This window comes from Carassius auratus, chromosome 31 (assembly GCF_003368295.1).
Source record: "Carassius auratus strain Wakin chromosome 31, ASM336829v1, whole genome shotgun sequence".
Lineage (NCBI taxonomy): Eukaryota > Metazoa > Chordata > Actinopteri > Cypriniformes > Cyprinidae > Carassius > Carassius auratus.
The window spans coordinates 20,582,382-20,870,739 of NC_039273.1; the positions used below are offsets into that span (position 1 = coordinate 20,582,382).

At 37.8% G+C, this 288,358-nt stretch overlaps 19 protein-coding genes, 4 long non-coding RNA genes and 2 pseudogenes across 41 annotated transcripts in view; 15 read left to right on the forward strand and 10 right to left on the reverse strand.

Moving 5' to 3' along the window:
• The window catches only part of LOC113051204 (myosin light chain kinase, smooth muscle-like), an 11,838-nt pseudogene extending 8,647 nt beyond the window's left edge, over positions 1-3,191 (forward strand).
• A 6,795-nt stretch (positions 3,192-9,986) lies between these two features.
• On the forward strand, positions 9,987-37,025 carry LOC113050780 (formin-like protein 2). 4 transcript variants are annotated; one of them, XM_026214075.1, is made up of 29 exons: positions 9,988-10,290; positions 10,391-10,582; positions 13,297-13,380; positions 18,399-18,479; positions 19,515-19,591; positions 19,682-19,765; positions 23,732-23,881; positions 23,963-24,071; positions 24,198-24,274; positions 24,736-24,829; positions 25,526-25,600; positions 25,713-25,823; positions 25,924-26,073; positions 26,214-26,315; positions 27,430-27,784; positions 29,316-29,522; positions 29,760-29,780; positions 29,945-30,069; positions 30,532-30,734; positions 31,137-31,371; positions 31,502-31,570; positions 31,658-31,738; positions 31,846-31,975; positions 32,478-32,641; positions 32,754-32,855; positions 32,938-33,039; positions 34,480-34,603; positions 34,849-34,964; positions 35,518-37,023. In XM_026214075.1, the coding sequence occupies exons 1-28, from the start codon at positions 10,198-10,200 to the stop codon at positions 34,938-34,940; spliced, it is 3,489 nt and encodes a 1,162-aa protein (XP_026069860.1). In that variant the 5' UTR covers positions 9,988-10,197; the 3' UTR covers positions 34,941-34,964; positions 35,518-37,023. The 4 variants fall into 4 exon arrangements, with proteins under 4 accessions (XP_026069859.1, XP_026069860.1, XP_026069862.1 ...); XM_026214074.1 differs by lacking the exon at positions 34,849-34,964 and having other exon boundaries at positions 9,987-10,290; positions 35,518-37,025; XM_026214077.1 differs by lacking the exon at positions 29,760-29,780.
• Positions 37,026-37,824: 799 nt separating this feature from the next.
• Positions 37,825-52,517, forward strand: LOC113050781 (uncharacterized). Its single transcript, XR_003276819.1, has 3 exons — positions 37,825-38,666; positions 38,805-38,858; positions 51,959-52,517. It is a non-coding gene; the product is annotated as an uncharacterized LOC113050781 (long non-coding RNA).
• A 13,849-nt stretch (positions 52,518-66,366) lies between these two features.
• Positions 66,367-76,190, forward strand: LOC113050782 (G protein-activated inward rectifier potassium channel 1-like). The gene is made up of 3 exons (XM_026214078.1): positions 66,367-67,044; positions 68,893-69,109; positions 74,958-76,190. Exons 1-3 carry the CDS (start codon positions 66,367-66,369, stop codon positions 75,680-75,682), a joined length of 1,620 nt encoding a protein of 539 aa, XP_026069863.1. The 3' UTR covers positions 75,683-76,190.
• Positions 76,191-83,459: 7,269 nt separating this feature from the next.
• On the reverse strand, positions 83,460-85,530 carry LOC113051126 (uncharacterized). The gene is made up of 3 exons (XR_003276862.1): positions 85,480-85,530; positions 85,280-85,380; positions 83,460-83,511 (listed from the first exon to the last, which is right to left on the reverse strand). It is a non-coding gene; the product is annotated as an uncharacterized LOC113051126 (long non-coding RNA).
• Positions 85,531-88,697: 3,167 nt separating this feature from the next.
• Positions 88,698-98,336, reverse strand: LOC113050783 (INO80 complex subunit D-B-like). The gene is given in 11 exon segments (XM_026214079.1): positions 88,698-90,205; positions 90,208-90,861; positions 92,147-92,319; positions 92,402-92,634; positions 92,721-92,854; positions 93,110-93,165; positions 94,083-94,295; positions 94,539-94,638; positions 94,726-95,462; positions 95,544-95,790; positions 97,354-98,336. Coding segments are annotated over 10 exon segments (2,889 nt in total). The 5' UTR covers positions 95,762-95,790; positions 97,354-98,336; the 3' UTR covers positions 88,698-89,834.
• A 436-nt stretch (positions 98,337-98,772) lies between these two features.
• Positions 98,773-105,570, reverse strand: LOC113050787 (NADH-ubiquinone oxidoreductase 75 kDa subunit, mitochondrial-like). Its single transcript, XM_026214089.1, has 19 exons — positions 105,433-105,570; positions 104,795-104,877; positions 104,586-104,677; positions 104,391-104,498; positions 104,206-104,282; positions 104,030-104,111; positions 102,674-102,804; positions 102,219-102,404; positions 101,967-102,101; positions 101,749-101,863; positions 101,503-101,648; positions 100,570-100,698; positions 100,354-100,483; positions 100,076-100,236; positions 99,778-99,932; positions 99,404-99,579; positions 99,147-99,281; positions 98,986-99,058; positions 98,773-98,864 (listed from the first exon to the last, which is right to left on the reverse strand). Exons 2-19 carry the CDS (start codon positions 104,871-104,873, stop codon positions 98,773-98,775), a joined length of 2,202 nt encoding a protein of 733 aa, XP_026069874.1. The 5' UTR covers positions 104,874-104,877; positions 105,433-105,570.
• Positions 98,815-99,256, forward strand: LOC113050789 (uncharacterized). The gene is made up of 2 exons (XR_003276822.1): positions 98,815-98,892; positions 98,997-99,256. It is a non-coding gene; the product is annotated as an uncharacterized LOC113050789 (long non-coding RNA).
• A 363-nt stretch (positions 105,571-105,933) lies between the features above and the next one.
• LOC113050788 (elongation factor 1-beta) lies at positions 105,934-108,359 on the forward strand. Its single transcript, XM_026214090.1, has 6 exons — positions 105,934-106,102; positions 106,492-106,614; positions 106,807-106,936; positions 107,120-107,183; positions 107,930-108,055; positions 108,158-108,359. The coding sequence occupies exons 1-6, from the start codon at positions 106,023-106,025 to the stop codon at positions 108,310-108,312; spliced, it is 678 nt and encodes a 225-aa protein (XP_026069875.1). The 5' UTR covers positions 105,934-106,022; the 3' UTR covers positions 108,313-108,359.
• A 33-nt stretch (positions 108,360-108,392) lies between these two features.
• On the forward strand, positions 108,393-119,174 carry LOC113050784 (uncharacterized). 5 transcript variants are annotated; one of them, XR_003276820.1, is made up of 8 exons: positions 108,393-109,296; positions 109,621-109,708; positions 109,962-110,006; positions 110,643-110,676; positions 110,789-110,885; positions 111,024-111,151; positions 114,985-118,559; positions 118,608-119,174. XR_003276820.1 is itself a non-coding variant. In XM_026214081.1 (7 exons), exons 3-7 carry the CDS (start codon positions 109,970-109,972, stop codon positions 117,428-117,430), a joined length of 2,742 nt encoding a protein of 913 aa, XP_026069866.1. In that variant the 5' UTR covers positions 108,393-109,296; positions 109,621-109,708; positions 109,962-109,969; the 3' UTR covers positions 117,431-119,174. The 5 variants fall into 5 exon arrangements, 4 of the variants coding, with proteins under 4 accessions (XP_026069866.1, XP_026069868.1, XP_026069867.1 ...); XM_026214081.1 differs by having other exon boundaries at positions 114,985-119,174; XM_026214083.1 differs by having other exon boundaries at positions 109,621-109,704; positions 114,985-119,174.
• Positions 119,175-120,112: 938 nt separating this feature from the next.
• LOC113050785 (disintegrin and metalloproteinase domain-containing protein 23-like) lies at positions 120,113-143,359 on the forward strand. Of its 5 annotated transcripts, XR_003276821.1 has the most exons (27): positions 120,115-120,481; positions 121,216-121,439; positions 121,971-122,047; positions 125,956-126,019; positions 126,106-126,188; positions 126,504-126,567; positions 126,655-126,727; positions 126,826-126,896; positions 127,020-127,085; positions 127,399-127,467; positions 127,560-127,726; positions 128,220-128,304; positions 128,447-128,534; positions 128,651-128,702; positions 128,827-128,926; positions 130,144-130,215; positions 130,319-130,405; positions 130,520-130,600; positions 132,147-132,197; positions 132,307-132,370; positions 132,556-132,661; positions 134,129-134,248; positions 134,350-134,518; positions 137,910-138,021; positions 139,311-139,401; positions 141,119-141,310; positions 141,961-143,359. XR_003276821.1 is itself a non-coding variant. In XM_026214086.1 (26 exons), the coding sequence occupies exons 1-26, from the start codon at positions 120,403-120,405 to the stop codon at positions 142,004-142,006; spliced, it is 2,361 nt and encodes a 786-aa protein (XP_026069871.1). In that variant the 5' UTR covers positions 120,113-120,402; the 3' UTR covers positions 142,007-143,359. The 5 variants fall into 5 exon arrangements, 4 of the variants coding, with proteins under 4 accessions (XP_026069871.1, XP_026069873.1, XP_026069872.1 ...); XM_026214086.1 differs by lacking the exons at positions 139,311-139,401; positions 141,119-141,310 and adding an exon at positions 138,305-138,395 and having other exon boundaries at positions 120,113-120,481; XM_026214088.1 differs by lacking the exons at positions 141,119-141,310; positions 141,961-143,359 and adding an exon at positions 138,305-138,395 and having other exon boundaries at positions 120,114-120,481; positions 139,311-139,403.
• Positions 143,360-148,171: 4,812 nt separating this feature from the next.
• Positions 148,172-151,307, forward strand: LOC113050790 (uncharacterized). Its single transcript, XM_026214091.1, has 2 exons — positions 148,172-148,332; positions 148,528-151,307. Exon 2 carries the CDS (start codon positions 148,671-148,673, stop codon positions 151,269-151,271), a length of 2,601 nt encoding a protein of 866 aa, XP_026069876.1. The 5' UTR covers positions 148,172-148,332; positions 148,528-148,670; the 3' UTR covers positions 151,272-151,307.
• A 5,887-nt stretch (positions 151,308-157,194) lies between these two features.
• Positions 157,195-159,696, forward strand: LOC113050792 (uncharacterized). 2 transcript variants are annotated; one of them, XM_026214095.1, is made up of 3 exons: positions 157,195-159,054; positions 159,250-159,367; positions 159,663-159,696. In XM_026214095.1, exon 1 carries the CDS (start codon positions 157,578-157,580, stop codon positions 158,562-158,564), a length of 987 nt encoding a protein of 328 aa, XP_026069880.1. In that variant the 5' UTR covers positions 157,195-157,577; the 3' UTR covers positions 158,565-159,054; positions 159,250-159,367; positions 159,663-159,696. The 2 variants fall into 2 exon arrangements, with proteins under 2 accessions (XP_026069880.1, XP_026069879.1); XM_026214094.1 differs by lacking the exon at positions 159,663-159,696 and having other exon boundaries at positions 159,250-159,656.
• Positions 159,697-159,770: 74 nt separating this feature from the next.
• LOC113050791 (caspase-8) lies at positions 159,771-163,295 on the forward strand. The gene is made up of 5 exons (XM_026214093.1): positions 159,771-159,908; positions 160,554-160,882; positions 160,975-161,080; positions 162,014-162,512; positions 162,667-163,295. The coding sequence occupies exons 2-5, from the start codon at positions 160,577-160,579 to the stop codon at positions 162,791-162,793; spliced, it is 1,038 nt and encodes a 345-aa protein (XP_026069878.1). The 5' UTR covers positions 159,771-159,908; positions 160,554-160,576; the 3' UTR covers positions 162,794-163,295.
• A 3,165-nt stretch (positions 163,296-166,460) lies between these two features.
• On the reverse strand, positions 166,461-175,486 carry LOC113050793 (caspase-8-like). The gene is made up of 10 exons (XM_026214096.1): positions 175,346-175,486; positions 174,406-174,707; positions 174,107-174,206; positions 173,756-173,894; positions 173,580-173,653; positions 170,724-170,745; positions 170,582-170,622; positions 169,917-170,034; positions 169,325-169,826; positions 166,461-167,212 (listed from the first exon to the last, which is right to left on the reverse strand). Exons 2-10 carry the CDS (start codon positions 174,702-174,704, stop codon positions 167,083-167,085), a joined length of 1,425 nt encoding a protein of 474 aa, XP_026069881.1. The 5' UTR covers positions 174,705-174,707; positions 175,346-175,486; the 3' UTR covers positions 166,461-167,082.
• A 480-nt stretch (positions 175,487-175,966) lies between these two features.
• Positions 175,967-180,482, reverse strand: LOC113051205 (ciliogenesis-associated TTC17-interacting protein-like; annotated as a pseudogene).
• Positions 180,483-181,268: 786 nt separating this feature from the next.
• On the reverse strand, positions 181,269-186,287 carry LOC113050794 (probable hydrolase PNKD). Its single transcript, XM_026214097.1, has 9 exons — positions 186,108-186,287; positions 185,539-185,654; positions 185,346-185,458; positions 184,846-184,904; positions 184,008-184,100; positions 183,020-183,186; positions 182,685-182,771; positions 181,808-181,923; positions 181,269-181,666 (listed from the first exon to the last, which is right to left on the reverse strand). The coding sequence occupies exons 1-9, from the start codon at positions 186,266-186,268 to the stop codon at positions 181,493-181,495; spliced, it is 1,086 nt and encodes a 361-aa protein (XP_026069882.1). The 5' UTR covers positions 186,269-186,287; the 3' UTR covers positions 181,269-181,492.
• An 840-nt stretch (positions 186,288-187,127) lies between these two features.
• Positions 187,128-194,198, forward strand: LOC113050795 (protein lifeguard 3-like). Of its 2 annotated transcripts, none has more exons than XM_026214099.1 (12): positions 187,128-187,525; positions 190,544-190,767; positions 191,715-191,785; positions 191,952-192,016; positions 192,131-192,184; positions 192,268-192,318; positions 192,561-192,600; positions 192,739-192,776; positions 193,037-193,124; positions 193,216-193,311; positions 193,392-193,445; positions 193,571-194,198. In XM_026214099.1, exons 2-12 carry the CDS (start codon positions 190,557-190,559, stop codon positions 193,718-193,720), a joined length of 918 nt encoding a protein of 305 aa, XP_026069884.1. In that variant the 5' UTR covers positions 187,128-187,525; positions 190,544-190,556; the 3' UTR covers positions 193,721-194,198. The 2 variants fall into 2 exon arrangements, with proteins under 2 accessions (XP_026069884.1, XP_026069883.1); XM_026214098.1 differs by having other exon boundaries at positions 187,131-187,525; positions 190,544-190,773.
• A 2,694-nt stretch (positions 194,199-196,892) lies between these two features.
• Positions 196,893-205,534, reverse strand: LOC113050797 (DNA replication licensing factor MCM6-like). Its single transcript, XM_026214100.1, has 17 exons — positions 205,326-205,534; positions 204,883-205,029; positions 204,472-204,582; positions 204,107-204,356; positions 203,304-203,469; positions 203,076-203,221; positions 202,850-203,000; positions 201,802-201,943; positions 201,470-201,611; positions 201,268-201,375; positions 199,983-200,138; positions 199,760-199,888; positions 199,460-199,621; positions 198,492-198,624; positions 197,779-197,964; positions 197,515-197,654; positions 196,893-197,385 (listed from the first exon to the last, which is right to left on the reverse strand). Exons 1-17 carry the CDS (start codon positions 205,424-205,426, stop codon positions 197,263-197,265), a joined length of 2,493 nt encoding a protein of 830 aa, XP_026069885.1. The 5' UTR covers positions 205,427-205,534; the 3' UTR covers positions 196,893-197,262.
• A 1,181-nt stretch (positions 205,535-206,715) lies between these two features.
• Positions 206,716-208,975, reverse strand: LOC113051127 (uncharacterized). Its single transcript, XR_003276863.1, has 3 exons — positions 208,833-208,975; positions 208,397-208,462; positions 206,716-207,540 (listed from the first exon to the last, which is right to left on the reverse strand). It is a non-coding gene; the product is annotated as an uncharacterized LOC113051127 (long non-coding RNA).
• Positions 208,976-224,761: 15,786 nt separating this feature from the next.
• LOC113050798 (C-X-C chemokine receptor type 4-like) lies at positions 224,762-226,444 on the reverse strand. Its single transcript, XM_026214101.1, has 2 exons — positions 226,326-226,444; positions 224,762-226,233 (listed from the first exon to the last, which is right to left on the reverse strand). Exons 1-2 carry the CDS (start codon positions 226,338-226,340, stop codon positions 225,166-225,168), a joined length of 1,083 nt encoding a protein of 360 aa, XP_026069886.1. The 5' UTR covers positions 226,341-226,444; the 3' UTR covers positions 224,762-225,165.
• A 9,385-nt stretch (positions 226,445-235,829) lies between these two features.
• LOC113050800 (islet cell autoantigen 1-like) lies at positions 235,830-247,283 on the forward strand. Of its 5 annotated transcripts, none has more exons than XM_026214105.1 (16): positions 235,830-235,902; positions 237,264-237,301; positions 237,403-237,574; positions 240,788-240,860; positions 241,146-241,269; positions 241,345-241,543; positions 241,639-241,764; positions 241,857-241,955; positions 242,040-242,125; positions 242,793-242,839; positions 242,952-243,020; positions 243,269-243,517; positions 244,563-244,832; positions 244,939-245,037; positions 245,144-245,260; positions 245,817-247,283. In XM_026214105.1, exons 2-15 carry the CDS (start codon positions 237,288-237,290, stop codon positions 245,257-245,259), a joined length of 1,743 nt encoding a protein of 580 aa, XP_026069890.1. In that variant the 5' UTR covers positions 235,830-235,902; positions 237,264-237,287; the 3' UTR covers position 245,260; positions 245,817-247,283. The 5 variants fall into 5 exon arrangements, with proteins under 5 accessions (XP_026069890.1, XP_026069893.1, XP_026069894.1 ...); XM_026214108.1 differs by having other exon boundaries at positions 243,269-243,484; XM_026214106.1 differs by lacking the exon at positions 235,830-235,902 and adding an exon at positions 236,022-236,113.
• LOC113050801 (protein FAM117B-like) lies at positions 247,160-256,645 on the reverse strand. Its single transcript, XM_026214110.1, has 8 exons — positions 256,121-256,645; positions 254,885-255,037; positions 254,332-254,415; positions 254,146-254,256; positions 252,562-252,705; positions 250,788-251,013; positions 250,583-250,703; positions 247,160-249,466 (listed from the first exon to the last, which is right to left on the reverse strand). The coding sequence occupies exons 2-8, from the start codon at positions 254,903-254,905 to the stop codon at positions 249,178-249,180; spliced, it is 996 nt and encodes a 331-aa protein (XP_026069895.1). The 5' UTR covers positions 254,906-255,037; positions 256,121-256,645; the 3' UTR covers positions 247,160-249,177.
• Positions 256,646-257,279: 634 nt separating this feature from the next.
• LOC113050799 (bone morphogenetic protein receptor type-2-like) lies at positions 257,280-283,070 on the forward strand. 2 transcript variants are annotated; one of them, XM_026214103.1, is made up of 13 exons: positions 257,280-258,100; positions 268,797-268,952; positions 269,034-269,210; positions 271,895-272,002; positions 272,101-272,192; positions 272,737-272,964; positions 273,717-273,831; positions 275,176-275,336; positions 275,463-275,610; positions 275,700-275,836; positions 275,985-276,154; positions 276,833-278,040; positions 281,140-283,070. In XM_026214103.1, the coding sequence occupies exons 1-13, from the start codon at positions 258,025-258,027 to the stop codon at positions 281,397-281,399; spliced, it is 3,036 nt and encodes a 1,011-aa protein (XP_026069888.1). In that variant the 5' UTR covers positions 257,280-258,024; the 3' UTR covers positions 281,400-283,070. The 2 variants fall into 2 exon arrangements, with proteins under 2 accessions (XP_026069888.1, XP_026069889.1); XM_026214104.1 differs by having other exon boundaries at positions 281,143-283,070.
• A 637-nt stretch (positions 283,071-283,707) lies between these two features.
• The window catches only part of LOC113050802 (dedicator of cytokinesis protein 9-like), a 123,954-nt gene continuing 119,303 nt past the window's right edge, over positions 283,708-288,358 (forward strand). Inside the window, exon 1 of the mRNA XM_026214117.1 lies at positions 283,708-284,156. Coding sequence (XP_026069902.1) covers positions 284,040-284,156 — 117 coding nt within the window. The 5' untranslated portion in view covers positions 283,708-284,039. The remainder of the gene's footprint in view (positions 284,157-288,358) is intronic.

Below are 288,358 nucleotides of genomic sequence, written 5' to 3' on the forward strand. Positions count from 1 at the left end.
ACTTTAACTCAAATCCCTGCAGTTCAAAGTTATATAGTACACGTATGTGATGAAGTACTTGAAACAAAGATCATTACTGCAGCCCTAATGCTATAGTTACTGTATTTAAATATAGCAGAAGTGCATCAGTGTTTGTGGCTCATCATTGACTGTAGTGCAGGCTCTACTCTCCAGCACAATGGTGACACACAAATATATATGTTCAGTTTTGTTGAAGGTGATTGAATCAAAGTCATTTTTCAAATAAAAATTAGTTGCTCCACCCTGACCCAATAAACGTTTAGCATTTCTTTTTACAGAATACACACTTCACTGAATTTGTTATACCATTATAATAATGTGTATATATGTAGAATAGTTATAATGAATGCTGTATATATATATATATATATATATATATATATATATATATATATATACACTTCGTTCAAACGTTTGGTGCTAGTAATGATTTTTTTTAAATTCACTAATATTCTCACCAAGGCTATTTATTTGATCAAAAATACTGATTAAATATGTAATGTTTTAAAATAGTATTGCCATTAAAAATTGGTGCTTTCTACTTTAATATATTTTAAAACTTAATTTATTTCTGTCAAAACTGAATTTGCAGCAGCTCCAGTTTTAAGTGTAACATGATCCTTCAGAAACCATTTTTTTTAACATTGCTACATAATTATCTGTGGAAGCTGTGGTACATTTTTAAACAATTTTTTGGGAAAAAAAAAAAGGGAAAAAATGAAAATATATATATTTTTTATCAATTTTTTGCATCCTTGCTGAATTAAAAAATGTTGGTTAAATGGTTTGTAATAAATTAATGTTTATTAATTTATTTAATAAAAAAAATAATTGACCCCAAAATTCAGAATGACAGTGTATACCTTTTCATTCCTATATGTTTTGGGACCAGAAAAAAAAATGTTTACCATAAGGGATGCTTTTAGTCCTGTTACATATCACATTTTGATGGAATGTGCGCTAACAGAATCAAAGATTATTGCCTAATACCCTTCCTCTTGTTTATCTTCAGTGTCAGTGGTCTTTCTCCATTCATGGGAGAAAATGACAATGAAACCCTTGCCAATGTCACCTCAGCCACCTGGGATTTTGAGGATGATGCGTTTGATGAGATTTCAGATCAGGCAAAAGACTTCATCAGCAGTCTCCTTAAAAAGGAGATGAGGCACGTTAAGCCTAGGTTTTGATTCAGAAACATGATCACTTTTATAGAAATACTAACATTGTTCCAAGTTAAACAAATACCTTTGCAGAGCACTCTATAGGTGCTTTTTCGGCATTAAAATGGTTGAACAGCTTCTTGAAATTTCTTGAGCTCTTGACATAGACCCTAACAGGCTAACAATTAACAAAGATCCCAGTAAAATTCACATTATTGTAAATAGAGGTTGAAATGGGCAAAGTAAATGATCACTCAAATTTTGTTCATGTTGAGAAGAAGACTTTAAGCATTTGATATGGATTCTTTGACCCTTTTAACTGCATTTTCATAGGGCCAGATTGACCTGTGCTCAGTGTTTGAAGCACTCTTGGTTCACACCGGACACCAGAAATATGGAAGCTAAACAACTGTCCAAAGAGAGAATAAAGAAGTACATCCTTAGACGCCGCTGGCAGGTGAGAGCACTGGCGTCTATTTTTAATGATTTGTTAGACAAAGAATGAATTTCTATGAGTTACGTGGGAAACTGTTTTGTTGGTGGAAGGGACGGAGCTTAGTCTTCATGTTTGAGAGTATCTGTGCAGAAAACAGGGAATGCAGTGCGAGCCATCTCCAGGTTCAGCTCTGTGGGAATGTTAGGAGGAATCGGCCCAAAGAAATGTTTCCTCAACTGATGGTAATGGTCTAGCAACCAATATGAAGCAACACTGCATATTAAATGTCATATATGTTAAAATATTGATTGTGTATTAATAAATGTGTGTGTGTTTAGAAGAGCCTCCTGCAAAGTTCCTTGAGAGCTTATCTTCTGTAATTCAGGATGTAGAAGTGGTTGAAGGCAGTGCTGCCCTCTTTGACTGTAAGATCGAGGGTAATTATTACCTCTCTTACCTTAAATTTCCATCAGCTACTTGGTTGAGCAGTTAAAAAATGTGAATTTTAATATTCTTTAGGATTTAAAATGAAAATAGTTGCTGATATACTAATATTGAGAGGATTGTTTTTACCCTTTTCTCTCCACGTAATGTGGTTCAAAATCACAAATAATTAAAAAAAGACTTGGCAATTTGGTTGGAGATTTGACCATCATGAGTCAGAAAATTAGCAAATTAGAGCAGCTGGGTATGATTCATAATGTTTACACTTACACCATATCCACTACTCTTTATATTGATATTTAATTATATACCCTTATGGGTTAATCGTTGGTAGACCAAAGGTAAATTACATTGCATTTGAATTTTTAACAGCCTTTTTTAATTTTTTACCGATTTACTGTGTTTTCTGAACATAAAGGCTACCCAGACCCTGAGATTGTATGGTACAAGGATGACCAGCCTATTAAGGAGACACGTCACTTCCAGATTGACTATGAAGAGGATGGCCACTGTAGCCTGGTGATCTCAGAGGTTTGTCCCGATGATGATGCCAAGTACACCTGCAAAGCCATCAATAGTCTGGGAGATGCCACCTGTACTGCTGAACTGATGGTGGAGTTTATGCAGGAGGAGGAAGGAGAGGGGGGCGGTGAAGTAGAGGAAGAGGATTGAATAATGATGGAAACAGGAGTGGATAAAAATGGAGAAGTGTAGGACGGTGTGAGAAGAATGAGGAGAATGACTGCATACCACAGGAACTATGAATATCTTAAACATTTGACACCACTTTGATTCTTCTCTTTTACACCATTTTCATATTTCTTCTTACTGCCTAGAACGGTTTGGAAAGAGCAACTGTTTTGGGGTAAAACTGTTTGCCATGATCAAAGACATTCCAGCTTGTGCCATTCTGTTTAGACAAGTGTCCCGACTGATTTACCAAAAGAGACTACAAAACTAAATGTGACAACCATATGCCTGTATAGCAACCATTTGATGCACTGAAAAGATCCACCACTTGTTTTATCATTTCATTGAAATCATCCATGTCAGTAATTTTGAGAGAAAATATACTTTTGTGCACACATTTGACATTTTAGGTCTGCACTGCAGAGCAATCTAGTGGTATAAACACGATAGTGTAACGACAGGTAAAAGAGGAGGAAGCAATTGCAGGCAATCAGATGATGTTTATTAGAAAGAGAGTCCAGAATGTTGGCAATGGCAAGGAAGGTCTACGGTGGCGTGAGAAGAGCTGGATGGTGAAGTCGATGGTGCAGGTGAAGGTGGTCAATGGTTGAAACCAGGAACAGACCGGAACACTGACACGAGGACGACAACACGAACCCAATCCAGCACACGAACACGGAAGACGGTAATCCAACTAGGACACGGAGAAATGAGAGAGGATCTGACAACAGAGAGAGAGCGAGGTGAGTATAAGTAGCTGAGGTGTGATGAGGATCAGCTGGAGCGAGACAATCAACACCCAGGTGATGACAATCAACTAAACGAGCACATGGAGACAACGTAAGTACAAAAACAAACACAAAACATGACACGGAGGAAACACTGGATTTCCTACCGTGACAGTACCCTCTCCCCTAGGACGTCACCTGACGTTCCCAGCCTGCTTTACCTGTAGATAGTAATCATCTATAAGGTGATGATCCAATATGTCCCGAGCAGGAACCCAGCTTCTCTCCTCCGGACCGTAACCTTCCCAATCCACCAAGTACTGAAAACCGCGTCCCCTCCGTCTAGAGTCCAGAATACGATTAACCGAATAGGTGGTTTCCCCATTAACGAGACGGGGGGGGAACCGGGGCAGGCGGATTAAGACGGGAAGAAATCACCGATTTAATTTTGGACACATGGAACACGGGATGAATCCTCCTGTACGCCGGAGGAAGGCTAAGACGCACGGTTACCGGATTAATAATCTTGGTAATAGAAAACGGGCCAATAAATTTGGGAGCAAGTTTGTTAGAAACGGAACGCATAGGAATATTCTGGGTAGAAAGCCACACTCTTTGACCGACGACGTAACGGGGGGGCTTCGACCGGTGGCGATCGGCCTTAGCCTTGCGAGCTCTGGTCCAGGTGCGGTGACACCTCTGGACTAGTGCGTGTGCGGAGGGGACCGAAACCTCGGATTCCGTACTGACAAAATTAGGTGGTTGGTACCCTAAACTACACTTAAATGGAGACATGCCGGTAGATGACACTGGCAAGGAATTGTGTGCGTACTCCACAACTGAGAGTTGCTGACACCAGGACGAAGGATTATTGGAAGCCAAACATCGCAAAACCCTCTCGACATCCTGATTGGCTCGCTCGGTTTGACCATTGCTCTGGGGATGGAACACGGAAGAAAGACTAACAGTCGCTCCTAACAATTTACAAAATTCTCGCCAAAATTTGGACACAAATTGGGGACCCCTGTCAGAAACCACGTCTGTCGGAAGGCCATGTATACGGAAGACGTGGTCAATGACAGCTACCACTGTTTCCTTGGCTGAAGGTAATTTGGGCAAGGGAATAAAATGAGTCGCCTTCGAGAACCGGTCCACTACGGTTAAAATCACCGTATTGCCTTTAGAGGGCGGGAGGGCGGTAATAAAATCTAGCGAAATGTGGGACCAGGGTCTCGAAGGGACAGACAGCGGTAAGAGTAGCCCATCTGGACGTCGATTGGAAGTCTTACCAATAGCGCAAACTGAACAAGCCAAGACGAAATCGTGGACGTCACGAGCCATACCAGGCCACCAAAATCGTTGCTTGACTAGAAATCTAGTTCTACTAACCCCTGGGTGACAAGCAACACTGGAACAATGACCCCACTGGAGAACGTCTGACCGTAACCCCTCCGGCACAAACAATCGGTTCGGTGGGCAACGAGCCGGGGGCGTTACCCCTTCTAAGGCAGTCAACACCTTCGATTCGACCTCCCATCTGAGCGCGGAGATAATGATGGTCCCTGGTAAAATGGGCTCGGGAGTAGCAGTACGATCGGAACGCTCAAAAAGACGGGATAAAGCATCGGGTTTGATGTTTTTGGAACCCGGCCGGTAAGAAAGTGTAAAATCGAAACGACCGAAAAACAATGCCCACCGAGCCTGCCTGGAGTTAAGTCTTTTGGCGGTTCTAATGTATTCAAGATTCTTATGGTCCGTCCATACAATGAAAGGTACACCCGACCCCTCAAGCCAGTGACGCCATTCTTCCAGTGCAAGTTTGACTGCCAACAACTCTCGATTGCCAATGTCATAATTAACTTCTGCAGGAGATAAACGGTGAGAATAATACGCGCATGGATGCACCTTTCCGTCTGAGGATGCGCGTTGGGATAACACTGCTCCTACCCCCACCTCTGACGCGTCGACCTCCACTATGAATTGACGTGAGCGATCAGGGGTAACGAGAATGGGAGCTGAAACAAAGCAGCTTTTCAGTTTGGCAAACGCAGCCTCAGCTGCGTCTGACCACCTGAACGTCAAACTAGGGGAGGTCAAGGCGGTCAGAGGAGCGGCTAGTTGGCTGAAATTGCGAATGAAACGCCGGTAAAAATTGGCGAACCCCAGAAATCTCTGCAGGGCCTTGCGAGACTCTGAGGATGGCCAATTTACCACAGCCTTAACCTTCTCAGGATCCATGCGAACACCCTCAGTCGAAATGATGTGTCCTAGAAAAGAAACAGACTGTGCATGAAAAACGCATTTCTCCGCCTTGACAAACAATCCATTCTCTAGCAACCGCAGAAGCACTCGTCGTACGTGTTGCACGTGTTCCTGGAGAGACGATGAAAAAATCAATATGTCATCCAGGTAAACATATATGAACAGATCGACCATGTCTCGCAACACGTCATTAACGAGTGCTTGGAAGACTGCCGGCGAGTTCGTTAGCCCGAACGGCATCACGCAGTACTCAAAATGGCCTCTAGGGGTGTTAAAGGCAGTCTTCCACTCATCCCCCTCCCTGATGCGGACTAAATGATAAGCATTACGTAAGTCCAATTTAGTGAAAACGGACGCTCCCTGCAACCTCTCAAAAGCTGAAGACATAAGCGGCAAAGGATAGGTATTCTTTACCGTTATGTTGTTCAGCCCTCGGTAGTCAATGCAAGGTCGCAAGGATCCGTCCTTCTTTCCCACAAAAAAGAACCCCGCCCCCGCTGGAGAAGAGGAAGGGCGGATAAACCCCGTTGCTAGAGAACTGGATATATATTTCTCCATGGCCGCCGTCTCTGGAATAGACAAAGAATATAACTTGCCCTTAGGCGGAGAAGTACCTGGCAATAACTCTATCGCACAGTCATAGGGACGATGAGGAGGAAGAGAATCAGCACGAGACTTACTGAACACCTCCTTCAGGTCGTGGTACTCCGCGGGCACGCTAGCCAAATCCACTGCTTCCCCCTGAAACACAGACTCAGAAACATTAACACCAGCAGACAAAAGACAAGACAAATGACATTCCTCGCTCCAGCTAATCACAGATCCGAGGCGCCAATTGATCCTGGGGTTGTGTTTCTGGAGCCAGGTGTGACCGAGAACAATGGGGGATTGAGGTGAGTCCGTGATGTAAAATGAAATCTCCTCCGTATGGTTGCCAGACGTGATGAGGGAAACAGGTAAAGTGGTCTGTGTGATGACTGGCAGTTTGTGTCCGTTGAGAGCAAAAGGTGCAATGGGGTGTTTGAGGGAGGTGAGAGGAATGTTGAGTTTAGTGGCAAACTTAAAGTCCATGAAACTACCCTCGGCCCCAGAATCCAACAAAGCGTGATGATCGAGTGCGTGGGTGGACCACCGTAGACTCACCGGAAGGAGTGTCGATGTAGATGAGGTCTTCCTGGCAGAGATCCCACCCGATAGTAGCCTCAGTTTTACTATCGGGCTAGGTCTTCTTACCGGACAGTGCTGGATGTGATGTTCTTGGCTGCCGCAGTATAAACATAGTCCCAGGGATCTCCGCCTGATCCTCTCCTCCCGGGAGAGCCGAGCTCGCCCCACCTGCATGGGTTCAAGATCTCCCGGTGGGCTGACCGCAACCTCTGAGCGCTGACACTGAGCCTCCGGTCTGTTCGCGAGAACTGCTCTCCCCCTCTGTCTGGCGGCTTGATCGAGTCGGTTGTCAACTCTGATGGTGAGGTCAATCAGGCTATTGAGAGAAGTGGGGAGCTCGACGGCGCGGATCTCCTGTTGGATGCGGTCAGCCAACCCATGCAGGAAGTGATCCCACTGCGCCTCTTCGTTCCACTTACACTCCGCCGCCAGGGTGCGGAACTCAATCGAGTAATCGGATACGGACCTGTCCTCCTGACGTAGGTCCGTGAGAAGTCTAGCCGCTTCCCTCCCGGCGACGGAGCGGTCGAAGACCCGTCTCATCTCCTCCGAAAGGGCGTGGAACGAGGCACAGCAGCTGTCTTGGTTTTCCCACACCGCCGTCCCCCAGAGGGCAGCCCTTCCCGTCAGTAGTGACAAGACGAATGCCACCTTCATTTCCTCGGTGTAGAACGTGCGGGGCTGCAGGGCGAAGTGCAGAGAACAATGAGATAGAAATGATCGACAAAACTCTGGCTCACCCGCATATTTCTCAGGGATGGGGAGGCGTGGTTCGGGCTGGGAAATCCCCCCGGAGACGATCGGCGGTGTGGGTGGCGTGGGAGGCGCAGCGGGTGGCGGTTGTTGTTGGTGTTGAGTCTGGAGAGCGAGCTCGGACACCTTCGTCACCATTGCTTGGAAGGCTCGACCCATCTCATCTATCGCCTTGTCTTGGCGATCCATACGACCCACGGCTCTCTGCAGAAATTCCTCCAGATGAGATGGGGAGCGATCGCCTGCTGCTTCCATGATGGTCAGATCCTACTGTAACGACAGGTAAAGGAGGAGGAAGCAATTGCAGGCAATCAGATGATGTTTATTAGAAAGAGAGTCCAGAATGTTGGCAATGGCAAGGAAGGTCTACGGTGGCGTGAGAAGAGCTGGATGGTGAAGTCGATGGTGCAGGTGAAGGTGGTCAATGGTTGAAACCAGGAACAGACCGGAACACTGACACGAGGACGACAACACGAACCCAATCCAGCACACGAACACGGAAGACGGTAATCCAACTAGGACACGGAGAAATGAGAGAGGATCTGACAACAGAGAGAGAGCGAGGTGAGTATAAGTAGCTGAGGTGTGATGAGGATCAGCTGGAGCGAGACAATCAACACCCAGGTGATGACAATCAACTAAACGAGCACATGGAGACAACGTAAGTACAAAAACAAACACAAAACATGACACGGAGGAAACACTGGATTTCCTACCGTGACAGATAGTGCTTCCTCTAATAGCAATAGTCTAGATATGGTGATGGAATCAATATGAAGACCATTGTTGGAGACCTTACTGTATGAAGATATTAAATAATGATTACATTATAATTTTATTTAATAGTTATAAGAACTATTTGTTGCTGATAGAAGAAAGTGACCATCATTAGACTCCTGAAATACAAAGAACTGTCTGTGCTGTTTGCACTTTGAATTCATTTTGCCCTGTTTAAGTGAATTCACTTGCATGACAGAGCAATGAGCTGAATTTTGTGCAGGAACCTGCAATACAATCCCTCATATGATATTTATAAACTCTGTATAGGCTTCTGCGGCCTTTGAGTGTCTGCACTATTCTCTGAGAATGAATTATTCATAGAATTAAAGCTGTTTTGTCTTTCCTTTAGATTTTTTTACTGAACATATAATGCTTTACATCTCCCATCACATCAGAAGTTATTAAAACTTATAACAGAAAACAGAAACGAATCTAAGTGGTCCTGTATGATAGTTTTTGGTTTATTCAGTATAACTGGCAGCAATTGTCTGAACTGTGGTTATATAAATAAAGTGTTTCTCTTCTGTGCTTTTGTGACATTTATGTTGTTTTTTAATCAAAATTACATATATATAAACTGTATTTGCATATTTTCAGTATTAATCAAAGGCAAATTAAGTGCCTACTTAAAAGAGTATATTATCATGACTGTTCACATGTAATCTTATGTTTGTGCTATATAGTTAAATTTAGTCTGTAAGAAAATATCCATTGTATGACATGTCCCAGATTTACCCTCCCAAAACAGCACAATCTGTCTTCACTGGAATTAGTGAAATAGTTAACCCCATTAATTACAAGGAGGTGTCTACATACTTTTGAAGAGGAATCAGGATTCCTTCAGGGCTTTAGTTGAAAAGACAGATGAGAACAGGAGCAATTTACTAAATCTAACGATACACTGTATAGTTTGTATAGCTAATGCTATACCAACCAAGCTACTAAAATTTGATTGTAACTGCAAATATATTATAATTTATACATTAAAATATATCATAATATTAAGAACACAGGTAATGCAATGTCATATGGTGATAAAACAAATACCAAAACATAAATAAATAGGTAAAAATACCACATATAAATAATGCCATAAACATAACAATATGACTGAAAGGTTTTCAATAAAGTATATAGGTGAAAGCCTACTTTTTATGACTTAAACAGGGCACAATTGCCTTGTTAAACATAATATAATAGACTATACCCTATATGCATAATGTTAATTTTCTTTATAACTTAAATTCATACGATAATATATATTTTTCCTTCTTTTCCTTGGCCTACCATTCCACCATGTGCAGAGCTGTTATTAAGGGATGTTATTAGGGGAAGTGGTGGCTATTTTGGAAGAATCTAATAATACAATTAATCATATTAATAAAACAATGCACATGACATAATAAAAACACAGCAGTTTCTACAATAAATAAATGAACTTTCTGAGTCGGATGTTTAGAACGTAAATCTATAATGTCGTAAAGTGTGCTGCCCAAACTACAAATACCGGCATGCAACAGAACAAAACATTGCCTCCCCCTCGACTCCTCAGCATGGCTTTTTGGCACTCCCCAGCGGGGGATTGGTGCTGAAAGGATTCATTGTGTCGGGGATTGAATGGGGGAGTTTGCGTTTAGTCGAAGTCCGTCTGTTATCATCCACACAGCGCGGATTAACTGTCCTGCCGAGTCCGAGCCATGCGCGTTATGATGCCGCAAACCTCCAGCGGTGCATTTGTAGTGCGTGATACAGATAAATGCGCCCAGCTTCAGACCCGCTGCCGCTGAGTGAACGATGCTCAACAGCTCCGAAAAATGAACTGAGGGCCCGACAGATATGGATTAACAATGTAGGGATACTCTTGTCGAATTCTCGCATCTGATACAGAGCTCTGCATCGATGGAGAACGTGTTTGACCACCTTTAAAAATCCTTTTTTATTGCTTTTAGCCTCTTGACTACATTTTGAGGCTGAAAACGTTTTCCAAAGGGTTTGCCGTCGCTGGGCATCAGACAAAAAACATGGGGAACGCAGAAAGTATGGATGCTCATCTCACAGATTTCAGGGCGAGGGGCAGCAAACCCCCTAAACTGCCCATGCCTGACCCGACCGAACTGGAGGAGAGATTCGCAATCGCACTGGTAATTTTCACTTGTATCCTAAAAAGCCATATCGATGTAATTGTATCATGTGCACAATTAATATGGAAGCTGGCAGCCCACGCCAGCACACACGCCTCTATTGTGTGCGGTTGGCAGTGTGCATTGCTTTGATGCTGTTTGCGCGTGCATGATAGCTACTAATTGCTGGCGCGCGGCATCTTTATTACGGAATCTTTTGAGGTTTTGATGTTTTAGCGTCAGTAGAATTGTGAAAATTGCTTTCTTATTGCGGTATTTATTCGTTTATGTATGATTTAAAGAGTCTGCCCTTAATCCAGTCATCGCAACGTGCTCTACAGGCCACTGTGTTTTTTGCATATGTTTTTGTATAGGATTCTTTTAACTGCTGGACTTAATATAACCAATAACCCTTGAAACATGAAAAGTACTTGCACTTATTTAAGATACAGATAGCGCTACAATGTCAGTATTATCTTGTTGGTTGATATTTCAGCCAATGTCTGATTGCTGTCTGGTAAAGCCGTCTGAAATCCTTCAGTTTGTCATGAAAGGCTTTTTAAGATAATGTCTTGAGGGATATACATGATATCTATCCTGTGATTTAATTCTCAAATCAGAATCCAGCTTGCAGTGTATTAAAATTACATTTGGAGTGGTACGAATCCCCCCAAGAGACCCTAAATTTCCCCTCGGAGATCAATAAAGTGTAACTAACTGTTTCTGTATTGTACCACTGATCAAACCTGTTTTCTTATTAATATAAGCTGGTCCTGTTTATGTTTGTAATTGCAGTGCCTTGATTAATTTGACGGGTTCAAAACCTCATTCCTTTGGCAAGGTTTACACGTGAAGTTCTCAAAGGTCTTTGATCAATGCACTTAGAATAGGTAATCTGTTACTTATCTCCCTGATTTGATTTTCAGGGTGTCCTCCAAACAGACAGGCATCATTTGCTTACATTAGGGTCCTGTGCACAGAACACTCAAGATTTAATCAGTGCATTGAGAATCAAAAGTCTGCAAATCAGCATTACCTCTTCATGCCATGTGTTCATATGTGTGGGCATGTCTGTCTGTCTGTGTTTGTGCCTGAGAGAGGAGAAACGGAGCGGGGGGAGTGAATGCAAATGGTATAACGCTGCCTCGTTTTCACAGATTTGCATCACAAATTCTGTCCCAGTAGAGTTGGCTTTTGCAGCCTATACTCTTCACCCTCTTCCACATGTTGGGCACTGCTGCTGTGTTTTCATTTGATGCTCAGACGGTTTGATTTCCAGAGCTTTTCTCTCATTAATCATTTAGTCAATCTTGGGCATGGCTTATTATGCCCAAATAGAAGAACAGAAAGTAACATGAAAAAAGTTTGAGAAACTAACAGTATGTTTCAGTCAGTTATCTTTGATTGGCTCAGTTAAATTATTTAAATATCATTTGAATTAATGCAATGAATTAATCTGATTCTATCAATCCATTATAATATTTTATATGTGCAAAATAAGCATATATGGACTAAGTGTGTAACATACAAGTAAAAACACTTTGGAGATATTTTTCACAAAATTTCATGGATTATAAAAGAAACGGCTTCGTTCTTGGTTTCCTTCTCTAAATATGCATGTCTTAAAGGAATATTTTATCAAAAAAAAATTATTTTGCTTACAGTTTAATTTCCTTACCTTCAGGCCATAGATGTAGATGTTTTTTTGTTTTTTTTTGTTGTTGTTCACTGGAACAGATCTGGAGAAATGTAACATTTCTTTACTTGGATCCTCTGCATTGAATGGGTACCGTCAGAATGAAAGCTCAAACAGCTGATGAAAACATCACAAGTAATCCACACAGCTCCAGTCTATCAATTAATGTTTTGTGAGATGAAAAGTTAAATTTGAGTCCTCTATCCATAGTATTTCTTTCTCCAGAGATAACCTGAGAATCAGGAGTAAAATGTGCACAGATCAAGCACCATTTAAAAGCAAAAATGATTCTAAACGAAATGTCAGTGGATTTTGATGTAAGAACGTGGTGGACCTTTACCCTTGAGGAAGCATCATTATAGTTTATGGACTGGTATTTTGTCCAGAAGCAACAGTTTCAACATGACACAATGCTTTAGTTTCTTGCAAACACTGTATTTTTAATTCACAAGATGTTAATTGATTTACTGATATCCTAAGGATCGCTTGTGGATTATTTTGATGTTTTTATCAGCTGTTTGTTTGAACTATAATTCTAAATGCACCCAGTCACTGCAGAGGATCCATTGGTGAGCAATACTAAAATGGTGATGTAATACAGAAATCTCTTCTGATGTAGAAACAAGCTCATCTACAGCTTGAATTTTCAGCAGAATATTCTTTTTGAGCAAAGTTTTCCTTTAGGGAGGCATTGTCATTAAAGTTAAATTAAATTCAGACAGTTTTTTTTTTTAATGCTGGTGATATTCTGTATGATTGTTGCTGAGGAGAATTTTGCTGTTCTGAAGATATTTAGTCTGTTCAGACTGAAACCATGTTTGAACTTAGATCATGGGACAAAATATTAAATAGGTTAAATGCTGCCTGGTGACATTAGTTTTTGAACAACTTGCAAAGATCAATCCGTGGTGTCTCGATAAATTTCAAGACTAGCTATTTAGCTTTTCATCATTTGTGTTTTTGGTGAACATGGTATGTACAGAATGCTTCAAATGTATGAAAAAAGAATGTTAATGCTCTCTCTTTCTGTCTTTCCCAGAACTCTATGAACCTTCCTCCGGATAAAGTGAGGATCCTTAGACAGTATGACAATGAAAAAAAATGGGAACTGATATGTGATCAGGTGAGTGTCTGTTTACATGCATTCTGCATAATGAGTCTCAGAAAAGTCAGAAAGCAATTTTACAGAAATGTTTTATAACCATGACTTAGTCAGAGGTTGTTACAAGTGACTTTTTTTCCTTTTTACAGAAATTTAAAGTCTTTATTATACGCAGTATTAACTCTGTAAAGCCTACGGCATCATATTTGATAAAATTCATGGCCTCTAAATTAGTGGTCGACACATATATATCGCCCAAGGCTGATACGGATATGTTCGAAGCGGGACTTTTATTACGACGGCGCCGAGAATAGCAGCGCCTGAGCGCACGCACTGCTCACACTCTCTCCTATTCGTCATCGTTGTTAACAGTTCTGTCTAATATAGATAGAAATCTGTCTAATAATCAAATAGAATGTTTAAACAAAGGAATTAATGTATACAGAAAGTATTATAATGAATATAGTTGAATGCTTTAAACTTTAAACTCGTGATTTCAAATTATACTGCCTTTTATGCATTTGCCCACTGTCATATTCAAGTCATTTTCACTCTGTGCTGTATGTAAAATTAGTGTTACCCTGGGTTTATTTGTAAAATATGATTCCCAAATCCACACAAACTTCCCAGAATACTGAGTGCCACTACTCTAAATTATCAATGTTCAAACCTTGCTGAAAAACCTGTTGTACAAAATCTACTACATGCTTTGTCATCTGTCTGATTGATGGGTTATAGATTGATACAGTTTTAGCAAGTAAAAAGCCTTTTAGGGGCAACAACATTTTATGCATTTTGCCTGATTGTTTACACGACAACTGCGTTTTGGGGACTGAAAATGCGTATTTAAAAAAAAAAAAGGATTTTAAAGTGCAAGTTTTTGAAAACGGCACATTAATATGGATTTACTTCACCAATATTACAACCAACAGTGGAGACGCATCATATACATCATATTATCGTCACTTCCTTAAAGGTACTGTTTACTTACAAGGTGACAGGGCCAACTACTGGCCTGGCATACGTAATACAGCGTTTTTGGCTGTTGTTGCAGATATGTGTAAACGCGAATCGTTTTGAAAAAATTGTCATGTATACGTGAAAATTTTTAAAAGCGCAAGGGAAAAACTTTTCCGTTTTTTACTACATTGTTGTTGTGTAAACGTAGCCTTAGTATTCTAAAAACGTCCTCCATCAGGTCGTGGTACATTTGTCTTTTACTGTGAATTCTTTAATGATTTTTATAAAATGTAAGAATAACTTTTTCAAGATGAACACTTGCTGGACTAAAGCAACTTGATTATCAATGTTTACTTATTTTCTTTTTTTTTCTTAATTTTCAGAAAACAATTATTAAAAGGTAGACCGATCCTATTAAAATCGAAGTATTAAATATGATACATCAGGTTTTTGAGGAACTTGTATGTCCCTCAATCATTTTTGTATTACATTAAAGGTGCATCTCAACAAATTTGAATATCATGGAAAAGTTCTTTATTTTTTGCAGTTTAATTAAAAAAAGCTAACTTTCTCATATTGTAGATTCATTGCAATATTTCTGCAAAATATTTAAATATTTCAAGAGGGTTTTTTTCTGATAGTTATGACTTATAGTTTAGAAAAATAATCTAAAAAAATTAGAATATTTTCCTCAAAGATCTTCCTCTTCACAATACCCCATTGATTCTCTGTGAGGTTCAGGTCAGACATGTTGGCTGGCCAATCAAGCACAGTAATATCAAGGTCAGCAAACCACTTGGAAGTGGTTTTGGCACTGTGGGCAGGATATTAAATCAGTATCTCCATAAAGCTTGCCAGCAGATGGAAGCATAAAGTGCTCCAGAATCTCCTGGTAGAAGGCTACATTGACTTTGGACTTGATAAAACACAATGGACCAACACCAGCAGATGTCACGGCACACCAAATCATCACTGACTTCATAAGCTTCACACTGGACTTTGGATTCTGTGCCTCTCCAGTCTTCCTCTAGACTCCAGACCTTGATTTCCAAATTACATGTTAAATTTACTTTCAGCAACAGTCCAGTTATTTTTCTCCTTACCCCAGCTGAAATGCTTCTGGAATTTTTTTTTCTAGCTCAGGAGTGGCTTGGTTCAAGGAATGTGACAGAATGTGACTCCGGCTTCAGTCCACTCCTTGTGAAGCTCTCCCAAGTTCTTGAATAGGCTTTTCCTGACCATATTCTCAAGGCTGTGGTCATCCCTATTGCTTGTGCACCTTTTTTCTACCACACTTTCTCATTCCAGTCAACTTTCTATGAATATATTTCAGTACAGCACTCTGTGAACAGCCAGCCCTTTCAGCAATGACCTTCTGTGGCTACCGTCCTTGTGGAGGGTGTTGTTGATTGTCTTCTTGACAACTGTCAATTCAGTAGTCTTTCCCATAATTGTGGTTGCATGTTCTAAACTAGCCCAAGAGGTACCCAGTATTTATAATCAAAATTAATAAAACTAATCAAGCTCAAAATGGAATATTCAAATTTTTTGAGATGCTGAATTTTAAAATTTCCTAAGCTGTAAGTCATAACCATCTGAAATAAATAAAAAAAACTCTTGAAATATTTCAGTTTGTGTGCAATGAATCTAGAATATAAGAAAGTTTTCTTTTTTTATTAAATTACAAAAAATAAAGAACTTTGACCTGTATATGTTTTGCCTCCTAGAATAAAAACTACAGAGCTTCAATTATAGAACAAATTATAATACCATCATACTACTAAGAGAGATAGAGTGAAAACTGCTATTTCTGTGCATTTTATAGAAGTAGTCTGCTATTGTTATAACAGTCTCTTTGATTTACATTACTCATTTTTCATGAGCTGAACTCACAGATCAGTGACTTTCTATGTACACAAAAGGCCTATTTCTCTCTAATATTGTTCACAAATCTTGTCTAAATCTTTGTTAGTGAGCACTTCTGCTTTGCGAGATAATCCATCAACCTCACAGGTGTGGCATATCAAGAAGATGATTAGACAGCATGATTCTTGCACAGGTGTGCCTTTCGCTGGCCACAATAAAAGGCCATTCTAATATGTGCAGTTTTATCACACGGCACAATGCCACAGATGGCTCAAGTTTTGAGGGAGCGTGCAATTGGCATGCTGACTGCAGGAATGTCCACCAGAGCTGTTGCCTGTGAATTGAATGTTCATTTCTCTAGCATAAGCCATCTCCAAAGGAGTTTCAGAGAATTTGGCAGTACATCGAACCATCCTCAACTCGCAGACCACATGTAACCACACCAGCCCAGGACCTGCACATCCAGCATCTTCACCTCCAAGATCGTCTGAGACCAGCCACCCAGACAGCTACTACAACAATCGGTTTGCATAACCAAAGAATTTCTGCACAAACTGTCAGAAACCATCTCAGAGAAGCTCATTTGCATGCTCGTCATCCTTATAGGGGTCTCGACCTGACTGCAGTTCGTCATCATAACTGGCTTGAGTAGGCAAATGCGGACATTCGATGGCATCACATTGGAGAGGTGTTTTCTTCACAGATTAATCCTGGTTTTCTCTGTAAAGGGCAGGTGGCAGATAACGTGTATAGCGTTGTGTGGGCTAATGATTTGCTGATGTCAACGTTGTAGATTGAGTGGCCCATGGTGGCGGTGGGGTTATAGTATGGGCAGGCATGTGTTATGAACAAAAAACACGGGTGCATTTTATTGATGGCATTTTGAATGCACAGAGATACCGGGACTAGATCCTGATGCCCATTGTTGTGCCATTCGTCCACAACCTCATAACCTCATGTTGCAGCATGATAATGCACGGCCCCATGTTAAAAGGATCTGTACACAATTCCAGGAAGCTGAAAAGTTCTTGCATGGCCAGCATACCCACCGGATATGTCACCCTTTGAGCATGTTTGGGATGCTCTGGATCGGTGTATATGACAGCGTGTCCTAGTTCCTGCCAATATCCAGCAACTTCGCACAGCCATTGAAGAGGAGTGGACCAACATTCCACAGGCCACAGTCAACAACCTGATCAACTCTATTCCTAAGGCAAACCTGTGCAAGAATCATGCTATCTAAACAGCATCTTGATATGCTATACCGGTGAAGTGGATGGAATATCTGGCGATAGGAGAAGTGCTCAATAATGCAGATTTAGACACAATAGAGTTGGGAGACACAATATTTGAGAGAAATAGGCCTTTTGTGTACATAGAAAAAAACTTAGATCTTTAAGTTCAGCTCATGAAAAATGGGGGCAAAAACAAAAGTGTTGCATTTATAATTTTTTTCAGTGTATATAATCACCCTAATACATATACACAGAGGAAAGTTCCCTTATCATAATTAAAGTTCCCAACGCAGGTTCGGGAGGAACCTAATCATCCAGTCCTGTTAATTATCTCTACGACCGTATATAGTCATTGCTCCAGCAACAATTCTTCCGGGCATTCCTCAACCTCCCCTTCTTCTTCTCTAATTCGTTATCTTTTTCCTCCACACTGTACCACCATAAGAAGGGGTTCTTACTCTGAGCTCAAGCAGAGCCTCGGGTTCAAGCCTCCTTCACGGACAGCAAGCCAAGCTGGTTTACCGTTATCTGGCAGAGCTGAATGGGCAGGCGAACTCATGAACCGCACCTCTAAGTAAACATATTCTTTATTAATACATTCTCTCTACATCAACCCTATCATGTCACCATGGCTACACTGCCATAAGAGAAGGAGAATATGGCTGACAGTGGAAATATTTGTTGAGGTGAAAGAGTGTGAAATGCCTGCTGTCTAAATAATGAATGATCATATCTCAGCGATTGCCATGCAGGCTTAGACGGCTGAAATGTGGTTCAGAAGTGATTGGGTAAAAGTTAGACTCTGCGAGGAGTTGAATGATTGGGAATTAGATCAGAGGATAACGGAACAGAAAAGAAGGTTTGCTTAGTTAATGTTTCATATTGAAGTGTGGGGGGGGGGGGGGGGGGTTGAACTTGCTTCAAGAGGAGTGATGCATTTTAATAATAGAAATAAAGCATAATTTATGTGTTTAACAGGAACGATTCCAAGTGAAAAATCCTCCCCATACGTACATTCAGAAGCTCAGAAGCTTTCTAGACCCTGCTGTCACCAGGAAGGTGAGTTATGGCTTTTTGTCTGCTATATTAATATACCACAAATATTTAAAGCTCTAGCCCTGGCATCCAAAGGTTGTACATTCAAACTCTTCAAGGATTGCTCATCATTGTGCCCTTAAGCAAGGCACTTGCAGTTAGTGTATATAGTCGATACACATGCATGTATGGGTGAAGATGCTTTAAAGGAGTAGTTTATTTCCAGAATGATAATTCTGTAATTTACTCACCATCCAGTTGTTCCAAAACTGTGTGAGTTTCTGTTGAACACAAAAGAAGATATTTAGAAAGATTTTAATATCCGTACAGTTGATGGGCACCATTGACTTCCATAAAAAATACTTTGGAATTCAATGGTGCCGATCAACACCAACAGCAAAATATGTTCTTTTGTGTTCAACAGAAGAAAGAAACTCATACAGGTTTGGAACTAGTGGAGGGTGAGTCAATGATGACAGAGTTTTCATTCTGGAAGAGAACTAATCCTTTAAATTAATTATATATGCAAATAAAAATAAATGTCTCCTGCATATTTTAAAGCTGCGTCTAAGTAATGGAAGAAACACCTACCTCCATAAATTTACTGGCGTATCCTGAAATCCCTATTATACAAGTAAAGTCATATAGCACTTATATAAGAACCATTAGAATATAATTCCTCTGTTTTCAAACTGGAGTTGTCAAGAGGTCTGTTTTGTGTAAAAGTTTGGGGTGAAATATTAATAATGGTATGTTCATAAATGTAAATAACAAATAAGGTTTTCAAATTTTTTTATATTTGTTGATAGTTGATAGTTGATAGACAGCACTCTTGTGATGGGTAAGAAAGATCATTTTCAAGATCATCAAGCCAAAAAAATATATAAATGTTTGTAAAATATTTACTTTCTGATAACATGACAACTTTATGATAAAGTAAATATTTCATACTCATTTATCATCAAAAAGTTGATGATGAAAGATTGGCATTTGCTACTTTCCAACCAAATCAAGTACATGCTTGCTCAGAAGTGGACATCTCTTCTTCCTCCTTCACAGAAATTTAGAAGGCGAGTTCAAGAGTCAACTCAGGTGCTCAGAGAGCTGGAGATATCTCTTAGGACTAATCACATTGGGTGAGTCACAATGAATCAATGAATCAACCTCAATAATGAATTTTTCTTTTGAGGTATTCAAGGCCATTGAATGTTTTGTTCTTCACTTAGGTGGGTGAGAGAGTTTCTCAATGAGGAAAATAAAGGGCTTGATGTTCTGGTGGAGTACCTGTCTTTTGCCCAGTATGCTGTCACGTAAGTTGTTCTTTTGCTTGTCAATCTTAATTTTAGTTTTTGGTGCTGTCTTTTGTTTTTGTTTACCACCTCAGAACAACATTTGTAATGGTTGTCACAACAGTAGACTATTGATACTGAAATCTTGTCACCAGTCACTAGGTTCCTTCTGACAAGTGAAAGAGGGGTGATGAATTAGATAAGTGCCTCATTTAGCAGTTACAGAAGGTTTGATGGATGAAAATGTGCAAGGTGTGTTTTGAGGTCCGTGTGAAAACAAGACCAAATACAATGAAATAGATTTGTGAAAACAGTTTAAAAAAAAGTTTTTTAGCATTGTGACGCGATTGCCATTTTAGCTGAAAAGGGACCTAAAAGTTTTATACAAACTTGTACACATTAATGTTACAACAAGGTATTCTGTATTTTTTTTTTATATTTATTATATTTGCTAATATGTAGTAAAATTAAATGTAATGTTGCTGGAGTTCAAGTGTGGATTGATGAGCCAGAGTATTGGGCATGGCAGGGTCTAATGAAACTCTGAATGGGTGTCCTAAGGTGTAGGCAAAGGAAAGAAATGCAAGTAATGTTAATGCTTCTAATAAAGAAAGGATCAATAGTTGCCAGCCTACATAATAAGTGTAGCAGGATTAGAAGTGGACTATGGGGATGTAACTATATGCGTGGCTAAACAGATGAGTTTTAAGTCTAAACTTAAAGAGAGTTTGTCTAAGTTCTGAATAGTGTTAAAAGGACATTCTAAAGGTTAAAGGTTTAGTTCACCCCAAAATTTAAATTAGTGCATAAATTACTCACCCTCAAGTCATCCTAGGTGTATATGACTTTCTTCTTTCAGAGGAATTCAGTTGGAGTTATATTAAAAAAATGTCTTTGATCTTTCAAGCTGTTTAATGACACTCAGCGGGTGTTGCAGTGCATCAGTACAAAAGAAGTTAAATAAAAAGCATCCATCCATTTAAAAAAAGTCTCACATGGCTCCAGGGGGTGAACAAAGGCCTCCTGAAAAAAAATATTAAAAACATAATAATCACTTTAATGTAGCTTTTGTCAATAGTTGTACATGGAAGCAACTCCAGGAGGATGACGTATGAGTATGAGCATGCGCTGGGGAGTCTCGTGAAAACCAACGTTTGTTAACAAAAGTGAAGGAAGAACCAATCTCCTCTTGGCTTATATCGAAATCATCCAACATACTTCTTTACAAATCCTCATTTTGTACTTTCTAATTAGTAGTGTTGGGTATCGATTGGGTTTTTAACGATACCGGTGCCATATCGATACTTTTAAAATGGTACCGGTGCCTGAACCGATTTATATCTTATGCTGTAGTGTGTCAGTAGGAAATATCAGTTTACGTTTACAAACATTCATTTTGCCATTAATTTTAATAATAATCTAGGGAGATTTTTGAATGCACAAGCAGTTTTACAACAGCCGGTGCTCCACACAGAGATCTGATCTCAACATCATCGAATCGGTCTGTGATTACATGAAGAAACTGATGAAATTGAGACAAACTAAATCTAAACTATTTTCTCCTGACACACTACAGCAAAAGATATAAATAACGGTCCGAACACTATTAATTTGGTTGAAAATACTAACGTGCCTCAGACGTTTGCGCAGTAGTGTATGTATAAAGTAAGTAAGTTAAATTAAGTATATTTAAATAAGTATAATTAAAGTATGCATTCATATGTGTTAAGGGCATGATTTTCGCTGGAGGAAACAACTGTGGTGTCATGAGCAGTGGACAGATCGAAAACTTTAGATGGGAAATCGATTGCTCCCTTGTGTCCTTTTGTAAACTGTATTTACTTCACTTTGCTCCGTAGACAGAGTCTGGAAGTGCATAATTGACAAGTGTCTACTTTCTCGTGGGAGATGCTTGTCTGAAGTTTAAAATCAATGGTGTACTCGTAACCAAACTTATAACGTTTGGTTATGACATGTGTTATGACCCGGCTCAGCCACCTCGGCTCGAAATTCTGCTGTAAACCCAGGTATGCTGCGAAAACAAAACCATTGACTTTGGTCTTCCCAGTTTCTCACTGACGATCGGTAACGGTTGATAAATTAAACTTTTCCCAAAACCTGTCGGGAGTAGGGCCACAACATCACCTCCATTCAAAATGTGAAACAAACACTCTTCTTGTTCGGGCTTCAGTAGGTAAATGCAGGGAATATTCTCCATAACAGAGTGAAAAGCATCCCGTGTCTCTATATCCGCTGTTTTCAATTTCCCTAACCTAAACTACAATCTTAAATTCGGCACTTACGCTTATCTTAGCATCTACGTCATGGCTCTCAGCCTGCCCTCGGTTAGTTGTTTGGACGACTGGTGCGGAGCCGGAGGAAATCTGGGAGCTGGTTTGCTATCTCAGACCGAGTACAGAAGCGAACTGAAATTGAGCATAAGTATGCAGAAATTCTAACAATCTGTCAATAAACACACACCTCTTGTCCTCTGTTTCTGCTTGAAACCACTCGCACTTCTCTGCCATGGTCTGCGGATTGAAGAGTGCACTGAAAGATGAGGAGGAGACAAGTCTGCCGCCGTTTTCATATGAAATTTAAGAGAACTGACTCTGAGGCAATCGCAAATGTGTTTATAGTTTATGGAGCTAAATGCTATAGACCCGCTAAAAAAAGCCTAGCGACGCCCATGATTCTTGCATACATTTCGTAGAACCAGGACAAATATTTCAAATGATTGCTCAGACATTTAATAGGCACTGAAATGCGGCACTGAAATCTGCATTCTTATGATTCGGTTCATACCTGTTCCATAGGGCACTGGGTTTCGGTACCCAAGCCTACTAATTAGTGACCGTTGTTTTGTTTTGATCTCTCCTGCTTCTGCGTTCATCACATCTAACTGGCACATGTGCAAAACTGACATCATACATCATCCGCCCGGAGATGCTTCCTCTAACAACAGTGAGCGCAAGCTAGATTAAATTATTACATTTTAAATATGGTTTTTTTTCTTACAAAAAAAATTATTGATTCGCTACAGGAGGATTTTGGTAACCTGGAGACACTGGAGACACCTTTATTTTTATAGATTGGCACTCTTTACTTAACTTCTTTTGGTCTGATGCTAATTTTTATTTTTGGGTGAACTAACCCTATAAGAGCCATGTAGGGAAATGCCCATCTAGTTTTTTATTTATTTAGTTTTTCTTATTTGCCAGTGTCAAAAGGCAAGAGTTTTGGGACTTTAATAGGTTCGTGAAGTAGTATGTGTTAGACAGGAAAGGCACAAAAAAAGTGCAATTCTGTGTGCATCAGGACCAGAATTGATAACCACTGGTAGGCACAAGGCTGCAGGCTGAGATAATCACAGCCATTCTGATATAGGGCGATATCACATGACTGTGAGTGTGATATTGCATTTATACAACAGTTTAATGTCACAAGTGTGTAAATAATTAATAAATAAACAGAGTGTATTAAAATAAACATTTTGTACAGTTGTGATGGACATCGGCTGAACAGTTGATGGGCACCTTTGACTTCACTAGTATTTTTTTCCTGCTATGGAAGACAATGTTGCCCATCCCAACTGTTCGGATACTAACATTTTTCAAAATATTTTATTTTTTGTTCAACAGAAGAAAGAAACTCTGATTTGGAACAAGAGTAGATTGAGTAAATGATGACAGAATTTTTTGGAAGTGAACTACTCCTTTAAAGCCTGTTTAAAAGAGTGGTTCCATAGTATCAAAAGCAAACCTTGTAGTATTAGTAGTGAGATAAAACAAAATTTGAAAGACAAAAGTAATTTTTTACCTTGACGGGTAACAAATAACTCCATTAACTGTGATGGAGCCTAAAATGTGACTGAAGCAAACTTTGTAAGTAAGGAGGAGTTGGGAGGACACCGTGTTTTGTAGTACTTTTGACATAAACAATACAGCATTTTCTGTTTATGCTTTAAACTCTTTTATTCTCTCTCAGGTTTGATGGAGATGTAGCAGAGAGCACCACAGGTGAGATTTCTGTAGAGACCCCTTGGAGCCGGTCTATAGAAGATCTCCATGGTGACAGTAATCTACCATCACCAGTCAGCGGCAGCAGCATACCACGATCCACTCGGCACTCCTTAAGGTAGAAGCACATGAACCAACACAAGCACATTTGTGTTCATTCTGAAAATAGACCACCCTCAACATTGTATTGCTTTCTTAGGTCAAGTACTTTGCCCAGTCGCAGAACTCTGAAGAATTCACGTTTGGTGTGTAAAAAAGATGATGTTCATGTTTGCATCATGTGTCTAAGAGCTATTATGAACTACCAGGTAATCAGATTATGACATTTACATTTTAAAAACGGCTGAATTTAAAAACAAAACAAAAAAAAATATTTCAATCTCTTTCAATCTCTAATTTTCCCCTTTTCTGTATCACTCACTCTTTGGCTGAAGTATGGCTTCAACATGGTTATGTCCCATCCCCATGCTGTCAATGAAATTGCTCTGAGCCTTAACAACAAAAATCCCAGGTAATCACACACACACACACACACACACACACACACACATATATATATATATATATATATATACTGGTTTATCTTAACCATCTTATATGTGAAAACATTAACCATTGCCCGCAAACTTTTCTCTGGTTTCTTTGTTTAAACCTCTCAAAATGGTTGATGAGAATTCTCTTATCTGTCATGGCTTTCATCCAAACCCTTAAGGTATTACATTTGATCAAAAACCTTTTTAGTAGGGCTTTTCTTTGGAAATTTAGCTATAAATAGATGAATTGTCTGTTAGTTGTGCTGATTAATGTCAATAGAAGATAATGGTTTGTAACTAAGACCGTTCCTTGAGACAATGATATAGAATCTTTCAAAGCCATCAAATTAGGGTTAGCTGTATCTGGGATTCTTAATTTTTCCTTGGAATGTTTTATTTTGTTTGTTGATTTAAGTGTCCCTTTGTCTTGGTTGTGCAGGACCAAAGCCCTAGTTCTGGAGCTGTTGGCCGCCGTGTGTTTGGTCAGAGGTGGACACGAGATCATCCTGGCTGCTTTTGACCATTTCAAAGAGGTAGGAAAGGATGTTCTGCCTTCCAGCATTTTTACATTCAGTTTATTTCACTCGGATGTAGGACTACAATATTGAAAAAAATAAAGTGATCAAATATTAAGTTCATCATCTATATATTGAGAGATTTAAAAATACATGAATTCTCACCAGATAACTTGAATAGCTAGATTTAGAAGTTAGTGGGTTGATTTTGTTAGGGAGTTCATATGCATACAAAATAACAATAATTGAAGATATTTTTGAGTGTGAAATCCTTTCAGCACTTTACAAAAATTGGGTGTTCATACTTTGGTTGTGTATAAGTGTACGTGTATGTATGTATATATATATATATAAAATAACATGTCCCACACTTTATAGATCTGATCTTACTTTTTTTTTTTTTTTTTTTTTTTTTGCTGGTTTGCAGTCCACTGCCAGTGTTTGACATTATTTCACTCATGGGTAACATTTAAGTTGGTGAGCTTCAATTATGTTTACATTTCATGAAACATTTCATGATTCATCATAAAAACAAAGGAAATTGATACTTTTATAAAACTGAACCAAATTACAGACGGTTAATTCATTATATTTATTAATACCAAAACTTAAACAAAACTACTCAAGGCAAAAAGCTAAATTACAAAACCAAAGAGCACATTGTTGTTTTCGGTGGGTTATTAAAACATAACTTATGTCTTTTATGTTTCTCAGGTCTGCTCAGAATCCCAAAGGTTTGAAAAATTGATGGAACACTTCAAAAATGAAGACAACAATATTGATTTCATGGTGGGTCTATATTGCAGAGTCCTTCCTCTCTCCTCTGGAGTGCCTTTTAAACTGACAAGCTCTCACCACCACTGATGTCATATCTCTTCATCGTTCCCTGTTCGTGATTTAGGTGGCATGCATGCAGTTCATCAATATTGTGGTGCACTCAGTAGAGGACATGAACTTCAGAGTTCATCTTCAGTATGATTTCACAAAGCTTGCTTTGGATGACTATCTGGAGGTATGAAAACTGTTCTTAGCGTGTTTAAAGTATCTTCTCTTTATGCTCAGTCAGAAACTCACTGTTGTTTACGGTTTCTGGGGTGGATTTTTTTGCACAGAGACTAAAGCACACTGAAAGTGATAAACTCAAAGTGCAGATCCAGGCTTACTTGGATAACCTGTTTGACGTTGGGACACTTCTAGAGGACGCAGAGACCAAAAATGCTGCCCTGGAACGTGTGGAGGAACTGGAGGAGAGTCTCTCACATGTGAGCAAACACTCAGACACCACTTTATTTTCCTTGCCTTTTCTGATTCCTTGTAATATGATCTTAGTTTTCAAAATTATATATATAATAACACAACTGTTATCCGAGTCCTCTATTCTGACTATTCCTCATGTTGGCAGATGTCAGACAAACTCTTAGAAACAGAGAATGAGGCCATGTCTAAACTCGTGGAACTTGAGAAGCAGTTGATGCAGAAGAACAAAGAGTTGGATGCTGTCCGGGTCTGTATCACACCACCTGACTTAGAACCAAGATCTATAGTTTGGATCTCATCAAACGGTTCATAACAACCTCTCAACATAACAATTAATTTTACTTTTACAGATTTAAAACACATGAAAATGTTCCTTTTCAAGTTATTTATAGGGCTGATAATTTAACATATTAATTTAGTACAATTCCATGATATTATAGAAGTATTAATATTTTGAATGGGCTTTTATTTTCAGTATTCGTTTATGTTTTAGTAATATTACGTGATTTGTCTTTTTTATATTTCTATTTAGCTTTATTTTTTAGATTTTAGTACTTCAACTTAAATATATTTTATTTCACATAATTGCTAAAGCAAATAAGGTCTAGTTTTTAGGATTTTCATAGAATATTTTAGTTCAGCTTTATTTTAATTAATAAAAACGTAAAATTATAACACTGGTAAAATTATATTGCAAATGTAAATCTTGATGTTTAAATTTGAGGTTGTTGACACAACATTGCAGCCAGGTTATCATTCATGTATGTATAGACCAACAATTAAAAAAATTGCATAAATATTGATTATTATTTAATGTTATTAATGACTAATTTGATTACTGGGTTATATATTGAATGTCCCCTAACCAAACCAAAAAACAGTTCTCATCACATCCGTTCACATGAGAGAGTGTTAAGAGTTAAATGAACTGATGGAAATAATCAGCTTACCTAGCTAGTTGTTTTTATTATCTGTTTTGTTCAAATTTAATATCCAAATGTAAGTGAGAAGAAGAAAAATAATAAAACACTTTAAGATTTTAATCTGTATATGTGATGGACATCGGTTATGATTTTCTTTGGCATCTCCTTCAAATGCATCTAGAGTAAAACAGCTCTGTATTTAACAATTCACATACGCAAAACCTGATCTGATGCGACCTGTTTTATAGAACACAGAAGTTTTTTGCTCATAACCCCAATTGCCAGTCAGTTGATTAAAATGTCCAATTGATTGACAAGCCATTTTCCTTAAGAACTTGTAGAAATAATGTCGCCATGTTATCTGTAATTTACTTAATAACATGGGATGATTTCTTGTTAAATCCTAAATTACTCTGTTTGTGTGCACGTACAATCCAGGCTGTGTACCGGGACGCCAGTTCGCAAGTTCACACACTTCGCCGGATAGTTCGTGAGAAGGATGAGACCATTCAGAGGCAGTCCACTCTGGAGAAGAAAATCCATGAACTAGAGCGCCGAGGCAGTCTCCAGATCCAGGTGAGGGGTGAAGGAGATGGAGAAGGAGACGTGTCTCCGCTGCCGTCACCTCCTCAGCCCATGGCTCTTTCTCCCTGCCCTGATGCCATGGCTCTGGCCGGAGCCTGTGCCAGTGCAGTGTACAGCTCTGGCAGCACGTCCCAGACTGGAACTCTTCGAGCAATGGCCACACCACCTCCTCCTCCCCCTCCACCACCTCCAATTGCAAGTTCCTCTGGTGAGTAATGATTTCAACAAATCTGATGGTTCAGCACTCATTTAATGAGGGTATAATGAAATGACTACTTTCTACAACTAAATATGATTAATGTTATGGGTTTCACTCAGTGTGACTGCCATCATTTTATTTAATTGAGGTGGTGTAGCCTAATGGTCTTGGGTTCAAACAATGCTGTTGCTTTACTGAGTCTGAGAAATAAAAGGTTATAGGAGGGCCCCCTTCCAATGGGCCCAATTGAAAGTCTGTAGCACTTTCTCACAAGACCTGAGACAGCATTCCCCTGACAGTGCGCCTGTTGCAACCCTACAAGGGTTGATCTGTGAACTGTTTATTATCCATTTAACTTCAGTCTAGGTGGATGTATTGCGTGTAAAAAAAATAATAATAATAAAAACTATGGTTGACCAAATGATTGGTATAATGATATTTTTAAACTTAAGTGTTAGATAACTCATATGCATGACTCAGCTGTTTTAACTGAAAAAAACTTACATTGACATATCTTAAAATATCATCGCCTTGTTTTGTTTCTAGATGCACAACAGTAATGTTTTTGTTTTCTAAGGCACATTTATAAAAGTTACTTTAATGTCCTAATTGAACTGTGGCTTAAGCCCTTTTTGTGAAACAAGACCTAAATGCATTATGAATATTTGTATAATTATAAACATTACTCTAAAATATCTTCTGACCTCAAGCCTTTTCATGTTAAAGGGGTCATATGATGCGATTTTAAATTTTTCCTTTCTCCTTGGAGTGTTACAAGCTCTTAGTGCATAAAGAAGATCTGTGAAGTTGCAAAGACTAAAGTCTCAAATCCAAAGAGATGTTCTTTATAAAAGTTAAGACTCGTCCACACCCCCCTAAAACGGCTCGTTCTAACTCCACCCATGTCACTATGTGAGAAGATTTGCATAACGCTGCCCAGATGTTCACGCAAAGAAAGAAGACATAACTTTTATTCTCGTTGTAATATTGTTGTTGCCGCCATCGCCATGTCGTATAGATGCTGTGTGTTTGGTTGTGTAAGCGAAACTACTTTGTTTGACCTTCCAAAAGAGGATGATATCCGCTTCTTCATGCCTGGAGCTGATCCGTGCTGGTCGCTGAGAAAATACATCTACTTTGCTCTGTGGACGTTCATTATCAGCTTGGATTTGCGCAGCTTCTCAGTTAACAACGGCTCCGTATAGTAACAGCTGCTTTGTGAAATCACGCACCTGATGGAATTTACCGCTGATTAGAGAACCGGCTTTACTGACTTTACTGACTGTATTAATCATCAGCCAATATATATCGTGGACCCCTAAAATTTACATAAATATCCACGTTAAATAAAGTCATAAAGTTCAGCTGATCAGAACTATTAATAACGTTTTCTAAACCCTCTATGAAAACTACCTAACTAAATACCTAACAGACCACCATTTTACCAAGCTTTTACTGTGCACATATTTGCAGCCAGTGATTGCGTAAAAGACTGTGCCAACATTTTTACCACAAACACGTTCTCTCTCTTCTCCTGTAGTTTCTAATGGGCCATCGGCAGCTCTCGCACCTCCACTGCCGCCGCCGCCTCCTCCACCTCCTCCACCACCTCCTCCTCCTCCCCCACCTCCACCTCCTGGACATTCTATTGAGATCTCTGCTCCATTACCCCCGCCTCCCCCTCCTTGTGCTCCTCCTCTCCCAGGAAGCGGCACGCCAACTGTCATATTCAACTCTGGCTTGACGGGTATAAATGTGTACATGATTGTTTCCGTGTGAATGGGTCATTGCAAATATATTGTTTTATTGACTGTTTTGATTCGTATAATTTTTCCCTGAAATAATTTTCCATGCTTTTGTGCAATTTTGTTCAACACTTCTTAGTGCTTAGAAGCATTTTCGGCTTTCTCTTTCTAGACATTTGTGCTTTATTACTCTCTAAACATTTGTTTTTATCTACTCTCTTTTTTTCCTGCACTCAAAGATGGACCAATCAAGCTCTTCTGTAGGTTTCCTGATATTTGTCATGGCCACCATTTACTGTCATGATCTAGTCACATTATGTGTTGTGTGTCTTTGCTTAACACGTTATCATGTATTTTAATGATTATTTTTAATGTCATTGAGTAGTTGTTTTGGTAGTCACAGGCCACTGTTCTTTCTTGGCAGCTGTGAAAATTAAAAAGCCAATCAAAACCAAGTTCCGCATGCCAGTGTTCAATTGGGTGGCTCTGAAACCAAATCAGATCAACGGCACTGTCTTCAATGAAATCGATGACGAGAAGATTCTAGAGGTATCTGTCCTTAGCACTTTACATGGTGTGAAATGTATGATCTCTATCAACTTCGAGAACATTCTGTAACTGCTGCTTACTAAAATCGCAAGAAGCAATACATACAGAAAGTCAAGCATCTCTGCCCTTAACGGCTAATTTTACTTTAAAAATCTGACACAATTCCAGGTGAAGAGAATTTACGGTGGGATTTGATTTTGTTAATTGGGAACAAATGTGTTTGGATAATGAAAATTGGTTGCCTATCAGAACGAGCCATGTTCTTGGATAGGAAGGGGTTAAGGAGGCAGAGCAAGAACATTTTGATAAAAGATTATGAAAACAATGTATTTGAAATAACCAATGACCAGGATGTCCTACTGTGCACGAATCATTGGTTCCATCAGTGGTGCCAACGTTTTTGAACACCAAGTTCTAGGAGTGCTGTGGATAACAACTCTAATAGAATGCTTTTGTTTGCAGGATTTGAATGTGGATGAGTTTGAGGAAATGTTCAAGACCAAAGCCCAGGGCCCTGCTGTAGACATGACGATGCAAAAGCAGAAGGCTCCTCCGAAGGGCCCCAACAAAGTTTCACTGCTGGAGGCCAACAGAGCCAAAAACCTTGCCATCACGCTCCGCAAGGCAGGGAAGAGCCCAGAAGAGATCTGCAAAGCAATCCAGACGTAAGTTCCCACTTTGCCATTAATGTCAAGATAAAGATTGATTCACAACTGTGGCATTGCTCTTGTTCAAAGGGATAGTTCACCCAAAAAATGTAATTCTCCTTTTGGCTTATATCAAAATCTTCCAACATTTTTCTTTACAAATCCTTATTTTGTACCTCTAATTCATGAAAGGTGTTCCCCTTACATCTGCTTGTTAGAACATAAGTCAGTTCTTGTTCTGTTACTTCCAAAGTTCAGCTCCTGTATCTTCTAACTTGGCGAGTTTTGTTTAGTTTTGTTTTGGTTTTGTTTTAGTTTAGTATTTTGGTTTTGATTTGTGTTTTGTTTTGGTTCTGTGTTTTTAGTTTAGTTTTTTTTTTTTTTTATCGCATTCTGATCAGTTTCTCTCAACCCCTGCAGGTTTGACCTACGTACAGTGCCTGTGGACTTTGCGGAATGTTTGATGCGGTTCATGCCCACTGAAAGTGAGGTGAAGGTGCTCCGCCAGTATGAGCGCGAGCGACGGCCAATGGATGGGGTCACTGATGAGGACCGATTCATGATGCTCTTCAGCAAGATAGAAAGGCTGCCACAGCGGATGACCATCATGGCATTCATGGGCAACTTTAATGATAGCCTGCAGATGCTCACACCGGTAAGGTGGAAAAAGAGAGAAAAAAGAGAAACCACCGTGATTGAATCATTGAATTGAATAACACTTTTATTAATAAAGATCCATCTGAAATGTATTTATACATTCATCTAAACATACATTTTTCCTACAGCAACTGCACGCTATCATAGCAGCATCTGTATCCATAAAGTCATCACAGAAGTTAAAGAAAATCCTTGAGGTAAGATAGTAAAACTTTAATATCACACAGTTTCTTGCAATTTTAGAGTCTTTCTTGTAATTAATTGTGTGATATCTCTCATTTCAGATCATTTTGGCACTGGGCAACTACATGAACAGTAGTAAGAGAGGAGCTGTTTATGGCTTCAAACTTCAGAGCTTGGATTTGGTAACATCCCATTTCATAACACAAATATGTTTTTTTGTTGTTGACATTTTTAGGTTTATTCTGAGATTATTAACATTAAGTTTAATTGTAATGTTTCCTGTCTTTAGCTATTGGAAACCAAGTCCACAGACAGGAAGCAGACACTTTTACACTACATAGCCAATGTGGTGAAGGAGAAATATCCTATTGTAAGCGTTTTTTACAATGAGCTGCACTACATTGAGAAAGCTGCTGCAGGTAAGTCTGTATATATAAATAGATTTAAAATATACTAATTAATAATGTCAATTATATTTTTATATTATTAGTGCTGTTAATAACTAATTCTAGAAATATATTTTCTAGTTGAGGCGAAAATATAATACATTTAATAAATTCAACTAACAAAAGTAGAATTAGTTTAAAGTACTAAAATTACTAAAACTGAAATAAAAAACTCAATCTAAATAGAAATATAAAAATAGAATGAAAATGACAAGCACATAAAAATCACACACTTAAATTAAAATGGAAACCATAGAATAAGTTAATAAATAGAAGTTAATAAATTCTGTAATAGTACTAAAATAACACTTTGTAAATGCATTTTGAAATGTTCATAGGTCTCACATTAACAGAAAGAAATACAAAAATGATGGTCCTCTAATATGTATTTTTTTGCTTTAATATGCTATGTTATCTGATTGATTCTACAGTAAGTTTGTTTTTGACGGTGGTCCTCATTATTCCCATGTTTCAGTCTCACTGGAGAATGTTCTCCTGGATGTGAAGGAGTTACAGAGAGGAATGGATCTGACCAGAAGAGAGTTCAGCATGCACGGCCACAACTCCCTGCTCAAAGACTTCATCCATCACAATGAGGCCAGACTGAAGAAGCTGCTGGATGATGCTAGGATTGCACAGGTAGAAAAGAGCAGGGTATAGGATGTCGTGGTGGGCTGGTAATGGTAAGGCTGTGGGTTTGAATCTCACAAGGCATAATCCCCATGATCACGTGGCTTGCATGTAATTACAGGATGCCTTTGACGAAGTTATTAAGTTCTTCGGGGAGAGTCCCAAGACCATGCCACCCTCTGTGTTCTTCCCTGTGTTTGTTCGCTTCATCAAGTCCTATAGGGTGAGTCTATATTCCATCAGGGCATCAACTTCCATCTTCCAACTTCACACAAGGCCCAGATCTAATTTGTCTTTGTTTTCAGCAAGCGGATGAAGAGAACGAGCAGAGGAAGAGGCAAGAGCAGCTGATGATGGAGAAACTTCTGGAACAGGAGGCCATGATGGAGGAGCAAGAAAGTCAACAGGTATGATGAGTTGAAAGCCTTGGTAGGGCACACTAGGGCTGGGTTGAAAATCTTCTCGATTTTATAATTTCACATTTTGAGGAACCAATAATGATTCTTTTATCCCCCCCAAAATTTATCTTTTATTTTATGCTGTTTTCAGTTGATGTGTAAACAAAACTTCACTACACACTATTTTATAGCATGGCTTCCATCCAATAAACTATTGATTGAAACTGCCCCCGATTTCAAATTCTTTTATGAAATTCGAACAATAAATACCATTTTGGCACTTTTTAATGTGATGACAGATCACTGTAGTGCCTTAGTTCAAGTAAAGTGCCATGCACATGAACTGATCATCTCTTCTTCTTTAATACAAGTTACAGCACGGAATAAACATAAATGAACATGAGGTATGTTGAAAAATACAGTACAAATTACTGAAATGTATCATGTCTATTGTTATCATACAATCAAGGTTTTCAACCACAGAAATTCTTCAATAAAACTACTTGTAAATGTAACATCAAAGTCAAGTCAGGAAAGCCATTCAGTAGCCGCATTTCCACTGTCAGGCCAGTGCGAGCCAGGGCTTAAAACGGGCCAGGCGGGGCTAATAGCCTCGGGCCAGTAAAACCCGCCCTTTACACATCTCTCAGGAACAACGTCACGAAACCCCATAATTTCACCAACAAAGAGAAGTTATCAGAAAAGTCATTGGAATTAGCTCAATCATAAAACGAACATGATAAAAGCGGTTGTTTGTTTGCATGCTTTTTAAATATTCAGTTTCTCTAGCCCCAGCTGGCCCGCTTTGGCCCAAGGTTTTCGTCAGGCCAAAAAACCTGGGCCATTGGCCTCGAGGAAGCCGCGACGAGGCACGATCAAGCCCCGGAAGTGACAGTGGAAATGCGACTGGTCCGCATTAGCACGCCCGGTTTAAGCTCGACAGTGGAAACACTGATTGTAGCTTGTAGCAAGTGATTGTAGCTCGATTAGTTGACTATAAAAATGTAATTTAGAGAGTAGCATTTTGCTAAATCTGTATTGTTATATTATCATAATTTTTTTTTTCTTAACCTGTTCTTAAATACTGAATGTGTGTTAGGATAATGTTAGAATAAATCAGTATGATAGCCACCGTTTAAATATTTATCATTTCATTTTAACCTTAAATACTATAGCTATGTACCAACTGACAGAATTCCCTGTATGCTTTACACCATTAGTTTTTAGTCAGAGAATTTTGTCCTTAAACTGACATCAATATTGATACCAAATTGAGATCAGAATCGAGTCGAAACACAAGCTTGTGAATAGAAATAAAATCGAATCGTGTCATTTTATGTCAATAGCCAGTCCTAAAGCACACTACAGTGTACATTAAAGGAAAGATTACAGCAAAACTCTTTGCACTAACCGGATATTATATCATTTATTAATTTGCACAAACTCCAGTCACCATCTCACAAGGGCAAGCGGCAGCAGCAGGGACTGATTGCAGAGTTAAGGAAGAGGCAAGGCAAAGATAGCCGCCACGTCTACGAAGGCAAAGATGGAGCCATTGAGGACATCATTACGGGTAAGAACGCTGCTGGATGCAAGCTATCCAGATTCATCTGATTGTACGTATGTCAAATGAATCGGTTTCCCTAAGTGTGTATTGGTCTTGTTCTTTAGATAGTAACAGTAGACGCACAGTAGCAATAGATGCCATGCTGTTTAGACTTACTGGAGTTTAGAGGCTTGAAGTTTCTTTCTGTGCTTTTTCTAGAGCTTCTAGCTTTTTGTGTTTCTGTGTTGTGATTGGCTATTATTTTGCTGCAGTGCTGAAGACCGTCCCCTTTACCGCTCGATCAGCCAAACGTGGCTCGCGGTTCTTCTGTGACCCCGCCCTCTCCGAGGACTTCCATTATTAAACTAAATTCTGTCCCCTCAGAAAGGTGCCTTTAAGTCCATCTCTTCTTCACTCACTCCCAGTCATTCCCTCCATCCTTATATATTTCTTCATTTGTTTTCTGTTCACCTGGGTAAGGGCATTAAATACAGGATGGCAACCTGAATTCTCTGCATAAAAAAAAAATGCATGCCTGCCTGCCTTCAGTCATTTCTGTTATGCATTTTGTTTCCTGCACACTATTTAAATCTAGTCGTAGATTGAAAAAAGCTGATGAACTGTGCCCTTTGAGTAGTTCTATATCAGCCATTATATCAAACCTATACCAATAAATGGTAGAGACCGATAAAGGGCCAATATTAAACTATTCTATTCTGTTTTGCCAATTGGTTCTGAAACACCCAATGGTGTTTGCCAATAACACCCAGTAACCGATATAGTACTAGAATATCGTGCATCCCTACTAAATTGATTTAAAACTAACCAAAAATCCACACACCTGCCTGTTTTGTACCCATCTTTGGCCCTGTCTCATCCATATCCACAGGTACAGACTGTAGTTGTGCTCCTTGTGTAACGGTTAACTTGTTTGTCTTCAGACCTGCGCAGTCAACCTTTCCGACGGGCCGATGCCCTGAGGAGGAGTGGGAGAAGGAACTTGGAGATACAGCACCTTCTGCTACACAACATGGAGATCACCACCTGCTAGCCAAGTTTGTTCCGCTTTTGAGGACAGAAGGTGGGCCAATGACACTACTGAAACAAACAAATAGCACACTTAGATCAGTGGAAGGATGGACAAATGTGACACTGATTTTGTGACATCTTGGACTGTTTTAAAGAGAACATGAAGTCTAGAGTGGTGGATGCAGTATGTTGACTTGGTCAAATATTGTGGATTCTACAAATGGACATTGTGGAAAAAGTTGTGGTCTTTTATGATTCACCATAGTCAACTTTGAGACATTGCGTGTCATGTACAAGACAGAGCAGAAATGCCAAAGGAAGTCCTTGGATTGGCCCACTTTCCATTTTAATTGTCATTTTTCCTCTAGTTCTAAAACTCCAAGCTGAGTAGCTTTTTCTGAGGGGGGGATTTACAAGATGCACTTTTATTTTTATTTTTGATCATCTTAAAACTGAACTTTTGATTTAAAAAAAAAAAAAGCGAGAGAGAGGGAGATTCAATCTTAAGCTGGACTTGATACTGTAATGCTGTTGAGGATTTCTCTTCTTTGCGACTGAAACATCCCATGAAATGTTGAGAAAATGTTTACTACCAAGCATCCACAACCAGCTTGACATTGTATGTACAGTACATCTCATTTTAATCACAGACTTGCTCTCCTACTGGTTTTATCTCATGTGAGTGTGTTTTTTTGTTGTTGTTGTTTTTTTTTTTTTTTTTAACCGAAGACATTTCATTGGACAAAAAAAGTCTTTTTTTTAAATGTACAGATATTTTGCTACAAAATTGAGCCTCTTATTTTTTACATTGTTCATCCATTGTGGTGCTGTACATATTGTTGAAACAAACCAACTTGTCCTGCAATATCACTGGAATGTTATTAACTTTTATGTTGTTTAGTATGACAGTATTATTTAATCTGATGGTGAAGACAGTGAATCAACTTACTCTGTGACCTAAATTGCTCTCTCATTACTATCGTTGCATATGGTAAATGTCTGTGGTTGCACGTAACACTTGGAAGCTTGAACAGACACTAGTGGCACATATAACTTTTTTCTACTTTGAACTCTTTAACTGGAATCAGTGGTTGTGTGCAAATAAATCAATGACACCAGCACCATTAAAAACAGTGATTCTTTTGTGTGGTCGATGCATGAATTCACACAGAGGATTTTATTTGACTGAAAATTTGGATGGATACATGAGGATGCTCAATGATAAATGTGATGTTGGAGCTATTTGTGGGCAGTGGTTATCTAACGGTGCCACAAGGTGGTAGCAAACCCTTGTGTTTAAGTATCTTAGCCACTTCTTTTTGGCCCCAGGTCCATGGAACAGGCATCTGTACTATTAAACATGGTCAGATTGCAGTTAGGTTGTTTAAACCAGACCACATAATAATGTATAGCTCTCTATCTCTGTAAGTTTCATAAAATTCATAAGACTATAAAAATTCATTTTACATTTATGAAGGTTTTCGATGACTGATCATTTTTCAGTTTTGGGTTTACTATCCTTTTAATTAACTCAACACAATTGCTGTAATCTGCGATACTAAAAGTTATATTTTGCTGTGTGGCTGTAGAAGGACACAGCAGGTGTTGATGTACTGAGCATAAATGAGCCAAAAATACAATGCTTTAAAAATACTTTAACACTAAAACTTGGACCCAATTTTTCAAATATGAAATTTTCAAGCACTTTAGTTCCACCAGATCAAAGTGGGATACCGATATCCTGTCTGATGGCTAATGGACAACACACAAGGTTGGGGACCAGTTCACCATGCAGAACTAAAGAGGAGAAAAATAAAAGCCGACAACTCCTCATGCTATTGAGAACGTGGGCAGACCTCCCAGCTTCAACTGTCAGAGTGCTGAAGAATAGTTCCATGAAAAGGCTATGAAAACATTATGAAAGGATGCAATAGATAAGTGCTTAGAGACAGTGAAAATTATTCTTAAAATTGTACTCAAGTAATTATTCTGTTAACAGAATCATTCATCCAAAATGAACAGACTATACCTTAACATGATATTGCTGAAGAATGTGTAGATGCCATTTAATTTAACTTGTATATTTAATATTTAAAAAATATACAAAAATATTTTTCAATATTAATATCTGTTTCGCATAAAGTTATCAACTTCTGTAAGAACAAAAAAAAAAAAGCAAGAAAACACTAGCTAATATATATGTGTGTGTGTGTGTGTGTGTGTGTGTTTTCATGCAAGTAATATTTCAGTCATTTAATTTCATTTCTCCGTTGTTCCTTCAGATGCGGTGGGATTATCGTGTTTGATCTTCGGGCTATTCCATTTTGACCTCGGCGACAAACTCAATTCAGTCATCTGTTAGTCTTCATTAAATTAAAACAGTTTCGTGTGGTGAAGCTTTACAATGTGTGAAACAAGTAGGTTTGTTTAATGAAGTTCATCACATCCAATCGTATGGTCGTATTTCCTGGGTCTTAAATTACGATCGGACAACACGGTAATCGAGGCGGTGCTTCACAAACACGGATGCATAAACCGCGATTTTTTTAAACCGTTCACCGTTTATCAGTTTTCGAATTAATACACGTTGTGTTCCGCGAAAGTGTTTAAGTCGGCTGTATTTATCGTTTAACTGAATAAAAAGTTTTTTAACATGCATTGTTCAAATCGAGTGCTAGTTGTCTGGGAAACGGAAACGCGCAAACTAAAGACGCAGGATGTGACTCGCGAGCCAACAATTTCAACTTTAGAAACTTATCTGGGCGACCATGCTTCGGGCTGCCAGAGATAAAGACGGACAGTCCTTAGAAGTTTATTCTGATGATGAATGTAATACTGCATTAGCAGGAAGAATAAACATGTTGGGGAAAATAAATGCAGCTTCGCGTGAGAGCAGCGAAATCCACAGGGAAACGCCTGGGCGGCAACCCGTAACGTTACGCCAGCTCTACTGGAAACACACTCACCTGTGGCCCGCTAGTGTAGTCTCTTGTGCTATTCAGCGTAGTCATCGTATCATTTATCGCTGTGCTCATCTCCTTCTTGTACATCGTATTAAAAGGTAACGTAAAAAACATTTCTTTAAAAAAAAAAAAGAATCTGGGAATTCTTCTCCTGAAGTTCAAGAATGTGCAGTGCCTAATGATATATGCATTGTGCATGTATGTTTGATTTGATTAATAATTTCTTTGATCTATAGATCTATGAGCAGAGAGGGTAACCACTGAAGATGGATCAGAAGTGAGACTCCTAGGTAGGTCCAAATTACACCTAGTGTATTTTAACCTAGTGGCTGCATTGTGAAACAATGCAGGTTTCCTGCAGGTTTTTGGAGTATTTTGGTACTGTCTTCCGTGGCTGGAGCTCTTTGTTGCAGTTTCTCCTGGACCCTAACCTACTTTGACTATTTTGAGCCAGGAATGTTTCCCCCCAACTCCTCTTTCCTCAGCCAGACTCAAGTGAGCCTGTTTTATCTCTTAGCACACATTAAATCACCAAACCATATTCTCTGAGGCAAAAATACTAATAATGTTGCACACTGCCAATAGAGTACTGTGTTTACATACCCCTTGCAGAATATGCAAGATGTTAATAATTTTAGCAAAATATGAAGGAATAAAAATTACATGTTATTCATTTTGTTCTGAATAAGCTGTGATTCAAGGGTAACATTCACTGATGCACAAGAAGCCAATGTGATGCATTATGATCAGTGAGGTATAAACTTAAAAAAAAAATATATATATATATATATTCATAAACATATTGTGTATATATTTATCTCATATTAGATGCATTTGGTGGAGTGCTTCATTGTAGACCTATTATGGTGATTAGCTCGTCAGCACGAAGCACAAACAACAATGCAGGGTATTAATAACTATTACTAAGACCATCATATACATAACATTATAATGAGAACACTATTATAATTAAAATCTTTGAATTTTTAGAGTTTACTTGCTGGGTTTCACTCTGTGGATGCATTGTGTACATTTCCACAGGTTTTGTGATTTATAAAAGAGGATTATCATAGCAGATAAATAATTTTAAAACATTCTGTGAGATGGCATTTCACAAACATTGTGACTGGTTGGGATTGAGTGATACAATGTCTTCTCCTGCTCTTAAAATGCACAAATAGCCTTTCATCCATAATGTCCACATTGAGTTTGCTCTGCAAGTGAGCTGCATGCTGCAATACAAGACTGGCACGTGTTTTGGACAGTTGACGGAATTGTCACTAGCACATAACCAAGCTATTTTAACCCATAAAGTACTGGCCCCTTTTCAGGTCTTCACTGTTTTCAGCTAATGCGCGGCCAGCCGCCTCTCAAACAGCTCGCAACTCTCGAGTATCAGATTGAGTTATTACATATTTGATTAGAATCATTTCCTTATTGTCATCCATGGCACATGCATTTTTATAGGTAGCCTGAGTAATGTTGTGCGATGACTTGCATTATTTTATTTTAATACGCTTTTGGGTAACGCATTACAAACAACAGTTTTTAAAGTCTAATTTGTTAATGCATTAATTAACATGAACTACCATAGAGAAATTATTGTTTATTATGATTTTTATGTTAAAAGTGAATCTAGTGTTGTTTTGTATTGCTAGTGCCATTCCACGTGGTATGAACCGATCTGTGACTTTGGTAAATCGTTACACCCCTTGATTACTGTTGGTAAGGGGTCAAATGTGTAGAAGATGCTAGAAAACCAAAGAATGTGCAGGACATGGAGAATTGAGAGTTAAATGCTCAGGGCAAACAACGGACATTAACAACTATCACAAAACATAAAAACAGTTTTGATCATCCAGGTAACCGCACACAACATTAGGGTATGTAAACTTTGAAACTGATAAATTTGTGCAAGCTTAATCAGGAAGGTACTAAATAGTTTTTTTTTTTAAATGATCTGTCTTTGTTAAAATGGCTATTGCATATTATGCAAGGGATATGTACACATATGAGCAGAGCTTTATGGATAGATAACAATACCATGTCCATTAACTTTTTATATTTCAAAGGTCAAGATAAAATTAAGTAATGTAGGTGCTGTAAGTAGTCACCATCTCCAAATCAAATTATTCTCAATTAATATTAGACATTATACAGTTAGACAAGTTAAAACAGTTTGTTTAAATATAGCCCTCTACACCACGGGAAACCACAGTAAGTACCATTGTATTAAAAGAGCTTTTTTTTTTTTCTATCTGAAATCTAAAAAGGGGCTATTTTCTTAGGTAGTAACCAGATGTATGAAGACATTAAGGCACTTCTGACTCTGTTTGAGTTGTTTCCTGTCTACTATACCTCCATGTGGTTAATTTCAATGGCACCATAGTAATCATTAAATATTTGATTGGATATCTGTAAAGCTCACATAAATTTGTTCTAGACCATTAGAGGTGACCTTATGGTGCTTTGGAAGCCAGTCTGAAGCCAGAAAAAGGGACCTTAAATAAAAATAATGTTTGTTTAGCCATTAACTGCCTTTTCATTAGAAGAAAATTCTTAGAAATTAGATAAGTTCACGTTCATCTGCAGTATAGGCAGATAATCTCAAAATCCAAGAAAAAGTGATCATCATCCAATCACTTCCCTCCAGTCTCACTCATTATCACTGCTGCAGCACCTGCAGCAGTCATCCAACTGATCTTGTGAGCACTATTCATTTATTTCAGTGCTTGATGTCTGATTTCTTTCTACAAGTAGCTGTTTTTTTTTCAATGGCCAGTTCTGCTCAGTAGTGTTATACCCTGAGAGAGTACAAGAGTTATAGGAACATGTTATCAAGGCTGTTCCTCTCGTCTGAGGTTATTCAGCCATTTTTCCTATTTTGTTTTTAGCTGTCAGTGCCTTAGAAGCTTGTCAGCTGGTAAAATAGAAAATTGTTCATATCTCTTTGTGCTGGTTCGACTCGCCCGGGCGAGAGCACAGAGTCAGAGGAGAACAGAAAAGCAATTTTCCTGTAATTGCTTTTCATCTTCAGACCTGAATACTTGCACCAAGCGGAACATTCCAAAACTGTCCCAGAATTGGTCCTCAGGGATTTTGTGTGGCTCAAGCCCCCTCAAATATGTCTAAATGTCCTTTACCCCAACTGCTTATGCTCTTGAAGTAGAGAGTGGTGAGGGAATTTGCCTGAATTTTTAGAGTGTTGCTCTTTCCAAAATCGTCGACTGTCATTTAGCTGGTTTGTTTGTTTGCTTATTTATTTACTGAGGGGTGGGAATTAGTTCACCCAAAAATATGAAAATTCATACATTCAATCATACATCATTCTAATCCTAACCCATACTTTTGACACCTTCGAAACACAAATTAAGATATGTTTATGAAACCTGAGAGATTTCGGTCTCTATTGAAAGTTCACACTACCAAAATTTTGACATTTCAAAAAGTTCATAAAGATATTGTAAAAGTAATCGATATTAATCAAGTGGATTTAATTGAAGTCTTCTGAAGACATGATCACTTTATATGATGAACAATTGTTAATTTAAGCAATGATTCACATATAAACAATACATACATGTAGAATACATCAAAAAAGGTAAATAGAATCTCATGCTGTCACACAAGCATGTTTGAGCCTCCACAAGAACAAGTTTTTTTCTGGCAAGTTAAGCAAGTACAGTTTAGGTTCTCTTCAGAAGACTTTATATATGGATATTTGAAGCATTGACGTTTTGGTAGAATAGACGTGTTTTAAAGAATTTGTAGATTAATTAATTTCTATTTTTGGCAAACCTTCATGACTGCTGTTAACAGGAAGTGTTAACCACAGAAATAATGCCACAACCAACTCAGTAAGACCTGCATATCACAAGGTGCACACTGGAGCTGGTGAAACCCTAGAAACTGTTTCGTCTCCATGGTTAGTAAGTAAACTGACTGACACTGAGGAAAAATAATGAACGTAGGTGCAGATATAGAGCATTAGTCACTCCCTCAGTGGTTTACCCACTGCATAAATGAGGAAGTGTTTGGAAGGTGTGATGAATTGCTGTTAGCACATCAGACTGAATTCTGTTGTATTTCCAGTGACCTTAGTACTTCTGACATTTATTAGCTGGAGTTTTGTGTACATTGGATAGAAGTCACGTGGACAGAGAGGGATGCTGTGACAAGCTGTTGCTGTTTACAGATTGAATATACTTTGAAATTACCTCAATTTAAATTTAACGATCCAGTCACGAGGAGACCTATGCTTTTAGAAAGACTTCAGAGGACACTCAACTGATAACATCCTCTAATGAATATTGAACAGTGACCTAAAACTGAACTAAAAATAATTCAGCCTAACATATTACGGAACAACATTTTAACACGGTTCTCTAAAGTTGTTTTTCAACTCTAATTAATTCATGCTGGATGGCACCCCTGAACTTCTCATTCATATGAAGTGGTGAAAAGACAGGGAGCCCCATTTGAAGCAAGCTGAAATGACTTTCCTCCACTAACTTTTGACTTTTGCAAATGAGTATAAGGCTGTACTCCAATTTATGAATCTATAAGCCAGATTCTGATTGGCTTTTTGGGAGGAACGTTATTGATCATGTCTGGAGGCTTGGCGATAAAACCCAGGGTCACTTCATCGCCAAACGAGTTGGTTATCTAATCACACAGCGGTTCTCTGACGATGTCTGTAACCCAACTTACACAGCCGACTCGGAACGTGATCAGGCTATCGACCAGCTTGCAGCCGGATGGGGTGTTATTGACTGACCCCCACGGAACTGTGACTGGGTCTGCTTGTTCCTTCACGCTTGCATAGCTCCAGTTCACCACCACAAAACAGCAGTGGTCGGCACCCACTCTGTCCTATTGGCATTCTCCATGTCAGTTTTCAATGTATGTCACAGCGCTGCTCTGCCAGTTAGCCTTTTGCATTATCCTCAAATGCTAATAAAAGCTTTCCTCTTTTTTTTTCCAGATATGCACAAATGTATTAGTAGAATGCACCCATCACTTTGTTTCCATAGAAACCCAACCTTTCAATCAGCGGGTGCCTATGGTCACAGTCAGTTGTTTGTGGCTCTGTCTCCATCAGATAAGCTTTACATTATCTGCTTCCATTGTAGGTGAGGTTCAGGGAGTTCACTCCACAACAATTGAGCTGCTGAATTTACTGGGTAATAGAAATTATTATATTATTTCTTTCAGTGAATTGGCTTTTTAGTCGTGTCATTCCCTGATGGGGTGTAAGAAAATACCGATACATGGGAGTATCGCAATTTTTTTTTATGATAGTGTATCAATTCTCAAAAACAGAATATTGATATAAAAAATATCATGGTCTCTGTGATTCCACGCAGGACATAAATGCAAACTGAAAAATCTGTGAAATACAAGTTGAAAGGTTCAGAGAATGATCAGCATCTGAAATTAATTAATTGTTTTTTGTTGTCTTTAGGAATCTTGCAAGCACTTTTTTTTTTCATTGATTATTAAAGGGTCAGTTCACCCAAAAAGGAAAATCACCCTCAAAGCATCCTAGGTGTCTTTGACTTTCTTCTTTCAGACGAATCCAATCGAAGTTATGTAAAAAATTGTCCTGGCCACTCCAAGCCTTTCAGTGGGGGTAAAGCGGATGTTGGTTGTCAACCGTATAGAAGAAGTTAAATAGTGTGTGCATCGATAATAAAATGTCCCTCACATTAGGGCTGCACATTTAACTGCAATTAAATCGCAAAAACAATGAATCACGATTAGGCAGAAGCTGCGATTATCATGCACATCTTCCAGTGAAGCACAGTTCTGTGATCGGTAGTAAAAATCTGAAGGCCAGAGAGCACTCTCGCACTGAAAAAATGCTTTCATGGATTCAACGTGACTAATAAACACACGATTACGGCAATATATTGTTTATCTGAGTTATTATTATTATCATTATCATCTTAAAGTATATCTATAATGATATTCTAATCGACAAAGCCGAGTATTGTGTGCCTTAATTATTCTGTTTAAGAAGCCACATCTCAAAGAACGATTTAATTCAAACATTCAACTGACGTTATGAAGTGAGGTTTGGAATAAAATCATGTAAAAAAAAAAAAAAAAAAAAAGTGCTTCCCACGTGCTCTCAGATGGAGCAGCATTTACTACACAGAGCCATAGTTCACTGATAAGATACGCAAACCGCTTTCATTATCGCAAACAATTTTGTTGATTTCATGATCCGACGATTATATCGTCTGTGATTATGAATGCGATTTTGTATAGCTTGTCAGAGAACTACGGCTGTGTAGTTAATGCTGCTCCACATGTAAGCAGGTGATGGAGATTCACTGCTAATCACAGAACCAGCTTTACTGACAAAATGTGCATGGCAATTTAACCATGTTCAATTAATCGTGCAGCCCTACCTCACATGGCTACAGGGGGTAAATATAGGCCTCCTGTAGCGAATTCATGTAGTTTTGTAAGATATTTCAAATGTAATAAACACTTTTACAAAAACTTTTCCATCTTACACGGAAGTCATTCTGGCAGATGACGTAAGATAAGACATTGTGTGATAAGTGATAAAAACAAAATGCCGTTTACGATTTAGAAGCTCAAAATGAGGATTCGTAAAGAAAAATTATGGAGGATTTCAATATAAGCCAAGAAGAGACTGGTTTTACTTTGCTTCTTTCTTTCTTTCTCTCTTTCTTTCTCTTTCTTTTCTTTTAAATGCCATACCAGCTTATAAGGCTATATTCATGGTGAGAATAGCTTTGTTAAAGTAAGTTTCAAGTTTACTTTATTTATATAGCACATTTAAAATGGCCACAAGACTGACCAAAGTGCTTTACAGTAAGAAAAATCATGAAATTTAGTGCAACCAGAAAATCAAAACACAGAAAATACAATAGGCAAGAATATAATCATAAAAGGCCAATGAAAACAAATGTTTTTTTTTTTTTTAAAGACTTAAAAATAGACCGGCTAGGGGCCATTATGATCTCCACTAGCAAGTCATTCTAAAGACGAAGCCTAATTACGTAGAAGGCACGGTCACCTCTACGCTTGAGTCTGGTATGCGGAATTAAAAGAAGGTTCTGGTTACAAGATCTCAGGCTTCTCAAGGGGATGTACCGATACAGCAATTCAGATAAATAAACAGGAGCTTCATTGTGCAGAGATTTAAAAACAAATAATACGATTCTAAAATGTATTCTAAATTGAATAGGCAACCAATGAAGTGCCTTCAAGAGGGCCTTCAATGAAGGGCCTTCAAAGAGGTTTAACATGATCCCTTTTTTTCTTTTTTAAAAGGAATCTAGAGGCTGCCATCTGGACCAATTGAAGATGAGCAAAGTTTTGAAGATGCCACAGTATAAAGAGTTAAAATAATAGAGATGCAATGTAACAAAAGCATGAACCGCCATCTCCCAAAGTCTTGCCAGTGAGAAAGTGTTTAATTTTTGCAAGTTTATAGAGCTGATTTTTTTTTTCAGCAAAATGAGAGGGGTAGGATACATGAGCTGACTTTGTTTCCTTTGCTCATGTACGTTTCAGAGGTGCACGCATGATGCATACATCCTTGTCATCTGCCTGAACATCTTCGCTTACCAGAGTCACTGGAAGTGAGAAAAAAAGTGTTTTACATTTGAAATATGGATATATATTTTACAAAAATGCATGGATTTGCTACAAGAGGCCTTTATTCACCACCCGGAACCATGTGAGGGACGTTTTATTATGGATGAATGCACGTTATTTCATGTCTTCTGAACCTGCTTACCACCATTAAAAGGCTGGGAGGAGCCAGGACAATTTTAAGTATGACTCCAATTGGATTCGTCTGAATATACACCTAGGATGCTTTGAGGGTGAGTAAAACACTAACCCTTTAAGCAGATGTAATTTATTTATTTTTTTCCAGATCAAAATGTTATGTCATTGTATGTCACAATTGTAGACTTGTAGACTGTGAACCTTTAAAGCAGGGTCTAAAAATATATATGGTCTTTTTATAAAATGCATATTGTACATATACATTTAACTAAAATATTTACTGCAAGCACTTTTATTTTTCCTCCTTTACTCATGCTACACAAAATGTGGTTCAGTAACGTTGAATGTTACAGGGACTTATTATTGCAAATGCAGATCCCACTGTGTTCAGGTTAAACTATTTATTTATTCTTTTTTTTTTTTTAAGGTTTGCATATGATGGTGTGTTCTTAATGACAGCTTTCCTAAAATATAAATCCTATTCCTAAAATAAGAAATTTCCCAATATATTCCCAATACATTTCCCAATGTATCACATTGTATTGCAATATATCATATCGCAACTCCTGTATCGTGATATGTATCATATCGCCAGATTATTGCTAATACACAGCCCTATTCCCTGATCTCAAATTCGTAAATTATCTGAAGGGATGGCCTTAATTATAATTAGTTCCCAAACTATTTTTCCCCATTGATATGTTGGGAAATGCCTGGCTCCCTATTGTTTCATGTCAAGGCTGCTGTCTGTCTAATGTGTGTCATTAAATCTGTTGTGTCTATGAGAGATAAATGTTAGTGCTTCCTGGCTTTAAAAAAGCTAAGACAGACACAAGCTGTAATATCTGAGCATGTTATATGTCTGGTTCAGACTTATCATTGAAAATGAGCCTTAATATATCATGGTCAAGTCCCGTTGATGTAATTTAGAAATCTGCTTGTCCAGGTCCAAAAGCTCTATCAGATTCCAAAAGAAAGCAATGAACAAAGCTCATCTACACTTACGGTGAATGTTATTCAAATTTGACAGTTTCTAAAATAGCAATAAACATTAAGGAAATCTGATATAAAAAATTAAATAAAAATAATAATAAAGACTAGGGATGCACGATATTGGATTTTGGCCGATATTCGATATGCCGATATTTTCTAAATAATTTTGGCCGATGCCGATACCGATATCGATATATATACAAATATATACTGATATATTTACAAATATATATACTGATATATTTAAACTTTAATTTTACTGAAGAGAAATCCATGTATCTATTCTGTACTGATTCTACCATAAATTTATTATTTTACAAATGTAGACAGACATTCACATCTGAAAAACAGGTCAATTATTTCACTTGGAGAATATCGGTTTGGCTCATCGGCAGAAATATTCATATCGGCCGATACCGATAATGGTCATTTTAAGCTTTTATCGGCCGATACCGATATTGTGCCGATATTATCGTGCATCCCTAATAAAGACCTTTCAAGGCTTTCTTCATCATGATATGTTGTATCACCCTGACATTTGAAATTCTGAAATTAAAAACATGATTGTTGTAGAAGAGGTCAAATTTGACAATTTGTCACGTTGGAGCAGATCTTCACTCCTGAACCTGCTACTCTAAAAGCATGTTCAAATTAACCGTTAAAAAGGACTCATGGGAGTGGTTAACGTGGGACATCTGGATGTCTCATAATGGGATTTTTATTGGCCTCTGCACTCACTAGAGTAGAGTAATGGCCAGCTGATATGATCAATGCACTTGTCCATATTCCATACGCTGTCCTCAGTTTTGTTTGTTCCGTGTGCTTTTAAATTTCCTGCATTGGAGTAAGACACCTCTAGAGAGTAACGGGCAGATTGAATGGTAGTACATACAGCTGTGCAATTAATTGGATAAACAATTTTGATATTATTATAGCTGTTACAATTACAAGTGTATGGATTACAGTACCTCACTAAGGTCTACGTCTGTTGCATAAGTTTCTATTTCCAATAGTGTGTTTTTTGCATCGGTTGAGCATTGTTACAATTCATAGACACCAGTTGTGCGCAAGAGATGTTTTTTTAATTAATTACTTTAGAACTAAAGTGAAAAGCATTGTTGGATTCACTGTAAACCATTAGCAATCCCATTATGATCAAAGAGGCACAGACACAGTGTAAATAAGATCCATTACAGCATAAACTGCTTCGTTAATTATATTGATGATTTCTTAGGGGTCCAGACCTCAGTAACTAGTCTGAACAAAAGACTAGAATACAAAACACAACTTTTTCCCAGATTTGCAGTCTAGAAGAGTCGACTCTAGTTGCCAAAAGTCAGAGCCAGTCTGCAGAGCTTTGGCAGATGACAGATTGACACAGAAAAAATGTGAGGTTCATGATGGACTTCAGACTATAATTCATCTAGTTGAGTGATATCAGACATCTTTGACATTTTAAGACAATTAGAACACATATTTTTTTTCATAAATACTACTTCTAGCGACAATGCATGTTTTGCTGAGTTTGTTGTGTTCAGAATGACTTAAGTCTGGTAGTGTGTGATTTTCAGTCGTTTAGTGAATGATGTTCTCTGTAACCATTTACGAAGTCAGTAGGTGTTTGATGTCCAGTTTTTAAAATATGTTCAGATTTTAAATGTCCAGTGTATTCCTGCCTTAAAGGATCAAAAAGTTGCCTAAATCTTTAAATTTGCTGTGACTAGGGCTGGGCGATATATCTAACGATATGATCATGCGCATCTAATCAGTAAAGCTGCTTCCGTGATTACCGCTAAAATTGCCATCACCTGCTTGTAATTGGAATAGCATTTAATAAACAGAGCTGTAGATCGCTGACAAGCTATGCAATATCGCGTTCATTATCCCAGATGAATCGCCTTCGATAATGAACTTGATATTGCGTAGCTTGTCAGCGATCTACGGCTCTGTCTATTAAATGCTACTCCAATTATAAGCAGGTGATGGCGATTTAGCTGTAATCACGGAACCAGATTTAATGACTAGATGTGCATAATCATATCGTTAGATATAACGCCCAGCCCTAGCAGTTACCGCTTTAGTGAAGTGACGTGTGGCTAATTATGGTTACCCATACTCGGAATTTGTGCATCTCTGCATTTGACCAATCCAAGTGACACACACACACACACACACAGTGAACACACTCTTGTAGCAGTGGGCAGCCATATTGCAGTGCCTGGGGAGTAGTTGGGGTTTGGTGCCTTTCTCAGTCATGGTATTGAGGGTGGAAGAGAACACTGGTCATTCACATAAACTCCTTTGGGTTACAAGTCCAACTATTTAACCATTAGGCTACGACTGACCCACTAGTAATACTAGAATGGTTCCATTCTATTATAACTTGTTTCTTAATTTAAAGGTATAATTTATTCAGACATTTTTGAAGAAATAGATTTTTCAGGTTGCTAAGCAGGCTATTGTAAAATCGAAATTTACACCCTATCTAAAGCAATTCAGGAACACATTCAGTAAACAATAGGGGTGGAACAATACATGTATTCGTATACGCACATCTCGGTTTGGTGCATGAGGCCTTACAATGAATACAGACAATTCATCCCCAATCCAGAAGGGGTGCCCGCAACAATGCAACACGGTTTGATAACCGGCCTCCTGCAGAATAACTGCAAATGCCGTGAGTTGCGCACTTGAAAACAAAGGCCGTTAGGCAGTGACCATGTGCTGATTCTGAATGCGTCTCTTAACAGACTGACAAAGGAGTATAGTTTAAAGGGTTAGTTCAGCCAAATATTAAAATTGTCATTAATAACTTACCCTCATGTTGTTCCAAACCCGTAAGACCTCCGTTTATCTTTGGAACACAGTTTAAGATATTTAAGATTTAGTCCGAGAGCTCTCAGTCCCTCCATTGAAGCTGTGTGAACGGTATACTGTCCATGTCCAGAAAGGTAATAAAAACATCATCAAAGTAGTCCATGTGACATCAGAGGGTCAGTTCGAATTTTTCGAAGCATCGAAAATACATTTTGGTCCAAAAATAGCACAAACTACGACTTTATTCATCATTGTCTTCTCTTCCGTGTCTGTTGTGAGAGAGAGTTCAAAACAAAGCAGTTTGTGATATCCAGTTCTCGAACGAATAATTCGATGTAACCGGATCTTTTTGAACCAGTTCACCAAATCGAACTGAATCGTTTTGAAACGGTTCGCGTCTCCAATACGCATTAATCCAAAGCTTAAGCTGTTAACTTTTTTAATGTGGCTGACACTCCCTCTGAGTTCAAACAAACCAATATCCCGGAGTAATTCATGTAGTCAAACAGTACACTGACTGAACTGCTGTGAAGGGTTTGGAACAACATAAGGGTAAGTTGTTAATGACGTAATTTTAGTATTTGGCTGAATTAACCCTTTAAAGGTTTACGCACTCAACTGTTTGTGTAATGGAGCTTTATGCTCGTGTATCCTACCGCTCTCATTCGGCACAAATCCAAATGTTCAATAGTCAAGTAAGGTGACCCATACCGTATTTTCCGGACTATAAGTCGCACTTTTTTCATAGTTTGGCTGGTCCTGCGACTTATAGTCAGGTGCGACTTATCAAAATTAATTTGACATGAACCAAGAGAAATTAACTAAAAGAAATAAACCAAGAGTTCACATTACCATCTACAGCCACGAGAGGGCGTTCTATGCTGCTCAGTGACCCTGTAGTCTACACTGAAGACATAGAGCGCCCTCTCGTGGCTGTAGACGGTAATGTTTTCTCTTGGTTCTTGGTTCTAAATAAATGTGACTTATAGTCCAGTGCGATTTATGTTTTTTCCCCATCATGACGCATTTTTTAACTGATGCGGCTTATACTCAGGTGCGACTAATAGTCCTAATACGGTATTTAGAATTCGTCCTCTGCATTTAACCCATCCAAAGTATATACACACAGCAGTGAACACACACATACACCGTGAACACACACCCAGAGCAGTGGGCAGTTATTTATGCTGCGGCGCCCGGGTAGCGGTTAGGGGTTTGGTGCCTTGCTCAAAGGCACCTCAGTTGTGGTATTGCCGGCCCGAAACTCAAACCCACAACCTTAGGATTAGGAGTCAAACTCTCTAACCATTAGGCCATGACTTCCCCCATATCTGAATGCTAAACTATTATTTATTTTTTAAATTATAGGCTTTGTACTTCAGTTCCAACCCTTGTTTATCTGTAAACTAAATAAAATACATTGCAGAAAAGTATTCCTTGTATGTAGGCTATAAATGTACTGCAGATTATATATATTTAACAATGTAATAATATTTAGTATCTTAACATCTAGGTGGAAAAAAGTTGTAATTTGTACTACTTTTCTTTTCTAAATAAATGAAAAGAATCAGAGCATAGTAAATTATTATTTTTTTTTTTGTTGTTGTAATGAAATCATATTGAACGGTGACCCCTGAAACTGAGGTACATACCAAACCGTGACATCTGTGTACCGTTCCACCCCTAGTAAACGAACAAGCAAACAATGGCAAGGACTATAATCAGCTTATGATATAATCAAATTATGATTTGTTATAGTCAGGCTGTGGACTAATGTCATTTGAATGTTTGTGTTTTGGTTTTGCAGAAGTATGACCGGACATTCTTTCCACATGGGCTACAGTTTTGGCAATACTCAACGGCATAGTAGCTGCGCTCACTCTTATATGGTATCTCGCCTGATGCATCTCCACTACGGCCCATATGTGGATACCTTGACTGACATTTAACTTGCAGGTTCCAGGAAGAGATTCCAAGTTTAAATAGTTCACCCCAAAACGAAAATTTCCTTAAGATTTAGATGAGTTTGCTTCTTCATCGGAACTTCCGCACCAGTGGATCCTCCATCCCATAATTTTCATTTTTGGTTGAACAATTGCTTTAGTGGCAGAAGGAGCTGACAAATAAAGTTACTAATATAACTACAGATAAAACTTTTTTTTTTTTAAATGGCTCAAAAACAAACACATAGGATAGAATTCTAGTTGTATTACATTAAATTTTCTTAGTAATTCAGACAAGTACAGTGTTTTATTTTTTTAGAGGATTTCTCACATTTTCTTATGTTAATTTGACAAATTCAATGAACGCACAATGGTTTCTTAATGGACTACATTTTATAAAAAAATAATTGAATATAATAGCTAAGTCAGGGTCTCTTTGTTACCTTGTTATTTTGTCTTCTAAAAGGCTTTTATTACAGAATCCCATGCAAGCAGCTTTTTAACATTACAATAGCAGTGCAGTTGATCTGCTTTTTTCCCTTTTTGATGTCATTCATTGTCAGTGTGCCAACACATAGATGCTGTTTAAGTCTTTCTCAATAAATTGGATTAGCATTTTAGGACCTCTGCTCCGCAAAGACTAGAGTCCCTTTGCAGTCATGCTTTATTAAAGCAGGAAGTTGCTGCTCTATTGAGTGTTTTAATGGGGGAAATCATTAATACAATAGCTGTTTTGGGGTTGATGGAGAGTGACCGTGCTTAAGCTTTGGTGAGAGCCTGGGAGAAGGTCAGAGAGTGTAGACGTGTGAATTTAATTTATGACTTTAATTATTTGATGCAGACTCTGCCAGGCCATTATTACTTATTCCTTCTTCATTAGATTAGCAAGCCCTTTAGCAAATCATTTCAGCTAGCACTAATGCACTGGTCTATCTCGTATATATGGAGTTTTAATGTACTGCCGCCTCATGTGTGAGTGTGTTCTTTTTTGTATCCGTGGCAACAGCATCCTATAATTTGTTTTCCCTTACAGGACATTTCCATCTCTAGATTTAATACATTTAAATAGACATGAATTCCGGTTTGTTGTGATGATTGCTTTACACCAAATACACGAAATAATGTTCTTTTTGGCAAAGTCATATGACCCCTTTAATGCTTTTTCTATCAAGGTGAAGGTCTGTCTGGGGTAAACCATGATGCAGTGCAACTGTCACAAACAATATCCTGTCCCGAAGCCACCTCATTTGAAGGTTGAGTGGTTTGCTTGCTTGTTTTCCTGCCATTTAAATAATCAGGGATGAAAAAACAACACTGGAATATTTTTTGCTTACCCAAGAGGTAGGATATTGTGTCAAATAATGCTTGTAGAATTTATATTGTAAGAAAAAAAATCAAATTTAAATGAAAAAATATATATATTTTTTTGTTTTATTTTTAAATCTTTCACATTTCACTCTAGCACTAGTTATGTGTGCTTGCTTTTCTCATAAAATGGAAAAAATATTTTATGCCTCCACATAAAATCATAATTTGTTGCAATTCATAAAAACTAATAGAAACATCTGTTTTGCAGTTTGAGGTGAGTGCTTCTGAAGCTCTCCGTTATGGCCTAAGGGCGCCGCTGCGGTTCAGAATGCACTGTGCAGACATGAGCACGAGTGGCAGTCGATATGGAAGCATTTACTATGTTGCCTTTTTACTTGTCACCCCAAAGGCTAGTTTTCACGAAAGGGCAACGAGACATGTAATCTTTCCGCAGAATAAAAAATTACACCCACGGCTCACTGCGTGGCTGACAAGATCGACTCTTAATCTGTCTGATTCTCATCAAAAAAAATAAAAATAAAATGCACTACACAAAATAATGACAGAGCCGCAATTCACCAAGGTGTAATAAAGTTCCAGCCCTGGGCTTGAATTAATGGAATTGTGCATGCCATCACAACCATATCCATCATTGATGATTAATATTGACGTGGTTATGTATAATGGCAAATTCTCTGATGTTATATGAAATTGTTTGAAAAATGTTTGAATTTATATACAGGGGAATAGGAAATATTCAGGGTAAAGGGTAACAGTAATAAAAAATTACGATTTTTTTTTTAATTATATTTTTGTTCTTTTAAAAAAAAATAATAGCCTTTTTTCTCATTAAAAAAAATAATATTTTAATTAAATAAAATCTGATAGGAAATATAGACCAGTAATGCTGGTGAACGATTACAAAGAAACCGCAAGTAACACATTAAGCATGAAGTTTTGAAGCAGAAAGTGTGAAAAAGTAATTTTTAACTATTTCAGTAATCTTTGTTTTACTTTGAAAAATCATTTTTGTCAATTTGACTTGTTTTGTATAAGATGTAAAATCCATGGAGCAAATTAAACCAGCAGATGCTCTTACAAGTTTTAGTGTGCAAATCCATCAAGGCAGTTAATGGGCCAGCTCAGTGTTTGGCCTTTTCCCCCTCGCTTAGTGCTTTCCATCTGTCTTTCTTTACCCACTGATCTGGCGATGACATTAGACCTGACTCCTTTGATGCCATCATCTCGGTCATCTCTTGCTTTGCGTCATGAACTCCACCATCACAAAACCAAACCAAACAGACAGCGAGCGGGAGTTCATTTTTTCAGTCAGCAATAACGTAGAATCTGCCTTGTTTTGGCTGTCTGTTGGATGTGGAGTTGGACAAGCTGAATGAAAACAGAGATAATGTGTGTTGCTTAGATACTGGCTAGAATGAGATAAAAATATCTGGTGTTGGCCGTGGTCTGACTCCACATGAAGAGCTCCATGGAATATAAATAATAAACTATTATAATTTTGGAGTTTTGTTAACCTTTTATCTTTTTTTATTTGGTTTTTATGTTAAATGTCTGTACAGTTTTTATTAATTAGTATATTTTTAGTTTCTGTGATCTATTTAAAGATTTTGTTTTATTAATCTCTTTAATTAGTTTTAATAAATAATAGAACCAATGTTTTATTATTATTATTATTATTTATTTCAGGCTGTTTATTTATGGATTTATTTTCCAAATTTCCAAACAGTCAATTTTTTTATTATGACAGAGCATTTATTCCTTGGATTCCTAAAAGGGGTATTTCACAGTGATGCTATATGGTTTCCTTAAAGATCGTTTTTTCACTTTAAAGAACATTTTGTGAACCTTGTCATGGAACGATAGATGCCAATAATGAATATATAATGGTATAATATGTGGACAATCATGAAACTAAAGTGCACAAACATAGACAAGAAGGTTTGTGAACTCAAGAGCCAATGTGAGTTGTGTAAAAACTAGTGGTGGGCCGTTATCGGCGTTAACGTGCTGCGTCAACGCGAGACTCTTATCGGGCGATTAAAAAAAAATATCGCCGTTAATCTATTCTCAAAGTTGGGTTGGGAGCTGGGGTCTACACTAAACAAGCTATGATAACTTTCACCTTGATATTTTATATAACTGACTGGCTGAGGCCAGCCTAACGGACAGCGACACTGAACCGAGCTCTCTTCTGCGAAGTTCTCCTCAAAGTACCTCCTGCACCTGAACGAACAAATACAAATCACAGTTTGAAACAAACAACAAGATGTGAAAGAGCCCAATTCAGTACTCGCGGTGTTCTGGTGTTCAGGGCTCACGCAGAGAAAGGCTTGATCAAAACACTTGAACATCGAATTTGCTTATTTTTGCTCTAGTGCCGACAAATACATACGAAATATGTCAAAATATCCACCTTGGAAATTATGCTCGAAAAAACTGTCAGTTATTTCTTAAGTGAAAGTAAACAGTTGAGGAAAAAAATGGGATGTGTATTAAATTGGATGCGTTCATCATCTCTTAAAGTGACCGCGCCTAATTTAGATACTGGCTGCTGTAATGTTAATCCAAGAAAATGAAAATCACTCACTGCTCTTGACTACTTTGTAGTTTTATCAGTCAAACCAAAAATTATTCAGATACCAGATATATTTTTGATATATACAGTCTTGTTCAAAATAATAGCAGTACAATGTGACTAACCAGAATAATCAAGGTTTTTAGTATATTTTTTATTGCTACGTAGCAAACAAGTTACCAGTAGGTTCAGTAGATTCTCAGAAAACAAACAAGACCCAGCATTCATGATATGCACGCTCTTAAGGCTGTGCAATTGGGCAATTAGTTGAAAGGGGTGTGTTCAAAAAAATAGCAGTGTCTACCTTTGACTGTACAAACTCAAAACTATTTTGTACAAACATTTTTTTTTCTGGGATTTAGCAATCCTGTGAATCACTAAACTAATATTTAGTTGTATGACCACAGTTTTTTTAAAACTGCTTGACATCTGTGTGGCATGGAGTCAACCAACTTGTGGCACCTCTCAGCTGTTATTCCACTCCATGATTCTTTAACAACATTCCACAATTCATTCACATTTCTTGGTTTTGCTTCAGAAACAGCATTTTTGATATCACCCCACAAGTTCTCAATTGGATTAAGGTCTGGAGATTGGGCTGGCCACTCCATAACTTTAATTTTGTTGGTTTGGAACCAAGACTTTGCCCGTTTACTAGTGTGTTTTGGGTCATTGTCTTGTTGAAACAACCATTTCAAGGGCATGACCTCTTCAAGTATTTTAACATATGCAAACTGATCCATGATCCCTGGTATGCGATAAATAGGCCCAACACCATAGTAGGAGAAACATGCCCATATCATGATGCTTGCACCTCCATGCTTCACTGTCTTCACTGTGTACTGTGGCTTGAATTCAGAGTTTGGGGGTCGTCTCACAAACTGCCTGTGGCCCTTGGACCCAAAAAGAACAATTTTACTCTCATCAGTCCACAAAATGTTCCTCCATTTCTCTTTAGGCCAGTTGATGTGTTCTTTGGCAAATTGTAACCTCTTCTGCACATGCCTTTTTTTTAACAGAGGGACTTTGCGGGGGATTCTTGAAAATAGATTAGCTTCACACAGACGTCTTCTAACTGTCACAGTACTTACAGGTAACTCCAGACTGTCTTTGATCATCCTGGAGGTGATCATTGGCTGAGCCTTTGCCATTCTGGTTATTCTTCTATCCATTTTGATGGTTGTCTTCCGTTTTCTTCCACGTCTCTCTGGTTTTGCTCTCCATTTTAAGGCATTGGAGATCATTTTAGCTGAACAGCCTATCATTTTTTGCACCTCTTTATAGGTTTTCCCCTCTCTAATCAACTTTTTAATCAAAGTACGCTGTTCTTCTGAACAATGTCTTGAACGACCCATTTTCCTCAGCTTTCAAATGCATGTTCAACAAGTGTTGGCTTCATCCTTAAATAGGGGCCACCTGATTCACACCTGTTTCTTCACAAAATTGATGACCTCAGTGATTGAATGCCACACTGCTATTTTTTTGAACACACCCCTTTCAACTAATTCAACTAATTGCCCAATTGCACAGCCTTAAGAGCGTGCATATCATGAATGCTGGGTCTCATTTGTTTTCTGAGAATCTACTGAACCTACTGGTAACTTGTTTGCCACGTAGCAATAAAAAAATATACGAAAAACCTTGATTATTCTGGTTAGTCACATTGTACTGCTATTATTTTGAACAAGACTGTATATATAGCAAAACTGTAATAATGTGAGAAATGTTGAAGGTGTTTGAATAATGTAGGTTTCATTGTATATTTAATTTTTACATTGAAGACTGCCCAGTGCTTTTTTATATTTAATTATTTAGTTTCTGTACCTTGACACCTACAAACTTGAAAAAAACTTGTGTAAATAGCACAAATAAATAAAAATAATACGCACTGCAGACAGGGTATTGTGAAACAGGCGTAAGGTTGTTTGCACCTTGTGTAATGTGGAATTAGTTTACAGCTTTTTCAAGCACTTTGTGATGCATTTTGGAAACAGGAGATGTACATTTCTAATGCACCATCTAGCTTGATAAACCCCTTCTCAAAGACTTACTGTTTGTCAATTTTATTTGGGTAACACACATATTCTGAATGCCGTCGGCAGAATTCGAATGAGCCACTTTAATCTAGATTAATCTAGATTAATTTCAAGATCACAGTGAGATTAATCTAGATTAAAAAATTAATCTATGCCCACCTCTAGTAAAAACTCAATGTTAAACTCAAGTGCTGGCCATTTTCATGACACTTCTTGCATTCTGGTGTTTATCATTTGCACAGCTGTTTGACGCACTGATGTGTGTACTAGAGTGAAAATATGCCTAAGGTTAACAAACACTGGTCTGGACATACAAGTTAAGGTAATGGGGTGATCTGTGCCGAGATGTGTGTCATGTATGTAAACTGAACCTCATCTCAGTTAAAGTTAAGTCCGTTATTTAGTCATGTTGTTGCTATAATTTATATATTTCACATACATTCTTTGGGTGTTTTTTCTCTCATGTTAAAAAACTGTCTGAAAAGCATATTGGGGTGTTGTTAGCTACAGGGACTAAAAATCACAAAACATTACAAATTTAACTTTAACCTTGAAATTGAAAACTCTTAAAGAACTATGGTGTAAAATATATATGGTTGGTCAAAAAGATTATTTTGAATTCATATTTTTCACTCATTTTATTATGCTGTTAATATAACTTTTAATAGAAAAATTATTACAAGAATGAAAGTAAGTAATTGGAATTAAGAGTTTTCAGTAATGCTCTTAGACCTTTGGACCCAATTATTCCAAACAGGCGAGTTGAACTGCTGTTGATCTGATTTTGTTGTTTTGTGCAGTCTTTAATGAGATGATTATTTGCCCAAGGCTAGGAAACATAATATTAATCCATATTTCCCTTTCTATCTGATAATGACACGCATGAACACACACTCATATGTAGTGATGTCTGCTTCTGTAAAAAAAAACAAAGAAGAACAAGACAACAATGAAATTATGATTCAGTTATTTTGTTCTCGCACTTTATAAAAAAAAGTTTTGAGGTTGCAGTGACGCAGATATCTATTACATTTGTCAGTTTCACTTTCAAAATTACCTCACTGTAATAAATCCATGACACATAATCCATCCATAAACATGCAAATTACAACAAAATAAGTGCAAACCACAGTTTCGCTGGACAACATAAAAATTTCCAAATGTAATTTAACAGTAAATTAGATACTGTAGCAGAGCTAAGACATCTGTCACTGTATATTGCACGAAATAAACAAACATCCAGCTTTAAGACGTGCTTTAGTTATACATATTTATACCTTCATTTAAACTTTAAAAGCATTACTCAAAATGTACGCAGTGGTCACCGCATAAATCTCGGCAGTGTGAAACAGCAGTTTGTTTCGCAAGCATTAATCACATGGATATTAATCACTCATGGTCCACTGAGTGGGCAGAACAGTCCAGATGTTTCCTCTCACCTATTTTATATTCATTGCAGTCTCCAGGTCGCACGGTATACACTTTCATCTTTACTTTTCTCAGTAACTACTTTTCCCCAGTGGAAACGGTCAACACTGAATCATAAATGTACTGTTTCTTCTATCGTCGATGCGGATAGTTCCACGTTACCAATGCCCGCCCCATCTGACCATGAAACTTTTACGCACTAGTACGATCCCACGATGACCGTTTCGACATCCTTTGACGGTCTTCTCTCCATGACCAGAAAGTTGATCATGCCTTCGGACTTAATGAGCAAGTTACAGCCTAAAAAGAAGATGCCGAAGACCACGGTGAGCGCCAGCACGCACATGACCGCGATCTGCACCGTGCGCGTGACTAACACGCTGCGCTCGTCCAGCGCCGCGGACACAAACCCGCTGTCCGTCACTACCGAGGACAAATTACAGCACGAAAGAAAGCCCTCGCTGCTTCTGTTGGAAAACAAAACACTGTCTGTGTCGTTAAAAACAGTTGAATTCATTCTGGATTACTATCCGGGTTCCTTTGGAAGAGAGGAGCAGGTGCGTATAAAACAGCGAGTGAAGTTTCCTGCAGTGCTTTAAAGTCACAAGTGCAAAGAAGAGCTTGACGGAATGAATGGGCCAAAATGCAGTAAAGAGGATGGTTCTACTCGGACCTGTTGTTCAGGTAATATTGGGTTCTGGTCTGCAGAGGACAGGGGTCTGACTCCTGAGAACTCACACAATCAAGGCTGAGCTCTTCCCCTGTGACTAGAGTTCACACTGCGCCCCCTTTGATACAAAGTGAAAACTATAGCGGCCGGAATAAACTTAGACTCGTTCAAATGTCTAACTAACCAGTGTCTACTAGTTTGTATGCTACATAGTTGGCTACCCAATTTTAATAGTCACTCACTAGTGGTTTTAGTACATTTTTGCTCATTCCAATAGATACTGTATTCAGTTAATTAGGCTACTAATACTTATTCATTACATAGCTTGCTGTTATTGTTTTGCTTCTAGTCAGTTTACTAGTGGCAAACAACTATTACATAAAATGCAGAGATTTTGCAATTAAATTGTAAGTATGTGATTCAAACATCACTTTTGGTTATAATGTATTCCAGTTGTAATTAGTAAATAACTGATGTACTGGTGTTCTTTTATCTTTATCTTAAGTAACCATTCTGACAAGTCATTACATATAACAAGTTAATAAGCAATTAGTAACTATTAGGATATGTTTAAGATTTGTTACTAGTAAAAATGTGGATGTCTTCTCATAAATGACCTAATAATACTATAGTAATAGATGCGAGTATTACCCAGCTAACTTTGGCAAGCGTTTTGGCAAGGTTCGCTCAAGTTATGAACCAGCAATGTTAGTAGAAATGTTGTTAAAAGTTATCTGGTCTTTAATAATGTTTTCAAAATGTTAGCACAGAAACATTATTTATACATTGTCTATATAACTTTTTTTCCTGAAACGGTTTAGTTGGACATTTGTCTGTTTGTTTTTTTTAAGTGCATTTATAGAACATTGAAAAGTAACATTCCCATAATGTTTGCAAAATGATCAAATGGAATTTTCCTTTAACATCTGTATAAACGAGAAAAAAAAAGTAAAACATTTAAAAACTGGTCATTTTGATTATTTAAAGATCATTTACTAATAATTTTTTTTATAGCTTAATGGCAAAACATTTTTAGAATATATTTTTTGTTTACTGGGGAGTAGCCAATGAACTTAATTACCAGAATCAGTGGAACAATATTGGGATAGTGTAAGGTTTAAGGAATAAATGTTGCAACGGCTTGCATAAGATTGAAAAACTAATTGCACATTAATCTTATTTAAAATTATGGCTTTGAAGTATTACATATTATATCCACTTTTTATAAATGTGTGATTTGCACAAGGATTACTAAAGGCCAATTAATCGAAACCTGAACAGAGTATCATCTGTGATGAGGAGGTGGTCTACAGACACACATGCAGCAGAGGGCAGAGTTGCTCCTAAAATGTGTCTAAATGAATGCAGTTTTCTTTACTTGTCATGGACGTGTAACGCAGAATAGAGTTTTAATTACAGCCATGTTGATTATAGAAGATCCAGTTCACACCTTTTAATAAAACAACCTAAACAATCCAACATGGTAAGAGTTGAAGCACACATTGAGTCACCGTGCTGTGACTCACAGCTGGGTTTAACTTGAAGATGGAAATCCATAATTAATGAAACCATATAAACCCTCAGAAATGAGTGATGTCCTTGTAAACATATGGATGGAGAACAGCAGGATTACCATGGAAATATATGGGTGCAATATATCCATTAGAAGCCACCGATGGGTTGTGCAACGTGGCAGTTATAGATAATCTTTTTAATATGCTATTGTTTACACAGTCTCAGGTGAAAATCTGTGCTCCCCTATAGCAATCGACTATTCTTGCACAATATATCCTCCATGTGCTCCTTTAAGTACTGGTTATAGTATTTAAATTGCTTTGCGATCACATCTTAGTCATGTTTTATTTTATGTCTTTTCAGGGTTAAATGTGTATTGCACAATCACCTAACAGCATCAAAGCTCTTAGATATCAGGCTTATTATAAGTCCTAAAAGCCCCTTTTGTGAAGCATTCAGTAGTGGGAGGAAGAATCGATCATGGAGGGTGCTTAGATCCTCTCAAACCTGGCCTTTTAATCAACAGCCCGGTAACCAGGGTCTGCGTAATGTACACATCCCACAATGCACCTCCTGGAGTGAGTCCATCAACAAGGGTCTTTTGAGCAGCCCTTCGGGTCTTCTCTCATGAAGCCTATTTTACATGTCTTCCCTGTCCCGTATCACCCTCTCTCTGTGTATATGAATCATCAGACCTATCGAGTAGAGAGAGAGAGAGATGTGCTCTCAGGACATTGTGCTATTCCTGTCTGGGTGTTTCTGTGCACACTGAAATGTGCTCTCTTCCAATGCTTTCACTGAGCGCTTGCTTTTCTCCCTCAGTGGTGGAGGGAAAGAGAGAGAGAGAAGAGGAAGAAGAAGAGTGGGTGGTTATGGGTAGAACAGGCTACAGATGGAAGAGTACAGAAAATTATCATATGGAGAGATTTAGGAGAGATAGAAACAAGGCGAAAGATGCATCTGAAATGATTGCGGGGAGAAAAACAGAATCATTTTGAAGTATTTTTATAGAAGCTGAACCTTATTATGATGTTGATCAGGTAGAAGTTAAAATCTGTTCAAATTACCTATGATGTGCGACTGGCAATACCATTTATATTTGTGCATTAATGTAATGTAATCTTCTTATATTCTAAATAAAACTGCCTCCATTTTATTAAAAAGTTATGCATATTTAAAAGTGCACACTTAAAAATTAAAGGGGCTCACCAAAAATCCTTTCAGGTCTTAAAATAACCATTTTTAATCATTTTATAAATCTTAAGAACCTTTTTTCACTATAAGAACCTTCTGTGTAATGGAAAAGTATAGATAATAAAGGAACCATCAATGGCATTAAGGAACTTTTATTTGTCTTGCATTTAAGCTACATGATTACTAGGCAGGTCATGTGTATTTTCAGCATAACATTTTTTTGTCAAACAAGACTGGGATATTTTGTAACATGATGTGTCTAGTTATATAACAGAATGCATGTTGCTTACCAAATAGCTGTGAGCAGTTCTGCTAAAACATGATCTAAAAGCAAAAATGTGTGATATGCTTGGGATTTAATGACCTGGTTGATATTTATTTGTTGGTACAGTCTTCTTTCTAAGCTCTGGGGACAAGAATATTGAATGTCAGGGCTTTTAAAAGCATCACTCTGATGAACTCTGCCATCTAGTGATTATCACATGAGAGGAATAGCAGTAACTGATTGGACCCTCTCAACCTGTCATTAGCTTCCCACTGTGCCGATGGATCTATTTAGTAAACAAATAGGCAGACTTTCTTGTCCAGAGTCAGAGAAGGGGTTTTAAGTTACAGTGCCAGTGGTGGTAAAAGTCCTCTTTTATTATTCCAATCGTTATGTGTCATTCTCACCAGTGACATCGGGCTGCCTGGACACGTTTAATCACATTTCATTATGCTCCGGCGGTCCTCCTGCAGCGGTATAATTATTTCTTTAAGTCATTAAGGCTTTCTGGAGAAGACAGGGCAAAAGTCTTGAGGAAAACCTCAGCTGGCATGAAGCAGTTGCGCTAAGATAACAGTCACAATGTGCTTTTGCAACATTCAGACAAGTGTAGTGTCTGATGCTTGGTCTAATAAGCATGCTGTTTGTGTTTGCATGTGTATGGGACTGTCCTTGGTGCAGACACCCTTAAGCTTGTTCTACACTAACCCCATTCTTCATTACAAACGGAGCATCCTAACGGTGCACTTGGATTTGAATGCTTCCAAAAACAACAACAAAATAGCCTAAACTAACAGGTTCAGTAAAAAGAATTTAAAATAGCTACATCCTGTATTTGTGTTTGCTTCCAAAAGAGCTCACTGTGCATGTGTGAATGTGCAACCTACTGTATAATGGGAATAGAAAGATCAGAACTGAGATGGGGAAGAGAATGGGAGAGATATGCCATTGCACAAAATGCTCTCTACAGTGGAAGAAGTTTCAAGATTCTTCAAATGCTACGAAACAAAAATGTTCTTGAACTGTTCTGTAAAGAACCCAAAATCATTTTTCTATCCACCCTCAAAAAAAATAAAGTTTCTTTATTAGCATTGATGGTTCCTTGAGGAACCTTTAAAAATCTTTGAAACTTTACATTACACAAAAGGTTCTTCATAGTGGGAAAAGGTAATTTAGATTTTTTTTAAATGTTCTTCACACTAAGAAAATAAATAATCCTAAATACTGTTCACTAGAAGGCTAATCTATGGCCTTGCTGTGAAAACCCGCTTTTGGAACCTTTATTTAACATCGCTGTGAAACCTCATCTTTATTTGTAAGAGTGTACCTGACGACGTTCTGTCAGTCTTCCACTGTGGATAGTGCTGACACTCCCAGAGCAGCAGAGTCAGTCCATTATGCGTCATTTGCATGACTCCAAAATAACACACTAATTGTGTCCTTATCTTCCAGCACCCCGCTTGGATTGAAATAGGAAGGGATGGACAATCTCAGAGTTGGAAAAGGACACACAGATGTCAAATATGGTTTCAGAGAGAAGTACAGTGAGTGTTTTTCTTTGAGATAGTGTCAGAAAATGACGTGTATGGCTGGGTCATAAATGGTAATAGCAGTTTGCTTTAGAAGCTTTATCAAATGAAGAATGTCTTTTGTTAAAGAAAGCTTATTCCCTCTGCTCTGTCTGACACTGATGTGACAGTATATTCATCAACTCCATCTCCTTCATCCATCATTTTGACACATAAAGGGCCAAATATATTAAAGGCTGGACATGAATTATTTTCTGATAAATTGTACATTGGTGTAAAATATTAGATTACTTTCAGGGTGGTTGACTGTTTACAGAAAGTTCTGTCAGAAATACCAGAGATCAAATGACTTTAAACAGTGTGTGTTTTCATTAGAAAATAGATAAAAACATAAAACTAAATCATCTCTAAACTGTACAATATGTTTGCCTTTTACTATTTTGCTATGGAACACCTTTACCATGCCCTGAAGGCTCATTCAAAGTGCACATCTCTGTTTACTTTTTAAAATTCTGACATTTTAAATAAATAATAAAAATAAAAAACGCTTCTTGCTTTGTATTGTTTTTAGAATGAGCTGTTGGTAGCTGTAATTTCTGGCCTCAATTGCTTACGCGAAAAAAAAAAATATATATATATATATTTTGTCACCCTTAGCAAATAATAGACTTCGAGACCTTTGAATTTATTTATTTATTTATTTTTTTTTTTTGTGATAGGCTATGTAAATTAGTCCGTGTACAAAAGTGCTGAAGCAGCTGCTGTTGTTATGGTTATTTCCTAGCGTGAATGCAAATTGTGTTTGCAAGCATGTGTGTAGCGACTAATTCGAATTCGAATTGTGATTACTAACATCGGAAAATTCAACTGATAGCTATTTAACTTTACATGTTGAGTTCGAGTGGGGGTGGGGGCATTAATGAATTAGCCTTAATTAGGGAGGTCCCCCAAACGCCAACCCTCCTTTAATTCGCATCCTGCATATTGGCTGTAAAAGAACACATCTTGCAGAGATCACGTTGTATGCAGCACTGTTCAGAGAAGCATATTACAAACGCAGCAAAAAAAGATGTATCCAACACAAGAACACGTGTTCATCCCTCCCCCTCTCCCCATCTCCACCACCACCACCCTCTCAGAGAAGTTTCTCTTCTTTGTCGGGGCTGGAGATGGAGTTTGAGAGCTGGAGGCGCGCAGTGCGCAGGAACCGAGAACAGTGAAGACGAACTGAATCAGATAACAAAGCTCGCCAGCCGCGAGGATCAGCAGTTAAACTTGGACAGGATCCTTAGGGCGTCTACCAACTACCATCTTATCAAATTTGGTGCGATACACCTGGGGAAACAGGAGTGGATGAAGGTGGAGGAGGAGGAGGGTGCCAACGCTCAAATGCTAGACTGCGCCAAGCCAATCTGAGATTACAAATTACTCGCATCCATATTTTTCCACATTTACAGCCTTGGCTGAGTAAGTCTTTTTGTTATTATTATTAGTTATGCGGGTTTGGAGAAGACAAGGAGATCCGCATCGCTTCATCCAAAGAGCAACGCTCTGCTGCTATTGACAGCGGTAAGCCCTAAAAATAACTTTAAAATAAATAAATAAAAACATTATCTGCACAGAAATGCGGGAGACTTGTGTACCTAAAGTGTGAAGAAACCCGAAAACATTTAGTCAGGAACAAGCACGCAAAGCATTCTCGTATATCTGGGACAACTTTAACCGTGAAGGATGTCAGCGTTGCGGAAAAAATTTGGGGATGATTATCAAGTGGTGACCACTTCGTCCAGCGGCGGCGGGTTCAACCAGGCGGCCCCCGAGAAGAAAAAGAAACGGCAGCGCTTTGTGGACAAGAACGGCCGCTGTAACGTCCAGCACGGGAACCTGGGAGGAGAGACCAGCCGGTACCTGTCGGACCTGTTCACCACGCTCGTGGACCTCAAATGGCGCTGGAATCTATTCATCTTCATCCTTACCTACACGGTGGCGTGGCTCTTCATGGCTTCCATGTGGTGGGTCATTGCCTTTATACGTGGAGACCTTAACCAGGCCCACGATGACAAGTACACACCGTGCGTGGCCAACGTGCATAACTTCCCCTCCGCTTTTCTGTTCTTCATCGAAACTGAGGCCACTATCGGATACGGTTACCGCTACATTACTGACAAGTGTCCGGAAGGCATCATTCTCTTCCTCTTCCAATCCATCCTAGGCTCTATAGTGGACGCTTTTCTGATCGGGTGCATGTTCATTAAGATGTCCCAGCCGAAGAAACGCGCAGAGACGCTGATGTTCAGCGAGCACGCGGCTATTTCCATGCGTGACGGCAAACTGACCCTGATGTTCCGAGTGGGGAACCTGCGGAACAGCCATATGGTCTCCGCGCAAATACGCTGCAAACTACTTAAAGTGAGTAAACGACTGGCACCAAAAAAAAAGAAAGGGAGAGAGAGAGAGAAGGAAAGAAAATGAAACCTATAACACATTATGTGCTGATTACATTACGAGATCTCACAGTTAGAAGCAGTGGCGGCTCCAGACAATTTTGATTGGGGGGGCAATGGGGGGTCCTGGTCTTTTCAAGGGGGGTCTCATGAAAACCAACAAAAAATACAGTGGACATGGCTAATAACTGCTTTGCAATGTAAACAAATGACAGGCTACAGTTGTTATTCATCTCCTTCACACTGCACTTTCATGTCAAGTATATTATGCATTTTTATTGACATTGATATTTTTACATTTATTTCCAGATAGATATTATTGAGTTTACAGCCTAAAGTGGTCTTGCTTTTGTAAACACTGTTGCTATTGTAGAAAAAATATTTGCATCACATTTAAATTATAATTATATTTTAATTCATTTCTGAATTGTTTTTATGTTTATAATGATAATTCAGAGAATGAGAAAATCTGAATAAGCCTTACCAGTGTTGTGATAATTATTTTTACGTGTTAAAAATAAATAAGTACTGTAATATAATAAAAGTTTATTCAAATAACATAAAAAAGACCAGACCCCTCCATGCCTGTGAAACTTTTCTCCCTCAAACAGCACGCTAGTGTTACTTCTACACTACAGGCTACACACTGCAATATAAACAACGTATCTGCATGTTCTCACATCACATCGTTCTTGTAAAATAATAATAAGTAAATAAACACCAAAATCACTTCGCTGAGAATGAAACACCACTTACCAGCTGCCACGATGTTGAAAATATCCTCTAGCAATTAAAAAATGCGCGTGCAGCGTGAGGAATCTTCCCGGTTGGATGAGGTCGTAGTCAGGTGAACGGTCATCATGTTGGTCATTTTATTTACGGCTAAATTATTATTAATAAATTGTACTAATATTATGATTGGGCATGGGCAGGCATTCACAAAAGTGTATGTTATTACAAAAAAAATGCGAGGAAATTTTGCTTTTGACAAAAGGGCACTTAAGGGGCAAAGGAGCAGGTGCTCAAGTGAACCGGTTCTTTCGGACAATTCGATCAAATAAACCAGCTGGGGAAAAAAATGGTTCACCGGTTCTTTTGCGCTCGATGTAATGCCGTCATTGGCGATGATTGCCCTTCATTCAAGCCTTTGGTTAACTCCGCGCTTATAACATTAGCACAGAATCAGTTCAGAATCAATCACCAAAAGAATCAGTTCGGTTCAGATGCGCTCTGTGTCAGTCTGCTTCGCGCTGAATCACGCATGCGCAGTTATCATCAGTTCATCGGTTCTCGAATCGGACGCGTCCGACAGAAACGGTTCTCGGTTCAGTGTATGAATAAATGTCGAAATAATTATTATTTATTATTGTTCTGCGTAGTTTGAAGAGAAACATTTTGGATCTTTATCCCGAATATATATATATTTTTTAATCAGGAAGAGGCTGGGGGGTCAAATGGGGGGTCAAGGCATTTTTTGGCAGGGTCTTGAGACCCCCCAAGACCCCCCCTGGCGCCGCCGGTGGTTAGAAGTAAACATAAACGAAAGGCAGTCATAACGTGTTAATATAATATTAATGGGTTCAAGCTAAGCTTAATTCGTTAACCCAATAAAATAATTACCTTAAGCCTAGACAGATGAGAAAGACCTGTAATTTGATGTATTTTGTATTAACCCCTCAATGGTCTTGGATGCAACAGTCCCTTTTGGATCACTGTAGATGCATTAGACCCGGTGTTTCTCTCTCACTCACTTATACTCCATCATCTCCATGTTTTATCCTAAGTAGTTCTCTTTCTCTACCTTTCCCTGTAGTCCCGGCAGACTCCTGAAGGCGAGTTTCTGCCTCTGGATCAACTGGAGCTGGACGTTGGTTTCAGCACCGGAGCTGACCAGCTTTTCTTGGTGTCCCCTCTGACGATCTGCCATGTGATCGACTCCAAGAGCCCATTCTATGACCTCTCGCTCAGGTCCATGCAAACAGAGCAATTTGAGATTGTGGTTATCTTAGAGGGGATCGTGGAGACCACCGGTGAGTTTCAGTAACACACACAAAGAGAATCTGCTCAGATGTCCAAAAAAAATAATTGGCAGAAAGCTGTATCTGAATGCTGAAATGTAATTTCACCAGATCCTTCTCAGTAAATTTCCACCATGTGTGCTTAACAAATGTTTTAGAGAAGTAGAAAAAAAATATTAAACAATTTGAATGGAATCATACACATTATTTACAAACCATGTTAGTCGAGTTTCAAAATCCCTATACTTTCAATGAATTTCTAATGTGTGTCGTTGTTTTTTTGCACAATAGTAGAATATTTGTGTGGGGTGAAGGTGTTTGTGTGATGTGCTACACGTGTGTGGTTCAGTGTGTCAGTCTGCAGAAGCGGGTTTGCTGGTGCAAATCGCCTTTCTAGGATATAAAATGAATAAAGGTTGGCGTGTTGCAAATACGGAAAGAGAGAGAGAGAGAGAGAGAGAGAGAGACGTGTTATGAAAGAGATGATATACAAAGTTAGTCTTTCATTTTGCTCTCTGTCTCATGATTCTGTAGTCTGGCATTCTTAGAGATTAAGCCACCTGTCAATCAAATCACAGCTCACTTTTACTTTCTCACCCTGCAGCGCCAAACACATCGATCCATACTTATACAAGACAGCACGCACTTACAGTAAGAAACCGCATTCAAACAAGCAACAGCGGAAAATCTCTGCAAGCATACATGTTGTATGTACATATTCAATTAGATTCCGAACCTCGTGTTTCCATGGTTTAATTCAATTAACATAACCAAGAAAATCATATATGCTGTCCGGTCTTCCTTATTGATGGCACATCTGAATATTCCACCTGCAGAAAGTGAAGGGCTTTGTGGGTAAAAAGAGAAAAGAGGGGGAAAAAAAGCAGAATTATGTACAGTTAGTCAGCACTCTGTTCTCCCCATTGTGAATCAGTTTCCATAGCAACTAAATCGGCCCCTTCTTAAGCGGTCTCCATACAGTAAAGTCTTCCTGGCTGTTTGAAATATGGAGACGAAACTTGTGTTTATCAGCCTCACAAATCAAATACTAATTACTACTTATCAACTAATTCATTAGACATTTTTAATTATGTCCTGTAATTATGGCTAGGTTTATGACATGTGCATGTGGGAATGCAGCACACATTTGTTATGCGTGTGTGTGTGTGTGGGCGTTCTTGTGTCCTTCAGTTCTAATCTTCAGGATTAAAGTCTTTGTTTAGACACGTCTCAGTATATGAAAGCTCATATTTCAGATAGCGGATATATACCGGGGCTAGTTGTCACAAGGGCTACGTTTCAGTAAGGGAATTGATTTGATATGTTGGTTTCAGATTTCTTCAGATGTGTTCCATTGAAGAAACAAACTAATCTACATCTCGAAAAGCCTGAGGGTCACTACTATTATTTGACGAATGTTCATTTTTGGATGAACTATTCCTTTATTTGGAGCCATTATTTTTGTGAGATTTCTGTCTTTCATGCTAAAATGATTATTTCAAATTTCTGTAGTAGCAGCATTTATATGAAAGGACACAACATTAAACTACAGGAGCATAAATTAAGATTAAAAACTGGTTTAAACTGTTTTTTTTTCTCATAAGCATCAGGTTAACAGCTTATGCTCTGTTTAAATATATTCCAATTACAATTCAGTCTGCTGGCAAAAAAAATGGCTTGATAGTTTTAATAGTGTGTTACCTATTATATTTTTGATGTTTCGTGAATTGTTGTGTTTTCTAAATTTAGCGGAAGAGCCATTAAATTGACAGTAATAGGTTTTTAAATGGTAGGTATGATAACAGCCCTCGTGTCAGAAAATAAAGTGCAAAAATTGTAGAGGTGCAACAGTGTATCACTGATGTAGTACCCTTAAAAGGACAACTTTGTAATTCATCTACCCCTAAACGTTACTTATTTAAGGATAAAAAGATACAAAGATGTGCCTTTAAGGATACTCCCGCAACGAAAAGCTGTTATAGACCTAAAGGTACAATTTCTACTAATTTTTGCACCCCAGCACTGCTTTTAGAGCATGTTGTCACTAAAAGTGTGCTCAGCTAACTGTTATCTTTCTTATTGGACAATCTTGGAGGAAATAGACTTTTTGTAGCTGAAAATGTAAGGTGCTTTCCTATACAGAAATTGACTCTGGATTAACAAGTGTGACGACTGATCTGAGTCTCCTCTGTACGATTCTCACAATGTGGCATGAGGAAGATTTAGACATTAATACATTAATTTCCTTCAAGCAGAGAGGCAGCAACTTCAAGGCCAAAGGGTCTCAGAGGAACAGCCCTGAGCCATCCATATCCCTCCGAGATAAATATGACAGCTGTGCCAGCATTCGCATCTGTCATATTATTTACAGCTTTTCACATTACACTGCAAACATGTGTCTCTGAAATATAGCAAAAATATTCCTGATGCTAAGCAAAAACAGAATACGTGTTAAGAAAAATGACTTGAAACTAACATCATTCTAGGCACAATATATAGTAATGGTTTTGAATGTTAAGTAATTTTAGTAAAAAAAAAAAAAAAAACTGCATTACAATTATAGTGTTTGTCATTCAGTGCTTTGTAATTTGCATCTTCAAAAGATGTAATAATCTTGTGATGTAAATTCTTAAAGACATAATCTTAAACAAAAGCACTTTTAAGATTTTATTTTAGAAGTAGATTTGTTTCCACGGAATCAAAAAGTTGACCTCAGCATTGTAACATTGTTCTAGTTAAGCTGCAGAAATGCTGGTAATGACATGGTGAATTAAGATGATAAAACTAGATTTATGATTAAAGCATCGTTTGATACAAGACCACAACAAAAGAATGCATTATTTTTTTTTCTCAAACAAGAATGTTTACTTATCTATAACTGTCCCTGCTTGGAAAAAGTTGTCAAAAAGTTGTTGAAATATAAGTAGATCAGAGTTATTTTTCTAGATAATATATATATATATATATATATATATATATATATATATAAAACATTCCTTTAAGTTTAAATACCTTATGCAACTTTTAATTATCAAATAAATGTTTCATGTTTAAAGTATAGATATTTCGGTAAATAAAACAAATATATGGAGGGGCTTTTCCTAAAACTAGTTTCCCAACAATAATAATTGATGTTGTTCATTGTCTGGTTGATTGTGTTTTGTATTAATTTTGCCATATGCACATAAACTGCCAATGATAAGCAACTACTAAATACTGTAGAAACAAAATTTTCTTTAAAGTTGTATCATAAAAAGCACTATACAAATAAACTTGAATTGAATATGTCTACACAAAAAAAAAAATGAGAATCAAGATCATTTGTGTTTTGACAAATGAGCATGACACAGATTTGCTTGATGCTAAGATTGTGGTGCCAAACTATTTTGATTAAATGCATTCTGTATACTTCTCTTTAAGCCTCTGTGTGACAGAACAGTTTGACCAATTAAATATGATGTAAATAAGATAAAACATATGAAATATGTCCTACTGAAGAGTATTATTTACTGAATGATTGTAGCATCTGTGACTGCTTTTTTGTTACATCATATCAGATGTCTGATTAGGCAGTTATTGTCACTAAATTGACCAGATCAACAGAATGACATGGTGGTTATGCCATGTAGAAATAGTTAGACCATAGAATTAGTTATTTTAAAATAAAACCTTCTTTGTTCCTGTAAAAAAAAAAAAAAAAAAAAATGTATTTCAGCTAGTTGCCCGAGAAACTATTTTCATTTTTATGTATGTACTAAAGTAACTAAAACTGGAATAAAAAATAATAAAAACTAAATAGACATGTAAAAATAAAAAATGTAAAAGAACCACAAATTTTCCAAAATGTTAACTAAAATTGAAATGAAAAAGAAATATATAAAAATAAAAATCAAACTATTAATAAAAACATATATAATAGTATAGTACATATATAATTGTATATAACATTAAAAAATAAAAAGATATATATATAATAGTAATTATACTAACACTGGGCTAGATTCAATTACAGTGTCTTTGTACATAGTGAGCAGCATGGAATATTAACCATTTATATTTGGAAGAAATAATGTATTGGCATTATTCATTGACTTTTTATTTTTAGATCTTGGCTTGTGGTTTGAGAATTCCATTCCATTTCTTGTGCTTTCAGCAGTGTGAGTAAACAGGGCAGCTCGGTGCAACCGTCCCAAGGGGTCTCAGCAAATCAAAAGGGAGGCACTGCTTCATCCCCTCAGGACCACACACTGTGTGTCAGCGAGATACAGGAGAGAATTGGGCCCAGCTGCATGGTCAATTACTGTTCAGAGCAGCCAGATAGTAGAGTTTATCTCACACCACACAGAGAGAGAGACAACAAGAGAGAAAGGGAGAGTGTGAGATAGGGATGGAGAGGGAGTCATGATGATAATGATGGTAAGTGCTATAGGTGTGTTAGGAAGAGACTCGAAAATGGACAGGAGGGAATGTGGAGTGAGTAGGGCAAAATGACGGAAAGGGAACGAGTGAAAGAGAGAAAGACAGAGATGACAGAAACAGGTCAGGCAGAGCACCTCTGTGGCAATGGAAACGAATACTTGATAACGGTCACCATAGAAACAGATTATCCCTCTTGGAAATATAAATTGTTCTCATAACTGTCAGATGCTGGAGTGTAGCGGTACCATTCTTTTTCTGGTGGAAGCTAATGTGCGCGAACGTTCCTTCAAAAAGCAGAAAGGAAATTTGTCATAATGGAAGAATATGGAATGATTATGTAAGCCAAAATCGCAGGGATCCAGACTGGATTTCAACTCCGGCAGAGACCTTACCTTCCCCTCTCCCAGCAAACAGCAGAAAGCCTGTTAAATATTTCATAAGATGAATAATATTGTGTTATACTGCTAAGCCCAGGATTTGTCAGCTCGAAAAGCAGGGATTTTTTTCTACTGTAGTAAGGGAGGATAACCGTGCCTGAGTTTGTGTGTGTGAGAGTGTGTAGGTGTGCGATGGTCGTAGGCGGCAATGTGAGAAAAAAAGAACAATGTTGAGTTTGAAAAATGTATAATGTATGTTTTGTCTTGCTTGGTTTTTATATTTAGGTCTGAGGTTTATTATAATGCGCACTCGGCGACCGTCTCTTTTTAGACCACGTCTGCTTCCTTCTGTCAGAAGAACGACGCAGCAGTCCCAATGCTTTCTAAGCACCTTCATCCAGCTGCTCAAATCCCTGTATAGAACAAAGTCCTCAACAGTATCTCTCCTGCAAACATCTCACGAGCCACAGAGGTAGACAAAGAACCACACTCCTATATGGAGACATGGAGATGCGGATACTGGTTTTCAAGGAACCGTTCGCTATTGCAGATGGACGGAAAACGCGCCTTTCATGTGTCGTCAAGAGTACACTGCATCAAGCGCTGTGTTGCTTTTCAGTCTGCAGTTGTCTTATCTTAGATTCCTTGCTATTGACTGATGTAGAACACCATGTTGCAAATCTGTTTGCTTGTTAGGGGGTTCATAAAATGAGCTCTGTATAGCGAAGGCTTTGCATGCTTTAATTAAGGAGGGATGTTCGCTGGTGTGGGTGATACACAGATCTAATGAATTTCCCACAGATAAAGCTCTTGTTTTCATGCAACCAAATGGACCGTGAACAGACGTTCCCGTGGGTGTTGCTCAACAGTAAATGCGCTCGTGTGTGTGTGTGTGTGTGTGTGTGCATGCACCCAGTCAGTAATGCATCTATTAGTTTTAGTCACCCAACCATTGTTGCACAGTACACTCCTGAAACAGATTTGATATTGCACAAAGCTTTATGAAGATTTTTACCGTCCCCTTCATTCGCTGTCTAATTCATTTGTCTCTTGTATTGTCCTAGGTATGACATGCCAGGCTCGTACTTCGTACACAGAGGATGAGGTTCTGTGGGGTCACCGATTCTTCCCGGTAATTTCTCTGGAGGAGGGTTTCTTCAAGGTTGACTATTCGCAGTTTCATGGCACTTTTGAAGTTCCCACACCTCCACACAGTGTTAAAGAACAAGAGGAGAGTTTGCTCCTGTCATCGCCTCTGACAGCGCCCTCTCTGTGCCAAAGCGCAGGTGGGGTGACGGAGGGCAGTGGCACTCTTGAAGGTCTGGAACTTCAGAGCGATGCAGAAACTGGCTCCATCAATATAGCAACCCCCATGCCAACTACCAAACTGCCTGCCAAGCTTCAGAAGCTTACGGGACGGGAGGCCCCCATCCGGGACGGAATGCCCCGCAAGCTTCTGCGCATGAGTTCAGAGATCACCTATAACCTGGGTGACCTGCCTGTCAAACTCCAGCGAATCAGCTCAGCTCCGGGCGTGGCAGAAGAGAGGCTTCAGCCAATCAGTGCTATGCTTAGCCCCAATGAGGACAGACTGGCTCCCAAGCTGGGCTTGGTGGGCGGGGCTGAACCTATCAGCCAATCAGTGACAGATCTGCCACCTAAACTGCAAAGGTTGGCTGGAGGGGTCGGGGTGGGTGGAGTCGGAATCGGAGGACGAATGGATGGTCATCTGCCTCCCAAACTGAGAAAAATTAATTCAGAGAGGTTTACAGGCTTGAGTTTTAAATGAACTGATTTCTATATGCATACACATTTTGCCCATTTACCTCCTCTGAAATTGAAATTGAGTTAAAAGGACAATCTATACTTACAGCAATTTATATATGGATAAAATATTAGATAAATGCTAATCCTCTGCACAATCTGGCATGTTTTTACCACTAACAGCATGAAAGGAGATATCATTTTCAACGTCTAATTGCAGATAATACCACAGTACTCAACACTATTTAACAACTATTCAGTATATCTCTTTTATATTAGCCTATTAGCCAAACTTGTTTTGAGGGCTTGCCCATATTATGTATATCTTAAAACAGAATATCAATATAATTATCATAATGCTATGTCAGTTTTCACTGATAATCCATGGTAACTGCTGTTTCTAAAGAAGCCAATGGCTATAACCTGAGTTAGCCATTTGTTTTTGTTTTTTTGTATCATCAGTGGATTGGTTATTGTGGTTCACAATAACACATTGAGAGATTAGCTTCTGTGGTCTTAAGACCTAAAAAAATGGGCGCTGTGCATGTATGGAAATTTAACACATTATTGGATGAAGCGACTCAGGTTTCGTTCTTGTTTTTTTTTTTATCTATTGCATGACCTGTCATTTCATAATCGAGTCAGATTATCTCACGTCAAAGAATACGCCTTAAATATAAGGAGCCAAATGTAAAATACCAATCATCATAGACGTTTAGCTGAAAAGCTTTTACAAAGTTTGACACATTTTAAAGCTTTTATGAGCTGTTTGTTGAAGTCTTGAAGTCTTTCTCACAGTATTTCACATTTGGCTCTGACTATATGATGTTTTGTCAATGATTGTTTCCTGCTGTTCTCTGTTTAGAAGTTTAAACTTAGTTGAAATTATCAAATATTTTCTTGACCTGAATAACTTGAGAATTGCGATGGGAAAGATGGATTAAGTGGGGGGGGGGCTATCAAAGACAGAAAAGAGCACAATGGATGCATACAGTATTGTTCAAAATAATAGCAGTACAATGTGACTAACCAGAATAATCAAGGTTTTTCGTATATTTTTTTATTGCTATGTGGCAAACAAGTTACCAGTAGGTTCAGTAGATTCTCAGAAAACAAATGAGACCCAGCATTCATGATATGCACACTCTTAAGGCTGTGCAATTGGGCAATTAGTTGAATTAGTTGAAAGGGGTGTGTTCAAAAAAATAGCAGTGTGGCATTCAATCACTGAGGTCATCAATTTTGTGAAGAAACAGGTGTGAATCAGGTGGCCCCTATTTAAGGATGAAGCCAACACTTGTTGAACATGCATTTGAAAGCTGAGGAAAATGGGTCGTTCAAGACATTGTTCAGAAGAACAGCGTACTTTGATTAAAAAGTTGATTAGAGAGGGGAAAACCTATAAAGAGGTGCAAAAAATGATAGGCTGTTCAGCTAAAATGATCTCCAATGCCTTAAAATGGAGAGCAAAACCAGAGAGACGTGGAAGAAAACGGAAGACAACCATCAAAATGGATAGAAGAATAACCAGAATGGCAAAGGCTCAGCCAATGATCACCTCCAGGATGATCAAAGACAGTCTGGAGTTACCTGTAAGTACTGTGACAGTTAGAAGACGTCTGTGTGAAGCTAATCTATTTTCAAGAATCCCCCGCAAAGTCCCTCTGTTAAAAAAAAGGCATGTGCAGAAGAGGTTACAATTTGCCAAAGAACACATCAACTGGCCTAAAGAGAAATGGAGGAACATTTTGTGGACTGATGAGAGTAAAATTGTTCTTTTTGGGTCCAAGGGCCACAGGCAGTTTGTGAGACGACCCCCAAACTCTGAATTCAAGCCACAGTACACAGTGAAGACAGTGAAGCATGGAGGTGCAAGCATCATGATATGGGCATGTTTCTCCTACTATGGTGTTGGGCCTATTTATCGCATACCAGGGATCATGGATCAGTTTGCATATGTTAAAATACTTGAAGAGGTCATGTTGCCCTATGCTGAAGAGGACATGCCCTTGAAATGGTTGTTTCAACAAGACAATGACCCAAAACACACTAGTAAACGGGCAAAGTCTTGGTTCCAAACCAACAAAATTAATGTTATGGAGTGGCCAGCCCAATCTCCAGACCTTAATCCAATTGAGAACTTGTGGGGTGATATCAAAAATGCTGTTTCTGAAGCAAAACCAAGAAATGTGAATGAATTGTGGAATGTTGTTAAAGAATCATGGAGTGGAATAACAGCTGAGAGGTGCCACAAGTTGGTTGACTCCATGCCACACAGATGTCAAGCAGTTTTAAAAAACTGTGGTCATACAACTAAATATTAGTTTAGTGATTCACAGGATTGCTAAAAAAAATGTTTGTACAAAATAGTTTTGAGTTTGTACAGTCAAAGGTAGACACTGCTATTTTTTTGAACACACCCCTTTCAACTAATTGCCCAATTGCACAGCCTTAAGAGCGTGCATATCATGAATGCTGGGTCTAGTTTGTTTTCTGAGAATCTACTGAACCTACTGGTAACTTGTTTGCCACGTAGCAATAAAAAATATTCTAAAAACCTTGATTATTCTGGTTAGTCACATTGTACTGCTATTATTTTGAACAATACTGTATATCAGTTTTAATATTCTTTAAAGATAGGACCTTGTCAACATTGTTATGGCTTTGTTTAACTCTTGTGTTACCGTAAAACCGAAAGCAATAAGATTATAAATTGCAGTGGAACTTCTGACTGGAAAAATCTTGTAACTTATGTTATGTTAACGTTCAATGGTTTTACAGTTTTTTAACTGTGTTTCTCTCAATACATTCTATTCTACTTCTGACGAATGTTAGAATGGCAGTTGGAGTGGTTTATAATACTGTAATAAATGTTTTGTGATGTGTAACAAGTCTATTATGAAAGGAAACTACTGAAGGATAACCTCCACCTGAACCATCATCACAAAATAAGTCCAAAATGAATCAAAGCTATGGGTGGATTCGCCCCTGTTCGACGCAGATAAGCTCATTGGTATTGGCAGAGGTCTTCTCAATGAATAAAGCAGTTTGATCTGGTTTGACCCAAATGTTTGGATGACTGGCAGCTTGCTGCCCCCGATGCTGCTCTTTGGAGGTGTTAGATTGCTTCAAATGTCCTGAGAGTTCTATTCTATTTCTATGAAAGAACAGCCATTTTCTGTGCAGATAATAACAACTGAATCTTAAACCTACTCTTCATTCACATTTAATGAAATGGACAAATGCCACAAAAAACACAGACGTCAGCCTAGAAAAAGGTCACGTGGGCTTTCATTTATTCATCATGATTTATTATTTACAACGCTTAAGTTGAATAATAAAGCTTTTTTTCTGTAACAAATGGGCAGGTTTGTCCTTTTCATGAACCCCAGTGGCTGTACAAAACCTTGGACCATAAAGCATTTCCCAAGTTATAACTGCAAAAGACAGCGTGCATCTGATACAGACATTTATTTGCTTCACCTCTCAGGACAAAATGAATGTGGGTGTGAAGTGTGAAAGAGACAATGTGAAATCTGCATGAGAGTTGCTTAGCTGCAGGGGCTCCACGCAGTTCACCGTTAAATGAATCCCTCGATGCAACTTCCCTAAGAAACATTAACACATTACCTCTCCACAGGGGACCAATATCCTGAACTTCTATCAGCAGGAAGCTAATTTTAAAAGTGTGTGTGTGTGTTGAAAGGGAGCTGGTGAAATTCAGAGAGAATATTATCTTGTCACTAAATGTCAAATTCAGATGAAAAGAAGGGGTTTGTGAAGGTCAACCTGCTTTGCTTAAAGACCATTATTGCTGTGACCCGCTCGTCTCTTCAGAGAGCTCTCAGAACCTGCTATCCCTTTTCATTTATTTTCCCCTGCAGCCCGATGTCATACGCTCCTTATTTCATTTCATCAGTTCCATACTTAGCGATCTAATCCCATCCTATATAAGATTAGCTAAATTAATGTACTTTCAAATAACCATTAATGAGTTCCTAAATTGTTTCTGCTCTCCGATGGTGAAAATTCAATCACTCTCATTTAAAATTAAATACTTTGATGATGGAATAGATGGAGAAAGGCTCTTACTCGTTAATTATAGATAAACAAAGGCAAATCCTTTGTTAACAACCTCCCGGTCAAACATTTGCTGTTTTAAAGGTGGTTAGAATCTCCAGACGTCTTGGTCAACTGTACGTTTTTACTGGTTAGCTTTAGGTACATAGCAGATCAAAGTAGAAATCGTATACTTTCCAGTTCAATAGCAATTTAACCGTTTAATTTAATTCACACAGGACGAAAAGGGTCCTGTCCAGGGCCACGTCTTGAGGTTGGCACAGGATGGCACTTGCCACAGATAAATAATGGCTTAAGGCCTTGATGGTCGTGAGGGCAGCAGGATGCTCTATTTGTGTGGATATTCCCTGCAGGGACAATGTGCTGTCTGTTCTGAAGTGTGCATGTTTCAGAGAAAGTGTGCCATTTACCAGCTTGTTGTATCCGGGTGATGCACTTGAGATAGTCTGTGGCAGATCATCCATTCAATTTAACACTTGATTGTTCTAAAGATGTAAAGAAAAGATGATTAGATATAGACTTGCCTTTTTAAAGACGATATTAAGTAAAAAGACTAAAAGATTACATATAGCTAACAGTTCTGGTGCTGTCTGACTCCAGGATTTGGAATCAATGAAGATGATTCTTTTTTTAATCTTGAGCAAAAATAAAATTCTGTGTGACACATCTTGTAGGATGTTTTAAGCAATTTTAGGCAGTGGTGTCACTACAATTACAAAAACCTGAAATGACATTGATAAAAATTACAGAAAGAAAAAATACAAAAAAAAAAAATGTTTTTTGTTCATGAAGGCATGATTTCATTCACTCTTGAAATTAAAGTTTCTTTATTGGCATCTATATGATTCCATTAAAAATGATATACCACAGAAATCCACGGAAACTCTCCATTCAACAAATGGTTCTTTATAATGGAAAATATTATTTAGATAATAGCCGTGTTCTTCACACTCAGAAAAAAATGGTCCATTAAAAACTGTTCACTGCAAGCTTCTGAAATGTTTTTTTTTCCATGGCATCACTTTTGGAACCTTTATTTTGAAACCTCCCCTTATTTGTAACACACTACATTTTGTAGATAAAGTTTATTATTTATGTAGATAAAGTATATTTCAATTGAATTAATAGTTACGTTATAAAAACAAAGATACTACAATACCAGTATCAAAAATCTGATGGGTTAAGTTAAAATGGGACTACACAGAGTGAACTGACACCTGCTGAACAGTTGATATCTGAATTCGATTTATTCCAACATCAAATTAGTTGATAGAATATTAGTGATAGTGTTGAATCCAATAAATCCTCTGCAGACTCCAAACCTTGGGAGTCTGCCCTCGATTCACGTCAGAATTGAAGAATCAACTCTTCTTGCAATCCCAGCTGTAAAAAGATCCATGCCTCTAAATACATTTGTTCGCATTGTTCACAGTGTATTAGACACAATCTGCAGTGATCTGTAACACATATTTAACAAGCAATTAATATCAATGGTTTTAATAGACTCTTAAAAAGAAGATACTTTGAAGAATGCTGGCAACCAAGCATGGTAGTTCGCATCGACTTTCATTCTATTTTTGCCCATATAATGGAAGTCAATAGCTACCGAAACTCTCTGGTTACCAACATTCTTCAAAATATCTTCTTTAATGTTCCACAGAAGAAGAAGAAAAGCCAACATGGGGGTGAGTAAATGATGATGGAATTTTCATTGATGGTTTTTCCTTTAAACTTATTAAAACGGGTTACATACAGGTCTCAGTTTTTTAAAAGAGAGGTCTCATCAGAATATTAGCAATTCACAAGATGTGAACCCACACGCTGGCTAGCATAACAACAGCAGTGCAGAGGCTGATGAACAGCTCAAATAAACATTTGGTTATTGGACTAAAAAGGACTGTGTGGGTGTTAAGGACAATCCATTTTCTGAGGCATTGTGAAATGTGTTCTCTCCACCAGTTTACCTCAGTGCCTTCAGGTCAAGAGGCCTTGACGCTCACAGAGACGTGCGATGCACCATTGTGCACTGAACCACTTTGATACTTACACACGATTGCGCTTGTTGAAGCTGTTCATGTGGAATCATGGGGGCGTTAAACCTTGTCATGGCCTAACGGCAGCCCTGGCATATCTGGAGCCATAATGATAAAATCTCATCACTGTGACAGTTTATGCAACTCTTTCACTCTCTCCTTCCTCTCCCTCCCTCTTCAGCTCTGCTTGTTCCCCTCGCCAAAAGCGTGCGAGAAACCGCTGTTACACTGTAAAAAAGAATTTGTTGAGTCAACTAAAAATATTTTGTTACCCCGCTGCCTAAAATTTTTTTGTTATCTTGACAAAAAATTTCTTGTTGAAACAACTTCAAATTAGAGTGGAGTTAGTCCAGGTAACAAATTTCTTTAAGTTGACTTGACTATTATTTTCTAGTCCAGTCAACTAAATCATGTTGTGTCAACAGGGATTTTTTTTTTTTTTTTACTTCGATCAATAATCATAAACAAATTTTACCCCACTGCCTTAAATGTTTAAATAAAGATGACAAAACACTTTTTTTTATGTAATTTATTTAATGATAGAGACAACACTTTCATTCACATTTAAATTGAACAAGCAATTTGCTGTCAACACATCAACTGATAATTGATAAACAAAACAAAAAATGCAAAATACAAACACGTCTAAAGATCTGAACCGACACTTGAAAGTGTGATGTATAATAAATAACATTGGCATGGGATTGAGAAACAAATAGTTGCAATTCAATTCATCAGATCAAAACCACAGGGATTGTTTTTAATTTCATAACTCAATATGAAAATCAGAAGGTTGAACTCTGCATATTAACCCTGCACAAGTTCACATGCACTCCCCCCACCATAATGCAAGTCATGGTCAAAATGAGAAACCAAGATATATGTAATATAATATCACAATTAGTTACAAAAAATGAGTGTACTGTACTTCTGTATAATAAGATATAAATGGAATGAATGCACATGGAAGCACAAAGATCTAAACAGTCAGATTCTAAATTTCATAGCACATGACCAGACAGAGGTGTTAACATCAGAAGGATCTTGAAAGTTTCCAAACTCGTCCCCCATCATAATGCTACATACTGAAAATGTGTACATACTGTTTAAGAAAATGAGAGGGGAAACAACATTTGTTTACATGAGAACATGCATATTCCAAGTCATGACATGATAAACTTTAATGTACATTCTAAAAAGAGTGCTGTGGAGCTGATGGACACATCATGAACACTGAAAAGTGAAAGTGACATGACATACATTTGTGCTCTTCATTTAACCCATCCAAAGTGCACACACACAGCAGTGAACACACACCGTGAACACACACCCAGAGCAGTGGGCATCCATTTATGCTGCAGCGCCCGGGGAGAAGTTGTGCCTTGCTCAAGGACACCTTATTTGTGGTGTTGAGGGTGGAGAGGGCGCTGGACATTCACTCCCCCACACCTACAGTTCCTGCCCCGGTAGCGAGCACATGGTGGGAGCAGCTGGTCTTCACAAGTTTTTGCAGAGCCTCAATGGTGTATTTAATGCGCTGGAGGTAGTGGATGTTCACTGCATACAGACCCATTAGGAGTCCAAATGCCTTGGGGACATGGGAGATGTCAGTGATGACAGGATGTCCAAATGAGACCAATGTTGGTAATTCCTTGGGAAGCACATCACATTGCTGCTCCTCAGTTACAATCAGAATGCCCTCTTCAATTTCTTTCTCAACATCCTTAATGTCACTGGATGGCTGGGATAAGAAAAAAATATTACATTACTTAATACATTTATAACAAATGAACACACATATGTACATACACTATTAAAGTTGTGTGTTTTATTAAAAGCACAGCTACCAATAAATGCAAATTGTAATTCACCTTCAAGTGGAAGATATTTTGAAAAATTTAACCAAAAATGAAAGTCAACTGTTAATGGTGCTCCTCAACGGTTTCGTTTAGAAACATTCAAATGAATTCCTGTATTAAACTGTTAAAAGCCTGTACAAATGTCTTTGTTCTGCCGAACACAAAGAGTTTAAAATCCCATGGGAAGATAAGTGTAAAATACACCCCCAGAACCAACTATGCTAAAAATGGGGGGAAATTATTTTCTTCACTGGTATTCTACATGATTTCTGAATGACATAAAATGTGACAAACCAATACAACATATTCAGTTTTTTTTTTCTTAATCCAATTCTAAGTGTCTAATCTGTCACACCATTTATACAATGATCAGAAAATATAGTATTCCTTTTAAATAATAGTCTGTTGGACTGCATGTTCAGAGTAAAGCATGACCCTTAAAGGGTTGGTTAACCCATCTATGTTTTACTCACCCTCATGGCATCGTAAGTGTGTATGACTTTCTTCTTTCAGACAAATCCAGTCGGATTATATAAAAAAAATATTTATGGCAATTGGTGGGTGTTTTTCTCAACAGTCCAAAAGTAGTCAAATAATGTGCATCAATTCATAATAAAAAGTACCTCACATGGCTCTGAGAGGTGAATAAGGGCCTCCTGTAGCGAATCCATGTTTTTGTAAAAAAAATATACATATTTAAAATGATATTGAAAGCATATTTAAACCCTTTTCTCTAACTTTCGTGAGAGCCATTCCGGTTGGATGAAAATAGGACATATGGGTCATGCATGCACCGATGATAAGTGACGAACATGGAAGAGTGGAGGAGAGACAACAATACGCCAATCACGAAGTAAAATCACAAAATTAGGCTTGCACGTATGATAGTCAGTGGAAGAGAAAAAAAAGTGTTTACAACTTTTTAAATATGGATATTTTTCTTACAAAAAGCGCATCGATTTGCTACAGGAAGCCTTTATTCACTCCCCAGAGCCATGTGAGACACGTTTTATTGATGGATGGGTGCATTTTATTTGACTATTTTTGGACTGCTGAGAAAAAAACACACCTGTCGACTGCCATTAAATAACCTGGAAGGGCCAGGAAAATTTTTAATTCAACATACGTCTGAAAGAAGAAAATCATATACACATAGGGTGCCTTGAGAATGAGTAAAACATGGCCTAATTTTAATTTCTTGGTGAAATAATCCTTTAAGCAAAGTTGCTAATGGCCAATATGCTAGCACTGAACATTTTTCAGGATTCAAAACAGTATTCAGCAAAATAATAAAGAATAATGTCCAAAAACAGGGTTTCTGGTGGTTTTATGAAAATAAATTCAACACTTTATAAAGACATTTTAAATACCAATTATAGAAAAATTTACGGAATAAAACTGAAGGGAAAATAATGTCAAATTATGTTCTCTAAAATTTGAAGCTGTTTTCCAATGCAAATATCTACATTTTCGTAAAGGGTTCACCCAAAAAAGAAAAAGAAAGAAAATTGTCATTTACTAAACCTCAAGTTGTTTTAAACCTGAATTAGTTTATTTCTGTTAGACCCAGTCCCAGATAGTCTAACACAGTACACAACCCCACAACGTGTTACAACCCCAGATCACCCAGATTTCTTCTTCTTCTTTTACCTGGATCACATCACTGCAGTCTGATGGTGCTCAGATCGGTCATCCACAAGCGTGATCCCAGCAGTCATGTCCTTGATGAATTCCTGCGCAGAGCCTGTGTGCTTTAATAAAAACAAAGGGATGCATTAAACAGGGCCTTACAATCGTAAAGCATATAGACTCCAATAGATGTGCATTTATAAATAAATAAATTTACTTACAACTTTGTCCAAGCTCTACAATGTAAATACCATTTCCATTATGTCTGCATAGCATTTTGATGGATAACTGCAAAAGGACTCGCTGTGGTCCATTCACAGGATTATTGAATTCTGCGCTGAATCTTCAGTCATCCCAAAATATCATAAACATGAAAAATACAAAAACATGTTAAAACACTGTAAAATAATAAACATACATATAAATAAATCTTTACAGAGAAAGTCAAATGTATTGACAAGTTTGTATTAAATGCCAAAGACAAACTATACCATCCAGACGATGCTTTTAAATGACACAACACATAATTATAACACAATAAAAGGAAATTTAACACATTTGTGTCGATCGTTATTGTATCTCTATTTATACAAGATATATGCTATTATTACTTTTATTCTAAAATATGTAGATTTGAACGCATGCAATTTACTTGTGACCGTATATTCACCATAGACTATATAAAAACAGATATTCACGCAGCATTACACTGGGTACTAGGTTCTAGTGAGGCACTTGAATGACTAACGTTACTTCAGAAAACTGAAAGAAGAGTTTGTAACGCTACCTTCAGAACTTCATCTGAACTGTAGACTGTAAAATAATCATCAGCACTAGGCTTATGTCAGCGATATCAAATGTAACGTTAAGTTACGCGCTCCGGAAGAACTCTGAGGGAGGTGCTCATTTGTTTCCCTTATAACATGCAGAAAAGACACAGTTCGAGTAGGAATCTTCTTTTTATCTCCTAATTTTTCATCGTTGAATATTCTGACGGATGTCTTACGCTGTCAGGTTAAGAGCAGTTCCTTTTTTTTTATTCCCGCCGTTCTTAATCCATACAGTGATCCGATGAGCTCTCGCGCGCTCTGTTTGAACGGTCTCTAACGCAGCTCTGGGCTCAAATAATACATACAGACTGTATTTTTATAGTTCTCCACATAAGTTCAGCTCCGCTGTCCCGCATGGGGGAATATCTGTTTTAATATTTATAAGGAAAATACTGTGGAACCGCCTGTATTTTGAGGCTTCAAAGTGCCGCGAAACGAACATTTACATACAGTAACTTATATACAGAATGTAAGACTCTTTAAACCATACTTACTCTTCTGAGACAACAAATGTAATTTTACACATTAAGCCAATGAATACGAATATTTTACTTACCAAAGTTGTATTCTAGTAAAATGTCCAAACTTTGAGGAGAAACTGACTAGAATGGCTGACGACCTTCTTCTCTCTTCAACAGCCTTCACGAGAGTGACGAGATCTCGCGATAAGTGATGTTGTGAACGTGATATTGCTATTGAATTGAGTCAACAAATTTTTTTTAGTTATGGAGACAAATAACCTAGTTCAGTCAACTTTCAAACTAGTTGAGACACTGAAAACTTACAATTTTTAGTTGAATGAACAAATTCAGTAACTGCAAGTTGTGTCAACATAAAAAAATTCATTGAAACAACTAAACTGCTAAATAATTTTTTACAGTGTATCACATTTTCTCGGCACCTGCTTTAACAATTGTTATGTGGGAAACACGACTGTGCATGAGGTCGCAGTTGTCATGTCACTGGCCATAATAACATCCATTACATCAGACTCAATCAGCGCGTCCCCGGAGACGGCAGCCCATGATTAACTGGTCTGTCACCCATCATTTGACGCGCCGTTTGTCAGTATCACTCTGCGGCGCGTTGGGTAGGGTAGTGCTTCAAACTGAAACATTACCGCAGAAGCCAAACGCTAAGAGGACTGTGCTATGAATGTTTTAGCAGACGGCGACTGCAACGCTACTACAGAAATAGAAACAGCGCCGGATCTGAAGGCAGCCAGGCTCTTGGAGCGGGAGTACAGTATGGGGGCCGTTGCTAGGTAACGCCAGAGCCCCGGGCTCGCGCGGAGGAGCATCCTCGCGCCCCTCTTACCGGTGCGACGAAGGGAAATGGATTTGCATCAGCGCTGTCATTATGAGCAGTATCGTCGTCATCTTTAAACGCATGTTACATGTGCAGACTCATTTCGAACAGTGGGAAGATACACAAAATACCTCGTTTCATATTTCGCTCGCTACTATATCAGACAGAATCGTATTTCACTCCAACTTGTCACTGGCCTACACTAGCAGCAATTCGTTTGTGAACGAGTCCGTGGTTTTAAACCAATCGTTTTAACAGCGTTTCTAGCCTAATAACATGCTGCCCCCCATTCGGTCAAAAAGTGTTTACACACACATATATATATATATATATATATATATATATATATATATATATATATATATATATATATATATATATATATATATATATAGGCCTACTTTTATGGTTTTAAATCTTTTTTTTTCTCCTTGTTACCTGTGAGAAACGGCTGCGTGAATGAACTACTCAAATGAATCAAACTGAATCGTAAACGATGTCTCTTTCAAGTTGTTTGAATAATTAAAAGAGTAATTCATTTGCGATCCCGGCATGTAGTTCTGATTCTATACAGGGATTATTGCTTAAATATCAGGGGAAACTATTCTCAGGTCGGTGTAATGGATATTATGTAATGTAATGATATTTAGGCTATTTATCAGTATTATTTAACTGTCTGGGGCGCGTGCCCCATTGAAAGCTTACCCCTACGCCTCAAAATTGAAGAGCAAATAGCGATTAATTACGAACTTCATTGGTTTGACATGCTGAATGAATACACACCCCTTGACTGAACGATTAGTTGTTCTCTGAACGAGAACTGACCTGAACAAGATTATCTCGTTCGCAACTGAACTGGAAAAAAAGGGAAAAAATAAATTACTTTCTGGTAATTTCTCGGATTTCATAGTGTAGACTTGCAGATTTTAATAAAAATTAACACGACTCGCAGAACAAACAAATATTTTTTGTTAACTGATATGAATCAAAACTCCCTCATTGGAGAAGACTAGACCACATTATGATTCCTTTGGCGCCCTCTGCCGTTTTTTTTCAAGTAATATTCTCGTCGACAAGGTAGAAGTCCAAAACAATTACAATTTAACAGCTCCTAGTTTGCAATTACAATCCGTTTATAAAACGAGCCAAAGGTCCTATACCTTATAAAGCATCTCTGTGCCTGGTACTTTTAAGTTTAATCCAGATATTGCAGTCTTGTTTTGCTATCACAGTGTCTTCTTTGCAACACAAAACTAGCAAATGGCTGTTGACAGCATACTGAAATAATGAGTGCACACAAATTCGTGGTCATATCAGTTTTAATTCACACATTTCAGATAAAACAAATAGAATTTCTCTTACACGTTGTCTACACACACACACCCACATCCAAGCACTTAAGTAACAAAAAGTAAACGTGTCAATACATAAAAATACCTTGAACAAACAAGAGGACCATAACATTTTAATAGGTTATAATAAACTTTTTTTTTTGTTGACTTGATACATTCAGTGAATAAGTATAAAAAGTATATGAGACGACCCTCGGTGTGCAAGGGTTTCTGTCAGTTATGCCTGTTGTTGGTAAAAGCAGCATCATCTGGTACAACGGCAAGTCTACCAAACCACAATTTTATATCATTATGCGTTTTATAAAGATATCGAATTAAGGTTATACATCACTGTTCTCTTTATAAGCTTAACTGCCCGAACACAATTTCATTATATTGGTCAGTTAGATATACTGATATATAGATATTTTCTGATGTGGACATAAAAAGAGGCTCTCTTGTAAGCCACTTTGGTAAAAAAGCATCTGCAACAAAGATAAACAGGAAAATGCAAATGTAGACTTGGTATGACACGAGGGTAAAGGCATCATAACTACTTTCTTTAAAAGCCATAACAAGATAACTGACTATAGCTTTACACCATTTATTTCCCACAACTGCTATCACTTCAGCTAAAGGCCTTACACAGGAGCACACTGAACACTCAGAATGGAAGTTTAACACCCTCGAGTAACTTTACGGTAACGTGAGAAGGTAATTACTTGTCAAAAACAGTGAAAAAAATGCAACTTTTCGTGTTTTCAAGAGTGAAATTTTGTGCATTTACAGATTTTTACTCAATGTCATTGCAGTGTGTATTTTGTTGATTTGCAATACACTGATTACAAAGGTGTTACACAGCTTTCATGGCAGGCACTTACACTCAGAGCAAGACGCCATAGTTTAACGGCTACTAACAGCACATAAAACACCATCTGCCAAAATAATACGTTTTTTAATCATCACAGGGGACAAAATAGTGATACAACCATGACACCTTTCCCCTTGTGTCTGCCACTGACAAACTGTCCCATTACCTCTAAACAAGAACCACATTTTCACCAGTTACCGCACATTTTCACTCAATAAAACTAGTTGTGCAGACTGCTACTCTATAAATATATTAAATATGCATTTAAGGATACAAGTGATATTAATGGCTAAAATCCATCTATGTTTGCTTTTCGGGCAAAGAGCAACTATTTTAAGCAGACAAGGAAATTTATTGCTTGATGTTCTTTCTCGTTGAGGGAAAAAGCTGCAAAGGACTGAGAAGATGGACAGAATGACCCTGACACTGGAGGTGTGTGTGTGTGTGTGGGATGGGGTGGGGTGGGGGGGTCCCCTGCAACGTTCCCTGAACACTGTGACTGTAGCAAATTGGTTCTGCCTGCAGTTCAGGCCTGGTCCATAGGTGGCGCCGGTGTACTGTGGTGCGGCTGCAAGTCTGCTGGAATCCCACAGTGGTTGAACAGTGAGGGGAGAAGGTGCTTGGTTTGGGATGTTGTTGATGAGGGCAAGGATGTGGTTGTGGAGCGAGTGACAGTCACGGTCTGAGGCAAAGTGGAGAGGGCCGAACTGGGCTGACAGGGGGCCGAGGTCACGTGGGTCATTGGCGTTGAGAGGGCTGTGGACATCAGCAGGCCATCAGAGGCAATAAGGCTGTGAAACTGTGAGGAGTCATTGAGAGGGAGGGCGAGAACGCCCCACGAGCCATGAGAGATGTCCTCGTCCTTTCCCAGCGACAGATTGCTCAGATTCACTTTGGAGTTATCCATCTTTGCTAAGAGATGAGGTTGTCTCTGTGAGTATGTGCTGTCTGTGAGTTGCCCCACGGAGGATGGAGGAGTGAGAGGGGGTTGTGGTGATGGAGGTGATGGGGGAAAAGGATCTTCAGAGGTGGGGAGCAGACTGGGGTCCAGCTCCAGGCTGGAAAGAGTCTCAGCAGATAGTCGTCCACTCAGTAGATCCACGACTCCCCCCGGCATGCTACGACAATCTACCGCTTCTACAGGACCAAGCTCAGCCATTCCGCTTAGACATGCAAGGGATTCTGGGTATGAGCCCATGGCCTGCAGAACGCGAACCAATTCTTCGGCTTCCTCAGAGGTGGGCAACAGCTCACCATTCTTGCCTATATGGCAAACAAACATGAATTATAGAATACCAAATTACTGTCAAGAGATAGACGAAGCAAGCAAAGTAGGTATTACCATAAAACAATATAAAAACAGATATTATGTAGCACTGTGTAAAAAACAAAATTCCAATTAGATATCAATTCTTAAAATTCCTATTAATGATATGATCATGCGCATCTAGTCAGTAAATCTGGTTCCGTTATTACCACTAAATCGCCATCACCTGCTTTCAAATGGAGCGGCATTTAATAGACAGAACCGTAGATCACTGACAAGCTACGCAGTATCGCGTTCATTATCGCTTTCGACAAGCATTCGATAATAAATGCGATATTGCATAGCTTGTCAGTGATCTACAGCTCTGTCTATTAAATGCCGCTCCATTTGAAAGCAGGTGATGGCGATTTAGACTAGATGCGCATGATCATATCGTTAAATACAGTATATTGACCAGCCCCCAATTCCTACGCCAAACTTGTACTATATGCCAGTGTTTCCTGCAGCCCCACAGCAAAAGACATCTTATTTATTATGTTTGCAGACAAACCTTAAAGGAACACTCCACTATTTGTGAAAATAGGCTCATTTTCCAACTCCCCTAGAGTTTAACAGTTGGGTTTTACCATTTTTTTTATCCATTCAGCCGATCTCTAGGTCTGGCGGTAGCACTTTTAGCTTAACTTAGCATGGATCATTGAATCTGTTTAGACCGTTAGCATCTTACTGAAAAATTACCAAGGAGTTTCGATACATTTACTATTCAAAACTTGACTCTTCTATAGTCACATAAGCTTATTTTCAAAAATAGTGGCATGTTCCTTTAAAATAAGGAGCCTCAAAAAGAAGTATTTTATCCAGAAAGGACACACTGATGAATGATTAAATAAAAGACAAATAAATACTGTAATAAGTGTACTGTTCATATTAGTTAATACATTAACTTTAACTTATTTCCATGGAACCTTGCCGTAAAATGTTACAAATTCCCATTCATCAAAAATTCCTAAAAAAACAAAAAACAAACTATCATTGCTTCCACAAAAATATTAAGCAACACAACCGTTTTCACCATTGATAAGAAATTTCCTGAGCGTTAAATCAACATATTAGAATGATTTCTGAAATATCATGTGACAATGAAGACTGGAGTAATGGCTGCTGAAGATGCAACTTTTCCATCACAAGAATAAATTATATTTTAAAATAGACTGTATTTTTGATCAAAGAAATGCAGTCTTGGTGAACATAGGACTCTTCTTTTTTTTTTTTTTATCTTACCATTAAAACTATTACTTCCAAAAAGATCAAAGTCCTGCAGGTCATCTGGGAGTCGAGGAAGAACATCTGAGAAATCCTCCTGATTCAACTCCAGGTCATGTGGAATGTCGCTGATGTCATTGGTGATGTCATCTGGAAATTCATCTGCACTTAAATCAGGAGTTAAAGGGCTCCTGCAAAACACAAAGAAGATGAGTGCAGTGCACACTTACAGACACACACAGATACACACATTCAAACACACTCGGCTCTCACCTTATGCCAGAGGGCTGAGTGGGCAGATACAAGATGGAAGGCAATCCCAGGTTACCCTGGGGCTCCGAGGGAGGAATGGGTTTCTGAGGACGCCTTGGTGCTCCTCGCTTTCCTTTCTTTTTATGCTTCTTAGTGAGTGCTGGAGGCTTGGCTTTCTTCAGTGGTCTGTGCCGCTGAATCTGCTGTTGGTGGTGGTACGTTCTCCGGCTGATATCACCTCGAAGGAAATTGTCCTGTAAAGCACAATTAGCACACACATGGTTAAATTAGTTACTAGCAAAAGTTTTTTACGCAATGAAGCAAGTCTTCTGTTTCTCACCATTTTCTTGGCATGCTCATCACAAAGTGGCGTCTGGTGCGTGATATCGAAGACAGGGATGGAACACTGAGCTCCATCTGCAAAGCGAGCGGTGCAGCTTGAGAACAGCTGCTGTGAACGGTTCTGAAGGATATCTACAGAGTGCCATTAAGGACACAACACAGGGAAAACAGTTGTAAAACTTTAGTCTATCACCAAAGCAGATGGTTTGTTGAAAAGTCACAGGACAAATTGTTCTGAAATGCAGACGAACAGCCGAAAGCAGCCGGCCTTTGTTTTACAGGTACATCTGAGTTGAGTTCAGACTAATTGAAAGAATAAGAACTTTGAGAGGATACGCTGAAAGCAGTGCCTAGTGAAGGGTAAGGCTGAATTTCTGCAGTCTTCACCTTTCACGACAGCCGAACACAACCCTGAGTCATCTCCAGACAATGATACTGCAGTGCTGTGGATTCAAAACACATAAGAAAACATCTACTGAAACATGAAAATGTACAATATGAAGTGAATATCGAATGCACATTAGGTGTATAAATCAAATGTTTCATTACGATATGATCTGACATTATGTTAACAGTTTATACAATATTTATAAAACTTTTGATAAAATGCAAGGGCCTGCAATTCCAATATTAAGATATTATGTGCCTATTATACATAACCAGTTATATTTACTAACTCAAAATGCAACCAAAATATTACACCAACATTTAATTTAACTCTTATTTAGAAAATTACCGTATTTTTCCAACTATAAGTTGCACCTGAGTATAAGTAGCATCAGTCCAAAAATACATCATGACGAGGAAAAAAACATATATAAGTCACACTGGAGTCACATTTATTTAGAACCAAGCACCAAGAGAAAACATTACCGTGTACATCCACCATCCACGCTCTATGTCTTCAGTGTAGACTACAGGAGCACTGAGCAGCATTAGTGGCGGCTGTAGACGGTAACGTTTTCTCTTGGTTCATGTCAAATACATTTTGATAAATAAGTCGCACCTGACTATAAGTCGCAGGACCAGCCAAACTATGAAAAAAGTGTGACTTATTGTCCGGAAAATACGGTACTAATCTCGCTGCTCTGCTATTGCTGCAACTTACACAAACTAGCCAGGAACTATTTTCAGGCGCTGCATGATATCATTGCGTAAGGCAGCAAAGTTCCTTGATTATTACACCGGAATGATTCCATTATCTATGCTAAGCTAAGCTAAAAGTGCTACAGCCAGACCTGGAGATCGGCTGAATGGATACAAAAATGAAAAAACTCAACTGTTTAAAGGGGAGTTGGAAAATGAGCCTATTTTCAAAAAAAGTGGAGCATTCCTTTAATACACAAGTGTGTGTTTTTACCTGGAGGGTGTGGAGGTCTTTTTATATTGTTCCTGAATAAGCTGTGCAGTGTGGTGAGGTTCTTCTCTTGCTGCCTGAAGCAGGGCTTTACGAAGGGTATGCTGGGATCTCCTCTCTCTCCTGAAGCCCCTCTGCTCTCTGCAAAGGTGCGTGTGTTTTTGTCTCAGGTATGAGCAGAAGCCTGTCAATCTCTCACCACGGGAACTGCTGGCACTGTGAGATGGGAAAGAGAATTCTCTAGATCAGCAGTTTTCAAACTGTGGGTTGCAATCCACTGTTGGGTCACAGAGTGTAAGCATTCATGCAGTGCCAACCGGTTGTGAAAATGGAAAAATACTGATTTGAGATTAGATTATTCTATTATATGAGAAAGAAGCCATGAAGTAAAGCAAGTTGCAGTTTAGCAATCTTTGTGTTTGGTGGCTGAATGATTGTTAGACTAATGGATGACTGTACCTTTCCTCAAAGTGCTTCTCTTGTAGTCTCTGGCACTGATGTGACACTAGTTTCCCCAAGTCTCCTTCTTCCTCTTCACTGTCTTCGGACCAGACAAGCCCTAGATCACAAGCGGTGTTTGTCATGGAAAACAAACTAAAGCTAAATAACCCTTTAAATGTCAAAATCTCAGGTCATAATTACCTACCTAAATGTGTGTTCAGGTCTTGGTACCTCCCCCTGTGTTGGTCCATCAATCTATGGAACTTCTGCAAACATGGAGCTTGTTGTTGCATGGCAACCGAGTGCATTTTTATTAAGCGTCTACGTATGTCATCACGGCCTGGTGCTTTCCCTGAAGCTGCAGGGACAACCTTTTTGTCAAAAGCATGATTAAGGTCCAGTTTAATTTTTTTATCAGCTGGAGTTGTTTCTATTGAGCCCTGGCGGCTGTCCTGAAGAGTTGCTGAGGTTTTGAAAAATGAACCTGAATGAATTGCAGGGGTTTTTAAGATTTCCGTTTGAGGGGAGGAGGGAACTTTGGGTGTTTGTGTGGTTCTTCCAGTCTGGGAAGGAGGGAAGCAAGGAGGTTGAAGAGTTGAAGAAAGAGACGAGGTTTCGAAATGTTTTGGGAAGGCTGGACCCACACTGTGATCTTGCTGTTTCTGCTTATGGTTCAGAGCTTGGTTGTCTTGGGCCTTCTTCAGAAATGTGCCACTAGGTTTTAACATTTTTCCCCCCCTGTAAAAGGTGAAGGGATCTGAGGGGAGTAGACAAGCCAAGGAGGCTGGGGGTGATGGAGATAAAAGCTCAAGCCCGTTGTGGGTCTTCAGAGCCAGGGATGGAACAGTAATGTTGAGGGCCAAAGACTCTATTGTATCTTGTTTCTTCTTTCGCTCCTTCTTGGGGAGGACACCCATAACCTGAAGGTGACTATTACAATACCTAAAAGATAAACATTTTTTTTTCAGAATTCTTTAAACATGCAAAATCTATTTTTAAACATTTGTAAATCCAAAAACCTACTTTCGGTCGTGAGCCTTGGGTATTGGATTGGTGCAGCGCTGGCTATTGTACTTGGCTACATATTCGCACTGCCTGAAAGGAGCAGTCCGGTCCTCAAGCACATGACGGATGCAGAAAGCATAACCGTTGAGCCGGCGTTGCTTGCAAAGCTTTGGGCTATATGAACACAGAGGTTTGTGGTCCACCTCCGAGTAGTGGATGTGTTTGCCTTCATACATCCCAGAGCTGGAACTCCCCGGAACATCAGCTGATGAAAAAACATTTTGTGAATGAGACAAAAGTGTGAACTCTGCTTCTTTTGGAGTGCAGGAACAACAACTTTTCATTTTTTTTTTTTTTTTACTCAAAACTGAAAATGTGTCTTGCATTTATAATTCTAATTACATTTCAAATGTATATAAATGTTGTGTATATATTTTAAATAATTATACTTTATATAATTTTAAATTATTAACTTTTGGCCAAATTTTTGCTTCAATTTGCAGTCTGGACAAGCTGATTCTCACTGCTGAAAGTCAGAGCCGGTCTGCAGATATTAGGCAGTCAGCATTGACAGATTTCAAAACAAATCATGGAACAGACTCGGTTTCAGACTATAATTCTATCCAGTTGGAGGATATCAACCATGTTTGATATTTTGAGACGATTTTACAACACATACTGATGTAAACACATACATTTTTCTCTGTAACCATTTACAAAGTCGTCAAGTGTATGATGCCTAGTGTTTTAAAATCTGTTCAGATTTAAAAAGTCTTATAATGTAACCCTTTCCTGTAATATTCATTTTATTCATCTCAATTACATGCAGTTACAGTTAACTGCCCTAAACTGTATAGTCTGCAGACATGATGGTTAACATTTTAAAAGCACCGATATCAAAGCTCTGAGCTCTTCCATTATTATTGTGCTCCTTCATGGTGAGTTTCTAGCACTCACCAATGTATACAAAACTACAAAGGTTATGAATCTATAATGGAACAGTCAAACAGCTCTAATAAAACCGGTTAGATAATAATGACAAGCTTGCATATCTGCAGGTCAAGTCACAATGAATTTAAAGTAGCTTTCAATATATGTTGCAGTCACCTCTAACATCTAACAAATCTGAACTCTGCATTCCAAAGCACTCATCGATGCATGCAGTATGTATTATGTTCAGCATACAAAGCTTAAACCATTAAATAATAAAGTGACAGGAAACAGGGCAAGTAGCCCCTATTTTAAGCAATCAATAACACTAGAAAAACTGCTGTAATCAGAACTTTTAGCAGGTAAAGAACTAAATCATAAAACGATGGCTCGTAAAAGTGTTTTGGAAGGGTACAATACGTTTGACATGCAAAGCAACTTTGAAAACGCAAGGGGACGGTGGACAACCCGCCTACTACATCATGTACTTGGGCATCTCGATCAGTTACTTTTGAGGCAAGGATTGAGCGAGTTGGGTGTGTAGCGCCTCAAGTAACAATTTAATTCATTTCACGAAAGATACGATCAGAATCAGCGCGGCAGAATCAATTTCTTTGTTGCGTCTTGCAAATATTTCGAACGCATTTTGAAACTTTGTAACGGACGACTGATTTATTTAAGCGCGGGAGAGACTCGGGACCGATCATAAGCAAAATACCTGTCAAAAGAAAACGCGTTATCGACGACCTGAGACATTTTAAAGTTTCGGAGTATTATTTATCAGGTATATTTAGATTAGTTTCACGGGCTTAAGTTGTTATAATATTGCAAGAAAAACTTATAAGATACACATTTTGACTTGCAAGTATTCCTTTATTTCTGCGCAATTCGTAGTTACCGTTGGCCTGTGAAACCTCCCGAATCCACCGAGTCGAGTAACGAGGTACCCGTCTTGCAGTGCGTGAGAAGCGGGCTTCCGCCTTTGCTTGAGTCCGTTGCTTCCCGGCAGCCGCCGAGTCCCCGATCGCTGCGGCCTATGCTAAACAAGCTACGCTGATCTTTTCATACGGTCGACGGCTATTACTTTCAACGGGGATTTTCCGCCTCCCCCTTTACGCTTTATGCTAGCAAATTAAGTTTTTTAACGCGTGGATTTAATTTAATACGAATCCTACTGGCATATCTTTGTCGATTATTGAAATAAATCTAGCCGTACACAAGGAGAAAGGGGTGTTGGTTTAGTCATCGGATGCGAGGCTTCTTACAGCACAACTACAGGCACTGGGGGGACATGACAACAGCCAACAGTGCAACAACAACCTCTGCAACCATTTTGGAATTCAACTTTGTATGTTCATTGTCGGCTTTTAGAAAGATGACATATGTCGCAAACACAGAATATAGATTGAGCATTTGAGTGTCCGGCTGTCAGAAGTGTTCAGACCAGCGTGAAGTTTCTTTTAAGCCTCACTCATTGATTTTAAGTTTGAGGGATCTCCCCCAAAGTCTTTTCCGACAGCCTCCTCTCACGCGTCTCATCCATGCCTGGAATGACATCACCGACTTTAAATTCTTTGCAATCTCACATGCGAAGATAACATTCTTGTTAGTCATATTTTCCCTTCCCCTGCTATCAGTAAATAATTTCAAGACGACAAGGCTTGTGATATTAACTACGAAGCAGGTGTTAGAAGGGGTAAAGGGATTTTTGAAATGACTAAGGTTGCCCCCTATCAATCCTCTTCAGTGATGTCAGAATGATGCAGACGGTTGTAAAAATGTACACAATGGTGTTTAAATTATAGGGTCTGTTAAAAGTTGTATCATTAAAGTTGAACTCATCATAATCAACTTCTTTGCTAATTGCTATCTATTGTAATTTCAGATAATATACTGGGTCAAATTTACATTGCACTTTAATCCAACATTCTTAAAAAGAAAAACCAACCAGGCTGCTTTTTCTCCTTACACTTCCATCCTAGATTCTAAATGAACCACAACATAATTTTTTTTATGTGCCCTTGCTTTGAATAATTTCTACCAGTGATGTCAATGGTGACAATATTGATATAATACATTTTTATTTATCATAATAAGAGCTTTCCAAAACAAAGCAGACCTCATTCGACCAAATCATGGGAATGAAAACGTTACAACACCCTTCAAAGCCTTTTAAGTTAATTTCACACATTTTTGCTGCTTTGGTGAATTCTGACTGTGTAAGAGTCAAGAGACAACCAGCAAAGTATGCGGAAATCCAGGTATGTGGTTGTACATGTAGTTGACGATGACTATTTTGTGTATGACTGAAAGAGTTTTAACAAATTGAGGGCTCATCAACTGCTGCTGCTCCCTCTGTCACAGCCTTTACACACTTGGCCATTGTTTGAGAGGCTCTGCTGATGGGATCTGTGGAGGAAGACAATCAAAGGCAATGGTAAACTACAGGTTTCAAGACATATACTTGGTTACAGGGTTCTATTTACGCATAAGAACTTATGAAACTAATAGAAAATATTTTTTGCTTTACCTGTCATGTAGAAATCCTTCACTGTGAGCTGAGGGGGGACAAGAGGAGCTGCAAGCAATGACTGATTTGCAGCCTAAAGAAAACAGGAGGACATTACTGAACTCTGTAATTAGTGCAGATTCAAAACAAAAAACTATTTAAAAAGGAAGAAGAACACTAACCTTTGAAAGCTCATGGGCCTGTTTGAAATAATTGGCTTCTTCTACATCATCATATCTCACCAGGTTAGGAGAGACCTCTTCCAGCCTTCTCCTCACCTCATCCAGTGTGTCATAAGGCAGTGTGACTCCTGCCAGCTGAGCAAACAAAACATGAGATTCCCTACTGAACAACCTAAAATATATTCTCTATACCAAGCTCAGGACAGTTATATGAACAGTGTTATACATTGTTAAAGTCCTGGTTTTAAGGAGAGTACCTCAGAAATAGCACGCAAAATCTTCCAGTCTTCGCGTGCCATACCAGGAGCAGTAACTGCCACCCTCGTCTGCTGGGCTCGGCCCTCTGTGTTGACGTATGTGCCATTCTTTTCGGTATATGCAGCACCAGGCAAGATGACATCAGCCATGGCTGCACCTACATCTCCATGGTGACCTGATAAGCATGTGGAACCATTACACCCAAAATAATATATTTGGATGCAACCCACTTACCATCAATGCCGCGATATACTCACAGCAAAGTTTTGTCATTCATTGCTTTGGGTAAACTTAGTTTTGGCCTAATTTTGTATAAATTAACATCACACCAGTGAAGTCCATATTATAGAAATATGCAAGTGTGTCTACTGACCCTGGTAGATGATAAAGCTGTCTTTGGGAAGGTCTGCTCTGGTGATGCAGCCAGCATCGGCTCCCAGGAGAAACAGTACTTTGGGAGGGTTTTTCTGGATGGCATCAACACCAGGTCTGTAACCCAAGTCCAGGGCTGCCACTTGACTGGCCACCCTGAGGTCACACACATGAATGTAACAAGGTAAGTACTTCTACTAAGCAAAGAGTCAAATTTCACAATTCTTTTAAATGAACAGTAGAACAGAAAAGATTCCTAAAGAAAGGTCCAGACATGCACACTTATGGCAGTAGTTGACCTGTGCAGCACATTGAGCACGTTCCATCCATCCTCAACACCACTGCTGACCCGAGAAGTTTGAGCAATTGTGGAGACGGCCTTAAAGATGGCTGCCCCATCCTCCCTCTGGAGAGTGGAGCTACCCAACACTACAACAGGCTTTTTGGCCTGGGCTAGGACCTGAAATACAAAAACAAAACTCATTGAAATTCAAGAGGAAACATCTGATGTCATGCTTGCAGACAATGACTTAAGTCAAATCTCCATATAAACTCCAACATTGCTATTTAATGCTACCTTGCAGAAAGGGTGTGTTCCAGCAGCAATCTCCTGCAGAACTTGTGTGGTTTCACCCAAATGTTTGTAAGAGTAGCTCAAGTCCACCTTATGACCCACCATGGCCACCTGGAGCTCATTATGCAACCAACTGAAATATGAAGATAAAAAGAAAACAAAAATGACACCCAGTCAACATTTTAAAACTGTTGTTAACAGAGCGTGCAATGGTTATACCTCTTGCGGATACGTGAATTGAAGAGAGGAGCCTCATAACGTGGGTTTGTTCCAACCAAAAGCAGGAGGTCACACTCCTCAATGCCAGCGATACGGCTGTTCAAGAGGTAACTGGAGCGCAGGTCGGTTCTAAGGACACAAAAGACCAACAATAGTTTAAATCTCTAATATTGAAAGATTAGTTTGAACAAAAATGTTCATCAATTACTCACCCCCAGCTAAGATTTAAGACTTTTTTCACATAAGATGTTCACAGACATTGCTTGACGAATAAGTTTTGTTCTTGCATGTCACACAAGCATTTTTGTGTGTCCAAAAGAACCAATGAGGTTTGAGAAGTACAGATGAGCTACACTTGACTATTTAATGTGCTCCATGTATGTGTTTTGACTAATGTTTATATGTGAATTAAAGACATATAAGCATGCTTCATGGACTTTTATGAAATTTTAGATGCTTAAAAGTTTTGATGAATTAGACTTTTTTTTTTTTTTTTTAAACAGAACAACATGAGGTTAGTAAATGACAGAATTGTAATTTCTGGGTGAAATATCCCTTTAAGCTAACAATACAGAATAATAACATGATCATAATTTGCTTTTTTTTTTTTTTTAAAGAACAATATTTTTATGAGTGGTGCTTGCATTGCAAAGTAGTTGCAATAGTGTTCTGATGGTTTTTAGCATGCTGAAATACGGTTGTTAGGCTGTTACTTGCTTGCACAAGGTAAATCCTTAAGGTGAGCTATTTGTTGAAAAAAATCTAACTCATGATATGAGCATTGACACTGATTTTTAATTAATTATTAGTGGTGTTTCCTTAGTAATAGTTATGGTACTGTAAACTATGAGAAGAGATGTTATGACTGAAACCAGGAAAAACATCATTCTCATTTCAGTCTCTAGACAGAAGTCTAATTAAATGAGTACTCACCCGGCACCTGTCATTGGGAAGATCTCCTCAGTGCAGAGGGTGTCACTGTCCAGTCTGTTCAGTAGGTCCTTCAGAGCAACCAGTGCCTCAGCATCTACCATCCCACCAGCAATAGCTCCAACCTCAGAACCCTGAACACCCTGGAGCTGGATATTCAAATCACAACCATTGAAATATATTGTCTTCCAATGAAAAAGCTGGTTGATTCTGGTCAAAGCAGTTTCTGGTTTATATGCAAGCACTCACTGCTCCAGCCACACGTGTAAGAACATCCTCCCAGGTGGTGGCAACCAGCTGTCCACTGGCATCCTTTACCATTGGCTGGATCAGGCGCTGCCTTTTCAGTCCATCATATGCAAACCTTAGAGAAGGTGAACCAAAGACAGGACAGTAGACTACGCATGAGTGTGTGTGAATGGAGATAGACAAATATGTTTTGATATTTTAAGAGGTTATGCGCTCACCTGGTCTTGTCGGATATCCATTCTTCATTGACATCCTCGTTCAAACGGGGCAGAATTCTCATGACCTCACCACCTCTGGTGCTCACTACAATGTTGGAGCCAACAGCATCCAGCACATCAATAGACTCAGTCTTTCTGTAGACATAGGCAAAGCATGTTCAAAAAGCAAAGTGCACACACATTCACCAAGCAGTCTACTACATAAATAAATCAAAGGATCAAAGTGCACAAGACGATATCTCAGGATTGTACCTGGTCTCCCAGGGTCGTGCAGTGAAAGCGTAAGGTTTGGACGTCAGTGCTCCAACAGGACACAAGTCAATCACGTTACCAGACAATTCAGACATGAACATCTTCTCTACGTAGGTACCAATCTGCATGGAGTTACCGCGTCCCGTGGTTCCCAGGTCCTCCACACCAGCAACCTCGCTGGCAAAACTGTGAAGTTACAAGGTTATATTTGATGAATTGCTAGTGTTCTGTATGATCCTGAAGGTAATAAGAACAAGCACCAGATGCCATTGTTTCACAGCAAACGTGTACATGTCTTTATACAGTAGTTATCATGGAGTAGAGTTACAGATGAAAATTCTTCTTTTATTGTAAATGTAATACCTATAATAAAACAACTACATCTTATTTAATGAGTATTATTAATTAGATCAGTATTTTTATCTAGCTTGAAGAATAATAGACCTTTAACTCACCGAACACAACGTGTGCAATGTATACAGCGGGTCATGATTGTTTTAATGAGCGGGCCTATGTTCTTATCTTCAACTGCTCTCTTGTCTTCTGTAAAACGGCTTCTGTCAGCACCAAACATCATCGATTGGTCCTATATATCCAGCACAACATCAAGATGGGTAAAAACTGCATTAGGAATAATTCTATTTCCTATCTTACATTACATTTATTCATTTAGCAGACGCTTTTATCCAAAGCGACTTACAGATGAGGACAGTGGAAGTAATCAAAAACAACAAAAAGAGCAATGATATATAAGTGCTATAACAAGTCTCAGTTAGGTTAACACAGTACACGTAGCATGGGATTTTAAATAATATAATAAATAAAAAGAAAACAGAATAAAAAAAGAATAGAGCAAGCTAGTGTTAGAAGTCTTTACACATACACATACATATACAATTGCATAATTAATGAAAAGAAAATAGAATACAAAAAGATTAGAAAGGTAGTTAAAAAAATTTTAAGAATAGAATTAGAATAGTGAGTGTTAAAGTTAGAGAGTCAAATAAAGAGGGAAGAGATGGGTTTTAAGCAGATTCTTGAAGATGGCTAAGGACTCAGCTGTCCAGATTGAGTTGGGGAGGTCATTCCACCAGGAGGGAACATTTAATTTAAAAGTCCATGAAAGTGACTTTGTGCTTCTTTGGGATAGCACAATCAAGCGATATTCACTTGCAGATCACAAGCTTCTAGATGGCACATAAGTCTGAAGTTACAAATTTAGGTAAATGGGTGCAGAGCCAGTGGTAGTTTTGTAGGCAAACATCAATGCCTTGAATTTTATGCGAGCAGCTTTTGGAAGCAAGTGCAAATTGATGAACAGAGGTTTGACATGAATTATTTTTGGCTCATTAAAAATTAATCTTGCTGCCGTGTTCTGAATTAATTGTAAAGGTTTGATAGAATTGGCTGGAAGACCTGCCAAGAGGGCACTGCAATAGTCCAGCCTGGACAGAACAAGAGCTTGAACAAGGAGTTGTGCAGCATGTTCCAAAAGAAAGGGCTTGATCTTCTTGATGTTGAATAAAGCAAATCTGCAGGATAGGACAGTTTTAGCAATGTGGTCTGATAAAAGTCAGCTGATCATCAATCATAACTCCAAGGCTTCTAGCTGTTTTTGAAGGAGTTATGGTTGATGTGCCTAACTTGATGGTCGAATTGTGATGAAACGATGGGTTTGCTGGAACCACAAGCAGTTCTGTCTTGGCAAGGTTGAGTTGAAGGTGATGGTCCATCATCCTATCTTGAGTGCATACTCAAGTTCCATTAAAATGCTATAAACAATTTTTATTTTTTATTTATTTATTTTTTACTTGTAGATCACACTCTCCTCCCTGATCACAGATTGGACAATCAAGAGGGTGGTTGGAAAGCAGGAACTCCATGACTCCCTCTCTATAAGAAACAGAAGGGGAAATTCAAATTAATAAATGCACTATATGCAATGTGATGTGTGAAAATTATTTGTAAAGCAAGAAACTACTCAAACCTGGCTTTCCGTGTTTTCTCTGAGTTGGTCAAAATGTTCCACCCTTTCATGACAGGCATTGCACATGCTGCAACAGGCTGTTGATGAAGTAAAGATGAAAAAAATATTTACTTTGACAAATCGATAATATGTGCTAACAATGATGTTATAATTATAGTTTTTTTGTGAATAATAGTGCATGTTACCTTTGGTGCTTTCTCGATTTCCACCAGACACATGCGGCAGTTACCGGCCACTGAAAGACGATCATGATAACAGAAACGAGGAATCTGCACACCTACTTTCTCACAAGCCTAAACACAGGCGGCATATCAATATACTACATGGAATGATTAACTCTACTTGGAATTAATAGAATAAAATGTTCAAACCATTATTACCTGTAGAACAGTGGTCCCTGGCTCCACCATGACAGATTTTCCATCTACAAACACCTCAACCATATTGCTTGAGGCCCGGATGGAGGTCCGCACTGTTGTAAAAATAAGCCAGTGTGAAAAAATGACTGACATGTCAGTAAAGTTGCTTAGCATTCTTAAAGAAGGGCACTACACTTGATTTTCAAAGATCAAAAAAGAATGAAAATTACCATTGTTAGAGGTGGTAATGGAGCCCCTGGAATGGGCCGCACCTGCCAAAACCCGACTTACTGCTGGCCAACGCAACATGTCGCTGTAGGAGAAAATGCAGTGATAATTTAGAAGCACACATAACATGTTGATCCCAGATATTTAATGAATAGTAACTAGGTTAACAATGGATAAATATGCCACTCCACTTTGAAACAAGGACGCTGCAAAGAAACAGATACAATATAATCTTCCTGATCAGACCCTAGATATGCAAATAACATTATTAATTATAAATTCGTTATTTAAATGTCTGCATAGTGTAGACAGTCAGCACAACAGATCCTTTGGCAAGGATTACAAAACCTGAGATTTTTAAACTCCAATAAAACAACATCCCCTAAAAAAGCATGAAGCACAATATTTAGAAAAGAAGTAAAAGTAGATCAGAAACTTCAAATGTGAAACCAATGCTGTTGACATTTCCACACACCGGTTAGCAGGCTAGCACTCAACAGCTCTGCAGATACTCAAGGACAGGGAGAACGTTACTATAAATTACCAATGTCTCGCATGCGTTTATAATTCCAGCCGTTAATGTCAAGATAAAATACCGTTTAGACTGTAATATAGACAAAAGACAATCTTTAATTCTTACCTTGACGCTATTTGGCTTTATAGACCAAAACAGCGTTACATCCGTAGGCTCAGTTGTGAATGTGTACTCGGGTGTTTTCGTACATGACGGAAATAGCCGATGCACATTAATAAAAATAATAATAAAGATAAATAAATAATCAATTATTGGATAAGATTATTCTATAATATAGGAAATGCAAACACGTATGTTAAAATACAATAATATATTATTTTTATTTGATTAATCTAACGTTTTTCGTTGACCTTTCACATTTATTCGTCGTCATTTCCGCTTACAAAAGCGGTTGTTTCCTTCTCTTATTTCACATTAAAAGCCAAACAGTCAGCAAGATGTTCGGTATCTGTGAAAACAGAAAATGATTATCGTGCCGTCTTTGTTGTGTATAAAAGTTAAGTTTTCTATACCTAGTACAAAGTGCTGTCAAGAATGTCCCATTTTGGTATGTTTTTGTAAAATATCTGTTGGTGGGCGGAGTCAAAGCGTCAGCGGTATAAAGACCATCTCACGACGTTTTCTCGTTCCTTCGCTCTTCCTCCAAGCTCAGGGCTTCACGTCTGTACACGAGGTCTCACCAGTAACGTCTAGCAATGGGCTTTGGTGATCTTAAAACACCCGCTGGACTCAAAGTTCTGAATGAGTTTCTGACAGACAAAAGTTACATCGAAGGGTAAGCTATTTTAAGACTTTATTTATCAAGTCTTCTTCTATCAAGTTGTTGGCTTGTAACAACTTGTGATTGTCCTCTGTTTCTTATGCTGGAATACTAAAATAAATATGTATGCAATGATAGGCGTCAAAGGTCATGGTTATAATTTTTTTTTAAAGCTATGAATAATATGCCATATGTATGTTCAAACATTGTAGGTCTATATTTGTAGTAAAGTTAGTACACCTCCCCCAAGTGTTTGTCAGACTCGGGAACCACACTTTCATTGCTGTTATGTAATTTAACACATTTATAAATAACTTTTTTTTTTTTTTTTTTTCTTTTTTTTTTTTCCCATGGAATAAAGCCTCGTTACACATTTGATTGCTCAATACACATTTTCTTGCCAGGTATGTGCCCTCTCAGGCTGATATTGCAGTGTTTGATGCCCTGTCTGGTGCCCCCTCTGCTGACCTCTGCCATGCTTTGCGGTGGTACAACCACATCAAGTCTTACCAGAAGGAGAAGGGCAGGTAATGTGAAGCCTGTTTGTAATATTGAATGTTTTGTAGGTACTTCCAGCAATATATGATGATTATCCTATCACCATCTTTCGCCTGAGTGACTGATGCACAATCTTTCAAATTCTGATATAGCTGGGAGTTCTTAAACAGTCAGGTGCTCTTGTGCAGTCACAAGGATTCACTCCTTTTTTTAACCTTTAGTCTTCCAGGTGTGAAGAAGCCTCTCGGTCAGTATGGCCCCACTGGTGTAGAGGACACAACTGCAGCAGCTCCTGCGGCGGCTGATGAAGATGACGATGACATCGATCTGTTCGGTTCTGATGAGGAAGAGGTGAGTTCAGTAGCAGAAGGCATGGCATGTTTCGACAGAATTGCCTGGTCACATGATGATTTTTCTCACCATCTTTCGGCTGATGTTGTGATGGACAACTTTTTCTTCCTGAAAACCAGGTAGAAAAATCACCATGCAGTTGCTGAATGTTTGTGCTCACCTGATCAAAGATCTTTCTTACAGGATGAGGAAGCCACAAAGCTCAAGGAGGAGAGGCTTGCAGCATACAACGCAAAGAAGGCAAAGAGTATGTATCTGTTGTCCTAAGTGCACACTACCAATTCAAAGTTTCAAATAATTGAGAATTAACATTTTTGAACTTTCTTGTGCTCAAGGAAATCAGAAATCATTGTAATATGCTGATTTCGGGCTCCGTTATCAATAATGGTTCTTATCAATGTTGAAAACCGTTTTTGCTGCTTAATTTGTGAACACTTACATTTGTTAATGTGTTGCTAAATCTTACCCAAAACACTTTTTAAATGTAGTGAATCATGTTTTCCACGAATGGGCAGCAAAAACTGTTTTCAACATTAAGAAATGTTTCTTGAGCACCAAATCAGCATATTAGAATGATTTCTGAAGGATCATGTGATGCAGAAGATTGAAGTGATTTTTTTGCAAAAAAAAATATAGCATTGCCATCAATTCAATAAGTTATGTTTTTTAAATATTAAAATGGAATACAGTGTAGTAATGAGTAATAATATTTTTGCACTGTTTGCATTTTTATCAAAGTCAGCCATGATGAGCATAACAGACTTTTCAAAAACCATAAACTTTAGGATTAACGATTAGTCGTTCCAAACTTTTGACTGGTAGTGTGCATATAGTAACACTGTGACTAGTTTTGTGATGACTTCATGTTACCATCTTTCGGCTGAATGTTGTGAATGACACTTTTTAACCTGCTATCCACTAGTCATTTAATTGTGACTGTTGGATTCCTGTGTTTGCTTTACCACTGACCCAGTCTTTTTAATGTCTGTCCAGAGCCTGCACTTATCGCCAAGTCTTCCATTCTGCTGGATGTCAAGCCCTGGGATGATGAAACCGACATGGCCAAGCTTGAGGAGTGTGTCCGCAGCATTCAATTAGATGGTTTACTTTGGGGACAGTGTAAGTCATAATATAGTTTATTCACTTGAATTCAAACACCTCACCAAATGTCTCTGATTTTGTATTTCAATAGACTAATTGTTACTTTTGACTTCTGTATAGCTAAACTATTGCCTGTCGGCTATGGCATCAAGAAGCTGCAGATTGCCTGTGTTGTGGAAGATGATAAAGTTGGAACAGACCAGCTGGAGGAACTGATCACAGCCTTTGAGGACTATGTGCAGTCCATGGATGTGGCAGCCTTCAACAAGATCTAAAACCCCACAGAACAAAGCATTATCCCAATAAAAGCACTTCAAATGCACCTTTGTTTTCTGCTTTAATTTTATGTGACTTCAAAATGATTCTCTGTGTGGCATCAAATTGAAAATGTTAATTTGCCATGAATGTTATGTTCTTTCTTAGTCCCCTCTCTGTCCCTCCCTTTAAATGTACTGAGCAATTTCTAATATACTGTAGCAGTTATAACATGACTTTACGTATTTTTTTTTTAGTGATATCTGCATGTTTGATTTTGTTGTATATATCAGGTTTAGCATGATTATGGGGACTTTTTTAAAAAAAAATGCAACATTTATGTTACTATCAAGGCATGCAATCTGATTTTTCAAAAAAAATATTTTTAGCTCCATTGATTAAATTAAGCCTTGGACTTTACTAGTGGGCGGATTCCCGCGCTTTACTTTTACGTCACTCCACGAGCAGACACGGTGTTGCCAAGTCCGTACCTTTCCCGCGGAATTGGGCTACTTTTACACTGTTGCCGCGGGTTGTTTTTCATTGAAGCGACCCCAGTTCTGTGATATTTAACCTCAACTTTTACCAGGGGAACCCCACCAGAAAATGTGTATTTACCCCCCGGAACGCGGTTTTTTTTTTTTTTTTTTTTTTTTAACAGGAGAATCGCCTCTAGAAAGTGACCTGGCTAGGTTTGAGTAGCAGCTGGGCGGGTATTGCTTAGAAAACCTGGCAACCCTGAGGCCTGAGCTAAATACGGATACTGATGGAATCTAAGTGGAATAACGTCTATAATCAGGTGACAGCACGGTGAAGACTGCAGCCAAATTTTTTTAAGATATTTGCAGCTCATAAATAAGTGAATATTTACAATTTCACGGTCCCGCTGTCCACGTTGTCATGCTAAGTGTCACTAGCTTGCTACGTGAACTAGCATAGATGGCTAGCGTAAACTACAATTTGTGTGTCCCCAAACAATGTGGATGGTCTGAACCGTATAAAATGTAAGCGTTTTTAAATACATTTTACGTGAAAGTGTATTTGTGTGGTAATATTACGACGTGCTATTTAAATGCCTGTGTTTGTGTTTGCATGACAGTAAGTTAATGTACATAAATATGAGTAACGTTAACGTCATTAAAAAATACATTTCAAATAAATAAAAATGTTTTCTAGTATCAAAATTGATTTAAAATACAAATCGTGTTTTATTAATGTATCTTTCTTTCTTTACGTATAAGTTCGTATACAAGCAGAATCATAAGCAAGTGCACCTACAAGAGACTCAAATGTTTTCTAATTCTGCTTAACGTACTCTGTATCTTTAGATGCGACTTTTAACTTACCACGCGCGGCTGTACACATCCACGCGGTGATGTGACACGGAAACATTTAGTCATCCTCTCCTCCATGTAGGTGAGTACACAGATTTATAGCATGTTAAATAGTAGATCTGTTTTTTCTTCTTCTTATTGCCTATTGTTGAATTCAAACTTATTTAAAAAAATACACAACAATATAGCATAAGTCATTAATTGCCTAGCTCAGTGAAATGTTGTTTCTACAAGGCCTAGAGCAAGACAGATAAAATCACAAAAATATATGATACAATGACACACTATGCAACTTTCTCTTCCTCTGTGTTTATTTATTTATTTTTTATACATAGACAGCACCATGCCCTTGGAGGAGGGACCACAATCCTCTGCTAAAAGTAAGGCATTCTAATATTACACAATTACATTTTAGGGTTTGTTTGTTTTGTGTGTGTTAAATCACTGAGCACTGGACAGCCTGGATGGACTAATAAAATACTAGTTAACTGAATAAACATACACAGTTAGGATAAGAAAATCATTTTTTATAATAAAGAACTTTTAAAAGGGAGATGAAAACCTTTCTATATGTATGTTGTTGACGTAAGAGGATGTGCCCTCCAATCAAACTGTACAGCATTTCGGCACAAACTGACCAGTCACTTGTTAGAAATCTAGTAAAATTAGACAAATGCCAATAATGGACAGGTTGTGAGACACTTCCTCATCTTCAAAAAAAAATATAAACAACACTACAAAAAAATAATAATAATAATTACATGGAGTAATTACTACCTAGACGTCAATAAATATGGGTAAATTATGAAGATGAGCATTGCTCATGAGGAATTGTTGCCTGAAGACATCTAATAAATAAGAACAATTTAAAATTTTAAGGGTATATCTAAAATTTGAAAGATCAGTAAATTTGGTATTGTGTTGGGTGACCACTGATGTCCAATGTAACATCTGTGTCCTGAAGCAAAACTAGTTGAGAAGCAATGATTTAGAGAATGCATGTACATGTTTTGTAGAACCAGAAAGGCGTCCAGCTGACATCTCTGGCAGGTGAGTTGTCTAAAAACAAATATGCAGCAATCCATTAGCCATCCAATTATGTGTTTAAATTACAAATCTAAAACAAATAAATATCTAAATCTATTATTTACCCCATCCGAAGGACTAGTAGAGGAGAAGAGCCTGTTGCTGGTCCTTCCAGCTCCCAAAGACAGGGTTACTGCAGCTGCTGTCAACTTCTGTACAATAGTGTGGAACAGGTATGTAACTCTCCGTCTTTCCTTCTTTTGAATTACTGTTGTGGTTAAGTTATTGGTCAAAGTATCTGTTAAGCATGGGTTAATAGACATTCTGAGTTATGGCTTTTTTTGTAAACAATTTGTTGTTGTTTTCTGCAGCACATCTTGAGTGCCCAACATAGAGAAGTGGTAAGAGCTGCTAGAGCTAATGTTTCTTCTGGAAGTTTGTTAGAGAGATTTCTCCAAGATGTGCTTCAGCATCATCCTCATCACTACAATGATACACGGTATTCTTCCCACATAAGATTTCTTATAGCCTTGTTCACACGTACCCATAACTAGGGCTGGGTATAGAATTAGATTCTTTTTAGGTACCTAACAGATTGCCTCAATACCATTGAGTTTCAAAAAATGTTTTGTCATTCGGTACCAAATTTTGATACCTAAGGGGTTAACCTCATCAAAGTCAGTGAGGCAGTAAGCATACAGCATCCTTTATGTGCCTATATCAGTGATTGGCTCTGGCTAGGCATTAAAGGGGGGGTGAAATGCTCGTTTTCACTCAATATCCTGTTAATCTTGAGTACATATAGAGTAGTACTGCATCCTTCATAAATCCAAAAAGTCTTTAGTTTTATTATATTCATAAGAGAAAGATAGTCTGTACCGATTTTTCCCGGAAAAACACGACCGGCTGGAGGCGTGACGTGTGGGAGGGGCTAAAGAATCACGAGCGCGAATAGGCTTTTGCGTTGAGAGCATGTGGAAGCTGTGACATTACCGTGAGGGAAAACCCATCATCCAAAACAAACCATGGCTTACAGTCAGATTCAGCCGTTTATTTATGATCCAGAATCAGATCCAGATGCTGAAACTGAACGAAAGCAGCAGCAGCAACGACTCGCTCCGAGCGGGGCTCGAACCCGAGTCTCTGGCATGGGAGGGTACGCACTAACAAGGAGGCAGAGATATTTGAAGCAGCCTGCGGTTCCAACACACGATCGTGACCCTTTTTCCTTGGGATTGCATCATCCTTAAGAAATAAACGATACGCAAATCCGTCGTCAAACTGGGCCTTGTTTGTAAAACAAGCATCTTCGAAATGCAGGGAACAAACAAAAACACTTGCACAACTCCGTTGATGCTCTGTAAAAATAAACTCCATCCACTGGTCACTTAATGCTGTTTTTTTGGTAATCTGTGCAGGGTTGTCTTGCCCTGGCAACCAAAAACACACTTCTTTTGTGACTTTTCGCGATGCTCTCGCTCTGATCAGTGAATCGCTCTGATCAGTGAATGTCTGTGCTCTCAGTGCTCTGCAATACGGGAGCGCGCTCTTCCGGCAGAAGTGCCTTAGGACCCATATAAGGAAATTCCGCTCCATCTAACGTCACACAGAGCCATACTCGAAAAAAACTTTCCGAAACTTGTGACAAACCGGAAGGAGTATTTTGGGAACAAAAATACTCCTTCAAACGTACAACTTAATTTTTGAAACTTTGTCCATGTTTAGCATGGGAATCCAACTCTTTAACAGTGTAAAAAACTCAGTATGCATGAAATAGCATTTCACCCCCCCTTTAAGGAAAACAGGGCTTGAAAACGGAAAAAAAATTCAATCGGTTCACTCCGAGCAGAATCAATATTTTAACGTTTCTGTTCTGCGTTCCTCTGATATTATTACCGTTCCAAAACCGGTTCGGGTGGAAGAAAAACCGGTTAATAACGTTATTTAAAAAAAAAAAACACTTGCATAAGATTGCATTTTGAGAGTGAAAAAAAAAAAAACTTAAAGGGTTAGTTCACCCCAATAGCAAAATTATGGCATTAATAACCTACCTTCATGTTGTTTCAAACCCGTAAGACCTCTGTTTATCTTTGGAACACAGTTTAAGATATTTTAGATTTAGTCCAAGAGCTCTCAGTCCCTCCATTGAAGCTGTGTGAACGGTCTACTGTCCATGTCCAGAAAGGTAAGAAAAACATCTTCAAAGTAGTCCATGTGACATCAGAGGGTCGGTTAGAATTTTTTGAAGCATCGAAAATACATTTTAGTCCAAAAATAGCAAAAAACAACGACTTTATTCAGCATTGTCTTCTCTTCCGTGTCTGTTGTGAGAGAGAGTTCAAAACAAAGCAGTCTGGATATCCGGTTCGCGAACGAATCATTCAGTTCACCAAATCGAACTGAATCTTTTAAACGGTTCGTATCTCTAATACGTATTAATCCACAAATGACTTAAGCTTGTTAACTTTTTTTAATGTTGATGACACTCCCTCTGAGTTCAAACAAACCAATATCCCGGAGTAATTCATTTACTCAAACAGTACACTGACTGAACTGCTGTGAAGAGAGAACTGAGGATGAACACCGAGCCGAGCCAGATAAAGAACAATAGACTGACTCGTTCACGAGTCAAGAACCGGTTGCATCGGTTTTCGGATCACCAGTAGTTCTTTCGGACATTTCGAGTCAATAAACCGGTTGAAGAAAACGGTTTACCGGTTCTTTTGCGCTCGACGTAATGGCATCATTTGCAATTCTTGCCCTTGATTCAAGCCTTCGGTTTACCCGTGCTCATAACATTAGCACAGAATCAGTTCAGAATCAATCACCAAAAGAATCAGTTCGGTTCAGACGCTCTGTGTGTCGGTCTGCTTCACGCTGAATCACACATGCGCAGTATCATCAGCTCCTCGGTTCACGAATCGGACGTGTCTGACAGAAACGGTTCTTGACTCGTGAATGAGTCAATGTTTTGTTCGTTATCTGGCTCGGCTCGGTGTTCATCTTCAGTTGTCTCTTCACAGCAGTTCAGTCAATGTACTGTTTGAATACATGAATTACTCCGGGATATTGGTTTCTTTGAACTCAGAGGGATTGTCAGCCACATTAAAAAAGTTAACAGCTTAAGTCATTTGTGGATTAAAGCGTATTAGAGATGCGAACCGTTTAAAACGATTCAGTCCGATTTGGTCCGATTTGGTGAACTGAATGATTCGTTCGCGAACCGGATATCCAGACTGCTTTGTTTTGAACTCTCTCTCACAACAGACATGGAAGAGAAGAGAATGCTGAATAAAGTCATCGTTTTTGCTATTTTTGGACCAAAATGTGTGTGTGTGTGTATATATATATATATATATATATATATATATATATATATATATATAAACTTATACTTTTTTTAGAGAGAAAAAAAGATTATTTCATTCAGAAATAGATAATTTAAACCGTTTAACTGATTATTAATCGGTCAGAATTAGCTGATACAGTTTGCTGCATTCATGCACTCAGAAACCGGTGACTGAACGAATCAGCAGAGCTTGTACAAGCTTTGGTCATCGTTAAATCTTTCTCGGACGTTTCGAAATGTCGAAATTTGGTTGCGCATCTATCTGTGCATGATGATGTCTAATGGCATCGGCGAGCAGAGCTTCTCAGAGTTGGGAATAATCAGAAGAGAGCCGCGGTTCTCAGTTAGGCAGGAAAGGTTAAGCATGCTGGCGCTTGAGTGTCGAATGCACATGCACCAACGCCGAGAAAAAATAGGCAGTTTTTGCGCTGCGTCATCAGGCCTAATTTGGTCTTAATCCGGCCCTGAAGGCGATACATTGCCATTGCGACTTACCTATGATGAGTTCACAGCTGAGCGGACATTTCACTCGTTGGCTTCAGCACATTTGCATATGCCGTTCTGCTGGAATTGATGAATTGGTTGACAGCAAATTTTAAATATTAAATGGAACGAACCGAGGAATTTTTGGTTTTCATGAGCTGTATGCCAAAATCATCAGTATTAAAACAATAAAAGACCTGAAATATTTCAGTTGGTGTGCAATGAATCTAAAATATATGAAAGTTAAGTTTTTAGCAATACATTATGGAAAATAATGAACTTTTATCACAGTATGCAAATTTTTTGAAAAGGACCTGTATATCATAAAATAGGTATCGAAAAAAAGTATTGTTCAGGAACCGGTATTGAATTTTAATATATATGTATTTTTTTAATATGTTTTTTTTTTTTTTTTAATCTATACCCAGCCCTTCCTATAATATATAATATACTTTAAGGCATTTTCAGTCACTGTTTTTGACACTTCTTTTTCTCTGTAGGCCTACCCATGCTGATCTACCTTCGTTAAACACCCCACTTGTCCCAAATGAGGTGCTCTCAGAGGTGTACTGTGGATCAGATGATGATGGTGTCTCTGTTGGGACACGTGAGGAGATGCCTACCTCTGATGAAGAGTCATCTGAAGTGCTGCAAATTGCAGCCTCAACTCCAGCAGTGATGATTGACCTTACTGCATCTACAGGCATACAAACCACTTCCCAAATAGGAAAAATGGTACCTGAACCACCTCCCTCTGAAAAGTACTCCCCCACACAGGGTTTTTTGCACAGGACTAGTGGCAGTTCTGCCAATGACAAGCCACATGCATCGCAACTGACACTACCTATTCAGAGACAAAGCTCACAAACACAGCACTCTGTACATCCCTATGCTTCAGAGGGTCCACCAGTTGCTAAGACTGGAGTTGTTGAACACAGGAAAGCGCAAAAGAAGACCAATAGGGATAAAGAGGGGAGCGACTCCATTATAGCTTCCTGTGCCCCACCAGTTACAAAGTGCATTACCTCGAAGGACCAGCCTGCAACCTTTCAATCAGTGGCTGAAGAGTCCACAATGTGGATTTCAGCACTGCCACCTTGGAAAGGCCCCCATAGGGAACAGACATTCAGTCATCTATCTGACCAGATTCGAGATGTGATAGAGGAGGTTATTGAAAAATACTGTTATGGCCACAGTCTCAAAGTCGATCAGCAGGAGGATGATGGTAGCTTCATTCTGAGTCCTCAGTCTATGAGTGAATCCAAAGGCAGTGAAGAATGGGACAATGCAATACAGTTGTCTCTGGGAAAGGCAAAGGGTGAAGAAAAAAATTTAGCAGAGTTACTGGAAGTGCATATAAACCTTGAAGACCAAGGATACCAGACTCAGCTGGACACAGCCCTAAACACTGTGGGAACACCTGAGGAAAACAAAGAGAGTTCTGCTGATAAGGTGTTTCCCGATCTTCCCCACATACCACAGTCTTTTGTTGGCAAAACATTGACTCAGGTGATGTTTGAAGATGACATGAAGATAGACTCCATCGTGAAAGAGTTCCAACAAGGCCAGTTCCGTTGCTATTTTGACAGTGAATCATTAGCTAGGTTTGGGAAGCACAGAAAGAAAAGGAGAAAGAAAAAGAATCAGGACAAAAAAGAGAAGGTAGATAATGCTGGGTCGGAGCCTACAGACATCTTGCCACTCATGGATCACAATGAAGAAGACCCCAAACATTCCGCTATTTTGTTGAAGAAATCTAGGCATAAAATTTACAGACTTGCATCCCGTTGCCAAGTGGTAAAGGTAAGCCACAGTACACAGACCATCCCTCTTAGTTGCCCTGTGGTGCGGCGAAAATCATCACAAGAAGCATTCCCTTCCACACATAGTGAACAGCCGCTGCAATGCCCTAGCCCTGAAAGGACCCCTGATATGAAGACCAGACTCTGTGCTTTGAAGCTTCCAGCTTCTTACTTCAAGATAATGAGTCCTCTACAGCCCAAAACTATGGTGTTTGTGCTTTCTTCCCCAGATGGAGGTCAAGGATTCTCCAAGCCCACCCCTATTAAAAAAGCAGGGAGGAAACGGAAGTCATGTGATAGCGATGTTGGCCTGAAGTACAAATACAAAAAGACACCTCTTAAGTTCTATGATCCTTTGACCAATAGGATTTTAAAGAGTCCACCAAAAGGCATGTCTTTACCATGTAATTCCAAATCTCTTTCACATGTCCGACAGCTATTCCGTAGCCTCAGCCCAGATATTAATAAGGAGAGGCAGGGCATGGAGCAGGGGCAGTCATCAGGAGGTTCTCGGAAGGGCCGAGGTAGGAGCAGCATGGTTGATCTATGTACCTCCACCTCAGACTCTATTCTTGATAGTGGTGGCCCCTCAGAACCAGGTTCTTCTTTGTCTAGCAGCCGAAGAGCCTTATTCACCCGCTCCTCTATCTCAAGTAGCAGTTGTTTCCTCCTCGGACAGCTCACACCATCTACCCATGTGGATGATTCTTCCAAAGCACTTTCTCACTCTTGTGCAGGCAGTTCCTATAAGGTTGGAGGACTGGAACAAGAGGAACACCGCCAACAAACACCAGTTGACCAAACACCAATCAGGCGTAGCTCACGGAGGACTGGACCTTTGACTCCAACCAAGAGACCACCAGTACCCCCTTACAGAACCAAGAGGAAATCACCCAAACCACAGCGCAAAGCAAAATCACAAGGCAATCTCCAGCAAACTGTTAGCTCCCGTATATCTGCAGAATGTAGGACATCTCCTAGAAACAAGAGCCCTGCTAGGGCCTCACTTAGATCATCGGCTTCTTCTAAACTGGCAGTTCAGCCGGTTATTACATCCTCTTCGAAACAAATAAATAGAATGCTCAAAGCCAGTGAACAGAAAAGAGTGAGGGGGAGGACCGCCGCTGTACATATAGCAGACTGAACGTTATCAGACACCAGCCTTGAGCATAAACTGTCTTCTGTTCTTCAAATGCTGTATACACGCATGGTCAGATTTGTTGGTACCCTTGGTAAATATGATCAAAGAAAGCTGTGGAAATAAATCTGCGTTGTTGATCCTTTTGATCTATTATTTAAAAAATTCACAAAAATCGAACCTTTCATTGGAGAAAAATGATTTAAAATGGGGGAAAATATCATTATGAAATAAATTTTCTCTAAAACACATTAGACACAATTAACGGTACCCTTTTATCCAATACTTTTTGAAACCTCAATTTGCCAAAATAGTATAGGAGTTTTCTCCTATAATGCCTAATGAGGTTAGAGAACACCTGACAAGAGATCAGAGACCATTCCTTCATCCAGAATCACTCCAGATTCCCAGCTCCATGACAGTGCTTGTCCTCTTCAGTTCACTATAGGGTGCAGGTCAGGGAACTGAAAATGGCCATAGCTGAAGCTTGGTTTTGTGCCCAGTGACCCATTTTTGTGTTGTTTTTAAGGTTTGTTTTTGGATTATTGTCAGGTTGGATGATCCAAACATGGCCCATTATAAGATTTCTAACAGAGTCAGTCAACTTTTGATTCTATCTGTTGGTATTTGATGGAATCAATGATGCTGTGTCACTAAACAAGATGTCCAGGACCTTCAGCAGAAATATAGGCCCACAAATAAAAATACAACTATACATTTAATTTTACATATGGGGTACTTTTTATCCCTGCGTTCCTCAACCCATCTTGAGTGTTTGGCTGCTAAAAAGCTATTTTTTTAGTTACAGCCGACCATAGAAGCCAGTCCCATTTTAAGTTCCAGTCAGGTCTGACAACTGACTATGCTGGAGATAGTTTTTTGGTGAAAGCCCTCCCAAACAACATGTGGTGATGTAGGAGCTGTTTGATCTTTTTTTATTAAGGTTTTCTGACCCTGAAACTCAAACTATTTCTGCTATTCTCTAGTGGTGGTCCTTGAAGAGTCTTTGGCCACTCAATCTCTCCTCCTCAGTGTGCATTTGGATGATATAGACACGTTCTCTTCCAGGCAGATTCATAACATTTTCTGTTGATTGGAACTTCTTAATTATTGCCCTGATGGTGGAAACAGGAATGTTCACTTGCTCTAGCTCTTTTCTTAAACACAGTTTCTAATTTGTGAGGCTCAATTATCTTTTGCTGCACATCAGAAATATATTCTTTGGTTTTTCTCATTGTGATGGGTGATTAATTTGGAATTTGGCCTTTGTTTTCCCCCCTATTTATATTTCTGTGAAACGGGAAGCAATGGCTGGATAATCTCACGTTCATAATCATGCTGGTGTGCTCAAAATTTTGAATTTGAATAGGAATATATTTCAGATATATTTTACTCATAAGAATTTCTAGGGGTACCAATAATTGTAATTGTGTCCAACATGCATCTGAGAAGAAAAAAACTAAACAAACAAACAAAAAAAACGTTATTTCTTCTTCTCCAATGAAAGGTAAAATGTGATTTTTAACAATGCAGATTTTTCTTTGATCATATTTACCAAGGGTACCAACAATTCTGATAATGTTTGTAGTTTAGCACAGTTGAATTTCAGCTGACTGTTTCTATTTTTTTTTTCTGTATATGCTTGTTTATTTGTCAAATGCATTTTTTAACTTGTAATGAGTATATTTTTTTAAGTTTATAATGGGTATTTTCTCAAAAGTTGATGGTTGTAAATTAAATTTATAATGAATATTTTTGTCCTTGATAATATATCAAGAGCATGTTTTTCACAATGGGTTTTGGCACTCTGTTGAATTGTCTTTAAAATAGCAAACCAACAATTGCAAAAAGAAAATGCTTAAGACAAGCAATACACCACCTACACAAAGAGCAAATGTGCTCTTTGGGAATTAGCCTTTCATTCTCTCTCACAAACACAAAATACACATCCTTTATAGGCTTTGTACACTGTGTGGATTAATGTTTGCTCCAACTGCAGAGATAAAGGTAAAAAACATATATACATATATTATTGCACTAACACTTTGCCTAATGGGTGTTGAGATCAAAGCATCTAAGAAGAGCCCAGCAGCCATGGTGATGATTGCGATCTTCCTTGAAAGTGCGCTGAAGCTACAACACTGTTTTTAAAAAGTGAAGTGAGGTTGGTTCATTGTCTTTCCCCTCAGGCTGGAGAAGAAATATAACACAAATATGTTTCCTGAGTGACCGTGGAAGCCTGAATATAACGGGTCTTCTTTACAAGGTTAGCACTTCATATACACTTCACAGAGAGCAATACGTACAGTCAAATATAGGGTCCATACAAATAACGGGGGAAAAAAAATATCAGATTATATCCCTTAGTGCAAAATCGCAGTGGTGTGGGTGGAAATATATGGAATAGAAAAATACATAAGGCAGCAATAAGCGTATATAAATACAGATTTATAAGTACAAAATACGTGTGCAAATAGTGTCTGAGAAATAAGTCAGTTTACTTTCTTGACGAAGATAAATTTTTAATTAACTAATGTAGGCTATTTAATAGCCTATAAAAGACAAAAGCTTTTATTTCAGAGCTCGTGGGGTAGTTTTAATCACTCTAATTGTTTTAATGTATTGAGAAGTAAATGGTACATTTCCATTTATCTAGGATGAGTGTGTTGGCGAGTGTACAAAGTGAGGATGGCTGACGCGTCAGCGCAGCATAAGATGCACTGCGCAACCGCATTGGCTTCCCTTACGATATGTGCTGCCTGGCCACCGCCTTCCATCCATCCGAGCTGCCACCCCTTCGCCTTCTTCCCAGTCCTCCCTACCCCTCAGCATCCCAACCGTGCTACCCACCCCTCAGCCTCCGATGCTGCATGAAGGATTTCCCCCTCTTCCCGCGGGATACTCATGATAAATGGACTGAGACGCTCGCTCTAAATTGATGCGCTAATGACATTTTATTTAGTCTTCAAATATGAATCATGCGTCTGATATTCCATCTGTGTCTGCTCGCTAGCATATTTATTTCCTTGCCATCTTACATCGCCTCAACCTCAACGTGTAAGTATAATGTTAATCTTGCGTAACTTTATTATTTACATAATGCAGCGTATTTTTTCGATATTTGCTATATGTTACGTTGGTATTATTGCAAGGTGTTTTTCCAACGCCTTCTGTTGCGGTAGGAAATCCAAGCTAAATACGCAGGTTCTCTGTAGGCTTTGATTGAGCCGCCTCCATTACTTAACTGTGTTTACGGCAGTTCATACGTGTCAATTTATGCAGAGGGGGGTAAAAGGTTTTTGAAGGCCTCTGTAAGTGTTGACAGCCCCATTAGTATGATGGTGCTCTACGGGAACATGTTAAGGATTTAGTGAGGCGCCGAATCTTAATTCGATTACCATGACAATAGATTATTAGTAGCAGTCTAAAGCTTTTACAATTCAGATATCATATATCCAGAAAAGCAGCTGATAAAGTTGAGGGGGAAAAAAATGATATGGGTATGTTTTGCCAATAAGTGTCTCTCTTATGTCTCTTCTGCCATTACATGTATCATATCTCACCCTCTCACCCACTGTCTTGAATGTGTGATCAGATTTCAGTGTTTTATTTGGTTATCATCCGTAATGCCTCCATTCAATACCCTGCGATCTGCATAAGGGAGATCTGTGCGCAGCTTCTCTGCAGCATCACAGGACTGCGACTGCTGACACACGTTCATATATAATTGACGGGATCCCTTTCCGAGATGGAGACTGTAAAGCAGTAAACAATTTCCTCCTTTCCTGCAGTTTCCAGCTCCATACAGAATGAGGATCTCAGGGATCAGCAGGTGTCTGAGACCCCGCGAGAAGCGACAGCAGCAGCACCGGTCAATTCCACGGGTAGAATAAATGGAGAGTACGAGGTCACCGTCACATATCCCTTCCGGCTCATCTACTACTTGAATGAGGAGTCGGAGAGCACGTATCATGACTTGGACACTCGGGCGAGGAGCCAGGCCAGTGTTGGACAGGTGAGACATAGGCTGTCATGCAGTATAAAGATCCCCAGCACTGCATATTTTAGCCCCCACCAAATTCAGGTCTTCAGGAACCTGATTTCTTTCAAACTACTAGGATCTGCTGGGAATGGTGCAGTATGTGCAGTATTCTCAGAGCTGATCAAGGTTCACCGGCCGTCCCTCACAAATCTAACGCACTTTTCGCATAAGAAGCAGTTTTCACTCCCCCCCACTCTCTGTACTGAACAGACATTGTAGGATTGCATTGTGCACACACTTTCACTTTACTTTTGCCAGTGCCTTATTTTTGCTGTAAAACAGCCAGCTGTGAGATTTATGTTGCTCTAGAGCGGATGTTTTATCTATCTGCACTCACAGAGATTTGCTTGTTGAGAATATGATTTAATGTGTCTGCAGAAATGAAAATTTTCACAAAAAGATTTTTTGAGTAATATTTGCAGGCTTTGCTGGCAGGTTTGACATAGTAACATATGTTTGTTTTGTGAAGTGTTAATGAGCCCCTGTTTATCTCCCTGACCACAGGATGTCCACCTGGCCCAAGCAAGTTTCCAGCTGGACGCCTTTGGCACAACATTCACTTTGGACCTTACATTGAACAAGTAAGTGTGTGTGTCTGAGTAGCAAAAGACAGATTTGGTTTCAAAAACAAAGAATTGCTCTGTTGTTTAGTTGTGCATTGTTCAAATATCACATTTCTAAAAGATATATTTTTCCCTCCTTTTGCATAATGCATGGGGATTTCTAATCTCGCTAAATTTAATTGTGTTTATCGCACAAATTCAGTTTATTCAGTCATCTCCTCCATGTTTGTCCATTGTCTGTCAGCACATTTACATTAAAGGTATTTGCTAAGAAAGAAAAACACTTTGGTTTAAATATCATCCGAACAGTGTGAATGCTACATTAATTCCTAATGTTAACCTATGGCATCCCAGTTAACAGGGAACATTCTCAAGTTATCCACAGACATTCTTCCATTAACATTAATAGAATGTTTGTTCAGAGTTATCTGATCTTTAATAATGTTCTCAAAACATTAGCACTATAACATTATTTATTCACAGCTAATGGAATATTTTTCGAAAACATTTTAATTGGTTGTTCGTCTAACTTTTTTAAATGTTACAATTGTCAAGTTTCCAATGGTTCAGAGAACATTCAACAGTAAGTTTCCCAGAATGTTAGCAAAATGATCAAATGAAAAAAAATTCACTTCAAGCGATACGCCACCCCAAAATGAACATTTTGTCATTAATCAAAACCAAACCCGTAAAAGCTTTGTTTGTCTTCAGAACACAATTTAAGATATTTTGGATGAAATCCGGGAGGCTTGAGACTGTCCCATAGACTGCCAAGTTAAGTTACAATGTCAAGGTCCAGAAAAGTATGAAATACATCATCAGTATAGTCCATCTGCCTTCAGTGGCTCAACCGTAACGTTATGAAGTGATTCCTTTGTCAACAGTCTCCCCTGTGTCTCTCCACATCACTCAAACTGCCTATGCTCTTCTGAGTATACCGCACCACAAGCATGTGCTGTTTCTGTCTGTATTTAGCTTTGATTTGAAAGAAAACAGCACATCCTTGTGGCACGGCAGTATGAGTGAACTAAGCTTTTACGGGTTTGAAATGACATGGGGGTAAGTGATTAATGACATAATTTTAATTTCAGGGTGGAGTATCTCTTTAATGGTTTCTTTAACATTCACATAGCCAAAGTAAATTAATAAAAAATTAAACATTTAAAAACCTGTATGTTTTGAACATACAGGGATATATTTTCATAACCTAATGGTAACATTATAGCAAAACTTTCTTGGAACATATTTTTGAAAGCTGGGATGTGAGGTGCTAGTTGTTTTGTGTGATATCTCTGTTCATTTAGATCTATTTATGTAGTAAATGCTTTTATCCAAAGGGAATTCAAATGAGAAACATCACAAGCAATATGCCATGTTGCCAACAATATTCTTATCAGGTTTAGTAGAAAGCTTGATTAGGAAATAAGCAAGAGCAAAGGTAAAATGCTGACAAGAAGATAAAGTATTTTTTAATTTTTATTTTTTGTAGTAAGTGCTTTGCTTGTGCTTAAATGCTTGTGGAAGAGGTGTGTCTTCAGCTGCTCTTTGAAAATTGTGATAGTCACAGAAGATGGGATGCAAGTTATCAGCTCATAGTAAAAGAAGCCTTATTTGTTTCTGCACAGCTAAAATTAGAATGCTGCACAATATCTGGTGTTATCTGCTCTTTTCAAAATGTAGAAGCATGAATCAACCACACTATTTGATCACAATTCATCAGTAGTTGCCAAACATTTTGGCTTCCACATCATAATAACCAGAAATATCCAATACCAGAGGTCACAGTTTAAAGTGAGTTTTAAAGGATGAAAAATGTAAATTCTGTCATCGTTAACTCCCACTTATATTGATCCAAATATGTATGACTATTTTTCTCCTCTGGAACACAAAATAATTGTCACTTATTTAACTAAAGTCATAAATAAGAATAATTATTGCTGCCCACATTCTTTTCAAGAGATTTAAAGTGTCCATTTTTGCAAGCTAAGATACATTTAGGTTGATTAATTGTCAGCTTGTGACAGTTCTAAAAATAGGATCTGTTGCAGGAACAGAAATGTTTGTGTTCATGGGATTAAAGGACTTTTCTGTTTTCCTCATACACACACACGCAAAAAGAATGTTTTGGGACATTTAATGGTGAATTCAGCAATTTATTCTGTTGTATATATATTTCTCATACAGCACTCAATTTGCTATTCAAATACATATTTAATGCATTTTTATGTATATTTACTATGCCTCAATAAACCTGTGTGGCAGAATTACTAAAGATGTGATTCAGCTTCTGTTCCAGTAACAGCCTGGAGGTCTCAATGCTACAGGTGCATCTCAAGTAAATTAGAATGTTGTGGAAAGTCCATCTATTTCAGTAATTCAACTCAAGAAACTTGTGTATTAAATAAATTCAGTGCACACAGACTGAAGTAGTTTAAGTCTTTGGTTCTTTTAATTGTGATGCTTTTGGCTCACATTTAACAAAAACCCACCAAATCTCAACAAATTAGAATATGGTGACATGCCAATCAGCTAATCAACTCAAAACATCTGCAAAAGTTTCCTGAGCCTTTAAAATGGTCTCTCAGTTTGGTTCACTAGGCTACACAATCATGGGGAAGACTGATCTGACAGTTGTTCAGACAATCATGGACACAAAAGGGTAAAGCCACAAACATTCATTGCCAAAGAAGCTGGCTGTTCACAGAGTGCTGTATCCAAGCATGTTAACAGAAAGTTGAGTGGAAGGAAAAAGTGTCGAAGAAAAAGATGCACGACCAACTGAGAGAACCGCAGGCTTATGAGGATTTTCAAGCAAAATTGATTCAAGAATTTGAGGGAACTTCACAAGGAATGGACTGAGACTGGGGTCAAAGCATCAAGAGCCACCACAAACAGATGTTTCAAGGAATTTGCTGAACCACAGAAAATGTCAGTGGCATCTTACCTGGGCTAAGGAGAAGAAGAACTGGACTGTTGCCCAGTGGTCCAGAGTCCTCTTTTCAGATGAGAACAAGTTTTGTATTTAATTTGGAGGAAGGGTGGAGAAGCTCATAGCCCAAGTTGCTTGAAATCCAATGTTAAGTTTCCACAGTCTTTGAAAACCAAAGTCACTGCACCCATTTACCAAGAAATTTTGGAACACTTCATGCTTCCTTCTGCTGAACAGCTTTTTGAAGATGCTGATTTTATTTTCCAGCAGGATTTGGCACTTGTCCACACTGCCAAAATCACCAAAAGTTAGTTAAATGGCCATGGTGTTGGTGTACTTGACTGGCCAGCAATCTCACCAGACCTGAACCCCATAGAGAATCAATAGGGTATTGTCAAGAGGAAAATGAAAAACAAGAGACCAAAAGATGCAGATGAGCTGAAGGCTAGTGTCAAAACAACCTGGGCTTCCATACCATCTCAGCAGTGCCACAAACTGATCTCCTCCATGCCTCGCCAGATTGAGGCAGTAATTAAAGCAAAAGGAGCCCCTACCAAGTATTGAGTACATGTACAGTAAATGAACATACTTTCCAGAAGGCCAACAGTTCACAAAAAAATGTTTTTTATTGGTCTTATGAAGTTCTCTAATTTGTTGAGATCATGAATTAGTGGGTTTTTGTTAAATGTGAGACAAAATCATCACAATAAAAAAGAACCAAAGACTTAAACTATTTTAGTCTATGTGCATTAAATTTATTTAATGCACAAGTTTCACAATTTGAGTTGAATTACTGAAATAAATGAACTTTTATAAGACATTCTAATTAATTGAGATGCACATGTAGAACTGCAGATACAGAAGACAGTGTTCTCCTCTGTGCATGCTTATTAAGCACACAGGTGCATGGGATCTGGGGCTCTAGCTTTATTGTCAAGTTGTTGGATAATTAATGCAAGATTGCCCCTTTGAATTCTCTCTCTCACTTTGATTTTAGTGATCTGCTCTCTTCAGATTATATGGAAATCCACTATGACAAAGATAAGCCAGTTCTCTCCAGGGTAAGACAGAAAGAGCAGCACACCAATATCAAACAGATCCCTGAAAATGACTACTACATAGCAGTGATGAATGTGCGTTTGTTTAGGGCGGGGAACACTGCTACTACCACGGCCACGTGAGAGAAAAAGAAGACTCCCGTGTAGCTTTGTCCACCTGCAACGGGCTTCAGTAAGAAACCTTGTTTTATTTGTATGTGTGTGAGTGAGATAAAGAGAGCGCAGGAGAGAAAATCTGACCTGGAGACCTACTGTGAGTCCAGATGGCAGTTGGTACACATGAAAAGATTTGAATGTCACCATGTTAGCATGTGCTTGAGTGTCACAGAGAGTAGACAAGGGAAAGAGCAGAGTGGAAAAGCACAGTTGTGGTTTTCGTGTTGTCACTTGGTGAGTGATTTGACTCATTGTCGTTTTATCTGTCCTTCTTACTGTATCCTTTTTCTGATTGACTTCTCAACCCCTTTCTTATGCTTCACTCTTCCAGTGGGATGTTTGATGATGGTGACTTTGTCTATCTCATCGAGCCTCTGAAACAGACGCACACCGTGGTAAGATCACATCATTATAGCTTATCCTATTTGATTTCATTACTCACACAGCTCGTCTACAATTGTCACCACGTCTGTACCTTTTAGGAAACAGACGCACGACCCCATACTTTGCGTCGAACATCATCGCTCCATGTGACCTCTGTCCCAGGTGACTGGGGTAAGTGTGCCAAGGTCATGGTAACACATATATTATATCCACACCCTCATCTCCATGGTTACCCTCACGTCTGTTTCTCTCTGCTGCTGATGACCCAGTTGAGGAAAAAGAAGAGGAGAAGGGTATTTTTGCTGGCATGCCTTGGCTAAAGCGAAGGAGGAAAAGAGCTGTAAGAAATAACTCTCAACCTTTTCCACATGCTTCACTGTTTCAGTTGAAACCACTATATGCTACCTCATACTCAAATGTAATGCTCTCTGAATATATCATTTTGATTGTATTATTTTCTAAGATGCCACGTAACATTTTTGAGGAAATGAAGTATCTGGAAATAATGATTGTCGCTGACCACAACACGGTGCGTTTATCCATTAACACATTAACACAATAACACATTACAAGCATCCTGTATAAATTAGCCTAGTCTGAAAATATATTTGAATCCTTATATATATATATATATATATATATATATATATATATATATATATATATATATATGTTTTTGAATCAAAGCACTGAAATTGTTGTAAGTGAATTGTTGAAATTATCTACTAGATGGCAGTGAATAACACATTTACCCTTATTTTTTTTACATACTGCAGAACCAAAAATGTTCTGAATGCACCTTGAAACTTACTTCCTTTTTTTCATCTCATGTTTTTTTGCAGTTTAAAAGGCATAAGAGTAAAAAGCATACCCGGAATTTTGCCAAATCAGTGGTCAACTTTGTAGACGCTGTATGTTCACATATTAATTGCTTCTAAAATATTTCCTTAATAGTCACCCAATTTATAATCGCAATCTAAAATTCAAATGATATTCTCTTTAGATTTTTAAGGAGCAGCTGAATACGCGTGTGGTATTGGTTGCTGTTGAGATTTGGACCGACAGGGACCGGATTCCGCTGAACGTGAAACCATTGGAAATGCTAAGAGACTTCTCAAAGTACAGACAACAGAACATTAACATCAACGCTGATGCCGTGCACCTCTTCACGTGAGTTGTATTCTCTTGAATGAATGCGCTGTGGTAGCCTGGAGGTCAAGTATGTTGGTCAATAACAGAGAATTTGGTTCAGTTGTGGGCGTAAAAGAGTAACTGAGAAAATGTAGAATTCTGAGTTTGTGTTGGTCATTCTCGGGAAATGTGTGTGTTAATATAATGCTGGACTTATGTCACAATACTTAATTTAACACTGGTAAGTGTATAATGCAAAATATAATGCATCTTTAAAAAATAAAGCATTAATTTTTTATATATATAACTGGAATATCCAGTTCCAAATGCACTGTGATAATATAGCACATTAATGTTATGCTAATATAGCACATTAATGTTAAGCTTACAGTTAGTAATAATACAAAATAAATAAAAAGCTGAACATTTATGGCACAAATGACACATTTCCCAACTGAATACCATTGTTTGGTAATACAGTTACAGCAAAAGGGAACTTGTGACAATGATAAAGACCTCTTTCTGCTTGCAGTAATGTGACATTTCATTACGGTCGGAGTGGTGTTGCATATATTGGTGGTGTGTGTTCCAAAGGAAGAGGAATTGGTGTTAATGAGGTAAGGTTGACACACGTAGTATTCTGAGTAGACAGACTGGGCAATTTACTGTAAAACCTTACCTTAGAGCCATAATAAATGTCAAATGAAGTATCATCTTACCTAGGCTGTCATACACTGCTGTTTCTGTTCTCTCCTTCAGTTTGGCAGCACATGGACAATGGCTGCCTCTCTCTCTCAGAGCTTAGCACAGAATCTGGGCATCCAGTGGGATCCTGTGATCAGGAGGAGTAAGTTTGTTTCACCTTCTGCTGTCAAACTACTGGATTTCTTACTTGTTTACTGCAAGAGTTTAGGATTAAAAGTCAACTCACAGGCTTTCTCACTCACTCTTGTGTTCTCTCAGAGGAGTGTGGCTGCATGGATTCATGGGTGGGATGTATAATGGAAGACACTGGGTATCGTTAAACACACACATTATTTTATAGTCTCTCCTGACTACTTGCCAGGCATTTAAGCTCCTGGTTTCCTGTCATATTTCTTGATTTGCATTGGTTTATTTTTCTCTGTTCCCCTCCGTAGAGTGCAACACCCACGCAGGTTTTCCAAATGCAGCATCTCTGACTACAGGAACTTTCTTCTGAGAGGAGGTGCTTCATGTCTGTTTAACAAGCCAAACAAGGTGGGCTTGAAGAATAGTGTGGACAACACAAAAAACTGCATTTTTCATTTTTAAAAAGAAAATTTGCTGAAAATGTACTAACCCTTAAGCCACCCAAGATGTAGATATTGATTGATGTGTATTCATTGTAACAGATTTTTTTGCAGTACATCACTTTCTCACCAACAGTTCCTCTGCAGTGAATGGGTGCCGTCAGAGTGAGAGTCCAAACAGCTGATAAAAAACATCACAATAATCTACAAGTAAATCATACGACTTCAGTCGATGAATTAACTTCTTGTGAAGCAAAACGTTGCATGTTGGTAGTAAAGAAATCTATCATTCAGATATTTTTAACTTCAAACAAGTCCTCTATCCATAATATTGCTTTTGCCAGTGAAAAAGTCATCTTGTCTGAATCAGGAGAGAAATATGAACAGATCAAGCACTGTTTACTAGCAAAAGCATTCCAGAACAGTTCCAAATGAAAATGTCAGTGGATTTTAATGTGACATGACAACAGGCGATTGTACTGGAGGAAGCATTATTATGGATTACAGACGGCCAGAAGCGATGGCTTAAAGTTAAAATGGCTTAGTGATTAAGTTGTTTCTTGCAAAAATACAGATGTTCACTTCACAAGATGTTTATTGATAGACTGGAGCCATGTCAATTACTTGTGGATTATTGTGATGTTTTTATCAACTCGTTCTGACGGCACCCATTCACTGCAGAGAATCCACTGGTGGGCAAATGATGTAATGCCAAAGTTCTCCAAATCTGTTTTGATAAACAAACTCATCTACATCTTGGGTGACCTGAGGGTAAGTAGATGTTCACCCATTTTTGGGTGAAATATTTCTTTAAGATACAACACTGGGTGTAACCTCTGGACTAAATGTTATTCTCTTACAAATCCTGCTCTCTTGGTGTGCAATTATTTTTATTAATGTATGCTAGATTTTTGTTCTAAATTTGGATCTTGCACTCCAACTAATCTATTTTTGGATCTACTTGCCTTTCTTTTTGTTCTGTTCATGTACCCACAAGCCACAAAAAAACAGGGGTCTTCAACATAAAGCTGAAATTAAAACGTTGAAGCAGGTTTGATGTCAGGGACATCAAATGTTATTGGTTCTCGCGTGTATTGTGATGGATTGTCATCAAACGAATATCAAGTACTTGTCTTACAATCATCATTTATCAGACATGATGCTGGATAAACTTTGTGTTGGCAGCTCTTTGAGGCTACAGAATGTGGAAATGGTTACGTGGAAGTGGGAGAGGAGTGTGACTGTGGGGCTCGAATGGTAAGCATTCTGTAAATCATACTTCCATTCAGACAGTAGCAAAACATAATATTTTACTAACTGTTTGTTCGTCTGTATCCACATATTTGATCTACTTATGCAGGAGTGCTATAAAGACTGCTGTAAAAAATGTTCTTTGTCTAATGGAGCACACTGCAGTGACGGCCCCTGCTGCAACAACACATGCCTGGTAAGACACTTAGCTTTTGCCTCATTATTCATCATAACTTCCTCCATCTGCTGAGTGTCTTATAATGCACTGATCAGTTGTTTCTCTCAATTCCTGTCCATGCACCTTTTTCAGTTCTACCCACGGGGATACAGCTGTCGATATGCTGTAAATGATTGTGACATATCAGAGACTTGTTCAGGAGACTCGGGACAGGTCTTGCTCTATCTATTCTATTTTTTATTTTATTTTTATAATAAAAATAGCATATATATATATATATATATATATATATATATATATATATATATATACACAGTACAGACCAAAAGTTTGGAAACATTACTATTTTTTATGTTTTTGAAAGAAGTTTCTTCTACTCATCAAACCTGCATTTATTTGATCAAGAATACAGAAAAAACTGTAATATTGTGAAATATTATTACAACTTAAAATAATAGTTTTCTAGTTGAATATACTTAAAAAAAATAATTTATTCCTGTGATGCAAAGCACATGATCATTTAGAAATCATTCTAATATTCTGATTTATTATGAGTGTTGGAAACAGTTCTGCTGTCTAATATATTTGATGAATAAAAGATTCAAAAAAACTGCATTTATTCAAAAAAAAAAAAATTCTAATAATATATTTTCTTTGCTATCACTTTTTATCAATTTAACACATCCTTGCTGAATAAAAGTATTGATTTAATTTAAAAAAAGAAAGAAAAAAAAATTACTGACCCCAAATTACTGACCAGTAGTGTATATTGTTATTACGAAATATTTATATTTTAAAAACATAGCTTCTTTTTTTTTCTGTTTATTCATCAAAGTATCCTAAAAAAGTATCACATGTTCTGAAAAAATATTAAGCAGCAGAAGTGTTTCCATCTTTGATAATGAATCATCATATTAGAATGATTTCTAAAGTATCATGTGATAATGATCCTAAATATTCAGCTTTGCATCACAGAAATAAATGATAATTTAAAGTATAATAAATTAAAAAACAATTATTTTAAATTGTAATAATATATCACAATATTACTGTTTTTTTTCTGTATTTTTGATCAAATAAATGCAGGCTTGATGAGCAGAAGAAACTTCTTTAAAAAACATTAAAAATAGTAATGTTTCCAAACTTTTGGTCTGTACTGTATATAAATATATAGAATATTTCAGTAAAAGCAAAATTTGAGTAATATTTCATCTTTTTTCAGTTTTCTATATATCCCATTAAAATATAATGGTGTATATGCACATTTTCTGACATTCCCTTGAAAAAACAAACATTTACAAATTAAATTAACATGTTCTCATTTTTTTTCAGAGTTAATTCAATGAAATGTCCAGTATCTGGTTTTTCCTGTAAATAATAAATAATTGTAAATAATTGTAAATAATTTTTCCTGCTGCAGTTTTCTTACAATGGGCCACTAATTAATTTATACAGAAGATGCAACAGTTTCTACATGACAATCACAGGGATGATGGTGTTTCACACAATACACCCCCAAGCTTCACTATCTGCCATAACAGAAGGCATGTTATTCACTTAATGACAGCCCGCCTGCAGTTTTAACACTTCGAAACAATTATGCAGGGATGAAAAACTAACTTTGATAGTCCAATGGTCAGCTACGTCCCAGTGACTAAAGTAAATCTCAATAAATATCATACAGAAATAATAAAACTTAGACAAATTTTTGTATAATTGAATCAAAAATACTTTGTACATATCTTTGTTATTGTTATAGTGCCCCCCTAATCTCCATAAGCAAGATGGCTACTCTTGTCAACTCAATCAGGTCAGATATTATCAGATAGTATCTATATAAATCAATTTAAATACATTGCAGAACAACATTTAGATTAGTTTTGATTAAACCCTCTACATTTTGTTTGTTGCTATACCAGGGTCGCTGTTACAGTGGGGAATGTAAGACCCGGGACAGCCAGTGCAAATACATCTGGGGTCCAAGTGAGTGACGCTGATGCCTTCAGAGTGCTTCAACTGTTCTTGCCAAAGAAAGCACGTTAAAATAACTGCAATCCACCCATTCTGTCTTTCAATAAGTGCTTGCTTGTGTTTCGTCTTTTCCTTTCTCTGTCTCATTCCCTTCATTCTTTTCTCTTGTTGCTTTCTGTTCATTTCTCTTCTCTCAGAGGCTGGAGGGTCAGAGAAGCACTGCTATGAGAAGTTAAATACAGAGGGGACAGAAAAAGGGAACTGTGGGAGAGATGGAGACAAATGGGTGCCCTGCGGCAAACAGTGAGTCAGTTCTCCCAATTATTTGGAGAGCAGGAATATGCGGCACCATGAAACATTAATATGGTACAAAACCAGGTCAAGTCTAGATGACGGCTGTTGTTCTGCTATATTCTCAGGCATGTGTTTTGCTATTAAAGCATTTTTACTGTCTTCTTTACTGCCTGCCGAAAATGATGGAAAGCATTATAAACTTTGTGTCTCTTTAAGTTTTATGCAGGTACACCAGGTAATGTTAATGGCATTCTGTTACAGTAATGGTAGAATTAGGACTTCTCAACTAAATATTAATTTATAAGTTGAATTCAATCACAGTGTCATTTGCAGACTTTGTATAGAGGAATTTAACTATCATCAATGCTTAACAAGTAAAATAAAATATCTTCCAAGTAAAACACAAACATTAATGCCGAGACATTGAAAAGAGAAAAAACTATCTGCATGTTAAATGCACAGGATATTTTTTATTTACATTTTCAATTTAATTTAATGTACATTTTGTGTTAAGAAATATAAGATCTGTATCTGTTTTTTGTGCAAGTGAGATTGACATTTTGAGTGACAATTGCTGGGTTGATCGAACGCCTGACATTTAAATGTTTAATGGTCAAATTATACAATTATTTATACATAGGGCTGCACACAACTTGGCCCAAAGATTTTTTTGTCATAAATTGTAGTTTTTTGACAGTGATATGACATTTAATCTCATGTGAAAAAAAAAAAAAAAAACATTTATCCTGCTGAAACCAACTAGAACCTCCTTCAAGTTCTTTATAATAATAATCTGAATTATTATTTTAAAAAAATTGTATAATTTATTTTATTTTGTATTAAATTACTCACTTTCTAATGTTCAAACCCTCCAGCTTTTAACTTTCAAATTCTTATTTATTTTGAGGGAAAAGTGATGAAATTTTGCAACCTTTGTCCATAGAAATCTTGGAATTATGCAAATGTGTAAAAAATGTGCACATTGCGTTCCAAAAATGTGTTTTAATCTCAAAGCACATCACGTAGAGTTTGAGAAGCAGCATTTACAATGCCACCCTTCACTCTGATACACAGCCTAACAGACTATACTTATTTCATAACATTTCATTTTGTTTAATTGTGCAGTCTCATTTATTTTAATATTGATCAAATCTCCTGCAATTCTCTTATAGATTGTGAACTCCCAACTTTACTATTTACCAGTGAATGGCATGGGTATTTATTGGTGTTAAAAGCCTTGTTTTACTGGCATAGTGTACTCATATGATGTGTTTAGCATAAGTTACTTGTAATATCAGCAACAACTTGATCCCTGTGGGTGTAAGGTAATGAGAACAAACAGTGAATGCTTGCCCTAGCATTAAATACTGTAAAATCTGTATGTGAATCCCACATGAAATTTGCAGAACAAAGGTTACTGTCTAGACATGATCACATAACCATCTCTAATACTTTCCAAATCCTGTGGATTTACAGTGATGTCTTCTGCGGTTACCTGCTGTGCACTAACATTGGGAGAATCCCAAGGATCGGGACCCTTAAAGGGGACATCAGTCCCACCACCTTTAACCATCAGGGGCGACTGGTGGACTGCAGGTCTGTTCCTGGATCTCTGCAAATATTCATTATACTTTAACAAAACTCCTGAATTTATTTTTATTTTTTTTTACTATTTTCTATTTCTCCCGCTTCTGTAGTGGGGGACACGTCCTGTTGGATGATGACACTGATCTAGGGTATGTCGAAGATGGTACGCCGTGTGGTCCCTCTATGATGTGCCTTGAGCGGAAATGTCTATCCATCTCCTCTCTGAACCTCACAGCCTGTCCGTCTGGCCCGGCTGGCCGAGTCTGCTCTTCTCACGGCGTGAGTGATCACCATCTGACACTCTCTGCTGCTTAGATGAATCTCACACCGCAGTGAGCCTTGAAAATAATTCTGTTTGAATTCCAACCCATCAAAGCTAGAAAATTCACTTACAAATTGAATCCAGAATTTAAACGTCAGTGATTGAATTCAACCCATGCATTCATTTTATATGAAGAGGAATAACAATCTATTCCACAACTTCTGAAAATAACACATTGTCATGAATATCCAATATTTATAAGAAGGGGATTGATTTATTTTTATTTTTATTTTACTTAATCTGCTGTATGATACCACACATTGTTAGTCAATAAACTAGCCAATCAGGCACATTGTCTGCCAGTGGACCATTTTGTGTTTTGGAATTTGATGACAGAGTTTTCAATTGAAAAAGTTGAAAAACTACTAAAATAATCGCATAAGGTTTTCAAACTTTTCAATGCCGAGACCTCTCAAACATGGCAATCCCCTTGCGAGTAACCTCCTTCCTATAATATAGAGGCAGCTACACTACCATTCAAAAGTTTTTGGTCAGTAAAACATTTTTTTACAGAAATTAATACCGGTAATAATAATAATAAATTTTATTTAATGGCATCTTTCTTAACACACAAGGTCACCTTACAGCAAGCAAATTGAAAAAAAAAAAAGAGTAACAAAAGACAAACAGATCCTGCCAGCATTACAAAATTCAACAGCACAACTGCATACATCATAAATACGGTAGAGGCTTAATAAGAGCAAGTCATAAAAAATCCTGTGAAAAGAGATGAGCCTTAAAATGAGATTTAAAAGTATTCAGTCTGTCACTGTTGCATATATTGGGAGGGAGGGAGTTCCATAGGTAAGGTTGTGGTCCCAGGGTGCTTAGGCATAGACGTGGTGACACGAGAAATCAAGAATGAAGATCTGAGAGTGCACAAAGGTGTATAGAACCCTTTTGCGCGGACGTCACAGGTACGTCACGGCGCTAGCTGGAGGCAAAACAAATGGAAAACTGGAGGCGGCTAATACAAACCAACACAGAACGGCTACGCAAGGAGCTTAAAATGTCGTCTTGTTGTGGTGTTGGTTGCCAGAATTGACGGAGAACATTTTATATACATTGTTGTGATTAATTGTGACCGGAATTTAAGAACATGGTAAGAAAGAATAAATACAGAAAGTTTAGAATTAATTTGCAGTCTTCAGAATTTTTATTTCTAGAAAATATTTACATCTTAATAATAATTTACTGTAATGTCACTCTTTATTTAATCTAAGGATTTATACACCCTCAGTTTCTCTTTACTATACACGCTCGGTTTCTCTATCAGGTAAGTGTAGATGTCAGGCCACTCAATCGGAGGTAATCCTGTCAGATCGTCCATCCAATGAGTGATTGTGTACGGGTCGACCAATCTGGTTCTGTCCGTTAAAGTTAACTTTTTCAAATAATTATCGCGGTCCCGTACAGTGAGTGACCTTAAATATTCAGATAAAGCAGATATATTCAGATTTTCCCCAGCCATTGTTAAAAAAACAAGCTAAGAAAACTTGCTAGCTACCGTTTGTTCAAGTGTTGAGGGGAATCTTTCTGCCTCCAGCTAAGCCACCGCCCACACAAATACGTCACCTTGTTTACCAACTGTAAAAGGGTCTATAGATGTGGACAAAGGTGATTAATATTACGGAGGTGGAAATATGCAGTACACATAATAGTATTAACATGAGCTTCAAAGGACAGACTCCTAACCTGCTGAGAAGAACAAATTGCATTATGATCGATTATCCACAGATCCACTTGTACCAATGAGTAAGACCTCAGTTTTATCACTGTTGAGTTTTAGAAAGTTGGCTGAAAGCCAGTCTTTAATTTCAGTTAAACATCAAAGAGAAGACAGGTTGAGCTGGGTGTCATTGACATAGCAGTGAAAATGGATACCATATTTCATGAAAATATGGCCAAGAGGGAGTAAATAGATGATGAATAACATTTGGCCCAAAACAGAACCCTGAGGGACACAAGTGATAACTGTAAATGGTCTTGATCAATTTTTTTATTTTAATTTGAACAAACTAAATGCGACCAGTGAGATATGACCTAAACCAGGACGTGGGGTGCCAGTTGATCCCTATAGAAACTAACCTGTCGAGGGGTATCTTATGCAAGATGGTATCAAAGGCCGCATTCAGCTTGAGAAGTATTGATAAACCAGAATCAGCAACTATTAATTTGTAATTTTAACAAGTGCGATCTCTGTATTATGGTGGGGACGAGAGCAAGATTGAAATTGCTCAAGCGATTAATTATTGGAGAGACGATCATAAACTTGAGTTGAAAACACATTTTTCTAAGATTTAAGAAATAAATGGCAAATTAGAATTTGGACGGTAATTTAAATATGATGAATCAGCCCCTGATTTCTTAAGGGGTAGTAATAGTTTTAAGAGAGGAAGGTACAGAAACAAGTTCGGTAGAATACCTGTTAAACATTAAAGAGTCAGGTGGACGCAGAAAATTCTTCACTGCATAAAAATATAGTTCTCTTCACTAGCTCCAATTATATTAGAATAACTGTCTGATTTAGCTTTGGACAATGCATCTTTATTATGTTAAATATGCTGAACAAGCATTTCTTTATGTCCAGTAAGACCGGATTTGGCATACAGACACTCTAGACTTCAGCCTTTAGTTTTAAGTGGACGCAAATCAGAGGTAAACCAGAGAAGAAAGAGCAAAAGAAACAACATTTTACAAAACATTTCTAAAAGATTTCCAATAAATGCGGTTCTTTTGAGCTTTCTATTCATCCTGTATAATTTTTAATTGAAATATCACAGTTTCCACAAATATATTAAGCAGCACAACTGCTTTCAACAGTGATAATGATAAATGTTTCTTGAGCACCAAATAAAGGAATAAATTATATTTAAAAAATATTAAAACGAAACAGTTATTTTAAACTGTAATATTAATTCACAATATTGCTGTTTTTTTACTTTATTTTGATAAAATAAATGCAGCCTCTGTGAGCATATATACATTTTCGACATTTAAAAAACTTACAAATACCAAACTTTGAACAATAGTGTGTATATAGACCCATTTTCATATAGTGTAAAAAAAAATTGTGAGCATGACATTATAAAATATTATTAAACATTACTGTATTTATAAAACCTTAAGAAAAACATTTCAAATTCATTTCATATTTAATTATAAAATGATTTTTAAAATGTAAAGATTCAGCAGATGTAAAAACTGTAAGATGAAACTGTAGAAATGCTTCTTTTTTTTTTTTGCACAAAACTGTATGCATTTTTATTTAATTACTACTATTTAAAACTGGCTAATCTGTAAATATTAATCCCAGGCTTACAGAACCTACTGTTTATCCTCTTTCAGGTGTGCAATAATGAAGCAACCTGCACCTGTGATGCTACATGGGCAGGGACTGACTGCAGCATGCATGACCCCCCAAAAGAGCCACCCGTCATCGAGGACCCGGGTCCCAAGGGTTCGTGATCTCTCTTAATTCTTTAAACATAAAAAAAACGTTTCCATATACATACACCGATCATACAGCCTAATCCTTAGATGCATACACACGTTAACTCCAGTCGACTGCAAAGCCACTTCCAAAGATCACTGCTTTTTGTAGGTGCCCATTTTGATATTGTGCCTTTCCCCACTCACAATACTTTTACAAACACTAGTACGTTTACATTTTTTTAAAAAAAATTTTATGGGGTCTTGAGTGACATTTTCTCTGTTGAATCACCCCTATTTCCTCTGCACAGTGAGCGTGGCCACAAACAGGCTGATAGGGGCAGTGGCAGGGACCATTCTGGCCCTGGGGGTGATTTTTGGAGGCACAGGGTGGGGAATAGAGTAAGCACCTCTTAACCCTTTAATGCCACTCCCCCAGCAAGAGGGAGATCCTGTGATCCCCTGTGTGTGCGCGTGTATGTGCGGTTGTGTATAAGTGTTCTCCCAGTGGCTTTGTCCGTTGTGTTGATTGTGATGGTGCCTTGTAATTTTTGTTGTGTAATTGGACTGATTGACTGGTATGTATCTTATTTTCTCTTCTCCCTTGGCTGCTATTATCATGGATATTTTTATTATGACCCTGTGTTAATGGAGTGTTGCGGTGCTTCCCTTTCTGGTCCATGTGGGGCATTAACACAGAACAAAAAATTCAAAGTGAGAACAGAGGATCAAGAGTGAAAAACAAGACGAGGAGGGTGGAAAAACATGAGATGACTTGGACTGACATTGACATAAGATGCCGTGGCGTCTTTTAACGGACAGAAAATCCCATCAGAACTGTTCCACTTTCTGAGCTGAGCTAAATATTCCACTCTAACTAGGTCCAACGTGTGCGTGAGTGGGTAAAAGTTCACCATGAGTGTGTTTGTGGGTTAATGTTTCTGTGTGTCTGTGTGCGCGCGCCTGTGTTTTCGTCAGTCGTATATTGGTAGCGTAGCTCAAAACACCTCAGTGCTTTAAGATCTTCCCTTTCAAACCAGCAGTTACTTGTGCCGCTCCCCTGTGCCAAAATCTACAGCCCCTAAATTCTCCACACCCATGTCCAATAACATCCCACAAACACACACACACAAACACTATGTAATCAAGGGTAAATTGAGCGTAATCTACCCTACGGATTCCCATCCTGAGTAATCACATGACTGAAAGAGTGTATAGCATAAGTGAAGTCCAGCATTTGATGTGTAAACCCTGCATGCTGTGCAGGTGCCCCCTGCAGCTTACGTCATGTTTCTCTCCCATCATGCCCTTCTACAGGTCCTAGTGCCACCAACCTTATCATAGGCTCCATCGCAGGGGCCATCCTGATGGCAGCCATAGTGCTGGGGGGGACGGGATGGGGATTTAAGTAAGAGCTGCACCGCATGCTTCCTATTGCCTGCCAGCCTGGAACAGGCTCATTCACACTTAAACATACACACTCTCACACACACTTTTGCATACATGCACACAACAGTTACCACTACACACTCACATTCACACATACACAAGGGCCTGGGCTTCTGCTACAGACAACAGATATTAAAACTAGGTCATCATTTAAAGTGCCAAATTTTGAACTACATGCTACGATAGAATGTTAAGGGATGATGTGTAATTTGTCTTTTTTTCTGTAACCATGTATGTAATTGTAAGTTGTTTAAATGTAACATTTTCTTAAATATGCTAATACGTTTTTTACAGGTGACAGCAGATCAAGAAAAGTTACCCACTAAAATGATCCGGCTACATCCTTCTACTAACCAAATTACAGTTTAAGTCTAGGTCTAGACATTTACCCCAGTAGGTTTAGAGCTCTGTAGACTGTAGCAGAACCTCGTGCAGACTGGCCCATCGCTTGACATGCATGCGAGCAAAATGATAAAATGGATACTGAGCAAGATGTGTAATGACAGAAATGAATTAATGACAATATCCAAGAGAAGACTGATGTGTAGCTTTTTTTGCTAACTACATGCTAATACTTAAAAACTTATACAATTCAGTAATACCGTGACCAGTTTATGTAGTGAGGTGGGAACTGTTGGAGAAAGTAACATTGTATGCTTACTTAAAGCTACACTATGTAACTTTTTTGTTGTTGTTTAAAGATAGCAAATTGATATAATAACAAGTGCAGCATGCATATTGTAAAGCGGTCAGGACACATTTCACGGGAAACTGCATAGTTCCGTCATTCGTCTTGTCATGCGCAAACCTTGTACCGAAAAGTGTTTGTAAGCAAATAATTTAAGTAACAGTGTTCGAACTAAAAAACAGACCAACACTAGCTTGGCTTTTCAAAAATAGGTTTAGTTTGCGCATTTGCTGAGCATGGACTAGGTTCGCAATATTTATGTTGGTAACAATGCCACTCTCTAATCCACTTACTACTTAACTTACTATCCAGGTGTCCACTGTTTAACCTTAACTGATATTAATTGTCAATCAGTATGCCTAATGTCAGCATTACCAATCTTTTTTAATGTTATTTTAAACAACTGTTTGCAAATAAGCTCATAAGAACCAAAGCACAATTTGCATAATCAGCAAAGCAGTGTTTCTCCGCAAGTAACGTGTAATGCTTCAACCACTAAAGGGCCCCATGTTACATAATGTAGCTTTAAAGATTCCAGTAAATGTGTGCAACATGACAGATGCATTTGGTTCAAAATCTGAATGTAGATTAGTAACTTTTTCTCTTAGGACATTTAAAATCTTTCTAATGGCTGCATAGACCCAGTTAGGAGCAAGTTCTTGGAAGCTAGCTGTGAGATCTGGAAATCATCCAAGAGGACTTAGCTCAACCGCAGCATGCTTGTTTGCACATAGCATCTTGACTGAGCCCATTTAGAGTTTGCATGCGGACTGGCACCAAGCCAGAGCTAAAGCGGAGTGCTATCAGAGCATCGCACAAAGGCTGGGCTCACCTCAAGTGAAGGGAGGGGAGGGGTGTTTGTTGTTTTCCTTGCTTTGAGAAGCGGGTTGGGTTGTTGGGGTGGGACGGGGTAGGGAGGGATGACGACTTTTTGACCCGCTCTCCTCGCCGTGATCTCTCTCTCAATCCCCCCTCCGTTGTCTGAAAGGGTGAGAGTTTGAGCGGAGAGGGGTGGAGGTTGTGTCGTAGGCAGCCTTTGTGCCATGGCTGGCTGCCACGCCCTCTTATCTCCCGGAAGGCCCTGGGCCCCACTGAAAACCTAGAACAGAGCAAGAGCCCTCACCCCCCACCCGGACTCGCCCGCCACCGCTGCCTTTACTGCCTGCTTCACAGAGACCTGGTACAGACACACGCGCTGCACTGCACCTGCATGTTACCCCAGTCACCCCCCTACACTGCGATAGTGGCGTCTCCTTTCTAATCTCTCTATGGACAGGTGCATGTTAAACTGCTGGGATGCCCCACATCAAGCCACGCTACGGGGAGGATGTGTCAAACCCCTGTTGTTGTTGGTGTTGTTGCAGTTCTTGTTGCCTTTCTTGTTGTTCCTGGTGGTATCGTGGTAGTTCATGTTGTGGGTGTGACGTCCTTTTCTGACCCTTGATGTTGTACACTCTTCTTGCTGTTTTCTATGTCTATGTTCGTGTTTTCTCCCAGGAGGTAATGTTCTTTTTCCACATCCCTTGTTGTCTTTCTAACACATACTCACCCTGCAGTCAGCGGAGGGACACTCTGTGTCTCTCCTTGCTGCTGTGAAGAACCGCCATTTTTACCCGCCGCAACCCGACGGCATTAGGAGTCAAAACTACATGTTATGAGTAGCTTTTGGTAAATAATTTGAATTGATTAAGAAGCTGATGAAACGACTACCATGTGGTTGCTGCGGGTTAAGGCGGTAAGATGAGCAGCAAATTGTATGTTGATGTCTCTGGCATTGCCTGCACTAACCCCCCTCTCGTTTTTTTTGTCATGTTTGTCCTCATCACCAAGAAATGTCAAGAAAAGACGATATGACCCTAATGCCAGTGCCATCTAAAGGCTAAGATAACTGCATCCTTGCCTAATGTGCCCCTGGGTTCCGACAGAACCCGCTGGACTGTACCCTCTCCTGCTGTTGACGCTGCTGCCGACGGCGTTGGCGTTACTTGAATAAAAAAGGACAGCAAGCAAGAGAAGAAAGAACATTTTGGTCGAACATTTTTCATCCAAAGTCATGTAGAACTTCTCTAGAGCTGTTCCTTTGCCCTCTGCCCCTGAGCATCCACACTGAACTGTTTAGCAACCCTGAAAACTGGTAGTGGATGGTACCACTCATCAGGCCATGACTTCCTGTTTACATGCCCCCAACCTACGGTTCTGACCCAGGCATGACCAGCTTCAGCTGTGGACCTCGCATGGCAGAGGATGGACACCAATTCAAGACTATTGTTCATTTTAAAAAAGAATGATTTGAAGTGTGAGTAGGCTGGTAACATATCCATGTGTTTTTCAAAAGGCTAAATGACCACACCCTATGAGCGTGACCCATATCGGACAAACATTTCAAGACATAATTATAATTTTTTTTGTTATTCCAGCATGTTATATTGCAGGCATTTTCTGTAGTATTAATGAAACAAAGAAACCCAAACAAAAAAAGTACAAAAAAATGATTTTTGGCCGGCAGCGTATAGTGCTGCATGATGAAATCACCACTGATATATATGCCTGATGACATCAATTACTGTTCCACTTAAAAAAAAATAATAAAATGAAAAAAAAAAACAACAACAATTAAACTGTCTGGGCCCTGTAGGTCTGCCATGACCTGAATGCCATCACTGGCCAATCAGAGAGCTGCATGATGTAACTGCACTGGGGGCGGAGTCCACACAGCCTGCTGCGCTTTTCAAAGTATCTGCATGTCAAAGGAAAAACCGTTAACATTTACTTACTATGCAAAAGGGAAACACTGCACAAACATTGGTTTGGTAAAGAATTCTCAACTGAGTCTAAAAATAGCGGATTATTAAAAAGGCAGTCTTTTATATGCTCGACCATCTATGTTTGACATTATAATAAGCTTCTGATTACTTAAAATGAATGTTTCTATGAAAATCTCAGCTTCTGAAAATATCATTGTCATCTGTGTGGGACAGCATAATTGAGTCACTTGTGATATTGATTGATATAATTAATATGGGCTGTTTAAGAAGAGGGAGCTCTGGTTTGGGGCTAAGTCACTGGAATAAGAGCAGAGAGAGAGGGTGTTTTTCTATACCATCATTGATCTACACCATCAGGTTTTTGAACTCATCTTCTAAACCCTGATCCCTTTTACAGCTATCTCATGTTCCCATGGAAACATTGTCAAAACAACACTTAATTATAATAAAGAATTTATCAAAAACTTTCCTCTTTGAGATCTTTTGTTGTAGTTGTTGTTGTTCTTAATCCTCTCAATCCAGAAATTGAAATGAAAAAGAACAGACACCAAACACATAATTTCAGAAGGCTTTCCTTTTGTGTCCTTTTTATTGGTAGACTTTGCATTCTGAAATTAAAACACACTCCATATGAATATTTTGCGGAACCCCTAACAAAATTTCTGTGCACTGGATGCAAAATATTTAAAATGATTAAAGGGTTGGTTCACTGTTTTATTCTAAGCTTGATGGTACATGTGTGGATGTTTTTTTTTTTTTTTGTAAAAAAAAAAAAAAATATATATATATATATATATATATATATATATATATATATATATAATATATATATATATATATATATATTATTTTTCACATAATTTACCTTTATTCCACACTGCTCTGTATATTATGCAGAACTTTAAGGCTTAATATAATTTAAATGAATGAGCTATAAAAAAATAATTCACCCCCCCTCTCCCCTCATGAAGGGCAAGATCAGCTATATAGACCAAACTAATTGGGGGCAGAGAAGGGGGATGCGAAGTACATTTAGCAAACACTTTTTTTCTTACATTGCATTCAGTCTAACGATTTTCCTAACTTGATGCCTGGGATTCAAACCCCCAACCTTGCACTTAGAGTATTAAGAACCACTGCTTTAGAACACTGATTTTGAAACTTGTGAATCCATTAGAATCATTTGAAGACAGAGTCGTGATTCATGTCTGAATGATTTTATGTGCACCTCTAGTTTTATTTTCCTTTTCTCTAAAGCGCGGCATGGCCTCTCCCCTTTTGTTGCCTTTTCCCAAGGGTGGGGTTTATCTGGGTTTGTTATGTCACAAACCCAGGAAGGAACTTGTTGTAGTCCCTACCAGCTGTTTTTCTAGGCATTATATTGCCAGAATATCCGTTGAACTTTCAGCTTCGTAACTTTGCAGATATTGTTTATCTTCAAACAGCAACATTACACACTAAGTAAAAAAAGTGAAATCACATTCAACCACCCCTTTAATATTATATTTATTAATTGTTCAACAGGAAAAATAAACATATACGAGGCTGTCATTAAAAATATATTCAAAATGTCTTGTATTTAAAATAAATAAAAACATATAAATTCACCATAAAATCATATTAGAAATAAATGACATTACTTACTTTTTTTCTTGTTATTTCAGGGTTATAAATTATGTGTATTCTATGTAATTTTGTTTTTGCAACTCTCAAAATACCTGCTTATCATCTGTTTGTCAAGAATATTCTAATTAAACTATGTATTTTTGCTATGTTGTGACTTTTAGCTCAGTTTTCGTGTGATTTGATATTTTTAGTCAAAATATTATTGTACTATAATACAGGCAGTTTATTTGTATGGGTAATAATTAAAGGTCAACCTCATCATCTCAAAATACACCGACAGACCCAAATGCAAAGCAAACACATTTGTATTAAGGGTTATAAATTGTTATCCTGGAAAAAATCTGACTACAGAATGTCACAATTGACATAACAAAATCAAATATTTATGTAGTAACAAGAATATAGTTATCGCCTAAGCCATATCATCCAGAATTACTCAGTATTGATGATCTCTAATATTAACCTTTTGAGTTGAAGTGGATCATATTTATCAGGTTGAACACAGTATGTACAAGTACAGAATTACAAATCAACAGACTAAAGTATATCCATAGGTATACCCCAAGGATCCATCCTGGGTCCATTGTTATTTATGTTGTATATTAATAATTTTCCACCTGTTTTTCCTGACACTAATATCTAAATGTACAACAAAACTAGCAAGTACAAGTGGCTAATGAAATTACAAGTGGCTACTGAAATAACAAAGTCTATGGTTAACGTAACCGCTTGACTAAAACAATGCTGTTTACAATTAAATATTTCTAAAATGGTGTGCATGTTTTTTTTTTTTTTACCAAAACAAATAGCTCAAGTGAAATGCCAGATGTTTTTGTATCAGAAGAACAAGTACCTTGGAGATCTTAAGTTTAAAAGGTCTTTAAACGGGTCAAATTTAATCTCTTGAATTTTAGATTTATTCAAGATTACATCTCAGCAGAGGCTGCTACGATGTGTTCATTATATCGTCATTTCTCAAATTACTTATTGTTTAACAACTTTTTCACAAGCTAGTACAACTACTTTAAAACCATTGTGGTCTTTAATATACAATCACAAAAAATTCATGATTATATATATCAGTCCATTTTCATGATTCAATATTAAAAATAACTGAGCATAGCATGATCAAATGCTGATTTTTTGCCCATGTTTAAGATTATACATAACTTGACTTATCCGTTAAAATATCATGTTAATATAAAAACAGCCACACATTGGTCTACAAGGGGTGTATTATTCCCATTAGAAAGGGTAAAGTCAGTCTGTATTTTCCATTTAAGTTGCACAGGAATGGAACTCCATCCCACCAAAAATTAGATGAATGGATACATATACCGTTCTTTAAACAAATAAACTTAAAGTTAACCAATGTTTAATTTATAATAACAGTATAAACAATGACATAGTCTTGTAACCTTTCTATTTTTAGATTTCATTAAATTGTGAATGATCAACCTTCAGTCTGCTGTGGGCTTCTGCGGTTTTTGATTAACCATGTGATGGAATGAGAGATGGAAATTGGCTTGTAGTGGTTTCAAGTAAGAGTTCTTTTCCTACTGATGGTTGGCTGCCATCATATCAAACTGGTGGTCCTCATAGAAGTAACAAGATGAGAAACAGAATCTCCGACTCCCTCTGCTTCCATCATTAGCTTTTTTTTCTGCAGACACGCTGAACCTGATGGAGAGAAAACCTATGGCTGTATAGAGAAAGCTCATTTCGAAGTTGCTCCTTCTCTGAATCTTCCAAAGCTCAGTCAGACATGGATTAAGTAAAAATATATCTTGTCTTTCATGCAGTAGTTTATCCTGGTCCACCGCTTGCCCCTCCTCCTCAACTTCCTCTTGCTGCCCTGAAGCTGTATGGACTTCCTCTTCTTTGTCATCCAGATTTGTGGAGATGTCTTCTTATACCTCATAAAGAGTCTCCTTATCCACTTCTGTTCTTCCTTTCTGACATGCTTCTCTCCCCTCTTTAACCTGCTCTTCTTCACTGGAGCTGTCTTGAGGTTTTAAATGCCCAGGTTGTGTCCAGTCGTTCTCACTAATGCTGCCATCATGTTCTGATTGAAGGTTTGAATGGGAATGAAAGCTGATTCTGAGCTGATCTCTGTCCCTCAGTTTCAATATCTGTGACAATAAAAAAAAAAAATATTGTTATAATATATAAAATATTGACAATATATAAAATATTGTTATTTGTGACTTGTTTTCTCTCTCTGGGTGTGAATGTATTGATGATAAATGTGTAAGTTGAATGTGATCTAAGTATATCTTAAACACATTCAGTCTATTAGTAATATGTACAGTTGAACTCTTACAGTTTCTTATGTTTTTTTATGTATGACGGACAATGCATTATGGTAATTCATGTTAAAACTGTGTAATTCAAATGTATAAATGTAAAATTAATTTAAAATTACATTTATGCATTTAGCAGACACTTTTATCCAAAGCGACTTACCTAACATGTGTTCCCTAGGAATCAAACCCACAACCTTGCACTGCAAACGCAATGCTCTACTACTTGAGCCACAGGAACAATAGAATAGAAATATTATATGCAATTTAAACACATAAATCTTATATTTTGGCCCAAATATTTTTGAACTGCCCTCCTTATGACCCTTCTCTTCTCACATGTCTGACTCTATCCAGTAGAGTTTATTCAGCCAACCCCCCCCCCCCCCCCCCCCCCCATAGTCAAGACTTCTTTTGAAAAAGGACCCACCATTTATGTCTTTGCATATCTATCATGGCTTTCTGAGTAACACTGAGGTCTTTTTGGAGAATAGCTGTTTTTCTCTATAACACCATAAACATAAAAAATATCCACAGGGTGATTGTTAATCATGAATGATTATCATAATCTCTAGATTAAATTTGACTAGGAACCCTTGTTGTACTCTAATGTGAAATGTTGCAGGTAAGTTCTGTCTGCATGCATTTAGACTCTACAGTAACCAGAGAAGGGGTGCCAGTCAGACCTGTTCCAGGAGCATTATGCATGTCTGGATCTGCTACAGTGAAGCACTGCAGCACTGGAGAAGAGGCACTGCAGACACACGCTGTACAAAATGTACAGTATGCTTGCTCACTTGCTGTTTAAAAGTTTATTCACTGCCTATTTCCAACACAGAAAAACATTCCTGTACACACAAAATCTGTACCTGTTTTGCAGCTCCCCAGTGGAGCCAGCTCTCAGTGTTCTCTTTCTGTACCAATAATTTTGTGGCATATTCAATATAAATAATAAGTAATAAATATATTATTATCTAATATATTATTATCCAGTGGTCAATACTCCTTTTTACAAAAACTTTAAAAATAAAAAAATATAAAATGCAGTCTTTTATTAATGCAAAGAGGGAAAAAACCTGCCAAAGCTGTCCAAATCCATAACAGTGCACTGCATGATAATTTTAATTCTGAAAAAAACTGTGTAAATAACCATCAGTTATTTAATTAGTTTCCAGGATTTATATATTATTCTTATATTATTTAATTATATCCTTTCTTAATATTAGTCAACTGTTTGTTATATTTTGTAGTGTTATTTTACACTCAATAAGTTATTTAACCGATAGAGACTTTTATTTTGAAAGGCGGCTTGACGGAAGTGCTCAGAGCCCGCTCATGCACAGAGCGCGGAATACGGAGAAAGAGAGCGCCCAAAGACGGAGACTGCACACGGCGTTAGGAATTAAGGACACTTTTAAGTGAATTTATGCATCAGATTGTTGTTTTATTTTCAGTATTCTGTTTGCTTTGAGTTTGTTGCTTGACACCTGGTTGGAAAGGAGAACAAGGTAGTTAAGTTCATTTATGCTCTTATATAACATAACACACATATATTGCATGTGTCTCTGTTGACATAATTTTATGTTGTTTAGGATGAATGTTAGTGTTAATTGCGTAATTTATTGCTGTAGGATTGATTGTTTTGTTTCATTTTTATGTATAAGATCTCATAATTTCCAATATTGTTTATTCATCTGTTTTAGCTCTTACGGTGTTGTGAAGTCTATAAGGACAATAAACACAAAAGGAAAGACCGTACAACATCAGTGAATGAGTTAAATCCTTTATTCTTCAACCGGGCTGTTACAGTAAGAGCTTGCCCTACTGATTCCATTTGCTGATGTAAATGATGACAGGCGAGGGATCAAATTTGTGCACTCCTGTGAAGGAAATTGAAGTATTAAAGGCTGCACAAAACAAGGAAACAGATGATGAAATAGAAGATCGATCTGAAGTTGAAAAGAGAAATGAAGTACGTCGCTCTGTCCGTGAACGAGTTCCAACAGAAAAGATGCTTGCATATCAAAGAGAAGAGTCAGAAAAGGCAGAAAAAAGGCTTATGCATGCATATGAAAAATGGAAGGATGAGGCTCGAAAGGCAAGAGGGCTGCTGAAAACAGACATCACTGAAAGCCAATTAGCGTCAATTATAGACATATTGGAAAATGAAAGAGAAACTGTAATGAATGCATACATAAAGGTTCGAAGTTATGCAACACCACCCACTGATACAAGGAGAAGAATTGATGCTTGCGATGCCGTGACAAAGGATATTGTAAAGATTGCTTATGAGAGGATCTCAGGTGTGGATGGAGACTTTGACAGTGAGCAAGTAAAGGGGCGTCTTCGTGAACTGCTTGATCGAGATTATGCTCGCTCCATCCATGGTTCTACGGTCTCACATATCAGCTCAAAGTCGAGTACGCCCATAAGTCAACCTTCAGTGAACTCCATCCTGATGGCTAAGCGAATAGAGGCAGCAGCAGAGCTTGCAGCAGAGGAAGCAGAATATGCAACAATAATGGAGGAAAAGGAACAAAGGGAAAAAATACAACTTCTAGAAGAGAAGCAAAGGAAAGAATTGGATGCTCAAAGGAGTGAGTTTGAAAGATTACAAGCAGTGAAAGAGGTAAGAGCTGCTAAAGCAAGACTAGAAGTGTATGACAAGGAAGAAACCACTCACTCTGCTAACCAAAATGACGAGCTGCTACAGCCTGTAAGCATTTACACACACAAACCTGTGTATTCATCCTCAGTTAAGCCAACACTCAATGAAAGGGTTTCATCGCCAACACCCAATGTGGATGTGTCTTACCTTGCACAAGCTGTCCAAGACAGTATAACGTTAAACAGACTTCCTATGCCAGAGCCCACTGTTTTTACTGGTGACCCAATTCACTTCATAGAGTGGAAAGCTTCATTCCAATCACTCATCGACAAAAGACATATTTCCTCAGCAGATAAGTTATACTATTTGAAGAAGTATATTGCTGGGTCTGCTCTGAAAACCTTAGAAGGCATCTTTTACAGAAACGATGAGGAAGCTTACAAGGATGCATGGAAAAGACTTCAAGATCGATATGGACAGCCATTCACTATTCAAAGAGCATTTCGAGAGAAACTCGCAAACTGGCCCAGAATCCAGCCAAAGGACTCTGAAGGTCTCCGAAATTTCTCAGATTTCCTGACCACATGTAAGGACGCTATGCCTCATGTGAAGGGACTGGAAATACTGAATGACTGTGAGGAGAATAGGAAACTTGTGAGCAAAATTCCTGATTGGGCGGCTGCCCGCTGGAACCGCCAAGCCACACAAACACTGAGTGAGACACAAGATTTCCCATCTTTCCAAGATTTTGCACATTTCATGTCCATTGAGGCTGAGGTGGCCTGTAACCCAGTCACTTCCTTTCATGCCCTTCATGTTTCTGAAGCTAATAAGGAGAAACATAATCTCAAGGTTAGTAAGAACAAGGCCAGTGTCTTCCATACGAAGTTAGTCACGCAGCATGAGAATCCAAAGCTTACTAGTAAAATCACTAAACCATGTTTGTTCTGTAAAGGTAGTGAACATCAAATACATGATTGCTCTAAATTTACTGCAAGATCTCTTGAAGAGCGAAGACAATTCATAAAAGACACAAAGCTGTGCTATGGATGTTTGAGACTTGGTCACAATGCCAGAGACTGTCATTCCAGACATAGCTGTAACACCTGTAAGAGAAGACATCCAACCTGCTTACATGATGACGGCTTCATTAGAAAGTTAAAGTCTTCCTCTCTTCAAGGCCCAGAGAATGCACACGAGAAAGTCACAACGTCTTTAAGTGTAGAATCTGGATGCACATCTGCTAACACCTCAATGATTGTGCCAGTGTGGTTGTCCTCACAAAACAACCCAGTCTCTGAGAAACTTGTCTACGCTCTGTTAGACACACAAAGTGACACTGTCTTCATTGAATATGCAGTAAGTCAAAGTCTTAAGGTCGACTCATGCCCAGTGACACTTAAGCTCACCACTATGGTTGGGAAGGATTCATTGATATTAAGTGAAAGAGTTTCTGGTCTTAGAGTTAGAGGCTTTAATTCACCATTAGTACTAGACCTTCCCGCTGCATATACTAAAGAATGTATTCCTGCGGATCGTGCCCACATCCCTACCAGAGAGACAGCCAGGTGTTGGAAACATCTTGCTCCTCTGATAGACAAAATTCCCCCACTTCAAGACTGTGAGGTTGGTCTATTAATAGGATATAATTGTTCCAGAGCTTTGGCCCCCAGAGAAGTCATTCTTGGAGCAGAAAATGAGCCATATGCTGTTCGTACGGATCTTGGATGGAGCATTGTGGGTCCTTCCTTGACACATCATGAGTCACAAAGCAGTCTTACTATGTGTCACAGAGTATCTATCAAGGAGATTCCTGCTGTAACGCGCCAACTGACGTGATTAAAGTGTTGGAGTCAGATTTCAAAGATACTGAAGAAAAGACAAGAGTAGTGTCTCAAGATGACATTATGTTCTTGAACAAACTTGGAGAAAGTATCAGGATGAACAAAGACAGCCACTTGGAAATGCCTCTTCCATTCAAGAGAAGACCCTGTCTTCCAAATAATGAGCCTCTTGCGGTCACGAGACTTCAGCATCTAAAGCGGAGATTAATGAAGAACCAGGAGTACAGAGAGCATTATGTTAAGTTCATGGAAGATGTAATAGAGAATGGTGATGCAGAAAGAGTCATTGATGAAGGGAAGAAAGGAGAAAAATGGTACATACCTCATCACGGAGTGTATCACTCGAAGAAGCCAGGGAAATTGCGCGTGGTTTTTGACTGCTCCGCAAGATTCAAGGGAACATGCTTAAACGATCATCTTCTTGTAGGCCCTGACCTTATGAACAGCCTGACTGGCATTCTTTTGCGGTTCAGACAGTACCCTGTAGCCCTGATGTGTGATATTGAGAGGATGTTTCACCAGTTCCATGTTGACAAAGCTGATCGTGATTACTTGCGTTTTCTATGGTGTAGAAATGGAGATTTCAACTCACAGCCTCAAACGTTCCGCATGAGAGTACATCTGTTTGGTGCCTCATCGTCCCCCGGATGTGCTAATTATGGACTAAAGCATCTTGCAAGAGAAGGTGAACATCTGTATCCCCTAGGTTCACAATTTATTATGCAGGATTTCTACATGGATGATGGAGTCTCCAGTGTGGAAAATGCAGAGAAGGCCATAAAGTTGGCTCAAGAAGCTCGCCAACTTTGTGCATTAGGAGGCTTAAGGTTGCATAAATTTGCATCCAATGACAAGGCAGTTTTGGAGACAATACCGCCTTCTGAGTGTGCTGTAGATGCTACATCTGTCAATCTCTCCCTCACTGACCAGTCCTTGGAAAGAGCCCTGGGCATTTACTGGCATCTCGAACATGATCATTTCAAATTTCGTGTCATTATTAAAGACCAGCCAGCAACCCGTAGAGGTATACTGTCTACTGTGGCCTCGTTATTTGACCCCTTAGGGTTTCTCGCACCATTCTTGCTCAAAGGAAAGGCTGTTCTTCAAGAAATGTGCCGAAATGGCATGGGCTGGGACGATCCCTTACCTGATGATTTGCAGTTGGGTTGGGAGCACTGGAAGACCGATCTTCTTAACTTGGAGAAGATTCAGGTGCCTCGTTGTATTGTGCCTGCTGGGTTTGGGACAATCATAATGAGAGAGATTCATCACTTCTCAGATGCCAGCATGAGAGGATATGGCCAGTGCTCATACCTTAGGGTCAAGAATGAGCAAGGCGACATCCATTGTTCTTTGCTCATGGCTAAATCTAGAGTAGCCCCGCTTAAGGTCACCACAATCCCTCGATTAGAGTTGACTGCTGCAGTTGTGTCAGTTGCAGTGAATGATATGTTAAAGGAAGAAATGAACCTTGGAGATGCAGAAGCATATTTCTGGACTGACTCTCGAGTAGTGTTAGGTTATATAAACAATGAAGCTCGCCGCTTCCACACGTTTGTCACGAATCGAGTTCAGAGAATTCATCGCACCACAACTCCTCAGCAGTGGCGATACATTCCATCGGATGAAAATCCAGCCGATTATGCATCACGAGGTCTGAGTGTTAATGATCTGGTCACTTCCAGCTGGTTCAGAGGACCGGACATTTTGTGGGAACAGCAAATACCTTCCCCTGTGGATGTTAACCCACAACTTCCAATCGGTGACCCAGAGGTCAAAAAGGCTCAATCACTTAACACACAAACATTACAGTATTCCTGCTTATCCAACCGTTTCACAAATATGTCTTCATGGTCCAAAGTCATCCAAGCAGTTGCACGCCTACTTCGTCGTGTCAGGAAGGACAAGTCCAGTGACCACAGTACAGTGGCAGAACGTGAGGATGCTAAGTGCATCATAATTAAGGACTTACAGAGTCAGATACAGTATTGTTCAAAATAATAGCAGTACAATGTGACTAACCAGAATAATCAAGGTTTTTCGTATATTTTTTTATTGCTACGTGGCAAACAAGTTACCAGTAGGTTCAGTAGATTCTCAGAAAACAAATGAGACCCAGCATTCATGATATGCACGCTCTTAAGGCTGTGCAATTGGGCAATTAGTTGAATTAGTTGAAAGGGGTGTGTTCAAAAAAATAGCAGTGTGGCATTCAATCACTGAGGTCATCAATTTTGTGAAGAAACAGGTGTGAATCAGGTGGCCCCTATTTAAGGATGAAGCCAACACTTGTTGAACATGCATTTGAAAGCTGAGGAAAATGGGTCGTTCAAGACAATGTTCAGAAGAACAGCGTACTTTGATTAAAAAGTTGATTAGAGAGGGGAAAACCTATAAAGAGGTGCAAAAAATGATAGGCTGTTCAGCTAAAATGATCTCCAATGCCTTAAAATGGAGAGCAAAACCAGAGACGTGGAAGAAAACGGAAGACAACCATCAAAATGGATAGAAGAATAACCAGAATGGCAAAGGCTCAGCCAATGATCACCTCCAGGATGATCAAATACAGTCTGGAGTTACCTGTAAGTACTGTGACAGTTAGAAGACGTCTGTGAGAAGCTAATCTATTTTCAAGAATCCCCCGCAAAGTCCCTCTGTTAAAAAAAAGGCATGTGCAGAAGAGGTTACAATTTGCCAAAGAACACATCAACTGGCCTAAAGAGAAATGGAGGAACATTTTGTGGACTGATGAGAGTAAAATTGTTCTTTTTGGGTCCAAGGGCCACAGGCAGTTTGTGAGACGACCCCCAAACTCTGAATTCAAGCCACAGTACACAGTGAAGACAGTGAAGCATGTAGGTGCAAGCATCATGATATGGGCATGTTTCTCCTACTATGGTGTTGGGCCTATTTATCGCATACCAGGGATCATGGATCAGTTTGCATATGTTAAAATACTTGAAGAGGTCATGTTGCCCTATGCTGAAGAGGACATGCCCTTGAAATGGTTGTTTCAACAAGACAATGACCCAAAACACACTAGTAAACGGGCAAAGTCTTGGTTCCAAACCAACAAAATTAATGTTATGGAGTGGCCAGCCCAATCTCCAGACCTTAATCCAATTGAGAACTTGTGGGGTGATATCAAAAATGCTGTTTCTGAAGCAAAACCAAGAAATGTGAATGAATTGTGGAATGTTGTTAAAGAATCATGGAGTGGAATAACAGCTGAGAGGTGCCACAAGTTGGTTGACTCCATGCCACACAGATGTCAAGCAGTTTTAAAAAACTGTGGTCATACAACTAAATATTAGTTTAGTGATTCACAGGATTGCTAAATCCCAGAAAAAAAATGTTTGTACAAAATAGTTTTGAGTTTGTACAGTCAAAGGTAGACACTGCTATTTTTTTGAACACACCCCTTTCAACTAATTGCCCAATTGCACAGCCTTAAGAGCGTGCATATCATGAATGCTGGGTCTTGTTTGTTTTCTGACAATCTACTGAACCTACTGGTAACTTGTTTGCCACATAGCAATAAAAAATATACTAAAAACCTTGATTATTCTGGTTAGTCACATTGTACTGCTATTATTTTGAACAATACTGTATATGCAGAAGAAATAGCCTTACTCCGTAAGGGCAAACAGCTCCCACACAGCAGCAGGCTATACAATCTAAATGCCTTTGTTGATCTCTACTATAGGAGAGGAAGAATTGTATAAACTTGTTAAATCATCTAAACTTACAACATGTATGTTAGACCCTATACCATCTAAGCTCTTAAAAGAGGTGCTTCCAGAAGTCATAGGTCCTCTTCTGACTATTATTAATTCCTCATTGTTATTAGGACATGTCCCCAAAACCTTCAAACTGGCTGTTATTAAGCCTCTCATAAAAAAGCCACAACTTGACCCCAGAGAACTAGTTAATTATAGACCAATCTCGAATCTCCCTTTTCTGTCCAAGATACTAGAAAAGGTGGTATCCTCACAATTATATTCCTTCTTAGAGAAAAATGGTATATGTGAGGATTTCCAGTCAGGATTTAGACCGTATCATAGTACTGAAACTGCTCTCCTTAGAGTTACAAATGATCTGCTCTTATCATCTGATCATGGGTGTATCTCTCTATTAGTTTTATTGGATCTTAGTGCTGCGTTTGACACAATTGACCACAACATTCTTTTGCATAGACTTGAACACTTTGTTGGCATCAGTGGAAGTGCATTAGCATGGTTTAAATCGTACTTATATGACCGCCATCAGTTCGTAGCAGTGAATGAAGATGTATCATATCGATCACAAGTGCAGTATGGAGTACCTCAAGGCTCAGTTCTAGGGCCGCTACTCTTCACGCTTTATATGTTACCCTTGGGAGATATCATCAGGAAACATGGTGTTAGCTTTCACTGTTATGCTGATGATACGCAGCTCTATATTTCCTCGCAGCCCGGTGAAACACACCAATTTGAAAAACTAATGGAATGCATAGTCGATATAAAAAATTGGATGACGAGTAATTTCTTACTGCTAAATTCAGAAAAAACAGAGGTGTTAATCATAGGGCCTAAAAACTCTACTTGTAATAACCTAGAACACTGTCTAAGACTTGATGGTTGCTCTGTCAATTCTTCGTCATCAGTAAGGAACCTAGGTGTGCTACTTGATCGCAATCTTTCCTTAGAAAGCCACGTTTCTAGCATTTGTAAAACTGCATTTTTCCATCTCAAAAATATATCTAAATTACGGCCTATGCTCTCAATGTCAAATGCAGAAATGTTAATCCATGCATTTATGACTTCAAGGTTAGACTACTGTAATGCTTTATTGGGTGGTTGTTCTGCACGCTTGGTAAACAAACTACAGCTAGTCCAAAATGCAGCAGCAAGAGTTCTTACTAGAACCAGGAAGTATGACCATATTAGCCCGGTCCTGTCCACACTGCACTGGCTCCCTATCAAACATCGTATAGATTTTAAAATATTGCTTATTACTTATAAAGCCCTAAATGGTTTAGCACCTCAGTATTTGAATGAGCTCCTTTTACATTATACTCCTCTACGTCCGCTACGTTCTCAAAACTCAGGCAATTTGATAATACCTAGAATATCAAAATCAACTGCGGGCGGCAGATCCTTTTCCTATTTGGCGCCTAAACTCTGGAATAACCTACCTAACATTGTTCGGGAGGCAGACACACTCTTGCAGTTTAAATCTAGATTAAAGACCCATCTCTTTAACCTGGCATACACATAACATACTAATATGCTTTTAATATCCAAATCCGTTAAAGGATTTTTAGGCTGCATTAATTAGGTAAACTGGAACCGGAACACTTCACATAACACCGTACTTTCTACATCATTAGAAGAATGGCATCTACGCTAATATTTGTCTGTTTCTCTCTTGTTCCGAGGTCACCGTGGCCACCAGATCCAGTCTGTGTCCAGATCAGAGGGTCACTGCAGTCACCCGGATCCAGTACGTATCCAGACCAGATGGTGGATCAGCACCTAGAAAGGACCTCTACTGCCCTGAAAGACAGCGGAGACCAGGACAACTAGAGCCCCAGATACAGATCCCCTGTAAAGACCTTGTCTCAGAGGAGCACCAGGACAAGACCACAGGAAACAGATGATTCTTCTGCACAATCTGACTTTGCTGCAGCCTGGAATTGAACTACTGGTTTCGTCTGGTCAGAGGAGAACTGGCCCCCCAACTGAGCCTGGTTTCTCCCAAGGTTTTTTTTCTCCATTCTGTCACCGATGGAGTTTCGGTTCCTTGCCGCTGTCGCCTCTGGCTTGCTTAGTTGGGGTCACTTCATCTACAGCGATATCGTTGACTTGATTGCAAATTAAAACAGACACTATTTCAACTGAACAGAGATGACATCAATGAATTCAATGATGAACTGCCTTTAACTATCATTTTGCATTATTGAGACACTGTCTTCCAAATGAATGTTGTTCAGTGCTTTGGCGCAATGTATTTTGTTTAAAGCACTATATAAATAAAGGTGATTGATCACAACGGATTGCTCAAGGTGGGAGGAAGGCTTTGTGATGCTTCTGCCCCTAACTCTGTTAAACATCCAGTGTTAATTCCAAAGGAACATCACCTTACAAAACTTCTGATCGCTGATTGTCATGAAAAAACGGCACATCAAGGGAAGGGCTTGACTATCAATGAGATCAGATCAAGAGGATTTTGGATAACAGGAGTAAACAGGACTGTAGCATCCTTTATACGACAGTGTGTGAGATGTCGCAAGCTTCGCAGACCCACTGAAGAGCAAAAAATGGCTAACCTGCCCTCAGAGCGCATAGATCCATCCCCTCCATTCACATACAGCGGAATGGATGTTTTTGGTCCGTTCTTCACTAGACAAGGCCGTAAATCGTACAAGAGGTATGGACTTATTTTTACTTGTTTCTGTTGCAGAGCCATCCATATTGAGATGCTGGATGACATGTCCACAGACGCCTTTATCAATGGTCTACGTTGTTTCATCGCTGTAAGAGGAGCAGTAAATCAAATAAGGTGTGACCAAGGCACTAATTTCATTGGAGCCAAGAATGAGCTCACCAAGGCCATGGAAGAGATTGACACCAACCGTCTGGTAACATTCGTAGCAGAAAAACAGTTTGACTTTGTCTTTAACGCACCCCATGCAAGTCACACTGGCGGAGTTTGGGAGAGACAGATTAGAACTGTCAGAAGTGTTCTTCGTTCCACTCTGTCCCAGTCATCTGGAAGGCTAGATGATTCTTCTCTGCGAACATTTTTCTATGAAGCCATGGCCATTGTAAATAGTCGTCCACTCACTGTAGATAACTTAAGTGATCCCTGCAGTCCTGAGCCTCTAACCCCTAATCACCTCCTCACCCTGAAAACTACTCAAGCCTTACCACCCCCTGGGAAGTTTGTCAGAGAAGACCTATATGGTCGTAAGAGATGGCGCCATGTCCAATACTTAGCAGAACAGTTTTGGGGACGTTGGCACAAGGAGTATGTGTCTAACATTGCAACAAGACAATGCTGGCTTTCACCAAGAAGGAACATGCAAGCGGGAGATATAGTCTTGGTGAAAGCAGCCGATCTGCCCAGGAATGAGTGGCGCTTGGCAGAAGTTATTGAGACTGTCGTTGACAAAGATGGTTTGGTGAGAAGAGTAAAGATACGTTTTGGAGACAGAAATCTGGGAAAGGATGGTAAACGTCTGAACAAACCATCATTAGTTGAACGCCCAGTGCAGAAGCTGGTCCTGCTGCTGGAGGCACACTGAACATCCTGACATATCCTTTGATTTAAGCAGTTTATAGTAGAACAAGTTTCAGTTTGCTTTACATCTAGCCTTAAACATTGGTATTTTACTTTAGAAATCATTCGTGACTAAAGTTTAAAATTTATAGTCACACATGATTGGTGGGAGTGTAAATAACCATCAGTTATTTAATTAGTTTCCAGGATTTATATATTATTCTTATATTATTTAATTATATCCTTTCTTAATATTAGTCAACTGTTTGTTATATTTTGTAGTGTTATTTTACACTCAATAAGTTATTTAACCGATAGAGACTTTTATTTTGAAAGGCGGCTTGACGGAAGTGCTCAGAGCCCGCTCATGAGAGCGCCCAAAGACGGAGACTGCACACGGCGTTAGGAATTAAGGACACTTTTAAGTGAATTTATGCATCAGATTGTTGTTTTATTTTCAGTATTCTGTTTGCTTTGAGTTTGTTGCTTGACACCTGGTTGGAAAGGAGAACAAGGTAGTTAAGTTCATTTATGCTCTTATATAACATAACACACATATATTGCATGTGTCTCTGTTGACATAATTTTATGTTGTTTAGGATGAATGTTAGTGTTAATTGCGTAATTTATTGCTGTAGGATTGATTGTTTTGTTTCATTTTTATGTATAAGATCTCATAATTTCCAATATTGTTTATTCATCTGTTTTAGCTCTTACGGTGTTGTGAAGTCTATAAGGACAATAAACACAAAAGGAAAGACCGTACAACATCAGTGAATGAGTTAAATCCTTTATTCTTCAACCGGGCTGTTACAAACTGGAAAAAAAGTAACAAAAATAAATAAATAAATAAATAAATAATTATAAACACAAAATAAAACTGCTTAAAATAAAATAAGAATGAGCTTGCACCCATTGTTTTTATAAGTTAAAAACTGCTGAACTGCTTAAAATAAAATAAGAATGAGCTTGCACCCATTGTTTTTATAAGTTAATGTATACAGTATATGTTTACTTATTTGTTTGTTTGGTTTACCTTACAATATTATAAATATTGGGGATTTGTTAATGACTAATTAAAATTATTATTTTTTTCTTCTTCTTTTTCATTGTTCATTGTGAGGGTTATTGTAATTACGGTACGGTATTGTAATTATAATATATATATATATATATATATATATATATATATATATATATATATATATATATATAAACACTTCGAGGCGGAGCCCCGCCCCTTCGTCCAGACTGCACTCTGGGCTACTTGAAAAGAAGACAAGAAAACCTAGAATATCTGGCAACCCTAGAGTCTTTGAATCAGGCGCGGCCAGGAGAATTTCGAGGGAAAAACTCATCTGATAACACGGTGGGTGTTTTAAATGTGAAATTGTAAATGTAACATATTATTTATTAATAAAAACATATCTTAATGCGTATGTGCTAGTATCACTGCAGATTACAGAGGCTGCGATATGTATAAATGTAATTTAAGTAAAGTTAGTCCAAATAGCTAGAGCTACAGTTTCGCCATGTTCAATGTAAGATAATAAAACGAAAGCAAAAGAATAGTCGAGAAACTGCTCTATTAACCGAAATATTTTATCCGGATCGTCAGAGAATCGTAAACCGATCTATTTAATATTAAAGTAATAAACACATAATAGTAAGTTGACAAATAAGTATTTGATAATACAGCAGATGACTGAAGAATCGATCTGAGACATAAAAGTTTTGGAAAGTGTTGAAAAATGTATGGCTCATCTGATCGCTGAGTGAACATCAAGCCTTGTGCATCATAGACTCAGTTTCGATTTCTTAGTGTTAATTATGTATTAGAGCTTTTATTTCACTTAGTTCATGTCAGTAGCCTACTATTGGCTATTATTAGCTTATTAACTTTTTGTAACTTCGTGTAGCCTACAGCTTTGCTTTGAAGTGAATATGAACAATTTACTGTACTGACTACAATTACAAACTGACATACTAACCTCTCTGTTCTTCTTCTCTCCAGCTGCTTAGGGTTGATTTTGAAATATGGACAAAAAAGAATCAATTAATAGAATTTGCCAAAATAAAGTTTTCCTCTTGGAGACTCTATCTGTAGAAGCCGAAATCATCTTGCAGCATGTGCAGCAGGCTGGAATTATTACAATGCGTGAGTACGGGAACCTCTCAGATATTCCTCAAAGAGAGAAGAGAGTCATCAGCCTACTGGACAAACTCATGGGAAAGGGGGAGGAAACTTGTCGCCGATTCATTGAACTTTTAAGAAAGGATGACATATTGGAAATCTTTCCATTATTAAAGGATCATGCCGTAATTTCTTCTCCAGTGCAGGAGGTGAACTTAATGTCTGAAAGATTCAGCCTGCTGTAAATGCAGAAATCAAATATGTTCTGTTCCACTGATGTGCGTATGTACTTTTATTTCAGGTTTGTCAATACAAAATAGCACAAAATCCACGTGGCACCTGTGTAATCATCAATAATGTACATTTTGCGACCTTAAGTGAAAGAATGGGATCAGATCTGGACCAAGGTTTGTCTTTTAAACATTTCTTGATGTATTTAGTTATTAGCATAATATATTTTAGTGGAATAGTTGACTCTTAAATGAACGTTTGCTAAAAATGTACTCACCCACAGGCAATCCAAGATATATATGAATTTGTTTCCACAATCAAAACAGATTTGGAGAAGTTTAACACTACATCAACTTGTGCACCAATGGATCCTCTCCAGTGAATGGGTGCCGTCAGAATTAAAGTTTAAATAGGTGATCAGTACATGACAATAATCTACAAGTAACTCTAGTCCATCATTTAAAGTCTTGTGGAGAGAAAAGTTGTGTTTTGTAAGAAACAAATCTATCATTAAGGCATAACTGCATCTGGCCAAAAAAAGAAAAAAATAGAACTTGATCTGTTCATACTTCTCTCCTGATTCAGATGACATCACTTTATCTCTGGAGCAAGTAATATTAAGGATAGAGAACTCAAATTTTACCTGAAAGCAATTATTTAAAGATAAAACATTAAATGATGAATTTATTCAAAACATGCAGCTTTTCATTTCACAAGATGATAATCAATGGACCAGCGTCATGTGGATTATTGTGATGTTTTTATCAGCAGTTTGGACTCTTATTCTGACGGCACCCATCCGATTAGTGAGGAAGTGCTGTAATGCTAAATTTCTCAAAATTATACAAAGAAACAAACTCATCTACACCATAGATGACCTGAGAAATATTTCATTTTACGGTGAAATATTCCTTTAAGTTATTTACTTTTAATTATTGTGTAAAGAAATCTTTATATAACTGGATTTGCTTTAATTGTTCTAATTATCTATTGATTTAGAAATGTTTTTTAGAATATTTAATTGTAATTATTTATAAATATTATTTATTTATAATTATTTGTATAGCTGAATTGATGGAGTTGTTTGTATTCTTTATTTTCAACCTCAGAGAAACTTGCAAAAGTTTTCCGTTGGCTGGGGTTTGAGGTGGTGGTGCACAGAAATAAAACTGCAGCTGAAATGAAGAATCTCCTCGAGGATTTGGGGAAGACAGTAGATGGAGACTGCTTTGTATGCTGCATCCTCTCCCATGGCATTAAGGAAGGGGTCTGTGGAACCGATGGAGATGTTATTTCTGTTGATAAAATACGAGAGCCTTTCAATGGCACTAACTGCCAGAGGCTAGTCGGCAAGCCCAAGCTGTTTTTCATACAGGCATGTCGTGGGAAAAGAAATCAAAATCGTGTGCAAGTCCAAGCGGATTCTTCAGAAGATGGAGAGTCAGAGATGGAAGTGGATGGTGATGATTTTGATATCACAATCCCAGCTGACACGGATTTCCTCATTGCCAGGTCAACCACTGACGGTCACCTTTCTTATAGAAAGCCAGAAGAGGGCTCCTGGTTTATTCAGTCACTTTGCCGAAACCTTGAACAACATTGTCCACTGTAAGTTTATAACATGCACTTTTTTATGCAGCATTTTTATGTGCGTTATAATTTGAATATCGAGAAAACGATAAAGGATTACATGCACAAAATCAGAATCAGATGTGTTATCAAAAAAGTTATTTTATTTATTCATTAATTTTTATGTTTCCAGAGGTACAGACATCTACACTGTCCTGCTTTGTGTGAATAATGAGGTTAGCAGTCAGGGAATCAAGTGCAAACAGATGCCAGTCCATGAAGTCGCCATGAGAAAGAAACTGGTCCTGCTGCCACCGTGAACCACTGCAAGCTCCTGCTGTGTACAGAATGGCTTACTATGCATCATGGTTCTATAGGATCATTTATAAGGGGATCTTTACCTACATTCCTGTGTCTTTGCTGATGTTCTTAAAGGAAGTTTTTGTTTTTTAAACGGACCGGGAATGTTTACTTCAAGGCAACCATGAGCCATTTAAGATTTGTTTTTCATGTTTTCTAAGTAACTTTTTGATGAACATTTTTACACATTTGTACTGTAATTTTAATGTTCTTTCTATATCCAGTTCAAATACACTTATACAGGTATTTTATAATAAAATGTTTAAATATGGTGATTTAATGCATTTAGAATTAAATGAATGTGGATATATTATTACTGTTGAGCTGTTATTTCTCCAAACTGTCGTTTGTAACTAGTGCTTGAATTAACATTGCATTAAAGTAATTCAAATTCCCTACAGAGATAATTGAAGAAATGTAATTGACAAAAATAAACTGAATCCCATTTTTGGTGATCCTATGCATTTTTTTTCCCCATATTTTATTTAATAATGACAAAACTCAGATTAATGAGGCCTACGAAAAATCTGTTCCAAAATACATACCAAAAAATAAATTATAATATTGCATAACAAGGGATTTACAAGCTATTTTTTGTGTGTTTTTTGAACAGGAACACCAAAAGCGTTATAGGCATTTAAACACAACCTGAGACGAGTCTCTACCCGCACATCAAGTATTGTCCCGCACCGCACTCTGTTGCGATGGGTCCCGCAATCATGCAGGTCTCTAACAGGAAGGTGCCTGTTATTATTTTATTATCAAGGCTCTGTAACTTGTTTTTCTATAACAAAATATAAAATATTTTTTATAACAACGTTAATGTTTAAATGAAAAAAGTGCACAATACACTACTTTTGAATGCATAATTAGTTTTGTTCAAAGCAATGAGATTAATTGCAGACAATAATGCGATTAATTGTGATAAAAATGTATTCGTTGCCCAGCACTAATATATATGTATTTATACTAATTTTAATGTTATCATAACCGAAACATAATTTATAGGACATTTTGATTCCAAGGTATTACGACCTTTAAAATGCATGTCTACAATGACTACAAATGTTAGTTTTGATCAGTCTTAACCCATCAGCTCCATTTTTATTTGGAATACATTCAGGAAGGTTTTCTTTGTCTCCCTGCATAACATTAAAAAAAAACACTTAGTAATATAAAAATGGCTCAAAAAAAATTAATCAGACGTTGTATAATCTAAATAAGACATTTTTGACTGTGGCCTATTGGTTAGAGATTTGGACCTAAAGGTCACAGGTTCTTGTCTCAGTACCAGCAGGAAATGAGAATGAACAGTGCTCTCTTCCACCCACATTACCCATAACTGAGGTACCCTTGAGCAAGGCACTTAAACTCATGGGACACCTTACTTGGCTACATGCCACTTTCACTTTCATTGAATAATAAAATAAAAATACTTGCTTGTGAATTCCTCCCTACAGACTTCTTTTTCTTTGAGCCATCTGATTCTTTGACCTTCTTCTGCTCATTCTTGTTACACTGACTTGTCAGATTTTTGTTGCCGCCAGTACCAATTGTATCCATCAGTAATCACAACAGTAACATTACGATTGTATATCAACAAAATTATGCATCAAATTTAGAACTCCTAGAAATTTAAATGGCTTTAAAATATCTGTGCACATTTGTACACAGTACACATAAAAGAGTAAACACTCGGGAACAATGACTTAAGTAACAATGCAGACCAAAAAATAATAATAATTTAAATGGCTGTCATAAAGAATATAATAAATGCTCTGTAACAACTAAGAACATATTGATAAACAATAACTTTATGATTGAAAAAAGCATTTAAAAAAAGAAAACTTACCTTAAAATGTGAACTCAAGGACTAAGTGTCTCCTTATATAAATGGCATTATCATGCAATTTGTTAAATCGAAACAACTTATATTCTTTTTTAGAAAACACATAATTATCTGAAATTATAATGACTTTTTTTCCAATATTCTGTCACAGCTTTAACTAATAAATGACAGTTCAGAAAAATAACAATTTTACTGCTTTTAAAACGACAAATTGTTTGCATGAGTGTAACCACATTGGGTTGTACATGATTGTCAGGGTGGGGGACCAAATGTAGGCCTTCTTAATGAATTCAACTTTTCAAATGTAGATTGCAGTTGATACTACTGATAGCCTATTTCACGAGTTCACACTTACATATAATTAGCTGAAATATTATAATGCATATTTGGCATGCTGTCCGGGGAACGGCCTGAATCTAGAATACCCCCCATATATAAAAGTGTAAAATTAACTCTAAGTGGAGGAAATGGATTGGAGAAGTGATGCAGATAAACTGTCAATGGAGACATGTAAGTCAGCTGTATTTATACCCTAGGGTTGATTACCTTAAGTGTGCTCCACCTGTGCTAATTAGGCTAAGTATCTGACGTGCTCCTCCCGAATCTTGTTCATGAAACTTCATTAGAAGAATGAGTCCTGTTTACCACCCTAAATAATAATGTTTAGGAAGGAGATTCTGTGTGGAGATTCCTGTCCAAACAACTTCCTAACATCGACTTGTCACCATCACCACCCCCAAATTTTGAGCCAACCACAAACAATTGCAATTACCTCTAAAACTTTTGATGTCCACAGGAACATTCAGTGTTGACCCTCAATTGCCAAACAAAAGTTTCCCAAAGAAATACTGGCAACCTAAATTTCTTCTCCTGAGTGCTACCACCAATATTTTCAGTCCCCAAGAAAGAACATGGTAAGGTTTAAGTCTGGATTCATATGCATGAACAGAGGAAAACTGCTTTATTACATGGAACAACAGTTTTCATAAAGCCTGAAGGTCCCAGACTGACCTGTTTCTACTAAATACAAAAGCTGCAGTGACTCTTGTATTGTAACCTAAAGGATCAGGATGAAAGCAGCATGGAGAGAAACCAAAGGTTGGCAATAAATAAAAGCATAGTAGCCTCCTGGGAAAATAGTTACAGGTTTCCAAGGCACAATAACACCTCTCAATATTATCTACAATTTTTACTTCTTTGTAGACAGGTTTAGGAATTAATATATTCAGAATAAGGTCAAAAGGCCCAAAGGTATTTGAGGAAATAGTACATACATACAATATTCCTATAAAACGTTAAATAAGAAATTTCATATTCAAATCACAAAATAAATCTCTTGATATGCCACCATCAACTATCTTGGAACAGAAATGATATTTGGCTAAGATGCGTTGAGTTTACATCCACACTATATCATTGCATACTGTATGCATGGGAGTGGGAAGTCAACCAGTTTCTGAAAGATGTGAAAGAAATAGAGAAGATCCTTGATGTTATATTCCATTGCCTTTACAGGAGATCAAATTTTGTTTTGTTTTTTAAATATACATTTATAAACATGTATCCTGAAAAATAAATGTTCTTTAGATTGAAGGTGTTTGGGCAGAAAATATAGGACATATGTCAATGAAAAAGATTTTAATAGATCTTTGGCAGAGTTTGGGGACCTTTCTTTAGACATGGTGAGGTGATAGCAGAACATTACTGTGATGAAATGGGAAGTTTTGTGTTTGTTTCTTGTATGCGTCTTTCTTTTCATTTAACAGAAATAATATTTGTCCGGTTTATTAAAAGTTTATTAAAACAACAAAAATAGGCGAAAAAGTCCACATAACAGGGTCAGAGAGTGGGTGGAAAATAACATTTTGCATTTTGGGATGCAAAAAAATTATCCCATTATATGCTAAAATAATGAAGAAAAAAATATGACACTTTTAAGAATGTTTGATGTTTAATTTCACTAATTTCTAACATCAATGATATCCTATTGATTACAGTCTTTAAAGAGTTCAAAATCTCTGGGTTTTTAGTTCATTCACATTGCAGAGGAAGACATGAATGGCAAAAATATGCATTTATAAACAGCATTTAAAACTAAATCATTTAGACTGCTGATATAAAATGATCAAACTTAACATAAGTTTAAAAATATTTGTTCCAAGTATCAAATATAAATGCTTTATTACTTTTAAAATGCAATGTTTAAGCAAGATCACCCAAAAACGTTTCTGTAAATTCAACACATATTCTTATTTAATAATTTAAATCAGACTCACAGAGACAGCCAGAACATTTTGAATCTATAACACCAAAGTGTCTTTCCTGACGAATTAATAGTCTAAGAAATGTAAACGTAAGCGTCTTTAGCATGGATCCAGTCGACAGGAGTCAATCAGATCTTTAGTCCATGGGCAGGACCAGCTTCTTGGTGAGGGTATATCGAGGTTCAGGCATCTGCTTGAAGACCGTCAACCTTTTCAAGCTCACTTCATGGTTTACCTTTGTCAGTATGGACAAGATATCCTCTCCTCTGTCAAAGAAAAAAAAAAAATCAGACAAGAACATAACTCTATGAAGCCACCCAAATCAAACCATCATGAGAATTCAACAGGAACATTTTCTTCCCTCAAGCTCACTGCATTTTCACTGGTTCTAATGTGTGGTGTGAACACTACGATTAACTGCAAAATGGATCAATGACAAATAAAGATAGGGAAACAAAACAAATCTAAAATACATGTTGGTTTCATATGTACATACGTAACAACAAACAGAATATGAATAAGAAAAAGTAATAACATTTTTCTTACCCCTTGAATGAATGTGAATGTATACACCTTATCATGAATTATTCAAAATCATTCATAAATATGTTGCATTGTACAATTATTTTTAAATTAGATTAAATTAGATAAGATTAAACTTTACTGTCATTGTGCAGAATACATGTTCAGGGCCAATGAAATGCAGTTAGCATCTAACCAGAAATGGAAATGGCCAATTTATATAAATAAGCATAAATATGTAAATATAAAGATATATATAAATGTGTGTGTACAGTATGTACAATAAACATTTATGAGGGAGAGCACCAAATCGGAACGTAAAAGTCCACCGCTTGAAAGGATTCCAAAAAAGCCTCCTCGACCACATTAGTTCTCTCAAGATAAATATAGGACAGGATGATTATTAATGTGGCGGGTTTGCAATAATCTATGATGTGACCCTGTTTGCACACAGGGACATAAAAAATCAAATAAAAATGATACGTGGACCAAGGTGTCAGAGATTGTTCATGTTCCTGGTGAGTTGCTGATGTGCAGTAACATTATAGGAATAATAATCTAATGATATAATAAATAATAGTACAGTATTCCCAGTTTACTTTTAAACACATTTCCTTGATTATACTTGCATTAAGTAATATTTATACTTGATTATATTTACTTAAGTAACATTTTCAGTGAAGGACTTTTCCTTGCATCAGAGTATTTTTACAGTGCTTTATACATTAAGTAAAGGCTCTTAATACTTCGTCCACAACAATATTTAATGAGGTTAACTTATAACGTTACCCTCCTTGTGGTTAGTCTGCACAAGATCCACAAGCTTGTTTGCTTTGCGGCCACTTTGAATACAAGATAAGCATTCAATCTAAGTCAGAGCGCTCAGAAATCTTTCTGCAGCTTTGTTAGCAGGGCGGCCAGAGCGATTTTTGAAGCTCTCGACGATGGCGGTGTAAACGCACAATAATGTATGAAAGCCAAACTAAAAAAAAAAAACAATACCTGCTCTGATCCACATTAGCCCCCAGTATTAAAGTATATGGTTATCCTTTTTGCGTAAATGCATTCTGCATTCCACATCTGAGCAGCTTTGAACATGTCTGTATAAAAACAACTAAATGCCACTTCAGAAGCACTTAAGTAGAAAACTCTGCAGTGTAAATTTGGCATTATTGATCTTGGGAGTCACGTGGATCTTATTTTTTTTTTCAAACTGTTAGCATTCTTTCCGCCTGTGATAGATTTTGTGCTTAGTTAAATTTTCCAGGAATGCTTAGGGGTTAAATAATGCAATCATAGAAAAGGAGGGTCCGGTCTCTGTGCACTACCGATCAAAAGATTGGGTTTGGTAAGATCTTTTTTATTGTTCATGTTTTTAAATCTTTCATGCTTACCAATGATGCATTCATATGATCAGAAAAAATACAGTAAAAACAGTAATTTGTGAAATATAATTACAATACAAAATTGTTTTCAATACCTTTTTAATACTTTAAAAAAATTTATTTATGCCTGAAAATGAATAAATTGCACAGCTGAAAATTCAAAATCATTAATCAGTCACAAGATATTTCAGAAATCATTATAATATGATTTCTGAAATCAATCTGAAATCTTCTTATCAATGCTGAAAACAGTGTGCTGCTTTTTTTTCTTTTCTTTTTTTTTTTGAGCACATGCTTTTGTAACATTATAAATGTCTTTTTATGATAATTTAATGTTTCATTAAATTATTATTTTCTTGAAAAAAGAACAGCAACATGAATTTCTACAAACCCAGCATGAGCACATTTGAGAACCACCCACATGCAAATATCTTTCATTCAAGACGTGACAGAGTCTCCTTTTGAACTCACCTGGGGCACAGATTCTCCAACTGTTTACAGAGCTCCTGGATATAGATAGACCCATTTATAGTGTGGCGGAAGGCCTGGTAGTGCTCCACTGTGGCCATTCCAATAAGCATATCCGCTTCTATTGGAATAAAGCGGTATGCTGGATTATAAGCATCTCCCTCATACTCTTCTTCTGGAGCATTTTCCGCTGAATCCTCTGCCAATACACCATTCTGGCCCTTACTTCCTTGGCAGGCTTGAATGAAGAAAAGCTTGGGCTTGGATGCTAGTGTATGGCATTCACCAAAAGGCTTTGTGATTTCACGGATTTCAACTCCTTGAGCATCCACGCCCAAAACAGCGCCCTTCTGTCCATGCGAGAGGACACAGCAGACAAAAGCACCCATTTGACTATGATCCTTTTTCGCAAATTCCTTAATCAGTTCCTTAATTTCTGAAGCGGTCAGATCATCCTGAACCTCAATCACAAAATGCATTCTGTGAAACACTCTGATAAGGTCATCTACAGAGACAGAGAGAGAGAGAGAGTGTGTGTTAATTTACAAACACATTTTAAGGAATACATATAAATTAATGGATTTGCCTGAAATACCTCTGTCCTTATTTGTTCCTGTTCGGTTGTTCAGTGAGGACTTTTCTTTAAAGTTGTAGTTGTTGATGATTAGACAATATCCAAGAGGCCGCCGAGTCATATTATAATATGCCTCCTGCTACATGAATGCAAAGCAAATCTCATTAATATATATATATATATATATATATATATATATATATATATATATATATATATATATATATATATATATATATATTATTTATTTACATAATTTACAAACAGCCAGTACACACATACACATTTTATTAACAGAAGATCATTAATAATTCATATTTGTCACAGCAGTGACATATGGAAATTAAAAACAACTGTATGTGATTAATTTTTGCTATGCCTTAGTGAAAAAGTTCAAATTTATCAGCTGTGGCCAATCAGGTCCTATTTAAACTGTCAATCATAATGACCCTGATCTGTGAATTACTTATAACTTATTTGAAATCCTCAGTTTCTTGACTCCCCAATCCTGATTAAGGTAATTAATGCCATTATGATCATTTGTTTGTAACTTCTATAGGAGTGTGAAACTATAAAACTCTAAACCACTTTAAACCACAGTTTTTTTTTTTACCTCATTCAACTGTAATGTAACAATGAAAAAAAATATTTCATATTAAGAATGAAATGTAATTTGTCTTTTTTACTGTTGGTTCAGGTTCTGCGTCTGTAAAAAGTGATTCTCTCACTAAAAAAAAAAAAAAACATAAGTTGATATATTTATATACACACAAAGGGAGCATTAATGTTCTGTAATGTTTTGAAAGTTCGTATGACAGTATAACTTACATCCAGTTCCTGTCTCCATTTGCTGTGATAAAGCCAAAATATGGAGGGAATAGAAACAACAGAGGTTATTATGCATTGAATTGCAGTATATTTATCATTTCAAATGTATTGCTATTTGTCAGATGGTGTGCTGTGACCACACACACACACACACACACACACACACACAATGCCAGCAAATTAGAGGCCAAATTAGGACAATGCCAATAGATACATGGCTTCATCCTTTAAAATCATGAATGGAACTAGGAAAAATAAAATATTACCCAGACCATATTAAAAATGAGTTCACTAGCAAAGTGGATAAACACTATTTTCTGCCGACAATAAAACCAATTAACAACATTTAGAAACCAATAACAAAGCAATTTTTGATTGGGTCACTTGAATATGGGACATGGATAAAAACAGACATTTTTAAAGAAATGGTTCAACCCAAAAGTGAAAATCTGCTGTTAAAGGGGTGGTTGATTGCAATTCCACTTTTGTAATGTTAGTTAGTTTGTTTGTAATGTTGCTGTTTGAACATAAACAATATCTGCAAAGTTGCAGCACTGAAAGTTCATTGCAAACGGAGATATCATCTTTTAAGATTCTGGCAGCTTAATGCCTACAATAACGGCTGGTAAGGGACTACAACGAGCTTCTTCGCAGGTATGTTACGTCACAAACCCAGATAAACCCCACCTCCGGGAAAACACAACATAGGGGGCGAGGCCATGCTGTGCAGCTTTAGAGAAGAGGAAGAGAAAACTAGGGGTTCAAACCCAATGTTCTAAAGCAGAGATTCTCAATCCTGTTCCTCGCATCACCCATGCTCTGCATCTCTTGCTCTCTCCCTCTCTCATTCAGATCGTCAGATCAGCTCCAACAAACTGTTCCATTTCTACACTTATTTTCACCAAGCAATGAGAAGCTTTATACATGGACGCGTGTACGGTTGCTGTATTAATGATTTAATCAGAATAAAACAGTATATTAGAAGCTAACATAAGCAATAGCATTTACAAACAACAGAGTATCTAAAAGTATGAGACAACAACAAACAAATGTACCATTAAGAGCCATGCTTGCACAGGTTCTGCGCGATCTTCATTAATATTCTCTGCATCTCATTCGGACTAGCCATGGGCATGATTAATTGACTATCTATAATTGATCGTTAAGAATTTCTTCGATCACGTTAATTTGTTATTGATTAATCCAATGCATTTTATTTATCTAATGCATTTTTTTTTATTTCAAAAAAATAATCATGAAGAGGTCACAGCAAAGTGTGGCGTGGGACCATTTTGATTTAAAAAGCGAAATAGTTAACTGCAAACATTGCGAAGCCGTGTATAAGTACAACATGGCCACGACTCAAATGATGTACCTGTGCAATCCGGCAACGTCGGTTCCCTCAGAGCGGGTGTTTTCGGCGGCTGGACTGATGGTCACCAGGTTGCGGTCGCGTCTGACCCCAGATCATGTCAACATGCTTATATTTCTCAACAAAAATCCGTAGACTCGTGCAGAAGTATGCTAGTTACTAAAGTTTTTCACGAGGCTTTAAGTAGCATAATTTGTTAAGTTAGCGTAATTGTTAGGAAGGCTAATATCTGGTCTTTTCTTCTGGCTTGGATAGTTTTGAGTTACATTTTGACAAAACCTGTCAGATGTTAGTATTATTATGTTTTTTTATGTTATTGTTTAACATGATTATTTTATTATTATTTTGGAACAAATGAGGTCTCTGTTTAAGAACGCCGGCTCGCAGCTGCAGGTTCTGCTGCTTTAGAACCCCGCATATGCACGCGCATATATGTTCAGTTTGCCTGAACGTAGTTTAACTGTCTGCTACAAGTTGATCTTGTAATAAAGGTCTCACTGAGCAAATAATTATCATAAAAAAAGAAAAAAAGAAAATAAATTTATAAAAATGTAATAATTAATTATATTATAAAAATATTAATGATTAATCGATAGTCGATCGTTAATTCTCCCGACGATCGATTAAGAAAATTTAATCGAATGCCCATCCCTAATTCGGACTCAAATTGATAAGCAATATAGATGACACCATTGTTTACAGTACAACTGGAGCTCATTTTGAGCTTGAGGGGCGGCATGTCCAGGCGGTTTAGAGAATCACAACACACTGAGCCAGCTGACCAATCTCAGCCCATCATGTCTTTCTGAGGGAGGGGCTTCATAATAACAGGAAATAAATTGAGGCGTTTGTCAGAGAAGGGACAGATCAGTGTGTTATAATGGTCAATTTTGTTGAAAAATAATGTTTTTGTTTTTAATGTTTTAAAAAAAAAAACTAAGCATGAACAAATATTAGACTGCACCCCATAAACAAAATCAAGCCTAAAAAAAAAAAACAGTAATCCACCCCTTTAATTTACTCACCCTCAGGATACTTTTTTCTTCAGTAGAACAGTAAAGATTTTTAGCTGAAACCATGGTCCATTTATGTACACATTATGTTCACTTTCTTGCACAGACCGGTTGTTTCACTTCATAAGATGTCAATATACTATCATGTATTCATTTTGCGATCCATAGTTGCGTTTGTTTGACTCTCAAAATGATAGTAACTGCTGACTTGCATTTTATGAAATCGCCTATAAACCATGGTTTCAGCTAAATTTCTTCCTTACTGTTCTACATAATAATAAAAAAATCACCTATCTTGGATGGCCTGAGGGTCAGTAGATTAATTTTCATTTTTTATAAAGTATCCCTTAAAGTGAGTTTTTACATTTGGTTCTTAAATTACACAAAAATCCACATCATAAGAAATACTTGGATTATACTATGTGAAAATTAAATGTCCAAATGCATCTTAAAGTAAAGATTTCTACTTACATATCTTTGCCTACTTTCAACAGGTAAGGAAACTTGTGCACTGCCAAACACTTCGCGTAGAGGAAGTCTGCCTCCTATTGGACAAAATAAGAAAAAAAGCTGCTGTTTATGTTTGGAAAAAAGAGAGAAAAGTAGACAATAAAGTGGTAAATAATTAATTAGATTTTATCAGTAACCTTGTTCCCGGGTCCTGTACTCCTCGATCCTGCAGGCCATCTGTTTGTCACATTTGTCTAAAACACTGTAAAGTTCATCCAGGTTGTCTTCCCCAAGCCTCTGTAGCTTTTCCATCTCAATCATAACATCTAGAAGTGTCTATATGATTCACATAACATAACACTGTTGTATGGTAACAGGCTAAAGTGTAACCCATAATAACTATATTCTTAATTACATTAAAAAAATTACAAGGCTAGTTAATCCAGTCAAGGTAGCAAAATACATATTCCACTTTTCCACATGAATTTATTATTCATATGCAATCTGCATGAACATTATAACTTCAGGGCCCAAAATATATAACTCACAGAAGACGTTCCTAATTTTGACCTCGGAAGGTCTACAAGGAACTTCACTGAACGAAGGTTTTCTGCTGTCATCTGCTCAGATATTCCAAATAGCATTTTTCTGTGATGAGAAAGGAGTCACAGTAATCGTGACAGAAAACTTTATCAGTACAGTAACTACAGTACAAGGAGCCATTTCTAAGAAAACAATGTGATATTGACTGATATTGATATTGTGTTGGCAATTACTTTTATTTAATTATACTTTTATTCCTTTTCATTTAATTTAAGTTTAGCAAGTCAATGTGTATTCTTCATACCTGTAGGCTGAGACACCTATCCTAGACCTGTCACACTGTAGCAGTTTCCTTTGCACATCTTCTTTGGACATTCCCAGGATGCCAAGCAAGTCAAAGCGGCCAATTGTGACCAGAAGCTCGGGGACGAGTAACTCATCATCAAGTAGTGCTTGTTCTTCCATTCTCAGGAATAGATCTTTGGCATCAGTCACTGTATCCAAACGTTTCTTGGGAATTAGGTCCATGCACAGAAACTTCAGCTGGGCCACTTCATTACTTGTCAACTCCTCATCAATCTTGTGAAACGTATTTAGGTCCATATTCTGTTACATAATGTTAAACAAGGCTTTTTGAAATAAAGGAAGAAATAACTTAACTTGAGAAAGTCCTTATTTTGGCTATCTGATAACCGTGGTAACCGTGGAACGTTCATGATACAGATATTTCTAGAGTGTACTTATTGTGTTCTTTTCATTACAAATACTACAAAATACGATTACATTGGAATTTTTGTTTAGGACAGAATTCACAAATAGCGTCATTTAACAAGTTTCGAAATATGTATTTGAACGCAGCATACAAAACCATCAAACATTTTTTTATTCAGCCTTGTGACAACTCTCCCATGTGACTTTTTTGACCGGTTTTTTAGTTATTTGTTCAACGTATACACGTATTTTAATTTAAAACTACTATCTTTAGCTTACCTTATTCTAACCGCTTGGGCCATTAAACGGAATGTATACTAAATATATTTCCCTTTAACTTTGTATCATATCACATTTCAAGACACAACTGCCACTGCTTTAAAAAATTGCTATCACTATCAAATGAATTTTTTGTTCAGCAAATCGAATGCTAGTGTAACTGTGGTAACAAACTAACCCCGGACTAGGTTATGACAGTCATGAAAGTTACCCCGAACAATCAACTAAAATGCTCAACTTAATACTTATCTTACCTCTATATTTACATCCAAATGACATAAAATCGTAATGTAGAAACAAAATCAAGAGAGTCGGTCGGACATGCTAAAGATTCTGTTTCCAACGCGTCTTACTTTCGGTTTATCTGCTAGCTTTCAGTTTAAACAGGAAGTGACATCGAAGGGTGTTTTCACCAGTGTGTTGTAAATTTCTGGGAGTTACTGAATTCTGAATAGCAGTAAGAAATACTTACATTTTTAAGACAGTTTTTGATTGAAAAATAAAAACGAGTGTATATTGTAATGTGTATCGTCATGTGCTTAAGCTTTTTTTTAAAAAAATATTTTCTATAAGTAAAAAAGCATTGTTACATAAAAAGTTTATTTTGACACACTAGAAAGTTTAGTGTTTAAGTATATTCTGTGCAATATTTCTTTATCACTGCAAAGGTATATAAATGACTATGTCACTCAAATAATCAAGATAAACCAAATAATATTACAGTAGGCTACATACGAAAACAGAGCATGACATCATTATACCAAGGCACTATTGGAAGAAAACTTTTATTTTCAGTACGTCAGGAACTGGTTAGTGTTTCAAGCTGATAGTGGTTAAAGTTTTGAGAGTCTTTGAGAGTAAGGGATTTTCCTGCGTTATTTTGAGCACAAGTCACATGCAAATGCGAAAACATCTTGAGGTTTCCTCAACAGCAGCAACGCCTTTAGCTCAGGGTTTCGTCTGCTGTGAGTTATTGCTGTGTGACTGAAAATGAGTCCAACAATTTGCAAACTTGTTGAATGGGATTTATTAAGCTTATTAAAAATAACAGGCACCTTTATATCAAGAAACATTGAGTAAAGCTCCATGTCTTCCTCCCAGATAAGAGACTAATTCTCAAACACAGGAATATGGTCTTTCTCCACTGAAAATAAAAGCAAAATCATTTTTGATTTAACTTAGTTTTTTACTGTAAAGATTAATTCTGGTTACAAAGGAGCAAACTGTATAATGATAAAGTATTCAAACCTCCATCAAGGATGAAAGGCAAATGCTGGAGCTTCATAATCACAGGTGAGCCCAAGTGCACTCTGCTTGCTAGATGCCTAAGTGTAAAATATTTTAGTTTAATTCTAATATATATATACCATATACCAATTCTAATTTTATATGTACCATATACCAGCATTGGTTTTGTTTGCAAAATATTAAATGTCAACATATAAACAACTTTTGCACTGTAATTTTTTCCTTTGTGTCAGTATGTCATAAAAATAATGAGTAATTTTATTGTCTGAAATTTGTTGCTCGCGTAACATCACATTTATTGTAGACAAAATACCTGTTTATGACACACTGTAAAAAAGTATTGTGATTTTAACAGAAAAAAACGTAAAAACACGTTAATTGTTTAACATTAAGCTTCCATACTATATATGGCGAATAACTGTAATGACATTTAATGTAATTTTACAGTAAAGTACTGTTAAAATAAATAAAAATTCGGATGTGAAAAAGAAAGTCATTTTATAAGTTACAATGAAAAAAACAAATTAAGAATACAGGAATTCCTTGAATGATACTTCATATTTGATGTTTTTTTTTTAAACTATATCTTCCTTCTTAGTTGTCTACATTAGGTTTTTATCTTAAATCTAATGTTGTTAAATGAATGTTTATTGCATTATTTCAGTATCATTTGTATAACTATGATATTGTTTAGTGTTTGTGTGAATGGCACAGTGTTTTTCCTCCTCAGCTTTTGGAAAAGCTGTTTGTGACTTTCTCATCACTCATTTATCACTCATTCTCATTCTCATCTAAGTTTTTTGGTGTTTATCAGTGTAATACAATGGTTCAAAACAGATATTAGTACTTCAATAGGTTGGTATATTAACATTACATAAGTTAATGAAATTTTTATTGTGAATTTAAGTATGTAAAACCTAAAATGTTGCTGCCATATATTTTACGGTGAGGTTCTGGCAACCACTGCTGCCGGTATTTTCATGTAAATGTGACAGATTGTTTTTTTACAGTGTAGGTTTTATTGTCTTTAGTCGTGTAATACCACTCGTGTCCAGTGTAGACACACCGATATGAGAAACAGATCAGATCAATTTTGCTTTCTAACAAAAATATTAAGAGAGTATTCTACCCATCAGGCAAGAAATAGCAATGCCAAGTTCCTGAGGAGTCCTTTGGAGAGGACACAGTCCTTTCTATCCCAAAGATATCGACTAACTCTTCCCAAATCATCTGCTTCTTGCACCCAAGCTCTCTCTAAAGCAAACAAGTGCATCAGTCACATGAAAGAATAATAACAACTCTCCAACTCAACCATCTATCATCATACATCTACTGTTTACATTGTTTTTTTAAATAACATAGGGCTGAAATAAGTCATTATTGCCCTGCACTTACATAACTGAATTAGTAAGCACAGTATCTGCATCGAATGACAGGATTGTCATGTTTTCTGGAACAGTCTTCTGCTGAGCCAGTATATTACGCAGGATCATTAAGTTGGATGCCTCAGACACAAAACCCTTTAGCGAACTCAGAGGAAATGGGTGGGTTTGTCTTCACACCCTTGAGAATGAAAGATGAGCCTCTGTTATAAGTGATGCTAAACTGCTTAACACAAACTATCAGTGAAATGTTCAATAACCGCACTCACCTCTTTCTCTGAGATGTTTACAACACATAAGATTTGGGTGACTTAACATTGCAATTTTGATTTTAACATTCATTATTTCTATAACATTAAACAGAATATGTTAGGTAACAAGTATTAAGTTAAAGGGAACCTACCCTATGATTTTCATGAACTTTGCTTCATGTCAATAGAAAAGACCTTTACATATTCATGATGATTCTCTTCCAGTATCTCAAGATTTCTGGATATGTAGGATGGTAAAAACTCAAGGGAACAAATAAAGGGTTCAACATGTTTCAGAAATGCCTGAGATGGCACAAATGCCATTTGTGTTTTTTTAACTAACAAATGATAAAGGGAAGGAAATAGTCCTTATATAATATTCTCTCGCAACCTTTATTTTTACAGGCAAGTCATTAAGAACAGGTTCTTATATACAATGGCGGCCTGACACGTGGAATGACCACTTAGGGAAAGGGAAGTAGGGCTAAAATAAATACAGAACATTAGAAATACATACAGGTTAGCATTTACATAAATACATTTTAAAACATCAATCTATTTACTGTAAAAATATAAAATAAAAAACACATTAAATAATTATGTAGTGAAGCAACTGCATTTGTCCGTCAACAAGTATGATATACTAGTTTTGAAGGATGAAATTGGGATTAGTTTATCTAGTTTGAGAATGTTTTGCAGAGCATTCCAAAAGTGAACGGCAGCAAAATGAAAAGACGTAAGACCAAACACAGAATTATTTTTGGGAATGCTTAGAAGAAGATGAAGTGAGGACCGAGTGTTATATGTGACGGGCTTTGGCTGCAGTAGGTGACCTAAATGGCCGAGAAGTGTTTTGTAAATGAAGGTGAACCAGGATTGTGGAGGGAGGGCCAGTTAAAAGGTGAATATAAAGCACAGTGGTGTGTATTGAAGGGTGCATTTGTGGCAAACCTAGCAGAATGATAAAGAGCATCAAGTTTTGAAAGAGTGACTCGCAAGCAACCCTGTATATAGTGTCTCCATAGTCTAACATGGGTAAAATGGTCATTTGAATGAGAGTAAGTCTGGCAGAGGTGGTGAATGAAGATTGGTTTCTGTAAAGGAAACCTAGCTTGGCTTTGACCTTTGATTGGAGCTTTGATATTGTTATGTCTTGACTTGTCATGTTCCTGTTTCTTTTTACTCTGTCTCCCTCTGCTGGTCTTATAGGTTACTTTCTCTTTCTTTTTTCCCCAGCTGTTCAAGTCCTGTCCTGTCCTGTCTTGTCCTGTTGAGACCTGCCTGGTAACCCTTCTTGTTCTGTTTGTCGCCTTCACCTTTGTATTCTGTCCAGTTGGACTGACGCCGAGAGAGTACCATCCAAAACGGTCTTCCTGTTACCCGCATCTACTTTGAGAGACCCTCGGCCTGTCGCCGCTATAACTACAGACCCAGACTCCTGCCTTTTTTCAAGTTATCTGCTGATATTTCGGTTTTGTTTTTTATCGCCCTCTCTGTGGGTTGCTTATTTGCCTTATTCTCCCAGAAGAACATCTGAGTTTACATTAAAGACTCTATTTTCTGTTGAACCACATTTGGGTCCTCCCGTACCTCTCTAACAGATATATGAATGGTGAAAGAAAGTGAATTTTCCAACCAGATGCACAAGTAGTTATATGCAGTGACTTGTTCTAGAATAGCACCCTTGCAGGTAGTTGTGTTAAGGGCAGGAGGAGGCGTAGTACCCTTACGGTAAAACCACATTATTTTTGTTTTGGAGGTATTGAGAGTAACTTTGATATGTGTAAAAGACTGCTGTAGTTGGTAAAAGCTATCTTGCAGGGTAGCTTAAACAGCCTCAGGAGAGGAGCCTGATACAAGCTCACCTACAATGGATGTACCACAAGGAATGTCATCAATCGTTCCGTGACTGTTGTTGGCATGGAGCAGATAACATAGCTCCTCATTGTAGCTCGCCTTGGTGACACTCACAGAGAAGTCTCCCAGCTCTCAGGCCGAATTTGACACAGCCACAAGTGAAAATGCGAACAAACACTGGTCCAGATCATCGGGTTCTGAAAATGCGAGTGGAAGCGGCTAACGGTCAAGTTAATTGAATCATATCTTGACTTAAGATTCATTTACAGTATGATGATTGCGATTATAAGGATCTGAAAGCACTTCTGAAGAAAGATTCAGTACATTTAATCTAAAGGCACGTTTATGTAATTGTCAGTGCCTCATGCTTTAGCACGGTATTTTCATACAGCCTCTGTCCTGCACAAGTCAAATCTGCTGAAACAAAATAATAGTATAATGCAACTTAACGAATGTGAGGGGACTTACAGTTTACACCGTTGAAGCCATTAACAGATGGTCCCTGCAGCACTAAAATAGCATTTCTGACAGGCAAACTTTAGAAGTGACCTCACCTAAATCATAATCATGTTTAATGACTTACCAAACTCCACTGCATTAACCGAAGCTTTCAGTTCTTCTGTTTCATTCTGTGTTGATTCCGTCTCCTCCATGTGTGTCTTAGAAAGTCCAGAACAAGAAACAATCACAACGTTTCCTAATATTGACTATATATTTTTATTTTACATGGGTCTTTGAGATCGTAACGGTTGGAAGATTTATTTAAACTGTGCGCGTTTTTCTTTTTACCTGGATGTATATTGATTTTCAACTGCTCAGTCCTTCAGATGTCAAACAAGAGCTACTTTGCTAAAGCTATTAAAAAATATCAAAATAAACTAACTTTAAAATGACTTTAATATTACAGGAAATCGAACAAATGACTAACAGCGTCTACATTAGGACTCATTTTATACACCGTCTAGATGTGTTTTTGTTCATGCACTCAAACTTTTTAGCGTCTCTGGTTTCCTTACTAACGATGTTGTCAACATCTAATGTAAACCTTCTTGTAATGGCTCCAATATTTTAACAGTGCAACACGTATTCAATGCAAACATATATTCGTTAATAATAAATAGGTTTATTACGACAAACTGCTTATTGTATCCTAATACCCTATTGTACAACTGCTTACTGTACCCTAAGTATTCAAAACGCATTAAACGTTATTTCAAATGGGATTCACTACACATCTCCAAATCACAGAGTCAAGGGTAAGAAAAAACATGTGCTTTAGAATGACAGGAAAGGTTTATATATATATATATATATATATATATATATATATATATATATATATATATATATATATATATATATATATATATATATATATATATATATAAAATATATATATATATATTATATATATATATATATATATATATTTTAAACTTAGGATAATGCCTTTCAAATTCTACCAAATACTTAGTGTTAAAATAAATTATGTTTGTGTACAAAATAATGCCCAGGTCTACTTCACTCTTTTTTTTCTTTAGGTCACTGTTCAAATTCACATAAGTGCTTTTAATAAAGCCCGGTATTGGTAATGATATGTAGGGAGCAGTAGTTTGGAATGGTTTCAGTGGTCACGTCCTCCAGTCATCAGTGGATTAAAGCCTTATCGGTCCTTATAAATGTCCTTCCGTCTGCGCAGCTCCTCTAAAACACGTGCGCGATATGATGTCCAGTCCTCGTCCTGCTTCTGCTGCAGACCCAGAGCCCGGTGAAGATCCTGGGAGTGGCTCCGCAGAAAGGGATTGTATTGCTTCTCCTCTGCTAGGGTGGATGGACACTATGAAGAGAAGAGAGAGAATGCATTTAAATCAAGCTGGGTTGGTAGGAATATTATTGAGAAGATTTGGATTAATATCACATGTCTAGAGATGTAACAATTATCTGGGACTGGGACTTTTTCCATAGACTTCTTCCTTACCGTACAGAGTCTCTGACCCCTCTGTTGCAGAACCCACTGCAACTTCTGTTCCCGTACAACATTGCAAGGCTCCAGTTCAGCAGCAAACATCAGGTTATCTTCAGCATACTCATGTCCTGAAAAGAAAGACCTACTTTATGAAAATAACCAATAAGCTTTTCCTTCAAACACCCAAATACAAGTTTAAAAAAAACTTAAAGCTAAAAAAGTCTTGCCACAATGCAATTAACCTTGGGTTAATATGTTTTTCAAACTCTGGGTTAAAGCCACTTTAACATAGGGTTAAAGGATAAGGGTAAGGTTAAAAAGTCCACCCAAGAATGAAAATTCTGTCATCATTTACTCACCCCCCTGTATGACTTTTTTATTCTTTTGTGAAACACAAAATAACACATTTTGAAAAATGTTGGTAGTTAAACAGTTTTGGTTCCCATTGACATCCAATGTATGGACGAAAAACACAAAGGAAGTCAATGGGAACCATATTATTTGGTTATCAACATTCTTCAAATTATTTTCTTCAGTGTTAAGCAGAAGAAAGGAAGTCATATAGGTCTGGAACAACATGACGACAGAACTTTCCTTTTTCAGGTGGACTACCACCTTTTAAGATACGTTTAACAATGCTATGAAAGAAAGCCACGGTGAGATTTTGGCAATTATTCATAAATACATTAATAGTTTCAGTGCCTGAGGGGAAACTGTTTCAAAATTGAATGTTTCAACTGAAGTCTCGAAGAGATCATGTTATGTTCCGTCCTTATTCGATAAATGTTGCTACATGACTATCCAAGAATTATTAATAAAGTTTACACAAGTTTGCAACGTAAAACAACTTCAAGTGTAAAAAGCCTGTATAAAAAGACTGTTTCCTTACCAGGCCAAAGCAGAGTTTCATCGTTCAGTGATCCCACTGTATCCAGAGAGGACAACATAGTTGAGGCATTGCCCTCAAACATTCTCCCTACAAGGGATGTAAATGAGTCAGCGCTTTAAATAGAGCTAGCTGGATTTAAGAATGCAGAATTCTTGCTTGCAGATTTGGCATGCCTTTCTGGGCATCGATACTTATCAATAAATAATTGTAACGTATACACACAATGTCAAACATTGCACGCAGGTAAAAATAAAACTATTAATATATTAAACATAATTATATAATTACTTTTTATATGGACATTGAGATAACACATTGATTAATACCATACTCACCACATCCAGAGAGGAATACCAGATCCCCTGAAAACAAGCTGCTGGGGCCACCTATCGCTCGGCCATCAAGCAGGTAGATCACGTGACCTACTGTGTGGCCAGGGGTATAGAAGGCCCTGAAGTGCAGCCGAGTTCCAAAATCTATCGTGTCTTTGTCTGAAAGGGGGCTAAACAATCCAGAAAACATCCAATTAAGTGGTCTGTTTCATGCTATCAAGGTATGCCCAACTGTTCAATCATATACATTAAGAATAGGTTTAGTTTAGTTGAGTTAGAAAATATGAGACCCTCAAACAAGCCCTTCTGTATTTTGTATAGACAAATGTTTTTATATTCGAACACATTTTGGATACGTTTAAAGGAACAGTTCACCCTATTTTTAAAATTCTGTTTACTCATCCTCATGTCATGCCAAACCTTAATGCATTTCATTATTCTGTGAAACACACACACACACAAAAAGTGAAAGTGACAAAAAAGAAAGTGACGTGACATTCAGCCAAGTATGGGGACCCATACTCAGAATTTGTGCTCTGCATTTAACCCATCCAAAGTGCACACACACACACACACACACACACACACACTGTGAACACACACCCGGAGCAGTGGGCAGTCATTTATGCTGCGGTGCCTGGGAAGCAGTTGGGGGTTCAGTGCCTTGCTCAAGGGCACCTCAGTCGTGGTATTGCCGACCTGAGACTCGAACCCACACCCCTTGGGTTAGGAGTCAAACTCTCTAACCACTAGGTCATTAGGCCATATTTTGAAAAAAAAAAAATAACAAAGGTTGTTTTGGACCTCACTGACTTTCACTGTGTGGACAAAAACAGCTGAAACATTCTTCAAAATATATTTTGTGACTTCAGAATAAATAAAGGCATATTGGTTTGAAACGACATGCGGGTGTGAAATAATGACATTACATTATTAATTTTTAGAATTAACTGATAAAATGATACATCAGAATATATTCAAAGGTACTAACTGTGTAAGGCCTGGAATGTTGTCCATAGCGTTCCCATACACTCGACAGGACATGTAGCGTCTCTTTAGAGCTCTGTTCCCTCCACTGTGGTCCCTGGTTGGGAAAAGTTTATATACAGAGGATAGTTTGATTTAATTTTCATGTTTAGATATTCAGTCTTGATTCTGTTAAATTCACCCAAAAATTAAAATTCTGTCATTTACTCATCCTCATGTCGTTCCAAGCCCACAAGACTTTCATTCATCTTTGAAACACAATTTAATATATATACTTATATTTTTATCCATCCTTTTAAAATCAATGCAACCAACATTTTCAAGTTTCAAAAGGTGCATAAAAACCTTTTAAAGTAATCAATCTGAATTTAGTGGCTTAAGCTAAATCTCTGAAGAGAAATGATCATATGTGCACTGATCAATATTTATATGTGAAAAAATGTCTAAATTACATATTTCTCAATCGTGTCTCATTCATATGGATTACTTTTAAATGTCTTATTGTACTTTTTGAAGCTTGCGAATTTTGGTTGTGTGGACTTCCAATAGATAGGCAAAAAATTATGACAGAATATAAAAAAAAACAAAAAAAACATTTGTGTTCTCAATAGGAGTCTAATGGGTTTGGGAAAACACGGAGATGAATAAATGACAGAATTTGTATATTTGGGTAAACTAATGCTTTAAAGGTAGTTAGACGCCCCATAGGTCTTAGAACTGGTGCAGTGTGATCTTGCGTCTTAACCATCTGAATGTAACACATCTAGTAATTGATTAGACTAAAATATTGTGCAGCTTTCAAGCTCAAGAGATTTTTGGCATTATTTCAGATTTGGTCTTACCAGTGCTTGTGTGTGCAGAGAACAGCTTGTAGCTCCACCCCCTCTTCCTCTAGACATGCCTGTGTGGGTGTAAGGACAGACCATGAAATGAGATAAAACAAAATCGGGGCTCTGGTTGATATCACACAAAAGATAAGATGTGACTATATGTCACACATGCCCAGTAAGGCATCTATTCATGCACAGGAAGGATCCTAGATATTTTGATCATGACTTACCTAACCTTAACCTGATTATAATATTACTGAGACCACATAGGTTCATAAACAACAAACAAAAATCAATCTGCAAGGAATGAAAATGGGAATCTTTCCATTAAAATGACAGATTCACAATAACAATAACTGATTATTATTCCATCTTACACCATTTTTGGTAAACCAATGAGGAAAAACAAGCACTTTCCACTAAACCATATGGGTTTGGCAATTTCACTACAGTAAGACATTTAATCCAGCAAACTATTTCTGAAACCACTGCACAGTTGTTTTGAATCCAACCTGAACAGGCTGAGGGTCAGCGGGATCAACCACAACAGCCATATTTGATGCAGTGTCAATGACCACATAGCTGTAATTGTCTAATAAGATGGGCACTGGTATGATCTTGATGCCTGTTGAAAGTAATAGAGTGTGACTTTAGATATTGATAATCAACTGTTGAATGTATTATGGAAAAAGTGTTTCTACTCACCGTTTATTATAGTAGGTTGAGTTTTGGAGTGGCCGGCAGGGTACCGCTCCCGTGCTTTCTTCATCTGCCTCTTATGAAATATGTACCCGAGTTTGGTCCGTGTATATAGAGAATACCTGCAAGTGTTTTATGCCATTGCATTATGTTCCTCTATGCAACTGTTCCTTCAGAAATGTTGTAAATTCAATCTAAATGATCAATTTGGTAAATGAAGGAATCGGTTTAATTTTTATTAAAACTACTAATAGTTTTTAGAAAAAAAAATAGCCTAAAAAGTGTTTAAGCTATTGTTTTCATAATTACCTTCGTTTAGTTTATAGAAACCTGACATGGTGTTAACGGGCTCCAAAAACAAAATCACATTTAAACTGTATATTTTCATTAGGGCCATATATAATTGACAGTAATGAAATAACATTGATGAACATTTGCTACTTCTACACACGTAAAATATCTATATTTCAATACCACATTCATGTAAACATCATATACAGAAGATGTGGATAAATAAAACAGTAGCCTATTCAAATAAAACAAAAAATCCGCAGCAGGCCAAATAAGCCACTTACGCTATCCAGAAAAGCGGTTTCTCTGTGCGACCCATCAGTTTAGCGATCCGGCTGTTTTTCCATGCACTTTTTCTGGCGCATTTAGAAACACGACAGATGTAAAATCCTCCACATACTGAAGCAATACAAAGTAAATACACTGTCCACTCCGGAAGCGCCATTGTAGTAGGCGTGTCGACGATGACGAAATTAAACACTAACTACGGTTGGCCAGAAGTAACAATCACCGTAAACACTCTTATTTTTATTTATTTATTTGTTGTATTGTTCTTCAAATTATAATTCATACAGTGAATTATTTTTTTTATCAGGAAGCTATTAGTAGGGGATAATATTTTCATAGTCATCATCATAATATATATATATATATATATATATATATATATATATATATATATATATATATATATATATATATATATATATATATATTATGATGATGACTATGAAAATATTATATAAATAAAATATATTATATTTGTTGTTAATAACATAATGAAGTGCATTGAACATTACGTTTCTTGAACTGGGGTTTGTGGAGGAACTTCAGTTGGTTCGTAAATTTAATACATTTATAAAAGCTAATAATTAATTAAATTATAAAAATGTGAAATTAAAACAAATCACTTTTAAAATAACAATCAAAATAAAACTTTTTAATAATTTGAATAATATGCTATTGTGTGAATAATATGTCATCATTCAATCAATAAAAAAGTAAATTGTCTGATTAAAATTATTTTAAAATGCAATTTAATCTAGTTTCAAGTACTTCATTTTTGGAATCTGATTACGTAATCCAGATTACATGTAATTAGTTACCTCCCAGCTCTGTATATTGTACATTTGGTAAATAAACGTTTGATACTTATTGCAGAAAAGTAGCAAGACCAATTTTGCACCATAAGGTGTAAGACAGAACGAGCTCGGCACACACCCATATGGGCACACACCCAGTTTGTAGCAGGAACTCAAATATGCAGCCTGGGTGTGTCTAGTTCACCACACACACCCCTCGACAGACTTCTTACATGAGTCTTTGTGGTGCTGTGTTACATTACGAGAACTGACAGACAATGCTTGTTTTAGATATCATTTTAGTTTTACTCAGAGCCAAAGCATAACTTGTTCTTGTATAACAGCTACCTTGTTCTGAGAATTATGTTTAGTTACACGCAAAATGTTCCAGGCTGACTCCACCTGCTGGTTTATACGCATCTTGAGCACGTTACACTGACCGTCAATATTTAACGTCGTCAGCTGACTGCTGGTTTTACATTCGTTGAACTGAAACCGAGGAAGGTGGATCAGTGCGTCAACTCACGAATTTTTGGTTGAAGGATTATATCGCTAGATATTTCTTCCTTCAAGCTTCAGCATCGATCGTGTAAAGTTTTCTGGATTTCAAACAGCGCGTGGTAAGATTGTTACACTGTTTCATTTTACCATCACATGCTATTGTAATGGATAAAGTACAATTCTGCTGCTTGTTACATCGATTGAGTAATCTATAATGCTTTAACAGTAGTAAAATAACCAGTACTGTTGGAAACCACGGTCACCATGGACATGGTAAATATTTGTTGGGGGGGAGTGAGGCCAAAATATGTGAACATGTTCAAGAACTCTAGAGTTAGTTAGCTATCATCGTGACTTTTAGCTTGTTTTCATAAGTAAATAACTTAAGTGACTTCTAGTCTATATTTAAAGATTAAATTATATTAGAGGAATATGGTAGTAAAATAAGATTACACTTTGCCTTCTTCCTGACCTCTTAGGGACATGGTTTCTGGCCCCTGTGTCCGTGTTTCATATCCTCTGAGCTGCCTGCTAAACATCATCACACACATTCATCTATGACGCCCGAAACCGCTGTGGAAGTAGGCAGTTTACTCGATATTGAAACACAGCCTGCTTTTCAGCTCAATCACATTAACACCGTTTTCTATTCAAAACATATATAATATTAAAAACACATTCACTGTGCCATATCGACCCTATCAGGAAAAGAGAGAATAAATAAACTGTGAAAGTAACTTTATCTCTGTAGAACAGTAATTTTTGAATATGGCTGATAGCTAACATTTTGTCAAATTCCAGTACTAGGGTGGACCAGTAAGATAGTGAAAGTGTCATTTTTTTTTTCCAATTTAAAAATAAAAGCTTGCTGAGCAGAGAACATAACGATGTAACAGTGTATGGTAGGCATGGTTGAGTAATACTGACAGTGTTGAACTGATACAAGAATGGAGACATTCTTTTCCAGTCTGGCTTGAATTGCAGAGCACCCTCTATGTTTTTGTAAACATTATAATCAGCATACATATCATAGGGGTATATAGAGAGTACTAACACGTGCTTGGTCTGAAAGTAAAAAGTGACATTAAACCTGGTTTTATATTGTTCGTGGAGTTCTGTCACATATCCTGGAAAATGTTGGTTCATTTAGTTACAGCCTTTGACTCCGTTTAGTTGCTGTCTTAAGTAAATTTGACAGTCACTCCTTTTTGAACATGAAATGCAGAAACGCCCTTTCCCAGGATACTTTCATTAAATGACGATCCGATTCACCCAGTTTAGACTTTGAATTGGGTTGAATAAGATTTTCCTTATTTTCACTGTGTGGTCCTGAGTGACCTGCTTTACATTTGTTTGATAACAGGAAGTAATGATCCTGGTGCACAAATAATGTATTTACCCATGGCAAAAAAAAAAAAAAAAAAAAATATATATATATATATATATATATATATATATATATATATATATATATATATATATATATATATAATTTCAAAACAAAGGGAAACATAGTTGCTGAGGAAAAACTATGTGTGTCCACAACCACAGCCCTCACTGTAAGGCCTTTCATGGGCTGTGTCTTGTCGGCTGTTTTCAGGAAGACGGTTTAAAGTGTGGTTACTGGTTAGTGCTTTTTTTGCTGTGATCAGTACTGTGTGAGTGAAAATAGCAACATAACATTTGAAGCTTTGGTACTCCCAGATCCTAAAAATATCATCAGTTCATATCTTTCATGCATGTCATTGTAAGGATTAAAATGGAAATAAACCTTTTAAAACGCAGAATGAGTAGAAGTGCAGTCACGGAGTTAATTTATTTCTACTAGTTCAGTTGTGTGCATCTGGACCTCTCAAACCCCTACACAGCCACATAATAGTTTTTAATGGGAAAAGGCAGAAAGGATATTCTAAGTTTAGTGCTCCTGGAGAAATGTTGTCCACAATTATTAAGATCATTTTACATTTCCGTCTGAATAGTTTTAAAGGTCCTGTTCTTCGTGGTCCCATGTTTTAAACTTTAGTTAGTGTGTAATGTTGTTGTTAGAGTATAAATAATATCTGTAAAATTCTAAAGCTCAAATTTCAATGGCAAGCGAGATATTTTATTTAACAGAATTCGCCTACATCGAACCACCAGTTTGGACTACATCCCTCTAGTTCCTGCAATAATGACGTCACTAAAACCGTTTTTTGACTAACCTCCGCCCACAGGAATACACAAAAAAGGGGGCGTGGTCTTGTTGCGCTCCGACGGAGAAGAGGAAGAGTTGCGTTTGTTTTTGTCACCATGTCGTCGAAATGCTGTTATTTTCATCTCGGAGTCCAATCATCTTTGTTTGGCCTTCCCAGGGACACTGTACTTAGAGATCGATGGTTACAAATTATGTTTAACTCGGTTCCCGAAAATTATAATCCACGTGTAAAACTATGTGCAGCACATTTTGCAGAGGACAGCTTCCTCAATCTCAATCAGTTTAATGCCGGATTCACACAAAGATTATTCTTTGATTATCTTCATGCGCATCTTGTCAGTAAAAACGCTCCTGTGATTATAAGTACATCTCCAGCCCATGCTCCTGCCCACTTGCTTCTCAAAACTAGCCCAATCGTGTTTCCGACACAATTCTGTGCTCAGCTGCTGTCGAATCACAACACTGGAACCGCTGGCCCAATCAGAACTCGTTACGTATTTCTGAAGGACGGACTTTATAGAACAAGGAAGTCATCAGCTGTTTTTATGACAGTAAAAACAGCGGTATACACATTTTTTTTACACGCGAAACATAAACACGTTATATTGCACACTGTAAACACAATCAACGCTTCAAAAAAACACGACAAACGTGACCTTTAAAAAAATTAATCATTACAGAGCTGAATTTCTCACACTTGCGGTATTTTATGAATGATTTGATCTGCTTTTTATCCACTTCATTAACTAAATTGTTGAACGATAATTTTTGAAAAAGTAAGAACCAGCAACACCACTGACAAATTTAGTAATTAGGTTGATTGTTTAGTATAGAGAAGTTATTACAAAAGCAATAATGCTGTTCCTTGATATATTGATATATTGGGTGTTTTCTGCACTTTATTGGCACAAATGGTCACTATGGTATCTCATCTTCCCAACAGGTGGTAAAACAGCATGTCAAGGTCAGATTTCCCTCCGAGTTACGATGATTCCCGGCTGCTCTCCAACCCTCAGCCTGAAGGAGGTTACCCTGCTTCTGCCCCCCCATATGGCTTCAACGCAAGCCCAGGACAGCCACCTTACCCACAGCCCAATGATCCATACCATGGACAGCCTCCGGGATACTCCCCGCCAAGTCTACCTGTCATCCCAGTCATTCCTCCCGGTATAGGTAAGACTACTATTTCTAGTATCTTGTCAACCTCCAATTTTGTACTTTTATTATCATAGAGTTATGTCCTGAATGGCCTGCTGATTAGGTTTAGGACCTGATTCATTACTTAAACAATCCATTGTTCAGGAAGTTTAATTTTGGCAGATCATATGGAGGCCATGGTATTGAATCTTAACTGAAGTCACCATTTTTGCTAATGCAGCCCCTATAGGCTAGCTCTAACTAGATTAGTGTTGATTGGCAAGTGATGTAGTGATTAATTAGATGGCTCTCTGGAATACTTGATTCTGATTGGTCTGTCGCAGTATTCTAATTTTAAACGACACTATATAATTCACTGTTGTCCCTGGCAACTGAATGACTACGTATATATCTGTGGTGGTTTCAGGTCTCTTTCTCGTAATGTAATAAATTTTCACTTCCTTTTATAAAATGAATGAAAATTCCCACCACATCTCATCATTTATTGGTTTAATAGTGACAAAAAAATATTAATAATTCAATAACAATTGCAAAAAAAATCCTTTGTTTTGGTTTTATATGCCATATTTGCTCATTTCAAAGCTAGCAGTACACAATTTAATCAATATTTGCACACTTTGTGCATAATTTGATAAAACTGAAAATGACACAATTAAAGCATGTTCGTTTTGCAAGTGATATTTGATTTCTCTATATTTTCTTCCCATATCACGTCACATATTTCTTTTAGGCATGCTATTCAGTGGCACTGTAAGCAAATATACTAACTTGGAAAACGCTTTATTGGGACAGGGCAGTTATCTTTTGAAATAGTTTAAGTATTTGTAATGGTTTATGATCCTCTGTGCCAGAGGTTGAAGAATCTCTCAGTTAAATGATGGGTTATTTACACAGATTGATGTGAATGATGTTGTAGATGTAAATATAGTTTTCACAGAACACATGATTGTTTACAGGAGACGATGGAGGATTTACCACAACAGGAGGATTCGACGATATCAGTGTCCGTCACTCTTTTATACGGAAAGTAAGGAACCATTCTTCTATAATCTGCATAATCTTAATTAAGTAAAATAGATTTGAATGGTAATGTTACTCAGTCGTTGTTTCAGATGAATGGATTTTGTATGTGTATAATGAGTAGTCATTTTTCTATATGGATGAGTTTGGAAAATGGTCTTTCTGTCTTGCAGGTTTATTTGATCCTCGCTTCTCAGCTCATCGTCACAGCTGCCATCGTGGCTATTTTCACATTTGTGTGAGTCTCTGTTAGGGGGGTGTGGTTACTTTCTGTGCTTTGTGTTCACCCATAATAAAGCTTGTTCAGGTAGGTTTTGTCATTAAACTTTCATTCGTGTTTTTATTCACACAGGGAACCTGTAGGAGCGTTTGTGAGGAAAAATCCAGCCATTTACTGGGTTTCATAGTAAGAATGAGACCTTCTTAATGAGAATACAAATGTAGTGAAGTAGAAGAATGTGAATGACCGTTGAAATATTTTTTTTTCAGTGCTATCTATTTTGTCACACACATCGTATTGGTTTGCTGTCAGGGACCCAGGTGAGATGATTGCTCCATTTTCAGAATAAAAGAATAATAAAAGGATCAGGTGGTGATATTTTTAACTGCTCGTAGTTTAGTACATTGACACCGTAAAAATGAAGACACAAAAATCATACCAGCCAGTATAAACAAAAATAGCTGAATCTAAAAATTAAAACCCTCGTAAAAAAGAGCCACTGTAAACATGAGATGTAATGTTAACCAGTGAATTTAGCCCTGTCCTTTGTCACACATATTAGGAGGCGTTTCCCGTGGAACCTGATCCTGTTGTCCATTTTTGTAAGTTGGAAGATTCGAAGTCATTCTAAAGGAATTGAGATGGATTGTAGCCAAACCTGTAATGGGCAATGTTGTTTTTACATGTAATGCTGCAGATATTGCATCAAGGATGCTAAAGACTTTTTTTTCTTGTTTTAGACACTGGCCTTATCGTTCATGACTGGAAATATAGCAAGGTGAGACATGGCGCACACTATATGTTCATCTCAGTGATGAGATACAGTGGGTAGAGAAATGAAACTTTTATTTAAAATTATAATATTTTACAGTATTACTGTTTTCACAGTATTTTCGATAAAGTAAATGCATCTTTGGTGAGCTGAGCAAAGAGACTTCTTTCAAAAAAATGACAAAAATCTTATAGACCCCATACTTATTTATTTTGCTAATAAGAATATAGAATTATGAATATTACAATGTCATTTTTTGTTTGTAGCTATTATAGCACTAGGGCAGTTTTCCTGGCCCTGGCCATCACTGTTTTGGTATCTGTTGCGGTGACAGTGTTCTGCTTCCAGACTAAGGTGGGCTACACATATAATATATCCACCATCTCCCTGACTTTACATTATTTTGTTAATGTGTGTGTTAACATGCTTTTCTGTTCTTTTATAGGTGGATTTCACTAAATGTACAGGTTTTTTCTGTGTCCTCGGAATCGTAGTGTTTGTGACTGGCATCATCACGGCTATCGTGCTCTCATTCAAATATGTAAGCATGTGTTTGCGTCTTGTATTTGCACATAAATTGTCATTTGATCATTTAACTGACTTTTTCACCATTTGTTTCAGGTCCCATGGCTTCACATGCTCTATGCAGCAATAGGGGCCATTGCATTCACTCTGGTATGTCTGTAGACTGCATCACATTGAATTCACCTTTTCTTGGAATACTTCAGCTCTGCATAGGAAAATAGTTTACTCGTTCAATCCTAAATCTACTTTGCTTTTGTGTGTTTTCAAATGATTAGTTTCTGGCCTATCATACCCAGCTGCTCATCGGAAACAGGAAGCTCTCCATTGGCCCAGAGGAGTATGTGTTTGCGGCTCTCTCCCTTTATGTTGACATTGTCCAGATCTTCATCTTCCTCCTGCAAATTATTGGATTTGCAGAGAGATAGAAGCTTCAAGCTGGCTTATGGACCTTTTCCTTACCATCATAATGGCTTTAATGTTTATGCGCTATGCAGTGTCTTCTCCGTCCAGTTCCGTGCTAAAATCTACAAAAAAATATATCTAGCTTTATACTAATGGAACAACTGATAAGGGAAAAATATAATTTCCATGATTTACTAAACATATGCATATATTCCGATAAAATGAGTGATATTATATAGCCAACACTGAGTTCTTGGTCCCATGTCATAGAAATGGAAGCTGTCTATTAGAAGTGGATCTCTATTGTGAAAATTTCTGCTGAATTGATTTAGATTTGCATTTTGGTTGAGGGTTTAGCTTTTCTGCTGTGTACATACAGTCTAAAATATATTTCCAGTTAATGAATTTAGAGTATTTATTGCAGACATCTTTATATACAAAAGAAAAGTCTATATCAGATTTTGTTTTTTTAAACTTAGGGAAATAAATGTCTTTACTTCATGAATGTATTTTTTATTTGATACTAAATGTCTCAGATTATGTACAATGATGCCTTTTCTTTGTTTAGATACACCATGAATAAATAGTTATAAAAAGTGTTAACTACATTAACGTTGTATATTTGAGTTGTATAAACAAAATGAACCTGTATTTTCTGATACAGTGTTCTCGTGCCACATTTTGGTCAACAATGTGTTTAAGGTTTCTATTATGTAATCATTGTTATTGTGAGGATAACGATAACAAAAGCAACATTAATATTATTTAGGTGATTTTAATAGATAATAGTGGTTGCTTATAATGTTCTGTATGCATATGAACAAGCAAGGTGATGACTGCATCAACATATATATAAAACATTTCAAACAGGCTGTACTGAAATCTTCATCAACTCCTTAATCATAAGATCAAAAGATCCATCCACCATAATAAATCAGCCCACTGTTTCATTGGAAACCCAACCGTTAAGTGCACAATAGAGTCATTTCACAAAGCAGAGCTTTCACTGCATCCTGGTGGCTGGTGAATATCGCTCTCTCTCGTAATCTCCCTCATTGGCTTTCTTCATTCTCTGTCTGATTTTCAGCTGCTTCAGTCGGTTCTTGTCCACCTGTCTCTTTGCCAGAATAAAGCCAATGATTCCAGTAGGCAGGCCGAGCATCCTAGAAGAAAACATCTCCGTGTCAGTTGTCTGAAATACTTTTCAATACTGGTTTATTCTGACAGTACTTACCATGCATACCCAACTTTCATCAGTGGATTTTTGGCCTTTCTTTTGGGGATGTACTCAGGCCTGTTACCTTCCTCCTCTTCTTCCTCCTCCTCGTTTTTTTGTTGGTTGGTTTTATTTTCAGGTTCAGCTGCTTTCTGTGTGTTCATAACTTTTGGAGACTCGGTCTTGGTGATGGTTTGCAAAGCGTAATGTCCGCAGTGAAGAGCTCTGCTGTGTAAAACATTCTCCTGCAGTCTGAGATGGGCAGCTCTCGGCTCAAAGGGAGATCTTATCCACAATGTCTTATTTGATAACTTAAACAAACCTGAAAAAAGGATGTTAAATAATATATAATCACATTAAGCCAAGCCTACATTTATTTTTTATGCAGATGCATCCTTACCTTACTGAGCTACTACTAGATCACATATATAGTGTTTTGTTAAAATACCATTCAGTAACAACATAGATATGGATAATACTAATCTTTACATCCGGCAGATGCTTTAGTCCAAAACCTGAACTGGTGTTGTACACAAGCAATATTGGTCTAAGTATAAGAATGGCTGTGATTACATGTGACCTCGTTCCTAACGTTATAGCTTAAAACATTTATGCTTCTATTGATCATGTAGACTGATGAGATTTCCTGAAGTAGTGGCATCCAATCTTAACTCTTACTCGCGATATACTGAGTACATGAGTAGTTAATCTTCCCGGTTCTCATTAGCCAAATTTATCTTGAATAGTTGTTTGCATTTAATCAGTTGACAAGTACAGTATATTATTCCTGCATTCATTTATTATGTGCATGTCAAGCTATCATGGTGTACGCAAGGCAATTCAAGCAGTAATTTTAAAATAGTAACAGTGGTTTAGAAATATATTTCAAAAGTAAAAATGATGATGTACAGTCAATTCCTTCAGGTGTTTCATGATTTATTATTAAATTACATGTTAATATGTTTACCTACTTTGCAAAGTCGACCTCATCAGGTTCGGACAGGACGCAGCCATCTTTGTTGTGAAAGGAAGAGAACGCGCGTTCACGTGGTTTGTTGTTAACGCACTCTGACGCGCTCATTGAACAAAAATACATTTGTTGAGAGAGGCTTTTTCACTCTTATGGGGAAGATGTTCTCTTTCTATCCTGACCAAGAGGAACATAACTTTTACTAGATTCGTTTACTGAAAGAGACCGCTGACCAAATTTCACATTCATAAGTGTAAATTTAGCAATAGGAAACCAATTATATGGTTTCGTTGAATGAAATATGTAAGTTATATATATCGGCAGTTTCAGACACTCGTAAAAAAACTGTAGGAACTTTGAAAGCTTGTGAACGGTATATTGATTTTTATATTTTGTACACGAGAATATATATATATATATATATATATATATATATATATATATATATATATATATATATATATATTTATATATATATATATGTGTGTGTGTGTGTGTGTGTGTATGTATATATATATATATATATATATATATATATATATATATATATATATATATATATATATATATATATATATATCTTCTATCTTTGTTTTGAACGTTAATACCCCTGGCTACTTTTTATTTGTTGTAATTTATTTACTTTTGTTTTAATTTCCCCTTTCTTCTTTTTGAAGGTTTCATGATAAAATACTGTTACTGTACTTTGAATAAAAAATAAATACATTTGAGATTTCTTAGTGAAAATTAACTTTTTTTTAGTTTTTGTTTTATATACCTTGCTTACCTATAATTTAATAAAAAAAAAAAAAAAAAAAAAAAACACTCTCATCAGTTGCTTGTATTGACTTGCACTTCTTACAATTTAATAAGCTTTAGTTAATTTTAAGTTAATGTACTGTAAACTTTAAAATATATATGTATATAAAAAAAAACTTAAGTGTAGCCAAAATTAGACACTTTACATTTTTTTATATATTAATATATGCAAATGTTCCTTAAAAAAAAATCATGTATTCAAATTTATTGCATAACAAACACAACTTGTTTTGACATTAATAAAACATTATAAACTATATATGCAAAACATTTTATGCATGTCCATAACATTCTGAAATGTTCTAAAACACTAGAAAAAAGAAAAAACATATTTACAAAGAACTGGTTTTTGCAAAGTCACAAATCCTCTTAAAATTAAGATTAAAGCCATCCTTATGAAGCAATGCAAAAACAGTGGGGAAACTGCTAAAACCAGAGCAGAAGAAATTTACAGAAAGAGAAAAGAGACTGAATAGGGACACCGCCACTTCCAGATCACCATCTATCTAACAATCTCTTATTTGGAGTTGACTGAGCAGAGAATGTAAAGGTAAAAAAGTCTAGTCATCAAATGTGTAGTTGGGGTTGACCACCAGCGTAACGTCTTCCTCCTGAGTTTCTGTTCCTCTGGACTCGGCAGACCCTTTCAGCCCAGACTGTGTCAGCTCAATCAAAACATAATCCTGATGAAGAAAAAAGTGAATAGGTTTTTTGTTGTTGTTGTTGTTGTTATAATGCATAATGTAGTCTCCACACAACATATTCAAATTACACAGAAAAGAAATTCAAATCACATGAAACTGTTTCCTTACACAGTGAACCAGTCTGTAGATAATTTTCTCTATCATTGTCTTCTTATTCATCAGTTCCATTTCTGAATCAATCTCGGATTCGATTTCCTTCAGGTACCAGTTCACTACTTCACTCTTCTTAAGTGCGGTCTCGTCCTCGGCTAGGAGGAATAGCAAAATACTAATTAGATTCCTGTGGGCTGTGTTTGTCTGACCTTGTCATGTTGTAGTATTGTTAAAAGCACATAATAATGACTAAAGTTACAGCTTGTACAGAGTGCTCACCTTCCTCAGCGTGACGTAGATGTAGCACCAACAGGTTAGAAATGCGTTTATACTCCCCAAATGACAGACGCAGTGAAGGTTTAGTGCTTTCTCCATTGACTCCATGACCGTTAAAACCATTTGTGTGCACATGACCATTCACTTCTCCATTAACATCTCCATTCACACCGTTATCTGCATCATGCCCTAAATAGAGCAAGAAAACAGATGTTTAGATCAATGGTACTTTTTGACTCCAAGACCCTTTTATATAGGCTTATATATACCTCTGGTACTTCTTTTGTAGTAATAAAAAAACTAAAATATGATATTAGTTTAACACTGTACACATTTTGTGTTTTTTTGTAGCATTTTAAAGACATACTCCAGCCAGAAATTAGAAGTCTGTCATCATTTTCTCACCCTCATGTCGATCCAAACCTGCATAACTTGCATTCTTTTGTAGAACGTAAAAGATCATTATTTTGAGGAATGCTGATAACAAAACACTTTCGGTTCCCAACATTCTTCAGCAGAGGAATGGAAGTTATACAGGTTTGGATCGACATGATGACAGGCTTTTAAATTTTGGATGCACTGTACTTTTATGTAAGAATAATATAACACAGTTGAAATAAGACATATTGGGGCCCATAGTTGATAAACGTTGGTTGCTGTACTAGACTGATTTCTCAAAATGACTTAAATTAGAGAGAAACAGAGGATGACTGTACCATTGATCTGATTGTTGTCTTCCTCCTCCATGGCCTCCTCTTCCTCCTGATCCAGATTAATATCAGGAGTCTCGACCCGAATGATGGACTTATTAAGCAGCCTGAACGCTTCTTTGACATGCTTTGGCTGAACCTAAAAGATAGAAACAGCGAGACAGAAGTAAGGAATAACTGGTGACATGCTGTTGAATTATTGAAAAAAAAAACAGTAACCCCAAGATGATAATATCTCTCATCTGTGTCTCTACTAACGAAACTGTACCACCTTACTACTAAGTAATGTCTTTTAGCTTTTCACTTACAAACTATTTCATTGAAAAACAAAAATAATAATCATGGGGCAGTGCATGGGGCAACTTCTGGTATGTGTATGTTTTTGTCTCTGTGTGCAAGTGTGTGTCTGTACAGTATGTGTGTGATTGTAGAGAGAGAGCGGAAGAACCAAAGTGTGCTTTTCACAGATAACAGATAATTTAGTTGGAAAAACAGAGAAAATTGCTTGTCATTTTTATCCTGTTGTCTGTCACGCTTGTTTGCTCAGTGAGTGTCTTTCTGGGTTCTGGTTCAATTGCTGTTGTATGTTTCAAGGACCTTTAGAAATTACTGAAATAATTTGGTGAATTGATATGTATTGACTTTTGAGAGACATGAACTAATAAATAGCTTCACATCTTCGAACGTTTACAAATACATAATTAAAATCTAAAGTTTCGATGTTAATATTAATGGACATGAGCTTAAAATGAACAGCTGCGTCTTTTTTATTAACTAACATCAACAAACACTAATAAATTCTGTTACCGATAAATTGTTTATTATAGTTAATTTATTTTAACTAATAAGAACTTACTGTAATATGTTACCAACATTATTAACTAACATTGCTATTTATTTTAGAGATTAGTTGACCAAAATGATTTCAGGACACAAAAATCATACTTTAGTCTTTGCCTTTTTTTCTTACACACCTCATCACAACAGTGCATCCTTGCCATGCTCTCAGAAAGACGAATCAAGCTCTCCAGCTGGCGGACTGTGATTCTCCAGGCTGATTTAGTGACTCCGGAGCCGTCCCGCTGTCTCAGACGCTTGTACTGCTCCACAATGAATTCCTCAGACTCCTTTGAGATCTGATCACACACACACACACACACAGATCGAGACACAGTTAAGAAATAGCGGAAATTGTGACAATGAGATCAAATGCATTCTGCCAAACATACCTAATTACATCAGGAAGAATGAAGATAAATCTTCCTTTCGCTCACCTTTGGCTTGAACTGGCGAGCGAACAGCATATATCTGCGAATCTCATCTAGACTGTAGACACGGTCAACAGAATTCTGAATTCTGGAGTGGAGATCCACTATACGTCTGGCTATGGCGTAATCGGTGACCTGAAGGGAGAGACCGAGGGATTTACTAACAGTCTAACAACATCCTGCTGTATCCACAATCATCTTCATAGGCTGTTGCATTGTCTGCTCATACCTCATTGCAGTCGTCTACCAGGATGAAGAAGAGATCAAAACGTGACATGATGGGTGCCGTCAGGTTGATGTTCTGTTTGAGGGATTTGGAGCGGTCGTAACGCCCGCTCACTGGGTTTGCTGCAGCCAAGATGGATGTGCGAGCATTCAAAGTGGCCTACAATTTAAACAAAACAAAAAGATAGAATCTTTTATGGAACTATTATAAATTACAAAAACCATTATGGTTAGAGTTACGCAATAAACAGGTTGAAATGATAGTGTACGCTTGTACGATGGTATAATTATGGTATTACGGTTTATACAGTTTGAAATATGGATACTTTTATTACACCAATGCACCAATTCAGAAAGCCATTTTTAATCCCCCGGAGCCATGTGGAGTACATTTTATGATGGATGGACGCACTTTATTTTGCTTCAAAATCCACCATTGACTGCACTTATAAAGCTTGGAAGAGCCAGGACATGTTTTAATATAACTTTGATTGTATTTGTCTAAAATAAGAAAGTCAAGAGCCCCAACTGCACGTGAGACCTGGAAAATTGGCGGAACATTGGCGGGTCGCCTTCTGTGTGAACGCAAACACATCCCGGGATTGATTCCTGGATTGATCCTAGGTCGGGGACCTTGTAACATTGCTGGGTTTAGTCCCAGAATGAGCACTGTGTGAACAAAAGCCAAACTAATGCCATTAAGGCTGTGTCGTAGTGATGACGTACGTTATCGCACAACTTTTTTACCAGGTGTTTTGAAGGCAGATCAACATTTGCGACTAAATAAATATGTATAAACTGTAATTAAGCAGAGATCAGTTAGTTCCTCACTTTCCGCGAAGAGGCTGAGATTGTTCGCCAGCTTAAGAGAAAGTTAATGAAAGTTAACATCTCGTACATTACACGTAAGATCCTGATGTCACGTGTCTTCAGGGGACCTTTACAAGTACGCACATATTTCAGGAAATCACTGGCAGTGTGAACGGGGAAAAATCGAGTGACCTGGGAACAATTACCAGGACACAGTACCCGTGTATTTTCCAGAATCGCAGTGTGAAAGGGACTACATACACCCAGGTTGGCTTGAGGGTGAGTAAATCATGGCTTCATTTTCATTTTTAGGTGAACTATCCCTTTAATGTTCACAGCTGAAAAAAACACGGATTTGTCATTATATTAGTTCCCCCTCAAATAATTACCTTATCACATTTTTTTAAATCCAAACTGCTAGTACAAAATATGTCACAAATGCGAATATGTGTCCTATAAATCTGCATTTTGACCCTTACCTTGACCCCTGCTTTGGTGATGGAGATGGTCTGTTGCTCCATAGCCTCATGGATAGCCACTTGGTCTCTCGTTTCCATCTTATCAAACTCATCAATGCAGCAAACACCCTATGGACAACGATATCAAATCAGGGATCAAATAGGGATTTTCAGTGACTAAACATATTGGAATGTACACAAATCATTTGTAAAGATAACTCACATTGTCAGCCAACATGAGCGCTCCGGCTTCGATGACAAACTCGTGTGATTCCTCATCTCTCACCACAGCAGCTGTGAGACCGGCCGCGCTGGAGGCTTTCCCGCTGGTGTAGACCGCACGGGGACTGAACTCCTCAACATGCCTGAACAACAGCCAAACTGTGAGAACTAATACATCTTTAAACACAATTTGGAAGAAAACGTCACCAATTGGAAATGTCGTCCTAATAATAGTTATTCGCTCTATAATTCCAACTCTAAAAACACTGTTCTATCCTACAGTTTTGAACCTGTTCATGAATAATCAATAATTAAAAGATTAATTAGTCTTACTTAAGGAACTGGCTCTTGGCAGTGCTGGGGTCTCCCACGATGCAGACGTTGATGTCTCCTCTCAGAGATGTGCCCTCCATGGTGGTTTTGGGAACACCTCCAAACAACATGAGCAGAATCCCCCGCTTAACCTCATCATTACCTGAAAACAACAGAGTCCATATCAGAAATAAAAATGTACTGTATCACACACACATATGATTGTTTATATTAACAGGTCGACACAACTACATTTGGTTACACAACTAAAATTAATTTTAATGGACAGATCAGGAAGAAATAGCACTTTAAAATATCTTTATTTGTGTTTAGAAGATAAACATAAATATAATGTGATTATAAAAATGTGAGGTTGAGTAATTGCGTAAATTATCCCTTTAGGGTAACAACTGCAAATGTACACTTTTAACAGTGTTTATTAATCTGTTTTAAATAAGCCAAACCTCTCTCCTATTACTGCTTTCACCATTTACTGCTTGACTACTAATATATGAATTCATTTTGATTAGGGATGCAGAGTATTAGACTTTTACCGTAAGACATGCAGGTGGAAGACGTATGCGTCACGCTCCTCTGGGAAATGTAGGAGCAAAGGAAACAAAGTTTGCTTACTTTAGCAAAGGAAAACCAGTCTCCTTTTGGCTTGTTTCGAATTTTAATTTGTGATAAGCATTTTGTTTTGTTCTCTCTCTATGCTCGTCACTAACCACGCAGCACTGACGAACAGTTTAGCTGCTTACTATGGAGTGTCATTCTGTACATACTTTCTCAAAATATGGCAATCCAAACCATTAAATGTAATCATGATTCAGGTAAAAGTTTGCTTCAACAATGACCACACTGCTGACATGATCTTAGCGCTAGCACACCCTGAGCACATGTGAGCTATTCGTGTAATCGGCAAGGCATATCGGCATAAATCTGTTCAAATCAACTGATGCTAATGTTTCCATTTTGAACCTTTATCGGCCGATTCCGATATCTTTCTGATAATGTCGCACATCCCTAATTTTGATTGCAAGACATATTGTTGTTCATAGTGACTAACCGTGAATGGTAGGGAAGAGGCTGGTGCAGAGGTTGTGGTAGAGGTTTTTATCTTGACTCATCTCAAACACCTTCTCCCACTCCTGGACCGTCATCTGTTTCTTGATACTTTCTGCCGTCTGCTCCTCATCCCTGATCTCCTTCCCGCCAAACTACAAACGGAGACATCCCATTAAAATAATCTGAAAATGAGACCTTCATGCCATAATGGTGGGCTTCACTCTTACTCTGGGATTGGTGGGGGCTACGTGACATGCCAAAAATGCAAGTTTGTAGGAAAGTTCTCTGACACCCAGTGCTTTAAGTCCACGAAGTCCCTCATTCTCGTAACCTTGCACCCCGGCTGTACGAGAACTAGTCTCGGAACGCACACCTGAAACAAACATAACGGCATCTTCAGACTTGTAACAATTGTATAAATATCAGTGAGGGCCGACTGGATGAGAGATGTGTACCTGGTGTGGACAGTTGGGATACATCTGGCACAACAATGAGGGAGCCAATGAAGTCACATTTGTCGCCGGCCTGTGCCGACTCCACAGCCTCAGCCCGCAGGATCACCTCCATACTACGAGGAATGGAGCCCCGTGGCAGCTCAGCCTGTGTCTCCTGGATGCGTACCTGGAATCAAGACAAGTAAAGCATCTAAATACCCTTACAACACTTTAAAACACAGTAAAGCAATCAACAATGTCACAGGGCTAGTATGATGAAATATCAACCCCTCAATCATCCTGACAGAGTGCATCAGAATAGGAAAAGTTTTTAAAAAATATAACATTCAAACCTTGAGCTTTTTTAAATTGCATTTTAAATCAAAATTGCAATGTTTTATTAGAAATATCATGAATAAACAACAGAAATTGTTCAGCCCTATGCCACTTAGAAACTGACATTAGAAACATCTGTTGAATCACCTTTTTATATTCAATATTTACTGACTTAATGGTATTTTCATTATTTTTTTAAGTTTAAATTTAAAATTTATTTCTTAAATATTTAATTGCAAATTACAATTTAAACAAATACCTTTTTCTGCCACTTTACTTGTGTGCTGCAGAAAATATTTGGCGGAAAAATGGCAAATGTATAAAATTCTAGCAAACAGAAAAATATCCTTACCGATGTGACATCATCAACTACAAAACAGAATTTTGAACTTTACCTATACATGCTTTGCATTGTAATTTCTCTACCTTTTTATGACAGGAAAGGGGGTTTACCAAAGAACATAAAAATGTACGCCTTCCTGTCATACCTTCTGGAAGTCGATGAATTTGGATTTGTTTGTATCCAGGAGAAAGCGTCTACGGTTGTTACACACAGGGTTGCGGCAAATGCTGGGCTGAGTGTATTTAAACTGCTGCTCCACATCCTTTATCACTCCTTGACAGTCCAAGCACAGGAAGGTCCCGCTCACCAGCTCAGGGTGAACCGGGTGAGTACGAACAACCTGACCGCTGATGCGCACAAGTGAGCCAACCTTCACCACGGTCAACTCACGGATCCTGCAAGGAACCCAGAGCAGGAGCACATTAGTTAGAAAGGCATCTGTCCATAATTGACAATATTTTCGTTTTGAATGATTAATTAGTCATCACAGTGTCTTATAATTCTATTTACTTGTGTCTAGTTGGTAGATCCTGGAAGGCAACATAGAATTCCTTTGAGGTAGGAACTTCTCCGTGATCCCGAGCAAAATTACGCACAGCATGGCACAGGAAGGGGTAAAGTCTAATCCAAAACAGAACCAAAAGTTTTTCTTTCTACATGCATGTAAAATCAATGTGTTATCAGTTTAATAAAGCAGTCAAAGCCTGTGCAGAATGTTTGTCAATTTTCAGTACATACTCATATTACACACACTACTACACAATAACTGCACATCTGAGATTATGGTTTATATCATAATGTTTTAAGCGTTAATAATTACATTACTCAACAGTAAGATGAACACAGCAAAGTATATGGTTGACAAAATTCAAAAGCAATGTATGAAAGCGATTTCGATTTTTCTTTTGGATTCTTTCCTACCTGTAGAACTCTTCCTGGACGGCTGTTGCCAGTTCTTGATTAAAGCCCTCCAGGTCTGTGAAACTGACCACGAGTGTGTTCCTTTCCGGCCGGATCAACTCCTCTGCGTCTCTCAGGTACTTCACCTCTCCATCACTATTCTGAAACCTGCGGAATTGTACACAAAACTATTACTAGAAAATTCTGATCACAAAAAAATACAATATACAAATCACACGTGCATGTGTCACAAAATGCATATTCACGTGCACAAGTATACTGTTCAAGCAAACATATTAATTCTATACTTTCGTATAAATATATACATGTAGTTTAACATGAAATCGTGCGACTAAAAAGCCTGTAATGGTTTATAGGTAATGTTGTTATAATTCAATACGGTAACCGATCGTGTAACCATTTCGTGATGCTGAAGAACAATAAGGGACAGCTCATTTACTCACTCTTCCAAGAAAGCCTGGAATAATTTTTGGCATTTTTCCGCCAGTTCGTCCTTGATTATCTGACCAGCATTCGTATTTGTTCCATGTTCCATAAGATCCATTTTTGCAATAAACTGTTATTACAAAGTTATAACAAAAATGTACTCTCGTCCCGTCTAGCACAAGAAGCACACGAGTCGCTGTTTCAGAAGTTTTCGCGCGAAATGCAGTACCATGTGATCATTTTCGCGCCACCAGGAACCAATCAGATTGTTGGTTTTCGGTGCTGCCGCTACAATTGGACAATTGTGGCCAATCATTTTCGAGCTTTCTGTTGGGGGCATGGCATAATGTTGAGGTTAGACAGTTTCAATAAAGATACTTAGAAAAATGTTAACAGTTGCAATAAAATAGGAAAAGTATTTGTTAATATGAAAGTATGGGGGTTACCCAAAACAGGTGACAGCATCCTAGAAGTTTGATTGATCGGGTAGACCCATAGTGCATAAAATATGTATAATAATAATATTGCTGTTTTAACGTTTAATTATATTTTTTAATCAAGTGGCTAAAACTAAGTTGGCAAGTTATTACGTGGCATTATGTATAAACATGTTTATACTTAGACGCGACCTGTCACGTGATACATGTTACTGTTTTCTGCGCTGTTGAGGTCCAAATAATTAAGCTGCGTCCGAAATCGAATACTGCGTACTGGGTACTACATTTGAATTTGAACGTACTACTCGACCGTTAGAAAAGTACGTTCTATATAGTATGAATGTGGGTAGTATGAATGGAATTCGGACGTACTACATCCGCCATGTTGACATTGTCACATGACATACGTCGTCACAACAGCGCGTAAATTTAAAGAGCCCAATCTACTGAGCGAACATCGGTGATGTTTTTCGTTTTTCTTACCGCTTTCATCTGCGTTTTTATGTCGTTTGAATTAACAATTCAAAGCAGGCGTCGGTCAGCTGTTCGCAGATCATGCCTTCGTTGACAGCTTGTAAATCCTTTACTAAAATAAATTTAGCTTTTAATTTTCTACCTCAGAATAACAGCAGCTACAGCTGTGAAAAGAATGACAGACTGATTTTATGTAAGGATATAAAGTAATTTATTGTAATAAATAAATACAAATAAAATTACACAAAACGAACATAAATTAAAAAACTTGAATGAACGCTTAGACAAATACACACACACACACACACACACACATATACACATAAATACACACAAATACATTATAGAAATATACACAGAAACACACACACATCACAATATATACATAAATACATACATAATATATAAATTATAGACAATATAAACACATATATAAATATATATAGTTAGATATAGATATATCAGCAAAAAATGTGTAACCTATTGAAATTTTATTCTAAAAAACAAAAACTAGATATTTACAGACTGTGAACAGCATCATACAGACTGCTGTCCCTGGCCTTCGACATCCAAGAGCTGCATAACATTGTGCACAGAATGAGCAGGTCTGTCATGGGGATTTTGAGGAGGCTGATTGCCTTCTCCACCACAGATGACCTGGAGGCAGTGGAAGCAGCTTTTCTTCTGGTAGCTGACACAATAGATGGCTGTCACATACAAACTGAACCTCCAGCAAGTGAAGCCCAATGTTATTTCAACAGGAAGCGGTTTCATTCTGTTCAGCTGCAGGTCACCACCATGGGAAGTACCTTGATATCTTTGTTGAGTATCCCGGGTCTGTGTATGATGCCAGGGTGCTGAAGCCTGAAGAACACTGGAGGCCTATCCACCTGCAGGGAAACACATCCTGGGAGATGGTGTGTGTGTCCTTGTGTGAGTGTTCATCTGCCTCATCACAGCAGACAGAGAGCTTGAACACAATCCTGCACAGCTTTGATTCAATACCAATGATGCTCGTGCACAGAACATTGTTGAGAGAGCATTCAGATGATGAAGACCAGCTGTGCTCCATCTTCTTCTTCTTCAAGGCCATGGAAGTGAGTTCTGCCTTTGTGCAGATGTTGATGCATGCTGTGCAGTGCTCCACAACCTCCGTCTTCTGAATGAGGACATTGCTGATCCAGAAGTTGTGGAGGATCATGACGATGATACACTGGAACCCCAAAACACAGAAGTCAGCACAGAAGAGCATGTGCGGGACAATCTGAGCACAGCTGTGTCACACCAGACGACCGTGTGCAGCTCTTCAAGAGCAGATTACCTGTAGGACAGTCGAACAGGTTAAGCCTCTGTGAATCAGCTCATGTTCTCATAGTGCTGTTGTTTAAGCTTGTGTAAGTTATTTAGGTAATTTTAAGACTGTCAAATCAAGATATACATATATTAGTTATTTAAGAAATATAAATACTATAAAATCACATAAATATGTATAAATACACATGTAAGTATTTAAATTTAAACGTGTGTTTATTTATATATACATATAAATATATTACACTCATAACTGGGAATTCATATTACAGTTGAAAATGAAAATTTTACAATTTGAAAATCTAGCAACATATTTACAACAATATTTATCCCTGGGTTATATTTTTGAATTCCACTTTTTTTCACTCATTTTTGATTCCCAAATTTAAAGTCCTCATCTACAGTTACTGAAATGAAGCTGCTGAAGTTTATTTTCCTGACATTATTATAGAAACATCTAAAGAAATTCCCTTTTGCTGTTGCTTTAAGCTCTATTATACTACTTTATGAAAATGTTAATGTGGTTTTGTCTGAAGCTTTGTGCTCTTATCCATGTAGAAAAAATAAATAAATAAATACATAAAGAGAATAATTTGTATGAGTATTTCTCTAAAGTGTGGCACCCATTCTCAAGACAACATTCTTCAGATGTTAAAAAAAACAACTGGAAACTGCTACAAAATCAGTGCACTCAACTGCTTCAAAAGTTATTTGCTATTAAGTACTTTGCAACTGACAAAATAGCAACTGGAAATACCTGGAAATTCATATTATAATAAAAAAACAGCATAAATCAGTGATGATTCTAACATAAATACATGTAAAGAGTGTGTGTAGTTAAGATTAATTTTCATTTATATACTTACTGAATTATGCTTTCCAGTGAATAGGGTTTCATCAGTGGATGAGAACAAGATTGTGTTCATCAGTCTCTGTAACATCAGAACAGGATTTACACATTACTGATGATTTATGATAAAACTGAGGCACCTACAATAGTTTGCTTTTTTAATCAAAATATCAAAACTAGTAAAATGTAAATTAACTCGTTTCAATTACTTAAAATTTTGTAACTTTATATCATTAAATTACTTAACGAGCCGTCTGTAGAAGCAGCCTTAACAAGCTGAGGCACAGCCTCTGATCGATAATGATTATTAAACATATTTTTTAACTCAATTTACAAAATAGTCTCATCAGTTTACAATGTGTAAAACTTTAACAAATCAGTCGTTTACTTGGATTATGTTAAACAAGTACACTTTAACCACAATGAACAGCGTTTATCCATAAGGTACTTACACTTCAAAACAGCGGCGTCACGATCCTCCGATTTTCCGTTATTTTCGAATATGAGTATGACGAGCCTTCTCCCGGTGCCTCATGGGATAGAGAAGTGTCCATCCTATGCATACTACGGAATTCGGCCGGAAGTAGTAGGCCATACTGTTTTTCGAATACTGAGAATTCGGACATACTACTTGCTTCGCATACTGTTTTTCGCCTACTATATAGTATGGAAGTATGCGATTTCGGACGCGGCTTTATAGTTATTTGTAAATGTTTTAATAGGGCATTATTTAAAGAAAAAATAGAAATTGCTATGTTGGATTTTTCTATTTATTATGCTATTATTGTAACCTCGATGAAAACTTCAAAATACAATAAATGGTCTTGCACAAAGTATCAATGCAGGAAAACTAAAACTTGCCACCCTACGTTACTTTGAATTGTTATTGCTGCGGCACTCACTTAATGACTGAAACAAAATATTTATTCTATCTGTTGCTTTTCAGTATGATTTCTAATTATTTTTCTTGGCAAACTATGTATTGTCAGAATTTAAGGAATTTCCTTCTGTCAACAGTAGATGGCGGTGTTTCTATGTTATATGTAAACAGACAGCTTTTTAACCAAGCCAGCAGATGGCGCTAATCGTAGTTTTAAATCATGCATGCAGATTTCGACTAACAAACTTGACATGTTTTCAAATTCGTATTTACATGTTCAGTGAAAAGAAAAAATGTTTGGAGTTTCTGTGAAAAGTGGGTATTACAATACCAAAACATATCAGCACCAAATGAAAGTTTGCTAAAACAACGTTTTAATGACTAGTAATCTTGTTATTAATATTGTCCAAAAGTCAAGTGACATCTTTAAGAGAAGAAAGTCATTTTAGAGGAAGCACAGGATGTTACATTTTTTATAAAAAATGACAATGTGTTTTTTTTGTGTTTTTTTGTGTTTTTTGAATAACATGCACAGATAAGTCATGATTCATATTTTTGTTTTGACAAACTGATATATATTATAGAATGGATGTTGCTGACAAGTTTCAGTCAGATGTGTGTGGCTGGAGGACTTTGTGGACAGATAACAGTATCTGTACCTGATGGTTTGGTTGGACCAAAAACCACACTTGCTGGTCTAGTATAGTGAGTAAAACACATTTTTGTGGTATGTATATGTGTCTGTGAGAGTTTTTAGTCTCTTGGGTGTACCCTGAGTTGTGTTCTTTTCTGTTCTTGTGGTTTCCGTCATGGCGGTTGATTTCACCCTGAGGCGGCATTTTCAAATTTTTGAGTCACACTTTCATTGGTAGGAAGAATAAAGACGTCAATGCAATGCTTATCTGTGTAAAAAACAAAAAAACAATAACTAAATCAATACTGTTATGTTTTTTTTTAATGGTTCAGTTCATTTGTACAATCTTTCCACCTTTCTCTTTGTGTGTGGGTGCACAGGCCTATTTGTTTATGTACCTTCGATGTGTTTGAAACCCAAACGTTTTTTTTTTGTAATCTGTAAAATCACATTGTTACTCGGTAAACATGATAAACATACGCTAGGGCATTGGTTGAATCTCTACACACATCTGAGCCAGGTATATGGCGTTAAGGCGAACGGCGTCTAGACGGTTTTGTCTGCAGGGCATCTTCAGTACATCAGATGTTTCGTAATATTTGGCACAGCAGTACGAGGACTTTCTTGCTTGCAGCTGTAGGGTGAGCAGAATTTATTGCATTAGTCAGGAGATTTATGTCTTTCACAATCCTGCACGCAACAACATAACTGCCAGATCTTCCTGAGGTGAAAACTAGTATTCGGCAGGTTTGTATGAAGTAAAACAAGATATGACAGATATCATTTTGAATGTCACAATACTGAGTTGTTTTTTTTGGTTGGTGTGTAACCTTGATCATGTGTAGGCGCCCCCTCAATAAATGATGATAGCTAGACAAAAGTAACTTGTTTTCTGAGAGCTGTGCTGACGTCACTGCAGAGTTCTTGTGACTGCATTTGTGAAAAAAGTGCATGTGTTTACCCAGTGATTCAGCATTCAGTGACGTCATTATGAAAATCAACTATAATGATTGTTTTTACAAAATATACTTTTTTACAAAAAAATACGTTTTTACTATAAATATACATATAGCTTGATAAGGTCTGCTAAAGAAAATGTTATTCATGACTTGTACATCTATTTCTCTCTTAATGTCTTCACGTGATGACATGTTGAATATTTTTTTAATTAAGATGCAATGCAATAACATGCAAATTAAAGAAAATGACAATGGATTATATTTTTTTATTTTATTTAATTTTTTGTGATAAATGCAGATTTTTTGAGTCAAAGACTTATGTTTCAAATTGAAAGTGACCTGCACTGTTTGTCACTAAAAAAAAAAAAAAAAAAAAAAAAAAAAAAATATATATATATATATATATATATATATATATATATATATATATATATATATTATTCCATTGGCAGAATTGGCAAAAAGTTGATTTATGCATAAATAAATATATATAGACATAGCACAGGTTTCAGATACATCCACCAGAAGCAAGACAGTGAATGAAAGTAAAGTACAGATGTCAGCGGTCAAAGGTCATCAAAAGAAGGCCACAGGAGCACTTAGAGCTCTGAGAGCTGTTTGAGGTCAAAGTCTTTCAGTTAGAGTTTCCAAAGAGGGAAAATCCAGCGAGGATTTGATGGCGTTGGTTGCAAAAGCAAAGCCCCATAATCCTAATTTTCAGGTGTGTTTTTGACAGGCTTCTCTAATTAAATAAACGCCTGTAGGGGCCTGCATGCTGAATTCATATATGCCATGGATTTGGGGTAGGCATATTTCCACACAATATTTGCACTTGTATATCTGGGGAAAAGGTGTATTTTAGCATGGGAATGAAATGGCATGTCTGTCTGTGTCAGCACCTGGATGTCTTAACAACCCCCCCCACACACACCTCTTGCTGTTTTGTATTTTCTTGGTTGTTTGTTCTGAGTAGACTGGTGGGAATCTTTGGCTGAGCTGGTCTCTCATTAGCACATAGTGAGAAAACGAATCCTCAGAGGAAGATCATTGTGTCTAACAGCAGGTGTGTGTTTGTGCGTTTCACACAAATTCTGACAATTCATGCACTGTCAGTGCAGGCAGGGAGCCCATTTATCCATCGGTTCATGCTATTCTCTCTTTCTCTAACAGATAGGGCTATATTCACACAAAGAAATGACCTTGCTCATCATTTTCAGATAAAGGACTGTAATCAGAAAAATGCTTTCTATGTTAATGAAATATACCTGTATATGCTACCATTTAAAAGTTTGGGGTCTGAAAGATTCTTTATTGTTTTTGAAAGAAGTCTCTTATGCTCACCAAGGCTATATTTATTTGATTAAAACAAATCAAATAACCGTTTTTGTTTTAATACTTAAAAAAAAACCTCCAGTCTTCACATGATTCTTGAGAAATCATTCTAATCTGCTGATTTGGTGCTGAAGAAACATTTCTCATTATTATTAATGCAGAAATATTCTCTACATTTCCCTGATACTTGAACTAACAGATTAATGTTTTGATAACAGCAAAGAGCCACACCTTTAGGGAAATCAATTTATTAATGGCTTGTAAATTATTTTGAGATTACACACTTCACCTTTCAATTAGGAAAATCCTGTAAGCCCCTCACCCTCCCTTCGGACTGGTGTACCTTTAATGGCTTGTTTCTGTTGTCATGATAGTCCTTTTGTCAGAAGTGTCTTTGTTGTACTTGGTGGTCTTTGTCAGGGGCGTAGAGTGCGTGCTGTTGTTGGTTTCATGCAGACGTGAGAAAATAGGTCCTGTCAACGAAGGTCTTTTTTTCCCACCATTGTTAACCTAGACTCACAGGAAAGCTAGTCACTGTTAGGAAGCGCAGACTTACTATTGAGCTTGACCCTGAATCTGAATTATGATAACAGGTCCTACATAGCAGCGGATTAGTCATAGATAATAAAACACACCTGATACTACACCTGTCCACACTTGTTTTTTCCCCCCATTCCACCGCCTGCGTCTCACGCTTTCAAAGCAAAAAACACACTGTGTGAAAGGCCCCAAGACACCAGTTTCCTAGTTTTGTAGCTGAAAAGGGATTCGTTTTTTCGGTTTCATTACCATCTATCCAAATGGGCCCTGCTTCGGAAAGATTTTGGACTGTAATGTAAACAAGGACCATGTAACATACTGCAGTGAATTCAAGAAGATTTAGATGACCTTCTTGTTTTATAAATGAACATTGTATGCCAGCTGTTTTTTAAGGTTTTTTAGTGTTTTCAGTGTTTGTTGGGTTGCTAGTGTTATGGAAGAATGGGATGTTTTGAGTTGAGTTGACTCTATAAAGTAATTTGGTAGTTTTAGTGTATTTTGGACGTAAAATGTACTGCTTTGTGAAGAGTTTTTGTAAAAAGTGAAGTGAATAATGTAAAAAAGTCTTTCAAAAGAAAAGCTCACATCTTCCACGTCCTCATAAACATCATAAACACTCACCTCTCTAGATGTGTTAAAACCACACACACTTATAGATAGGTGCACACACTCGACTATTAGGATGTTGTTGGACTTTTGAGGACATCCTCCACACAGCTGAGTTCGTGAGAATATAAGCGAATGATGGATGAGAGGATTTGACCAGGAAGGAAGCTATTATACGGTATAATCATATTGTGACGGACCCATTGTTGTATTTTTAGCATCCTGCAAACATGTGGCCTGTGCGTGAGATATTTGGGTTTTAAAGAAAAGCTGCATCGCACAGATGTCTGAGCTTGGATGTGTGGTTTGCGTCAGTGTGTGTTTTGAAGCATGTTCTCTGTCACTGTATCACAACAACATGTGTTGGCTGTCAGACCTTTTAACTTTCCTGAAATGAAGCGGAAAAATGGTGTTCCTGTTTTGTTGCCGACAGCAGTAAATATTCTATAAATAGAGGCTGTTGTTTGTTTCGGATGTGAAATAATGGCTGATACATGTATGCTTACATGTCTGTGTGAGGTTATTGTTAATAGATTCATTTGCTTTTAATCATTTGAGATGATGGTCATTTGTTTCAGAGCATTGGTCTAATTCATGTCACATGGCTAAACAAAACTTTGTTACACCTGCCTTTAGTTTTTAAATAATTCTTTTGAAGTGTCTGTTCATCAGAATACTGAAAAAAAAGTGGATTCCGCCAAAATATTATTCAGCACAACTGTATTGAATATTGACAATGAGAAATGTTTCTGAGCATGCTTCCAAATCAGCATTTTAGAATGATTTTAGAATGACATTACCTGAGGGATAATGTTACACTAAAGACCTGAAGTATTGGCTGCTAAAATTCGGCTGTGCCATCACATGAAGAAATTACATGTAAACATAAATTGCAATAGAAATAAGTGAATTAAATTGTAATAATATTTTATATTTAAAAATATTTAATAATATTTTACTCCTGGACAGCAACCAATCTGGCCACTCAACTGAGACTGCTCTGCTCTCGGTTACTGAAGCCCTGCAACTGGCAAGAGCAGCTTCAAAATCCTCGGTACTCATCTTACTGGACCTGTCTGCTGCTTTTGACACTGTTAATCACCAGATTCTCCTGTCCACCCTCAGAAAGATGGGCAACTCTGGAACTGCACTCCTGTGGGTTAAGTCCTACCTCTCTGACAGATCCTTCAGTGTGTCTTGAGCCCATTTCACACTGCCATTCCGGCAAATACAGGGGTAAAGTGTTCCTGCAATTGTTCCCGGGTCACTAGATTTTGCACTTTGACATCAGCGCGTGACGTGTAATGTATGAGCCGAATACGCTAGGCACGTTATACTTTCACTGAAGCAAGCAAATGATCTCCGCGTCAGCGCAGAAAGTGAGGAACTAACTGATCTCTACTTCATTACAGTTTGCACATATGTTTTCGTCGCGAACGTTGATCTTCCTTCAAAACAGCCGGTAAAAGAGTCGCGTGATAACGCACGTCATCACTTCCACACGGAATTAGATCTGGCTTTTGTTCACACAGCGCTCGTCCCGGGTCGAACCCCGCAATGTTACTAGGTCCCCGACCCGGGTTCAATTCTGTAATCGATCCCGGGACGTGGTTGCTTTCACACAGAAGGCGACCCGGCAATGTTCCGGAAATATTGCAGGTCCGACGTGCAGTGTGAAAGGGGCTTTGGAGGGGTGATGTTTCAAAGTCACACCACTTTGCTACTGGGGTTCCTCAAGGCTCATTACTTGGACCACTTTTCTTCTCCATCTACATGACATCATTAGGATCTGTCATTCAGAAGCATGGCTTTTCTTATCACTGCTACGCTGATGACACCCAACTCTACTTCTCATTCGACCCAGATGACCCGACGGTAGCTGCTCGCAGTTCAGCCTGTCTGAGTGACATTTCTAGCTGGATGAATGACCATCACCTTCAGCTTAACCTTACGAAGACAGAACTCCTGGTGATTCCAGCTAACCCACTGCTTCATCACAACTTCTCTATACAGCTGGGCTCATCAACCATTACAGGACAGCCAGAAACCTAGGAGTTGTGATGGATCATCATTTAAGCTTCACAGACCACATTGCTACAACGACCCGGTCCTGCAGGTTTGCCTTATACAACATTAGGAAGATTAGACCCTTCCTGTCAGAGCAAGCAACCCAACTTCTTGTCCAAGCACTTTTTCTCTCCAGACTGGACTATTGTAATGCTCTCCTTCCTGCATGTACTGTCACGCCTCTGCAATTGATCCAGAATGCAGCAGCGAGGGTTGTCTTCAATTAGCCAAAAAAAGAGCTCACGTTACTCCTCTCCTCATCAGGTTACACTGGCTACCAGTAGTTGCTCGCATCAAATTCTAGGTACTGATGCTTGCCTACAAGACGACCACTGGCACGGCACCAACTTACCTAAACTCACTGGTTAAATCCTATGTGCCCTCCAGAAGTTTGCACTCTGCAAGTGATCGACGCCTTGTGGTGCCATCCCAAAGACATTTAAAATAACTCTCACGGACCTTTTCCTGGACTGTGCCCAGCTGGTGGAATGACCTCCCAATCTCAATTCGTACAGCTGAGTCTTTACTCATTTTCAAGAAACATCTAAAGACTCATGTTAAACTTTTATTTATTTATTATAAAATAGCAATGTAAATACATATTTTTATATCAACAAACATACTGCCCCGACATTTAAAATTGGACTAATATTTTCTGTTAACCATGTCAGATATTACGTCACATAATAATAATAAAAATAAAAGAAATCCCCCCAAAATAAAAAAATAAGCCTGAAACCTGCATTCACAGGTTATTCATGTTTGAAAGTGATTTAAATAGATTTTTCAATATTTTTAATAAATAGCCGTGTAACAGTTTATTTTAATTATCAGTTCTCACTATTAATTCTTAGTTAATACTACTCTAAAGTGTTACCAATAGCCATATTTGTTAATGACAGAAAATTTTTGTCTATTTGAGTGTTGATATATTGATCGAAAGGAAGGAAAACAAATATTTTTAGTGAAAAATACATACCTATATAATTAATAATAATAATAATACCTCTGAACATGTTAAACACAACACATCTTTTTTTTCTTCAGCACTGAAGAATCTGGGCACGATGAATGTTATTTTTTAATTAAGTCTGTATGTTGGTTGCGTGCGTGTGCCAGCCGTCAACATGAGCATTTGAAGTGTCATCATCTCAGTTTTTTTTTCAAGCGTTAAGTGTCGGCAGACAGAAGAGATTAATTGCAAAACATTTGAGACTTGACGACTTTTTGACCCCGTGCTTGTCTCCTCAGGTGAGAAAGGGAAAAACATGCATCAAAGAACAGCCACCTACACTTTTAACAAGGATTCCAGAAACAACAGTAGTAAACAGTGTCCTAACAGGTCTGTCCCAGTCAATACAGGTTTGCAGGAATGCCCTTAAGAATTTGACTGTTATGATGACTTATGTTGTTTGTGTATTTGTGTGTGATGTGTGTGTATTTGCATCATCACAGCACAGACTTCTTTTCTTTGTCAATGGAGCTGAAAGAATATGCAGTCAGACTGACGGACGTCTCCAGAAGGAAACGAGTCGGGGAAGACATACCAGCACGTAACAGATCTACAATCTCTTTGTAGAGTTATGTTCCATAAAATGTAAACAACTTTATTATCTGGTTTTCACACCATCGGCGTGATGTCTGCACTTGATTCATTGTGCGTCATTTATTGACCTTTTTTTGACATGATACACAAGATTAAGTTGGATTACTTTGTACTTGATTTGTTTGACGTTATATTGTAATTAAAACTTGTACATTACTTATTGATCAATTATTGCATGATAGACCTGTGAGATAATTTGAAACGCTTTATTATGATACCAAGATCAATGCTTCAAGGCATCTTGAGCTTAAAATCTGGAATTTAGAAAACCATATCCTTATTAGCTCAGAAGTACAATGTGTGAATTACTTTTGCATACTTAGTTGCAGTTTGCACAGGGGTATGAACACAGCTCCTTATAGTCACATTTATGCCAAACACTTTACCTTGATGGTTATTTTGGAGACATTGTGGTCCTTTTATTTCCTATTTTTATTTAAACAACAATGTTATGAAAGTACCACAGTGAAGCGCTTAAGGGACAGTTCACCCAAAAAATTGTAATTACATTTTTTTTAGCTCATGCCACTCCAAAATTAGGTGACTTGCTTTCTTCTGTGGAACATAAAAGAAGGTATTTTAAGAAATGTCTCAACGTTGTTCTTACATACAATGGAAGTCAGTGGACTCCAGTGTTGTGTGGTTCCCAATCTTATTCAGAATGTCTTCTTTTTTAGTTCTGTAGTAAAAACAAACATACAGTTTTGGAAGTAAATGATGATAGAATTTCATTTTTGAAATCGTACATAAATATATATGAAATATAAACGATATTACGTTATACATGCTTAAATGCAGATAAATCATTTTCTTGCTATAAATATTTCAATGATTCAATTAGTATTTGGTCGTGATACTTATTTTTCACACACTATACATACTATTCATTGCAAAACCTTCGTAAACTTTAGATCTGATAGTTAAACCTGTGTATGTAAATGACTTCCAGTCATGTATATTGGGTACACGTTAATGCTTGCAATTATGGCAAATGGTGTTATCAAAATGCAGGGTTTTGCAACATGCATTGGACATGCCAATCCAGCATCTCTGGTTATGGTGCTTGCTTTTGGTCCTGGAATCACAATGACTTGCTGATATCCCTTCCAGTAGAATGGGCCATTGTTTGAGGGACACAAACCAAACCCTAAACACAGGAATCGCAAAACAATAAGCATCCTCCAACTGTAAGCTCCTCCTCCCTCTTTGTCGTGTCACCTTTCGATTTAGACAGCTGAAGAGGAGGGGGAAGCCTCCATCTTTCAACCCTCTCCTCTGTTTACTATGCCACTATCCTTCCTTCTTCTCTTTCTTTGCTTAAGCCTTCTCTTCCTCATGCAGCGCAGCCGAAGGTTGGACCGAAACAGGAAATCGGCAGAAAAACAAGCCGCAAAAACCTCTGAGTAAACGTCCAGGTTCTATTTCTCCATCTTCCTGATGGGAAGTGTTTTCAGACCTTCACTCAGCATCTCGATGCTTCAGATTCCTCTGAAGCTTTGCCCGCAAAACCATTGTGTTACACTGACGAAAAGGGGAAATTGGGGGTTGTTCGTATAAAAAGGATTTTGCTTTTGACTCACACGCTTCTCTGTCAAACGGAGTCGTTTAGGAGAAAGAGCTGCTGAGATTTATTCCTCACAGAAGAGGTGTGAGTTCAAATGACTGCATGGGTCCGTCTTTCATTCCATTGACGTGTGTGTGCTTTTAGCCTTTATCTTTGCCTCCAAGGGAAGGTCAAATTATAAGCATGAATTGGATTTGTGGGAGTTACAAGTTGAAGGTTCTCTTATCACGCTACTTCGACACAGTGTCTGGGATTAATGCACCAACGGGGAGCACTTAAGCCACAAGGTTAAATACTATCATGTGAATGCTCACTAAGAGAAGCTTTGGCTTTGTCTGATTTCACTGAATTTATGCATTTTAAGGGTGCTTTGATGTTGAAATTTTAAAACATGTTTAGATATGGTCCAGTGAACTTTGAACCCTGTGAAGGTTCTTGACAAGTAGTTGTTTGAGCTGTTTGGTACTTTGGGAAATTTGGGACTGTTATGTCCCAGGGTTTTTTTTTTTTTTTTTTAATTTCAAAGCCTTGAAAATCTTCTAGCTTTTTTCAATTTTCCAATTTTTATTCATTTTCTTTTTGATGGTTTTTAAAAGCTTTTATGGATTTCATTGTTTTACACTTTCCCCAGACCCTGACTTTCAATTTAAAAAAAATTATGTTACAAAAATTATGAATTACTGAATGATTAAAACTGTAATGATGTGAAGAATGAGTGAAATTAGCATAAACCATTTCAATATTTGCATTGAAATATATCTATATAAAATTGTTATTTATAATTTTTTTTTATCATGAACGTCTAATATTTGGGAAATTATTTCCAACCCTACAGCACAGTTTTGGCCCTAATACATTTTTTTACTAAAATGATCATGCTCATTTGCTAAGGAGACAACAGTGTCAATGCATGCTTGAGATGAGATGATATGTGATGTGTAAAGAAAAAAAAATTGAAACATTCCTTGTGAGCAGATATTTTATAATGTGTTAATTCCAGATATAAGTATTATATAATTGTATAGGAAATATTAAATTCTAGCTAGGAAATTTACCTGAGCAAGAAAAAGTAGTCTGCTATTTTATTCCAAAAATGTTAAAACATGTAATTTTCGCCACTGAATGCTGTTAAACACAATGCAAAATAAATTTACAATGTTAAAAAACTCTGTGGTGGGAGTTTGCATTACTTTCAGATAAATAAAAAAAACCCAATTAAATCAAGTCCTACGTATGTGAAAGATTTTATTTTAGGACCTTTTTTTTTTTTTTTTGTCAACAAGGCCAAGTGTCCTTGTTGAAGAAACACAGGTGAACAATATGTTCAGTTTTGAGGATTGTCAGTATTGTCATCTGAATATGTTTCTGATTGCTAGGTCATGCCTGTCACACAACGTCTGGCTTAGCCCTAAATTATGTGAGATAAACATTGGGGTTAGTGTGTACACTACTTTATAGCTGATGATCTCAAACAGTCAAGTCTGAGTTTTATTGCCATTTCTCTTCTACGCACTGTAATAGGACAGACAATAAATTATCCTGACTTCTCAGACCCAATGCATGTGAACTCTCTGTTATAATCAATTCCATTATTTCTGTTAGCATACAAGGGATGAAATGTAATGTTGTGGGCAAACAGTTTGAGGAAGTGTGTGTAGCGTGGATATTCCCACAAGGCATTATTACAGTGCAGGTGGAGAGAGAATGTAAGTGAGTCCACTTTTGTACCAACAGGTGCCCAAACACCTGGCCGTCTGTCAGTACAGTGTGCATGTGTGCACGTGTATGTCTATGCATATTCGCGTGTGCTAAGTGAACACCGACCCGCTCACTTTGATACAAGCTCTTCTTTCCACTAATCACTTGACAAAATCCTCTTCAGTTCCTCTTTAGGAACGTATCATATTTCTGAGAGGAATGAAGGGTCAGGGTGAGAACTGGGATTGAAATGACTTCATTAAAAAATCACTTCTGATAAATAAACTTGTGTAAATAAACAGGATAAAGGGAAGTCACTATTATAGATTAAGATTATCACATATAATTAAATAAGTCATAGGTCTTAAACTTGAAAATTCATAAACACACATGCATATCTGTATGTAGCACATCTAATCCCATCATTCATCTACAGCCTTTAAAATGGACAGCTGCTCTCCTTCAAAACACACAACCCCCAAGATCATGTTTCCAACCACAGCCCCGGATGAGAGTCGAGGGGCTCATGTTCGGCGAGGAATAAAGGTTTAGTGCATGAAGACAAAATAGTATTCGGTTCTGGCATAAATGAGATGCTTTCAAAGAACCAAGCCAACTTTCGGGTTTTTCATCTTTGAGAAAAACAAGTTAATCAAAGCTGATCAGCATTCCAGTGCCAAGAAACGGAAATTTGCCAACTGATTTCACGCCAGCAGAAATGATGAAGGTGTGTCTGCTTTTTTAGAAGATAACATAGTTCCTCTCAATCCTTAACTGAAATGGTCAATACGTTGATATTTTTGTGCTATGTTGTATATAAGTCAGTGCCAGCTATTCTTGTTTTTTTTCTTATTATTATATGGCTGATGTAAAACTATAGAGATGACCTCTGTAGTGCAAATGGATAAATGATTCATCATCCAACAAACTGTTTCCTGGAAACCATATTACAACAGTTACAAAACAATCTCTGTCAGTACATTTGCTATAGGCTAATATAAATCATACTGTGTACACAACATGCTGTGTACATGCTACACTCAAAAAAAAAAGTATACTAACTTACTATTTGTATAAATTTTTTTAACATATATATATATATATATATATAGATAGATAGATAGATAGATAGATAGATAGATTATATAGATAGATTTCATTATAATATCACTAAAATATTTGCAGGTTAAAGATGCATTTTTATTGACTCTGTCATATATCAGCTGTTATCTGAATAACCTGCTGAAATGAAACTGTTGTTCTAGGGTGAAAAATCTGAAAAGTGCTGTAGTCAGACCCCATAAGTATTTCCACAGCGGGAGCTGGTGTCCCAGTGGGTATTCAGCAGGAAACTGCTTTCCAAACAGCCACTTCCCCTTCAGTAACACACACATTTATCCGTTTATCTTGGGTGGTGAGATAGTGTTGTGATATGTGTATAGTGTTATGATTATGTATGTGTACGTGATGACAGTGTGTGGGAATCAGTGTATTTTCAAGTTCTTTTGGAGCTCCAGTCCGTGATAATTGTTCAACATGTGTTAAACTGTTTACTGATACAGTAGCATTTGTTTGGTCATTGTTCAAGCCCCCTGGAACTGGGATTCATTTGTAAATGATTTTGGTTTTACTGACCTCTGTGGCTCCAGTCCTTTTGGGTAAACAAGCTAAGGTTTTGGGGGTCACTGGGGTCATTAAGTGTCTCTTTGCCTCACTAGGGCCAGTCTAGCAGGAACTGTGAGTGGCTGCTAATGGTCCCAGACAAGATCTCCTTCCTATGCTATGGATGTCAATAGCTTAACCCTCTAACCCTCACTCTGTTTGTAAGTGGAAAAACACATGCAGAGCTGTGAATCGAGGCCCACGTGAGGTTTGTGGTTTTACTCAGTCACAGGAATAGATTTGCCTTAAAATGAACATTAATTCACTCACCCTCATGTTATTCCAAAAACTGGTGAGTTCTTTTCTTCTGCAGAACACAAAAGACAACATTTGGAAGAAAATGCTAGCTGCTGTTTTCCATGTTATTATAAGTGAATTAAACTGGAGAACTGAATCGGTGAATAAATCACTTGATGATTTCTGTGAACAGATCCATCGTAAGAATGAGACAGAAAAATGATTTGTTCACAAATTGGACATTTCTACTTTCCAAAAAAGTACAGAGGAGAGCTGAATATCATATAATAAGTTGCTGTTGACTGAAAATATTCACTTTCCCTTCAGTGGGCTGTTAACTTGTTAGGGAACATGCAGAATAAGCCATTAATATGTGCTTTTTAAGTACTAATAACAGCTGATGTGCTAGAACCGTGCATGCTAAGCAACTAGTTCATAGTGAATAGTGTTTCCCAATCTAAACAGCCATTTTTTACCATAATTTTTGAGTGGACAAACGTTCCACAGACAAGAGAAGGTCAAACTGTAAGCCTTAAAAAGTTCCTTCAGTTTTTGTAATTGCGCGGAAAAGAGTAGCCAGTGCAATTGTTCAGGATCTCTCATTTTGAAATTCAAGTCAAACAGGTTTGGAATTACATTAAGAAGAGTAAATGATGACAGAATTTCCAAATGTTTTTAATCTTTATTTTACACACAGACAGATGAGTGCATATACACTCTCTATCTATATCTGTCTATCGCTATAGAGTGAGATATATTCAGATTGACAGGTTGGACAAGGGGGTTTAACAATAAAAAAAATGACCATCGTTTTAGGAATGTTCACTGACCACTCTCCTTTCTTACAGCCCTCGGGGGAACAGAGGCGTGATGGGGCACTTAACACTCTAAGACATGCAAGTCTTTCACACTCTACATTAGAGCTCATTACTCTACAGACTCAACAGGCTGTCCAGTCACCGGTGTTAGTCTGTATTGTCCTTAAACATGGACTTCGCTTCTCAATGGGTCAGCTCTCACACATTTCCACCTCTTAACACAGTGGCCTGGATAGCAGCTTTTGCAATGCAGGGGTCACAGGCTCTTGTTTAGTTCTACACTGCTGTGCACTGCTATAAAACTTTCTCCTTCTGTAAAGACCTCCCATGGTTTTATTCTGTTTCATCCTCACCCCATTTAACCTGAATGCTACTGTCATGGATCACGAGTAACAAATGCAGGTTGCATACATAAACTCCATACAAAAGGGTTTAGAAATGGTATTTGGACACTTTAGCTACTGTTCATCCACCTTTGTACCCTATTTACCCCTGAAGGGTGATAATTAGTAATTTTTGAAAGGTTATCGGCCCAGTGACAGATTTTGTAAAAAAAAAAAAAAACTATTTCTCAATGTGTATACATATGTACATGTACACTAACAGTCAAAAGTTTGGAATAATTCAGTTTTTTATGTTTTTGTTTCTTATGCTGACCAGTGCTGCATTTATTTGATCAGAAATACAGTAATATTGTGATACAGTGTAATAATAAATAAGAGAAACTGAATTTTCAGCAAACAGTGCTGTTTTTTTAGGAACACCAAACTGGACATTTTAGCAGTGATTGAGCCTCAAACCAGTATATTATATAATGGCTGATGAAATTCTGCTTTAAATATTCATCCATTAAATGCCCCATAACCACTTTTATGATGTCTAATGATTTCCTTACTGTGATAAACTACACCTGATGTTGCACTGAACATATATTTGAACTTCAGAGAACTGACATACATCCACTAAAAATCATCCTCTTAGTTACAAAACTGAACTGACTTCTGAGAAAAGCTCTATAGCATAATTTGCTCACAGGTTTTATACAATATTTTGAGGTTTAATGTGGTCATGTGGTCAAGTGTCCATATACATTTGGAGTTATTTTATAGGATGTTGAGTGCTAAAGAGTTTCAAACTGAATTTGTCTACTGGTTATGCTTTTCTAGTAAATTTGTAAATTATAAGCAAGATCTTCTTAACCTGAATAGTGGGTTTTTACCTAAACTTCTGAGGTTTTGTGACTCATAGAGGCTATGGTTACGACCGCATGTCATTGCTAGAGACATGGCAACAGTTTTATTATTGCATCACCTGACAAAAAAAACACTCTTTTTGAGGTAAAAGCATTTATTGGGGGCAACTAAGAGGAAAACCCCGAATGAAGATAAAAGTGGGAGAAATGAAATGTAGAAAGCTAATCAAAACAAGATGGCAATGCAAGTCTGCACTATTTGCATCTTAGGAAGTTAACGTGTGTGTTTGTCCAGGGTTAAATGGGTTCTGCAGCATTTTGGGGATGCCACCACGGGGTGTTTGGTCAGACCTGAGAGAGTTTACATGTCAGGGAATCCCCGTCCTCAATGCCTATGCATCCGAAGGGGAGATTACAGACATTACTTTAAAGAAGTGCGTGCAAAGTAACCGTGCTTACCACTACATGTTGTATGTTTCTATGTAGAGTGAAAGTATAAACAATACTGTGTATTGCAGGGAAATTCCATTAACACACTTTATTAACAGTTGCTTAAAAGGAGTGGTAAAAACACACACAGACAATATTGAGTACTCAAAATTTTATTGCAAATTATATATACTTCAAATTGCCAAAGCAGCTTTTTAAAACTGGGAATGGACCCCTAATTCAGTCCCTTTATCGTGTAATAAATAAATGCAATGGTCAACATAAGTGCAGAAAGGAACCAGATAAAAAACAACAACAATATATTTACACAATATGTACAGTAAACATCTTGCACACTATATCAACGCATCTGTACACAATGCCTCTTCACACTATGAAGAGAGATGCCATACTGACAGACTTATTTACATCCTAGCTACTAATCCATCAGGCTCAGCCTGTTTGCTATATGTTTTCTATACAAAGCACATATAGTTGGTCATTTCATGTCATTAATATTATATCTGGAAGCATTTTCACTGTCCAATGTGTGCGCTCGTGTTAACTAGTCTGAAAGCTTGAAGATTCGGATTCTGTGGATACAGATAACATTCCCCCTCTCTTCTTAGTAAGACTTTTCTGACTGGACCCCCGGCTGGGAAATAGAGTGCTGCGGGCGGACTTCTTGAACTTCACCCCCAGAAACGCGTATAGGATGGGGTTGAGGCAGCAGTGAAAGTACGCGAGAGCCTCGGTCACGAAGATCCACTTCTGCAGACCCTGCTCGAGCTCGCAGCTGTGAGGAACCACCTTCAGCATCATCAGCGTGTCCATCAGGATCCCTCCGCAATACGGCAACCAGCAGACGAAAAAGCATACGATCAGAACCACGGTGGTCTTTAGCGCTTTGCGCTTCTGCGAGCCCTTGGAGCCGCTTGACAGCTTGGAGATGATGAAGCAGTAGCAGATGAGAATCACGAGCCCGGGTAGCACGAAGCCCACCAGGATGTGCTGGAAGCGGAAAGTGACCACCCAGGTGATGTAAGAGTCATGTGGGTAAACGCGCTCGCAGAAGGTGCGTAAAGAGCTGGTCTCCGCTTTGGCGAACACCAGGTCGGGAATGGTGAGGAGCGCGGCGGGGAGCCACACGCCTAAGTAAATGATCCGATTGGCCACAAGTTTCCTAATACCTTGGCTGTTCGTTGCGCGCACCACGGCGAGGTACCGGTCGAGGCTGATGAAGGCGAGGATGAGGACGCTGCTGTATAAATTCACTGTGTAAATCATATGCACGGCCACGCACATGAACCCTCCGAAGTACCAGTCTTTGGCCGCGTCCACGGCCCAGAACGGCAGGGTGAGCACAAACAGAAGGTCCGCCACTGAAAGGTGCAGACGGTACTTGTCCGTCATGGTTCTGGATTTCTTCTGGCAGCCCATTACCAGCACAACCAGTCCGTTCCCGATAAGACCCAGAACAAAAATGATTCCGTACACGGTTGGAAGAAAGATCCTCTGGAAGTCGTGACTGACCTCCAAGTTGCACGGAACCTCAAAGTTGGCTCCGATGTCCCCTGAGCCGAACTCAGAGCCGTTATCAGCTGATAAATCATCTTCAAAGACGATGTGCTGCAAAAAAGTAAACAGGAAAGTTATTTGAATGCAATCAAACTTCACTTAATATTTTTTTTTTTTTTAAATATGAATAACTGTTGTCTTACTTCGTAATATGCCATCTTTAAAACACTCCTCCAGTGCTTAGTTAGTCTCCTCTCCAGTAAGCCAACAGTGATTGTCTAAAGTTCTGTGGAGCTCGGAGGATTTAAATACCCCACCGAGCGCAGAAGCTCCGCCCACTCACAGCGCGCGCTGCATCTGGGTCTTCCGCAGACTCTTTTCCTGTTTTCGTTTTTAAAAATTTGGTGTGTGTGTGTGTGTGTGTGTGTGTGTGATTGAAGAAAAATCGTCGTTTCGGCCGTAGTATATCAGCTAGAAACTTAACACAAAATCATTTTACTTTGCCTATCCCAACAAATACGTTAATTTCCATTCACAAATAGTGATCAACAACAAAGTAGTTTATGTCAGTGTTGGGGGTAATGCATTACAAGTAACATTGTAAAGATCAGCCCAGCCCTAAAATTGAAATGGGGTCTGATTTCTCTGTCTGAGAGTTAAAACCATAGACTGTATGGTTAAAACGTGTTAAAAGAATGACATAAAACAGAAATATTGATTGGTGTATTTACAGGTTCACAATAAAAGACTTTAAAACAACAAAATAAAACCAGGTAACCTCAGTTTTTTTAAATAATACAGGTATTTTGTCTATAAAGCTAAAAACAGTCAAAAAATCCCAGCGTGTCATTGAGTCCAAATGTGAGTGTCCACCTGTGTATAAACAATCTAAGTTGCTGCAAGTGATCCGTAAAGGTAAATCCAATGAAAAAGAAACTCCACAACGTGAGTTACATGATCAGAATACTTTTTCAAGTAGTAAAAAGTAATGCATTACTTTAAAAGTAACTTTCCCCAACATTGTTTAAGATTGTATGTGTTTGCCTGCATATTTACATTCTATGTGTTCAGTAAGCATCATGAATGGCTGTGAGCATCATGAATTCCCAACAAAGTGGTTCACTCACTACAACTCTTAAAACACTTTTAAATGTCATTCAGCCAGATCAGCCAGCCAGCCAGGTTCAGATCAGAAGATTACACACACACACACACACACACACGTGACGTGAAAGTGTTGTTATACTTTGAGGTTGGGCAAAGAAAAGTATACACAAACACTTTCTATGTGAACAATAACTGAAATTAAATTAAATCTGTAAAATAAGGAGGGTTTTGAGCATACATACTGTATGTTAATCCCTTAATTGCTCTGAGCTGCTTATGTTTTGAATTCCTTGAATGGCTGTATTATCACAGTTAGAAGGTGCTAATGCGTGGATGATCAGATAAAAGCACAGAGGCAGTCTGAGTGATCACAGATCATACAGTTCTCCCTTTGTTCAAAACACCCAAATACCTTAGTAAAATTAGCTTAACTCGTTTTTTTATACATAATATGTCCCAAATGTTAACAAGTACAGTGGCAGTTCTCAGAAACAAAAACCCTTTGGCAATGTGTGTGTGTGTGTGTGTGTAATGCTTTTCTATGGGAGAAGATGGGTTTTTACCTGCCCCCAGCCTACAGAGATGGGTTCCTGCCAACTGCTTCTCAAACTGGGGAAAATTATTACATTTAAAAAAAAATACTTTTTTTATTTTAATATGCTTTTGTAATGTAAATTATTCTTGTGATGGCAAAGCTGAATTTTCATCATCCATTACTCAAGTCTTCAGTGTCACATTGTCTTTCAGAAATGGTGAAATTGTTCTGCTCATTTAATTTCTGAATTTAATTTTTTTTATATAAACTTCAAAATTAGCATTATTTGAAACATAAATATTTTGTAATATAACTTTAACTCTTTAACTCTCTCTCTCTCTCTCTCTCTCTCTCTCTCTCTCTCTATATATATATATATATAATATATTAAACTGGTTGAAAGTGACCATAATCATAAGGCATTGCATGAAATTTGAACTCTTAATTAGCTCATGTTTTAATGGAACTTATGTTTTCTTTTGAAGTTTGACTGTGCCTCTCACAGATTTTCCACAGGAACATTAAGAAATCAGATTTAGTTTTTTCGTGTGAACTTATGATTGGTTGTGTGTATGCATGTGGGATGATGAAAGAAAGCTGGTGCAGTGAGACACAAACCGGGTGCCTTTTATGTCTGCAGATACCGCAGAGGTGTCAAAGGCGCAGAGGCATGAAGAATGAGTGAATGGGAGATTGAAAAGGTGCATAATTGATGCATTCGTTGTTGTTTTCTCTTATGTCAGTACAGCAAAGGATCTCGTCATCCGTGAATGTATGATTTCATCATACTGTTTGTGCCACACAGATTCAAATGCAATGAAAAAGAAGTCGACCGTTGGTATGATGACAGAGGTTTTAAGACAGCTGTCCTTAGAGGGTCATATGCATGTAGAGTCTGTTTGTGCATGATGTATATATTTAAATACATTTTGAAATTAGATCACACAATTAATAGCATTACTGTTCCAGTTTGGGTTATTTGTTTGTCACGATACAGGTCTGAACTAGAGATCGACCGATATGGGTTTTTCTATAGCCGATGCCGATGCCGATGTTTAGAGGTCAGGGTCAGCCGATGGCCGAGCTGCCGATTTTTAGGGCCGATATCTTGGAGTTTTCCTCTGGATTTGCATGCTAAAATGTCACACTAATAATAAGTGGATGCACAACACATTTTTTCTAAACCTATCATAATTTATTGAGCACTGACTTGAACCATCTCTTCATTCATCTTAATTTAGTGCACTGCACTGTATTAAAATAAAAAAAAATGTATCCAAAGTTAACCAAACAAATTAATAAACTGACCAAGTATTAAATATATAAAACAGGTTATATATATATATATATATATATATATGTCAATCATTTACATAAAAGTTTTAGAGCATTTACATTTATCAAGTAGAATTTTTCAAGTTTGTTGGAACATAAATGTAAACTTAAATATACATTTAAATAAATACAATTTTAGAAATAAAAATCAATTAAACTGAAAAATATATATAAAATAAATATATAAAAAATAAATAACAGTGGTGCTGCAAAGACACTAGCAACCAGCAACATTTGTGTTTGGTATAAATGACACAACACCTAAAGTGCATTCTAATTTCGAACTTACATCGCAGTCTGTTCATTATTAAAATAAAGTAGAGTCAACCAAACATTTAAAAAGTTACACTGGTCAGTTTAAATACACCCTATACCGGTCCTCTCTGCTGTTATGCAAAGGACGTTTTTGCTCATGTGAAGAGGATGATTTTTTCCGTCTAGTTTACATTAAAAAAATATTATAGTTTAACATTCAGATACATTGCGAATATGGAAACATTTGGATATGTGCAGAACGAGACGTGAGCAATAACCTCCAAATACATCTAGTCAAACCCGCGCTCGCTCGTCCTCGTATGGACTTAGTGCACATGGCATAATATCTTCTTTTTAACATAATAATAAGGACTTCTCATCTCCCAGTCTGCTGTGAAGAAGTGAGCAGTTATCGTCACAGAGCTCTCCGTCCCCCTGGACGTCCACCCGTCTGTCGTCAGCGCAACAGAGGATGCTCGGGATAGCTCATCCACAACTTTTTTCTTCTCCTGTTCATAAAGATCTGGCACAATATTTTCACTCTAACCTCTTTCCTTCATCATTATATCTGACAGGGAAGCCAAAATGCGCGGGGCGTTCAAGCTCCTCCGCTCGGCATTATCACTGAGTGTGGCCTGAACATGCGCAACTTTTTTTTTTTTTTTCATAAATCAATCCGCGGGTCACGCGTATGCCGAACTAAAGATACTGATCGGAACGGATCACGGATCAATGATGATCAGTTGCACCACTACTATAGCAACAACGAGCACCACGAAACCATTTAAAGAGGCGCATTCAGCGGTCTCCTTGACAGAAAACATTCAGCAAAGTATAAGTGATCTCAAACGTATGGCACGCTCTCTTCATTTTATCAAACGATCATAATCACATTTATTCATTTTACAGTCCTGCTACTAGCATTTTATTCATACTAAAACCCCTTTAATTCAGGTGAGAAAGCTTTTTTTCCAAGTGACTTTTGCACATAATAATAATACCGCTGCAGACGCATTTTGCAGCATTAAGGTTATTACTTGATCGTTAATTTAAACGACGATCGATCATGGAAATTATCAAATATTGACATCCCTAAATACAAATGAGTTGGATGGAAAACTGGTTATTGGCTGCATCAAACCATGCTTCCGAACACATGTGATTCACCGTTCTGGGCAGCTCCAGGACGTCTGTCTCTCCGAGCGCGGTGCTGTCTGTGAGCGGGGCGGAGTAATGGAGCCCTCAATCACGCTACAGTGTTTGTAAGAGCTGACAACTTCTCCACCCCATTTACTGAGTGAAATTCTCTGATTACCTTTATCTCGCATGTCTGTTGTTGAATCTTCCAAAAGTTTTGGCTTGGGGTGCTTCACATGCAGTGGCTGCAGCAGCACTTTCCACCGCACCAATAACATGGGGCTGCCCGCCGACGTGCCTGACTTTAAATCGGTGCTACTAAACACGGATATCGGCCGATGCCGATATATAAAAAATGACAAATATCGGCCCGATATATCGGCCGAGCGATATATCGGTCGACCTCTAGTCTGAACTGGTGTGGGTGGGGCATATTCAGGGTGTGATAACTAAATGGCCATGGACAATGGACAAATTTTGGTCAATACACTGTAAAAATGTTTCAAAGTTTTAATGTTTTTAAAGTTTTAAGTTTTTTTTTTTACAAGAAACGTTTTTTTTTTTCTACTTCACAATTTCACATTTAATACAGTGTGTCACTTGCTGATTCTTTGCAGTCTTATTTCAGTGTACTTTCATACTTTTTATTAATATTTTGAATCAGTTTTTATTTTTCTTTAACTTAACTTTTTAGTAATTATGTTTTGTGCGTATGTATATATATATATATATTGAAATTTAGTGAAATATAAAAGTTAGCTTCTTTTTTTTAAAATCATCCACACAGACACATACAAAATGTCCCTAGTGCACAGGGTGTCTTCTCTTCTCCACAGGCCATGACGATAGCCCTCGGGACAGGGCAGAGGGACTCTGATAAGAATACAATAGGTCTCATGATTCCAGATAAGAATTTATGGCCTTTCTCAGCATCATTAGGCCATCTGTATGTTTCTGTATGTGTCTTTCTTCCAACTTTATCTACTAATAATGATTTAAACAGAGGACAAGATTCAGATTAGAGCATGCTGCTTCTTTTCTCGTCATGTGAACAGAGAAAAGAACCTGAAAAGAAACTTCTAGGTCTATTTGCAGATTGACCAGGCAGCACATTGGTGCCAGGATGTCTATACGTTGGCCACTAAAGTTTGAGCCTTGAGGCGACAGAAAACAAATCACTGCTTGGCCAGCCTATTCACAGAGGTGAGCAGAGGCAGGGGAAGAAAGAAAAGGTGGTATTAAGGAAAAAGACACCTGTTTGAATGGCCTACTGCCCATGATCTTTTTTCCCCTCTCTCTTTCATCCCAGCTTGTTTGGTTGTGGAGACAGCTGAAAAGACTATTATGGGGGACAGAGTCTGTGACAGACCCTTATTAATTAAAAGCCATTGTAAGACTAAGCGAAGATGACCTGATTCACTGCTGCATTGAATTATACAGGTGAGAAGAAACAGCCAAGTGCTGCAGTCAACGAGAGAAATTGTGCTGCTCATTTTGTTTTGTTTGCAAGTTCAAAACACCGAAATCCAGAAATCTTTTGTAATATAAATGTCTTATAAATATCCTCTTAAGTCAACTGATGTTTACATTAGATTGAAAAAAGAAAAAGAAAAAACTTAAACTGGGATTGTACACTCATTCAATTTAAAAGCAGAATGAAAGTAACTATTTAATTGAAACTAATAGTTTCATAAAAGCATTTAAATAAATGTTATGCTAAAATGTGTGTATTGTTTATTATTAAAATTTGTGAGCTGTAAATCTATAAACAATTTTTTTTTTTTACAATTACCCTCTGGCTGTTCACCATTGAACATCTTTATTATTTGAATTCCTTCAAATTCACTTTGATTCCTGTCATCCTGCAGAACAGAAAGGAAGATTTATGCCGAATATTTAAGCTGTTTTGTCCATAAAAGTCAACTTGGTCCATCATTTCCAAGCTCCAAAAGGACCTCAAATCAACATTAACATCAAACCACAGTGACTCTTGCATGAAACATGATCAAATGTCATCAGGTTTAAGATATGTCACCATGTTTGATGCAGGTTTTGTATGCTTTCACTGGCCAATGTTTTGATTTGATTAATAAAGGCCTATATTTTCATTTGTTATGTCACTTTAGAAGGCCACCAGGGTCATATGGATTGATTTCACAATACCTTTATGCTACCTGGTCTATTATGAGACTTCAAAATGTTGGTACCCATTATCTTACATGATAAGGACACTGAAATGTTATACAGAATATCTTCATTTGTGTTCTGCAAAGGAGAAAGACAGCCATACAAATTTCAAGTAACATGAGGGAGGATTGTCATTTTTGGCTGAACTCCTTTTAAAATTCTGGAATGACATTCCATCTTAGTCTATTCTGTCTGGCTAGAAATCTGACTCTGACTTGCTGAATGGGGCTGAATTGTGTTGCAGGTCTTTGAGAGGATTAGACGGGCTGATCTGAGGACTGATATAGAACCCTCCTGTCTGTCATTTGCATCCTTTGTAGAAAAGACTGTGTGTTTAAGTTATTGGGGGTTGGGGCTGCATATTAAAGTAGTTCACTTCAAGATTAAAAATCATGTCATCATTTAATCTCCCTCCACTTTTTATAAACCTATATGAGTTTTTTTTTTTTTTTTTTTTTTTTGAACACTGAAGAACATATTTTGAAAAATGTTAGTATCTGAACAGATGATGGGCACCATTGATTTCCATAGTAGGAAAAAAGTACTTCTTTCTTCAACAGAAGAAAGAAACACATACAGGTTTGGAACAAGTGGAGGGTGAGTAAATGATTACAGAATTTTCATTCTGAGGAAAGGCAAGGCAAGTTTATTTCTAAAGCACATTTCATACACAATGCTAATTAAAAGTGCTTTACATAAAAGGAAGTAAAATAATCATTAAAAAAAATCACAAAAATAAAACAAGGAATTTAAAAACTGAAAATTATTTCAAAATTGATTTAAAATGAATTTAAGACATAAAATACAGGGCAGTTCATAAAATACAGTACAATCAGTTTGGACATTGCACACTGCTCATTTAATAAATGCACAGCTAAACAGATGAGTTTTGAGTCTAGATTTAAAAGTGGCTACTTTTTTAGCAAATCTGATCTCCTCTGGAAGCTGATTCCATCTGCGGGCGGCATAATAACTAAAACTAGATTTTCTTAGCCTCCAGCTGGTGAGGACAATGGATGACTTGGTCCTTCTTCAGTCACAACGCTGATCAGCAGCTAATGGTGATGTAACTCGTTACCGATGAAGGTTCATTGTATGTTGCATTGTAATCCCTTTTAATAAGTCTGGTGAGACAGAATGAACATATAATGAATCAGATTAACCTTATCAGTCAATTAGAGCCAAATGCAGATTTCATTTCAATGTAGCTCCATTGTATTTACCAGAGTCACTAAACCATGCATTTCATTAAGCACATTATGATATAGCCTACTTGTGTTTTGTCTCAGTTTTAAGTTGCTCTGGATAAAAGTGTCTGTCCAATGAATAGATGTGAATGTAAGTTCATTGTGCAAGTCGTGTTTCCAGTCACAAAGTTGAAAACTGCTGCCATTTATAAGGGAGGGGCCCTTTCAATTTCACTCACATAGGAGTGGTTCTTGATCGATATGCCTAGCACTTGTCTGGAAAGATAGGCGGAGACACTTTATGATACCTGCCAAACCAAATGTAGGGCAAAAATTAGTTAAACGTCTGTTAAGGAAATTACCCCACCCCAACATACAAAACGTGCCAGTGTTGTTCATGTGTGGCCTTTAGAGTGTGTACTCCTCACCGGCCTTCCCCAGAAGACCATTAGATGGCTGCAGCTCATCCATGTGTCTCAGAGGTCCGACAGACTTCAGTGAACAGATGTTTATCTGCTTATCCAGGTGTGCTAGAGTTGGCTGTTCATCTCTGAATGTTTACTGCTAGTTGATCTGACTCCTCTGAAGCAGTCTATGTCTCCCTGGCTTTTGTTGTTTCAACCAAGGTGAGGCCACATGGTTGAAGACAAGGGTCTTGAGGTAAAAGATTTGTGGTTGTGACAGGGGTGTGGTGTTGGTATATGCCCGTCTATGTATGAGTAATCTGTGTACATCAAACGAGAGACTAGGTGTGGATGTGAATGCATATGTGTGAAAAGACTGAGTATGTGTGGGTATGTGTATTTTTTCCACACTGATAGCGTGAGATTCAGTGTACCAAGCGAAACCGCAGCTTCCTGATTTTTTCTCCTGAGTTATTTATTATATCACAGGTTATGTAACAAGTCTTGAGCTACAATACACTCTATGGGGCACCTTAATCATCTCAAATCTGAATCGATCTAAACTATTTTTTACTTTGGACTTTTAAATGAATTATATCAAATTGTTGTTCTTTTTTTATTTATGTCTTTAACATGTCCTTGCTGTAGCAAACATTTAATCTTGTTCCTGTTGTACAACAAACGACTTCACGATGTACCCACTGAGTTACTGTGATAAAGGTACAAACATTTGGCATCACTGGTTTCTCTGTGTCAGTGGCGCCATCTTTTGGGCGTAATATCTATTTTGCCACTACTCCATTCCGTCACAATGAAAAAAATAAAATAAAATAAAAATGTCAAAGGTTTTAAAATGAACTGAACTTCACAAGTGAATTCTATTATTTTAATTATTCTAAATTATGCATTCTGTTGTACTGCTTCATAAAGGATGGGTAGGCCGGTGTGTAAATCTGGTGTGATCTCAGTTTTGTTTCATAAACATTAAAAAAAATAATAATAATAATAAAAAGTGAACAATAATTCGAAGTGAATTGTGTTGCTAAATATTTTATCTGCAGGCCTGTGCATTTATCTGTACTGTAACCCACCTCTGATGGAAAATAAACATCTGAAGTCAGAGTAAACTTAAAGATGGGTAAAATAAACCTGTTTGGCAGCTGAAAATAAATAAATAAATAAACCTACTACTACTAAAACAAGAAAACAGACTAGTCTGCCCATGCTGGAAGACTGGCTAGATCATCAAATCATTGTTTTTACAAAATGGCTATTGTAGTATTCTATGTTGTGTATTTACATGAATCCATTTAAGTGTAATTTTATTTATTCAGTTCAATTTACAAAAGAGTAATACAACCACAAAAGGACTCCTTATACTATTGTCAGCCTTTTTTGTAGTCCTACAATATATCCTACAATATATTTTGTTCAGTTTAATTCCCCATAGGTGCAGTTTCACTTTGCTAATGCACTCTAGCTTAAACATTATAACAAAAATAGTTTTTTTCTTCAATCCATTGAGAACTATCAGCTTGTGTCTGGGGTCTCGCGCATGCGCTCGCGCTGTCTCGCAGCTCACGGGAATGACGTACACGAACGTTCCCATCGGTGCTCAAGGCAACGTCAGCGGGTAAGGAAATGCGATGCCCAAATAACAATTAAAATATAAACACTCATATTTAACGAATGCAAACTGTCATTTATGTGGACCCGTACTGTGGTGGGTACGAACTGCAGGATGAAGTCAACATGTCACATTCGTATTCTAAGTTAAAAGGGTTATTATTATTCTAGAGAAACGCAGCGCGAGCTCGATGACTCCTTGTCTTGTTTGGGATCCGGTAACTCTTCCTTTTTACAATATTTATTCGTTTATCTTCGCAAAGAGTCCCGTATACACTAGGAATACACAGTGCAGCCTATTTGCCAAAAACATAGTAGTTGTGTACAACAAAAATGTTTGAAAATACAAGCAAGTGTGATAAAAGCGAGCAGGCTGCTTCCATTGTAACCAGACCCAAGATCAGATGGATGGATGACGAGGAAGGAGAGATCAGGGATCAGAGAACAGCGGCAGCTCAGAAACGCTAGATTGTTTTTGTTTTGTTTTGTTTTTGTGGAAAAGGTGTTCTGATTATGGTGTATTTAGTGACAAATTTGTCAAACCATCTTTGCGTTTATTTAAACACTATCCATTCACTTAAACACTAGTGATGAGTTGAATAAATGTCAGGACAGGTGTTTCTTTTGACTTTGTGTGTGTGTGTATTTTATTGTTATTATTATTTCGATGGGATATGTGTCATTGATTTTTGGTATTTGTGATGGTGAGAGACATGGCAGTCATTGTGAAAGCTAACAGCTGTTACCTCAAAAGAACAAAAAGACAGCAGTTTACAAAGGGCCTTCGACTCATTTTGAATTTCCTCAAAACTCAGATTTATTTACAATTTATTTAAAAATTGTTCAGCAACACCTAATTTTTAAGTTTGAAATAATTTCATACATTTTTATGTCCAGCTATTTCAGTGTCTGCCAAATGCTATCACTAGTAAGTAGTTTTTTTGTCATTATTATTAGTTTTTATAAAAATACATTTTGGTATTGTAAAATTTCTTTGATGCTCACCAAAACTGCAGTTTTTTGATAAATACAGTAAATCTGTATTACAGTTTAGATACAGTTGAGTCTATTTTAATATATTTTAATATATTTTATTCCTGTGATGGCAAAAGTGAATTTTCAGCATCATTACGCCAGTCTTCAGTGTCACGTGATCCTTCAGAAATCATTCTATTTACAGACTCTGTTTTTGATTTGTTGAAATAAAATCTAATTATAATTGAAATATTTTAAATAATAATTTGTGACTTTATAAAAGATCAGTTTAATGCTTTCTTGAGGAATAAATATGCAAATATCTTAAAATAAACAAATAAATAGTATTTCTTGTAACCAAAGGCATGATACAAATTTCTATCCCATTTGCAGATTTAAGCCTCACTCGTTAAGAAGATGGACAGCTATGGGTTTGTATCTTGACTTTGTCCCATGAATGTTACCCCTCCTCATTTTAAATTCGGAATTTAAAAACATATAAATGTGTGAAGAACATGGCATGCTCTTTCAGGTTCTCCAGTGACATGTTCAGTGGTCGAGCGGTTCTGGGGGAGGACAGCTCGGTCATGGCCCGGGTGCAGAAGAAGTTCTGGAAGACCAAGCAGGTTCTGATCAAGGCCACAGGGAAGAAAGAAGATGAGCACGTGGTGGCATCTGACGCAGATCTTGATGCCAAATTGGAGGTATGAGCACCCTTTTAAATGTCGTAAAATTATCTATTTGAAGTCAGCTGTAGGTGAAACTATAACGTCACTATGCAGGATTTTTCTTTCAGTGACTGTGTATGACTCATGCTGTATTTTAACATTTGAAAGCATGTGCTTTTTTTCCATTTGATGTGTGTGAGCCTGACAATGACAGAGAAATGACTGAATGAGATGAAGGGAGGTTAATGGAGTACTGTGACATGATGACAGGGAAGAGAGGAGATGAATTGAGCTCTAGATGATGCTGTACTTTGATCAGCTGTGCTTGATGTTACCACTGTTTACAGACATCCAGTCCAAATGGCCTTATCACTGTCTCTGTCTTGCCTGCTTTTCTCTTATGTGCACACACACACACACACACTCAACTGTGCTTCCTTCTGCTGTTGTCTCTTTACGTAAACAGAGAGTGCATTCCCTATGAATCTGTATGTCTGTTGTTTCACAGCAGTCCAAAGCAGATTTAGGTAGGATGCACAAACTCACGCATAGGTGACACAAAAGTGATAATAAAGACGTTTACATTATTAGAAAATAATACCCAGTTATTTTGAACTTTCTAAGAATCCTATTTTTTTTTTTCACAAAAATATTAATCAACACAACTGTTTTCAACGTTGATAAAACAAAATGTTACTTGAGCACCAAATAAAAATGTAAAATATCTTAAAATAATAATAATAATAATAATAAAAAACATGTATTTTAAATTGAGATAGTACTTCACAATAGTGTTGTTTTTCTGTATGATTGGACAAAAAACTGCAGCCTGGTGAGAATAAATAAAAATCTTACTAGCCCTAAACTTTTGGACAGTAGTATACCTTTGTACTTTGTATGAGGACATATTTTTATATTTTACTACCATATGATACCCAAAGTGATATCATTTTATTTGGCTAAATTATATATCAAGTATTTGTTTTTATAACAGTATCATGCATAAATTCTGAAATATGTGTCCCGAGACCTTACTTTTTTTTTAAGCGTCTTTCAGCATTTTTTTTTTTTTTTTATTGACTGTGATGTAAATAGATAGACCTACAAGAAATATTATGAAATGACAGATAAAACAAACAGAGAAATTTACTACAGGGACATTTTGTCGCAAATATTTTTAACATAGCTCTCCCAAAAAATTCTAATTCTGTCATCTCAATCTCACGTTATTCCAAACCTGTATGACTTTTGACTTGTTGGTTTGAAATAACATGAAGGGGAGTGCGTGATGACAAAAAAAAATATTTTTGGGTGAACTATCCAAATATAAGTATTTTGGGCATTAGTAGCCCTAGCCTTGGTTTGGTTTGATGTTGCACTCCAGGTTTCAGGATCTGAATACATAAACAGGGATTTTATTGAACCTGGATTTATTTTAACATGAAACTCGACATGAAGTGCATGGACGCCGGGCAACTCTGGAAGTATTGTATTTGGGTGGTTGTATGTGTGAGGGATAATATACATTACATTAGTTGACATTTGGTTAATAGTTAGCTTTTATAAAATAAAAGTAGCTGATTACATGGTATCAAGACCTAATGAAAACCCATAGACCACTCACAATTTAACGAAGTATCGGTGTGTTTGTTTATGTGTGCTTGTCTAATCTTGCCCTGCCTCGGGCTGTTACACTTAAGCATATCCTGGTTTACTGGTCATTAGACGGTTTCCAATGTTGGAGAAGAGCAGAAGACAGGCCACCGTAAGCCCCCCGGCTGCTAGCTTAGTGAACAGGTGTATCCATGTGCATTCTCCTTTGGGCAACAGATGCCATTATGATCATATGAACTGGCTTTTAGACCATTTCGAAACAAAGCTGTTTCCTCTTAACCTGAAAACAATAATGCATCATCCTCATGGTGTGAAAAGACAGAATTTTATATTGGTTAATTCAGTTACAGTGTTTATTTAGGAGAGCCAGTTGTCAAACCTGGTTCTTGAGGGTGTTGTTCTTGCATGTTTGTGCAGCACGAGTTAAACAGTAACCTGAATGCAGACCTCACCTTCATCTCCACACTGGCTGGATGCCATATTTGATTTAATGCACATGAATATACTGTATTAATACAAAAAATGACCCCAGTAATAGATTTCACCAATAATTTTGGTCACTTTCCTGAAATAGAGTTTGTATGATTATTTGAATACTTTCTTTTCAGACTTTCTTAAATACAGTAGTTGATGGTGTGAGACGTGAACTATCACCATTGTGCCCTGTAATAAGTATAATGAAGGTCGCTTTGGATGACAACATCTGTTAAATTACAACCTACATTACCATTTAAAAGTTTGGGTTCGGTAAGATTTTCAGCTTTGACTCTTGTGTTCACCAAGGCTGCATTTATTTAATAACCAGGAAGATTCTGAAATGTTATTTCAATTTAACATAACAATTTTCTGTATTAATATATTTAAGAATTTCATGGATTTTACAATTTACTTCTGTGATAGTAAGTTGTATTTTCTGCAGCCATTACTTTCTGCATATCATAACTATCATTTGTTATGATCATTGTTGAAAAAAGTTTTGCTGATTAATCTTTTTGTGGTCATTCTTTGAATAGAAAGTTCAAAAGAATTGTTTATTTGAAATAATCTAACACTATGAATGTCTTGATTAATTGAATGCCTCATTGCTGAATAAAGGTATAAAACATTATTGACCCCAAACTTATGAATGTTTGTGTGGCTCCTGCTATTATTAAGGTTTTAGAATGAAAGTTCTAAAATACTTTTCAATAGCCCAGTGTTTTCATCCCATTATTAAATGCTGGAAATAAGCCCTGTTCCTATATTTGGCTTCTCAAAAGCTCTTGAAACTTTTTCTAGAACAAAGGCAGCTCATCCAGAATGAGTCATTTATATGATTTGTCATTTCTGTGTGTTATTCTTCCAGGTAGAGCACAAGTACACCTTGTCCTGCTCGCTCACTCGACTGTCAGGGACTTAACATCCTTTGTTGCCATGACAGCGAGACTGGAAAGGCAGTTCTGTTGTGTTCTAATGTGTCTGCATTTTTGTTACGTTTGTGTGTGGGTGACCAAATGTACCGTCTAAATATATAAATGCTAAAGGAAATGAAAGTACTTTGAAAGATATTCTGGTGTGTTGCAACGAAATCAAAAACTAAAATAATAAATGATTAAATGCATTTGTTAATGATAACCTGTGTTCTGTTTCCTCCAGTTTTTCCATTCAGTCCAGAGCACTTGCACAGAACTCCTGAAAGTGATCGAGAAATACCAGCAAAGAATCACACGTGAGTGAGGAACATGATCTTCCAGCCTCTGTGTGTGAGCGCAAACACAAAGAGTCTTGTTCAGCTTGTTCTGAAAGCCTTTGCATGCAGTGGCAGACATTTTCTTAGTTTCCATGATGAATACTGTTATTGAGACAAAAGTCAATGTTAAGCATAACTCTTTTTGTGGTTCACAAAATTGATAGCTTTCAACACATATAATCAAGCCACTTATTGTTTCTTATTCCATGAGTCACTGTTGTGGTAATAGCCCTGTTTTCGCCCCCTGTGACCTCCTCTCTTCAGACCTCTCTCAAGAGGAGAACGAGCTCGGACTGTTCTTGCGCTTCCAGGCAGAGCATGATAAAACAAAAGCAGGCAGTATGATGGACGCCACTAGTAAAGCTCTCTGCTGTTCTGCCAAGCAAAGGTAGGCACTCGACCAACACACATGAACGAATCAGGTCTTCGGGTCATTAATGCAGTTTTGTTCTGTCATGTCCAGGTTGGCTCTGTGTCCCTCTCTCCATCGTTTCGAACAGGAAGTAGAGACGTTCCGGAGGAGAGCCATCGCTGACTCCCTGCTGACCGTGAGCCGGATGGAGAAAGCACGGACTGAGTACCGCGGAGCTCTGCTCTGGATGAAGGATGTCTCACAGGAACTGGATCCAGATACTTATAAACAACTGGAGAAATTTCGCAAGGTCAGATTACCCAAAGATGGCAATAAAAAGGGGGACTAGCATCTATATACATAGAGGTTCTGAAGTGTCTGTTATATATGTGTGTTTGCAAACAGGTCCAGGCCCAGGTTAGAGGAACAAAAGCACATTTTGATAAGCTGAAGAATGACGTGTGTCAGAAAGTGGATTTGCTGGGTGTCAGTCGCTGCAACATGCTTTCACATTCTTTATGTACTTACCAGGTAAAAATCCTTCCACCTGTTATTGCTTATTGACCCTGTTTCGCTTTTATTTCTAAAACCTTTTCTCATCCTTTATATATTTTTTTTTCTAGACGACGCTTTTACAGTACTGGGAGAAGACTGCACACGTGATGTCTGGCATCCATGAGGCCTTCAAAGGATATGTGCCCTACCAGTTCACTACCCTCAAAGTAGGTTTCCATGCACAAATGCCAAAAAGTAAACTGTTGTCATGAGATTTAAGCTCTCATTTGACTCCATTCGACTCATTACAGGAATTGAGGGACCCACTGGACCAGATTGTCTCTGCAGAAGCAGCAGAGGACAGCAAAGATGAGGACAAGAAGACGCATCCAGACAAGTGAGAACACCGTTAGACATGGTTTGACCATGGACCCAGCCATTTTCAGCTTGTTTTTTATGTATGTGTGCAAAATACATCCCGTGGTCAGTGAATTTCACACAGACAAATCTAGCAGTCTCCATTTTCTTCCCATATTCATTCTTTTTCATCAATAAAACCTATCTTTTTAACTTGAAGGTACCCTGCTTGCCTCTCATTGTCAGATCTCTCTTTTTCTCTCATTTCTCATTCCCTGCAACCCTCTCCGTCTCTGTCTTCAGGCGAGAAGCCTCTTTGAAGGCTCTGGTTACTGATCTGTGAGTGGAACATTGTAATTCTATTAGAAACTCCTGCTACCTTTGCGAAGGAAACGCTGGTTAAAAGTTCCACTGTCATTTCCTGTTTTGACTGTGGGAAATGAAAACGTGTTCTTTATCTCTGTGCCATCTGTGACCTGCTGTTGTACGATAACATGTCGACTGTTAGATTCTCACTTGCTTCCTAGAACTATCACAGTGATTCACTCCAGTTGGTCAATTTAGATCTAACTCGAGGTGTTTTGTAAATCTGATACTGTGTCATAGTAATGTGAATCATCTCTTCTCATCTTAGAAGACTGCATCCATTTAGTCATGCGTCAGTGTGTCTATCAGTTTAATTTGGTGGTTGTATGTTTATGTTTCAGTCTTGTTTCTCTCGAAGATGAGCCGCTGGATGAATCATCCGATACTGGTATGTTCAGCTTTTAAAGCTCATTTTGGGAACACACCCAGTCCAACAACTAGGATTGTCTAACGACGTCTAAGTTTCTTAAAAAGATGCTCTTTCTTTCTATTGTCAACAGTTTCTACTCGTGCAGTAGATGGACAGAGTAGAGGATCAGACAGTTCTTTGTGTGCTAGTCTGGACTCTGGTAGGTTGTGTGTGTCTGTGTGTGTGTGTGTGTGCGCATACTAGGTCTCGTGCCACAACTCATTGATACTAATCGAATAGTCATCGAGAAATATAGTCGACTACTTTTTTTTTTTAAACATTTTTTTTTTTGATAGAACTAATCAACTTTTTTGTATAGTCGGAGCAACTCCTAGTGTGTTTGAGCAGTTTTTATTTACAGATGACCTGTTTGTATCTCTCATCTTCATCTCCGCCCCTGTACTGCAGCTTTGAACGAACAATTAGGGCCCATTGGTGGAGTTAGCACAGATGACGACCTCCTATTATTGACCTCTGAGCCTGGCCCGATCCCTTCTCTCACTCCAACCTTGACCCCAACCCTACTCCCATCCATGTCCGTTACGCAGCCTCAGATACCGCAGGAGACCTCAGTGCCTCCTGCTTTTCAGTGGGGCGTAGGCGTCTCACATGAGGAAAAGCAAGGTGCCTTACCCAGCAGTCTTCCATCTAAAATAGGTATAAATGCTTGACTGGGCATCTCTTCAATGCCCAGCGCTCCCTTAGCGCCTGTTCTTACCCTCTAAAATCAATTTTAAACCCCTCTTCAGATGTGCTTTAACACCTTGATCTATCAGTCTTGGTTTCCATAAGACAGCTCTTTTAGGTTTTCTTTCTCCACTGTAAAACTCCTGGTGTTTCTGACCCTGTCTCTGTAAAACTTGTAAAAAGCATTTCTAAAAACTGTACTTTCCTCAAGGCTACATTCTTTTCCCCCATCTTTTTATGCTTTGCTTAATTTTTATGTGCTCATGGAATATTTTGGGGATTTCTTTTTCATATTGAATTTGATTATGCAACCATGTGTCTCTTAAAGCCTCTCTCTGATTCTTTTTACTGCCACTTCTGCTACGCTGCAAAAATCTTTTTTCCTCCATATTTTTAAGCAAAATAACATGAGATAGCGAGTCATATTTTTTTGTAAAAAATCTAATGTATCAAAATTAAATGAGTTTAAGCTTAAAACAGAAATAACTTTATTTTCCCCTTTGAATTAATTTTAACAGAATTTTTATTCTGTTGTTTAAAGCTTAAACTCACTTAATTTTGATACTTTTATCACACTTAATTTCACTTCTCAAATTTTACTATATTTATCAAATTTATGCCAGTTTAGGCTTAAAACAGAAAAGAAATTGCCATTATGGCAAGAAAAATAAATTTGTTTTCCCATCGAATAAAGTTTGTTTTTCTGATTTTTCTTGTATTAAGATAAAACTCACTTAAATTTGATACATTTTAAGTGAGTTTTTAGCTTTAAACAAACAAACAGAAGTTTCATAAAAAAAAAATAATCAACAATTCAATTTAATTAACTTAAAATTAACTTAGATAAATTTTTCAGAAAACAAGACTTAATATTTAATATAGGTTGCCTTCCCAAGGTAATTTTTTGTTAACTAAAGAATGTTTAATTATTTGTATCAGAAAATAAGCCAACAGAACTGAGGCAGCAATTCACTTTTTGCGGTGTAAAAGCCTCATTATCTTATTTTTATTGTAGTAGGCAGGGATCTGTTGTCTGAGGCTTTAGACTCTGCCGGGGTGAAAGCAGAGGATGGAGATAGAGGTGACCTGGCCTTCCTGCAGGATCTGCTGAGTCCTGGGGCTGCCGGTGGAGCTAGTGATTTCAGTAAGGCATGGCAGGATGCCTTTGGCTGTTTTGAGGCCCCTCTTGCTCCTGTTGCTGCCGCTTCACCACAAACAGGAACAGCAAACACTCCCTCTGGCTTCCTGCCATCACAACTCCTGGACCATAGCCTCAGTACCACAGGTTGGCCCTCTACTGTCTGGAGGAATGAACAGCACAGTTTCATTGTGCTACTAGTATTCAGTGCAGTCAATGTGACGTTCATATTCATTCTCTTTCTGTTATTCAGGATGGGAGACTCCACCCATGTTTCAACCCCTGCCGCTCCAGCCACCTTCCAGTGAAGGACAGTCCACCCACAATAGTCCGAACTCTTCTGCCAGTAGTGGTGGGAGTTTTATATGACATCTTATAAATTACAGATGGATATGGACAATCTCAGATGCTCTTTTTCTGCTGTTTCTGTTGTGATTCGTCTCTCTGTGTCTTTTTAGCACCTAAAGGAAGGTCCAGGGACATGTCTGCCTGGTTTAACCTCTTTGCAGATCTGGACCCTCTGTCCAACCCAGATGCTATTGGGCGAAGTGATCAGGAGTTCCTCAATGCCTGAGGTCTGTTTTTCTGAGTTCGTTTATATTTATGTGTGTGTGTGATAATGGGAGTTGATATTTTTACCTTTTTATGTCATTTTAAGAGAGTTACTATTCTCAACATACTCATGAAGAATTCAGGGTTGCATTTTGGTTGCAAGTACAAGATCTTGATTTTATTGTTTTTTTTTTTTCATATAATTTGTGAAAATGTTGTAAAAAAAAAAAAAAAAATATATATATATATATATATATATATATATATATATATATATATATATATATATATATATATATATATATATATATTTTTTTTTTTTTTTCTTTTTTTTTTTTTTCTTCTATATAAGAAGAGTTCAGATGCAAAAGCCTCTAAGTGCCATCTGAAATTTTCATCTACAATGAGCATTTCTATCAGGCTCCTATATTTATGTTCATTTATTTCACTTTATTGGCATCAAAAAGGACCTATGCATTGCCATTAAAGTAAAATTACTGACCATTAGATCCATTCATGTTTCTAATAATACAATGCTTTATATAATAATAATAATAATTTAATAATACAATGTTTCAGTAATCTTGTGTTCTGAGTGAAGGATGGTATGGAGCTGATCGCTTCCCAAATATTCTTTGCTGGAAAGGAGTGCATATCCCAAGCCTTGATTCGGAGCTGGTACACTACCTCTCCTGAAACCATTCAACCTGAGCCAAGGAAGCATCCAGAAATCTCTATCCACATTTAACACTGGAAGGTTTCTGAGATATGGGAATGTGTCTCTTTCTCCATTCTTTCATTGTGTGTGTGAATTTACTGTATGTTCATTAGGTCAGGACACTGAAGGGTAGAATATTGAAGACTTCGTCTCTATATCACTATAGTGTTGTTACCTGAGAGTAAAGTATCTGTTACTTTCTGAAGTGCACATGTTTAAAGGGATGTGAAGGTGAGAGTTTGCCCATCTCATGTGTGTGTGTGTGTGTGTGTGTGTGTGTGTGTGGTGGGGGGGGGCTGTTTTGGCTAGGACCAAAAAAAGAAATAAACCTGCGTATTTGTCTGTGTATCTTTGTACAACAGGGGAGTTTTAAAGTCCAGAAACGGGGTTACAGATTTATAACATCTATTATAGATTATAGACTGTATTTTTAATCAAGACTGATACCCAAAATGTGTGCATGTAAATAACAACAAATATTTTTGGAGTCTCTTTCACTGGATTAGTTTAACCCTAAATGATAAAACAAATGAAATAATTTATCAATATAATAAAAGTGTTACTGTAAACTACATATGCAAGTCGTGTGCTGTGCCATTAGTTTGGTTGGAATCAGGTCGTCACATTTTAATGAAACTAATCGAAGATGATCTTGTTTTTAGTGCAAATAATGCTGAAACACTCTCACTCAGAGAAATAACTTCTCCCAAATGATCTTCACTGTCACATGGTGATGCAAAACACTGGAATGTGTTTGTGAACATGTTTTTGTGTGTGGTTTTATTTCACATGTCACCGTTAGTACAGAATTACATAATTATCCTGCTTTTGAAAACGTTTAGTTTTTTTTTTATTGCAGATTATCATGTTTGGACTCATGTGAGAGACTGAAATGATTTTTTCCATTGAATAAATGCACTAAATCTCGGATTGTTCTAGAATGTATGTTGTCTGTTTTAAGCATAGATATGTTTGTTGGTCTGAATCACTTTGTCTAACTGAAGAGTTTGTACACTTCACACAGGATTTCACTCCACATTCAGTGGAGCGCATCTTTTTGACTTCGAGTGGTTTAACATTTTGAAGTGTCACTTCATGTATTAGAGCAATGTTGTGTTTGGAACTACATGTTAAAATGTTATTGTATCACTTGTCTTTTTTTACTTTAAAAGAAAAAGAATGTATACACCACACCATTCACAGCTGCTTTCAACTGTTTATTTTATGCAACTTTGCCTTTTGTTTCTGTTAAATGATGTACAATTTCATTGAAGGAAACTGGATTGAGATCTTGCATCTGAGAGCAAATAAATTTGAGTAGAATTCTGTTTCTGTTCGTTATGTCTCTCATTATTGGTCAATGTAATCAGTTCTCATATGGTAAAAAAATTCAATTAAATTACATTTGATCCTGTCAAGCGAACAGTTTCACCCATTTTGAGGTTTATTCTCATGAAATAAACAAAACAGGCACCTGTCTAATTGACAAACACATCTCCATTTCAATTTAATATTAAGGCAATTACATACATTTTGTCAGGGCTGCCCATTTTCTTTCAACTTTTTTTTTTCTGTTTGGAAGAAAGGAAGATTTGAGGTGGCATATTTCACAGTATAAAGATGCTACAGTTCAAATCAGTACATTTTCAGTTCACTATTAGCTAAAGCCATGCCTCCCTCTTTGAAATTATTGGCATCTCTTTCCTTATGCTGTTATTCTTTCATATCCAATAAATTCTGATTTTCCTTCCCGCTATTATAATTGCAGTAATGACTCCTTTCATTTGAACCAATCTTAAAATTTAGCAACAAAGCTGAAAAGTGCATCATAATCATAAAACTGTCCAGTACATTTGATCGATGTCTCCTCTTAATCTGTGTTCAGGCTGCTCGTGTACCATCAAAACCTCCTCTCACCAGCAAATCACATTAAGCACATACAGGTTATGTATATGGGGAAGGGCTCTATACATTTAAACGATGTAGGGTCAGACGATGATAGAAAAAAGACTGTAAGCAAATGGGGTCCTCCAGACAAGTGGTGGGAGTCAGGCACGTTTGTTAGTCCTCCTCAAATCTGCTACAAGATTTCTGGTGGTTCCTCCAGCACTAGTCACACTGCATGTAAACTAAATGTAAGCAAAACTGTGACCTAAAACCTCCATTTCTCCAGTAAATCAAATCACATGCACATTACGGGTCAAAAGTTTGGCACGATCAGGATTTTGAATGTTTTTCAAAGCAGTGTCTTATGCTGACTGTTGCACTTAAAAATAGAGTAAAACAGTAATATTGTGAAATAATAGTACAATTTAAAGTAATTTTAATATGTTTAAAAAAAGAAAAAAATCCTTAAGCTAAATTTTCAGCGTCTTCAGTGTCGTGTGATTATCATCGTTTAGTTATCATTTGAATATCCTGATTTCTTATTATTATCAATGTTGGTAACAGTTTTTGCTTAATATTTTGGTGGAAATCATGATAAATAGTAATCAGGAACTTTCGAAGAATTCAATTAATTTTCTTCTTCTTTTATACCATTATAAATTCATGAAATGTCACTTTTGATACATTTAATGCATCCTCGCTAAATAAAAGGTTGTTTTTACCTGTCATCCATAACGATTTCCACAAAAATATTAAGCAGCAAAAACAGTTGATCGTAATCAAAAATGTTTCCAGGGCATCAAATCAGTATTTTAGCAGAAAAAGTCAGCTTTGCCATCACAGGAATAAATTACATTTAAAAATAGATTAAAACAGGAAACGTTTATTTTAAACTGTAATAATATTTCACAATATTGTTGTTTGTATTGTACTTTTGATCAACTGGTTAGCATAAGAGACTTCTTTCAAAAACATTTAAAAAATCCTAATTATTCAAACTTTTGTGTATATTAAAAGATGCAGCTACACATACGAAAATTCAAAGGCTTTATGGTAAAATACAATAAATCGTTGAGAAAGTAAAAAGCAGTGCAATACTAAAATTGTTTCATCTATATACATACACCATCTAGAAAAACCTGCTTTCAATCATCATTTTACAATTAATACTATTACCCTTAGATAAAATAAAATAAAAACAAAACAAAAGCTCATGTTTTAGTTTCAGACTGACATCACTCTGAGTTGTCCAGAACCTGTTCTTAAAATCCTAACAAAGCTCTGACTCCATCAGACGATACAGGAGTGTGGGGAAAATGTTCTTCTGTTCTGTATTTAACCCTCTGGCTCCTCAAGATGTCGTGGGAGACATGGTGACTGACGTCCACGAGACAGGATGGGACCCATGGAGGGGGACAGGCTCCTTACCGCAACCCCACCCAGAGGCACCAAGGAGGGGGAGATGCTGCAGTATCCCACCCCGCTGCGGAAGTTCCGCTCCTGGGTGGGCAGCAGAGGCTTCAAGATGCTCACCAGGCAGAAAGCAGAGCCGCTCTTGGGAATGAAGTTCACTTTGTTTCTGTCTGGGCAGAGATATGGAGGAATCTCCTGGAAAGGCCTTGGCCTGGAACAAAAGATAGAAAGACCAGGTCATGGCTCTTTCGTGAGAATGTTTCTTTCATACTGATAAGCATATGATAAGCATATGAATGTTCCTGGCATAAGTTAAATCCCCCACATTTCATTATTATGTGAGGAAACCTTTGTTACAAAATAAACAAGTCTTGATATTTTCCATGCATGGGCTAAAAGTGGGTATATCATGACTTTTTTCAGTCCCAGGTCTCATCTCAGTGGTTCTTTTATTCAATCTTTAAACGTCTGCTGTACACAGATTGCAATATTGATTATATTCATCAAGCTCAACCATTCAGCTCCGTTACAGCGTTCAGCCACATACAGTAAGAAAAAAAAACATGATTTGATAAATCATAATTATGAAATACTAGGTCATAAATATGAAATAAAAATAAATGAAGATAAAAACTAAATTATGACATAAAAATGTGATAAAAAGTCATAAATATAAGATATTGAGATAAAAGTCAATTATGACAAAAAGTTGAACATTTTCATCACAATTTAGACTTTTTTTGTCACAACTATGACTAATCTCATAATTATGAAGTCGACTAATTGACAATCTCATCATTTTGACTATTTTCAGTTATGATTTCATATAATTATGCTTTATTATGTCATCATTTTGACTTTCATCTCACATTTATGATTTAGTATGTTACAATTTTGACTTTTAATGTCATAAATTATGATTTACCAAAGCAAATTGAAAATTGCCTTCCGTTTTGAGAAACATGGTCAAACAAATATTTGCTTTTAATTTATGGAAAATGTTAGGGGTGACTACAAACATTTGACTCCAAACTAGCTAGTCCATAATTACTGTAATTATAGCTTAATTCAGGCTGAAGCAATAACCCGTGACCTCATTCTCTTACATATAATTTTCTTTTTAAATCACACATTTTTGAACTGTATTCAAAACTAATTTTGGTAATGGATTTAATAAATAGTTGTTTCTTCATTTTCACCTGAATCTGTGTTGAAAATGAAGCAACTGATTTCATTTTAGAGTTTCAAACCCTATTTTAGACTTTATTCATTGGTAAAGGACCTTACACCAACAGACAGGCCAAATGTCTACAAAACGGTTACTTACTGTATTTCTTCAAAAGCTTTAACCCTCTCACAGCCCTCCGGAGGCTCACGTTTAAACATATAGCTGTTGTTGGGCTTTGGAGAGGAAGCATATTTGGGAAGTGGTGACCAAGGTCCCAGGTCTAAGACGGAAAAAGGAATATTTATGATTTAAATAATTCGATTTGAGGTTATTGTGTCATGATGATGATGCGTGTGCTTCTGACCTCTGTCTTTGCTCTCGCTGAGCGTGTCATCGTGCGGGCTGTTTCTGACGGTATCGTTGAGGATGCTGAGGTACGAGGGCGAGACAGAGTCAGCCCGGCTGCTGCTGTTGCTACGGTTACTGCCGAGCGCGCCGTTGGAGGGCGTCTGTGTGTCAATACTGCGTGTGCTGCTGCTGCGCTGGGGGAGGGGAGGGGGCGCACGGTGCCCATCAGGAGCCTCCTGTGGCTGAAACACATACGCACATTTACTTCATTAAGATGTGTAGGACAAAAGCAACTCTTTTGGATTCCACCAAACATCACATAAGTATTGATTGTGCACTGAAAAGCTTGGTTATAGATCCCTATTCACCTTTTTTTTAATTATGGGACACACTTCTGGTTTGGAGTAGTACTGTTGAAAAAGACTGTAACAAATCATTTCAAATCATAAGGTTGTGCTACAAACAATCTATTTCCCTCAGTCTGACTGAATGAGATGCACATCCTCTTCATTTTCTATTTTTTACACACTAGAAGAATAACATAATGGTTAGTATTTTAATGTGACGTGGTACGACATGAATGTATCCATGACAGGAGCTCTTTTCAGTCTGCTGCATTTAGTTAGTGCTGATTATTATATGCTTTGTATTACACTATAACTATAGGAAGAAAAAAAAAACAATAACATTTACTGTTTATTTGTGGTCTGCACTGCTGATTAGATTTATGATTTATCCCATGAAAAATACAATGGAATGCACCAAAAAAAAAAAAAAAAGAATTCTCCCCAAATCCTAACATTTCTTTCAAGATTTTTTCCCACATAGATGCTTTAAAATGTAATTCTCTCCCCTTTTCACTTCACTACTCATTAACAGTGTTTAATGATTGTTTGTAAAGCAAGTAAATATAATAATTATTTTCTGTCAAAATTACATCAGTTTGTAATAATATCACTCAATATTCCAGCTGATGAAGATTTTTTTTTAAGGCAGTGTATGCTAAATAATACAGACATATATTAATACAGTGATATTTAACAAGTCTGTATTATTGCTGCGGAAATAATCAAGCTTTTGGGTAATTCATGCTCTGTTGTAGTAATTTGTTAATAATTTTTTGCATTTTTAAATTCCTTTTAATGATCAATGGTTGAAGGGTGAGTAGAATAATGTCACCTTGAATAATAAATAATAGATAGATATCTACTAAACAATTACACTTGCAACAATTACATTTAGAGAATGTACATTCTTTGTGCCCAAAATGAGCCTTAATTGAAAAAGTTTTAGAGATAGAAAAGATTTCCAAAAGCACATCCATAAAATATCATTTGAGAAGTTAAAAAGTCATAATTATGGTTTATTTAGTGAAAATTAAAATATTAAATACAATTACAAAATGTTAAAACTATACAGTTTTATTTATCATATGTTCTCATGTCGATTGTGTTTAATTTTTATAATGTTTTTTAAAAGTCATAATTTGTGTTATAATACCATTTTAATCTGTTTGCTATTGCAGTTGTTATAATTTTCATAATGCGAACTATATTAGAACCGGTTTGACCCACAAACATCATAATCATTCATTGTAATAACAGTATATGGAACCCACGCAAAATTAAAAAAACATACAAAAATGTATTGTATGAATGTATGAAAAAAAATGTAATTCATAGATATACATATATATTTTGACCACTTAACTAGGTAAAGTCCCTGGTTTCCATTTCAGAAATGTTACTCTATAGTTGTTGAAAAAATAGTTATAGTTGAGATGCACTCACTACTATGATCTCATCTCGTTCCACAGTGTCCCGTATGATGATGCGTTCAATCTCCTGGTTGAGCCCCTCTATGCTGTTCCGAAATCTGGGAGGTGTGGACTTTGAGATGGGGATGGGAATCAGGATGGTTTTAGGCATCTGAGACTGAGAGCGAAAAAGAGGAAAAGGTACACTGCTTCTTTAGAAATGTGTGTCGATTACACAAACATTGCCCCTGCAGGGGAAACCAGCCTTCTGTGTAATCCTGTTATAAAACCACTCCCACACACACTGAGCCCACACATACAAAATCTCTACAGCCTCTCCACTGCCAAACATCTCCATCATCATTATACACAAACCACTGACTACAGAGAGCATTACCATCGAGAGCCCATTACCGCTGAGCTTGAGGGTACTTATTTTGAGTATGGTGCGCTCTCATTATCTTTTCCACTATGGTTTTGGATTGCCAAACTTTTGCCTATTTTCCTTTCTCTGTTTGTCGCATTTCTCAGAAACGAGTAAATATATGCACGTTAAGGGCCCATTCACGAAGAATGTGTTTATCCATTCTACTGCGCTTCTTTTCCATTGTTTTTCTGCGTGAGCATGGAGATGGACTTGTTTCACGCATGAAAAGGTGTTCTAAAAACACAGCGCTTTGGTTTGTCAAAGCAAAAACCATGTAACATTTTATTTCGTTTTACCTTGTCACAATGAAAATGTGATGCCTAGAAAATCTCAATCCTAAAAGAACTGTAAAAAATATTTTACAACTAAAATAACAAACAAGTTCTAACAGAATAACCAATGTGCAGTCACATTAGTGAAATTTCACCCGTAAAAAACTAAAACATTGTCCATATTCAATGGTGTAATAATGCACAAAACACTGCTCATACGTTATGTGAAATTCTTGACCGTGCAGATTCCTATTTCACCTTTTAAATTAGTTAAATTAGTTTTAATTCGTTTTTTTTTTTTTTTTAAATGATAATCTTCACATTTCTACTTTTAAGTCCTACAAAAATCACCTCCATTCACTTCCATTTTAAATACCTTACCACAACCTCGATTCTCAATTAAGTCAATTAAATTATTTTTGTGGTAATCAGCATAACAACACAAATACTGAGGATCGCGCTTAACTTGGAATATTCCTTCAAGTGAACCAAAAATACAATGCCTTCTACTCAGGGAGCTCATTTGCATGCTAGTTTGTTGTACACTGCTGAGGTGTCATGTATATTTAATTGCACAATTGTTATAAAAATGCACATGCATAGAAATACAATGTGTTGACTTATTCATCCAAAGACTGTGCTGCTGAAGGCAGACTGCAAGTGGCCACTTCTAATCTACTCTAAAACCAGCCACTATCCTTTGGGACAATCCTGTCCCCTGGTTTCCAAGGGCCAGAGAAGCCTCAAAATTGGGACAGATATGCAGCAAAGTGGGGCGCTATTAAATCCTCCAGACGTCTGGCCTACTTTAATTCTGCATGATGTACTACTCCAGGTTATGGAGGTATTCTTACATAAGAGCACCCTGTTATACACACACAAGGACAAACGGTGGCTGCTGGGATGTGACGATGCCCACCTGTGACTGGATGATGGCATGGTTGCCATTAAAGGGTGACTTGCGGTCTTTGTCCCTGCGGTGGCGGCTGCTGCGTTTGCTCCGCTGGAGCTGTTGTCGTAATTTTGCGATCTAAAAGAAGTCAAAACAGAGATGATGAATAGCATAGTACCTAAAAAATGTGGAGGATGATGAACACTGTCTCACCTCTTTCAGCTGGTCAGTGCTGCCACAGGAAGCCGATCGCTTATGAGAACCTCTCCTCCGCTCATCTACCCAGGCCCTAGGGGTCTGACAAGGAGAAAAGTGAGAGAATAAGGGAAAACAGAGATTAGACCAAACAATTCAAGCATTGACTGATTCATTCATAAATTGGCTCAAGGAAGGGGAAGACTTTTTTTTTCCTACAGAAAGATATTGCATGTTCTCAAGAACATTTGGTTCATTTTTTTTTGCAGCATAATCACAGTAACTATAAACTATCATTGATTTTTTTTTTGTTAGCATTATTGCATTTTTATGCCATTATTTATGCCATTTTTATGCCATTTTTTTCACCCTATAACACATGAACAAACAGAAAACTATCCCAGGGTATTTGTGTTAAAAAATTAATAAAAATACATGTATGTGCGTGTGTGTAAATAGAAATGTATAAACTACCAGTCTACTCTTTCTCTCTTTAAGGTATAATTTTGTTAATTTATTGCACGTATATCTACGTTATGTACGCATAGCATAAACAGCATAAATGTCTCACCTGAGTGGCCTTGTCCCTCATTTAGAGGGTGTGGTGGGCGGAGCTCCCGTGCTGCTGCCAGGTCCTTGATAGGCCAGAATTTACAGGTGATCTGAAGGGACGAGGATCCCTCAGTGTTTCAGCTGAAGGAAGGGCTTTCAGGATGAGGAGTGACTAAAGTAAAAAGAGAGGAAAAGTAGGATATTTAATTACTCCATCAACAAATAGATATTTGATATATGTTATCAATCAAAACGTGAAGGTTAGATTGTAATCGTTTAATATTTTATCGTGATTCTTCCACAGCAAAAACTGCTGAGCAGCTGGCATAGCATTTACCCTCCTCTCCTGTAGTAAAACAATCATTATCTCTTGGCCTCTATTCATAATCTCTTAATCCATCATGTGTGGCTCTGTTTCGTTTTAACCTCTGTCCTCATTCTCCGCAATCTCTTTATCCTTTCCTACACACCATATCCTTTTCTCTCTTTCTTTGTTCCTTCCATGTATAAACAAACTAAAACACAAGATTACTGAGGTCACTTTGTGAAATTCAGTGCACTGGTTTGACATTCTGTAAAATGGATTTTTATGCATTCATGGAAAAAATAGGTATATAAATAGTAATAGAGCCTACAGTCAACTGAAGGCTGAGCGAATGTAATGGTTGTTGTTTAAAATGTAATGTTGTTTACCCGCATAGTGCCCCCTAAAGCCTGTTTTCAGCCATCGTTTTTGCCATGGCAAGCCATTTAGATAAGGTGCAATGTTAATGCAATGAAGAACACGCTGCAAGACTAAACTGAATACATGTATCAATTAAATAAAATATTTAGTGAAATGATTCGTAATTAAAATAAACTATCCAAAACATTATAAAGGTACATATGAAAAAAAAAACGTAAAATCTGGTGAATCAATTAAACAAATCATTTTATGCAGACATATCAAAACTCTAATTTCTAATTGTTTCACATATGGACTAAATGATCGAAACAGACGCAGAGTCGCATCAGTGTAACATTCTGCAGCACCGCGCCCCGCGCTCAAGAATAACGAAAACAAGACGATGAACCGCGTGCATCTCGGTCTGTGCCAATGATATATAGATCACACTGGTCACATTATTCATAATCCACAACAGTTTCAAGAATGAAATTATTATGCGTGCACAAACAGCACCCACAATAGAACAATAGTATGCAATGCATTGATAAATATAAGCGCATGGTGTATCATACGGGTAACATTACGCACCTTTGACTGATGAGAGACTAACCGCACTCGGTGCGTCCATGGTCCTTTGCCATAAAAAGAAAAACACAACGTTGTGATATGGATCCAGCGTTTAAAAGGTCGTTGAAAAACAGGTTGGTGATGGTGGAGGGCGGCCGGTGTTGCTGGGTCAGAGAAACAGAATGAGGATGCGCAGTGCCGTTGCTATGGGCGTTGCTGTGCTGCCGGTAATCGATGGGCTGTCGCTGTGTGATAATGGTGATACCAGGGCTGTAATATCGAAGCGAGTGAATTTATGAGCAGGTCCTCGTATCCTGAAGGATAAATGACTCAAAATTCTGTGTTTTTCGCGGTTGCAGACATGTCTTTTGGGGAGGGGCGGTAAGGGTTCCCCTCAGAGGACAGCTGGTAGAGTTGCGCGCTCCCTCAGTCTCAGTGGTTCCGTGCCCGCGCACACCAGACTACGTTACTGTTGCTGAGGCGCGTGGGGCTGTTTTTCCCTCATGCCGCTGATGTGCTGCAGGTTCACGACCAGAGATGGGCTCAATCACGCTATAAAAATATCAAAAGTCACAGGTACAATACACAATGTATAATACTTATGTATTTTTATGTATAATTAAATAGCTTTTAAACTGATACCCATCGGTGTTATACATCTGTAGTAGGCTAGCATACTATTATTCTTTGTGAAAATTTGAAAGCACGCACACATGAGCTACATGCATAATATTAAAATATAATAAATATATAATAAAATATAAATATAACAAAAAATTTGAGTTTGTATATAACATAGTGTACTTTTAGTGTCAATATATGTATAGCCTAGTTGATTAATTACGTATAATTTAAATGATGTATAATTTAGTATTCATAAGTAAAATAAAATTATATATATATATATATATATATATATATATATAATTTTTATAATATAAAGATTTTTACTAAATGATAGGCTATTTAAATTAGAATTTAGACATTTGTAAATTATACGGTATGTTATATGTAAATTGGTTGTTAAGGTAATTTTAAAACTGCTTTTAAAAAAACAGCTGTGCTCTACGAGCAGTGTTAATTCACCAGCCTTGCTTTTTTTGTCTTTAGTGTCTTCACAACATTTATTGTCATTTTACCAGTCTGCCGCATGAGGGCGCTTCACCTCCTTTCTCTTATAAACCGGCTCCACATCGAACAGTCGGATCCAGAGACAATCCGAGGACGAGGCGTTTCCAGTCGCGGTCTGGTGTGCTGTGCGTTCCTGGCCTGTCTTCTGGTGCAGTTCCCCTTGTGTGAAGTACGGACTAAAATCGCAAAACGTACAGTTTCCCAGCTCACTGGATCATGGAAGCAAAGAAAATTCCCGAAACGAATCTCAAAAGATAACGAACGCTAGGAATATGACGACAAATGGACATTTTAACAGTCGGGAGACACGAAATGGATGTTACCCTGTACCACAAACTGTGTGTTACCATCGAGGACACTTGCGGTCTCGGGATGTCCCATATAACTGCGCTAAACTCTGATTAGGCAGATGTATGGGGCGCGTGCTTTGGAACAAAAGGAAAAACAAAGTTTGATGTGATTTGTTAATTTGGTTTGTTACATTAGACACTCAGTAAGTTAGACAGATTCCACAGACATCAGTTGGTTACAGTTGATGCTTTCTGCTGGAGGAAATAAAAGCAATGAAGGTTAATGCAAGACCTTTAAGATAGTTTCATACAATTTTATTGCCATTCTCAAAGGAACAGCTCGCTTTTGATGCTGTTTTGAAAAAAAGGAAAAAGTGTGCTGCTGGACTCTCCAAAGCATTAAATATTCTTGCCTGGTGCAGTCTGAAGCCTAGGGAGCTATACAAGTAACTGAGAATAAATCCGAATATATTGTCTTTGAAGAGGAGGAGAAAAGAAAAAAGCATGGCAGTTGAAGGCAGAATAACAATTCTTGATGTTGGACTGATTGCTTTGGTGGTTCTTCTGGGTCCTGTGGCTGGTAAGTAGGCTAATAGTTATCAGATCAATAGAAAGAATGGCAGTAAATATCATAGAATTACTGTATAATTGTTGTTCCACACCCTAGTCTCCAAATCTCTCAATGTCTTCTCAAAGTGAAGGCGAAATTAATTGTACATTGTAGGTGTGTTTACGTCCTGCCAGTTTTATGGTGTATTTACTGCCACCCACATCCATCAGGAACTCTTCAATCAATACCTGTGTGTGTGTGTGTGTGTGTGTGTTTTTTTATTTGTGGATAAGTAACAAAGTGAGTAGGTGTGTGTGAGTAAAGAGATCAGCACTGTCTGTGTCATAGTGTGTGTGGATGTGTATATATAAACAACTGTGTCTTTATCGGTGTTTATACGTCCATTTAAATATATAGCTCTCTTTTATGTGTGTGTGTGTGTGTGCGCGCGCTCTCTCTGGCACCAGCCCCTGAGCTGCAGTAGAGCTACTGAGCATCACACAGATAAGAGAAGAGCTGACCCTGATCATGGTTCATGTGGGGAGAAAAAGGCTAAACACTGATTAGCTGTTAAGACAAGCATGAAATGTAATTTCCCATCTTGCGGTTTGATGCTTAAATAGGCACATTAGGGCTTGCAGATTGGCCTTCTCCACGGCTAACCCCGCAGTCTGACCATCCGGGCTGTGGAACCAGAGCCAAATATCTGCTCGGACAGATATCTGACCACTCAAGAACGCTTAAAGCTTGCCTATGTCCACTTCAGATTCAAGCCAGCCTCAGATTTCTAGTTACTACAGTGCTATTTATAGTGCTGTTTTTACAACCAATATATAGGACAATACAGTGACACAATGATGGCAAAATGATTATTGGACTTATAAAACTAAGCCGAGTTGTTATCATTAACTAAGACTATTAAAAAATGTTTTCACAATTGAAATAATTCTGAAATGTCAAATATATGTAAATACTAGATCGTGAAAACCACTGACTTAAAAATCTAAAATCAAAAATAAATATATAAAAACAAATAAAAATTATGAAGGCACATAACAAAATTACGAATACAGAACTAAAATGAAAATGAAAACTTAACATACATTCAGAATTATAAAAACCCTTAGTAATAAGTAATACAAAGATAACAGTTATGAATATTTGAATCACAGTAATAATTTAGCTTCATGTAACTGTAATGTAAATATTATACAAACAGCATGTTGAAATAATAAATGAATTTGCCTATGAAAACCATTGACTCCTGTTGTGTAGTATTAGGCAATATTCTGTAGAGAAGCCATTTATTAGTTGTCCCAAAGTTAAAGAATCGATTAAACAGTAAAGTGGAAAAAATACAGAATGTATTATTTGTCTGCCTCTATTTTAATTTTGTTTTTATCAGTTTGCCCTTCAACCAGTCTGAGACTATTCCACCGTATCTCAACCAGAGAGGCGGAGGCCTCAGAGAGACTTTACTCAAAACAAGCATTTAAATAAGCTGAAACATATGTGTGTGCATGCAATTTCCTCTTCTTTCCTCGACGTTTGTGTGTGACAGTAATTTTGTGTGCTTCCTGAAATAATCACTGCATTCCATAGTTTGGGATTGTTTGGCCTTTTCTTGCTGTTTTGTGAATGTGTGTGTTTTTATATACCATACATAAGAAATCATAAATCCCCAGCAGGACAGTAAGTGTCATGATGGCATAGAAATGGTTGTGCATTTGACTCCGTGACTTGAGAAGCACTGACAGTGTCCTTTCAGTTGTGTAGTTCAGATTTGTTCTGTTCTTTCTGTAGTATGTTGATAAGGGTGGCTTATCTGTGAAAATGCTTTGTTTACATACCAAGATTGAAAGGATTTCATTCCAAAATGAACTATTTGTCATCATTTACTCATCCACATCTCATTCCAACCACGTTATTTATTTATTTTTCCGTGAAATAGAGCAATCTTTGACAGAATATAGAAGTTTTGCATAGAAAAGTTGATCAGTGAAACAATTATCAGTGTTTTTGTGCGTCAAGTGGACTCAGTAGTGAACCATGTGGAGAAAAACAAAACAAAAAAACAGCTCCTTTTCATTCTGTTCCTGGCCTTGAAATTGGACTCAGATCTCAAGATAAAGTGAACACGGAGAGCTTTGCTTTTTAGAATGCACAATATAGGCGAAAGGGGTTCAGTAAGCTTTAAAGTTTGGGGCATTCACACTGTGAACATTTTTGTGATTTTCTTTTTTTTTTTTTGCAATGGAAAGTGGATGATCAGTCGAACAGATTATTGGCCTGTTTGTATGTTATTTATAGCTAAAATCTAACCTAGTGGACAAAGAATCCAATTCCTGTTTTTTATTTCCAATCTGTTCTTGAATTTGTAAGTGGATCTCAGACTCAGACAGAAAATGTAATACTTTGCGCTTCATAATAGTGTTTTCAATGTAGTCCATAAGATTTGTGTGCTGTATTCCAAGTCTTCTGAAGCCGACTTTGTATAAGAAAAAAAGTGAAAGTAGGGTATTCAAAATGAAATATAAAAATCAAAATTCTAATTATTTTCAAGGTATGGCTGATCAGTGAAAAATGTCAGAGATTCAGTTCTATACTTTTGACTAAATTAAAAATTACAAGCTAAAATCAACCATTTTACATGTTAAATGTTATGAATGTAGGCATCAGAATATTATAATACAGTATGAAAAAGGATATTTATTGCAAGATTTGCTGAAGATTATGTCTACCCATGTTATTAAATTATTTATGTTTTTAAAGATTAAGCGAGAGCGTTAGATGGAAAAAGTAATGCAAATATAAAAATCAAAATAAGACCAGAAAAAATCTCTCTCGACCTCATTTTAAAAAAATACATTAATATTACATTTTAGCAAAAAGATAAAACAAAAAAAGAAATGTGACTTATACATTCAATGCAATTTCCAGCTGAAATGAAAACTAGAGGCAGACTTGTTTTCATGCAGTTGAACAATACTGCGTGTATGGCACGTTTACCATAGTGCATGATTTATCACATAACACGCTCCTGACATTTCTGATGTAGTAAATAAACTTGCTTGATTTGCATTTAAATATAATTCTTGTGAACATGAGTCATGATAAGAGAGCTCAAAGACTTGCAGAAGCAAACTAAAATGGCATGATTGCTTCAGCAAATGCATTTTTATTTTTTTGTAACTAATGGTTAGGTGTAGTTTAGGTGGTACATTTTTTTCAAAAACGAATGTTAACCTGATACTGCAACTCATTTCACATTTAATTTCTGAACCGGCACGATTTGTTCAACAACCTAATGCACTTTTAGTGCCACTCACTGGACGGTTCACTTTGCAGAATGTGAGAAAAGCAACGTAATATAATTTTGCAGAAATGCTTCCAAAGGCACATTTTTCAAATGAGCTTAAAGGGTTAGTTCACCCAAATTGCAAAATTATGTCATTAATAAATTACCCTCATGTTGTTCCAATCCCGTGAGACCTCCGTTTATCTTCGGAACACAGTTTAAGATATTTTAGATTTAGTCTGAGAGCTCTCAGTCCCTCCATTGAAGCTGTGTGTACGGTATACTGTCCATGTCCAGAAAGGTAAGAAAGACATCAACAAAGTAGTCCATGTGACATCAGAGGGTCAGTTAGAATTTTTTGAAGCATCGAAAATACATTTTTGTCCAGAAATAGCAAAAACTACGACTTTATTCAGCATTGTCTTCTCTTCCGTGTCTGTTGTGAGAGAGAGTTCAAAACAAAGCAGTTTGTCATATCCGGTTCACGAACAAATCATTCGATGTAACCGGATCTTTTTGAACCAGTTCACCAAATTGAACTCAACCGTTTTAAACAGTTTGCATCTCCAATACGCATTAATCCACAAATGACTTAAGCTGTTAACTTGTTTAATGTGGCTGACACTCCCTCTGAGTTCAAACAAACCAATATACCGGAGTAATTCATGTAGTCAAACAGTACACTGACTGAACTGCTGTGAAGAGAGAAATGAAGATGAACACCGAGCCGAGCCAGATAATGAACTGATGACATGGACTACTTTGATGCTTTTCTTACCTTTCTGGACATGGACAGTATACCGTACACACAGCTTCAGTGGAGGGACTGAGAGCTCTCGGACTAAATCTAAAATATCTTAAACTGTGTTCCAAAGATAAACGGAGGTCTCACGGGATTGGAACAACATGAGGGTAAGTTATTAATGACATAATTTTGCTATTTGGGTGAACTAACCCTTTAAGTTTGAAATAAACTAGAAAATGAGTAAAATAACACTGTAAAATAGTGTTAGTGTTACTCTTTTGGAATATATCACTTGAGTTGCAAGGACTAATTAAATTTATGGTGCCATTTTTCATTTGAATGACTAAGTGTTGACAATATGTTCATTTTTGAGTGAACTAGTACTAAACCATTTGCTCAGTTCATATTGATTCATAATGACTCTCATTCACCTCTGACTCACACTTCCTTTCTCACGCAAACAAATATTCCTAATCTTGTGAGTATTTTAATTGTACTCAAATGGTTTAGCTGAGCAGCTGGGTGAAAGTATGGCTGGATGGACAGATTGGAGGAAAGGCAAGGGAGGGTTTTTTGGCTGGAAGCATTAGATGTGAACCAGTATGTAGGTCGTGAACACATTGCTGTGCTTTGTAGTGATGTTAGAAATGGAGAGTCATGAATTATCCACTTCACTGAGTTGGATTTTGTTTGCTGTTGTGCTGCTGAAATGCTTTATAAACTGGATTGTATCAGGTTGCTGGAGTTATAATTTAATAATATTTGGCAGCCTTTTGATGAGAAGGCAGTACAATTCTGTCATGGAGCTCAGCTATAGGACAGCAAAAGTTCTTGTATTTAATTTAATAGACCGTGAAAAAAAATATAAGGTGTAATTTATATATTACTCTTTTTTGTTTTTTCTCCTGCGGCTGCAAGTCCGTTTTTCTCTACTCCCCCTGTCAGAAACATTCATCTTCATGGATACAAATACAGTTTACACAATCTCGTCCTCCTCAGTGTGCTTGTCACTTGAATACTGAGAGGGATGAACAGACCACATTCATTATCCCGATATATATCAGCCTGTGTCAGAGCTTCCCATTGGCTGAGAGCTCATTAGGTTGATGTGTCAGCCAGTGTCAGAAACCACCATTGGCTGATTCTATAGTGGAAACTGATCTTTTAGCTTCACAGAGTAATGTGCGTGTACATTAATGATCCTTTGTACATCTGTACATTATTTTTAAAGCATCAGTATTTTAAGATATATATGTATATTATGTATATAAGGGAAAATGTTTTAGACACTGTAAACTGTAAGTTCTTTTTATTACAAATTACAAATTTGTATTTTGTATTTGTTCAACTGTAATCGTTGAAAACTTCTTGAACAGTAATTAAAATACATTTACATTTATGTATTAAGCCAACATGACAAATGGGGTTGTACAACACAATAATAATAAGATTAGAAAAGTGCTTAAATAGAGTGCTTTGAACATTTTTCTGTGAATCAAATAATGTCACACCAGAGGATACTGTTGTTACACTGCAGGACATTTTGAATATTTTGATATTTAGATTTTTTTTTTGTATCGAAGAGTAAGACTCCCATATGCTAGATGTCGTTCCAAACCTGTACACTCACAGAAAAAAGGTACAAAAGTTACCACTGCGGTACCCATTCAGAGGGTACACCATTGTATCTTATTTATCCATAAAGGGTGCATATAAATACATTAAAGGTACATATTAGTACCTGAAGTGTATATATTGGTACTTAAACGGTACATATTAGTACCTTTTGGAAAGGTACCACCCCAGTGACCGCTTTTGTACCTTTTATTCTGAGAGAGTGTGAATTTCCTTTCACTGTGGAACAGAAAAGAAAAATGTTGGTAACTTGGCAACCAAACATTTTTTTATTGACTTACACTATATTTTAGTCCATGTAATGGGAAGCAAAACTGTGGTTGTGACAAATATATACTTAATTTTATTTATTAACATTGAAAAGGTAAAAATATCTCAATCAGTCCATATTAGTCCAAGTTTGTATTGTTGATTTTGAAATGTATTTCACGGTTCATGATTTTAATGCAGGAGAATTCCCACATTTGATGTAAAATTGACAAAAAATGAAACAAAGTTTAAACAGACAACTCAATATTTGTGGACAAAATGTGACCTTTGTCTTTCAAGACAGTAAAATTACAACAGCTCATTTGTATACTTACTGTGTGTGCATTTAGTGTGGAAATACATTCATTATACCTGAAAAATGTTTATATCCCTGAGCTTGTGTCTGCTGACATAATGCAGCTGAGCTGTGATGTGTTTGTGTGTGTCTTTGCATGCGTTCTCAGGGTTAGTAGAATACAGAGGCCCCTGGGTAACTGCTCAGTTGTGTTGTTATCAGAGAACATTCACATCCTCCTCCACAAGCAGACCATGAGCAGAGAAGAGAGCGTAGGGGAGTGAAGCATGCCTCTATGGACATCATAGCTAATGATGACCTTGGACGTAATCTCCCAAAGCGTCATCTGCATTCATCGCTGATAGTGTCTTCAATCTACAGCCCTTAAGAAAGAACTATTATCATGCATCACCTGCACAATATAATGTCTTGGGAGGTTTGCTTCTCACAAAGCCTGTCTGGCCAAGATATTGCTTTCTCAAAACAACTGATGGTCAGTTGGCCACAGAAGAACACCGGTTACATTCATTCCCTGATTTTTCCTCTCTGCTACTGGCTAGATGGTACTGAGATCCCCTTCAGATCCAGACCGACAGAATACATCATGTAGTTAGGCAGGTCTTAATAGACCTTATGTAGAAATCCTAACCCTAGACAAAAGAAAGTAACACGTAATGTATATATTCATATAGTTATGGGGGGGGGGGTAGTTCTGTGGTGCCTGGGGCAAAAGAGGGAAGGGGGGGCAAGTTCGGGAACAAGTTCAGCTGTCTGACAGCCTGATGGGTGAAGGTGTCCTTCAGTTCAGACTTCAGACTTAAGTCTCCTCCCTGATGGCAGCAGACTGAAGAAGCTGTGTTACAGGTGGGTGGGATCACCTGCAATGCAAAGGGCTCTGCGGGTGAGACGGGTTCCATAAATGTCCTGGAGGAAGAGGAGAGAGACACCAATTATCTTCTCAGCTGCTCTCACTATGCGTTGCAGAGTCTTCCGGCAGGACGCATTGCAGGCGCGATACCACGCAGTGATGCAGCTAGTCAGGATGCTCTCGATGGTGCCTCTGTAGAAGGTGCACATGATGTGGGGTGAGGCTCTGGCTCTTCTCAGTTAGCGGAGGAAGTAGAGACGCTGCTGTGATTTCTTGGCCAGTGCTGCGGTGTTGTCAGTCCAGGAGATGTCCTCTGTGATGTGCACACCCATGAACTCGGTTCTGCTCACTCTCTCCACAGTCGCACCATTGATGGTCAGAGGAGCATGCTGAGTGTGTGCTCTCCTGAATTCAACAACAATCTCCTTCGTCTTCTCCACGTTCAGAGAGAGATTGTTGTCACTGCACCACATGGCCAGGCGGCTCACCTCACTCCGGTAGTTTGTCTTATCTTTGTTGCTAATGAGACCCATCAAATCGTGTCATCCGCAAACTTAATGAAGAGGTTGGAGTTGTGTGATGGTGTGCAGGCAGTACGGGTCAGCACTTCACGGCACTTCAAGCACTTCATGGGTCATCAGAGTGAAGAGAAGGGGGCTCAACACACATCCTTGGGGAGCCCCAGTGTTCAGTGTGATGGTGCTGGATGTTTTATGGCCGACCCATACTGCCTGAGGTCTTCCAGTCAGAAAGTCCAACAGCCAGTTGCACAACGAAGTGTTGAGCCCCAGCTGGACCAGTTTGTAAATGAGCTGTTGAGGGATGATTGTGTTAAATGCTGAACTGAAGTCTATGAACAGCATTCTTACGTATGAGTCCTTTTTCTCTTGATGTGTGAGTGCTAAGTTGACGGCAGTAGTGATGGCGTCATCAGTTGAGCGGTTGGACCGGTATGCAAACTGGAAGGGGTCCAGGGTGGGGGAGAGGGCAGCCTTGATGTGGTGCATGACTAGCCGTACAAAGCACTTCATGAGGATGGGAGTAAGTGCAACAGGACAGTAGTGATTGAAGCAGGATGGAGATGGCTTCTTTGGGACTGGAATGATGGTGGGAGCTTTGAAACATGTGGGAACAACAGCCTGACTAAGTGAGATATTGAAAATTTCCATGAAGACCTCAGTGAGTTCTGCAGCACAGTATCTCAGTACACAGCCAGGGATGTTGTCAGGACCCGGAGCTTTGCGTGCATTGATCCTGCTGAAGGATCTCCTCGCGCTGTCTGGGGTCAGTGTCATCACCTGGTCACCGGGAGGAGGTGGAGTCTTATGAGAAGTGGTGCTGTTTTGTTTTTTAAAGTGAGTGAAGAAGGTGTTCAGCTCGTTCAGCAGAGAGATGTTGCTGTCACAGGTTTGTAGGCTCCTCTTTGTGTGGTGTAAACAAAGTCTAAAATGTTATTACTCGTGTTGGAAAGTTAATGTGTTGGTGTATTTTTGGAAACACACTCTTTAAGTCTGCATGGTTGAAATCCCAGGCTATGATGAGAAAAGCATCAGGGTGGGCTGTCTGCCGCTCACTGATGTGCTGGTACAGATTATTTAGTGCATCGTTCCTGTTGCTCCTTTTGGAGTTCGGAGGAATGTAAACAGCAACAAGCAGTATGGCAGTATATTCCCTCAGCAGATAGAATGGCCGGCACTTAATAATCATAAACTCCACCAGGGGTGAGCAGTTTTTGCAGACCGCAACAGCATCGCGGCACCACGCATCATTGATGTAAACACAAAGCCACCGTGGGTTTTTCCTCCCACGACGAAAGCTTTGTCTGCTCGATAGCACGTCAGCTGATCAAGCTAAAAAGCGCTGTCTGGAACGCAATGTAAAGTCTTAGATTGCCCAAATCAATCTTCAGATTTAAATCCGATTGAACACCAGTCAGTATCTGGTGTGACCAACATTTGCCTCACGCAGTGCAACACATTTCCTTCACATAGAGTTTATCAGGTTGTTGATTGTGGCCTGTGGAATGTTGGTCCACTCCCCTTCAATGGCTGTGCGAAGTTGCTGGTTATTGGTAGGAACTGGAACACACTGTCTCATACACCAATCCAGAGCATCCCAAACATGCTCAATGGGTGACATGCTGGCCATGCAAGAACAGTGATGTTTTCAGCTTCCAGGAATTGTGTACAAATCCTAGCAGCATTGGGTCATGCATTATCATGCTGCAACATGAGGTGATGGTCGTGGATGAATGGCACAACAATTGGCATCAGGATCTCGTCTCGGTATCTCTGTGCATTCAAAATGGCATCAATAAAAGCACCTGTGTTCACTGTCCATAACATAAACCTGCCCATACTATAACCCAACTGCCACCATGGGCCACTCGATCCACAACACTGACATCAGAAACCGGGATTCATCCATGAAGAGAACACCTCTCCAAAGTTCCAGACACCATCAAATGTGAGCATTTGCCCATTCAAGTCAGCTACGATGACGAACTGCAGTCACTTGGAGACCCCGATGAGGATGACGAGCATGCAGATGAGCTTCCTTAAGATGGTTTCTGACAGTTTGGGCAGAAATTCTTTGGTTAAGCAAACCGATTGTTGCAGTAGCTGTCTGGCTGGCAGGTCTCAGACGATCTTGGAGATAAAGATGCTGGTTGTTGAGGTCCTGGGCTGGTGTGGTTACATGTGGTCTGCGGTTGTGAGGCTGGTTGGATTCAATTCAATTCAATTGAAGTTTATTTGTATACCGCTTTTAACAATACGAATCGTTTACAAAGCAACTTTACAGAAAATAATGTTTCTACAATATTTAGTAGTAGCTTATGGTGGTGACTGTCAGTTTGTGCATGTTTGACAGGATTTTTAGAAAAAATTAATACAAGACGTAGTCAGCTAGACGATGAACATTATTAATATTATTAATTAATAATTGTTATATGATGCAATGTGATGGATGTACTGCCAAATTCTCTGAAACACCTTTGGAGATGGCTTATGCCAGAGAAGTGAACATTCAATTCACAGGCAACAGCTCTAGTGGACATTCCTGCAGTCAGCATGTCCATTGCATGCACCTTCAAAACTTGAGACTGTTTTGTGATAAAACTGTAAGACTGCTGTGTGATAAAACTGCATATTTTAGAGTGTCCTTTTATTGTGGCCAGCCTTAAGGCACACCTGTGCAATAATCATGCTTTCTAATCAGCATTTTGATATGCCACACCTGTGAGTTGGATGAATTTGGCAAAGCAGAAGTGCTCACTAACACAGTTTTAGACAGATTTGTGAAAAATATTTGAGAGAAATAGGCCTTTTGTGTACACAGAAAAAGTTTAAAATCTTTAAGTTCAGCTCATGAAAAATGGGGGCAAAAACTAAAAGTTTATAATTGCGTTTATAATTTTGTTCAATATATATATACCTTTTTTCTTGACCAGTACATTTACATTTAAGCATTTAGCAGACAATTATATTCATAGCAACTTACAGTGCTTTCAGGCTATAAATTATTTCCTGGGAATTGAACCAGAGATAGCTGTGTAATTTAACTCTGTGAATATGTTTGCTTTGAACAAGGCTCATCTATTCAGATTTTCTGCTCATTTTTTCTCTGACTTTTTAGCTGCACAGAGTGAGCAGAGGGTGTGTGCGTACTTGGAAGATACACAAGGAGATGGGCAAGTCTTTCGTGAGAACTCCACCATTCGCTGTAATCATGGAGGTCACTGCTTTGGACTCTGGTTAAAAAAGAAGAACAAAATTCTGCTAGAGAAGCAAGGTATATAGATACATTCCATACACACACACACTCAAAGAACTTTACAGTCAGTCTTAGCTTTATTTCCTCCATTTAAAACAGGTTGCTGGACAAATTTAGCTGTCCATCAGGAGTGCTATGACCACTGCGTGGTGACCAACCAACCGTCGGTGGCCCAGAATGGAAGTTTTCGATTCTGCTGCTGCAACAAAGACATGTGCAACCTGAACTTCACTGAGGACTTCCCAACTCCTTCGCCGACCACCGCGCAGCATCTACGTGAGTGTGTGTGTGGGGTTCAAAGACAAACAGATAGTTGTCAGCAAATGCAAACTAATGAGTCTGAGTGAAAGAGATGTGTTAGTAGTAACAGAGGTACAAATGAAAGACGGGTTAAAGGAGTCATATGATGCTTTTTTAAAGATCATTATTTTGTGTATTTGGTGTAACAGAATATGTTGACATGTTTTAATGTCAAAAAACATAATTTTTCAAATACTTTATTGTAGTACATTATTGTAGGTCCTCTATGCCCCACCTCTCTCAAACGCGTACTTTTCTACAAAAAAGTCCCTCGTTCTGACAAGCGCAGTCTGCTCTGATTGGCCAACTGACCCAGTGCATTGTGATTGGCCGAACATCACAAAGCACTTGTTGGAAATATAACACCACTTTCCATAATCGCAAGCTTCATCTTAAAAAAAAAAAATGTAAGGACAGTTAATAATGTCCTTAGTTTTACCATCAGTTCATGCCCAAAAGTTGAACAGAGTGGTGTGACAGACACAGTGATGAAGCTCGTATGTGTTTGCAGTACACCAGCCATGGACGGTTAAGACAGCTGACTCCACTGTGTCACCCTGTCTCTCTCTCTCTCTCTGTCACACATGCGCGCGTGCACACACACACACACACACACACACACACACACACATACGACATGTAAAACTGTGCATTTGAATGGTCTATAGCAAATACTTAGACCAGTGGTTCCCAACCTTTTTCAACTCGCGGCCCACACAACCAAATATATATGTTTGCGCGGCCGACTGCAAAAAAAAAATAAAAAAAATAGATTTGACCCCGCTATTGTTGGGTTAATAACTAAGTACTCAGAAGCTAGATTGTTAACTGTATTTATTGAATGAACTAGGGCTGTGCGATTCATTTAGGATGAATTTGAAACATATTTCCAAAAGAAAACCAATTAGAGCTTTATCAAAAAGTTGTAACGTCTCTAGAACAGACATAAGTCAAAATAATCACTATACTCAGGTGTTGAAATAGATTTGTTATACATTATACAGGTTCACAAGTTTACAGACTGTATACAGTATGTGTATGCAATGGAGAAGCAGCAGAGAGAGCGCATTATTGTAACGCGAAAGCACATTAAAATAATGCACGAGCACGAATCTCTCCGCTCACACGCAGATTTCCTTTGCTCTGTCACAAAACCAGACGTGCTTGCTCAGATACATGATGCTCTCGCCAGGAGAATGTGCTCCCTTAAAACGTGTCTCCTCTCACTTAAACTCACAACTCTCTCTATGCTCGTGTGCTAGATATTAATTATTTTCGCACGTTTTTATCTCTAGCCTTTTACAGCGTGCAGTTTGAATGCTCTGATCCGTTTACATGGGCTCTGAAAAAAGGAGCATCACAGACCGTGTGTGATCCTGGAGTCTGTTCTGTTCTCGCGCTAGGGGTGTTGCATTCTGATTGGATCGGATAGCATACTGCGGGAAGTAAGGGCCGCGGAAAGTCGTGCTATAAAGCGATTTAGAAATTGCGCATGCTCAAATCATTATTTTATGACGATTCCTATTAATCACACAGTGCTAGAATGATCTCCAAATGAACAGAAAATAACTAGGACTGGCAGCGCTCAGCAAAACGGGAAACAGTCAGTGGAGCAAGCAGTCAGGAGGGAACATGTTGACAGCCATTTATGTTGAGCCTGTTGACAGCCTTTTATGCATGTTTGAATTTGTTGTTCTGTAGCATATGCAGAAAAACACTGCGGCCCAGAGGTTGAAAACCACTGACTTAGACTAATAACAAAACATACTTACAGTAGCTGATTCAGATTCAGAAGCACCAGATTGTCGTAGCAAAGTCAGAATAACCTCCTCTCCTAGGTTCATGAAACGGTCGTCCATAAAATGCGTTGCTGTTCTGTTCTAAGTAATCTTAAAGATTCCTAAATGCATCAACTTTCAGCAGGCCAAATAAAGTGCTTTTGCTTTCGCCTAGAAGCATACAGCATCTCCCTGACATGGCTGCTTCAACACCAATTGCGGTCATTGAAACCACGCTTTCTTTCTTTGTGTGAACATTTGGGTGGCATTACATAAATATTTCCACATAGTGACTTAGACATGTGGGGGCGTGTTTGAATGAGCAGTTTTAGGGGGGCGTGGCACAGTCTTAACTTTGATAAAGAATATCTCTTTGTATTTGAGACTTTAGTCTTTGCAATTTTACAGATCTTCTTTATGCACAGAGAGCTTGTAACACTCCAAAGAGAAATTCAAAAATGAGGTTTTAAAAATGAAGTTTGGGAGGAGCACGTTCACATAATAAACACAGGTGGAGAGCACTCAGCAATCAATGGTAAGAGGTATATATACAGCAGTCTCACCTCAATTCATTTGACAGTCTTGCAGCATCCTCCCACCACCCCTTCTCCACACTTCTAGTCCTAAAACATTTACATAGGGGGGAGTACCCTGGGTTCGGGCCGAACTCCGAGCTCGGAGCCCTCCCTCAGCACGCCAGATATGCATTAAACTTTACCCCTCAATTGTATGTAAGTGTGAACTTGTGAATCGCATCATATGAACCCTTTAAATTGAGCTGGAATGACTCAGTAAATTTGGTTAACTATTTGCAATTAAATTATTTATTTTATTTATTATAATCTGGTTCATGAGTTAACATTTGTCCTTGAATCCTTCAAGATTCCCGCCAACTTTACAGAGAGGAAGTCATAGTTGTCGCCTTAGCAACTGTCTCCATGGTTGCTTTCCTCGCCATTCTGCTTTTTTTCAGCTACCGCATGCTAAGAGGTGCGTTGCCAAAGTGATGTTATGATGCTTTAAATGTATGATTCAATCCTGATGAATCCCTATGTGCATGTGGATTTATATACCTGTGTGTATTCCAGGACGTAGTAAACACTCTCTGCATACCTTGGATATTCTGGAGACTGCACTTTCCCCTCCTTCTCTGGATTTGGACAACCTAGTACTGCTGGAGGTAACCAATCACAGACTCCAGTAACTGCTTGATTATTTTTTCCGCCCCTTTTTAAGCAAATAAAATAGTAAAAAAATAGTGAAATCTATTTTAAATAAATGCTGTTATTTTGAACGTCTATTCATCAAAGAATTCTGAAAAAATGCATGATTTTACACAAAAATATTAAGCAGCACAGCCGTTTTCAACAGCAACATTAAGAAATTATTTGTCAGCACCAAATCAGCATATTAGAATGATTTCTGGAGGATCAACACTGGAATAAATGACATTTTAATTTATATTCAAATAGAAAACTGCCATTTTAAATTTGTAATAATGTTTTATAATATAAATGTTTTACAGTATCAAGTCAAGAGACTTCTTCTAAAATCTTAAAGAATTCAGACATCAACGATTTATATATATATATATATATATATATATATATATATATATATATATATATATATATATATATATATATATATATATGCATACTTTATATTTATAATGTTCTTTTTTTTATAATGTTTTTTGTTTTTGCTCTTTCTGTTCCTCACAGCTGATTGGCCGGGGCCGGTATGGAACAGTGTACCACGGCTTGCTTGATGAGCGATCTGTGGCAGCGAAAGTTTTCGTTTCTGCTAACCGGCAGCAGTTTACTAATGAGCGTATGATTTATTACCTCCTCCTGGATCATGATAATGTAGCGCGCTTCTTAGAGAGCGAGGAACGTGTCGGTACAGAAGGCCGGACAGAGTTTCTCCTCTTGCTGGAGTTTTACCCGCATGTGAGTATCGCAGGAATACTGTGGAACCCAGACCAGCCGCCCCAAAAATTCCAAAAGCAAATACTCTAGTCTCATTCCAGATTACTCAATCTTTTCCCCTCAGCCATTTAGTCTGTTCTTGTTTTTTGTTTTTCTCACATTCTTTCTTCTCTACATCACAGCTCCAAAATTGCCTTTGCACACATTTATTTTGTGGCTATATTTAGAGACCCAAGGGATCTGATGTCATTCTTGATCTTGTGGTAACAGCATCTCACAAGTGTAATGCGATATCTTTTGATATCACCTAAAACTGGCTTACTCTCTTCCTGCAGTTTTCCTCTACGTCTGTTTTCATCCTCCTATTCTGTTGTTTTTGCACTTATGGAACCAGGAAAAGATTACAATTCAGCAGAATATCCTCATTTTACCTCTCGCTGCATACTCACACCCACGACACACTCTCTCGATGTAATGGAGGAAGAGAGAGATTATTGACTGAGCTGAGAAGTTTTCAATTATTCATAACCGTGGGCTTTCAGCCTGTACTTACTGTGGGCTAACCTCAAGCAAGGTTGCCATGGCGACAGGAGGCATCCCTAAGGTAGCCCTGAGGAGTGCATTAATTGTGCTAATTTTGAGATATACCGCCGCTTTTCTTTCTTGCTCTGCACTTTAATCTCACCCCCCCACCCCCCCGTCTTTCCTGTGCGTTCCTCCCTGTACTTTGCAAATGATTTCCTCTGAATAGAGTACTTCCTCTGTCTTCCCAGGGCTCTCTGTGCACGTATCTGAGCGGGCGGACTGTGGACTGGCTGAGCTGCTGTCGTTTGGCTCTGTCTGTCACCAGAGGGTTGGCGTACCTGCACACAGAAATACAGAGAGGGGGTGAGACACAAAAATAACAAATAAATTCATATTTCACGCACTTGTCGTTCCATCCAAACCCGTACTATTTTCTTTCCTCTGTGAAGTACAAAAGCAGAATGCTGATGATTATAGTGGCCAATCTCTTTCATAAAATTATTATAAAGTACTGTTCAAAATCTGGGATCAGTAAGATTTTTTTGTGTGAAAGATATTAATATTATAATGCAGCAAGTATGCATTACATTGAACAAAAGCAAAAGTAAAGACATTTATAATGTTACAAAAGATTTGAATTGAAAATAATTTTTAAAAAGTTTTATTAATCAAAAAATCCAGAATTTTTTTTTTTTATACAAAAATATTAGGTAGCACAGCTTTAATATTGATAATTATATTTCTTATGCATCAAATCAGCACATTAGTATGATTTCTGAAGGATCATACAAAACTGAAGAACAGAGTAATGGCTGCTAAAAATGGCAAGAAAAACTACATTTCAAATATATTAAAATATAAAGCAATTATTTTAAATTGTAATGATTTTTCACAATTTTACAGTTTTTACTGTATTTGTGATCAATTAAGTACAGCAGTGGCGTGAACTGGACCTCAGGCTGTCAAGCTCTAAAACAGACAAAAGTTATCAACTATTTAAAATACACTTTAGATTTTAAGTATGGAGTATGGATGTGATAGTGGGTGTGTGCACTTTATTTATAGCCTCAGTCTGAGAAAGCAGGAAGGCAGTGATGGGGCGTAATTTCAGTGCTTTTTTTAGTTTTCATTGTCTTTGTTTCAGTCTGAAAGGCTCTAAAAGTGTTCCTATTTTATTTAGTGTCAGAAAAATGCATGGAAATCAAAGGCATAAAGACTATTAAAGATAGAAAGAGTCTTCAGTGCGGACATCCTGATATATACTGATATATCCTGCATTAAACTCACAGAATCTGGACAGACATATAAACTCTCATATACAGCATTATTAAAAGCTATATTACTTATCATTATTCTCAATAAATGTAATTATTTACATATACACATATTTACATATAAACATGTTTAATAAAATAGTCATTATTTATTACATTTATATGATATATTTCAGTGTCTTTTATCATATTGTTTTTATAAAACAGAGGAAACTAACATAAGCCACTCAAAGTGTTTTAAGCATTTGTGCATAACCGCATCACTTAGATTAGTAAAATTCCTATTACATAGCTTATTTCTTGAGACACAAGTGGTTCTTAGTGCTCTCTAGTGGCAATTCTTATTTTGCGATTCACTCTCATGTAATTTTCTCATCCCACTCCTTTCCCTTCCATCTCTCCCTTTCCTACCCTTTCTACTTCTCATTGTTAGATGTGTATAAACCGGCCGTGTCCCACCGGGATCTGAACAGTAGGAATGTACTGGTGAAGACAGATGGCTCGTGTGTGATCAGTGATTTTGGACTTTCCATGATTGTGACGGGAAAGAGACCTCCTGGGCATGGAGAAGAGGACAACAGTGCCATCAGTGAGGTCAGCAAACAGCAATTTAGAATGGTCCAGTCTGATCCAACCTAGCAAAATCTAAACCAGACCGGTGATTAAGACAATACTACCTCATACTAATCATATGTAATCCCTCTTCACCTCACTCAATAGGTGGGTACAGTGCGATACATGGCTCCAGAAGTGCTAGAAGGGGCAGTGAATCTGAAGGATTGTGAGTCTGCGCTGAAACAAGTGGATGTTTATGCACTGGGTCTGCTTTACTGGGAGACCTTCATGCGGTGTGCGGACCTCTTCCCAGGTACCACACACACATGTACACACGTGCAGATCCATCCATGTCACATCTACTCTCAGTTTGTTCTCAGTAAAAATCTTCTGTCCCACCAGGTGAAACAGTTCCAGCGTTTCAGATGGCGTTTCAGGCAGAGTTGGGCAATCACCCTACCATAGAAGACATGCAGGCATTTGTGTCTCGAGAAAAAGAAAGACCCAAATTCCCAGAGGCCTGGAAAGAGAATAGCCTGGTGAGAAATGAAGATGTGAACACACACAAATGCAGCACATCAACTCTTATTGAACTAAAACTGTCCAAAAGCTTTTTTAGTCCAAAAACTTATTTTGGACTAACAAATATTTGTTGATGTTGATGTATATGTGCGTGTTTATGTGCAGACGGTGCACTCTCTAAAAGAGACAATAGAAGACTGCTGGGATCAGGATGCTGAAGCCCGACTGACGGCTCAGTGTGCAGAGGAGAGACTTGCTGAATTGCTCCTTATCTGGGACAGGGAAAAATCTGTCAGTCCTGCTCTCAACCCCAGCACTGCACTGTTTAACCACAGGTAATCAATAACCATTATTTACTTTATAACCACAGGCAATCACTAATCACTTCAGGTAATAAGTAACCAATAATTACTGACCCTCACTGTATAACCACAGGTAATATATAACCAATAATTACTGTAAAACCACAGGTGCCAATAACCAGTTATCATTGACCAATCACTGTACAACCAGAAGTTACCAATAATCACTAACAACTCACCATTTAATCACAGGCAATTAAAAATCACTGACCAATAACAGTGAATCAGTAATTAGTAATTACTGACCACTCACTGTACATTCAAAGGTCATCAATAAACAGTAATCACTGACCACTCACTGTAAAACTGCAGATAATCAGTAATCACTGATTGAACAAACTTATTACTGCACTCTACAACCACAGGCAATAAATAACCGGTACTCACTGCATAACTAATGGAACTCCAAAAACAATCATATCTTTACTTCAACAATGATTCAATCAATGAATTCAACCACAGGTAATTAATAATCAATAATATAATCCAGACTTATTATGTTTAACACTAAACTGCACATCCCCAGTTAATCCCAGTCTATAGAACTCTAGATAATTAATAATCAATAAGCACAAACTGTCACAAATCATGTGCATAAGTCAATGTTTGCTTTTATTTTATGTGATTCTTACTTTAACAAAAATTTTCCAGGAACATCTCTGCAGGAAAGCAGACCCCTAAAGTGGGTTCTTTCCTTGAACACTCATCTACAAACACTGAAGGCCACAGTGTTGCTGATAAACCTCTCCATAATGACACCTCAGTGGACCCACCCTCAGTGGAAGGGTCTAACCCTGGAGAGAAGAACAGGAACTGCATCAACTACGAATGGCAGCAGGCCCAATCACGACAGTCTAGCATAGAAAGCTCCTCCCACACTCCAATTTCAGAGTCCTCACAGCCTCCACCAGTGGGCAACAGTGGCCCTCTCTGTGCTCAGCTAACCCGGGAAGACCTGGAGATACCAAAACTTGACCCAAGTGAAGTCCAGAGGAACTTGAGGGAGAGCTCTGATGAGAGCCTGATGGAACATTCACAGAAACAGTTCTGCTCTCCAGAAACAGCAACCTCACATGGCCTGTTCTACCCCCTCATGAAGATGGCTTCTGAGGTTTCAGGATCTCAGGGTTCAGGTCGGCATGTTGACACCCCTGTAACCATCCTACCTAAGCAGCAGAATGTCCCTAAGAGGCCAAGTAGCTTAAGTCTCAATGCTAAGCCTTGTGGGAAAACATCTACCTTGTCGTCTTCGTCACTGCGGATGAAGTTTGGGAAACTTGGAAAGTCGAATCTGAAAAAAGTCGAGATGGGTGTGGCTAAAGCCAATGCAGTGAGCATGGCACATGAGCCCAGGCTGATTACTGTTGCCAACAACGATGCTGCGGCAGCAGTGATTAAATATGCAACCGGAGCAGCACCTGAGTCAGTAGGAAGTGCAGCCAATGCTGCTGATGTCCGTTGGAAGGGCGCCATGACTTCAGAGAACCTGAACTTCGGCATCTTGAACACTAGCCCTGATGAGCAGGAACCACTTCTGAGAAGAGAGCCGCATCCAGACAATGCAAACAACAACAACAGCAATAACAACAATGGCGAGGGAGATGGCGAGGGAGACACTGAGGGTGGAGGAGAAGAGGGAGAGAACAGTGAGAGTGTTGGTCCAACAGGAGATGCTCCATCAGCCTCTACCGTGGAGCCTGTTGCACTGCCCGACCCATGTCCTACCCCAGCCTTGGTTCCTCCACAGGCCCAAACCCAAGCTCAGACACATGGAGAGGCCCTGCTTAGACAGAACCGTGTGCGCAGACCAGAGAGACCCAACTCACTGGATTTGTCCATCACCACACTGCCATTACTAGGTGAGTATCAGTGCTCCAAACTAAATTTGCCTTTTGAATGCAAAATATGTACTTTTTTGCAGAACTAAAGAGTTGTTTTTTCAAGGGGTGTGTGTATGTCGCCGGTGGTAAATTAAATTGTCACTGTATCCACCAGTGTTGGGAGTAACACATTACAAAAGTAATGCATTACAGTAACATATTACTTTTTACTGTAACGCAGTAGTGTAAGGCTTTACTAAAAAATTTTCAGTACTATTTTAATCAGTACATGTTCAATAATGCTTGCGTTATAACTAGGGATGGCCAAATCGATCCTGAAGTATCGATCTATCGATACTGATGCAAGTATCAAAGTATCTATTCTTGGGTGATGGGATGGGGGGCTTATGATATTAGACTTCGTAGCCTCTAATAAAAGATAATGAATTTCAAACCTTAACTAAACATATTTTTATTCAAAGAACAACCGTCTGCCATTACTCTTTAGTCTGCCACAAGAAACAACAACATTAAAATCATGAACTCAAATGTCATTGTAAAAAGAAAAAAAAAAACAATGACTGTTGTAACAGTGCGTAAATCTGACCTTTCTGTAACGCTAACACTAAAGAGAAAAACCTATGTTTTGCACACAGTGCCGCGAACTGTCAATCACTCCTTTACGCGTACATCACTGTCCTCCTCGCAGTTGCAGCAACTTGCGCTCTCTTCATCAAGCTTTAAAACAAAAAGTGGACAAAAAAGTCGTATTGTCTTCGTGCATATAGATTCATTTGATAAATGAATATCTAAATTCGTGCCTAGCCGCCTACGGTATTTTTTTAGAATTTAGAAAAAAGATGCAGCAGCCAATGAGCAGCCAGCGGGGGCTGGTTGCAGGACGACTCAGCCTCAGGAAACAGTTTTTAATGTTTATCAGACAATAACTAATTCAAGATTTTGAATTTTTCGGGACGTCAGGTCACCCTACCTGAAAGAGCTACTGCATTACTTCATTAGCTTGCGTCTGACCTGCAGCGATATCATTCAGACATGCTGGGGTGTCAGCCAGCGAGTTATCTGATTCTGAACGTGTTGCTTTAGTACTGAAGCCAGGAGAGCATATTAAGTGTTGTTCACCATATTTGAATTTTTATTCAGCTGAGTGTGCGCGTTTCACACGCCCTCTCCGACCGCATTGAGTTGTTACTGATAGCGGCTAATACGACGCATGCGCTTTTCACTTGTAAAACTCAAGGGTATATGGGTAATGTAGTCTCTGCTCTCGGTGGGACGAATTAGGAAGCTTGCATTGTGAAGGGAGCTCTGAAAAGTGGCAGCGCAGGCAAAAGACTAAAACCTCTATTAAAACAGATGTCCAAATGAGCGTACCGGTATGCTAAAAGCACGTTCTGGGCGTACGGAGAGGTGGCAGTACGCTCAAGAGCTAGATTTGGAAGTGGCGGTACTGAGTACCTGTGCGTACCGGCCCACTTAAAGCACTGCACACAGACTGATATATTTCAAATGTTTATTTCTTTTAATTTTGATGATTATAACTGACAACTAAGGAAAATCCCAAATTCAGAAAAGTAGAATATAACTTAAGACCAATACCAAGAAAGGATATTTAGAAATCTTGGCCAACTAAAAAGTATAAAAATGAAAAGTATGAAGATGTACAGCACTCAATACTTAGTTGTGGCTCCTTTTGCCTGAATTACTGCAGCAATTTGGCATGGTATGGTGTCGATCAGTCTGTGTCACTGCTCAGGTGTTATGAGAGCCCAGGTTGCTCTGATAGTGGCCTTTAGCTCTTCTGCATTCTTGGGTCTGGCATATCATATCTTCCTCTTCACAATACCCCACAGATTTTCTTTGCCAATGGTCGTCTTTTGGACAACTGTCTGTCAAGTCAGCAGTCTTCCCCATGATTATGTAGCCTACAGAACTAGACTGAGAGACCATTTAAAGGCTTTGCAGGCGTTTTGAGTTAATAAGCTGATTAGAGTGTGGCACCAGCTGTCTTTAATATTGAACCTTTTCACAATATTCTAATTTTCGGAGAAACTGAGATAGTAACGGGAGGAGCCAGCGACGGACACAGTGGGCATGGCATCAGGCATCGGAGATTATTTTATTAACAGAAAATAAAACAAAGGGGGAGAGTGTCCAAAACAAACAGGGGCTCTGGTGTCCTCGTTGTGCTGCGGGGTTCGTGTGGGTCGGGCAGTGTTCATGGAGGAAGGGTCCAGGTAAGGGGTGGAGTCCGGCGGCCGCACGCGCTCCCCACTTCGGTCTGGGGCGTGAGGGGCGGCGGCTTCTAGCGGTCGCAGGGGATGCAGGGGATGGGTGGCCCAGCATCCTGGCCCGTCGGCCGTGTAAACAGGTGCGGTTCTCGTCCGGACCGCAGGTCCGGCAGCTCATGTCTCTGGTGACGCGGGAGTCCCTCAACGCACCCTTCCTGGACCCATGAGGACACCAGTGTGCATGCACGGGGAAGAGGCCAGTCTCACGAGGGGAGGTGCGTTGGGCTTTTAAACAGCCCTGGCTCATCCAGCGCCCTACCTCTCATACACCCACTCCTGACGGGAGCCTGGTGAAGGGCGACGATTTAGGAAGGGGGGCTGATGATAACCAGGGAGGAGGCAGCTGACTCGTCACATTATATATATATATATATATATATATATATATATATATATATATATATATATTTGTGTATTTATATATACATGTAAATCTACACAGTTGGCATAAATATCATGTAAACACTAACTTATTAATATTAACTTATTAAAACATTCACTTATTTTGGATATGATTAATCACGATTAATCAGTTTGACAGTCTTAGAAGTCTCGCACATTCACAGACAATAGCTTACTTCCATGTTGCAAAATAAGATAATAGATTTTTGGGTTAAGATACTGCTTCTGTTTTTCTTCTCTGCTAATTTCTAAAGAAAATTAAAAACAATTATTTGGTCTGTTTAAGAGCTCTGTAGATTGTAAAACTATTCAGTTTTGTAACAATTTACACATAGATCCAATCTTATGATGCTTCAGGAATGAGGCTTATTGTTTTACATTTTAAAATGACATGTGATAATCTTGTAATTTTTTGGCTTTCCAACAGGAGGCAAGTCTGCTGACGACGTGACAGAGGGATCAGGAGATAAAATCAAGAAGCGAGTAAAGACGCCTTACGCTCTGAAGAAGTGGCGTCCTGCCAGCTGGGTTATCACCACGGATACACTGGATGCTGAAGTCAACAACAACAGACGTCATGGAGGGCCCGGTCAGGCCGGTACCAGCAGACCTAAATCAGCCTCTGCCGTATATCTAGGTAGTCGTGGAGGATCTCGCTTCTCAGATCCCAGTGACTGTGACTTCTGAATTTTGACCTTACTTTGATCTTGACATTTTTTTAACAAGCTCTATAGCTCTAAAAAGTCTGAAGGCTGTGGAGACAAGTATGGATTGAACCATACAAATATCTTCAATTTAACCCCAATTGTAAGCACAGTAAGTGTCTTAGTGGATTTACATTGAAAAGAGCTATGCAGCCATCTTTTAGTTAAATTTTTGTATGTTTTTTACTTTTTTTAATTAAGCCGCTTTTTGGTTGCACTTTTTGCTTTTGCTTGAAGTTAATTATTTTGACCATTCGAAATGGTCCCTAATACTTAACCAGTGAAAATGTAGTTAATTATCACATTCCCAAATTCCTTAAATTTATATAATCAATATTAATTCTTAGAAACATTTAATCTCTAAAATATTTAATTGCTCTTTGAGAGTGTAACATCTTTAAATATATATATATTTATATAACTTGAAATTAAGATAAGATTATAGGGTAACTCATTAACAATAATTTTAATCATTTCATTTGTAAGGTTACAAAGCTTTAATTTTTGCCCATGCATACTTGCAAAATATGTTTACATTCTCTAATATTTTCCCAAGCACAGTTTCCTGCAGCTTTGAGATTTATGAGACATTGTTCACAGCATCTGATATTATAATAAGTGCTGTTATGTGTGCAAATAACAGCAGGCTTCCCTTTCTGAGTTCTGAAAGAAGCCAACAGACTATATGAAAAAAAAAAAAAAAACTATTCAACACATTTCACTGTGGTGGCACTATATATAATTCAGCATCAGACATTCAAACCAATATTTAGAAATGGTGTGACTCTACAAAGACCAAGGCAGGATATAAAATGATCAGATGCAGGAGTCACACTTCTCGCTTTCTGGAAAAGCTTTACTCACAAGACAAATCTGCACTTGGTCTGGAATACTGACTGTTCTGGATCCTGTTAAACTGTCTAATGATGCTTTGGACCTACTTGTTATTTAATGTACTTATTTTTCTATGTGTGAGTGAGTGTGCATGCGTGCACAAGATCAGTTCTCTGTGTGTTTGTTCCTGTGGCTCTGTGTCTTGTCTTTAGTCGTGTGAATGGTTTTTGTGCTGCATGTTTGTATCTATTCCTATAGGGATGTGCATCTTCATACGCACTTACCTGTTCCAATCATTTGATGAACAAACAGTCAACAAAGGGCAAAGGTTTAATCAGTTAGAAAGCTGAGAAAAGTCTTTTTTTTTTAAAGCACAGCACACAACATCAGCATTTTATGCTATGCACAAAGACATGAAGCAAGCAGCTCTGGTTTGAAACCAAACCTTCTTGTGTTACTAAATTGCTCTGGCATGTCAGTGATAATGAATAGGATGCTGTTATTAATATCGTATAAACAGAGTCCCATATTATCCTTACCTGAACTGACTGTTGCATGTCTTGAATGCATCTTAAAGAGCACAAGATACTTTTAGCTGTGACCCTAGTGTGTTTATGCACACGTATGTGTGTGTCTCTATGCATGTATGTGTGAATGAGTGTTTGTATAATGTTATTCTCCTGTTAACACAATCGTAATCATAGTGATGTGATCAATCGTTTTATTACCCCTTGCTGAGACATTTTGAAAATTGTGATTTGTATAAGAAGTTGCAGAGTGTAAAAGTGTATTGTTTAAATTAAATAATGCTTTGCATTTGCATAGTCTCAGTTTATTCACAGTGTGATGAAATACTTCATTCATCAGCATTTGGAACTGCATTATGAGAGAATCACCACTAGTCGGCGCACTAAACATGTTATTCTAACCTTGACCAGCATATGCATTTTTATTAAAGCAATTTGTTTAGTTTTTTTTACCGTCAGACTTAAGTAAAATTTAAATTGTAACATCACATATTGCAGTTTATTTATCTACAACAATTGGTGAAACTTTATGAAACCTGCATAACTTGTTTTCATTATATTTTATAATACACGATGTAGTGCCTTAATTATTTTATACATAATTGAACCCAGAGATTATGGATACATCTTTACTAAATTGACTGAACAATTAAGACTATTGCATGTTGATGTGATAGTGTTTTAATGCATTATGTCCATAAAAGTAAGTAACTAATAGCGTATTATAAACAATTATCATATGGTTAATTAAAAATACTTTATATTTTATTGTGGATAGCATCATATAACTTGTTCGTGTTGTCTATCATTTCCCTGTTGTTTTGCTGTTCAACAAAACGTTTTAAATAATGTTTTAAATTGCATATAAGCGCGTCAACAGAACAAATAATAACACACGAGTCAGTTCAGTATGACGTGCTTTGTGGGAGCTTCATCACGCACTGACACGCGCTTGCGGCGCGAAACTAGCACGGAGGCGCCATACCGGGGAACCGTCGCTCACTAAGTGCAATAGCGCTACAGGAAAGCGTTATACTTCTCAGCTGCCATCCGACGCTGCGAAAACAAGCACAGAAGTATGTAGCTTGGAAGAGGACAGATGACATGTCGCTCTCCATGGTGTCGTTTACTGTGGGAACTGGGAATGCGTTGCTGCGTTGTGAAGGACAGGTCCCAACTGAGGACTTCCTCTCAGGACTGCGTTAATTTTTCTTCATAGACATGTTTTCATAGACTTCGTCTTTTAACACAAGCAAGGTGCGATGGCCTCTTCGGTTCAGCCCGAGACACGAAAGTTCACGCGCGGTCTGAGTAAACCGGGCACCGCCGCTGAGTTACGGCAGAGCGTCTCCGAGGTGGTGCGCACTTCTGTACTGGTGGTGAGTGAACTACATCCTAAAAGTTTGCGTTTGGTTCAAGTCCCACTTTAATTGTCGTAGTGCTTTTCTATTACAGCCGCTGTAATTTATTCACATAATGACCTAAATAAGAAATATAGGACATGGCTATTAACATGCTCAGATGGGAGCTTCAAAGAGAAAGGTAAAAACAGGGCATCAGATAATGTCATTGAGGGCTCAAACGTTTTACGACTCATAAATTGGGCACCTGCCACCTGTGATATCATTGCCACCATCATCTTTTTTTTTCAACCATACCTCTTTAAAATAGTTTTGCATCAATGTCTTGTCATTTAATTGTGATTGTATTGGACTGGGGAAGAAATGGAAAAAGCTTCTGAGAGGATTCAGCTGTGCTCTAAGCTGAAATGATTATAGCAGCCTTACTTAACAGTTGACATGACATTACTTCATCTTTCAGAGCAGCAGAAGGAGGCTGCTGTCTCTTTATTCATTACCTGTTATGTAAAAACGGAAAGTTCCATCTGGAACTAATAGGCCACAGCTATGATCGAGCTGTCTGATTGCACCATAAGTCAGATTTTGCCTTACTAAAGTAATACTTGAATGCACATGAAAGCGCTAAACTGAAGTTTGCCGTTCTCTTTTTGTGCTATAGGAACACCATTTAAATATCAATGAATTTCGTGCACTCAAATGAATAGTTCACACAAAAATGCACATTTTACTTTTGTTTCTCTGTGAAGCAAACAAGAGCAATTAAGTTCAATGTTGACACTTTTATTTTTCATAAAGTTAAAGCTGAATAGAAACACTACCAAAATGATAAATATATACATACACTACTGTTCAAAAGTTTAGGGTTAATAACATTTATTAGGGCTCAAGCCCGAAGGGGCGAAGAGCCCTATTGTTCTTCTAAGGATTATTCTTGTTATTATTAGGGCTCAAGCCTGGAGGGCGAGAGCCCTATTGTTTTCCTTAGGATTATTATTATTTTTTTTTTTTAGGGCTCAAGCCCGAAGGGGCGAAGAGCCCTATTGTTCTTCTAAGGATTATTAGGGCTCAAGCCCGAAGGGGCGAAGAGCCCTATTGTTCTTCTAAGGATTATTCTTCTTATTATTATTTTTTTTATTTTTTATTAAACCTTCCGGGGGGTTTTAGGGGCCTTAACATGCTCAAAAACTCTTGAAAATTGGCACACACATTGGAATCTGCGGCCATCAGGACGCTGCAGAGGCTGGGACCCGGGCGTGGCACAGGGACTCTACAGCGCCCCCTGGAACACCTTCAGAAATCTTGAACCATAGCTCACACACACTTGCATGTATTTATATGAAACTCGGTACACTTATAGATCTCATTAAGCCGAACAACTTTCACACTTTATGTCTTAGGCTCCGCCCAACAGGAAGTCAACTATTCAGGGCTGTTTAAAAAAAGCATGCTCTGGAATTTGAAATACTCCTCTGAGGATTTCAACCCGTTCATCACGAAACTCGGTGAACATGATCTCAAGACATTGGGGATGAAAAATTGCGAGGGGATTTTTGATATCTCGAACGGTTTGCCCGTGGTGAGGCGTTGAAATTATGGCGAGAAATGAGAAACAGGAAATGTCTAATAACGTCCACATACATTTCCTGAATTTGATCAAACTTCATTGGTTTGTTCGTTGTATGATACAGATCGTATATATGTGACTATTAAGAGTCAACGTTATAGCGCCACCAACTGGCAGCAGGAAGTGAGTCATTTTCAAAATGTTTTGAATTTAGCATCTTATTTTTACTCGATTTCCTTAAAACTTCATCAGAATAATGACAAAACACGGCCGATGTAAATCTGTTGTGGGGATATTGATATCTAATATGGCGTTGCCATGGCAACGTGTCAAACTTGAATGTTCTGTTATGGTGAGTTTGAGGCAGACAACAAGCTCAGACTTACATGAAACTCAAAATACATATCGGTATTATTGATAGCTAGACAATGGCAAAAGCTTTTAAAAGGGCGTGAAGGAGGCACGCTATAGCGCCACCTTTTGTCAAAAGTGGGGGGGTTAGTTTTAGCTACAGACACAAAACTTGGTACATAAATTGTTCTAATCAAGATGGACAACTTTCTAATTCACAGTCATAAGCTACGATCAACAGGAAGTCGGCTATTTTGATTTGAATGTGTATTTTTGAGATTTTACAGTTGTGAATTAATGCATACTCCTCACAGGGGAAGTACACTATACAAACCAAACTTTGTCTACATGAAGAAAAACCATTGAGGAACTTAAATTGCGAACGGATTTTGGTTAGCTTGAACGGTTTTGTCGTGGTGAATTTTTGAAATGACAGTAAAAAGGGAAACATTAATTGTCTTGTATGTTTAAATTGCAGCTTCCAAACACTTCAAAGCATTTTTTTATACAAAGATCAAATCATTCTGAGGAAATATGCATAGTTTCACGACTTTACAACACTGTATGGATAAAAGAAAATTAAAAAACTGTCAGACTTCTCAACTGACATGATCTCACTCTGGCCACCCTGTCTGTGTGAGGGAAGTGAGGGGGAGAGGGAGGGGGAGTGTGAGGGGGTTGGTGACTGTGACAGTGTGTGTGGACTGTAGGGAGGGGCTGTCTGGCAGAGAGAGAGAGAGGGAGACCTAATCATCCCTTTAATAATCAGGAAAAAAAAATTGTATTTTAAATTGTTATTGTTTTTGTTGTTGCTAATGGTGGTGTTTTTTCCTTACATTACAGGTTAAGAAATCTCTTAGGCCTTATCCTTTTCTGTCAGTTTTAAGGATTTAACAACATCCTAAGAACCCTAATTTGTGCTGCAAAAAATAATTTCAAACTCATTTGATACTGACCTATGACAACCTGTGACGTGACATGACATTTATTAATCTCATGGATGTAACAGTAAAACTCTTCAACTGACAGATAAAGCTGCAATGCAAGCAAAACTATTTCACAAATGCTTATAGGTCATTAAAATCATTACAAAACACTAATACATTATTTAAGGATTTGGTAACACTGTAAAATAATGTCTAATTTGTTAACATTATGCAGTATAACATAGTATGCAGCCTTCGTAGGGCACCAACTCCCAGAGGGGGCACCATCCCAGTTGCTCAAAAAACAAAAAAAACAAAAAAACATGCGCCATTCTCCCATCCACACTCGCGACCGCTCACACCTCATGTTTGCGGCTGAATGTTCGTAATTGATGGATGGACATCTATGCCTGGGTATAGGACATCAGCAATCCGGCACAGAGAAAAGAAAACTAAAGAAAATAAAACAGGCATAAAGTTGTCTTGACATTGGACTTTCTAGAGTCTCAAATTTAGGATCGGTCTCTAAAGTTACATGTGATATTGTTATACACTTTTCTAACGTCAGTAGCATTTGAAGAGAATGACTTACAGTCATAAAAACAACTGTAATTGTTCATCTAGGTGACAGCTATAATGCACAATTAAATTGAATGTTTGATATTTATTACAACAAACTGTAAGTCATATGTAAATTATGCTACTTTTTCACATGGGCTCAAATGCAAATTTGAAGCTCAATAGCATTTGAGAAGAAAGACTTGCAGTCACAAAACAATTGTAATGTGTTCATATAGGTGTCAGCTACAATGCACACCTTATACATTTTTTATAAATATTAAAATAAAGTGTTACTAAAGTTATATATATTGTTCTGTGTATGTGATTTCAAAGTCTAGATTGGTCGGATTAACCCTTTAACTGCCGCATCCCTTAAAACTGATTGTCAGAGGGTTACTGTAAATGCTTATGCCCGCTGGGCACAGTTATCCTGATGCCACCGGGGTGGCGTTGCACTGATGGCTTGAGCCCGACATCGCTGCTTGCAGCTATATTTAGGGCCCGAGCACCGATGGTGTGAGGACCCTCTTGGAATTGCTCCGTTTATTATTATTATTATTATTATTATTATTATTATTATTATTATTATTATTCTTCTTCTCCAAAATGAATCGCATTTTTGAGGGCCTAACCATGCTCGAAAAGTCATGAAACTTTGCACAAACCTCAGAACTGGCGAAAATTTACGTCTGATATGGGTTTCAGAAGTGGGTGTGGCAAAATGGCTCAACAGCGCCACCTATACACTTTCAACGGTGTGCGCCTCGAGCTACGTTTCATGTACATGTAAGAAAATCGGTATACACATGTAACTCTCC

Excerpts from the sequence above, each read along its gene's own strand:
- LOC113050780 (XM_026214074.1), top strand. The coding sequence starts at position 10,198 with ATGCGCCCAGCTTCAGACCCGCTGCCGCTGAGTGAACGATGCTCAACA. Across the intron at positions 31,372-31,501 it reads GCCTGCAGATGCTCACACCG|CAACTGCACGCTATCATAGC; the intron begins GTAAGGTGGAAA and ends TTTTTCCTACAG. Across the intron at positions 31,739-31,845 it reads AACTTCAGAGCTTGGATTTG|CTATTGGAAACCAAGTCCAC; the intron begins GTAACATCCCAT and ends TCCTGTCTTTAG.
- LOC113050782 (XM_026214078.1), top strand. The coding sequence starts at position 66,367 with ATGTCAGCGTTGCGGAAAAAATTTGGGGATGATTATCAAGTGGTGACC. Across the intron at positions 67,045-68,892 it reads TACGCTGCAAACTACTTAAA|TCCCGGCAGACTCCTGAAGG; the intron begins GTGAGTAAACGA and ends CTTTCCCTGTAG. Across the intron at positions 69,110-74,957 it reads GGGGATCGTGGAGACCACCG|GTATGACATGCCAGGCTCGT; the intron begins GTGAGTTTCAGT and ends GTATTGTCCTAG.
- LOC113050787 (XM_026214089.1), bottom strand. The coding sequence starts at position 104,873 with ATGTTGCGTTGGCCAGCAGTAAGTCGGGTTTTGGCAGGTGCGGCCCAT. Across the intron at positions 104,678-104,794 it reads CATTACCACCTCTAACAATG|TGCGGACCTCCATCCGGGCC; the intron begins GTAATTTTCATT and ends TTTTTACAACAG. Across the intron at positions 102,102-102,218 it reads GCACGACCCTGGGAGACCAG|AAAGACTGAGTCTATTGATG; the intron begins GTACAATCCTGA and ends CTATGTCTACAG.
- LOC113050788 (XM_026214090.1), top strand. The coding sequence starts at position 106,023 with ATGGGCTTTGGTGATCTTAAAACACCCGCTGGACTCAAAGTTCTGAAT. Across the intron at positions 106,103-106,491 it reads GACAAAAGTTACATCGAAGG|GTATGTGCCCTCTCAGGCTG; the intron begins GTAAGCTATTTT and ends TTTTCTTGCCAG. Across the intron at positions 107,184-107,929 it reads CAACGCAAAGAAGGCAAAGA|AGCCTGCACTTATCGCCAAG; the intron begins GTATGTATCTGT and ends ATGTCTGTCCAG.
- LOC113050784 (XM_026214081.1), top strand. The coding sequence starts at position 109,970 with ATGCCCTTGGAGGAGGGACCACAATCCTCTGCTAAAA. Across the intron at positions 110,007-110,642 it reads ACCACAATCCTCTGCTAAAA|AACCAGAAAGGCGTCCAGCT; the intron begins GTAAGGCATTCT and ends CATGTTTTGTAG. Across the intron at positions 111,152-114,984 it reads CATCACTACAATGATACACG|GCCTACCCATGCTGATCTAC; the intron begins GTATTCTTCCCA and ends TTTTCTCTGTAG.
- LOC113050785 (XM_026214086.1), top strand. The coding sequence starts at position 120,403 with ATGCGTCTGATATTCCATCTGTGTCTGCTCGCTAGCATATTTATTTCC. Across the intron at positions 126,728-126,825 it reads CTCTGTCCCAGGTGACTGGG|TTGAGGAAAAAGAAGAGGAG; the intron begins GTAAGTGTGCCA and ends CTGATGACCCAG. Across the intron at positions 127,468-127,559 it reads TGGTCAACTTTGTAGACGCT|ATTTTTAAGGAGCAGCTGAA; the intron begins GTATGTTCACAT and ends TATTCTCTTTAG.
- LOC113050790 (XM_026214091.1), top strand. The coding sequence starts at position 148,671 with ATGATGACAGGCGAGGGATCAAATTTGTGCACTCCTGTGAAGGAAATT.
- LOC113050792 (XM_026214095.1), top strand. The coding sequence starts at position 157,578 with ATGGCTAACCTGCCCTCAGAGCGCATAGATCCATCCCCTCCATTCACA.
- LOC113050791 (XM_026214093.1), top strand. The coding sequence starts at position 160,577 with ATGGACAAAAAAGAATCAATTAATAGAATTTGCCAAAATAAAGTTTTC. Across the intron at positions 161,081-162,013 it reads GGGATCAGATCTGGACCAAG|AGAAACTTGCAAAAGTTTTC; the intron begins GTTTGTCTTTTA and ends TTTCAACCTCAG. Across the intron at positions 162,513-162,666 it reads CTTGAACAACATTGTCCACT|AGGTACAGACATCTACACTG; the intron begins GTAAGTTTATAA and ends TTATGTTTCCAG.
- LOC113050793 (XM_026214096.1), bottom strand. The coding sequence starts at position 174,704 with ATGGACCTAAATACGTTTCACAAGATTGATGAGGAGTTGACAAGTAAT. Across the intron at positions 174,207-174,405 it reads ATAGGTGTCTCAGCCTACAG|AAAAATGCTATTTGGAATAT; the intron begins GTATGAAGAATA and ends TTCTCATCACAG. Across the intron at positions 173,654-173,755 it reads GTACAGGACCCGGGAACAAG|GAGGCAGACTTCCTCTACGC; the intron begins GTTACTGATAAA and ends TTTGTCCAATAG.
- LOC113050794 (XM_026214097.1), bottom strand. The coding sequence starts at position 186,268 with ATGGCGCTTCCGGAGTGGACAGTGTATTTACTTTGTATTGCTTCAGTA. Across the intron at positions 185,655-186,107 it reads AAACCGCTTTTCTGGATAGC|GTATTCTCTATATACACGGA; the intron begins GTAAGTGGCTTA and ends AAACACTTGCAG. Across the intron at positions 184,101-184,845 it reads CTCTGCACACACAAGCACTG|GGACCACAGTGGAGGGAACA; the intron begins GTAAGACCAAAT and ends TTTCCCAACCAG.
- LOC113050795 (XM_026214098.1), top strand. The coding sequence starts at position 190,557 with ATGTCAAGGTCAGATTTCCCTCCGAGTTACGATGATTCCCGGCTGCTC. Across the intron at positions 192,185-192,267 it reads GCCATTTACTGGGTTTCATA|TGCTATCTATTTTGTCACAC; the intron begins GTAAGAATGAGA and ends TTTTTTTTTCAG. Across the intron at positions 192,601-192,738 it reads TGATCCTGTTGTCCATTTTT|ACACTGGCCTTATCGTTCAT; the intron begins GTAAGTTGGAAG and ends TTCTTGTTTTAG.
- LOC113050797 (XM_026214100.1), bottom strand. The coding sequence starts at position 205,426 with ATGGATCTTATGGAACATGGAACAAATACGAATGCTGGTCAGATAATC. Across the intron at positions 204,583-204,882 it reads GTCCAGGAAGAGTTCTACAG|ACTTTACCCCTTCCTGTGCC; the intron begins GTAGGAAAGAAT and ends GTTTTGGATTAG. Across the intron at positions 204,357-204,471 it reads GATCTACCAACTAGACACAA|GATCCGTGAGTTGACCGTGG; the intron begins GTAAATAGAATT and ends GGTTCCTTGCAG.
- LOC113050800 (XM_026214105.1), top strand. Across the intron at positions 242,126-242,792 it reads AAGAAGACGCATCCAGACAA|TCTTGTTTCTCTCGAAGATG; the intron begins GTGAGAACACCG and ends TTTATGTTTCAG. Across the intron at positions 243,518-244,562 it reads CAGTCTTCCATCTAAAATAG|TAGGCAGGGATCTGTTGTCT; the intron begins GTATAAATGCTT and ends TTTTTATTGTAG.
- LOC113050801 (XM_026214110.1), bottom strand. The coding sequence starts at position 254,905 with ATGAGGGACAAGGCCACTCAG. Across the intron at positions 254,416-254,884 it reads TGAGGGACAAGGCCACTCAG|ACCCCTAGGGCCTGGGTAGA; the intron begins GTGAGACATTTA and ends TCTCCTTGTCAG. Across the intron at positions 249,467-250,582 it reads AAAGCTTTTGAAGAAATACA|GCCAAGGCCTTTCCAGGAGA; the intron begins GTAAGTAACCGT and ends CTTTTGTTCCAG.
- LOC113050799 (XM_026214103.1), top strand. The coding sequence starts at position 258,025 with ATGGCAGTTGAAGGCAGAATAACAATTCTTGATGTTGGACTGATTGCT. Across the intron at positions 272,193-272,736 it reads ACAACCTAGTACTGCTGGAG|CTGATTGGCCGGGGCCGGTA; the intron begins GTAACCAATCAC and ends TGTTCCTCACAG. Across the intron at positions 278,041-281,139 it reads CACCACACTGCCATTACTAG|GAGGCAAGTCTGCTGACGAC; the intron begins GTGAGTATCAGT and ends GCTTTCCAACAG.